The sequence below is a fragment of the Archocentrus centrarchus genome, chromosome 14 (assembly GCF_007364275.1).
Source record: "Archocentrus centrarchus isolate MPI-CPG fArcCen1 chromosome 14, fArcCen1, whole genome shotgun sequence".
NCBI classification, from domain to species: domain Eukaryota; kingdom Metazoa; phylum Chordata; class Actinopteri; order Cichliformes; family Cichlidae; genus Archocentrus; species Archocentrus centrarchus.
In genome coordinates, this window is record NC_044359.1 from 22,043,334 (window position 1) to 22,290,473 (window position 247,140).

The window sequence follows — 247,140 nt, forward strand, 5'->3', positions numbered from 1 at the left end:
AATGTCCTTATGGCTTTCTTTAATACATATTCATGAATCAACTGTTTTAAAGCATTGTGCATGCTCTTACTTTTTCTTCAGGAATTCTTGCCTCAGTTGGAGGATTCAGGGGGCACTAAGGGTACGCATCTGAATTATGTGTTTTAATTCTGCATACCAGAGTTTTATTTTAAATCACGGTATATGTAATAGGTAATTTCACATTTTATCCTCAGCTATGTTTTAAAATTTTAATGACTAATATCCTTTTACTGCAGATATCAAAGAGTTAATGCGGGAACAAGGAAGCAATAATGTGATTGTCACGTCAGCTCACCGTGAGATCCTTCGTCAGAGTTCCCAGGACCCCATTAGTAAGTTTGCTATTATTCAGTGATTAGAAATGAACATCAGATATACGGAGCACTGTTTATTCCTTTCTGTATAACTCTGGCTATAAGCATATTAGTATTTTCATGCAAATTTAAGAAAGAAGGTGAAAATAACTCTGGGTCCTACAAAGCATAATACACAACATCACAGTTATGCCTTGCAAAAGTGCATTTCAGTCTAATGTTGTTGTTTTTGTTTTTTTTAACTGTACAGGGGCTCCAAATGTGGTCTCATCCTGCATTGCTGCCGCTCTTGGAGGTGAATTCCAAGGTCTCATGGGAATATCTGGAGTGTCAGCTGGATTTGAAGAACCTGGGGCCATGTCTATCCCTCCTTCACCCTCAAGTCAAGAAGATGGAGGCGAGAAAGAACACTTGCAAGAAATGGAGAAGTTACCAGAACAGTTGTCTCATCAGACTCATAAGGATAATTGTTTGGGTGCTTACTCTCCTCTTGGCCCCTCTGCTGAATCTGAGAGTCTGGGAGATACTCCCCTAAGTCCCCTTATAAAGAGCAGTTTAAGTGAGGAACTCAGTGAAAATCTGCTGGGTTTAGGCCTTGACCCTGTGGCATTTGCACCTGGGACTGAGCATCCAGGCAGCCGCAGCGGAGTAGCACTAGCTGCTGGATCCACGGACAGTTGCTTCAGTGCCGGTGGAGCTACCACAGATCGTGAGACTCTCAGCACTGTTAGCAGCTACCGCAGTGAAAAAACTGATTCCACTCAGCTGGAAAGTCCTTCGTTCAGCCAGTCACAGCCTGCAGATGGACAGGTTTCTGCCTCGGCACCAGCGATAGGTTCTGACATCCTCAAGCCCACAGAGGATCCAGCAGTGCAGGATGGTAGTGATACTGACAATCTGTCAGACAGTGTGCTACTACGCTCCCCTTCCAAAGAATTCTCCCTCAGCCAGGGGCTAGACCGGACACTTGTTGAAGGAGAGGATCTGCCATCAGTACCTTCTGATATTCCACAGCCACCTCCTCTCCAGAACTCTTCCCCTTCAAGTAGTGGCCACTCAGAGGTTTGTGAATTAGACAGGAATGTCCCAGTTCCTCCTCTGCCCCCACCTCGGCAGGCCAATTCAGTGCCCTCAGGGCTGGCCCTGGGTTTGGTGTGTTCTGAGCCTGCTTTGCCCATATCTTCTACCCCCTTCTTACTGTCTGAGCAGCCTGCTCTGCAAGCTCAGCAGGTTGTGCGTCCTAAAGACTTAAAGCTGCTGCGGGCCAGCGGCAGTAGCATGGGGCACAGGCCAGGTCGAAGGAAAGCTCCAAGAAGGCGAGCTGGAGCCGGCAGCAGTAGTTTTGACTGTGGCTCTTACAGGCGTCACCACAATCATAGACAGCACAGAGATTACATCCCAGTGCGCAACCGACTTGGTACCAAGGCTTACAGTGAAAGTTTGTTTGAGGATTCTAGCGACGAGGATGATGGCAGTGATATGAGTGCTGGTTCTAGTCTGGGCTCTCAGCACCGATACAGCTCAGATGATGATGAGGATGATGATGACGATTCAAGTTCCTCTACCTCCTGCTACTCCCCAGACCTTGCTAACACTGGCATTGCACCCCCTCTTCCCCCTGCTGCTCAACTGCCCACTCCAAGGGAAGGGGATTTACCCGAAACTGCTGGCCCCTCACATTCTCGTGCTGCTCAACGCTCTTCTAGCACCGCTAGTGCTAAGACTCACGCAAGAGTGCTAAGTATGGATGGGGCAGGTGGAAGCCAGAACAATGCAGTTGCTCTGCCCTCTACTCTGCTTACAATGCCTTCCACTTCCACACCTGCACCGCGCACTCTCACCATCTCTAAGTCTGATCTGGAAGCCCGCACTATACACACTGATGGCTTTGCTGGAGCTCACCATCATCGGCTGGATTCCCTTGGAGGCTCTTGGACTGGTAATCAGATGGGCTGGAGGACAGAACTGGTTGAAGAGGGAGCTGTTGGAGGTGGTGAGTTGGCAATTTATCAGTCAAAAATACATCTTTTAGACCACACCGTTGTGGGAATAAGCAGTATTTTCATTATGTTTTGGAAGTTTAGCTAATTAAGAAAGTTGACCTGTGTAGGGAGTTACTGATAGTAAAGCACTGATAGATTAAAAAATGATGGTGGCCGATATTTCTTACTGTAAATTATTTGTCTGTGACTGAAGAGTATTACCTTCTACTTAATTCAGTCATTAATAGTGCTCCATGGTGTAGTGGTGGCTTCATGCTGTAGTAGTTAACACATTCACCGTATATGTGAAGGATTTCTATTCATGGGAGAATGGGCCTGTAAAAATCAAAAACCATACCTGTATACCCGTTCAAGATCATCTTCTTGTGCACCTCTGTACCCTTTTAAGTGCAGCTGATATATTTGACCGCCTGTTATGTCTATTACTAGCAATGATCTCTGACAAAAGATTGATTTGATTAAAAACAACACAAAAGAGTTGTCACACCTTGTAAAATGTAAATAAAAACAAAATGCAGTGATTTGCAAATTTCATAAACTCATATTTTACTCACAATAGAACATAGAAAAGAGCAAATGTTTCTTTTCTGGCTTTTCTGTTGTGGAGAAATTTTGCCAGCACCTCCCTCTGTTTTGCAAGGGAAACATAGTCTCATTAAGAGCTTGTTTGTGCATGGCAGGGTTGATGGCCTGCGTAATCTCTGCCATCTTTCAGGGACTGTTAGTGATGTGGGATTTTGAGCTTGGGGGGGGTCCTCCCTGCAGCTGGATATGAGACGTCATCTCAGCCATATGGTGAGAATTTCTCCCAAATATCTGCTGGCTCTCTATCACCGCTGATGTCCCCTTAGGTTCAATGGTTATGAGGAAAACTCTGACAACAGATGCTCTGTTGACTGGGTGGGGGGGCTGTTTTCGAGGGGAGGGCATCTAGCCCCAGAGTCTCTGTCACACATATATAAATTACTTGGAACTGATGGCAGTTTTTCTGGCTTTTAGGCATTTCTTGCCGTTACTGAAAAATTGTCATGTCTTAGCCAGGACAGCCAATACAACAACAGTGGTGTATATAAACCGTCAGAGACATTCACTCCACAACATTAGACAGGCTGGCTCATAGCCTGATTATGTGGAGCAGCAAGCAGTTCCTGTTATTACTCATGAAGCACATTCCCAGTGCACTGAACACTGGAGCAGGTGTGCTCTGCAGAGGGTAGTGAAGACTCAATCCTGAAATAGTCCACCATGTGTGAGACTTGGTTGAGTGTCCATAGATCTGTCCATTGCACAAAAATGCACAATGTCGTCTGTTCTTTTCGGGAAGAAATAAGCCATTAGTGAAGGATGCACTAGCTCACTTATGGCCGAAAGTAAAATATGTTTCCCCCCTCAGCCTCATACCATCAGTACTGTGGATGGTGGGGGAGCAGCGACTGTCTCTGATTTTGATAGCTCCTTATTGGCCCAGCATGCCATTGATGATGGAGCTAGCTTGTCTGCTCCACAGCCAGCTGTGGCTGCTGCCTATGCACAGGGACTTGGTTTCCAGACTTGTTAGCTCTCTGGGCCTGGCACGTGTGAGGCTGAATTTAAATGAGTTTAATCTCTGTCTGAGGGGTGATTGAGACCATTTAGAGTGCAAGAGCGCTTACTTTATGTATTTATATATTATGTATTTGAGATGGTGTGCTGCTAGGAACAGTGCTGTGTTCCAAATGTGTTATGCTTCTTTCAAGATTTGTTAGATAAGGGAAGAATATTTTCCACTGTGTATTCAGCTGCAATTTCAGCCTCTCGTGTTGACTTTGGTAATACACCAATTGGTCAGGATTCTCTTATTTTCCTACAGTTTTAGTGCACTCTTACAGCTTCCTTTTGAGCATTTAGAGTTGAAGAGGGAAGCCTCTGTCCAGTCAGCTACTGTCAAATTGGGTGGTGGAGGCTATTGTGATAGCATATGAGTGCCAGGGACTGCAGTCTTCTGTGCACCTGCATGCACATTCCACCAGAGGAATGGTTACCTCATGTGCCCTTTTGAGGGTGTTTCTGTGGGGTATATCTGTGCAGTTGCTAGTTGGACATCCTCACACACATTTGTTTACTGCCTCAATATGACTGTGCCCTCACTGTTAGGCTCACTCCTTAGTGTTGGGTCTTAGCAGTATGCTGACCTTTGGGGTGGGTGTGGGGTGTCGACCTGCCTGGGTCAAGGTGTTAAAGGCTTTGGACTATGCAATCTAAGAGTGTGCTGTATCTCCCACTGTGAGATACCAAATGAGGCTTGGTTTGGTTACCAGCATGACCCCGGTTCTTTGAAAACTGAATGAAGCCTGTCACTGCACTGTGTCTGTGCAGGCAGGGCACTATGGCCTTTTTCCACTGACCGGGTGCCAGTGCCAAGTGCTCGAACCGTTCGGCATTTTTTTCCACCGTGAACTCACTCAGTGCTCGGCCAAAAAAACGGGTTCAACTCCGGCACCGCAAGCTAGCTGGTCTGGAACCAAGAACGCTTGACACAAGCAGCAGTAGGGCATGAAATAGTGGAAATGCAGGCCCGTTCTTAAGCGGTTCGCTGGTTCATTGGAACTGGCACAAGCACCAGCACCTGTCAGTTGAAACATGGTATATTAGTAAGGCCTATCTGTAAGGCATCAATGGATAAAAAGTGGAATAAATGGTGGCTGATATTTTTTAATCTAAATTAGTTAGTGATCATCACTAAAGATATTATGTTGTTCTCACGAGTACTGGCTCCATGGAATGCATTGAGAATGCCTTGACCCTTTGTCCTTGAAGTAAATGGTCTGTCTTAGATTGATGTAGTGTTAAAGGAGCTTCTGTGATTGATCATGCCAGGCAGCACTTCCTATAGTGTGATCCTCATTCAGTTTTCCAAGGAAAAGGGCTTCCGTGACTGAGCAGTTCCTGTAGGTGTAATGTGTAGGTGGCTTAAAAGGGTTGTCTGCATAGTGCATGCATTAATTCCAGGTGTTTTCACTGTGTGTTATACTGTAGACACAGTCCAAGATAACTAACGGTAACTCAAGCTCAGGGAGTGGGGACCCTGAAAGTATTAATTAAAATGTTTGTACTTCTGTGCTTAAACTTTATAATTATTTTAGTAAAGCTACTTATTACACATGTTGACCAGCAACATTTATGCATCATCTAGGGTTTCCCTACCAGTGTAGTAACTAAACATTTCTTTATACCTGAGCCATAGGAATGGGACAAAATTATGTTGAATATTTTCTACCATGTTTTGGTGCCATTTATGGTCGATCTGCAGTTGATTCTCAGCAAAGACATGTTGGTGGAGAACATGGTCCTGCCTGCAGTAAGAGATAAGTGGAATCAAAATCTTTGTGAGTGAAAACCCAATAAAAGTCCCTTATCAACCATCTGTTTGATAAGTTATACACTGATTAAGCATAACATCATGACCACAGACAGATGAAATGAATAACACTGATTATCTGTTCATCATGGCACCTGTTACTGTGTGGGATATATTAGAGAGCAAGTGAACATTTTGTCCTCAAAGTTGGTGTGTTAAAAGCAGGACCTATGCACTATGGGAAGAAAGCAAGCTGGTGGAGGTAGTGTGATGCTTTGGGCAATGTTCTGCTTGGAAACCTTGGGTCCTACCATCCATTTGAATGTTACTTTGACACAGACCACCTACCTAAGCACTGTTTCAGACCCTGTACACCCTTTCATGGAAACTATTCCCTGATGGCTGTGGCCTCTTTCAGCAGGATAATGTGTCCTGCCACAAAGCAAAAATGGTTCAGGAATGGTTTGAGGAGCACAACGAGTTTGAGGTGTTAACTTGGCCTCCAAATTCACTAAATCTCAGTCTAATTGAGCATCTGTGGGATGTGCTGGACAAACAGCTCTGAATCATGGAGGCTCCACCTCCAACTTACAGGACTTAAAGGATCTGTTGCTAACATCTTGGTACCATAGCACACCTTCAGGGGTCTAGTGGAGTCCATGCCTCAATCGCTCAGGGCTGTTTTAGCAGCAAAAGGGGGACCAACACAATATTGGTCATAATGTTATTCCTGATCAATTATATGTATGTAGGGCTGCAACTATCGAGTATTTTAGTAATTAAATATTCTATCGATTATTCCATCAATTAATCGAGTAATCAAAATACTTTTACTTATTAATGAGCAATAATAAATACTGAAAAGGCGGGAGGGGGGGGCAGGTCTTTTAAAACAAACCTCTCATTGGTTTCCATTTTAGAAATTGCAGTGTTTTTAATAGTTTAACTGCTTACAGCATCTATCCAAAAAAAAAAAAATCTAAACCCTTTCATTGCATTTGTACTATATTAAAATCATTATTATTTTCGTAAATGCAAAAATAAATAATCACAAGTACAGTAATGTCAAATACAATAAGGTGCACAATAAGGTACATCCTAGTTCTGTCAGTATTGTATCTCCTGGATGAGGTAGGTTTGGTGTGCGTGTCTGCATCTGCGTATTCAAGCTTGCTATGAATGAATGTGTGGCTGTAAGCCTTTAAAGGAGCGTGTGGTGGCTGCAATGAAGAAAAGCAAGCATATCAACATTCTCAGAATTGAGGTTTGTCCTCTGCTTTGATGGAATGTTTCCTGCTGCAGAAAACAGATATTCTGATGGTGTAAATGTTAATAATTAATGTTTAAAATAATTCCGTGTCCAACCCAACAGCTCCAGGCCAGTGACTCAGTTTTACTGGTGCATGTACATTTTACTGGTCTATGAAAGAAAAGAAAAAAAAGCCTTTATTTTTCTATTTTTAAATATTAATACAATGTAATTAATACATATGTTTTATTTATACTTACTTAATCTAATCTGCAAAATAATGTTTTTAAAGCCTAGAAAAAATGTGGTCTAGTGCACCCCATGCCCCCTTTTAGACTTGCTGCAGGTATCGCTGACATAAAGTAGGATGGCTTGCGTCGGCCTTCAGCAAGCTGCCTAATTTAAACATCGTGTCAGACTAAGTTAATGGTTCTTCTAAATATTTTATTTTAACTTCTGTAGCTTTATTGCAGATTTTTCATGCATAAAACAAACTGTGGTGGATGGGAGCAGCTACAAAATTGGCTTTTCTTCATGTTGGAGTTTGTTGATCAGCTGGGTTGATGAAGGACTCCCTCCAACTGTTTGCCAGTAAAGGTTTTAATGGTGATTACAGGAACAAGCGCTGCTGTTTTCTACACTAGAATAATGTTTTCTTTCACTCCACCTGAGCTCACCATCTCCGTAATGGCTCCGCCTCTTTGCTCTGTACCACGTGCATGTGTAGACAGACTGCATTAAACTGTGACAGCATCATCGTCACTGCTGCTGTTGTGTTATCAGTCCTTTTGTTTTGTCCTTGAAGAATTGGAGCCTGCATGGGCTTAATGTTTTTATACTTTTTATTCACACGTGTTGTTCTAAATACATTCGTACTGCAGGCCTATTTTTAGTCGCGAATGTGGGTGAAGCCTTTGTACTTGCATGGTGACACCTGAGCACTGCAGAGTTGTGGAATAAATGAAGCATCAAAGCACAAGATTTGTGCCAGGGATTTTTTATAATCAATTTATTCAAGTTACTCGATAAATCACTGCAGCACTATATGTAGGTTTTAAACAGTCAAAAAGCGTTTTTTGGGCTACTGTGATGAAGAAGTTAAAACAGAAGCTTTCCCTGTGCACTGTTACTTAATTTGGCTGAGACTGCAGCTTTTCTCTTTCTCACAGCAAAATCTGCCAGTAATGAATCCACATCAGCAGCACTCTCTTCCTTTCATATTTAGTGTTCACAGTGAGATGTGATTGAGTTTACATTATAAATGTGCTGCTGTAAATATTACTGTTATGCTTTGGAAATGTAATTCAGTTGCTATTGAATTACAATTAAGTTTGAAATGTAATTTTGTTTTTAAATAAGAATGGTAATATTTAAAACAGTCTTTAGTAATGAAAGAAGAACCAATAAGAGTATTAATACAAAAATAAGAAGTATTGGTAAGATAAGTATGGCATGTTTAACCCCTAGTAGCTATACCCTGATAATGGCAATATGGGAGAAACCTCACTGCTGAAACCTCAGTAGCTGATCACCTCTGAAATACTGAGGCAAAAGCTGCGAATATGGAGTCATGCCTAAGAAGATTTAGAAGAAACAAATTTTAATTAATTGTCTAGGGTGTAAAAGCTCACTGTCTTTTCAGTTACTAGTTCAGTTTTTTTAATGGATGGTTTTGCATAAGTACATAAGTAAGTTGCATAAGTAAAAGTAAAATCTAGTGATAGTCAAATGATTGTGTCCATTTTTGGTGCAGATGGTGTCATCATGTACGTTTACAATGTAATGTAAACAGTTGCACTGATGTAACTGATAACCTTTCTCCAGCCATGACCACAGAGGAAGGGGGCAAACATGAATCAGTCAGCAGTGTAAAGAGGACCCAGGCCATACGCAGAAGACATAATGCTGGGAGCAACCCTACACCGCCGCCGTCAACCATGGGCTCTCCTCCCAGGTTAGTCATGTAAACAGACATGTCCACTGCATGTTGGCTTGTGCTTTGCTTCAACTTTTCACACACACACACACACACACACCCTACTGTGCCTTCCGTAGTCAAAGCTATCAGCACGTTTACAGTGTGATGGACATTAATTGAATGTAGAGCACATGGAACATGAACTGAGTTTAGGGTTAACATGGTCTAAATAAATGTTTTGTTTGTTTTCTCCTTCCTGTAGTCTCCAGGACCTCCAGCGGGCTCGGACCTCCTCTCATTCACGCACCCGCACACTTCCCTCAGCCTTACAGTTTGCCTCTTCACTCCTACTGCCCCGCAGTGGCATCCATGAGGCTTCCACATTCGATGACACATCAGAGGGGGCAGTGCACTATTTCTATGATGAGAGTGGTGAGTGGTGGCTTAATAGGAAAAAGTTCAACATTTTAGATATTTTTGTTTGTTATTTGATGAGTTAATTGAGAAGATTAATACCACTTATGTCATAGCCAGGCACCCATGAGGTTACCAGGAAACCATCAGGTTTAGGCTCACTGTTTCCAGTGTTTATACAAAGTTAAACAAATGTCTTCATATTTATCTTAATATTTAATGGGCAGATATATTTATATTTAATAGACAGATATGAGACTGTATCATACGTTTCATCTCAGTCTTCAAGAAGAGTATTATCAAGCATTATCCAAATGAACTCATTTAATAGGCACTAGGATATGAATCTGGATATAGAGAATTACTAGTCAGATTGCATTATTGTATACTCCAGCTGTTTGAAAGTATTAATTTCTGTTGTCTCTCCGTTGTATAACAGGAGTAAAGAGGTCCTACACATTTGGACCTGCTGGAGGCGGCTATGAGGACCCAGTTCAGTAAGTTATAAAGTTTTTATTGCCAAGTGTCTTTCTTTTCTACAGACTACAAGAGATATTATTGCTGTTAAAACATTACTAACCGCTACATTCAAGGCCATAAAATGTTACACTTGCAGAGAAAGGGAGAGGCAGTCCCAGTCTTCAAGCTTCACTTCCACTGAGGTCCAGGAAGGGGCACCAGTCCTGTCCATGCTCCAGCCCAGGCAAGGGGCTTTACAGGGGATGCAGGTGCGCAGGGTGCCTCTGGAGATGCCCGAGGTTAGCAATATTTGATTCATGTGGCAGATTATTCCAATCAGGACGTCATGGAAATAAGTCAGCACTCTCTCCACATAGTCCTTATAGATCCTGCTTCCTAATTTATACAATCTCTGAACTCTTTAGTTTGATCTGGATCATGAATCTCTACAAGAGTCCCAAGAAAACACTTTGATGATTGAGGAGAAAGCCAAACCTAAACAGTACTATCGCTTTTGGGTGCTGCCTGGAAAGTGGCTGAGAGTCCGATATGATCGACTGGCTCTGCTAGCCTTATTAGACAGGTAAGACAAAATGTTGGAGAAAAGAATGGATTATAGTCTGTTTACTTACTTGTCCTCCATGACAGCAAAGCATTTTAGCTCTGTTCCTCAAAATCATTAAATAATTTGTGACACTTGTCTTTTTGTTTTGTTTTCTTTCTGGATGCAAAATTCAAAGAATAGCAAAAATAGTAATTTCAAGTAAATATTTAAATTGTAAAAGCAACCGAGTCTCTTTGAAACAGGTGCTAACTTTGATAATTTATAGAGAAGAAGGATAAACAAAGTCCAACAAATATGTTAGCTCTGTATCACATTTCTTAAAACACTATTTTTCCTGTTACACTGAAGCAACCCTAATTCTTTTAAAGGATCCATTTAGAAATCCTGTGTTTTTCTTTAAAATAAATATAAATTTATTTTATCACATAGAATGCATTTTAAATTGATTTGGATGAAACTTTAAGGTGTTACTATAATAGTTCTGCTCTGTTTTTTCTTTTTCTTATTTTTTTTGGCATGTTGTTTTGTTGAACTAATTAATGGAGGGGCCCCTTCATTGTTACAGGTCTTGTGCCCAGTAGGATATTGACTTATGGCATCTTAACCCAAGTGTTATAATGCCTACTACACATCTCAGTAGTTTTTAGTTCATTTTAATTATTTTTGTCATGAAACACATTTTATATAGAAGGCAAAGACAGAATTTAGATGTAATTGCTAAGTTTTTCAAATATTTACTACTTTGCTTTACTTTCCTAGGAACCGCCGTGTGGGAGAGAACGTGTTTGCTGTGGTGCTGGCCAGCCTAGTGGCATTCCTTGGGTTCCTACTGCTGCTTCAAGGTTTTTTCAGGGACATTTGGGTCTTCCAGTTCTGCCTGGTCATTGCTAGTTGCCAGTACTCATTACTGAAGGTACCGTACAATAGGATTTAATTAAAAATAAGTCTAACTTATGTTGATTGTCTCACCAAAACGTGGATTTTTACACTGGTCATTATAACCAATGAGTCTTAACGCAAGGGCTCACTTTGAGTTAAACTCAGAGCCCCCTTTGGGTTTTGCAAAAATAACACACTATTCCAAACAGTTAACTCAGGAGGAGATGGCATTACCTTTTTAGTTGTTTAAGTTAATTTTTATTAGTCTTATAACACAGCCTTTGTCAAGACTAGAGTAGTTGTGCAATTTAAAATATGGCTCCAATAATATTATACTGGACTCACTTAAAACTGATCTTTTTTTTTTTGTACAGCAGTGTTATAGGAAAGGTTGTGTTCAAAATGTAAGACCAAGGGCCACAGCAATCTGCTACTAACCTAGTCAGCTGGGGCCAAGCAATTTGTGGTTAAAAATCACCATTAGTCAACACAGTTACTGCCATGCATTTATATAAAAATAATTATACAGTATAGAAGCATGTTTTTCCCCTTTGGGCATGTATCCTGTATTCCATTGCTCCTGTGTGTGTTTGTTTTTTTTTAAACCATCCAAAATATGTCAAACACTTGAAATCTAAATTCCTTGTCTCTTTGTTTTAGAGTGTACAGCCAGATGCAGCCTCTCCCATGCATGTGAGTACTGGTTTTAAGAACCCACATGTTAAAATACATTTCACCTTGAAATTGTGGTATAACATTGTGGTTATGTTTTTCTCTGTTATGTAAAAGGGGCATAACTGGATCATTGTGTACAGTCGGCCAGTCTACTTCTGCTTATGCTGTGTGATGATCTGGATCTTTGACTTATCTGGGCGCTCTGGAAGTTTGCAGCCCTTCTCCCTCTATGGTGTCATCTTTTTCTCTGCACACTTCCTGCTCTGTGTCAGGGATGTGCTCATTGGTTAGTAGTATTCATGGATTTTTACATCAGTTTGGTGTCCAGAGCACAAGTTCTGACATTGTTAAACTGCCAAAATAGACCTATTTTTCATATTGAAGTGTTAATTGAATAGCACTAAATATATCCTCATTATAACACTATGTTATGCATGAGGAGTGTTAATGGGCTTTTAACTTTTAACCCATTTTTAAACAAAATTTTCTCCTTTTTCATCCAACAGTGTTTGCCTTGTGTTTCCCAGTCATTTTCCTGTTTGGGTTGCTACCTCAGGTCAACACTTTTGTGATGTGTCTGCTGGAGCAGATTGACATGCACATTTTTGGAGGAACTGGTAAGAATATGACTACGTATTCACTCACTCTTAAATAAAAAATCCAAGCTTGACCCTTCTATTTTCAGTAGCTGCAGGCCAATTTCAAAATTACCATTTATTGCTAAGATCATAGAAAATGTTGTACCTAAGCAGCTTATAGGTGTCTTGGACAAATACAGTATTCTTGATAAATTTCAGTCCAGCTTTGGTAGAGTTCATTCCACAGAAACAGCTCTTCTTAGTGCCCAGTGACATTTTGATGCAAAGTGATGCAGAAAAATGTTCTGTTTTGCTGATGCTGGACCTTACTTCTGCTTTTGATACTGTTGACCATCACATTTTTTTCAATAGGTTGAGATACTGGGTGAGTGTATCTGGGTCTGCTTTGGAGTGGTTCACGTCATATCTATTTGAACGATGCTATCTGAATGGTGGCTGTTTCTAAGTACAGGTCCTCTTCTGTTTTTCTTACCTATGGTGTGCCCCAAGGTTCTTTTTTGGGACCCTTATTGTTTTTGTATTATCTGCTCCCTGTACAGCACATCCTGAACACCTTCAAGGACACATCACTGCTATGCAGATGACATTCAGTTATATATCTCTTTTAAACCTCAAGATGTTTCTAAGCTACAGATCCTGAATAAATGCTTAGATGCTATCAAAAGTTGAATGGCTGATAACTTTATCCAACTTAATGAAGAGAAAAGTAAAGAGCTTGTTTGTACCCCTGACAATTTTGTGCCTAGGATAATCGAAACTCTTGGTCCCTGTACCACATTTGCTAAATCTTCTATCAGGAACCTTGGGGTAACTTTTGCCTTCACATGTTTTTAACCACTTAAGTGATATTGCTGTGGTAAGACAGTGTGTCACGCTCTGAACTGGAGATTGTCATTCGTGCATTTATCACATCATTCTTGGATTACTGTAACTCATTGTTCAGTTGTCTAAGCAAAAACTCTCCAAATCTTTCAGAATGCTGCTGCGAAGCTTCTGACTAAGGCTTCCAAGTATTCTCATGTCACACCGTTGCTGATCCAGCTGCACTGGCTCCCCATTAAATTTAGAGTCGAGTTTTAAGATTCTGGTTCTGAATAATACAGCTACTGTATCACAGTAGGCAATTAGATGCATATATTCTTGCTGTGACTTGACTGAGTGATAGAATATGCCGGTCATTGCTTGCCGTCCACATTCAGAAAGACTGGCTTCAGTAAACATTGTACACAAACATTTAAAAGGTTTGTGAGATACTGGTTGGTTTGTGCTCAGAGAAGCCTAGTAAAGGAAGAAATTACTGTGATTATTTCTGCACAAATAGGATAACAGGGGTTGTCTGTCACTTGTGTCTAACGCCCATAACAGCATAATTGTTCCTGATCTCTCTGTATTCTCCTTCCTCAGCCACTACTAGCCCCCTTTCATCTCTGTACAGCCTCATACGCAGCGTGTTGGTGGCTGCCCTGCTGTATGGATTTTGCCTCGGTGCAATAAATGTAAGTCGAACCAGCTCACCACCAGTTCACACCGGTTATTACTGTGTGTTGTGGGTGATCAAAGTCTTGTATTTTTTGTCTTCCATTTGTCGAGTTTCCTCAAAAAATTTAAGGACATGCTGCACACCATTCTAAAATACAGGTTTTCAGCTAATGGCTCTTTGGGAATCACCTTGTAAAATTACTATTTTATGCCTGTTAGACTGTGTTATCTTTGGCATATTCTGTAGATTCAACTAAAGAAATGTGAACAAATAAGTTTTTGTGACAGGCTCTTAGCAATAAAATGCACAGTTTAAACTTATTTGCCAAGTTGAATTAGGTGTTCTTTTGTTTTTCTTGTGGTTGAATGATTCATACATTAGTGTTAGGTGGCTTAACAAACCAGAAAAAATAATTCCTCTGAAAATGGTCGGGTAGAAGGACTGGACTGAAAATGAGTGAAAAAGCAGCCAATGTCCAAAGAAAAGCTTTGTGAGATGTTCAGGCCTGGAGAACTATTGCTCAAGATCACTTTAACAAAATTATGAGAGAGTCTGGCTTCTTGAAAGCAAAATATAAAGAAATGAGATTTTGGCGCTGTACTATACAACTGCATTATTTCCAATGACCAGTGGGTTTTTGAGTTTAACTGGTAGAAGGTAGAAATGCACTACCTGTGACTAATCTGCCTGAAATTAAAAGAAGAAATCAAAGCAATTTCAAACTGTGGTTGTTCCTTGGCATGTTCAGGCAAGCCAAGTTGCCAGAGACATCCAACGCCCAACTAATGCTGACTTTATGGGCTTTCAGAATATGAACGAGAGTCTGAGCAGTCCAATTGCAATGAGTCTCTTGTGTAATTACACATGCACTTGGAGCTGTTCACTTGTGATCAGATCACCACGTTACTGCCAGGTGTGATCATTGCCACTTACTGAACTTATTGTATGTATGTATGTATTTATTTTGCATTAGGCACCTTGGGGGGATGCCCATGTTCCAGTACTGTTCTCTGTGTTTTGTGGCCTACTCCTGGCCTTGTCCTACCACCTGAGCCGTCAAAGCAGTGATCCTACCATCCTGTGGTCAGTATTTCCTGTTTCACATTGGCAATGATGGGCTTGAAGTCTTTTATTTAATCTTCTTTATAGATTCATAATAGGTTAACAGTTACCTGAAGAAGCAAGTCTTAACATGAAGTGCAGTTTGTGTATTTTACAAAGGTAACCATAATGGTTATATAAGTTGCTCCAAGCCTGCCAAAGACCTGAGACATAAAAGTGATACTAATGGCCAACAGACACTACTGCTGTCTTGACATTGTCTGTGAAAACTTTGATGTTACACTTCAGTGTATTCACTCTATTTCTTATAACTTTTTGAATGCTTTCTACCCATAACATCAGGTCACTGGTCCGGTCTAAATTATTCCCAGAACTGGAGAACCGAAACCCAGAAGAACCCCCTGTGGAAATCAAGGACCCTCTCCCTGAGAAGCTACGTAACTCTGTGGTAACTTCTGCTGCTCACCTGCCTGAAGTTTAATTTTTATATATATATATATAATTTTTTTTTTTTTGGTAATATTTCATTAGTTTTAAAGTCAATCTGTCTGTTTATAGAAAGAGATTCTTCATTCGGACCTCGTCATCTGTCCCCTCATGGCTGTGATTACCTTCGCCATCAGTGCCAGCACTGTTTTTATTGCTCTTCAAGTTAGTTGGAACAGTATTCATGATTTTTTTTTTTTTTTTTTTTTTTTTTTATGCAGAATTTTGTACACAGTATTAATTAAAACTTTCCTCCTTTTACTCTCGATCCACAGCCTGCTCTTAGCGTCGTCTTATACATCCTGGCTGGAGTTGTTGGCTTCATTACACACTATCTCCTGCCTCAGCTCCGCAAACAGCTGCCATGGTTCTGCCTGGCTCACCCTTTGCTCCGCTCCAAAGAGTATAGTCAGTTTGAGGTTCGAGGTGGGTGTCTGATTGCATCTTTTCTCTTCATTCACATGCATAGAAAAATAGCAAGTAGACATATCTGTACAGCTTTACAAACTGAAACATTATAAGTTGCTCTGTTACGAAAGAATAAGATCTCCAGCTTGAACTCCTCTTGACAAAAACACTTGAACACAAGCATCTCTTGGGAAGCTTCATGGGGTCCTGCACTGAACATAACACAATTATTTTTAAACAGTAACCAGTTGCATATTTTGAATATCATTGATATATAAAGAATATGCATATAAATACTAGTACTTAAGTAGCTATCAAAACTAAAAGAAATTGAATCGCTTATTATAGCACAAGGTTTTTGTCTGAGAACATGTTTGAAATAATCATATTACTGTCATCATATCTCTTCTTGAGTTTATGTTTAAATATTTTATAGACATTTTTCATGATGCCTTCCATTATATCAGTGAGTTACAACATTAAAAGCACCTGATTAATATTGAATAGATTCCCTTGTGTTGGCAGAATGGCTCTGATTCATTAGGACATGGACATTGGACCCTTGGGGTGTCTAGTGTCTGGCACTACGATGTTGGTGGCCGTTCCCATGGGCCGATTTAGGCTTGATTTTTGGGAGTTTGGAGGCCAGGTCTCTTTATTATACTCTTCAAACCATTTCTAAGCATTTGCAGTGTGGCAGGGCACATAATCCTGTTGGAGGAGGCCTACACTTTCTGGCAGTACTGTTACCACACAGTAACATCCACATCTTACTGAATGTAAAGTAATAAAGTAACATCAACATGAATGCCAAGGTTTCCTAGGAGAGCATTGCAGGATTATCAGATCAGTGTTCACTTTATCTGTCAGTGGTTTTATTGTGTGGCTAATTAGTGTATAAACATCTTTTAAAACTTCCCTTTAAATAATTTCCCAACAGATTTGTTACAGTGTTGGTGGGACTTCTACAATGAATTTCCCCACATTTGTTTTTTTTGTTTGTTTGTTTTATTTTTGCTTTTTTGTTTTTGACCCAGATGCTGCACAGTTGATGTGGTTTGAGAAGCTGTATGCATGGCTTCAATGTGTGGAGAAATATTTCATCTACCCAGCTGTAGTTCTGAACTCTCTGACAACCGAAGCTCGAGCAGTGGGCCAGAACCACAAAGACCTGGACATCTAGTAAGCATTTCCTTATTCTGGTTCTGTTAATATTTTAAATGCAAAAGTTACACTTTCATCTCTGCTCCCCGTGGACATGTGCTGTCTGCTGTATATGTTGAACTCTCCCATCCATCTTCATTGTAGCACCTTTACCTTACAATATAAAGTGCCTTGAGGTGGCAGTTATTGTGATTTGGTGCTATATAAATAAAACTGAATAGAATTGAACCTATAAAACAGATAAGCTAAAAAATGCTGTATTGCTTTCTCCAGGTTGTACATAACATAATTTTCTCTATCATCTAAGCATTTTAAAGGAGAGCATCATGCTGAATTACCACAAAGGGATTTGGGCCGTATATCAAAATGTAAAAACAAATTTGAGAGTTTGAAACAAAGCCAGAACATTTGTACTACAGAAATGGCTCTGAGCTCACAAATAACACAAAAAGAAGTCATGTTTTATATAATTAAGTATTGTAGTAGTATATACTGAGGAGAGAAACATTTTTTGCATATGTGTTAACGTGACCTGTGAGAGCTGCAACTCTTTTTGTCATGTGAAGGAGATTTTCACAGGAGTCTTTGCAGTCCTGAGAAAAACTAAGTACACTCATGATTCAGTAGCTCGTTGAACCCGCTCTTCTTTGCAATGTTGCTTTGGTTCGTTGATGTTTGTGAGCTTTCCTTTATGCACAGCTCTCTTAAGGTCCCACCACAGCATTTCAGTTTGGACTTTGACTGGTCCATTGCAGCACCTTGAGTCTTTCCTATTTCAGCCATTCTGTTATAGATTTGCTGCTGTGATTTGCTGGCTGATGATCAAATAATCAAGTGCACTTCATTAGCAGCATCTGGCTACTACTTACATTTTTAATTCCTGTAGAAGCAATAAAGGTGGACTTCGTTTTTCACTGGACTGCATAAAGTGTTGTGAAAACGTTCTTTTTCGTGTGACTGTAAACACGTTAAAATAGCACATAGAGGCAGGCACTTGCACCTGGCAGCAGATATCTCATTTAATTTCTTACCATGCAGTTGTAACTATATGTTAGTATGAGTCACTGATTTTGTGTTTTTGCCCCCCCCCCCCCCCCCAGTAGCCGGGCTCTCTTTATCTCGGTAGCTGGAATGAAATTGCTGCGTTCGTCCTTCTGTACCCCATCACAGCAGTACGTCACGCTGTGCTTCACCACACTCTTCTTCCACTACGACTATCCACACTTCTCAGAGACCTTCTTAATCGACTACTACTTCATGTCGGTTCTCTTCAGCAAGGTTAGATGACATATCGTTTTTAAATTTGGTCACCAAAAATAATTTTATTCTACTTTAGAAATAGCTTGCTGTCTCCAAATCCCAGTTTTCTTTCTGTTTCTATTTTTGTGTGTGAGAGCTTGGTAATGATGACTGTTTGAATTTTCAGATGTGGGACCTGCTGTACAAGCTGCGTTTTGTGTTGACCTACATTGCCCCCTGGCAGATCACTTGGGGCTCAGCCTTTCATGCTTTTGCTCAGCCCTTTGCTGTGCCCCGTATCCTTCATTTGATTTTGTGACAATAAGAATGCACTAGTGCCAAACGTAAAGTGTAATAGAGTATAAGAAGGTAAACTATAGCTTTAAGATTTGATCGTTATTTTTTTGTTGCATTTTTTGTTTATTGCATTATTTTGTTATTTTTGTGCTGTTTTGATTGTCTTGACAGTCTATGTGACAAACTTTTTTTTTTTTTAATGACATGTCCTTAACTCTTGCTGTCTCAGACTCTGCTGTCCTTTTTGTTGAAGCTATCTTTTCTGCCATCTTCTCCACACCTCTCAATCCTGTCCTTGGCAGTGCAGTATTTGTCACCTCATACACCAGGCCTGTTAAATTCTGGGAGCGAGATTACAAGTATGTGTTCAATTAAATAACCTGTGCAATCATGAAATTACAGCTTGTACAGTCCGTATATGAAATATCTCCATTCGGCTCTAATCCTGGTTTGTCAATTTTGCAGCACCAAGAGGGTCGATCATTCCAACACTAGACTTGCCACTCAGTTAGACCGCAACCCAGGTATGCCACAGTGTTCTCTCACATGGACTCACATTGATTTTTGTTCTGAAATGAAGGTGACAGTCTGTTCTTGTCACGAAGGTGCCGATGACAACAATTTGAACTCAATTTTCTATGAGCACCTGACGCGATCTCTGCAGCACAGCCTCTGTGGAGACTTACTGCTCGGCCGCTGGGGGAACTACAGCACGGGCGATTGCTTCATCCTTGCATCAGACTACCTCAACGCTCTGGTGCACATCATTGAGATTGGCAATGGCCTGGTCACCTTCCAGCTGAGGGGTCTAGAGTTCAGAGGTCAGCAGCAGGGGATGATTATGATTTTTGGAGCTCATAAAATAAGCACAGTTTTTAGTTGTTTACCATCTTGTTGTGACATGAGTATCAGTCAAATGTTGTCAGAAACGCTGTAGCTTAACCACTACTTAAAAAGATGTTTTTGACAGTGCTCATTTACCTGAAATATATAGCTTTAGGTGGCAGTAGATGTCGAAGTTTCTTGATTTAACTTGTCATAAAGTAAATGTTAAATGAAGTAAATGTTGTCACAGAACTTAATGGCAATAGAAAATTACATGATTGATGAAATTCGTACCCTATGCAATTATGTCTGCCACTAAGCATGAAATCTTCCTGGAAAATGAAGGCTTGATTGCAGAGGAATGAGGGGGAGAGATTGAAAAGTCATCTAAAGCCATTTCACCTAAGTATTTTGAATATCACTTTGTGTGTAAGGTCTTACAGCATAATTTTATTCTTAAATGAGATCAGTTTCACCGCTGAGGGTTTATTTTAAGGTCAGTGAATACTAATAAAAAAAAAAGTTGTGCGTCACTCTCTGAAGAGGTTGTCAATCGGCAAAGCTGGGCTTTATGATCTATAATCATATGATATTTGAGTTCTCTTTAAAAAAAACTTTTTTGTTAATTTTAATCTTTTTTCTCATAGCCTATTATTTAGTGCAGTAAAGAGCCTGTGACAGCTGGTACAGCTGTGGGGTAAAAAGTTATTAAATTTGGCACACTGACACTTTTCATCAAGTTTCATTAGAACTTCTCACTCTAGCACCACCAGTGAGTGAAAGTTTGGAGATCTCTCCATGCATATTACTTTTGAACTACAGAACCTATTCTAAAGAATGAGATCACACTGGATTCATTGGATCAAGTTCAGAACATCCAAAGAAGTGAGATCATGTCTCAAAAATGCTTTGACCTATCAAAACCAAACTTGGTATGTGGACACTGCATCTAACAACTAGAGGGTATTGCTGTAAGCAAAGACATGTTTTACCTGAGCACATCAGCTGCTGTTGGTTACTCTCTGTGCCATTCTGAGACCTGGAAACCTAATTGATGCATTGACATGAAATTATGTGTGGTCTTTAAAAAAAGTCACACTTTTAACACAATCAAATTTCCAATTTTCTTGGCCGCCTCATCATTCCTTAAAGATATTCATCCATTAATTTTGTAATGCACACACACACACACACACACACACACACACACACACACACACACACACACACACACACTCACTCACTCATGAACAAGACGCCAAGATACTTAAATGTCTCCACTCCACTCATCCCTGAACTGGAGTGAGCACACCATCCTTGTCTGGCTGAGATCCATGATCTCAAACTTGGTGGTTGTAATTCATCCCAGCTGAAAGCCACCCTAGTCCAAGCTGGAGGTCACAACCTGATGAAGCCAAACAAACCAAGAGCTGAGCCAAGATCCTGAGGCCATCAAAGCAGAAACCCTCTGCCACTTGGCTACACCTAGAAATTCAGTCCATTAAAGCTTTGACCAGATATATATTATTTTAAAGTTGTATTTTCCAAACAGATTGTTATTTTATGTATACAGAAAAGTCTCATCTTTCAAAGCCCTTGAATGGAGCAGCTAATCCTTATGTTTTACATCTTTCCAGGTACCTACTGTCAGCAGAGGGAGGTAGAGGCAATCACAGAGGGGGTGGAGGAGGATGAAGGCTGCTGCTGCTGTGAACCAGGTCATCTTCCTCACATGTTGTCATTCAATGCTGCCTTTGGACAGCGCTGGCTGGCCTGGGAGGTGGCTGCCACAAAGTATGTGCTCGAAGGCTACAGCATCAGCGACAACAATGCTGCCTCCATGTTGCAAGTATTTGACCTTCGTAAGATCCTCATCACATACTATGTCAAGGTGAGTCAGTTTTCAGGGGAGGCAATTTTACTCTGTTCTTACATCATGCTTCTTGCCTCTTAATGCCCTTGGCTTTGTTTCCTCTTGTAAAATCAAGGCTGTACTACTTTAGCAAAGCGCAAGTCATAGAACTTTTAAAGCTAAAATATGCACATACTTGTACCCCTTCATGTGAATTTAAAGTGCTTTCCTGGGCTGGCTGATCTTTTGGATTGTGTCTCTGTTGCTTCTAACAGAGCATCATCTACTATGTGAGTCGGTCCTCTAAGCTGGAGGAGTGGCTGACTAATGAGACAATTCAGGAGGCTTTGCGACCTTGTCTCGGACCAAACTACGTAGACAGTGACCCCACCTTCAACTTGAACATTGACGAGGACTATGATCACAGAGCCTCTGGCATCACCCCCTCCTCATTCTGCATAGTTTACCTGGACTGGATTCAGTACTGTAACAGCAGGCGCCAAACAGTAAGGCTCCCTGCAACATTTAAACTAGAATCTCATGAGTGGGTTGTTTTTCTGATCTTATTCCCTCATATTACACATACTTGATCATTGTCTGATTCATAACTAAGTATATCCTTCTCTCATTTGCACAAAAAGATGCTATTTGGTTGCATTTAGGGATTGCCTTTTTTTCTAAACCATACCAAGCTGTTTTTTTGTTTCTTTTCCAATGTTACTGATAATGAATACTAAAATTATAATATATACTAATAATTAGTATCTTCCATTTTATTGCCATCATTTGGGCACTTTTCTTCATTATTAACAAAGCAAAATAAAAATCTAAGAAAGCTAAACAGACAGAAAGGATTAAATGTGCAATATTCTACAATTTCTTTGTGCTTCACTGTGTTTTAGCCGGTTACTTGCGAAAGAGATTCTCCACTTGTCAACCTCTGTTTTGGCCTGTGTATTCTGGGACGAAGAGCCTTGGGCACGGCGTCACACAGCATGTCAGCAAGGTAAATCCACCAGGCCGCACAACCATGTCTGTCACTGTTGCTGATGCCATTCATATATATGCTAAGAATAAGCCACATTTGTTGTTGTTTTGTTTGTTTGTTCAACAGCTTGGAACCGTTTCTCTATGGCCTTCATGCACTCTTCAAGGGAGATTTCCGCATCACATCTCCCCGAGACGAATGGGTGTTCGCAGATATGGACCTGCTGAATCGGGTCGTAGCACCAGGAGTACGGATGTCACTCAAACTGCACCAGGTACCAGAGAAAGAAAACTAGTCCTGGAGTGCCAATATTTACGCTTTTAGATCCTGAAGTGAGACTGTTTGTATAATCTGTGTTTCTTTTAGGACCACTTTACATCTCCAGATGAGTATGAGGATCCTATGGTTCTGTATGACGCAATCACTGCCAACGAAGAGAAGATGTTGATATCTCACGAGGGTGATCCCGTGTGGCGAAGCGCTATTCTAGCAAACATGCCTTCGCTCCTAGCACTGCGCCACATCATGGATGACGGCAGCGACGAGTACAAGATCATCATGCTTAACAAGAGATTCCTCAGCTTCAGAGTTATCAAGGTCACAGCTGTTTATGTTCACCTTGTTTGTCTCTGAGTTATTATTCGCATGACTTGTCAGAGCCTCATCTCTCTTTTTGCCGCCTGCTACAGGTGAACCGAGAGTGTGTGCGTGGGCTGTGGGCGGGGCAGCAGCAGGAGCTGGTTTTCCTGCGCAACCGTAACCCAGAACGAGGAAGCATTCAAAATGCCAAACAGGCCCTGAGGAATATGATTAACTCATCATGCGACCAGCCCATCGGCTACCCCATCTACGTGTCCCCCCTCACGACCTCGTATGCTGGGGAACACAGCCAGCTCCGCTCTGTGTGGGGAGGACCAGTCAGCCCACACAACATTTACACCTGGCTAATCAGTAGCTGGGACAGGTACTTATTCTGTACATAAATAAATGCACACAGGAGGCTTTCTGAGAGGTTAACCTTAGCTGTAATGTATGCAGGTTACAGAAAGGGTGCGGGGCCGGCTGCAACAGTGGAGGAAACATTGAAGATTCAGACTGCGGAGGCGGCTCCACCTCCATCTCTACCAACCCAGTTGTTCACACCACCCAGAGTACACCAGCCTCCGGCCTTCCACAGCCACACATCACCACTGTCCAGCCCTCTATGGGTAAGAACAGTTAGTTAGCATGATCTGGTCATACGAAGATGAACTAAAACAGTTCATGTCTTGTCTATGTGTGGATTTATTTATTTATTTTCATAATGAATTAAAAGTGAAATACGTTTTCTTACACTTCAGGCACAGACAACCCTGTAGGTCCAACCCAAAGCTGGCCTCACCACCCTCAACCTCTCCCATTAGCTCTGCTCAGCCAATCAGAGGGCAGAATGGAGGCAGGGCTTCTCTCATCCCTGCAGCGTACGTCCTCCATCCAGGGTCTCCTGGGCCAGCAGCTGTCCAGCTCCCAGCTCTCCTTCAGCAGCTCAGTGGCTCCTCCACCTCTGCCCGGCCCAGAGCGCTTCTGCCCTTCAAGTCTCCTGGAGAACTCAGGGCACCGAGCGGGCCAGCGGGCTGGCCTTGGCCAGGGCAGCGGACTACACTATGAGAGTCACTTTAGCAAGTGGAGTTTTTCAGGGAGGAAGGGCTTTAATGGACCAGCTGCAGCGGAGGGGGAAGGAGCACCATTACAGACAATACGCACACAGGTATGGAGACTGACCACAAAGGAAATTAAAAGTGTTGGAAAAAATACAGATACTCATTTTGGAATCAGTACAACCTTTAAGGCTCCATTTTGTCCAAGTTCATTCTCAATTAAATGTGTGAAATCTGAAACTCTTTCATATTTTTGTAGAGTGGATTACAGCTGAGTATTCACAATATGCTAAAGGAAGTAATTAGATACATGGACAAAATGGAGAAACAGCATTTCAGAAGAAAATGCCATGTTCCTGTGGTTACAGCTTCTCAGATTTAAATCTTTTCCTTTTGTGGTCCAAACAAAAAATTCTACTCCAGATATTTTCAAGACTTCTTTAAACCTGTTGAGGGCAGTTTACACTGTTTGGTGGTATTTTATCAGACCAAATGTCTGAGGAAGGGAGAAAGAACAGAACAGATAAATTGATCAGTAATGAAGAGAATCTTCAGTTATATTTCTGCTTACCTGTCTGGACAGTAATCAAAGTTAGAAACCTCATTTACACCTACTGAAATACTGCATTCAACTCAGTTGTAGAGATGCATCAGTTTATCAGCAGTGAGTGAATTGTTATGTTTCAGTAACTCAAACAGGAAGTGGGTCATAAATATGGCTTTGTCGGGTTATGGTCCAGAATCCTCAGCGGCACGTCCTCTCTGCACCTGTGTGAATAACTCTTGACTTGATTTGCTTTTGTTTGGACCTCAATGCTGCAGATTGTGACAACATGTTGAGTCATTTTGTTTTGTTCAGTTGTGCATGTGCAGCAGGTGGCCTTTTCTTTGCCTGCCTGATTGGGCTTGCTGTTTATAAACTCCCAAATCACCTGCCTTTTATTAACCTGTCTCTTCCAGCCTGCTCCTGCTGCACCCCTACAAGAGGCCAGTCCAACGCAAGATCCTCTGGGAGCCACTCAGTCGACAGATCCATCCCCACTCTCTCCAGGGGACCCTCCCACTCCCAGAGAGGAATCCACAGAGCTGCCTTTACTTGATCACCTGCGCTGAGTCTGCACTAGTGACAGTTTCTACAGTGAAAGCACACCGCAGTTGAATGTGGACCGGGCCTGGCGCATCCAGTCCGGACTCATTCCAGCCTTCGGGACTCATTCCATCAACTCTTGTTGAACTAACTCAGTGCAGCCACAGTTTGGAAGTCCTCTGATGGCCCTCTGAATCCAGGGTGGATCTGGGTATATATACACATCACTCCTCTCCTTGTTAGTCAAAAGAGATAACCATCTGATAGCATGCTGAGCTGATGCACGTCAGACCATGAAATTATTTTAGCCAACCTGTTTATTCCAAAGTCAGTTTTATCACAACTCGTAAGTTATTAACTTTTTTTTTTTTTTCCGTACTGAGCGCTCGGTGTCTCTACAGACAACTTTGGTTGTTAAAGTAGTGACTGATCAGACAGGCCAGTGCAATTATAAGGGATATTTTGCTTGAGGATTGTTTATTTTTCTATACTGGAGAATAGAGGACTGACTCTAACTTAACATCATCTGCAGCATTCTGGGGTTTTTTGTTGTTGTTTTTGTTTTTTTTCATAACCAGTCCAAAAGAATTTTTTAAGAAAGGATCAGTACGATGCTATACGTGCAAGTGAAGGATGCGTGGAGACCGTGATACGCCTTGTTTTGTTCTCCCCACATGTAACCATCCTCACTGGACAGTTTTGCATCAAACAATGTTTCACAGGACATATTGACTCATTTCAGGAGCCTCCACTTCTTTTCCCCTGCACAATACACATATTATACAAGGAAGCAGAAAAAGAAAACAAAAACATCATCGTTGTTCTCTGGCCCGTTTTCTGCAGAGGTGCCTGACAACATCAACGTTTCTGTCTCGGAGCAAGTTTCAGGAAACAAAAACAAACTCCCTTCCGCCCCAGCTGACGTGGTGCTTTTACTGCTAGTTTACAGCATATTTAGGCTTGGACATCCTGGAGTCCTGTATCTAACTAGTAACCTGGGGAACTTCACACAGAGCTGGTTTCCATTAATCAGGATCAAACAGAGGGCGAGTCAAATCTGTGAAAAAATTGTGATCCTCACAAAAACTGGGAGTGTAAGAATTTTTTTAAATCCCTTTTTTTTTTTTTTTTTTTTTGCTTCGGTGAGTGGAATGTCTTTTTTTGTTTTGTTTTATGTTTTTACTTGAATCTTCACGAGTCCTTCAGTGTCGAACATGCACTGAGTTTGTTTTCTTTGGATAACTGATCACTAATGTCCTCCCTGATCAGATCCAATCAGCTCATGGCTTTCTGAATAGCAGGGACCCAGGCTGCTTTGTGGGGAGAGCTGTGTCTTCTAGGGATGCACTGATGTCTAAAATAACAGTTTAGCTCATAGCCATATTTTTGGTTTTACTTCTTTTCCTTTTGCAGCAGGGAAACAAAGAAATCTTCATTATGATTTTTTTTTTTATTTTCCAAAATACCCCTTCTCTTCATCACACTGTTGATGTGACACTACCGAAAACCATCAGCCACTGGCATTGGTAAATTGGCCATCTGATTGGCTGATACATCAGCGTATCCCTAGTGTGTTCTTTACCTGCAGTCTGGCCCCTTCTGTTACTGTACTACTGCTTCTGCATCTCCTGCTACTACTACTATAATACCCACTACTACTGCTGTTTCTACAACAGTTAAATCCAGCGTTTTAGTTGGAAATAAACAAAGCTGAATAATACTGAAAGCAAAGGTGGAATATTTATTTGATTAATATTGTCTTACAGATATCTTTAACGGGGTTTGTCTGTATGGTGTGCTGATATATTGAATTGGATATTTGCCTTCTGTCAACCCTCCCACCCCCTCCCTCAGTTTGTTTGATATCATCACATTTGTATCATCTCACCAATGGCCCTTTTTTTTTTTTTTTTTTTTTAAAGCAAACAAACATTTTTTAAGTGTGGAACATAACTGGAAGTGTGTCAGTGAAGTTGTTACATTGGTTTCTTTCCCGCTCCTCCTCTCTTTTTGTTTGACCACTGTGAAAAGCAACGAAAACACTGATTGAGAGTTTCATAAATACAGCAAAAAAACCTTTCAGTCCTATCAAAAATTTCAGCTCCAGATGTTTCCCCACGTCCACTGGCTTTATCCCTGACAGTGCCCGGCTGTTTGCAGTGGGTGAAGGATTCGGAATTAACCTCGTGCCATAGCATGAATCGCCATGTGCTACTTTTCTCACCAAATGATTTCTAACAAGTGTTTGTTTTGTTTTGTTTTTTCCCCTGCTGGAAACTTGAAAGGAGGCGAGTTTTCTCAGGGTGTATACCAGGAAAGAAATGAACTTCTTCTTCTGCAGGAACACTTTCTGTCCAAAGGGAGAAAATTGGCAGTGCGAGCAGGCGCGACAGAAGATGCTCCCTTTTAGCCCTTTTTAGAAAATGTTTTGCATGCTGTTAAAGCCTTTTTTTTTTTTTTTTTAAATGTTGCAGCATTTTTTTTTTCCCATCACTTTAGGCTTCTTACATGATAATGCCCCCCCCCCCCCCCACCCCACCCCGGCCCTGATTTTTTTTCCTTGATTCAGCTGTGACGAAGCTAAGACAGGTAGAAGTGTTTGGGCATCCATCTCAAAATGCATTAGAAACTCCCACAACTCAGGAAAAACAGAGACTTTCTGATCAGTGCTGTTTTCTGTTTTTCTTTTCTCATTTATTTTATATCCAAAGCAACAGGGAGCTCAACTGTTTTTTCTTTTCTTTTTTCTTTTTCTTCATTTAGTGGGAGTCGGGAAAGCACAAGTTAACGGACAGGTGTGAGTGTCCAAAAAAAAGGGATTTCTTAATCTCTGAAATTCTGTACAGCATGTTTGGTATATAAATATATTTAAAATATAAATCTATTTTATTATTGGATTTTGGGTTCTTTTACATCAAAGACACTATGCTGAGGTTTGGGGGGGGGAATTTTGTGTTTACCCGTAGAAGGGGACGGCTGAGTGGAGAGAGACGCTCTTCACATCGAGATGTGCAGTTTGGGAAGAATCAGTTAATACTTCTTTTGCACAAAATGTATCATACACCACCCCACTTTATAGTTTTATTTTAGTTACTTTTGGAGGAGGGGTCTTTTATTTAAGAACTTTAAGTCAATGTTAAATGTTCTGTACAGTTTTTTATGTGATTTTTTTTTTTCCCTTCTATTTAAATTAAAGGTTTTTGTGTCTTTGTTTGCAAATCAACAGCTGTGTGTGTGTGTGTGTGTGTGTGTGTGTGTGTGTGTGTGTGTGTGTGTGTGTGTGTGTGTGTGTGTGTGATTTTATTTTCCATGACTTTGTCCTGTTGGTTACAGTGTTTTTCTTTTTTGTCTTAAATCCTTGCCCTAATTGTTTTAGGGAAGTGCATTCTTAATTAAATGATACAGAGGCAGTGGGCTGGACAAATCCAGCGGCAGCATAAAACCGTATGCTACAGTAATAACATCAGCACCACTAAACAGGTTTACTTTGTTACCTGTACACTCACCTGTCCACTTTATTAGGTACACCTGTTTAACTGCTTGTTAACATAAATGTCTTAATTGCTCAATTATGTGGCAGCAACTGTAGACCTGGTCAAGATAACCTGCTGAGGTTCAAACTGAGCATCAGACTGGGGAACAAAGGGGACTTAAGTGACTTTGAATGTGGTGTGGTTGTGATCCCAGACAGGCTGACCTGAGTATTTCAGAAACTGCTGATCTGCTGGGATTGTCCCGCACGGCCGTCTCTAGGGTTTACAAAGAAGGATCCAAAAAAGAGAAACTATCCAGTGAGCTGCAGTTCTTGCTGATGTCATAGGAAAATGAATATGGTGAACGTGAAATTATGGCTCCATCCTGCTTTGTATCAGCCGTTCAGGGTGGTTGTGGTGGTGTAGTAATAGTGTGGGGGATATTTTCTCAGCACACTTTGGACCCCTTAGTACCAACTGAGCATTGTTGCTGAGCATGTCCATCCCTTTATGACCACAGTGCTTCGAGCAGGATAACACAGTATGCCACAAAGCTCAAACTGGTTTCTTGTATATTGCAGTGAGTTCACTGAAGTCAAATGGGCTCCACAATCAGCAGCTTTCAGTCCAGTGGAGCACCTCTGGGATGCGGTGCATCCATGATGTGCAGCCGACAAATCTCCAGCAACTATGTGATGCTGTCATGTCAACGTGAACCAAAAGGAGGAATGCTTTCAGCACCTTGTTGAATTGATGTCATGAAGGCAAAAGGGGATCCAACCCAATACTAGCAAGGTGTACCTAATAAAGAGGAGAAAATAGATCACTGTCTAAACAATTTTCTGATTCCTTTAGAGGCCTCTGTCCTGGGCTGTGGGCCTGTCCAAATCGTGTTTGATTCCATCTTCTCTTTTCTTTTAGGACATTTTGAACCCTGCTAACACTGTTGGTCTTACTCATGGTTTTGCAACATTACATAATAATAAGCATGTTCCACATTTTGATAGTATGAAAAACACAGGTGCAAATAATTGGGGCGATCACCAGTTTGTAGTTTTATGTGTTCACTAACCAGACCAGTTCCAGACTCATTTAAATTTATATATCTTGTGGCGACTGAATTTAAATGGTGGGAACCAAACAGTCATAATTTTAGTATCTGATCAAATGACTATGTGGTCATAATCTCCCCCTTCTGTTCATTTTTTTTTTTTAATAAAAGGGTCAAAAAGCATTATAATGTCAGTATACTCTGAATTGAATTCTAAACAGTTTATCCTCGAGTCCAAGTAAAATGTCTGTGCAATTTGAAAAATTTCCCTCGAGATTTATGAGGAACAGTTGGACCAACAACCCAAAGGCATTTGCCTCTGGGGGAAAAAATATATCAGCTCTGGTAATGTGCATCAGTATTCTCACCTCAAGTACTTTAAGATTTTGGAGAAATCGATTCCTCTCTTGTTTCTGTGAGGTCTGTATGAAGCAGAGGGCAGGTAAGAGCTCAGAATTGAGAAAGAAAAACAGTAAAAGTCTGGCTCCCCCCACAGATTAAAAAAAATGGTTTCAACCTTTGAAGCTCAACTAAAGGGGAACTCCTGAGTTCAAGTATTCGCAGCAACATTCAGGTTTGTGATCGTCCAGTTCTAATTAAAGCGCTGCCTCCAGAGCGTGCTTATCCAAACCCGATATCTATAAAGAGGTGAGGGCAGTGTCTGTACTTCTTTGAAGGCTCTGTTTGTCTTTGATTGGCCAAAAGAGACTGAAGGTGCTGTGTGACACATTCAAAGCTGAGGATATAAGCATTTTCTATTAGGGCTGTGGCAGTAATTACATATATAAGGCTAGGTTAGTAACATGAAAGATGGTGGCTTCTCTTTAATTGCATTTTTTTTTTTTTTAATCATTAATGGTTACTTTTAAACACTGGTTTTAAGGAAACAAATGAGCATATAACAGATGAATTCCAACCACACCTCTCAGAAGATTTATTTCACATTTATTTCAAAATTTGCGATGCTGTCCAGCTGTGCAGCAGCGCTCAGGGAACTGAGCTGCAAACATCCTTTATCTAGATCGATTTAAAAAAGTCCTGAAAGTCTTTGAGAACTCAAACAAAAGAGCGCTTCATTAGAGACGGTGTATACCGTATCTCATTATAGAACTCATCCTCTTCTCCTTTCCCCTTTCTCCACCTCCCATCCTGCCCTGTGTGATGGAGCCACAGAGCGAGCACCAGCAAAGCCAGCAGCACCAGGCTCATGGACAAGGTCAGCAGCACGCCCTGCAATACACCTGAGGGACTGTTTGGGGCTGGGCAGAAATACAAGAGTTTTTATCATAGGGCATAAAGACTAGCAGAGAGGATTGTGGGTGCACAAAGAGGAACTCACTGCTGTAGATGGACAAGTTGACGTAGCAGTTCTCTGTTCCCAGGGCGTTGGTGGCAGAGCAGCGGTACAGGCCGGAGGTCTGAGAGGACACGTTGACAATTTGAACAGAGCCTGACATGTCACCTTAGAGAGAAGACACATTCACGTTAATGAGATGAAGAAGAGTATGACCGTGACAGTGTCTTCTTCCAAATCACATGCCTAATATACGTTAAGCTTATTTTATAATATATTATTACTCTGCTAGTGTAGCTTTGTTTGTTTTATCGTCTACTTTGGTTCATTTCAAACACCATCTGAAGCGGATCAACTGAGTTTCTCTCTCCTCAGCTTCTCCTGAAATGAACAGTCTCTAATTGTTATGGTAGTTTCATTCTAATGGAGAGAGACAGGCTATCAACAAAAATCCACAAAAAAATTACATAAACGTTCTAAATTGATTTGCATGTCACTGAGTATTTGATCACCAAGCAAAACATGACTCAGTACTTGATGAAGAAATCCTTGTTGGCACAGCAGTAAGATGTTTCCTGTAGTTGGTCACCAGGTTTACACACATCTCAGGAGGGATCTTGGTCCACTCCTCTTTACAGAAACTCTAAATCCTTCAGGTTTCCTGACTGCTTCTTGGCAACTCGAAGCTTCAGCTCCCACCACAGATTTTCCATAGAACTGAGGTCTGGAGACTGGCTAGGCCACTCCAGAGGATCGAATATTTATCTCCCCCACTGTATAGCACCAGTTTATGACAACAGTCATCTTAAGGAACTTCACATTTTAAGGTATAAACCCTACGGTATCAGGGAGAGAAGCCCAGCAATCTGAAGATGCCATGTGGGGAAGCACTTGGAAACAATATGGGTGAGAAGAAATCCGTATTAACAGGAAGAGACCTCCAGCAGATCCAGGCTCAGGAAGGAGAAGCCATCTGCTCCGACCAGTTTGGGGGTGAGTAAAAGGAAACATTTGGAACCCAGCAGACAGCAAATGGGACAAGACACAAAGCAAGAGAGACTAGACAAACAGTTAATGACATGCATTAGTGGGAGAAACACAATGATAATGACATTTCCTTCCCCTAAGCCGTTTATATACAAAAGCTCATTAAAAAAAAAAGACAAGATCTTTGATGAAAGATCCTTCGTGCTGCACCTGGACCTGAGTCACAATCTCATGCTGAGTAACATTTTTTTCTGTGGGGAAAAAACTGAATGAGATTTTTTTTTTTTATTATCTTTTTTTTTTTCTTCTCTCTGAAACAGCCTTTTTTTAAACTTTAACTTATATACTGGAGACTAAATCTAAAACCCATTCTTTTTTAAATGGGGTCAATACTAATTTTTTTCTTCAGTTTAAACAGTCCTATAAACACTTTCATTTTAAAACAGTTGTGATTTTATTATCTCTCCTTCTTTCTACAGTAGACGTGTGTGTGTGTGTGTGTGTGTGTGTGTGTGTGTGTGTGTGTGTGTGTGTGTGTGTGTGTGTGTGTGTGTGTGTGTGTGTGTGTGTGTGTCTCTATTTTGCCTTCAGTGAAAAAGTCACCAAGTGGTTAAATACTATTTAATGGGCACTGAATCTGCTTATCGTAGCCCGAAGTCTTATTGCGCTTTAATGGAGTCAATTATAATGGCCAACATATTTCACTTGCACTATTAAATTCAAATATTTTCTGTGCATCATTTTAGGATGATTTAGCTATAAATAACATCAACAGAAGATTTTAATTTTTTGGTCAAGGGGTCCTTTAAATTTAAGACAAACATATGTGAACCCCAGAACAGACCGACTACCTGTCCACCAGCCCCCCCACACAACCCTGAATTGGATAAGCAGAAGAAAATGGATGGATGGATGGATGGATGGATGGATGGAGGTGTGTGTGTGTGTGTGTGTGTGTGTGTGTGTGTGTGTGTGTGTGTGTGTGTGTGTGTGTGTGTGTGTGTGTGTGCACTGACCCTCCATATTGATGGGAAGTGATATTTCATCTGGATTCAGTTTATCCCAGCGGATCTCTGGAGTGGGGCTGCCCTCCGCCACCAAGCAGGACAGCTTGACACTTCCTCCCATTTCAATGTCTCCATCCCACTGGCATACAGGCAGTGAAGGCGGCACTACAGATGACCCACAGATGAATTTCTTAAAGGATGTTTTACAAACTAAGACACACATGTGTGTGAACATTTAAGGGAGTGGCTTTTAGAGGCATTTGGATAGCAGCAAATATTATGATCAGACAAAAACAAAAAGAGACAAATGTATCATTAATTTCTGCTGTGTTAAATGGTCGTCTGACTTAATTGTGTGAGCGCTTCTGCCAGCTGCTTCACCCAGAACAACTTACCCAGAACACTGAGCACCAGCTCTCCTATGCCGGGGTCTGTAATCTCCGGTGGGTTGTTGACCATGCAGCGGTAAATACCGGCATCTGATACTCGTGTGTCATTCAGCATGATATCTGCACTCAAGGGAAGACCTGCACGAGGTTTACATGAAATAATCCTGTTTTTGTCTGCCTTCAGTCTTGAATTATATCTATAGAGATAAAAATAGAAATTTTTTAAATGTCACCTGTAAAACCCACCCGCCCAATGAGGGAGGGGTCTTCAATCACCTGTCCATGGTCGTACACGATCACCTAGCGATCATTAAAAAAAACACCTTAAAAGGCTCAAACACAACTGGAGGATATTTAAATATTTTAATTATCTAAAATGTGTCATCTGTTTGTAAGGCATCACCCTGACAGAAGTACTGTCACACCTGTATTGGGGTTTCTGGACTGGAGGAGGGAGTCAGGGTCCAGATGATGTTGAGTCTGGAGAGGCGGGCTGAGGTGGAGGTGTAGAAGGAGCAGGGCAGGACAACAAAATCCCCTCGAACCACCTCCAGACTGGATTCTCTCATGACTACCCTGAGCGCAGCTGGAAGAAGAGAAATCATTAAAATGAGACAAGCCGTGCCTGTGGCATCACACAGGTATTTCTTCTGGTTTGATCATTACCAGTCTGCTTCCAACTTCACTTCTTTTCCTGCTGACGTGCAGACTGCGCCAGCCCTCCCTCTCCCCTTCATTACTGCAATAATGAACTTCCTCCCTCCTCCTCTATGTCATCCCCGGGCCCTTTGTGTGCGTGGGAATTGAGCGCGCATAGTAGTTGTTAATTAAACTTGACAGCTCTGAGGTTGAACCAGATCCATCACAGGACGAGAAGAACAACAGCCCACTTCACTGGGATGCGTTTGGTCATTTCTCAGCGTTGTTTCTACACAGATCACAAGCTCTGAAAGAGCCGGCCTTAAGAGAGGCTTTCATTAAGACTCAAAATGTCAAACATACTGTATTGTATTAATATTAAAAGGTCACTTTTTAGAGACATTTGATTAATAACAGCACTACATGAACAAAACCCCTTAGCTCGCGCTAAATAAAGCTCATCTCATTTGATGAATTTGTGCATGTATATAAAGTGTACAGTCTGCATGAATGCATCAAGAGGTCGCCCACAATCTGGCATTTCTGTCTGGAAAAGATTCCCAACTTTGCAGTTAAACTCTTAATGCTTCTCTCCACATACTCATGAGGCTTTAGGTAAGTCGTGCCTAGTTTTTACACTAGAGTGGGTTTCTTCTGAAATTAACGTGCAGTTATTCTTATAATATCTATGCAAAGAATCACAGAACAGCAGCAAATGTTTGTGAAACTTTGCAAATCCTTCAAACACTTAAAGCCTTTGCAAAGCACTAAAGCGGCAATATTTAACATTTTTTTCTTGAGATGGGCCTACTCACCGTTCTCCCGAGCGATGAAACACACACACAAGGTCCAGAACATCCATCTTCCTGTAGCACCCATAGCTGTTAGGGAAGACAGAGAGGCAGTCATCTCTCCCTGCAGTCTGCAAGCTGGTGGCCAAAAAACCCAGGCATGCATGATTAATATAATGAGTGATGCAATCAACCCCACCCTCTTATACTCACTCTCTGTCTCTGTCCCATTGTCAGCTGGGAAAATGTTCTCTAATTAAGTTGTCAGGTAAGTGGCTGGAGAAGGAATTTTTCTGGTCCTATTAGCTGTTCCTGCAGTGGTATCTACAGGGTGAGCTTGTCGTCTAATGAGTTAGTGCAGCATGAAGGAAACGGAAGCTGCTCTGTAGAAATAATTTTGCAGGGCAATATAAGCTACAGTGTGCATGTGTTCATCACGAGGTAAGCAACATAGTGCACTCATGAGAGTGACTGTTTTCCAAATACAGGACCTTTTTTTTTTTTTCATTTAAAGATGTTTCATCTTTGCTGGACTGAAAAATCCATCCATCCATCTTCACCCACTTATCCAATACAAGGCCTCAGAGGGGGCTGGAGTGTATCCCAGACAACATAGTTTGGACCCAGTCTGGCCAATTTAGAATCCCCTATGCATGTCTTTGGGAGGACAGAGAAGCCACGAGTTCCTGGAGAGAACCCACACAGATACAGGGAGAACCTGCAAACTCCACACAGAAAGGTTCCAGCCTGGATTTGAACCCTGGACCTTTTTGCTGTGTGGCAGGTTAGAAGTGCACAGGATTTTTACACTGAATTAGTCAAAAGTCTACACTGCCTGTCCTTGTAGAGACAGAGCAAAAAAAAAAAAAAAGTTTTTCACAAGTGTTTTGCACTTTGCATTGTCTGATTATCTGTGGCTTCAAGGCAGTGAAAAATCGAAGGCCGTCACTGGTGCAAAGAAATATTCAAAGGCGTTTTTGATGCTAGAAGAGTCATCAGATGGTGACATCCTCCAAATATGACCTTTGGGCAAAACAAAAAGCCATCAGAGCTCCTCTTTGATGTATTTAGATGAAATGTGTTAAGTTAGCAATGACTCACCTAAGTCGATCTGCCGGGCAAGTTCTTCAGTGATCCTCTAAATATATAAACTGTTGTCATGTTTATGAAACTCATATGGGAACATAAGTAAATGTTTTCACATGTAGGAGCACTGCGTCAGTTTGCAGAGTTTCTTGACGTTAACATTCATGGAGAAATACCTAATTGTGCCTTGGAAACTAAATGGATTTTCAAACAGTGGTGCACCGGTGTTTGTTAAAAAGAAAACTGAGCTGGGAAGTGAAGATGTTAAAGACATAAACATGGAAACAATGGAAAATTACAAAACAGATTTAACAAAGGAAAGCAACTATGTCAGTATTTTATCTTACAAGGGGAATTTACATTGGCATAGACTAATGTAATATATGTCTGTATATATATATATATATATATATATATATATATATATATATATATATAATGCTATGTTGATTTTGATAAATGTCTAAAGAAAAAAGTGTTTTAATAAGATGATGGGCCACCATGTGCACTCAGTTTCAAAGCCCTCTGACATCTTCATGTCTGTGTGACAGCTGGAGGGATCAAACACTGCTCTGTAAATGGTAAATGGACTAGTTCTTATATAGCGCTTTTCTACTCAGAGCACTCAAAGCGCTTATACAACCTGTTTTGCATTCACCCATGCACTCCCATTCATACAAGCACTTCCATCATTAATTAAGCTAAGTGCTTTTTTAATTAACTAGCATTCACACACATTCATACTCCGACAGAACGGTCGGAGAGCAACTTAGGGTTAAGTATCTTGCCCAAGGATACATTGGCATGTAGCCTGGAGTAGCCAGGATTCGAACCACTGACCTTCCGATCAGTAGGTGACCTGCTCTACCTACTGAGCTACAGCCACTGTAAGATATCCATTTTATTTTGAAGGTTGTGGAGAGTGCCAACATGTCAGTAGAGGGAAAAAAAAAAAATCCCACAGATTTTTAGTTAGGTTGGGATCTTGACGCATTATGACTCAAACTATTCAGTGAGCTTTTCTTTGACTTGCCAGCCATCTGTATCACTGCTATGCTAAAAAGGACAACCTGTGGAAACCAGTTTTGTAGATCATATCAGAAACTTCAAAATGTTAAAGAATAATGAAGTCTGAGCATGTTTTCAGACATTGAGTATTTTATTAATTGCTTATAGGTCTAGATGAAGCAGCAGTGACCACGAGACTGGGCAAAAACATGATCAACTTTTGTTTAACATATTTTCCAATGTTTGCTTTCTTTAGCACTTTTATTTGTACTCTTGGGGTGTACTCACACCAAGCTTTGTAATCCTGACTGTCCTTTATCCCAGTCTAGAAGCAGCATTTCAACTCCTCCCTCTCACTACCTCCAGTGCACACATTAATACAATTCAGTTCATGATTTTACTAACAGGCTTGTGACAGTCCATTCACTTGTCTTGCAGATTCATTATTCAGCAGTGATTTTGAGTTTGGGATCAGAGGTAGCGGTCATTGAGGATCCCTTTGATTGGCTTGGGTGGGGCTGGCAATCAAACAGATGCCCAATCCCTACTGAAACACACCAGAGTTCAGCAAGGTATGCCACTGGAGTCTCACACACAGACATGTATAGACCAAACGGGAGCACGCCCTTACATCAAATCTACCAATGACTCAAACCAATAAACTCATGGCACAAGGTTAACTTCTCCCAGTTTATTCAAATTACAAACATCCAGCACCAGTTTTGTGCGTTCCAGCTGTGAAATACAGAATGTTTGAGACTAGAAAATAAAACATCCCCACTGAAGAGAGTTGGCAAAACCGTTTGATGTTTCCTGTAAGAACAGCGGTTATTCAGAGCTATTAAGTTATTTGACGAGATCACCAAGAGCTTGGTTATCTGAACATCTCACCACCATATACATACACACAACACTGCGCTCATCCACAGTGAAGAATACACATACTGTAGCATCAACCCATCAGCCTACAGGGAAAAAAAAAAAAAAATTAATTGGGGGGGGGGGGGGGGGGTGTCACTGAACAGGGACAGGTGTGTGTAGATGTGTGTGCACCTCTACATATAGCGCCACAAAATATCATTTCCTGTTTATCACATTCACATATTCTCAGATGGCTGTTTGCAGAAATACACACACACGGGTTTATGGGACAGATTTGCTCTCTGGTTTGCCGTGTTAACACTTCCCTTTATAGTGACCGAGCCAGCTTCTCTTCTGGGATAAATTATACCTAATTCTGGTCTCATGTGAGATGGGGCCACAATAAATAGAGATAAGTGAGAAAGCGCAAGAGGGGAGATAGATCGATAGGAAACAAAGCAAGACAGACAAGCGGAGTGAGTTCTGCCTCTTCGCCTTCAGGGTAACAGGGAGTGACCTGGTGCCAGGACAGCCAATCACAGGAGGATCCAGACTAGTTTAGACCAATCAGACCACTTCAGTGAGAAGCCTCTGCCTGATGCTGTAGTTTAATGGCAGTACAGTCTTGTCACAACAGCATGGTGACTGGTTTCTCCAGGAACTTGCGGAACTCTGCGAGCCACTGAGCGCCGACCGCCCCGTCCACCACCCGGTGGTCACAGCTCAGCGTCACAGACATCATGTTGGCTACATCGAACCTACAATGACACACTGCGTTAGACAGGAGTTTAAAACTACACCCATGTTCAACTTGTTAATACACTGTTGTCACGACACTGACCCTTTTTCATTGTCAGCTGGCATGAGTCGTTTCTCAGAGCCTCCGACAGCGAGGATGCAGGCCTGAGGAGGGTTGATGATCGCTGAGAAATTCTTGATGCCAAACATCCCCAAGTTGGAGATTGTGAATGTACCTCCCTGATTGGGAAAGGAAAATTCTAATTTGAGAATGACCATTAAAAAGAAAATCATCATTCACTCAGAAGTTAGGGTGGGGTGGGGTACATGCCATACCTGGAACTCATGAGGCTGCAGTTTGCCTTCTCTGGCTTTAGCAGCGAGAGCCGTCACATCTGAGCCGATGGCAGCTAGTCCCTTGATGTGGGCGTTAAACACTATGGGTGTAATGAGGCCACTGGCTGTGCTCACTGCCACGCTCACATCCACCACATGGTTCCTGGAAAATTTAAATAAAGTCAATACTGATGATGGCACAGTAATCTCGTCAATGTGACCCTGTCTAAATCAAGAGACGACGTACTCCGAGCACCCTCTACTGGTACAACTATGAACTACTATCCTCTAAGAAATGACATCATTATTCTAACAAGCTACTTTCAGATGCCCCATTATTCACAAAAGGTCACCACAGTGTAGCTCTGTATCTTCTGATTTGGCAGATTTATTAAAAAAAAAAAAAAAACGCACACGCACACACCTAAAGGGATGAGAGTCTCCTCCTGAGATGGTTTCCTTGTTAGGCATGTAAACCACTACACTATGGAGCCACTATTATGCTAATCCAACACTGTTCAATTCTCTTAACTTCTTACGGTAAGAATTCAGTCACATGCAATGCAGGAAACTGATTACTGTGTAACTGACTTCATATATATACACACCAAATACCATGGAAACAAGTCCAAGCAAAGTTAGAAATCATTTAGATACATACATTAATAAAAATTGTAAACAAAACAAACTTATTTTGTCTACAACTTATCAAGTTAACAACTTAATTTCACTGCATATTTTTGTGATTTTCTACATCCCAGCTGCTGCGTGAGAAACTCCAGTCTACACTAACAGTGATTGTTGCTTTTGGCTGTCCAGCTTTCACCAACAAGGTTTATGATTTAAATGACTTACTGGAGTAATCTTCCCCGACTGCATGCAAACACTGATGCATGCACTCATTTAAAAACATTAGATCCAAAGAAGCAATGGCTAATACTACAAAGCAAGATGGTGATTTCATGATTTCTGTTTGCTGCTTATAGGAACCAAACTTCATGTGACAAAGTGTCTCCATGAGCTTTTACTCACTGACGAATGACTGTGTCCATCCAGGAGGAGTTGCATTCAGGAACCTTGAGGCAGGCCAGAGCGCTAGCTTTGATGATGAAGTCATTCACACTAAGCTTGATATTCTGGGCTTTCACCTCCTGCAGAGAAGGTGAGGTTGTTCATGAGACACTGGAAATAAGGCCTTAGCTTAGTAATAAAGAGTCTTAGTTATGACAATTAACAAGCAAAAACTCACAGCATTGAGCTCTTTTCGAAGCTCAAGCACTTGGTCCATGTTGACATCTACAGACAAATAATAGTGGGGGATGGTTTGCTTGGACTGCATCAACCTCTGAGCGATGACCTGCAGGAGAGACAAATATATGCACTTTAGCTTTGATCCATTATTCATCATGGAGAGGAATGAGGTGTGCTAGCTGAGTCTGTTTTGATAAATGGAGTACCCGCCTGTGGGGCAAAATGTGTTAGCACAGGTCAGAGATAACAGAGCTACACAGAAATCTCCTCAGGACATTTGCCTCCAAGCTTTCAACAGACCAGCACAGGACCCTGCACAGAAGGCGCCTCTCATGAACTGACTGCTAGCAGCGGAAGTCATCACAGAATGTAATGGACCATCAAAAGGCAGGTGTGTGGGAGCTCTCACCTTGCGGATGCTGCTGATAGGGATGTCTGTGAAGGTGCCAGTTGGTGCTGCTGCAAATGCTGGAGCAGCTGGAGTCACGGTTGGGGTGGGAGCAGCAGCCTGCAGAGGAAGTGATTTAATCTGCATTACATATAACAGAAACTGAGCTGCAGAGTATAAACACCAAGATAGTTATGTTTGGGCATAAGAATTGAAAAAATAAATAAATAAAAATTATCTATTAAAAAGATAGTGAAAGCCTGACAGACGGACAGAAAATAAAAGTGATTCCTAAGTGCCTCTCGGCAGGCAACACAAAAACTGCCAGTATTACATGTGTATAAACAAAAAAAATTAACCATTAAATAAAATTAAATTGTCAGCATCACTTACGGGTGCAGCCTTTGGTGGAACAAAGTTCTCAATATCTTTCTTGGTGATGCGTCCATCGGGACCTGAACCTGAACGAACATGAACACAAAAACTGTCGGTGTATTTAAAAACCAAATGCACCAAATATTCAGCTCACTTCCAACACATCTTGGTTACCTACCCCTGACTTGAGCCAGGTCAATTCCTTTCTCAGCAGCGAGTTTCTTGGCAAGCGGGCTGACGAACAGGCGACTCTTCCTGGGTGCTGCAGGGGCGGCGGCGGCAGCAGCAGCTGGAGCAGGACTGGGTGGTGCAGCAGCTGGTGCTGCAGCCTGTAACATAAGCAGTGTTCTTAAGGCTTCTTAAAATTGAAACAAAGGCCATATTTGAACGTACAAGTTTTTTGCAAGACTCACCGGTGCTGGAGGTGGTGTGGCAACCTCAACCACCCCAGTTTCGACGTAATCCTTGAAGGCAGCAATGTCGCTTTCTTTCTCTACAATGATGCAGAGCGGCGTTCCCAGGGGAACATCCCGGGTTCCTTCTGCCACCAGGATTTTAGCCAAATATCCCTCCTCCTGCACCTCAAAGCCTGTATGCAAACACATGGAAGGCCTGTGGTCATAATTAGTCTTAAAAGCTACTGAAAAACAGTTTTTCCATAAGAGGTTAAAAATTTGAGGGGGGGGCTGCAAGAGCGATTATATTTTTTCCTGTAGTTCTCACAAATGCTCCACGATTGAGGTGTTCAGATACTTTGGATTTACCAATGGTCGCCTTGTCAGTTTCAATCTCAGCTAGCAGATCTCCTTCACTTAGCTTCTCTCCAACCTTCTTCTCCCAGCGCTGCACAGTCCCCATTGTCATGGTTGGAGAAAGAGCAGGAAGTGCAATCTGTAACATACATCAAATTCACACAAGCCTGAGTAACACTAGTCCAGACTGAGACACACCCTCTCCTATCTTCCAAATTACAGAGGAAATTACTTCAAGACAACCCCTGAAGGGACTAAATTGTGTTATAGTGACATTCATAGCTCAAGTGAAGCCAGGGACAATTTTGTGGAGCGGCCTCTAGAAAATTAAAGCCTCCGTCGCTTTGATTAAATGATGAAACTATAAAACTATCTTTTGTTTTAACTCTTGGAAACCACTTTGTTAAATAAATACAGTAAGGAGAGAAAAAAAAAAAAAGTCTTAAACAAGACATTGCAAATACTACCACAGTTGGTCACATCCATGGAAACTGTTTAAATCCATATACAGCAGCTTTATTTCTACACGTCAGGGGATTTGATCAAACCTGAGCTATGTATACAGAACACAGCATCTGTAAGCAGTCTAAATCACACAAACCTGACGCTCTCACTGTACCTTGTTTATGTGAGAGCTTGCTTACCTTCATGTGTGTGGGGTAAGAGCTGCCAGGAGCTGCAGGTGAGGCTGCTGCACCAGCAGGCGGAGGAGGAGCAGAAGGAGCAGAGGCAGCAGGTGAAGGAGTGGCACCGGCTGCTTTGATCGAATCAAGTGTTATGTCCTTAAAGGCTGGGATCAAGTCAGGGCTGCAGGGCAAAGCACACAAATGCTAAGTATGAATTTACACAAAGCACAACTGTTTCTACCTTTAAGGCACCCTGTGAGTTTTAAACCTTCCGTTTGACTGTAGCAACGGCAATTTTTATAGCACATTTCATTGGATGTAAACAATGTATTAAACATAGAATAGTTTTTTTTTCCTTTAAAAAAAAAAAAAAAAAAAAAAAAAAAAAGCACAGGTGCCAACGCTCAGGTTTGGATTCAAGGGGGGGGGGGCCAAAGTGCTGTTATAGTAAAAAGTGTGAGAAGTTTAATTAGTCTAGCTTAAACAGTATGCATCTATGCTGTGAATTTGAACATCCTAGGTGAGATCGTTTCAGTTACAGCCAACTTTATTTTTTTGGGGAACAGCTGCTGACTCAAACAGGCTTTTTCTTCTAAACAGCTGAGCTAAAAATCCATAAAACTTAAAATAAAAAAAAATAAAAAATCCATGTTCACACAGTCTGAAAGCACCCACAGGACACTTGGATTTAATTCTTGGAACAGTTAAAAGATCTGCACCTGTTGACCTGAGATGAGTGAACAAATCAGATGTACTTTTTTGGATGGTTGAGTGCTTTATGAACTGACTGAAGGATTTTAAAAAGGTGTCATGCAAGAGTGAATCTACTCGGTGCACCAAAGCAGCCAGCGATGCTAGCAAACATGACGTAAACTAAGCAGCATTAAAACTTTTTGTAGGGGTTTTATGAGGATTCAAGTGTATTTATTGTGTTTGTTAAAGCTCTAGGATAAACAGTGTGTTTATAAGGATGCATGCAAAAATGAAGAGGGGGGGAAAAAAAAAAAAAAAAAAAAAAAAAAGCATTTTGCTGCCAAAACAAAACCCAGTGCTCCTCACTTAATATTCAGTGTGACAGGGACATTACAAATATCTGCAGCATTTTGTCAATCAAAAACATTTAACCAAATCATTTTTCCAATTATCAAAGTACTGATTGTTTCCATTACTATATAAAAATTTTTTAGCAGGCCTCAAATTCAAGACTATCCAAAAGGCACTAACTTGTCAACTGTGATGCAAATGACAGATCCAACGTTGACATCTCTGGTTCCTTCAGCAACCAGGATCTTTGCCAAATAGCACTCCTCCAGCATCTCAAAACCTACAGTGGCCTTGTCCGTCTCTACCTGCAAAGAGAGAAATTATAAACGCATACAGCAATCATGTTCTGCAGCCGCGTGGAAATACACAGCTCCTAACCTCAGCTATGAGGTCACCCTCGCTGATTTTGTCCCCCTCCTTCTTCTCCCAGCGAGCGATCGTTCCCGTCTGCATGGTGGGTGACAGCGCAGGAAGCTCCACCTGAAGAACACCAAACAAATAAAATCATGACCAGCATCAATAATTACCCTTAAATAAATAAAATATGCATTATCCTTTCAGATCATCCTCACTAGGAACTTTTCAATGTGGCACACAAAATACTGCCAAAAGCCTAGTGTTGTAACTGAAGTTGCTACATCATCATCACCTCATTCATTGCTCAATAAAATGACCCCCGTGCACTTCACCACAGCTGATTTTTATGGTAGTTTTATAAACAGAGTTAAATGACACACGACTGGTGGAGTGACTCACAGGTAGAGGGACTGACAAGTAGCTTTTGATTTTGGAGCCAAAACTGGAGGGTTTTATTCAGGCTCACAGTCCCACATCTGCACCTAAGATCAATTAATCTAATGAGCATGCTTTTGGACTGTGAGAAGAAACTGAAGCACTCAGTTTCATGACTTGGTGGACAGCATGCAGTTTTCACAGGGAGAGGTCCCAGCTGATGAGGTTTACACCAGGAACCTTATTTGAAGCCACTAACTATCCAAAAAATAAAAATAGTTATCTAAAATTGGAGGCTGAGTGTCAGTTAAACTTCACTTTTCAGCTACCAGCTCCCTCCAGGTCCTCTTGGCTATTGCAAAGACACACACACACACACACACACGCGCGCGCAATAACTGACTTCACAATACACTTTTGTCACTTTCCTCATGAACATGGCATTTTAAAGCTTTCATAGAATGACCATGTTGTGTGCACAGTACACCATGTGTAACTGTCTCAGGTACGACCTAAAATTTAGATAAGGCAGAAACTCTCACGTTTTATAGCCCTGGTACTCCCAGGGGCTCTCGTGTTTGGGGACACCGGTCAGGTGAGAGTGGTGTCATTCAGGAGAACCACAGCACAAATGTTCACGCTAGTGTCCGATTTATTTAGCTCGGGAATGCAGTGAAACACGGAGAAACTAAGCCTGGAGCTGCTCAAAGCACCAAAGAATGGAAAATATTCATATTCAAATGACAGCAACGGCAGAGCTGAATTTCCACCTAAGAAAGCGTTTTTAAAAGTAGCATTGTCAAGCAAGCAGCTTCTGTCCCGTACTAAAGGGACGTCATGCTAGCTAAAACGGTGAACATGGGTGCTAGAGCAACCTGACCCCGGGTCCGGTAGCCTTACCTTCTGGTGTGGTGGCAGGCTGTAGAAACGCTTGCACTGACCTCCACCTGCTAGCTGGGGACAACGCAGGAGGGTCGCTCTGTGGCTGGAGCCCAAAGACGCGACCCGGGATCCCGCACCGTAATGAAGCCGTCTCAGACGGCTGGTTCCGGGAGCGGAGCGGCAGCTGAGCGCGGAAGGCCCGGCCGGGAGGGCACGGGAACAGCGGAGCCCAGAGGACGGCCTCAGCCGCAGGATTAGACGAAACATGTCGCAGCGGTTGAGATACTGCACAGAGCTGGTTAATAGTGTATATGTCTCACACCCGCATCAGCGATACAGCAGAAGTGAGGGTCTCCGCTCCCTGACAGCCGGCCCCTTTTTAACTCCTCACTTTCTAATGACCTCCTCCAGCCCCAAACACAACGATTTACGGCTCTCCTGCTTGTCCTGCCGCAGCTTGATTGCTCATGTCGTAAAATGGTAGCAGTTCAAATTTCAGTTACCAAAAAAAAAAAAAAAAACAAAGAACAAGAAAAAAAAAACCCCACCACTGTCAGTAAAACTACAATCATACAGAAATCAAATAAACTAAAGAAAAAAAAAAATAATAGAGACAGTTTTAGCGATAGTTTTGCTCCAGTCACAATGACCACATGATGGCAGCAGATATTTGACTGTGAAGTTTTGCCTGGGTCCAGACCAACCTGAGAATCTCGATTTCAGCCAAATGCATTCTGGAGAAAAGTGTTGTGGTCAGATAAGACAAAGATTGAGCTATATGACCATAATAACAATAGCTCCTCAACGGAATCACTACCAAAGGCCCGCTGATGACAGAAAGCTGCTATTGGTGACAATTTCCAACAACAAAAACTCAATTTCAACCAACTGTAGAGACATTTTACAAATGGTGAAAAATGAAAACATGATTTGGAGGTTCTTTGATTAAAAAGGCCATTTTGGAACTCCGCTGTCTTATAATTACCAAGGCGGATGAAAGGAGCTCCTGCATGTCGACAGTGCACAGCAAATTGTGAAGTGCATATTTAACACTTTAAGAGTAAAGTTTACTCCAAACTTGGTGACCATTTGGGTCCAATTTCCCAGTGTTGAAATAACACTGGACATTGGAGTTAAATAAATAACACCAGAATAGTGTAAAATTCTTACACTTGGAGAGTATAAATTAACTCTTTTAACGATTTAATTTGACTCTTTCCAGACTGGCAAAGAATAAAAAATAAACTCTGATAGGGTGTCTAATCTATATGATATGGAGTACAATGTACCATGGAAAACAGAGTCTATTCATCACCTAAACAGAGTGAATTCTAACTTTATTGAGTTGATCTTTGACACTTGTATCATTGCGTACTATAGCTTTAAAATTCAACAACTCCCTCTATCATTTGTGCACTCTTACAAAGATACAATTTAATATTATTAGAAACATTAACTCTCAATTTAAAAATAATTTTACAGGTAAAGTGTTAAAACAGCAGTATGTCAAAGAGTTCCAAGTATACAGAAACTTGAGGAAACAAAGGACATCCCCCCTTCATCTAAAAATCCAATTTTAACAACTGCCAGAATTGTCTAAACATTTAGCACTGGACTGCACCTTAGTCATTATCCACTGTGAACAAAGACAACCCCAATTAACAAAATGTGAAAGCTGTAAAAGAAATGCACCATCAGTTGCATCAAAGCAGTACACTTTGGCAGCAATTTTGACTACAACATAAACATCCAGGTTTATAACAAACAAGTTTATGTGAAAAGAGTTCCTCTAAAACATGTCATCTACAACAGCACATGCACAAGAACCACATGGTAGGAGTAATAATGCTCATCAAATCCAAGTGTCTCAAAGTGTTCAGCCACAGCAAGAAAGAGCTTCGCTCCGAGATCCTTCACCCAGGGGCTTTCGTGGCACAGACCAACATCCATATTATAAATGTTGGTCTGCACACAGGTTCCCCATTTTTCCATTAGTTTTGATGAGATTTCCTCTCCAAACATCATTTGGAAATCCTGCAGCACTGCAAAGAAAACAAAACAAAAACAAGCAAAAATCTGCATTAAACTATAAATTACATGAAACATCAATTAAGGAGAAAACATGATAAACTACACTGAGTTGAGGTGAGAAGATAACGCTCAGCTAGCCACTATTACTGATGTGACCTAAAGTAGGTAAAGTTAAAAGGAACAGCCAAACTTGACTGGGGTGTGTACACACGTACATGTCAGCATTAAGAAAAGAAAAATGCTTTTCTGGATTTATTAATGTGTCAAAGCAGCTGTGAAGAATAAAGAGATTTTCGAGCAAAGCCTTCATCTTAAGATTTTCTGTTCAAAGTGGACTCACCGGGCCTTTTGTATCAAGGACTCTTGGGAACACACTGAGGAGGGTCTCACACTTCTCAGAATCGTGAATCAGTGCTTGTCTGTGCTGAAATGTTAGCTCCATTTTCAAGAAGCTCTGCCATTCATCTGTGGTGCGCCTCAGAAGGGAAATGGCCTCTCTGCACTGGTCACCCTCCAACTGATGCTCTGCAGTCACAGACCTTCCAAACTGTGGTACTCTCTTGCTCCATGGATCTTGACCGGTGCTGCTGCTCCTCCTGCTGAGTTCGCGCTGCATGTTTTTTAGTTTCCAAACGATGTAGCCTTCATTACTTTTGGAATCATAGAAGTGCTCCTACAGTGAATAACATTGTTTGCCAGGAATGTTTAATCGTTAAATAATCATTACAATATCTCTCTAAAACTTTTTACTCAATGGGAATACTCACATATCCTTTTTCAGTGTACGGATCTTTCAGACAAGGGAACAGGGTGACAATTCCCATTGCATAATGTGTCCTTACATCCATCAGTGGAGCAGTCCTTAACAAGATTGTAATATTAGACTTTGATGAGATTTTTATTTTTATGTGCAGCTGATTGTCCTGTCTTTAAGTGTAACAAAAACAACTTACCCATTGCTGCTACAACCATGTTGACCAGTTTCCGTCGTAATGGGTCTTTAACCCCCCCCCCCCCCCCCCCCCCCCCCCCCCCCGTTTGTCTGTATTCTTTAGGTATCTTTTCTCCCCCTGGCTTAGCATCCAGGAGTGTTTTGACAAGCTTAAGTGTTAAACATCCAAAGTTATTGAAGTACAGGTTTATTTTGCATCCAAATACATTTGTCAGCCCACTCACATTTTGTCAGTTTGCAGCTCATATATACACACAACTGCGTTTAAATAAGAATGTAAAGTTTAATTTGGAAGGTAAAATATTAGAGAAATGCAGTATCTGTCTCTCACACAGCTATTAGATTGGCCCCACTCCATTCCCATATAATTTAACCGATTAATTTTATGTAAATAAAGTGAAAATATCACCTCTTTGGCTTGTAAGGAAATGTCATCACTTGAATCTCTTCTTAGGGACATCATCAAGGTGTCATCAATGCATCGTCGTTTAGGGGACATGAAAGAAAGCTCAGTGTCTGATGACACAGTGAGTGTGTCTGTGCATGAAGACTGCACTGGAGTTTCTAAGGAGAAACCAGCAATACAAAGATAGTGGACCACCATGACATAATTTGTGCCTACAATGAGAGAATGATTTTGTCTGTGATGTAACTGAAGTATGAAAAAAAGAAAAACAAAACCTTCTGAACTTTGTATACTTTAACAGTTTTAGTTGTATGAAGGCTTAAAAACAGCTTCCATTACTTTTTTTTTTTTTGCTGCCTTTAAAATTTTTAAGTTTCGTATACAGTCTGTGTGTACCATTATCCATTCAGCGCCGAATGATATGCCGCTTGGCTATCATGCAGGAGACGAGGAGTTTGTTTATGGAGTCTCTGGTTATTATAGCGATCTGTTCTGGTTTAATTAATTTAATTTTATTTATTTGGGACAATGCACATTAATAAAACAATCAATACTTAGTACAGATTGTAAATGAGCCAGATTATAGCATATTTGCTAATTTGCATCTGTAGTCCCTAGGCAGAAGGACAAACAACAGAAAACGTCATGAATATACAATAGTAGTAAAAGACAACACATTGACAAACATTAAAACAATATACAAATGGAAAAAGAAAAAAGGAGAAAAAAAAAAAATTAGTGAAAGTGCAAACATGTCTGGGAACTTTTAATGAACTGCTTAAGGTGCTTTTTAAAAGTACTGTAAGTGGAGCATTCTCTGATGTTAGTCGGTACAGTATTCCAGAAATGACCCCCTCTGACTGACAGAACCGTTTGTCCAAAGGTTGTTTTTCTACGGGGGACCTCAAGGTCTCCTCTGGAAGAGGCTCTGGTGCCAAAACCTCGGTCAGTTCTTGATTTAATGTATGTTGAAAGTGGAACTGGAGCTAGTCCATGAAGAACTTTATAGATCAAGCAGCTATTTTTAAATTTAATAAAATTTTCAAAATTGAGCATATTGTATTTTTCCAAAATATTACACTGATGATATGATAAGGGCTTTTGATCAAGGATTTTTATAGCCTTTTTAAATAATATTTCTATTGGTTTTAAGAACGTATCTCCAGTGAGTGACCAAGATGTAATGCAATAATCTATATGTGATAATATCATTGAATGTAGAAAAACCTTAGCTGAAATAAGTGGCTACAGCTGAAGTAAGGAAAAATAACAGCTGACCTTCTCTGCACAGCGAGCACAACACACGCACGCACACTCACAGCACAGAGCAGTGGAGGCGTGGAAAAACTTGTCAGCGCTGATCCACTCATGTTAAAGGGTCGGGTTTTTTTTTTTCTTCCAAATACTGGAAATCCATCACAGCGACAGATAGCATGGAATGCTCTGCATTAAAATTAAATGCATTAAAATTGATAATAGCGTTTCGTCATTAAATTGCAGCGGTGAAATCCTCAGCCCAGTACAAGGGCACCTATAAAAATAAAGCTCCTTGAGGCGAAAACCAACCAACCAAGATTTTAAATTCAAACATTAATAAATCAATTGGGCAAATAAAACAAAATTGTCTTGTCTTGTGTCCTATGATTAGCGTTGCATTTCCTGTTTGGGTGCAATGGCTGCATTATTTGCAGCAGCTGCTTCTTCGAGGGGCAGTGCTGTTTATCCACTGTCAGAGGCCACGAGATGATCATCTGTAACCTTCACTAATGCTGTTTCTGTACTGTGATGAATTCTGAAACCTGACTGAAACTCTTCAAACAAACCATTCCTCTGCTGTTGATCGGTTTCAATGATCTGTGAGAGAAGAGGAAGGTTGAAGATTGGCCTATAATTAGTGAGGACAGCTGGTCAAGTGATGACATTTTGAGTCCTGCTTTAATTATTGCCACCTTAAAAGCCTGTGGTACATAGCCAATAGACATGTTGATGGTTTGGAGGAAGTGACTATTGAAGTTAACTCAGAAAGATCAATTGGAGAGAGTTTAGATAAATACCAGCAGTGCTGAAAGCAGCCAAACAAGAAGACATGTGGTTGAGATGGTTATGAATAATTCTTTCTCTGTTAACATTTTTTTTGTGAAGAAATTCACAAAGTCACTAGAAAAAGCATTTCCTGCACAAAACGTAATGTGAATGCATTTTCTGCTGAAATGCCTAAAAATATATGAAATAGCTCAAACTTGATTTGCTGAAAGAGCTTAACCAGTTTGGAAAGCTAAAAAAAAGAAATGAAGAACAAAGCAATGCTATGTGGTTGCATAATATTTTTGGTTCAAGTGGATAAACTGTAACCACTTTATACACAGTTAGGTAGTTTATTTAAGTGGTTCCCAACAGTCTGAATTATTCAATCATTTTTTATCTCTGGGCTTTTAATGAAATCATGTAAAATGTTTAGAGGTGAAATCTCTCTGTGGTAGACCTGCAGGAAAAGGGTCATCCAAGCTTTAAATTAACCTACACTATATTGCCAAAAGTATTCAGTATGAATAAGGTGTGAATGAATAGTGCAAGAAATTGTAAAGCATCTTTGAGTACATTGAAAAGAGCTATATAAGTTTAATGCATTATCCATCTTAATCACTGAATTCAGGTGTTCCAATCACTTCCATGGCCACAGGTGTATAAACCAAGCACCCAGGCATGCAGACTGCTCCTACAAACATTTGAGAAAGAATGGGTCGCTCTCAGGAGCTCAGTGAATTCCAGCGTGGTACCGTGCAACAAGTCCAGTCGTTAAATTTCCTCACGTTGGCCACATGAAATGAGAGTGGGGTCAGTGGATACTGAGGAGCATAGTGTGCAGAGGTCACCAAATTTCTGCAGTCAATCATTGCAGACCTCCAAACTTCATGTGGCCTTTAGTTTATCTCAAGAACAGCACACAGAGAGCTTCATGGAATGGGTTTCCATGGCTGAGCAGCTGCATCCAAGCCTTAGATCACCAAGCACAATGCAAAGTGTTGGATGCAGTGGTGTAAAGCACACCACCACTGGACTCTAGAGCAGCAGAGATGTAGTCTCTGGAATGATGAATCACTTAGTTCCAGTGAAAGGAACTCATAATGCTTCAGCATACCAAGACATTTTGGAGATTTTATATATATATATATATATATATATATATATATATATATATACACACACCAAGTAAATTCAAACTTAATTCTTGATTTTTCAAATAATTAAAGATATATGCTGTTCAATCCACCCTGAAAAAAGAACATTTCAAAGAAATAATTAAAAGCCCAAAATAACCATGACATTCATGCTCATAATGAGTGGATACAAATTAATCACTACAACAGTAGCTTTGTATAGTCCAGAGTCTGAACCTTTCTATCCAACCACGTTATGTGATACTAGGCAACACATGGATGGGAACAATGCACAATGAATGTAAGCTAATTATTTTAAGCTCAGTTTGTAACCCCTAACATCTAGTTTTGTGCTTTTTATTTTAATTCTCATTGCCCAGTAGTTACAGTTGCATCAAGAGTTGTAATTACAATTGCTCTGTGAACAAACACGTAAATCAAGTGAAAAAGCATTTTGAGACCATTCGCTGGTTTACTTTAATTTTTAACATCACCTTGGGCAAACAGCTTGTAATGGATTCATATTTATTTACACCCCCTCCCCCAAAAATAAATAAATATATGTATCATAATATATGTATCAAGAAAAGAATGAAATATTAACTGATCATCATGCAAGAGATTACAGAATATGTTCTGCATCAGCTGCAATGACTGAATCCATGGAATCCCCATTCATTTCAGGTGAAATAAAGAAATAAAGACATTGCTAATATAGTCATGAAAATTTAATGCATGTGCACTATAAACAATTGAACACTGACATCTTTTTAAAAACAAAGTCTCAGATATTTTTGAAATAAAACCTAACATACAATCAAGGCTGTTAACTTTTAAACAGACAGTATTCACTTAAAATAACTTTCAGTAAACAACCCAGGTGTTAAATAACCCTCTCACCAGCATATTGTACATTTTACAGTACAGGCAGTCATGGCATTCAAGCAGGACTTAATAAGTAGACTCTTGCATATTTCTACTGGCTTGTATAGGCATTTATTCCAAACAGCAAGACAAGAGCAACAAAAATCTATGATACATCCAGTTCAAGTCCCCAAACACACACACACACACACACACACACACACACACACACACACACACACACACACACACACACACACACACACACACACACACACACACACACACACACACACACAGTAAGTAGAAAGATGGCTAAATGTTGCAGAACAAGGATCCTTTGAACCTTCTGACATAAAATTCACATCCAGAGGGTCTTCTCAACTGGAGGAGAGACATCCTCATAATCTCTTTAAATAAACAGCAGGCATAAAATTTAAATATTTAAGGGCATGGTGAAGACACAAATTTACATACGCAAAAACAGTGCCATTGGCCTGCAGTTGAAGAGCATAAAAGCTTCGGTTTCATTCTTTTTACCAACAGAAATTTAGTCTGAGCACGCTGACGAGCTACAGAGTGACTTTAAAACTACCCTCTGGTTTTAGGTTAGAAATCAGTCATCCTTTTAACTGCCATGCCATCATATGTAACTAATAAAAAACAGAGACATGCAGCCGTGTCTTGTCTGTATATTCTGTCAGGCACAGCTCAAACCACGGCACTAAAAAATATATATATATACATATATATATTCCTATTTCTTTCTCTGGTATATAACACTGTTTATTAATGAAAGACTACCTGACAACATAACAGTGGACAATATGAATCTATAATGTAATCTGGTGCTATTTGTTTTGAAGGCAACAAGTAAGAAAACTAAACACTGACAAATGTAAATGTTGCTACTTGTGGTGAAACAACAACACTACTGTGGTTTTAGAGACAGTTCATCCAAATGTTTACTTCTGAGTCCACAAATAGCTTTACTTTGTAAGGCACTGAGTTTTACACTATTATGGGCACCAGCTGATCAACCCAAACTTGTGCTCGTACAGTATTTTGATAAAAGGTCCGGTCCACTTGTGCCTTTGCTGCGATCAGAGTAAAAAGTGTCAAAAGCCCCTCAGCTTGAACCTACAATGGCCTGAGACAGAAAAGATAATTAGCTCCCTAACACTGAGAGTTAGGAGAACACACAGAGAGACCGAGCTAACATTTTGTTACCTTTCCTCACCACAGTCCTCTTCTACCCAGGCCACTATTTTTCCTTCCCAACCTGGAACAACTGCTTCATCCAGGAATACCTGCAGGCAAGTGTAACAACAAACTGCTTTAAAGTATGAGCGCTCTGCTCTGATAACATCTACTAAGTTACTACTTTTTTTTTTTAGACTGTAGTACAAAAAATGTGCTTGTTCTGGGTATTAAGTTATTTTTACACTTGTTCTGCTTTTATCCCCGGCCTTTTCTTACCTCTTCTTTCACAGTGCCAAACTCTGGGTCCAGGGCTTTAAAGTGGTACCTATAGGTTCCCTCTCGATCAACAGCTGCCTTAACATCCTTGAGAGTCACCTCACCCAGCCTGGACAACATGTGCAAAGAAACTGTATCAAACTTACATTTCATTTCATTTTCTACCTTTGGCCTAACCCGACATGCCGGATGGTTTGTTGCACAGAAGCGTACAGGAAGTCGTCTTTTTTAAAAGAGTTTGAAGAAGAGCAGGTGATTGGAGGCATTATCTGCCTACTACAAGCTGACTTCATCAAAATCAGACCAACAAACCATAAAGCTGCCTCCTGTTGGCCACCTCCTCCTTCAGCTTAAAAAAAAAAATATGAACATGTTTGAAAAAGAAGAGGTCTCTATACACACACCTCTTCGGTATATTGATCATTGAAGGCGTTGGAGATTTTCCAGTAAAATAAAGGATTTTTGTAGATGAGGAAGAACCACTGTGGGATTGACCAATCGCTATAATAAAACAATAAAAACAACATCAGTAAAATCATAAACTCTGCAGTATATGCATGTCTGTGAAGCTGGAACATATTAGAAGTTCTCACTTGTGGAAGGCCAGGAGTCCAAGTCCACGTGTTGACCTTTGCGTCTCGGAGATTTCCCCCTTCCCTGGATGAATTTGCAAAAAAAAAAAAAAAAAGTTTTTGTAGTAAACAATTCTGCAGTGCACTCTTTGAAACTTTAATAAGAAAGAATTCAGGATAAAATCTGATTTCAAAGTATTTATCAGCTGATAGTTTAACAAGTCAGGAGCTACTTTTAGTTACAGCAGACTCACCAATCTACTCATGTGACACCAAACAGTTTTGGCTCTCAACCCACAAAAGGGCACAGGAACTAAACAAACTGATACATTTATCAGGTGCTCTGTGAATGTATGGATGGTATTCGTACCCTCTGTGTGTGCAGAACATGCAGCCTATCAATGAGCGATACTATGCCCTGCTCCAGGGTGTCCAGTGTATGGTGCTGTGGGTCGTGGTCTCTGAAGTTGTTCCTCAAACTCCGAAGGGCATCTCTGAGCAGCTGAACTTCCTCTGCCTGCTGACAGAGCACAAACACACAAACTGAGCTAAACCCAAAAATTTCAATTAAGAACATCCTCATGCTTGTTTACACCACTCTTCCAGTATATGTTAAACATTTGTAATATAAGACAAACTTTATTTGAAAAGCACCTTCCAGAAAATTTACAGATGATTAATCAATGATCAATGCTCAAATAATCTTATCACATTATCTCAGCATTTCCTAGAATTTGCTAGTCTTAAATATTAGAATAGGGTTTATGAGATTTCATGTATTAAGCAGTCAGCCAAAAGACTTATTAAGAGAAAGAATATTTACGCCCGACATAGAAGGAGCTGGATTCCCAGAGTAGGAATAGCCATTGTTTTCTGCACAGGTGGGAATCTTTAAAAAAACAACAAAGGTGGAGGAAACTCATGAGTGTTTGATGCAGACAGAACAAATCAAACTGCAGAAAGGGTCAATGTAGAAAAAGTAGTACCTGTTGCAGATCTCTGGTCATCAGCTCCTGCAGCATGCTGTTTTTATGCTCCAACTCTCTTTGTAGTTCATTCTGCCAAATCACAAATTAATGTAAACGTGTTGGATCCTAAAACTTGAATTGTAGTATCTCGATGGCTCAGACTATCTTATTAAATTGCAAGGAATCGATGGCAGAGCCCAGAATAACTTCTGATAGAAGCAAAGACTTCTTAATGTAAGATGTTCTCCAAACCAGGACATCATGCGACTTCTTATCAGGAGTAAACTCAGGCACAGCAAGAGCGTAAAGCTGCATCCCTGCAATGTTCAACACTTGATATTAAGAGCCTTCTGTTTCCAACTTCCATAGAACTTAATATAGAACGATTCACTATTGTTCAACATGCATGATCACAATGCCTAAGAGCTTCCGCTAACCTAAGCTAACCTCAAACCCGTCAACATGGACACTACATTTAACAACTAAACCCCTCCAAAACTTCCTTTGTCTCAGGGCAGTGGTTTAGCTGGGTACGCTTAATAAGTCTGATTAGTGCTCGTCCATTAATCAAGACATCTTGTCAACATATAGTAGAAGTTCATAATTAACTTCAGAGAGAGAGAACCCAACACACCTGCAGCTTTTGGCTTTCATCAAGCTTGTGTTTGAGTTGCTGAAGTAATCTGTCCTTCTGTGCAACCTCCTTCTGCTCACACCCGACCAACCGAAGAGGAAATATGTGGTTCTATATTTAGTCCAGTCTCATTACACAAATGTGCTGTGTAACACAAAGCTGTGATGATAAATCTTAAAGTGAGAGGAAAATATTAAACTGGAGTATCTCACCTTGCTTTCAGCCCACAGCCTGTTACATTCCTCTAGCTTCCACTGTAGCTCTGCCTACAACACATTTCCACAGGTGAGGGGACTCTCCATTACACACCTATAATGCAAAGCCCCTGGCAACAAGAAACACTTCCATATATCTGAATTTAAACCAAGTGGTCATATTTTTTTCCGTACATTCTGGTTGTTGAGTTCATCTTTTGTCATGCTGGCTCTGAGAAGTTCTTGCTTCATCTGCAGTATTGACGCCTCCTGAGTGCACAGCCTTTGCTGCTGAGCGTCCTGCACAATAACAACCCAACAGAAAGTTAATGTCTGTTCCTACAACACAACTGGAATTATTTTCCACTGAGGTAATTAACTGGTTCTGGATTTGTCCTACCTTGATTCCCTGCAGGTTCCTCGCTTCCTGCTTACAGCGCAACAGTTCCCTCTAGAGCAGCAAACACAATGTTAATAATGTTAATAATTAATCACAATGTGTACACCGCCGATTCAGTCTCCCAATAATGACATTGGTGTCTTGTTTCCCAACAAAAGAAGAAGAAAGAAAAAACATACTGACATAAACTCTGTAAAAAACAAATTGTACCTTAAGCTCCTGAGCTTCCTCCATACTCTGATCCAAACGACTGCGAATGACTACCTGGAAAGAGAGAGAAAGTGGGAATGTGTGAGAACCACAATGAGGAAAAACAGCGAAACTGATACCCGTGTCACCCTCTGAAACACACACACAAACCCACAGCTATGAAAAAGTAATGTGATCTGTGCTGAACACAGAGAGTTGAACAAGAAAATGACACAGGAACAAGAGAGAGAGAGAGAGAGAGAGAGAGAGAGAGAGAGAGAGAGAGAGAGAGAGAGAGAGGCACAAAATTTGAGGGAAAATCTAAGAAAGAGAGACTATTATTACCAGTTGCTGTTCAGTGTTGCCTTGGTCCAAAGTCAAAGATGCATCCTGCTCATCCTCAGGCAGTGAACCATGCAGCAGCAGAGCCTTTAAAGGCACACACAGTTCAACATGTGACAGCAGTTTGTACACTACTTTAGACTGTTACATTAGCAGGTTATCTTATGCATCTATGCATGGTGTATATTAAGAAACACAATAAGAAGGATTAAGAATTACATATCAAACCCTAAAAAACAATGTGTTAGAGATGTCACCAGGTCTCAATCCTGCATCAAGTAGGAGTCGAAAGGCGACCAACACAAAAGGCTTTGGTTAAGCCAGAAGCATTAGCGCAGGCAGCTGAAGCATGTTCCCCCAAGCAGTTCTTTTAAAGGAAAATCTCAAAAATCGCCTGAAGCGTGCTTTTGCTAAACGTACTAAAACATGAGCAAAATTGATGCAAGCAGATTACGATTCTTCAGTTTATGTGCAAAACGCACAATAAAACACTTCAACAAGCAAACACAGAGTTTATTATGCACATACCTGTAATGCAGACACCATTTTTCGGGTCTCCTGCACCTCCTTCTCGAAGGTTTCATTGAGAGAATCCCCCCATGCCACCTCCACTGCACTGTGAGCTGACTCGGCTGCGTGCACACAGCACAAATAACAGTGTCACTGATGCCAGTAAGAAATTTGAAGAAGTAAATAAAACTGAAATGACTGTTTATCTCTCACCACTGCTCTCCTGTTGATGGTGCTCTTGCTGCTGTCTGTCTGAGTGGCTGCTCAGTGGAGTTCTTGGTGATGACAGCGGACTGACGGAGCTGAGGCTCACAAAAGTCAAAACACTCATTAATTAGCTTATTCTAAAGAAGCATGTGGATGCATGCCTTGAACATTTATGACACAAAGTACTTTTCATGTGTTGTACTCTCTGTTAGCACTACACTTTTCTGTAAGATATCAGAGATGGATGCACAGAGTACAGAAAAAAAATACTTTTATTTTGGAAATTTCCTGTCTCTGTATTTCACCTCAGGGTCTTCCTCCTAGCTGAAAAAATATTATTTACCCATAGAAGGTCAATGGACATTTTTTCCAGAGGTGGCAGCCCTTTTTAACTTACTGTGCATACCTGTAGCAGTATTATTATTCACACAACACACCATTTAATGCTGATTCATGCCTTTGTTTTAGGTTTTAAATACATGCCCAACCTAATCCCTCACTGCATTTTCAGCAGCGAGAGAGGAAAAAAACAAGAAGAGAAAAACATCCACTGAGATCCAAAGGACAGTTATCACACACAAAGCATTCATGTTAACTGCTCATAGAGCATCTCTTTTGCAAATGTTTGCAACTAAATGTCTAATGGCTTAAATTCTGCCTCATTTTTAGACCTAGAGGAAAGGAGTCCATCAGGAAAAAAACAAAACAAATCAAAAACATCCAAAAACATGATCATAACACCATACTGTCCTCACTTGTTACACTTGTGTCTTCCTTCTTATTACATTAAATAACCAAACTTGTTAAAGTTGCTACAATTGCGGTAAAAAGAAAAAAAACAAACAAAAAAACTTAAGCTCACACAAACTTCAGGAATCTCCACAAACCCACACAGCATCACAGCGTCTGGTCTTACCATTTTATCTGTGCCCCCCCCATGGCAGGCTACAGCTGCTTCAACCTGTACTTAACACCTCCAAGTAGTCCACTCTGTCTGTGGCTCGCTAACATCTGCAGCTTTGTGACGCTCCTCATACTCAAACACCCGCCGCACAGCCTCTAGCTAGCTATGGGTTACCATGGCAATCAGTGCAGCAGCTTAGTATCTTTCACTTGAGCCACACAGGACGGCAGCATCAGGGTTTATTTATAGCTCTGATGAATCTGTGTCTCTTTGAGGGAAAAAAAAAACCCCACGCATCAGTCTACAAATAATCAATTAATTCTTTACTCTAAAAATAACTGGAACTAAAAATACCATCACATAACTCCAAAACAGACGTGATCTGAGAAGACAAAGGCTGATTATGTTTTTCTGTCATCTGCCTGTGGTTTGCTCAGATGTTCATGAACTACACACACACACACACACACACACACACAGACACACAGACACACAGACACACAGACACACAGAGCAGATAAACCTTGCAGTATTAAGACCAAAGTCATATGCTCTGTCAGGCAGTGTCTATGAACTGAAACACACACACACACACATGAATGTGGTCTTCTGTATTGAAACTGTGGAAAAGTAAGTGTTGAAAATCGGAGATAACAAAGTTACATAAGCAGAGCTGCATGTAGTGTTTATACCACAGTTCTAGGTACAAAAAAAAGAGAAAAAGAAACAAGGGTAAAAAAATACTGTCAACCTCCAGTGCTCCCCCTCAGCTGCCTGGCAGCAGAACCTTGAGGAGGTACAAATCCACTGGAAGCACAAATTCTAGATTACATAATCACCAGGTCTCAGTAGATCCTAATGGAGTGCGTATGAACCTTAGTGACTTGCAAAGGACTGAGTGAGAACCAGGAATAGGAAATGCTAAAATCATAATAAATATAAACCACTAAGCATACCGTCACTTTCTGTGATTGGCATTATTGGTATGAATTAGAACATCCTAGGTGACATTGCTGTTGACTAATTGGGTTCACAAACTTGATAATTGGATGCAAACCTGCTCAAAGGGGTGACAACAATATCCCATCAGCCTTTTTAGGCTGACGTTTAGAAAAACAAGCTTGTAGTGCACAGCAATATAACTATATAGTTTGTTGTCAGACTTTTATTGGAAAGAAGTGTTGCTGGTCTTCAAATAATGGAGGAGCCACAAACCCGGCCTCAGCAGATCACAAGCTAGTGTACTCCTAGCGCCGGTCCCAAGCCCAAATAAATAAGTTGCATCAAGAAGAGCATCCGGCAATTTAAATCTGTTGCTCCATCACTGTAGAAACAATTGAGCAGCCAAAGGTACACACTATTCTAACGTAAGAATACTTTTAATTTTAAATTGGTAAACAAAGTGATGAATTTGTATTGCAGTGTCCTGAGTAGGCTTTCAGTGAAGCTTTGGGTTTGTCGTATTAAAGCTTATAGACATCACCTGTGCAATCTCCCTGATCTCTAAAGAGTGACCCAACCTCTCCAAAATATTCACAGTAAGATTCTAAAACTTTACTGCATGAGGCTTAATCCTGATAATATAAAATTATAGAATAGAATAGAATGCCTTTATTGTCATTATACAGAGATTATGAGATAATGATATAATGAGATTTATTATTTCTACAAATAAAATTAATTAGAAATAAAGATCTAATACCTTAAATAGTTTAGGTAAATAAACTCCACTGTCAGTAACTGTGGATTTACAATATACCATTTGTTAGGTCTTAGTCCAGCAACCTACCTACTTGATGATTTTAGGCCAGCAAAATCAAGTCTCTTTGTATGCATTCAGTTATGCAAACATGGCTATATGACAGCTTTTTAGTACTATGATTTCATAGCTTAGCAGGGGAAATCGGAATATTTGATTAGAAACAAATACAGTGTAGAAAAAAAGTGTGTGCTCCCCCTTGTGTACTAATTAATCTAAAAGGTATGTTGTCGGTACATTTGCGTCAGACCATTTTAAATTCACACTAATTGTATTTCTGCATGACTAATTACAATGAAAAATATGGGCATGTGCAAAGTCACCTGCTATGCTGAGGGTTGTCCTGCTCATCTGGGGCTCCTCTTTCATATTGTTCAACCAGTGCACGGACACACACACTCTTTCCCCCGTCCAATTCACAGGCACTGAAAGATGAAGGAAAATAATGCCATGTTGGCAACAGAGATAAACTTTATTTTATGGCATTTGTGAGGATGGAAATTTGATGATTGGTGTTTGTCCACCAGAGGACAGCAAACCCACAGAGCTGTTGCTCTGTCGCTTAATATCTGACCATCTTTGCTCCCATTCAAAGCTAAAATCAGTCCTTGCAGGGCTTACAACACAGCCACAGAGAGCACAGCTGAAATGTGTCTAAAAAGGAAGCTTTAACCATTTGTTTGCACCACAGATAAAGAACAGGAGATCAAAAGGAGCAAAGCCTTTGCCGGATTCTTCCTTAATGAGAATATGAATCATTTTTAACAGTTCTGACAGAAACTAAAACATAATAATGTTCAAATAAATCAGCTGTGTCATATTTTTCTGTGCTAGACTTCATAAATAGGCAAACATGATAACAATACACCTGACTGTATGCTATAGCCCTGTTTATATCTATGAGCTTTTTCAGCTTAGAATCAGACAAACAGGATTCTTGTGCAAATAAAAAAAAATAATTACTTCGGTAATATACACAATCATTATTAAACTAACAAATACACCAAATACACACAATTCATTAAAATAATTTGCACTCAAATGTGAAACAGAAAAATAGGGAGATGCTAAATGATCTGACGATAAATATGATTAATTATTTCTGGAACACCTTTCAGGCACTGGATATCTGGCAGTGCGTTAATTAACACCTCTTAAATCTGCCTGATGATCAAAAATTGGCTTTCTGGGATCAAAATTTACCAGTTAAAGATGTGACACCTTTATGGTGTTTATTTTTCAAAAGCGAGTTAATTTTAAGAAGTGAATTAAATGGCCTGAGCGAAATAAATCTGTCCTCACACCGAATTCATCAACTTAATCTGCAATTAAACTTGGCCCGCAGCAGAATAAGACACATCTCACAGTGCCCTCTGCAGAAGCTGAGGTGTTTTCTACGAAACGGGGTGACATCACAGCTGCGCTCTTTGAGCTGCTTAAATCTGTGCGGCCATTTGATTGACTGTGATCTGCAAAGAGTAACCGCTCTCAGGTGCAAATTAAAATAACTGGACTGAGGCATTTTTACAGAAAGTGGTCTAAATTCTGTCAAAAAAAAAAAAAAAAAAAAAAAAAAGATTCTTGATCTGACCCAGCTAACAGTTACACTCCACAGTAAAACAGTAATGCACTCTAACTGAGATAACAAAGCTTTAAATTTGCCCAAACCACATCAAAGCTAATGACAGGAAAACAGACCCTCCATGATTATGAACAGATGTAAACAGTAATTTGTGGGGACAAGGAATTGTGCACAGGATTATATTTACACTAAGTGGCCGGCATACCTCTGGATACGTGCGGTATGTGCAGGCAGTGAGGCATCGTGTCGAGCTGATGCCAGAGTAGCAGCAGCACCCTGAGCTAGAGCAACAGCGGAGAGAGGGTTGTGACTGGGATGGCCTCTCGTCAACCTCTTCCCACTCCCAGAAGAAGTCCTTTGATTGGCTGAGGGTTTGAAATGGGCTGCTAATGCCAGAATTACTCTCATTACAGATTTTAGATTCCCCTCCACTATGTCTGCAAACAGAAAAGGAGCACATGTTAAAAGAGTTTCACCGCTGCATGCTGAGACATTGTTTATGCATATGGACAAATACATTTACATATTTGTTACAATTTTTTATGTGCTTAAAGCTCTGAGTTCAATTAAATTTTCTGGCTACAACAATTAAAAAGGTTAGGAACACCTGCTCTTGAAATAAATAAAGCAAAAGAAAAAAATGGAAATACAAATTTCTCTGTAAGTTTACCTCTTGCGGATATGTGAGGCATGCGTATGTGTCTGGAGGAAATGAAATGCAAGACTTCCTCCACATTCTTCCTGCTTTCCTCTTTGTTTTGTGGAGCCACATACACTCCCTCCAGCACCTCGCCAGCTCCCAAAGTGAATAAGAAAGATTATTAATGGGCATGTAAAGAACAAGTATTCAAGCACAAGTAGGTGATGAGCACAGACTGTGTTCAGCCATAAATTAACCAATATCTTATTAGTAATTTACTATGTTTTCTCCTTCTGTTGTTACTGCACCATGAGAGCCATTTGTGCATGTCAGTGTACACGAGTGTATTTACCAACTATCTCTATTAGCTGTGTGAGCACCACCCCATCCTGCAGATCATGCCTGAGGTCTGTGATGGGCTTCAAGCCTGGTTTCCTCTTCAGCTGAGAGTTCACCCAGGAAACATATGCTGCCAGCTGCTGCTGCAATCCATCCGTCAGGTGCACAAATCCAACAAACCACAGACACACTAGTTAGACTGGCTGCCACAATGGCATAACACACGAGTGCCTTTGTTTACTGCCCTGGGTTAGGGGAGAGGGGGGCAGGGTCCGCCTATTGTCCCACTGAGCCTTACTTTTACTCCGTTAAGTCAATCATGTAACCTCGTGTTCAGACGCAGAGGTCTTCAGTTCACCACACACTCTCTTATTCTTCACGTTTCACTCGTACACTCGGTGGGTTTATCCCAACTTTACCGGTATCATTCAGTCACGTGACAACCCGTTGTCCGGGATACGCCACAAAGAACGCACCCATTTCCACACAAAATAAATGTTCATTTTACGCTAATTGTGATGTTGAGTTTGTTTGGTAGCCATCGACTCTTATTTCCTGACAACCATTATGTTAAACGTTATTGTAACCATCTAGGTTAGGCGTGCAGCTGTATCTCACGTCAGTTATTTGGTCCAAACGATTCACTTAAAACCGTGAGATGAAATTAGCAAAAAACAGGGTCAACATTACCTGAACTGCACAAACTGCAAAAGGAAAAAAAAAAACGTTTTTACCTAAAGTTAACACACTTGCCCTGCTGGCTAACGTTTAGCAAATTTAACTGTCTTCCGCTTTCCAATTTACAGCAAACCCAACGTAATAAGCATCAGCATTAGTAACGTCGAGTAAACGTTACCTCGTTGAAGCCTCCGTGGAGAACCTCATCCATCAAACTTCCTCTTGAGAGTGAGGCGATCATCTTCTCACTCCAAAACCCATTTAAGCTAGCTGGCTAGCGTCGCTGACTGTCACACGGCCTGAACATGGGGCACAGCCCCGTTACTAACTACTGCTGCACTCCTGCAAACGTCAACAAACCGAGACAATTGAGGGATCTGAGGAAACCACTACCGTTACTCTGGTATGCAGACCGGTGTGAAGCGAAACAAGACATTCACACAACCTCCGGTTGGGTTTCAGAATAAAACTGCATGACTTCCGGAAGTCACAAAGTCAGTACCTTTCAGTCCATATTACAAGACCATGATTGAAAGTTGTATTGTAAGCCAGCTTCATAATTGTTTTAGCTCTTATAACTGACCTTCGCAGTCTCAGCATTCTGTCAATTAAAAAACAGCCTTTTATACTCATACAAAATGCACTGAGAACAACATTAAAACCACCAAGTAGTCAAACTAGAGCTGTTAAACAGCTCAGACCCATTAAGGCACTTTTGGCAGTTTCCTGACACTTTGGGAGTCCACAGGTTCCTCGAGCTGCTGTCCTGCTAGGAAAGGCTGCTGTTATTATGGAGGGCTGTATTTTAGAGTCAAAAGCTGGCAAGGAGAGGACCAAAGGTTTCCCAGCAGCGCACCACATTCTCACAAGAAGTTTACCTGTCAGTGGTTTAAAGGTTGTGATTGACTGGTGTATAAATTTTCACAGGCAAACAAAAATATAGAACCTCAAAAATTTGGTTACAATTCTTGCAAGAGAGAAATTAATATTTGGGATGCCTGTTTTTTGGTACTGCTGAAGCTTTGTTTGTATTAATGTTTGTGTGTTAAAATGAAAGGAAAGAAATTCACTGTACATTTATAGTAGAAGGATATTTGGATGAAGGTGCAAACCATGCAAAAACAAAAACAACAACAACAAAAAAAAAAAACAAGGTGCTGTGGCTCTGGAGCTAGCTTTGCAGGGTTGGTGGTTCAATCCCGTACACTTCCATGTGAAGAAACATCCTTAGACAAGACACCAAACCCACAGATGATCCTGCTGGTGTGTGACTTGATGAATGAACGTTTTAAATTTCAGTGCTTTACTGTACTAACCTTACAGTAGCTCAGGTTACAAAGCGCTAAATATGTGCATACCATTTTATTTGATTCCAGACAATATTAACTTAAAGTGACTTAAATCATCCAGAACATCTGAATTCTTTGCACTAACATTGTCCTGCCTTTCAAACTGTATTCACTGTTCCCAGGTGCAGTTGTCTGCATTTGATTGCTCTAGTATATTATAAATGGCCTTTAAACTATACGCAGCATTTTGCTTCTTATGTACTAAGTTGATAACATAATGTGTTGCTACACAAGATTTCCCGCAGGACTCTTGCTCTCCGAGAAAATGAAATACTTCAGTAGCCACCCATGTCTTTACATATGTGCATAAGGCGCATTTAAATCATTTAGGACTGGAGGTGGTTGGATTGTTCGGTGATGAAACTGCTTGAGAGTCTTTTTCAGTCTGGTGCACACTCTGCCTGGAAGTAGACTGTGATGGCTGGATGTCAGAAACTGATGTTCCCATTTTACCATGACCCAGGATGTTGCCTGCAGAAACAGATGGAGATAGAGCAATGGATTTAAAGACATTTATTTAAGTCAAATTTCCCCAAAATGTAGTAGTTTCAACTTTTAAATATTAGTCAAATATTAGTAGTAACCTTCTTTGTCTTCTATGAAAGCACACTAAATATTTTATTTAGTAATACTAATTTGAAAAGATCCACTGTGGCTCTCAGTAAAGCCATCAAACAGCTGAATATTTTTGAAACAAATCAAAGACTGAGTGATAAATTAACTGAAAAATTAGTCAACAGATCAGTTAATAGTGAATATTTTGGAAAGAGAACATCTTCCCTGTCCTTAGTGAGTTCTATTTCCAAAATCCACGCTCCATACTTTCTGGATGGAGTCCATTTTGAGAGAAAATGAGATTTAAAATTTCAAACTAATTTTTTGTCTGTTGCAGTGTAGCTCTAGGGAGCAGGGGTGCTGTGCTATCAGTCTGTTGGTCTATGACCATATACTTCCAAAACTTGTGACATCCCCATAAGCTTAAGCTGTGCTTTGTGCTGCATGATAAACAGCATGTTCCTAATTTACCAATTTGCAAAGTGGTCTGGTTTAGTATGTTGAGGTGCAGAAGGTAGATGTTGCTCGGTCCAGGAGGAGGGAAACACATTTTTCCATCAACTAACTGCACACTCTGACCAAAATCGCACAGCTGAAAGAAGAGGAGAACAAAAGGCAAATGTTAATGTTATGTTTGTCTGCTTTCAGATTATTTGGTGATAATATGATGTACATGTACAGTGCTGTGAAAATGTATTTGCCCCTTCCTAATTTCTTATTTTTTTGCCTATTTGTCACACTTGCATGTTTTAGATCAAGCTAATTTTAATATAAGACCAAGATAACCCAAGTAAATTCAAAAAGCAGTTTTTAAATGATGAATGAATTTATTAAGAAACAAAAAAACAAGAACTGCAATCAAGCATTTGCAATAACTGGCAATCTTTCACATTGCTGTGGAGGAATTTTGGCCCTCTCTTCTTTGCAGAATTGTTTTAATTCAGCCACATTGGGGGTTTTCCAGGATGAACGGCCTGTTTAATGTTATGCCAAAACATCTCAATCTGATTTACTCCAAAACCTTCGGTTTGTTTTCTTTTTTTCAAACCTTCCAAAAAGTTCAACTTTTGTCTCGTCAGTCTCAGAATATTTTCCCAAAAGTTTTGGGGCTCATCAAGATGTTTCTTGGTAAATGTGAGACGAGCCTTTGTGTTCTTTTTGGTCAACAGTGGTTTTCACCTTGGGACTCCGCCATGGATGCCATTTTTGCCCGGTCTCTTCCTTGTTGTTTGAATCATGAACACTGACCTTAACTGAGGCAAGTGAGCCCTGTAGTTCTTTAGATGTTCTGGGTTCTTTTGTGACCTCCTGCTCTTGGAGTAATTTTGGAAGGCTGGAAATTCCTGAGAAGGTTCACCACTGTTCCAAGTTTTCTCTATTTGTGGATAATGGTTCTCACTGTGGTTCACTGGAGTCCCAAAGCCTTAGAAGTGGCTTTTTAACCCTTTCCAGACTGTTTCTTTAGGTCAGGGGTATTCAACTCCAGGCCTTGAGGGCTGGTGTCCTGCAGGCTTTAGATGTGTCCCTGATCCAACACACCTGAATCAAATGGCTGAAATACCTCCTCAGTATGCAGTCACGTTCTCCAGAGTCCTGCTAATGACTTCTATAATTGACTCGGTCCAGGAGGGGGCAAGGAAATACTTTTTCACAGCTCTGTATAGATGCGTGTATTTTAGCATTTTTGTCTGTTCACTTGCCTGCTTTCTCAGTAGTTTCTGCATCAGCTGCAGAGGTGTGACACTCTGTACTCCTCTTAAGTCACTGAGCAGCAAAGTGGCCTGAGCCAGCGTTATGACTGACTTTGGTGGCGTGCAGGTCCGTCCTGACAGCAGGCTCACTGCTTTCTGCATACAGGAACAAACAGCAAACACTAAAACTGTGACGACTTTAATTTATTGCATATAGTTCACAGTGAGACATAAACGGTACCAGTCAAAAGTTTGGACACATTCACCCATTGAGTGTGTCCAAACTTTAGACACAATTCATGACCTCAAAATTGCACTTTCTAATGAGCAGTTTGAACAAAAATATTAACACAATTTACTTTTAATGAAGTAAAAAAAAAAAAGGTACAAATTTTGAATACATTTATGTACAGTATTACTCTACGTCATCTTAACAGGAAAACAAACACAGTCCCAAGTTTTATTGTTCCAGTTTTTTAGGTACTATTTCTTTTCTTTTTAAAAAAATAAACATTCCTTTTTGGTGGGCATAGAGAACCACTGAGACCATTTGTGCAGGAAGCTAAGCGAGCAGATTAGAGAGTGGGGTCTTACACTGAGGACTTTGTGACCTCATGTCTGTCTCATTCTCCTGAATCCAATCATTTCAGGAACTTCTAGGGGGAATTCAAATTTGGCACCAATGTTGACTTGGTTCATGGATAACCATCCAAGGTATTCAAAGGTCATATACATTAGGTTAAACCAAGGGTCGCATGGCCTCGAAATTCAACAGATAAGAAACTTCAGATCAGAAATCTACAATGCATCCTCAACTCCCCTGCTCTGTCACTGCTTTTTCCTCCATGTTTCTTGTGTTGCATGTAACAATGAAAAAAGGTGTCTGTGTTTGCGTGTGATGATACCTGCAACATTGCTATGCTGTTGTCAGTCTTGCCTCTCCGGGCTTCCAGTCTGGCACCTTCAACCATCAGTAGGGCTTGAATATCAAGGTCTCCCCACAGCGCACATTCATCGAGACCCTCCTGTAGCACCCGGGCTGCCTCCTCATTAATGTTTTTACCTTAAGAAAACAGTCCCACACGTATTGTTAATTAATAAGCACCTAATGTATCATAATGTGTAAATACAGTATATCAAGTATTATGTGAAATAATGTGAAGGAACCATATAAAGAAGTTTTGGTTGTGAAAGCAAGAGTTAGTGATTTTTTTTTTTCCAAACACATAATCAGACCTGGTAGAAGCTCAGTGGTGCCAGGGTTGTGGGCAACCAGGCTATGGACCAGAGCCAAGCGGCAACGCAGCCACAGATAAACTCCAGCTCTCTCACTGGCCTCCACTACTCTGGGAGAGTCTCCATTCTGGGGGTCTGACTCACTAAAATCTTTAGCATTCTTAAAACAGAATATTACACATATAAACACACACACCATGTCTACAGCAAATCATGTCTGCTGTCTTACTGTGATTACATACAGAATTAAAATGAACAGAATTCTGTTAGCTAAAAAGTAACAGTTGATGTAATCAAGTATTCAAGTTATCAACCCACTTGATACTGTTAATACATTATATAAATATTTTTGCCCTATCACTTACAGTCTGGGATCCTCTCACAATCGCAGGTGACGTTTGCAGCAGCTTCAAAGATGAAACTGCCATCTCAAAGCTGAAAGGGGAACATTAATGATTAGGATAGGTCAACATGTCCTCCAATCTGAGTCATTTTCCTGCAAAAACAACCTATGACACTGTTTTTTAAGAAGGACAGGCTCAGCTAGGTAAGATATATGCACAGAGTACACATGCATAAGGTCACCGTACCAAAGTGCAGTATGTCCTTGCTGCATGTAGACATTGCCCTTCAGAAGATTGAATTCTATTGTCATTTCCAGGGTCTCCATTTTGCACAAGGAATGAGATTCAAGCTGCTGCGAAACAGTGTTCAACAAAGAAGATGCACCTTCCAGCAAAAGGAACTACAACCAAAGAGATGACAAATGGGTAAAAATTATGTTATGTTTCTTAAGGATGCAGCTCACCTCATCATATCCTGTATAACAGATATGCACGGATAAGGTGCTCTCCACCCCTGCATGTAGAATGGATGATATGACCAATTCTGGTGATCACGGAATGATTTCAATTTACAGTTATGTCTAAGATGCTAATTAAAATGCATTTTACACTTTACCTAAGGGGCTGCACAAGAGGCAGATGGATACAAGAAAAATATGTGGAATTATTGTCAACCATAGTTTCCTGAGCTCTGATGTGGCAGTCTTCACATTCTTCTATTTATTGTATGAAATATAGGCAACTTTAAGTCTTACTTTAATCCTTTCTGGAGTGAGCTTCTGTGTCTTAGCATTAAGAGTGAGAACTTTTCGCTCCTCTGTCATTGGACAGCAGTCCTCGGTGTCCAGACTATCCTGCTCATCATCTTTTGGATCCACCAAACGACTCGTTATCCTGCCACAAACTTCTCCCTCAAGAGAATCTGAAAGACATTCACAGCTCTTTAATTCTATCACATAAGGATACAAATGCAGAACAGTGTGTAGGAAATGAAGAAAATAATGTAATGCAATAAGCTTACATTTTTCAATGCAAATATATACAGTACCAGTCAAAAGTTTTTATAAACCTACTGATTCAATGTTTTTATTTATTTTTTATTTTTTTATCTACATTGTGCATTAATACTGAAGTCATCCAGACTATGAAGGAACACATAAGGAATCATGCAGTAAAGTTAAAAGTGTTAAACAAACCAAAATATGTTTTAGATTTTAGATTCTTCAGATTAGCTCAGGTGATTGTGGAGGCCAGGTCATCTGACCCAACACTCCATCATCTTTGTTCTTGGTCAAATAGCCCTTACATAGCCTGGGACAGCCTGGAGGTGTATTTGGGGTCATTGGCCTGTTGAAAAACAAATGATGGTGCGACTAAGCACAAACCAGACAGGATGGCATGTTGCTGCAGAATGCTGTGGTAGCCATGCTGGTTAAGTGTGCTTTGAATTACGAATAAATCGCCAACAGTGTCACCAGCAAAGCACCCCCCATACCATCACTCTTCCTCCTCCATACTTCACGGTGGGAACTACACATGTAGGAACCATCCACTCATCTTTTCTGCATCTTCCAAAGACATGGTGTTTGGAACCAAAAATCTCAAATTTGGACTCATCAGACCAAAGGACAGATTTCCTCTGGTCTAATGTCCTTTCCTTGTGTTCCTTGGCCCAAGACATTCTCTTCCTCTTGTTGTTCTTCCTTAGAAGTGGCTTCTTTACAGCAATTAAACCATAAAGTCCAGATTCACGCAGTCTTCTCTGAACAGTTGATGTTGAGATGTGTGTGCTACTTGAACTTTGTGAAGCATGTAGGTGGGCTCTTATCTGGGGTGCTGTTAACTTGCAGTTTCTGAGGCTGGTAACTGTGATGAACTTATCCTGTGCAGCAGAGGTAACTCTTGGTCTTCCTTTAATGGGGCGGTCCTGATGAGAGCCAGTTTCATCATTTGATGGTCTTTGCGACTGCACTTGAGGAGACTTTCAATGTTCTTGACGTTTTCGGATTGACTGACTTTCAGTTCTTAAAGTAATGATGGACTGTCCTTTTTCTTTTCTTAGCTGAGTAGTTCTTGCCATAATATGGATTAGAACATTACTCAAATAGGACTATTGACTATATACCAACTCTACCTCTTCACAACACGACTGATGGTCTCAAACACATTAAGAGGGCAAGAAATTCAAGAAATGAACTCCTGAAAGCCACAGCTGTTACTGAAAGCCATTCCAGGTGATTACCTCATAAAGTTGACTGAGAAAATGTCAAGATGGTGCCTACTTTGAAGAATCTAAAATATAAAACATATTCTGGTTTGTTTAAAAAAAAATTGTTTACTAAATAATTCTGTATGTGCTTCTTTATAGTTTGGATAACTTTAGTATTAATCTACAACGCAGACAATTTTTTAAATAATAAAAAACCACTGAAGTAGAAGGTGTGTCCAAACTTTTGACTGCTACTGTGTGAAACCAACATAATTAACAAAACAAAAAAACTCTTGTTTACAGACCTGACACAGGAAAGCTCGAGGCAGCATTAGTGAGTGCCACGACTAGTTGGACACGAGCAAGGTTGAATCTGACACACAGTGCTGCTCCATACAGGGTGCAAACCTCTGGAGTAAAGTCACAGTTCACTAGTTCCTCCAAAGCCTAAACACAAACACACAGATTACATTCATAAGAATCCAATTTAGTTAATAATTTTAGACAGCATCTATTTAGACTTATTTGTACAAAACTGAAAGAGCAGCACAAAGGCAGAGAAGAGGTGAATACAGCATTTTTGCCTTCTGCTGGAAAGGTGTGTGTGAGTATATGTGTGTGAATTTCCGTCAGTGCATTCATGTGCATATATTTGGCTGACTTTTGTTTTCAAATTTGCCAAAATGACAGAGATGAGCAAGAAAGTTGACCCTTCTGTTTTATTATTACATTATATTTCATTATATGAGACTTATTATTTTAAACTCTGATATGTGATTTTACATCTAAAGCAATGTAGAGATTACCTCTGCATTGTCCAGAAGAGACTTGTTGCTACAGAATGTCTTTGTAGGCTGCACAGAAAAAACACACACATGCCAAATTATGACAGCAACAATTTAAAGTATTTTTATTCAGTTTTTCACCAAATGACAACCATTAACATTTTGCAGTGCTCACAGGACAGACCCGCTCACAGTTTTAACCAGATCAGATATCGTAGGCCTCCTGAGAAGACAGTACACCTAACTCATACGTTCAAACACATTTGACATTCTGAACACAAAGTTAAATGGAAATGAAAAAGGTCAAAAGGTTGAAAGATAATGAAAGGAAGTGAAAACAGATCTCAAATTTCACTTTCGGCTGCTAAAAAGAAAATGTTCCTACTTGGACACATGTGCTGGCAATGGATTGTCCATGAGGCAGAAGGACACCTGTTCCACGTGTGAGCTGAACGGCCTCCTTCACAGCTTCAGTGAACAGACACAGTTCAGTAAGGACACGTATCTGCAGAAAACACCCGGGCAGATTAGAAAGTCCATCAAAAGAAAAAAAACAAAACAAAAAAAACCACTTAAACAAACAAACAAAGCCAATTCTGACCTTAAGTATTTTGCCTTCGACAGTGCGCTGTACGTCTCTGCACACAGTCCCCACAAAATGTAGGTAAAGGGCGAGCGTGGGCAGCAGCTGAAATTACAAACACAAGTTAACACAGAGCCAATTATTTATCTGAAACACTGATGAGTAGCAGTCAGTGGTTGTGTATGTACCGTGATGCAGTAGCCAGTGGTGAAAAGCCAGTGGCAAATGAAGTTCAAGCTTGTCACAGTGGTGCCGAGGTGAAGCCTGTGGGGTTCGGAGAAAAGGTCAACTCCAGGGAACAGCTGATCTCCGATGCTATAGGAGGCATACTGCAGGTCTGCCTGGGGATGAGCCATGGAGCAATACAGCAAACTCTAGGGAAGAAAGTCATATTAGAAGTCAGTGTCAAAATGAATGCATACACATGCATCCTGATACATTAAAATATGCAAAACTACATCTGTGTCATGAAAGTAGAAATATAATTTCCTAAATAATTAAAACCATGTATATGAGGAGAGAAATTAGCATTTCTTGGACATATTACCTTAAAGAGGTGAGCAGATAGGAGGCAGTACTTTGTTCGCCGGCTGATATCAGAAGTTAAGCTATACCTACAGAACCAAAGACATCCAGCACGCTGATAAAAATCTAAAGGTGTATGTGTGCAAAACACATTACAAAAACACATCAAATCAATGATAAAAACCTACTGTGCTATCTTAGCAGTGACCACAGCCGCCTGTAGACATCCCCAAATTCCAGTCTGTCTTAGAGTTTGCTGCACTGAGCCACCCCCAAAGGACAAGCCATCCCATTTCTCCAAAGCACCTGAGCTCTGTAAGGCACAATCTACCGCTTTACTCCAGCATGAGTGTGCTGCCCTGGAAATAAAACACAAACAGGAATAACATTCTTGCCAGAATAATTAATAAAAATCAGAGCAAGCTGATTTTTGCTGTGTAACTGCAAGTAAATGCATTCAATAGAAGGCTGAAGGCCTGCTCCAACATGCATATACAACAGTTTTCTAACCGTGTGTTTCCACTGTAAAACTGCAGGTTTCCCAGTTCATGCAGAGCCAGAACTCTGAGAGAGTTATGACCATTAGCTTGGAGGTACTCTGAGGAAAAAGTGAAAGATAATTAAAAGGACACTGAAACATCTGAGGCACTGAAATCTGAGCCCTGTGTTGTTGTAGGGTCACTTGTTTTGCTTCTTCTGGTCTCCGATGAACATCTAATTCAGAGTCCCTCCTATTGCAAACTTGCCAGTACTTAACTTATTTATGTAAAGTGTGCTATAAAGGTCTTTAGAGTTTTGTAAGTATTTTGTGTTCTTACTTATGCAAGTGGAGTATGCAGCAGTGACAGTTGGCAAGTGGTCACGGCTGATAGGTAAGCCATAGATAGCGTTTGGAGTACTGTAGTCCTCCTGCGTCAGGTCACATGGTTGGATGTTCGGAGTAAGCATAACAACAGGACTGAAATTCACAAGGCTCGCTGAATGGCTGAGACCTCGGCTCAGACAGTGCGGCATCTGTATCATAGAGCCTCATGAGGGACACAAGCAGAGCAAACAGTATTAATTTTAAATACCTGATGTGTGAGTGCGTATGTCTTATTCAAACAGTACTGAGCTTACAGGGCTGCGTGTTTGCCAGAAGGAGCTCCAGTAGTGAGCGACTGTGCTGGAAGATGTGAAGACAATATGGTTTTTTCTCGAGTGCTTGACGGTAACAGCTCAGTGTGTCCTCCACATCCAGCGGAACACGAACAAGGGACATGGAGTGCTGTATCTCTGCAACTTAACATACATGTACATGAAAATACAACACCTGCAATCAATAAGTTATTCTCTAACATTTGGATCTTTTAAGTTGCAAGGCAGTTGTCACTATTAACTACTATATACAAACCAGTGTTAACATGAGTAAAATATTATTTTAGATAAGCTCTTTGGCTGTGTAAACCTTTAAGATCAGCTGCTTCTTGAGGAGTCAAGTTTGTTGGTGCTGCATTTTTGTGAATGTGCCGTTTCAATACAGCATTATGGGTCCGACCACTGAGAAGCTGGCAGCCTGCGTAACTTTTATTAGTCACCTGAAAGGCAGAATATACACTAATTTATAACATACCCCAAAATACAGATGATACAAAATTGCAGAAACAAGAAATTAATAAACTAAATACTGCAACTAGAACAGGGAGAACATTCTGTGGTGCTGTGATCAGTGAGTTATGGGATATTAGCTGGCATGAAACAGAATTACCAAACACAAAAAGACCAAAAAATTATTTGTGTTTTTCAAATATTTCTGTATAAAAACACCTGGGGGTCGACACATCTCCCCAGGTTCACCCTCAGAAATCTGGCCATTGCCATTCAAATAACAGCAAAGGCAACTGCAGTAAAGGTGAACGTGTGCCTTTCTGTGTGCGGGTATGTGCTACCTCTTTTCCAGTGGCCTTCTGTGTGTTGATATGGTGTGGCTGTGGGACTGCAGGCCCTCCAAAAGAGTCAATTCTTTCAAGCAACTTCCTCTGGGCGTGGACTAGCAGAGGAGTTACAGTGAAGGTATAACGATCGCTGGTATAGATAAATAGATGGAAATATACACACACATAAAAAACAATGTATTAATTGAATTTCTCTATATTACATGATTTTGAGTTTTACTCCTCCCTTTTAAATGTTTCTATTTGCAGTATGTCTTATTCACCGTGTGTATGAGTTGAAAAGTAAGGCAAAGTGGGCGAGGCTTTCCCACTTGCCACTGTCATGGAGCCGCTCTAGAGTGTATAACACCAAAGTGCGAACCCAACGCAGATCCACCTGGGTGCTGTCATCCAGTGAGGCTGAGAAGTGGAGACTGGATTCTAGCGCATCTTCAGTCAAGTCACTGTCATACAAACCCCACAGCTAGTAGGGACGGAGATAAAGATGAAAATCACAAAAAGTACAAATGACAAAATGCAAACTGTGGCTTTGTTTTTATAATTTCCTAGGAATAATCGTAAGTGTGAGTTTTTAGTTAGCAGCTATGTGTGTAAATACCAGTATGTGACACTCACCCCTAGTTTGTTCAGCATGTCCATGATGAGGTCAGTAGCCAGTACCAGCAGTGGGGTGAGGATAGTGTGTAGCTGGTCTGATGTGATCAGAGATGGAGTTTCAAGTTGAGCAGCTCTCTGTACAAGGGCAGTGATTCTGCAGCCTTGGTCCCACATTGACTGACACACACACTGCAGAGTGGTCCAGTGGTTGCCACGATGGGCCAACACCTGGAAAGGAGTGGATGGAGACGAGTGTCAGATTTGTGACAGGACAGCAGCAAGAGTGAAAGGGAAGGTTTACAAGATGGTAGTGAGACCTGCTATGATGTATGGATTGGAGACAGAGGATGTGAAAAAAAAAAAAAAAAAAGGAGGCAAAGCTGAAGGTGCTGTTTTCGTTGAGAGTGATCAGGATGGACAGCCTTAGAAATGAGTATATCAGAAGGACACTTAGGGTTGGAGACGAAGTTAGAGAAGCAAGGGTGAAATGGTTAGGATATGTGTAGAGGTGGGATAGTGGATATACTGGACAATATGGAGCTGAAAGGCAGGAGGAGAAAAAGAGGAAGACCATAAAGAAGATTCATGGATGTAGTGAAGGAAGACATGCAGAGAGTTGGTCTGACAGAAGAGGATGTAAGGGATGGAGATGGAGGCAGATGATTCACTGTGGCGACCCCTAAAGGGAATAGCCAGAAGAAGAAGATTACTGCTGTGAGGTCACATGTAAGTGTAAGTCCATGTATGTGCCAACAGTACCATGGCTCTCTGGAGATGTATAGCAGCTTTATTAAGTGAATCCAGCAGTGTGGCAGATGTGCACATCTGTGCCTCCATCTGCTGTTCCATAGTGTGAGAGGAGCCCTCTCCCTCCTTACATGTGTCCTCTGTGACAGAGCCATCAACTGCTAAAAAAAGGTTAAGACAAATGATGAAAGACAGGCCAGATAGTAGCTTTTCTTTTCACATTATTTTCAGTGTGTCTTTTTTCTCACCCTCATTTTTTTCTCCATCTTTGTCAGCAGTCATCACACGATCACTGCAACCAGAGGAGGCCATGTGTAAGACAGCTTCATTCTTTGAAGACTGCAACTGCTGTTGCTGCGAGTTCTTCCTCCATAGCAGGACACCAGAGTAGGCCAGAGAGAAACACAAAGGATGAAACTGGCTGTACCTGTGCAAAGAACAAAAGGTACAAAACATCTTATAAACAGTATATAATATCAACCACACAAAGTACTAATAAAACCAAACATATTGCCTGTCAGAACAAAGCAGACCTACGTAGGACAAGCCAGAAAAAAATAGTTTCTTAGTGTTCACATGCAATGTGAGTAAACTATCACAGAAAAAGTAAAGGAAAATATCTGCTATCGCTGTCTGTGAACCTCTGCTCCAAGGCTCCTCTGTGCTGCCGGTCCAGACACTGATAAAACTTTGCTAAATGTGCCTGAGCCATGCAATAGTTCAGCTGTGCTCTCCACACTCTCTCTTCAGAGCAAATGTGCCTCAGCTGCAGCCTCTTCTTTTGGCGCTGCACCACAGACGAAATCAGAGCGAGCAAGTTCTCCACAGCCAGAACTTCCCTACAAACATGAAAGAACATCCATACATTTCAATGAAGTCACACATATAATCAACGCCTCCCCAGAAAAAGAAAGACACAGATACTCCACCTGCGTGTCCTCCTTTTCAAAAGCATGTTCTGTGGCAATTTCTGCTTTAGTTTCTTTCTTGTATCATCATGTGAAGAAGCATTCTTGCTCTGTTTCAAAGAGCATCACATGTTATTAATACTTTTGTCTGATATTATGGCAATGCAACAAGATGCAAATATTTTCTGGTTTCTCTCAAGTCACAGTATTATATTTGGCACTAAAACTGAGCCTGTTATGGCAAGTATCCACTGATCAAGAGAATCCTCCTGCATTTTTGTCAGTGTGGCTCAAACATTGCATGTCCTTGTTACCTGCATGCATGTGTGCATATTTACCTGGGCTGTTTCATTCTGAATAACGCCTCCTTGTTTAATCTGACTGTGTTCCTCCAAACATTTTGTGGACAGTACCATCACCTCATCACGCCTGCCAACGAGAAAACTATTCATGTACTGTACTTACTACAGACTACAGACCTACAGACAATCTTTTATTACAACACAATGATACATAAATCAAAGCTGACATTTTTAATTTAGCTTTTGAAAAAAAGTTTTATAGTAAAAACATACCTGGAAAGAATCTGAAACAGGCTTTTCCCCCATTCCAACACAAGGTCTAGGTGGCCTTCTTCCATGGTTCTTTGAAGTAGCAGTGCAGCAAACTCAGTAAAATACACCTTGCGTCTGAGTTTCATCACTATCAAGGACACAAACACAAACAAATCTAATACTAATCATTTAGTAAATGAAGTATGAAAGACTACGCAACTTACCCTCCATGTAGGCATCCTTTAGTGTGCTGCTGGAGATCAGGTCATACAATAAGTTAGGATCCTCTGAGCCTATTAGTGGCTGAGAAGTCTCTGCAGAAATATCTTTAAAAAAAAAAAAAAAAGAGACATAAAAGTTGTTCCAATTTCAAACAACTTTTTTTAATTTATACAGTACTGTGAAATAATCTTGAGCCACCCCTGATGTTTTTATATTTTGCTTACAATTTTTTAAAACAGGTCTTGAGCAGCAGTTCTGCAGGGTTTCTGAAGGTCTTTTAACATTTTTCTTTGGACACTGACTGCTTTTTGACTCATTGTCATCCAGTCCTTGTGCCTGACTATTTTCAGAAAATGTTTTTTTTTTTTTTTTAAGCAAGATAAGATAAGATACAATATATATCAAAAATGCAATACATAATAAATAAATAAATTAACAGTAAGTGCCAAATACAATACATATTCACTTAAGTGCAAGCAGTTATTTCAGCAGTCCATATTCCTGGTCTGGAAGGTAACAGTAGGGGGGAATAGGGAGGGAATGTCAGGTTTCCTGCAGCAGTCTCTTCACAGCCATAGGGAAGAAACTGTTTTAATCTGTTTAATCTGTTGGTGCAGGCCTGCATGACTCTGAGCCCGCCAGAGGGGAGACTGGTGAATAGAGTGTGTCCTGGGTGGGAGGGGTCGGTCTGGATCGTTGTGGCCCTTTGGAGGAGAGACCGCTCAAGTAGATCTCATGTCGGCATGGGAGTGAGAGCCGATGATGTGCTGAGCCATCTCGATAACCTGCTGCATCTGTTTCTTCTCTGATGGGGTGCAGCTGGCATACCACATCTATAGGTCAGGACACTATTGTGTAGTGATAAAACACTGACCTATGAATTATTCAAGCATAAACAAGGCACCTAAGTCAAGACGTAAACCAGTATTATGTCTACACATAACAGACAACTTGGCAAATAAGTTTAAATTGTATCTTTATGCACTTTGTTACAGCAGCCTGTCACACACTGACATTGACAGCAGATGAACATTATCTGAAAGTCATGTCCTTAAGAAACAAGAAACAAATCCAGCAAAGACCTGACACAGGACCCGGTGTTGTCAAAATTATTATGAGCAAACAAAAGTTTTAATCCACCCTGTAATACCATATGGAAAACGTCTGACTGCAAGCAGCTTAATTTTTCAGCATGATAATGATCCCAAACACCCTGCCAATGTAGTAAAAGCATACCTGGACAGAAAAACATGCAATGGAACACAGTCATCAGTTATGGATTGACCTCCTCAGAGCTCAAACCTCAAACCTTAATGAAGCGGTGTGGGATCATCCTGACGGAGAACAGAACTAAAGGCAGCCAACATCCAAAGAAGAGCTTTGAATGTCCTTCAAGAAGAGAACTATAAATGAAGACCACTTAAAGAAATGACAAGAAAGCTGCCTCAGACTGTGTTGAAGAATAAAGGGGGTCATATTAAATATTGACTTTCTAGCTCGTTAGAATTGTAAAAACTCTGTTTTTGTTTGTCTGTTGTTTGTTTTGTTTGTTTAGATACTGTTTTTTCATGTATGTGTGCACATGTTCCAATAACTTACTGTACCCATACTGTATTTCTAATTTAATTAACAAAATATGATATTACAAAATGAGGAGGGGCTCAAAGGTTTTGCACAGTACAGCATTATACACTTAAAAACTGGGCTATACAGTTTATGTGAATTTAAAATGTAACAAGACTAGCGTGTGTATGTGTGTGTGTTACCAGGGTCTGGGGTGTGAAGGGCTTCAGATGCAGTTCTTTTCTTGTTCTTCATTTCCAGTGCCTTCAACTGAAGACTCGTCTTCATCTGAGTCTTGGCTGTGGCTGCCATCTTACGCTACACACAGACAGAAATACACAAAAAAAAGAAGGTTTACTTCACTTGAATATATTTATAATAAATATCATAACCCCGTCCCAAAAAAAACTAAATAAATTGTGAAATAAATATGCACTTTTCCACTGATTCTTACACCCTCAGATTGGTTAGTAAGTTTTCTAATCTGCAGCTGGGCCTGATAGACTTCCTGAAGCAGCCTGCAACCACAGTCCATCACTGCAGCGGCCATCTCATGTTTCCTGAGCACACGTAATGCCTGTCAGGAGGAATTGAAGAATCATAAGTTATTTCATATAAAGTTTTGGTTTGGTTCTCATTTTGATTTGCATGTAAGTCACCCTAAATTTAAATAACAGTCACCATGAAATAATAAATTAATAAATAGACACACACATCAACACAGCAACAATGGTCACAAATACTGTCAGCGGCTAGTGCTACCCCTCAGCCTCCTGGCAGTAGAATCTTTAGGTGGCACAAATCCCCAGGATGTGCAAGTTCTAGAGCACATAATTACCAGGTCTCAGGCGGTCATAATCGGGTGCATATGAGCCTTAGTGACTTGCAAATGGCTGAATAAGAACCAGGAATAAGAAATATGAAATGCTAAAATCAAAAAATCAAAAATAAATATAAACCACTGTGAATACTGTAACTTTCTGTAATTGGCATTGTTCTGGTAAGAACACATACAAGAGTAACTGTCTGTCTCCTGGAAACTCCCCCCATGTTCTTGAGACTGTGCTGGGAGTCACAGCAAACCTTCTGGCAATGGCATGTATTGATGTGCCATCCTGAAGGAGTTGGACTAACCGTGCAACCAGTAGTGACCCTGACCCTGGCCAAATGCAAAACTAGTGAAAACTTTCTATTTTTTTTGAGGGGTGGGGGGGTTGTCTCATTGTTGCCCCTCTAGTGTACCTGTTGTTAATTTCATTAACACCACAGCAGCTGAAACTGATTAGCAATCCCCTCTGCTGATTAACTGACCAGATCAATATCCCAGACGTTTAACTGACTTGATTCTACACTCTCATAACAGGTAATCATAACTCATTTTATGACAGAATACATGGAAAACTTGGGAAGAAGTTTTCTATTTGTACACAGATAAACATGCACATACACACACACACACCTTTGCCAGGTAGTAGGTTATGCAGGCTATCATGTGCATGAATGACTCTGGGGTGTTTTCAGTCCATTTTTGTTTGAGAAGGCCAGAATTCTCCTCCAAAACCATCAAGCATTTTTTTAGTACCTGAACATCAGAACACAAACACAGGTATAAATTGTTTACAGTTCTTATTATGTTATACAGTTAATACTTTTATGGTTGTGGTTGTTACATACTTGTACCACAGAGTCACAAGTAATCTGATGGAACATCATAGGTGCCAAGAGGCCATAGCAGCTAACAGCAGCTTGCAAAGCAGCAGCAGCATCATTCAAACACATCGCCAAGTCCATGGCCACCAGCATTCGCTCGCATTCTGCCAGTCTGGCTTCCTGCATGCAAACATGAGAACATATGGCTCTCTAAGTATGATCACTAGATAGGCATTCCATTTAGAAAATGTCAAAAAACAGTGTAAAAATTAGTGTAAATACACACTCTTCTATCAGTTATTTACCTGTTCCCAGATAAATGGTCCATTGGCACTGAATGAGTCACAATAGAGTGATCCCTCCTGAATGTTGATCTCTGTCTCTATGAAGATGGACGTGAGGAGCAGCTGACACAGGTGAGGAGAGGAGTACTGCAGGATATCCTTGTGCAGCCTTTAGTGTGATGAATGAGGACAGAGTAGGAGGTAAGTAAATGCAATAAAAAAAAAATGACAGATTTCCTTGGCTTAAACTGTGTCCCTCCTCACCCTGTGATGGCCAGTCTATCCTCTTTACTGCTGGACTCACAGTTAGGGTAGGTACAGTGGCTCCAAAGTTCCCCACAGGCTCTCTTTGCGATGGCATACTGCTCTGTTTGAAACGCCACCTGTGGAAAAAGTCAACAAAGCTAAAAACATAATCCAAATGTTTCTCTGTCAACTTGGTATAAGTGTAGACTAGCTTGAAACTGTACCTTAGCCAAGTGAGCCCATGCGGAGAGCAGCGGTACAGGCATGGATGCCAGCACTGGTAATGTTGTCCCCCCTATAGTATTGCCTAGTAGCTTTCCCTGACTGTTGTAGGCTGCAACAGCAAACACATACTTCTGGTTGGGCTCCAGACCCTCCACCCTCAGCACGCACTCACTGGATACAGCTGGTACCTTGAAACACAGTCACACGCACACAGGCAAGTGATGATGACTCAAATGGGTCTCGCAACACCTGATATTCTTCTGTGAAGAAAGAAACTGTACCATATTCCCAGTTCCTGGTAGGCTGCAGTCTCCAAGGCGGACTTTCCTGTTAATGCCCTCAGCTACTCGACCGCAAAGCTGGTACCAGCATACCTCAAATAAAACAAAAGTATAAAGATTTGAACATGTGTGGATTATTTGGTCACTGTTAGGTTATAAAGATTAGTAAGATAATGGCATAATTAAATGTAAATCTCACTTGTCCTTCCAAGTTATAAGGTGCTGGGGCAAAGCTCATGGAGTGGTCATTGCGTGACAGTAGGATAGGGGGAGGTGGAGGGTTTTGTCCTTCCTCCTTGATTCCTTTGCATTTATCTTCAGATGGAGTCTTAGGAGTGGAGGACATATACACCTTTCTTTCCTCCATACCTGCTTTTTCTATGAGGGTGGTAGCATCCTATCAAGAGCACGCAGACAGTTGTATAATAATCACACTTCCTTAAAGCTAAGATTAAACACCAATAAGTCAAAATGTGGCTATAATCAACCAGAAATGTTATAAGAGTAATTTTGCTTGTTGAACCTCCAGCAGACTTTTGGCTTTGCTGATGTCAGTTTGGTCCGTGTTGTTGTACACCAGCAAAGCCTTCTGGACCAGAAACAGAGCTTTGGACACCTTGTTTTTCTTGATCCGTTCCAACAGTTCAGACTCTACAACTTTACAAAGACAGTTTATGGACAATTTATGTTAGATTCAGACTTACAACTGACTGACAGACATATTATCTTTTGTTGTTTTATTTTGGATCATTACCTCTATCTATGATTTACTGTTAAAAGATTTTAACCTCTGTTTAAAAATGTGCAGCTGTGAATTAAGGCCATTTCCCCATTTCAGTCACTGTAGAGCTTAAAACAAGAGCACCACTGAGCGGGTGGCAACACTCAGCTGTTTTGGATTTTTAACGGGGCCAAGGTTATGTTTTTGTGGAACTTGACCTCTGACCTTTACCTTCAAATCAAGGTTGCCAAGAGTCAAAGTCATATTTATTAGATGCATCTATGATGTGAATTTGAACATCCTAGGTGAGATTGTTCTCAAGTTACCGTGTTCACAAAATTTTCAGAAAACTTGACCTCTGACCATCTGCTTGAGGTCAAGGTCACCAAGATTTGACCTCACCCAAGATTTTTAGTAAGTGAATCTATGGTGTGAATGTGAACACCCTAGATCACATCGTTCTCGAGTTATGGCCAACGTTAAAGTTTTTGCGGAACAGACGTCAACGCCAAGGCTACGACAATACCTCAACTTTTCCTTCAAATCAGCCGAGCTAGTAAATGAGGGCAACAGGGTAAACACTTGACCAAAATCACCTGTGAGTAAAACTGCCAGAGTAGCACTGACCTGCATTCAGCTGCAGCAACTTGAGGGAAGCCCTATGGAGGATGATGTCCAGCTCTAGATGGAGGTCTTTGGTCAGAAGATACATACGTGTGGCTTCAGTTTGTCGACAGCCTTTAAAATCAGTTCCTGTGTGAGTTTCCACTTCTCCTTTCTTCATATTTATTTTGTCATCTGCATTTGTGTCTTTTGATGATGCTTTAGAAGTTGTGGAAAAAGCCGATGGCTGGAAGGGAATAAATTTCTATCAAAACAAGAAGATATCCAGTTTTTTTTAAAGATAAACTCCATGCCCACATGACATTCAATAAATAAACTCAGGGAATGCAAACATGCATTATTTTTTTTATTAAAATTTTTTAAAATAATAAATAAAAATAGTAAAAAGTGTTTAAAAATATATAAAAAATAAAAAATGAAATTAAATAATTTTAAAAACATGCTCCACTTGTATGTGTGACAGGATGACTGCCTACCTGCATGAAGGCAAAGTCAGTGAAAGCTGAGCAGTCTTGGGGAAGCAGTGTAGCTGCACCCCTTGCCAAAGATTCGAGCCCCCTCTTCACCACCTTACACACTTTCTGAAGCAGCTCTGTACTTGAACTCTGCAAACACAAAGGTACGCATAAAATTAATTTCATATTTTTCTAAACATGAGACAAAACACTGCACAATAACACAATGTGGTTGCTGTCATTTGTTCAGTTTCGTATCGTGCAGTCATTTGATGGTATGCACAACCAGTCCATTTACATACCTCTAGAAGAGAGAAAGCCTTTAGCTTCACATCATCATGGTCTCTTTCACAAGCTGCAAGAAGTAAGAGATAAGAATAAAAATAGTATCAAAGCGTTGGCTTGCGTCTGGTGTACGTGTGTGTGGGAGTGCAAGATCAAAAAGATTCAGTACAAACAATAGTAACTTCAGTCGTCCAGCAGACTGTAACGGGCCGAATGATAGAAAAAAACTTCTCACCTGACGTTGGAGTTTGAAGAAAACATTCAGCTGCATTCTCCAACAGTATGCTCAGGGTGTGGCTCATCTCTGCCATCATGATACAGTCAACATCTGCCAGGTCACAAGCGAAGGCAACCTCACACAGCACATAGAGACACCACAGCCACTGCAAAGGTGTTTGCAAATCGTAAAAAAGACAAATGAATAGAACAATGAAAAAAAAAAAAACACTCCGCTCACTCTGCAGCTGCAGTAAATTTTTTTTATTTTTTTTTACACACCTTGTCATGATTATCTGCCTTCTGTTGGTAATGTGTCAACTGTGGGTTTTGCAGAGGATCTCTTTGTATTACTGGCTTCATCTTACCCCACAGAAACAGCACAATATCCAAAACCATGTCTTTATCTGGCTGCACCTCCTACACACACACACACACACACACACACACTTTGAATGTTCACATCAACAATAAATCTAAATCTCCTCTAAATTCTCCCTCCAACTTTAGCCTGAACTCTAATCGTTTATCCTCAATACAAACACATGCAAATGGCATGCAACACAGAAACTTACAGGAGGAGAATCGCAGACGGACTTGTGAAGGGTGTGTACCAGATCAGTGAGGTTATCACTCATAGAAAATGAAGCCTTATGTCTGTCTGTGGAAACATAAAAGGACGTGACCACTTTTATATTGTGATTGCTGAGATTAGTTTTGAATTATTCGAAGAACCAAGGCCCAGCATTGATCACCTTATTAACAACTAATCAATGCTTAGTAAACAATACAATTTGAAAACATCGCTAGAGCAGTTATCACACATGAATCCTGGACAATGTGCGTGTCTGTGTGTGTGTGTGCAATAAGGGGGGGGGGTTAGATTCTGACATTTTCGACACATGTCTCATGTGTGCCAAACAACACTACTTTGTTTTAGGTAAGTGGTGATACCTGGGTAGAAGTTACGGGAGGCAGGACACACAACACCTTCTCACTTTCTGTGAATTCTCTGGACCTTTACCAGCTCTGTTCTCACATTATGATTGAACATTACTCAGACTTTGTGCTAGTGTGCTGGTAGGGTATTGTCTGTTTATTCCCACCCAAGTGATTTGGAAAATTTGCTTTCACATATACTACTCAGCTGGGTAATTTCTAGGAAAGTTCATGGATGTAGTACATGTGGTAATAAAAATTAATACACTAATAAACTGTGTGAGAAGTTAGAAACACGAAAAAATCAAAGACGTGACATTTCAGATATTTCCCATTCAAGGCTACTGAGAGGAATCAAGGACAGGAAGTCAGAAAGATATTTAAAGAATCCTTTGCCAACAAGATTCATTTTTCAAGATAAAAGTTTGGAGGCTAAAAACTTTAATAAGTCTGTATGTGGCAGAGATTTATTATTGTTACCTTTGCTTATGATGTCCTCTTTAGGAGGGCTCCTCTGGGTAGACAGCAAAATGTTGAAACTGTGAAGCAAAGCAAGCTCCTGCTCTGCCCTCCTGAATGACTGACCATCTACACCCTGCCATTAAAGAGACACAAATTAAAACTCCCATCAAACCTGAAATGCAAGAATGGACGAGTGATACCTGACGTATTCCACTTTTCTGATTAATAGGAATTACAGTAATTTTTGCTTTTGTTCTACTTACCGACAAAACCTGCAGCATCTCTGTGGCAAGTTCAGTGAATGCATCTAGCTGCTTGTACTGAAACAGCAGCTTGATGAACTTCACTGCAGATGCGATGGGTATTTTGTTTTCTCCTAGTAACACAACACATATCATTACCTAATACTGACTTTTAAACCATTGTACAAAACAAACACACATGCTGATTGCAATATGGGACAAAAATGACAGTGACTCACCTGAAATGGCTAAATCCACTAGAGTCGATGCCGATGTCAATACAAGAGGGGACAGGCACGGGTGGTCATCACACCTCGGCTCACCTGTGACTCCTTGACAGACATTTCCATGCATGTACATTACCCACTCAGAATTCCTCACCTAAGTGTCCACTTACTGCAATATTTTTCTATTGTGTATTTGTTTCACTAACCAGATAATAAACTAATTCCAGCAGACAGGAGTTCCAGGTAAACCTCTTGCAGCTCCGGATCTTCTGGCATCCTCATCTGCAGTGGGCGTGCATTGCTGTCCCAGAGTGCTTCTAAAATGCCCAGGAACTGTGCTGGGCTGCACTCAAACAGGCCTATTAGCGTGCGCTCTGTTGGGGTACGAGGCCATGGCACCTACGGTACATACACACAGGGATATGATTTTAGTTACAGCACTTGCAAAATGCGCTTTCCTTTGACGCAAACAGGTTACAACAACAAATTCAGAAACAACTAAAATGGAGATTTCTGGCAGGACTAAAATATGCAGCACATGTACAGACAAAAATTACAACAATTATTTTGAATATAAAAGTTCAACAAAACTACTCAATTAAATTAAATTATCAATTAAATACAAAGCAATACATACAGTAATGAAATATTTAAAAATAACTAGGTGGTAATATAGATTAAACAGCTTTTTGCTGTTAACAGCAGCCCCTAAGCGACACTGGATTTAAAAAGAGTATTAACACTGAATGTGATGATACGGCAGCAAAGCAGAAGTTGTTACATTAGGTATGTCCTTCATGGTGCTTTTGACTTTGCTTCTGGACAAGGTTTTGGGTCTCTTCCGGGTCTCAAACGCAGCTCGCTTGAAAATCATGGCACCAAGCTGAAAAAAGAAAGCTCATAATCACTTTTCACATGCTAACCAAAGAAGAGCACACCGATACTGTAAAGGCAAAACACTGGTATTGTAAAGCCCCATGAAATTCACAAGGAAATGTCTGCATCTTCAGAAGTGACTCAGTGGTTAGCATCTAATTAGTGAAACTACTGTAGTCTTACACACAGAGAAACAATAATCTTTTATCACAGTATCATAGTGTGTTAAGGAAATATCTCAGGGGCAAGGTTCCTGCCTTGATAGAGGCATCTTTGTAAGCTCTCTGAGTCTCTCTGGTGGCAGAAACTTCACCGTGCTCCCCCAGTTTTGCTAATTCACTGATTTTTCCGAGGGCTCTCCTGGCAAATTCCTGAAAGCATTTCAAGACACACAAACACAGCCCAAAATGGCACATCAGACTTGAAGAGCAACTCCAATTAACTTTTACTGTGACGTCAAAGTGTTGGTTAACGTTCATAACAAAACGTCAACAAATATGCCCACGGACATTAAACATACCAGAAATATTTTCACATATTTTACACAAGTCATGTATGAGGAATGATTTAGTGCCTCGTGTGTGCTGATTATCAGCAGGCAGGCATAAAGATCAACACCAAGTTACACTTAGCATTTATTACTGATTAGATCAGCCTGTGAATGATAAGATTGTGTATTTGTAGGTGTCTGGACGCTGACGTAATTCACCTCCGCCTTCACTTCAGCCTGGCTGTCATAGTAACACTGGCACACAGCACAGTAGAGTGTGACAATCATTGGCAGATACTTAGCTGTCATCAGAGTGATGGATAACTCTAAACTGATGCTTGCCCACAGGAGATACTCCAGTGCCTGAATAAGATGATAAATGGAGGATGTAAGTATCATAAAGGATGACAAAGACAATTACACAATTAAGTTACACTCTACCTTCATTGTACAAGAATACCACACCATTTTAGGAGCTGTGTGTTCTGCACTACTCAGAGGAGAATCAATCAATTAAAAAATGAAATACTGTCACACAATAAGGTCAAAGCCATGTTAACCAGTTTGAATAACTGGGTTGACATGAGGCTTGCAGATCTCTTTCATCAAACACCAACATTATGAGTTGCAGTCAAATTCACGGCCTTTGTCACACATGATTTTCTCACCGTCTGTCATGTTTTTCTTTTCCTTTAGGGTGTATCAGAAATGGTTAAAGCTACTTCTTCAGAAAGATGAAAAGTCTGTAACAATTTTAACAAGAAAAAGCAAGCGGCAGAAGTTAAAAGTACCTGTGCACTGCACTTCACAGCCATCAGATAACGGCAGATGTTGTAAATGTGTAACGAACCTGGATAAATAGAAATACATTAGGAAGCCAGATTTAGCACACGATACTAAATATAACACAACATAAACAGTTTATGAACCGTTTATTTTCATGTTTATTTCACACTTTGACAGCTCAAGCAGTTCTACCAAGATTGCACCTAGAAAGAAATATTATACAAACTTATAGAAGTTCTTCTAATATACCATTATATATTTGCTGGTAGAGGTGCTCATGTTGCTGAAATGCCTGCATCATGGTCCTCATGAAGTTCAGCACACGCAGCAGTTTACAGAGCCCCTTCTGGCTGAGGAACCTATGCTGTCTCTCCAGCTCAAAAATACACAGGGCACAGCCCTGCATGGCACGGACCTACACACACACACACACACACACACACACATACACACACACACACACACACACAGGACAAACACATAAACATGGACACACACATGTGCACAGATTAATAGCAGGTCTTTGTACAAACATCACAAAATTTCAATGTAGGAAACTTTCTTAGTAACATAAAACAACAAACTACAACCTGGAGTCATAATATGACATATTATACATAGAGACACAGCACACACAAGCTCACACAGTGAAGTGTACCTTCATGGCAAATATGTTTTGGTCTGTATCAAGACCTTCAGGGAAGAAGCAGGCCATGAAGTGGTCCACATCTGTGATGTCAGTTATGATCACTGAGCTGTACTGTGACAGGTGGAGACTGTAGCCGTGCCATAGAGCGAGCTGGTACAGCTACAAGGAGCAGAGGGAAGAACATTAACACTGTGAATGTGGGTGGTGCAGAAAACACCTTGTGCAGTTGCTTCTTATAATTTTGCAGGAGTAAAACCAAGATCGCTAATACCGGGTTCAATATTGATGAATCCTGTGGATAGCAAAAAGGCAGGTAGTAAAGCAAAGAATGCACAGCAATCAAGACTGACTGGGTTCCTTTAATCACCCCGACTATGGTGACTGATAAAACTGCAAAGCAGTGACTGGATTTATATTTAATGAAATAAAAAGTCAGCAGTGCAAACCAAATATCAGCAGATACTGTGTCAAATACCTTTATTCCAAAGAGAAAATCAGCAATCTGCAACATGTGCTCCTGGTATATCTTCAAAGGCAGTCGATGTTTGAACTTTTTCCATATCTCCACCAGGATTTTAATCCTTCACAAATGAATTCAAAACAGGGTAGCTTTAAAATAAATAACAGAGACAGAAGCAACAGGACGCCAAGAGACGTGTAACTGAATCAAAATGTATGTAATAGAAAACATGTTCAAGGTTGCTATATTGGGTCTGTCAAAGTTGGATAGTGTTTTTTTTTTTGTTGTTGTTTTTTTTCTAGATGAAAGGTTAAACAAGCATAGTAAGTAGATGTATGATGGGAGACAGCATTTAATTATCATCTGATATACGCTGATGACTTGTTCTGTTTCCTTATGGTGCTGGGTTGCAGCAATAGCTCGTGGTCTGCTAAAATTATGGGTTGTAGTATGATATGATCTTGAATTTAACTCTAGAGGGTAACACTGACTTCTATAACCAATGTGGATCAGAAGCACTTTCCCCCTCATTCTGTTTAGTAAACCAACGACTAAATATGATGACTAAAATAATATATTTGGGTCAAATCTGGAATGATTTGCGTCACTGATAATTACATTTTGTGTTGTTGTCCTTGTGTTTATTAGTATTATTTTTATTATTATTATTTCTTCTTTTGCATAGAGGTGGACTTCAATGTCTTAAGTAAAGTTTTGTTCAGAAAACTAACCTGATTGCATGGCACTGAGACAAAAAAAAGCATCTCACTCACTTATCCTCGAATGCCTGTTTATTACTTAACATTTACATATACTATGGCCCAAACATAAACATACTGCTAATAATTATGAGCTATACCTTGTATTATTTATTATTAATACTAGCTAAATATTTTTCAGTGGAATGACAACACCAATAAAAACTGCATGCAATGAACGTTAATTTAATAAGCAAAAGTTTCCTTTAATAAGCCAATATGACCTTTATGAGCTAACGCTGACTTGGCTGTTCGCCTCTCACCCTTTAGCGTAGGTGCTGTTGTGCTGGTTGGTGGATGAAGCCTCTTGTTTCATCAGCGTTATAAACGAGTTAATGTCTCGCCTAAAAGCGGAAAGTACTGGGTTTCTTTGATCAAGTTCCCCGTAATAAGAAGCCGGTAAGTCCATTTCTGCGGCCACGAAGATTATTTTGACCGACTAATGCATTTATGTTGTTAGATCCAGCAGCAACAGCAAAACTGCTTTACGCCAAGACACGTCACCATGGCAACGAGAGACGCGAATAGGGCTGCCTGGTAGGAAGCGTTTTTATTTTTTCCATTTTTTTTTAAATTTTAAGTTGAGTTTAATTAAAACTAGTTTTATAGCTCATAGTTTGGGATAAAACACTCTCAGCAACGTTAACCACATTTTGGAGAGCCTTCCTGGAAGAAGGCCTTGAGGGTAGAAACCCATCAGTTGCCTTCTGTAGGAATTAAAAAAACAAAAAAAAACCCACTTATTCAGCACATATTTCTGCAGCGATTTTGCACATTCACACCTATTTGCAAACCACTTCCCCCTAATCCCGCTAACTACGTGACTTTGGACTGTGGGAAGAAACTGGGGTACCCAGCAAGAACATGCAAACTCCACACAGAAAAGCCCGGGCCAGATGGGGGATTCAAACCCAGGACCTACTTGCTGTGAGGCAACAGTGTTAACCATCAATAAAATACAAACCGTTCCATTCTCTACAGTCAGGACTTTCACTGCTGCAGCCATACCTCACACACTCATGGTTTAGTGCCTTGCAACGGCTTTATTGCTTTCTTAATTGAATTCATCACGAACTGTCCATTAACCCAACATTTATTTATATTAGGCAGTTAAGCAGTTCACAATTTGCCGATAGATAAAAACTCCAGTTTTCATTGGATGTTTCTTTGGCTCGGTTAGTCTGGCACAATGCCTGGGCTTGATGTGCAAAGCACTAAAATAGAAGTTCATGGTGTGATGGTTTAAAAGCTTCTGAAGCACCTCTGTGCTCGCGGTTGTAATTTAATGCGTACAGCCTTCCTTCGGTACCAACATGACTGGGAGGGCGAAGCAGAGACTGAAAGAAATTTATTGGCACAACCAATGCAAAGGACTTCACATTTTACATCTGAGCTCATTGCAAAATGATACACACAGTGTCATCTAATGCTGGCCCTTACAAACTCATCAATTCCCATTCAACCACACATCCACTCCACACACAAACCTAAAGCTTCTGGCACTCAGAGCACAGCAGGCTAATGCTCTGGCAGCTATTCCTCAAACAAATCCTCACAAAAACACACACACACACACCAGACGGGTATTTCCTGGGGAATGAGCACGGGGGCCGTCAGCAGTATTCCTAGCCAGTGTCACCTCATGACCGGGAGAACAGGGAGAAACACAGGGTAATGGAGAGAGGGAGAGAGCCAGTCTCAGTCAGACAGATGAAACAATGGTGGCGATGGAGGGATAAACAGTTGACATCATTGTTCCAGAAAGATCAGGCTGTTGGCAAAGTCCATGTGCAAGTGTGCATGGCAGGTTGCGGAGGGGAGGGGTGAACAGAGACAAAGCCTGGATGGATGGGAGGGAAAGGCCTATAAATTGAATGCAGGAGAGCACAGCAACACCCATCTCGAACCAAGTCAGACCAAGAGTCGACCTATCTCGTCGTTTTTTTATAACTCTCTTGGAATCTCATCATGGATATCCCTATCCAGTATCCCTGGTATCGCCGGGCCTTCCCACATCGACTTTCTGACCTCTCCTTGGCTGAACCTCTCACTGACTGGCCAATGATCTGGCCATTCTCCTGGTCCTTCCCCTGGATGCGGCCTTTGTTTATGCGCTGGTTCAATTGGCCCGAAAATGGACACAGTGAGGTAGAGTACAATTCATCTGTGTTATTAAGATTATTACATCATGGGAATTATGCACAAGTTTCTGAAATCAGTATTTTATAATCTTTCAATTGTGAGATTTGCATTTATGATTATACATCAGCGCCAAAAACTCCACTGGTGTCACAAGTGGTTGCATGATTTTCAGGTGCAAGTCCTTCACTAAACAAGGTTTTAATGAGTTTTTAATGCCAGGCTGACTCGTTGCTCAGTACTGCTGCTAACAGCTCTGCTGTCTGTATAGATGCGCATTGAAAAGGATCGCTATGTCATTTATGTGGATGTGAAGCATTTCTCCCCTGATGAGCTGTCCGTCAACGTTAGTGACGAGTTCATCACGATACACGGCAAACATGAAGACAGACAGGTTAGCGAGGCTTTAGAGATCAGCAAAAATAGCACCACTGAATCGATTTAGTCACAGTATACTGATGCACTGACTGATTCTGTTTCAGGATGACCACGGCTTTGTGTCAAGAGAGTTTCTGAGGAAGTACAGGCTTCCTTCTGGTGTGACATGTGCCGAGGTCACCTCCAGTCTGTCGTGCGATGGTGTGCTGACAATCACAGCACCTCGGTCATCTCCTGGGCCAGAGCGCAGTATTCCTATTTCCTGTGAAGATGGAACTCAGAAACAGAAAATGTAGAGCAATATCTGACCCCCCTGATGCTGCTTTCCTACTAACCCTTTATATTATGTTGGCAGTTCAGTACACATAAAGGCAAGTCGTACATTTCTAGCTGTCTTCTAAAAGTGCCTTCTAATAAACCAGTATCTAACTCCTAATTCACTATTGTTGTGTTGTCTCAGCAAAACAGTGGTACTTAAATGCTGAGCTTGTGTAACAGAGTCTATTTGACAAAACAAGCTTTTTAGACACATCATGGTGAGTTGCAGGATATTGAGCTCCTGAGAATTAATTTCCTTATCATAAGCAAACAGATTACACGTCTCAGCCAAACATAGTTACACAGGTAACAGTAATTTCAAAGACAAATGCACAACCTCTATCAGGCATTTGGATGCTACACAATATCTTTGCCGGGCCTGCACTTCAGTGGCAAAATTGTTTGTTGGTAACTGAACCCAAACAAGCTTGCAGCACCTATTGGTTTTGGATAGAAATGTTAATAATGTATAGTAGTATAAAGGCTGTTCAAGATGGTCCACTGAAGGTGAAAACACACTAACAGCAACTGTTTCAGCACACAGAACAGAGTGGGTGGGTATTCTGTTTATTCTGTGAGAACAGCATTGGTTTCTGTATGTGTGAGGAGGAGGTTTTCTGGAAGCACAGACAGTCAGTTTTTTTTTTGTTTGTTTGTTTGTTTGTTTGTTTTTTAACTTAAAAAAAAAAAGCCACCAAAGGCCTTGGGACCAGGTGTGTTGAAAGGAAGAAAGAGGGTGAATGAGCAGGAGGTAAAGTTGTGACCAAGGAGAGAAACAGACAGGGCCCCCTTTTTCACTGGGGAGCATGACCTCTGAGCCGCTGAGGATAGTATGATTGTGAATGTATGTGAACGTGAGCGCATTTGAACTTGTAGATGCAAGAATTACAACTCTGTTATATTTGTAAAACTTTCTGACATATTAACAACAAAAACAGCAAGTAGAATAAATACAGAAAATCAAATTCACAGGTCTGTTGTGGGGTTTTTTGGGCCATTGACATGATTTTCTTCTGTCTATAGCATTGCTGTCTTTGAATGGATTTCACATAACATACACTCTGGCCACGTTATTAAGTACACCAGTTCAACTGATTAACATCAATATCTAATTGGTAAATCACATGGAAGAAATTCAGTGCATTTAGGCATGTAGACATGGTCAAGATGATCTGATGACATTTCAAAGTAGAAGAAAGGGCATTATGACTTTGGCATGGTTGTTGGTGCCAGACTGGCTGGTCTGAGTATTTCAGAAACTGCTGATCTGCTGGGATTTTCCCACACAACCATCTCTAAGGTTGTGTGGTCCCACAGAGAATGGTCCGAAAAAGAGAAAGCATTTGGTGAGCAGCAGTTCTTTGGGTGAAAGTGCCTAATTGATATCAGAGGTCAGAGCAGAGCAGCTAGACTGCTTCGAGCTGATAGGCAACAGAAAATCAAATAACCACTTGTTACCTTAAAGCAGGTGGGCTACAGCAGCAGAAGACCACACCGGTGCCACTTCTGTCAGCTACAGTTTGTATGGGCTCACTGGAAAAATGTTCCCTGTTTTAATGAGTCTTGATTTCTGCTGCAACATTCGGATGGTAAACAGCAGAAAAGCATCCATCCTGCCTTGTATTAGTTGAGGTTCATGGTGGTTTAATGGTGTGGAGGATATTTTCTTGGCACACTTTTGGTCCCTAAGTACCAACTGAGAATTGTTTAAACACCACAGCCTCCTTGATTGTTGCTGACCATATCCGTCCCTTTTATAAGCACAGTGTACCCATCTTCTGATAACTGCTTCCAGCAGGATAACACAAAAGTTATCCTCAATCATCTCAAACTGCTTTCTTGAACATGACAATGAGTTCACTGCACTCAAATGGCCTCCACAGTCACCAGATCTCAATCTCATAGAGCACCTTTGAGATGTGGTGGAACGGGAGAATCACATCATGGAAGTGTAGCTGACAAATCTGCAACTTTGTGACGCTACCATGTCAACATGGACCAACATGGAATCTCTGAGGAATGTTTCCAGCACCTTGTTGAATCTGTGCCATTTTCTGTTAAAGGGGAAAACTCCCCTTTAACAGGAAGTAACCTCTGGCAGAACCAGGCTCAGGGAGGGGCAGTCATCTGTCACAACCAATTGGGGCTAAGGGGAGAGAGAGACAGGACAAAAGACATGCTGTGAAAGAGAGCCAGAGATTAATAATAACAAATGATTAAATGCAGAGTGGAATATAAACAGAGTAAAAAGAGGTGAATGAATACTCATTAGGGGACAGTATCTGGTTTGACAACATGGGTCTAAGATTTGGAAGGCCGAGTACAAGAACTTCAGTTTTATCTGAATTTAGATGGAGGAAATTAGAGGTCATCCAGGCCTTTATGTCTTTAAGTTATTCCTGCAGGTTAACTAATTGATGTTTGTCATCTGGCTTCGTGGATAGATAAAGCTGGGTATCATCTGCATAACAATGAAAATGTATGCAATGCTTTCTAAGGGAAAGCATTGCATACTGCCTAAGGGAAGCATGTATAGTGTAAATAAAATTGGTCCTAGCATAGAACCCTGTGGAACTCCATATAATCTTATTGTATGAACAAGACTCCCCATTTACATGAACACATTGGAGTCTATTAGATAAATATGATTCAAACCACTGCAGCGCAGTACCTCTAATACTTATGGCATGCTCTAATCTCTGTAGTAAAATACTATGATCAACAGTATCCAAAGCTGTACTGACATCTAACAGGACAAGCACAGAGATGAGTCCACTGTCAGAGACAATAAGAAGATAATTTGCAACCTTTACTAATGTTGTTAATAACATGTTTGGTTAGTGTACAGTATATACAGAGAGGCTGATGAATCTGGCTGCACTTTTATTTTGACTTAAAATAATAATTATCACAATGAAAGTTTAGCCCTGTCTCAAAAGGTATGACATTCTATGATTTGCAGCACGCTGCATTTGACAATGCAAAAGTCAGCTCTAATAAATTTTAATTTCTTGCTTCACTGCTGCTTTTTTAAAATCTTTTTACAAGCTGGCATTGCCTGTTGACAAGTTTATTTCCATGACACACAATGAAGAACATAAAGAGGAGTTGCTGTAGCAGAGAAAAGGCAGGCACGATTCATGTTTTTTTTTTTTTTTTCATTTTTAAATGCATGATGAAAAAACTTTTATTATTATCTCCAAAACCTCAGATAAACATGAACATTACAGGGAATATACAACGATCATCCATTTACATTAAAACCACCTCCCAAAGCAAGGATGCAAAACCTCTGCTGGTGTCAAAGTAACATCATCTACTGTATGCTCCCAGCAGAACATCACACTGTAGCAAGATAATCAATGTAATTTGCTTCATCTATCATTTTAATGTAATAACTGACTGATATAAAATTGTCAAATATAGAGCTCATAAAATATGAATACATTTTAAAAGCATTCATTATTGTGCAGAGCTATTGCATACTTCTGCTGAAGCTCAGATTATCAGGTGCATGCAAATAAGCTATCACAAGTATGCATCACATCAAGTTAGTATGTTATTTTATGACATGAGAAAAGTTCTTTTTCTTCTTGCAAGAGTAATATCAGTAGCAGTAGAAGTCCCATTTCTGGAAAAAAGAAAAGTTGAATTAGGAGAAAGCAGTAAATATTTCATATGCATGTGTGCATATGTGTGTTCACCTACAGTAGTTTTGACTTCAGTAGTAGCTGGCATGAGAGCATGTGTCTCCTCCACTACACTGCTGGGGAAGTGGCCAATGCGAGCTTCCTGTTGTCCATAATAGGAGTCTTGTACCTGGGATGAGATGATTTAGATAACATTTGTTTGATGGCGTAACTTTTGAATGTTTTGCTGCACATGGAATACCACACCTACGTGACGTTTTTAAAATTTTATGGTTAAGAGCCATGCCCAAGCGATTTATTACCAGATAAATGTGTCACTTTTACTCACGCTGCCAGCCCAGAAAAGGTTCCCTCTGTCTTTTAGCATCGCATAAACATAGACAAGCTGCCCCTGTCTGATGGAGATAAACCTGCAGTCTCCAGGGTAGTAGTCCTGCAGTGCACGAGCTATCAAGATAGGATCTGCGCAGGGACATATGCCAAGAATTATAACGTGATATGAATGTGATTGGTAAGTGGTTAACTTTTAAGCAGAGAGACGTCAGCAGCAAAAATAAACTGTTGCTACTTACAGCTGCATTCAGAGTCAGCGCAGAGTTTCTTGTCAGAGAGTTTAGGCATCTGCTTTCCAGCTTCAGAAGTTCCCAACACAAGGCACAGTGAAAGAGCAAACCGCAGCTTGAAAGCCATGTTTATATGTGAACGCACCTACTGATGGAAAAGCTGTTTATTCTCAGTGAGGAAGATCCTTTTTTTTTTATCCTCCTCTTAAGTCTGTTTGCTGACTCTAAGATGGAGGTGCAGTAAAAGCAGTTCCCTTTTCTTCTCTCCCTAACCCTTCCTCATAAATGAGCACACACAGAGCTCCTTTGAAATCCTTCAAGCAGGTAAACAGGACGGGGGCAAAAGGGGGGTGGGAGTAGACAGACCCCTGCTTGTGTCTCACGTCATATCACCTCCACTCAAACAGCAGTGAATTCTTCAGAGTTAAGCTGAGTTTCCCCTTCCCTGTTTAACTTCCTTGATATGTGAGCAGCATCTATTAATTTCACTCCACTTTTCCAATCTTCCTTCCTCTGTCTCACAATATATTCCTCTTTTTTTTCCCCCTCTCTTCACCTTTGTAACTCAGGAGGAGGTGGAGCCACGTGCTTTATTTACATACTGAATGTTTCCACTGCCAAGGAAACCAGCTGAGCTTCTCTTGCGCAAACAGTCCCAAACACACGCGCGCACGAGCACACACACACTCACCAAACAGGAAGAATATACCTGTTAGCCTGCGTTGGCTGGGAACTGTCCGGTAAGACCTAAATTTTCTTCTATCAAAATCAAGCAGAATGTGGATTAACATGGATTTTGTCAGTTTTCATACTGGAAATGGGTTAAAATAAAGTAGGGATGAGTCATTACTTGTATTTTAAGGGATTTTAAAGAGGATGCCAGCATGGTTTAACGATAGTGACAGGTATTAACAGGTGAGATGCAAATAGTGATGTCAGGCTGAAAGACAGACATGATAGGTGAGGCCAGGGAGACTCCAGATACTGTTACTACTATACCATACCTGAAATTTAGCTTATATAGTCAGAATCTATATAGAAATAATCTGGAAATTAAATGTGATATACATGTATATATGTATATATAATGTAATTTATTAAGCAAAATGAAGTTTTTTAAGACTAAGCAAATGATGATTATTTAATAATAATTTGGCCTAAACTTATTACTCAAAAGACTATTGGAAACATTCAATACATTTCAGTATTTGTAGGAAATAGCAGCGCACAATGCCTCTGGAATTTAGGGAGGAGACACTGATAATAGAGCAGGTCGGTGTTTCGGTGAGAATTACAAAAGCACCTGTCAGACAAAGGACCTCCTTTAGGGCCATGCTAGATTATATTACCAGAAAACAGCTAGTGTGATATTCACACAAGGTATTCTCTGTTAATAAATATCTTTTCTTGCCCAAAGATGTGTCAGTAAAGACAAGAAGAGAAGAAGGGAATGATATAAGCACTGGGACCACAGTGAAAGCTGGAAAACTGGAACCCAAACACCTGTAGGCCAGACCATCAAAAAAGTCCTGATTCTCTGTCCACGCCCACTTGTGTGAGACTGAATTACAACACCAGGACCTGGGATGATACTTTCTCACTGATTCCTACAACTGTCAGCAATGTTCAGCAAAAACAGTCTTCCCTCACCCAGCCTGGAGGACTCCTTCTTTCCTCTCTCTCCCTCGTCCTCGGTCTCTCTTTCCTTTGGTCTTCCCTCATCCACATCTTCTCTTGGAAGCACTGACAGTGGAGGAGGGATAGAGACTGACCTGATTCTGGCCGCTGAGCTTGGACGGGCTTTACTGGAGAAGAATGAGGAGCTGGCAGCCTCTCTGGAGCAGAGGGAAAAGGACCTGGAGGTAAGATTAAAGCTAGTGCTCTTTCTTAGGCCCCCAAAGCCGCACACATCAGTTAATAGGCAGAAAAAAGGTAATGTGTTAAACACATTTTTGGGACAAAAAGAAATGTTAAGTAAGTTAGAAAATATTACTAGCAAATCAAGTCAGACATTTTGGATATGGGCTGCAATGCACAGTCATCCCACCAGTGGGCAGAAGATTTGTAAGATGGCACAGAGACAGTGCTACCATGAAAACTACCCCCACTGGAAGAGAAACAGCTCCAACCATGTGCAACCAGGGACCGAAACCTATAAGTCATAGCTGGCTGAACATTTCACTACACTGAAGTGAGCAATTATGTCTAATTAGCTGTTAGCCAATTTGTGTTATGAAGCTGCCATAAGACAAACATGCAAGCATACCATTATTAACTATTGCGTTACAATATAACTCAGGGTACACACTGAAAAGGCTTTCAGAAATATAGTGACATAGGATACTTGATTTTTCAGTGACAAAATGTTACAGAACATCTATCTATCTATCTATCTATCTATCTATCTATCTATCTATCTATCTATCTATCTGTCTATCTATCTGTCTGTCTGTCTGTCTGTCTGTCTATCTATCTATCTATCTATCTATCTATCTATCTATCTATCTATCTATCTGTCTGTCTGTCTGTCTGTCTGTCTGTCTGTCTGTCTGTCTGTCTGTCTGTCTGTCTGTCTGTCTATCTATCTATCAAATACTTGCTCTTTTTTCCTGCAAAAGTAACACCTAATTTATTACAGCATCTAAATTTTGCACTACCAAGCAAATTCTGTCGTTCTAGTTCTGGTGTGCAGCCTAATCATTAAAAATGTTGAAACAGACAAAAAATGCAAAAACCTACAATGTAAATGCAGTGTCCCTACTCCAGTAGGAGGCAACAGTCTATTGTGGGCTTGACACCTTATATTGTCTGTGATAATGATCTATGACCACATGGCAGCATTCATGTGAGGATTGCAGTGTTATTCAGAACAGTGTTTCTGCAGCTCTGCAGTGTTTGTGACATGGCAAGGTGCTTCTGATTCCTGATAAGTATGCTTAGCTTGACCTACACTTTAACCTAGTGTGCATTAAGTCCATTTAATTTTAGCAAAATTCATTTAAGTAGACCTCACACCATATATAAAGTTTGTGTTAGAGGTACTTCTTTGCTAATTTACTTGGGAGAAGGATTTTGCACATAGTAAAGCCAACTTATTTTATTGGATATTGCATATAAACTTAATATCTGGGAAATGTTCTGCTATTCTTTTATCTTGCCTGTGGATAGAAATCTGCCCACAATACAGAGTTTTAAAAACATAAAGAAATAAACAGAATAGTCCTTTTTTATGAAAAACAATTAGACATGTGAAATGAGTGAAGACAGAGGTTTAAATAATGAAATAAGTGCTTTGAATATTTTTGATTACATTTAGCTTCTTTAGTTTCTGGGTCTTACTGTGCTGCTGGTTCACTGTCACACTTCCATGTCCTATGAACACTCGTCAAGAGTGGAGACATCATTCATGCCATCAGAAACATCGGGTTGTCTTACTTTTTCTTTTTTTAGTACCCTGTTTACATTCTTTACGAGGCCACTAAAGATAGTTCATGTGGTGTTTAATGCAGGCTTTACAGCAGGAGAAGCATGTTCTTCAGAGGAAGCTGGAAATGAATGAATTGGCATTTGGACAAAGGGAGGCGGAGCTAACTGCTGATTTAACCGCTCTGCGGGCTGAGCTGGAGAAACATCACAGCCAAGGGCGTGACAGGCGAAAAGATGAGAGCGAGCAGATGACTCAGTTAGCCAACCATAACCAGAGACTGGTGGAGCAGCTGGCAGAGGTTTGTTTCAATGGATCAGTGACTCTCTGCACACATGTTGCATCATATAATAGTTACAGACAGAAACAATGCAAACCAACAGGTTTCGGTAGTCCTATCTTTGTTATTCACATCTTTCTCAACTGCCATTCTCCCACACATTTAGGCTGTGACGCTGGAGCATTCCTTGAGGACTGAGCTTCGTACCCTCAGAGAAGAAATGGAAGACTCATCTTTTAGCAGAAACATCAGCTTCACACAGTTAGAAAACATACAAGCAGAGGTATGCTGACAAGTAAATCATTGCTTCCCCTTGGAAAGGAGAGCAGTCCATACACAACAGTTTTCACTTTACGAAGAACGTGACCCAAAAGCATGAAGATGCAGCACAACATGAAAGTAGAACACCTGATTTTTGAGGCCTTGTCGACATACCACATCTTCGAGGAGTCTGAAATCAAATATGGGGAAAAAATTCTTAAAGTCTTGAAGATCTGACAGGTTTTAGGTTACAATAATTCATGTCATGAACCATCAAACTCTGATTATGCGAAATAGTGAAAAATTCTTTAAATGTTCAGTAGAAGCATAAACAACAGTCAAGATAGTCACCAGGAAACCCATCAGGGTTAGAGGTGGTGTTTGAGTTAATATCTATGCCTTTTTAGAGAATTTTCATCTGTCTGTAAAAACCAAACCAAATATTTTAACAACAAAACCCTCCGATGTTAAAACATCAAGATAACACACCATTTTCTTTTACCTTTCATGTTGCCTAGTTTATCGTTTTCATCCTTCCCATATAGAACAGAGTTTTGCAAGAGCGGCTGTCGCACATGGAGACGCAACTAAAAGCTTCAGAGGAAGACAACCAAAGACTTCGCATGGAGAGAGAGGGCTTGAGAGACAGACTGTCAGAGGTGCAGATGAAACTGAGAGAGAAAGAAGCAGAGGTGAGCATTAAACCTGACGTGTATTTAAGATTAAATGTGGTGTTGGCCGACGCACTGCTCGTCACTAGCAGCAGTCACTAACACGTCGAACACATTTGAAGCTCTTGATCTGCGTGTGTGCGCCGACGCTCGTCTCTCACTGTGCATGTTTTGGTGTGCAGATGGAGCAGGAGCAGGGAGTGGTGTTTGAGCTGCGCACGTTGAATCGCTCTCTACAGCAAAAAGCTCTAAACCTGGGAGAAGAGAGCATCCTGGACAGCACACACACAGAACCTTTATCTCTGCTGAGTGAAATTCAGCAGTCACAGGTACCCACAGAAACACACACAGCACCGAGTAACTCCACAGTCTCACTCAACCAGTGAAAAAGTCTTTTCCAGCCTTCTCTGAGATGTGTGGCTGCCATCAAATTTAAAATGAGCTGATATTTTTCATGAAATACTAAAGTGTCTCAGTTTAGACTTGCAAATCACTGAATTCTGTTTTTATTTGCTTTTTGCACATTATCCCAACTTTTTTGGAATTTGCTTGTACTAAAAGTTAAACTAATACTAATCAATATTTTGACTGATACTAACTGAGAGGTATACTACAAAGTTAGTTCAACATAGCCAGGCTTTCTGGTGGGACAAAATGTAAAACCCCAGCCAGAGATAATGGCTATCATGACAGAGGTTATCAAATTTCTCTGTTAACCCGGGCTTTCTGCTTCAGGATCTGTGCACGTACATATAAAACACTGCTTACTCCAATCAGAGACCTTATCAGAGGAACGTGATAAAAAAAATAAAACAGTAAAATCTATCACTGGTGATGCAAATAAGACAGAGAGAAATGCTGCAGAAAATTGTTAATCTGGTGATTTGATCATCACAAGCACACAGAGCGGTAAAATAGGTTAATATATTTATATGACTTTATTTGCTTAGAGCTGCTGCTGTTTATTTCTAATGTGACAGCCACACATTAGAGCTCTGAAAAGTTAAACTGCATGCAGTTCAACATTAAATGTTTATATTAAAGTGTTTTAGCTCAATAAAGGAGATGTGGGAATCACTTTGGGTGGCACAGTTGTTAGCAGCAAGAAGGTCCTGGTTTCAAATCCAGGCTGGGGTCTTTCTGCGTGGAGTTTGCGTGTTCTCTCCTCTTTGCGGGTTCTCTCTGGGTACTCTGGCTTCCTCCCACAGATGTGCTTGGGTTTAGGTTAACTAGTGATTCTAGATTGGCTGTAGGTGTGAATGGATGTCTGTCTCTCTGTGTTAGACGGGTGACCTATCCCTGTTGTACCTTCCCTCTACCCCCAAGAGAGCTGGAATAGACCTTCACAAATTTAGCCTAAAAATCTGTTTTAGTAACAGCAATTTCAGCAGGCAAAAATAAAAAAAAAAAGACTTGCCAGCAAATTAGAACCAAACATAAAAGTGCCAATGCAACACACAGTTTATGCTGCTGTAACTTTACAGCTTGGCTTCATTCTGTGGTGGTAAAGCGCTACATATAAAATGTATTCCTTTAGCAGAGACTTACAGGATAGTGTAACTACAAGAATCAGGGAAAATGTTGCGCTTCCAGCCCATTTTTAAACAGAAACTCTGACACAATTTGTCTGGACCAGGTTATGTGTTCAATATAAGTGACCATGGTGATCTAGGTAAGGAAAAAGTTTTCACACTAAAAAATGTGACTTTAGGCTCAACTTACCTCTCTAACCCATTAATCTCACTCCATAGTGCACCCCTCCGCTCTCCAAAATTAGCAACATCTTTACAGGCAAATTTGCATTAAAAGCACAGATGCCTAGTTAAGTGTTAGACCCCTCTGACTTTTTTGTACTGTGCTGCATATCTCTCCTGCTACAGGCTAAAGAGGCTCTTCTAGCTCACTCCACAGTCCTGCAAGCGAGAGATGAAGAAATACAAGCACTCAAAGAAGAGGTCTGTTGAACTGTGTTCTTTATGTGTTGCCTGAAATGAAAAGTCCTTACCACTACAGGAATAGAAAAAGATGATTTTGCTGATTTCTCAAAAAACAGGCAATAGAACAAGTTCCAGGTGAATCTGTCATGTTTCCCTCTGCTCAGCTTCTATTTGTGCATGATTTTGTAAAATCACATTTATATCAGAGGCCAGTCATGCTCGAATACACAGCTATGATCAGTGTGAGCAACTTACTTTGCACTCTCTCCAGCTACAATGTCAGCGAGAAGAGTTTGAGTCTTTGAGGGAGGAAATTAAGCCTTTCAGAAGCAGTCCTGAAAAGCCAAGCTACAGGTAGTACTATACAGTAAACTACTGTTCAGTTTGATTAAAGGTTTCATTTAAATCTGCGGATAAACATGTTTTATAAATTTCCATTTAGTTCCCTAGAGAGTGAACTGGCCACAGTGCGGCAGGAGAAAGAATCACTAACTCAGCAGCTTCTCAACACCATCAAGCACAAGGTGGCGCTGTCTCAAGAGCTGGAGGCCTGGCAGGTCAGTGTGCCGGGATACAGAATTACGGATAGTCTCTTGGAAAAATGTTTAAAAATGACAGTTTTTGCAAAAAAAACTGAACCTTTGCGCTTGCTGCAGGAGGACATGCGGTTGGTGATAAATCAGCAGGTGCAGCAAAGGGAGGAGGAGAGGAAGAGAGAAAGCCAGCAAGAAAAAGTCAACGCCGCAGGACTCCAAAGAAGCAAGTCTTTGAAAATGAAGGGAGAAGGAGGGAAACGGTTCTTCTCTTTTTTCAAAGACATATAACAGCAAGAGGACTCCGAGGCTTAAATGGACAGTATCAGCATTTATCTTTGTGACTGTAACTTTGATGGCCAGATAACGGACACTCTAATGCGATCAGCAACAAGTGGCATGTTTACAGACCTCATACCTGTATAAATGTATATACAATCTCTTATTAATTTCATACTTTATAATAAAAGAGGCTCATCTGAGTGTCTGTTGGATGTTTTATAATCTACTTTTTGCATTTTTGAAGTAGCATTCGTTACATTAAAGACAAATAAGAATTTTGGAGGCAGTGTGCAATTCCATACAGGAGATTAAACAGAATCTGTCATTTTCAGGTCTATACTTTTATTCTGTACTAATTCATAGTTATAATTAATAATAATTATTCTGTACTAATTCATAGCATTAATCATAGTTATATATAAATATCCTTATTTATCTTATACATACTGGACCTCAATGTAGTCTAACAACACACCAATGTCTGAAACAAACCATTTTAGCTTCCTTCCAGCTCTGATCAGCTGCCCCTAACAAACAGAAGTTGGGATTTCTGAGCTCCCAGCAAGCGCTACGTGCCTGACATGACCATACTATAGACATTCACTCTCACACACATCATATAAAGAGCAGAAAAAACTGGGGCAGTCTGAGTTCTTCACTGGGATTATTTGCACAATCGCTGACCTCACTGTTTGAATCTTTGGCCTAGTTTCACAGAAACATCCACTATTGAAACTGCACATATATGCCAGAAAACAGGGAAAAGCATAGGTCTACTTTAATAGAAAGACGCAGATTTGCTAGTGGGTCTGAAAGTGGAAAATGTTCAGTTTAAGCAAATTCTTAATGAGTCAGCTAAATGGACAGCGAGGGAGAGGGAAAATGAGAATTCCTCCAGTCCTTAGTGTTTCTAGACAATGACTTCAGAGAACATTATCTGACTGTTCTGATTGTTTTATGGTCAACTATATACAAATGAAAGAAAAAGCAAAAGGAGGTAAAAAGGTACCTTGGTGCCAAGAATAGATTCAGAGTTCTCTGCTGAAATGCATGACACAGTCAAAAGAAACAATGACAGAAATAACATCTTTAATAAATTAAGTTCAAAAAGATAGTCATCCCTTCCACTTCTCTCTATGCTGATATTACATGATGTATAAATCATACATAGGCAACATTTCCTAGTTGAACAGGACTGTAAATGCCCAGACGTAGTATGAGTAGTGCAGGTTGCATACAGGTCAGTGTTTCCACATGTTTTAATCTATATACATACAGTGCAGTCCTCACTCAGTAGACTCAGTGCATTGCCCCTTTCACAACCCTCAGACTGAATTACTATATACAGCATGAAGCAGCACCTTTCTCTGTGGGGAATGCACATTATTATATGCTGGCAAAAAAAATATATATATCTGCACACAATCAATCAAACATTCACTTTCTCATGCATATTTTTTTTAGGATTCCTACTGACGTTTTAACATGATCCGACCCATTTACTCAAACTCAGATTCAGCATTAGTGCCATTTGGAACAGTCCTCTATAAACATTTGCTCGTGTGCAGATTAGCCCACACAGACTGCCTTGTTATGAGTAAGCAGTGAACTTCCTCAGGTTTATGTTTTCTCTCTTTGCATCGCATTTGGAGAGCAGCAAATGATGTTACATTCAAACTAAAATTTAAGGTTTTGGCACATGTCAAAAGACACTGCACTGTTCATGAGCATTGCTATTTGTATGAATTTGTTTTTAATTGATACTGGCACTGATGTAAACCAATTACTGTCTGTTAGATAGGAAACCCCATCTTTTGTAGCCACTTTTTGGAAATAGTCTATTAAAATTCGGGGTCATGGGGAAAAACATTAAAAACATTATTGTTCTTTAATACAATGTATTTACATATTTCTTTAGGACTACCTACAATATAAAAGCTTTATTTTAACTTTACAGTACTGTATGCCTTTTATCCTTTCGGTTTTCAGTGTCTACAAGTGGACGCACAGTCTGGTTTCAGGGGGACAGAAACATCTGTCCAATCACATACTGTATGTGGAGCCCCTCGAGGCGCTCATCCATTCCTTCAGTGCAATCTTTTTGCCACTCAGTAAGACAAACATCGCCTCCTATTAGAGAGGTAGGTGAGATGCATTGACTTAAAGAAACAGGAAGTGTTTTGGTGAGGCTGAAAAATCTCAGGTCACGTTGTTGATGAAGCCTCTGAAACGTGCCTTTGGACGGAGATCCAGACAATGGAGTGTAATTCCAGCAGGGGTTAGCTGATGATTAACCCACATTGACGCCTAGGCCCACTTGCAGTTTATCACCTTTATGATTTACAAAGGCACCCATAATTAGGGTGGCTGGGAGCGGAGTCAGGCGCTTCTCCAACACACCTCCTATTATGCACCGACTGTTTATCATACCTGGATACACACAAACAAACAAAAGCCTCATAAACTGTGTGCTTTCTTGATAGTTAACACTGAGCATGACTTAAAGTTACATCAGGAAATGTACCTCGAAAGACCATGTTGGCCTCTGGAAGCTCCATCTGATACCCAAAGGACGTTGTGGTCTCCTGTGTCCTGGTACTGGCTTCAAACTCCACCCCAACTTGGATCTGTGCAGCACAAACACATGCAAACATATATTAGTGATATGGCAGTAAAGTAAATGGTGTTTCTACAGTATGGGTGGTATTGGCGGTACCTGTTTGTTGGCTCTGTGATAGTAGCTAGCATGAGCACCTCCTTTGCCAGCATTCAGTGTTGCCACCCAGTTTGGTCCTGCATGGAGAGACAGAACCCCCCCGCACTGTGGCTAAATCAAAGCTCAACAGATCAGAGATGATGCCAACTCTGTTAAATTATGATTTGTGAGAGTAACAAGTAAAAAAAAAAAATCTCACTTGAATACTGTCCAGCCAAAGTAAGAATGCCTCCTTCTTCTGCTCGCCCCCGATGGTAGACCAGCTCCCCTCCTAACACCAGCCCGGAAGAAACACTCTGTAGGAAATGTGCCACCAGGATAACTGTCCAAGAAAAACACACAGCTCGATAATAAAAATGATCATAGTACACGTCAATGACAATTTACCCACAGAGCACCTGAAAATTATCACAAAAAGTGTAAAACAATTTTCTGCTCGTATTGCTGGATAACAAAGAAAAGCCGATATCCATCTGTCCATCAATCCATCCCTTTTCTGCCACTAATCTGGGTCCAGGAACAGCTTTCTAAGTAGATGCCCAAACCCGCCTCCCCACAGCCATCTCCTCCGAACCACCTCAACTGACTAGAGCTGCTCACGAGCAGCTCTATTCTCAACTCTTCATCCTATCCTTAAGGCTGAATCTAGACACTCTTTGGAGGAAGCATATTTCCCCTGCGTGTATCTACAATCTTATTCTTTCAGTCACCGCCAGCTCGTGGCCACAGGTGAAGGTAAATCAATTGATATATCAACAGCTTCGCTTTCATGCACAGCTCTCTCTTTACCACAAAATACCAGCATAGTGTCCACATCACTGCAGCCTCCAATTAATGCTCTGCACTACAGCAAATCCCTCTTTTGGTGTTAAAAAGCTTCTCTCAGGATTTCATGAGGAGATTTCATGAAGTGTCAGTTTTGCAACTAAAAGGCGAGGACACTGCAGGTATTTTGGTGTCTGGCCTTACTGCACATGTGTTTTTCACAGTGCAAAACATTAGCAGAATATTTAAATGAATGATAAAAATGTGATTTACTGAAGTTTGCTGCACACAGTTTAATGGTGACTTTAACACTGAAAAAAAAAGCATGTGTCATTTGGTTGTGGGATTTATGAAAGTTGCAGTCTAATGTAGTTTCTTCTTCTTTTTTTTTAACTTGTCTCTATCTGAGCCATACATAAATACATACTGAAATGTCCATCCAAATGCAACTGTTAATGTGACTGTGTTAGTGTCAGATTAATGCCTGAATTGTAAAACCCTATCAAATATTGACTTTAATAAGTTCCTGCAGCCTCACACAGCCTGCAGAAAAAACAAAAGGAATGAGCACAGTAACAGGATCCTTATTAACACAGATGGATCAGGATTTGATGCTAAATAGTGTTTGCTGTTCTTTTACACATGCTCAGATGCTCCACATAGATTTGAAGTTTTCATGGTGGAATAGTTTGTAATAATTTATGGATAAATCCTGCGCTTCACCCAAGTCTCAGTCCTCAGGACCTCACATACTTCCCAGCCATTTCTAACAGATGACTTCACCCACTGTTTTCAGAGAGAAACATGTAAAACCAGCACTTCTACTCTATTATTTTTGTAAGGACATCAATCTCTCCTTTACCCTCCCTCACTGAGTGTGCTCATTTTTTAAGCTACTATTTTTGTGCTACTGTTGGCAGGTAATTATTGAAAAGAACTAACTGGCTCTTTGTATAGAAATTAGCACACTGTTAGTAGATCACCCAAAGAAATTTCCACTCACATGAATGCATTTTTGCAAATGCATTATCATGCTAATCTGCCCTACCGTTCTCTATCAAAAAACTGAAACTGTGAATCCTGACTTTTTGACACCAACAGGGGGCTTTGTGCTGGCGTGGACCTTTACTAAATCTAGCCCTACTAGATATCATGATGACAACTGTTGCATGAACTGATTAAACTGATGTTTTATTTCTTCTCTTGGAAAAAAAAAAAAAAAGTGATGGCATATGACCCTATTGCACTCTAGCAGCACTAAACCTCTACCTGTAACCATGAGTTCAATTTGCATACTATACAACACCCCTACAGGAAACCCTGAGGAACATGGTCAAATGCCTTCTCCAAGTCCATGATACACATGTAAACTGGTTGGGAAAACTCCCACACACCCTCAAATATCCTCAAGAGGATAAAGAGCTGGTCCAGTGTTCCGTGGCCATGACAAAACCACATTATTCCTCCTGAATCCGAGGTCTGACAAACAGATGCACCCTCCATTGAGGCTGAGGAGTGTGATTCCCATGAAGCTGGACACACCCTCTGGTCCCCTTTCTCAAAGAGTGGAGCCTTCACTCCAGTCTGCCAGTCCAGAGGCACTGTCCCCAGCCTTCCATACATTGATCAGACCCAGATGATTATTCATTTGCCTATTTTTCAACCTGCCATTTCTCACCTGACTCTCTGAGGATGTCGGGGTTGGCCACCGTCACAGCGGCAGTGAAGTCGTTCCCTCTGTACTCAGTTTCAAACTGCCACGTTACAAACTGGGACTGTTGGGTCTAAATCACATTGGACAGTTGAAAAAATGTTACGCTACAGATAAAGTTTAGAGCAGAAAACAGAACAGATATTCTTCCGGGGCACATTACATATTACAAAAATAGAGCGCAAGGACAAATGTGCTGAAGGAAGGTATGACAGTGAAAGGGGTCAAGTTTTGGAATAGGTATAGCAGGGAATTAAGCAAATTCCCTAATATCCTTACAGATGTTAAGCTCTCACCTGGAACACCGTTCTAGCTCGCACCCGCTCAGTGAGATGCAGCAGGGCATGGGCATTCAGACTACCTGAGGAGTCCATCTCTCCAATCAATGCTGGAGCATCCTGAGATTTGAAAAAAGGAACAGAATGCAACATTTCAACACAAAAAGGCAGCAGCCCCATCTCCTTTATCATTAAAAACTTACGTAATGATAGCTTTGTGGTGATTCGTGCCTGACCTTGTCTTTGCTATAGTCGTCACTCTGCAGGTGCTCCACGTGGAACCGATAATACGACGGACTTACAGCACTGAGGTGGAGCGTATGACTGACCTGGAAGAATCATCATTATTAATTTAAATTGATCAATTCAAATGCAACAAACACATTAAAGTGATTGAAAAAGTCACCTTGAAGAAGCTGCTCAGGGTTTTATTCACAATCATCTTAACACCCTCAATCTGTTGAGGAAACACATCTAAAGATGTAGAGAGGAAAAAAGAGTCAGATCAGAAAGAATTGTTAATAGAATCTGTATTTATGTAATTGCTCACAATCATTTTGCCTTAAAGGATTATGAGTAGCTAAAATCACACAGTAGACTAGTAAAAGTACCCTTTCATGCATTATAATGGAGCGCAAACAACGTCTAAAGCTGGACTTGGAGTAATCAGCAAGCATGTACCTGTGCCTAACAGGAAAGAGTAGTTTTTCGCCAATTAGCCTATGAACCTTACAGGAAAAATAATTGTACAGCTTTTTTTGGTCTTGTTTTGTTTTTGCTGCCCCTCTTTAAGCATGGTGCGCTCAGTTCTTCCATTTTAACTAGCGATACCTTTGCAGCTCCTGTGGAGAGAGTGAAAGCTGCCTGGGTTGGGAAGGCGGCCATCTTTCCTCTCCCAGCGAGGTGGACTATCCCAGTGAGCAGGGTGTGCATCCCAGCGGGAAGGAGGGGGCTCTGTGGAGAAAGGCCAGTTCTGATGGCCCGGACTGGAAGACAAAGCCAGAACACTGCCCATGTGGGTGCAACACTCCCTACAAGACACAAGGATACAAAGAAGGGGTTTATTTCCCATACCTTCTAAAAAGCCAAACTCTGTCCTGTATGAAGAGAACCTTTCTTAGCCTGTCCTGAAGTGCATTTGTGTGTGTGTGTGTGTGTGTGTGTGTGGGGGGGGGGGGGGGGGCACCTTATTATTTGGTCAGCTTTGATTTTAGACATTCTTAGTCAGAATTACAGATGGCACCAAAATAAACAACAACAAAAAAACATTTTACGCTTTATTATGTCTCTTTATATTGGTCTGTATAGATTTTAAAGCCAGAACTGCATGACTATGCACATCATGCATCTTTTTCTGAGGTTTATGTGCAGGTGCCGCAGATCCGTTGGCTAGTATGACCTTAGCATCCGCAAAAACAGACAAGTATATTGGCTAACTGTTCCACTACCTACTTCCGATGTGATCAAGAGACCTTAAAATCCCGAGTGAAAATGAGAACCGCACATCAGGAAAACTGTCAGGTGGATTCTCCTCTTTATTAAACTACCAACTTGAGATGCGAAGCCAACTGATGCTGAGCTGAACTGATGCTGCAAATCGCTCCCTCATGTTCCATCCCGCAAATGCATCCCCCCCGAAACTACGACAGGAACTCGGCGGTTGTAGTAAACTATACACTGCTGTATAAAACTGGCGCTTCTGTGACCATATTAGAAAAAATAATAGCCGTACACTTTCATTTAGCAATTTTTTTCATTCAGTGTATTAATTAGATGTTTTGAGGCCCAGGGGAGGCTTTGTTTCCTGCCGGACTATTTTATCTGCGACGCCGCGTGTAACGCGAGCTGCTACAGGTGAGCTTGGCTTTCATGTACTGCGGCGTTCAAGCAGGAGAAGGTCATCAGCTTTTACTGCGGTATTACAAGCGTCTCACTCAGTTAAGCCCGACAGAAAACCTAAATATGGTTCTGCTGCGACCATACTGACGCGTGAATAACACTGAAGGTGGCCACTGTCACCCCCACACGCGGCTCGTCCCTTTCAGGGGATTTTGGGGGCAACTTTTCAAAGGGCTGTAGTTTTTGTGAAGCACCTTTAGTTGGATATGTCTCCTTCGCGGGCTGTATTACTGGTGGGAGAAGGGAACTTCTCCTTTTCTGCCTCTGCCTGTCGGTTGTACTCCGGATCAGAGACCATCGTAACGGCCACCTGTCTGCAGAATCAGGAGGAGGCACTGCGGCACGAAGGTGCAGCCAGTAACATCCAGACTATAAGGGATTCAGGTATGGCTCTGTACCTGCTGTAATAATAATAATAATAATAATAATAATGTAATAATTGCTGCTGTGCTGGGTTTTATGCCCCCTTTTTGGATACCGTCTTCCACCGCTCTTTCAGGTGGGACCGTACTGTTTGAGGTGGACTGCACGAAGCTGGGGGAATGTGCCTCTCTGCAGGGTCGTCTTTTTGACAGTGTGGTGTTTAACTTCCCCCACTGTGGGCGAAAGAGTGGGGTTAAAAAGAACAGAGAACTCCTCAAAAACTTCTTCCTCAGGTATAACAGCATCGTGGCGTGATCGCACCTTACACACGAGCATCACTTGGATTAATTTATTTACTTTAAACTGGATAATTTAAAAAAATAGATTAACAGTACCTCAAGTTCATCATTATTGGGCCTTAAAAGAGTGTGCGTGTATCATAAGAATCACTTTGTGTTTTGTTGGTATCCAGACTTTTATTTTACAAACGTAATTGTGGTGAAAGTTGGAAATTTTTGCCTTTCCTTACCCAAAAAATGCTTTACATTCAGTTTGATAACCATTTATATAGTTGACATTCACTGCAATAACTATCATTTATTGCCTAAGTATTACTAATGTCATCATTTAATCTTGTTCCTTGTACTTAATGTATGGTGTTTTTAGGCACTAATTACCAAGTTACAAAAGCTGTTGTCTTGCTCAGATTTTTTGATCAGATAGGTGCTGATTTAAATTCAAATTTCTAACAGTTTATATGGGGTAAAGAATGGTCATATTTAATTTTTTTTTAATCTATTTATTTTTCATTTATTATGAGAGCCTGAAATGACAAAGCTTGTTTCTCTGTGGTAACAGGTTAATGTATCTTGTTACCTAGGGAAAAAGGACAGATTTATTGAGAAAATTGCTTTTTCCCCCTCAATATCAATATAAATATCAAAAGGTCAGTTTTTCTGTCTGGTTTTCTGGTTACTGTGGGAGCCTCAGTGGGACTGCTGCAGTACGCTCAGCTGTGAGGTGACTGCGAGTCTCGCATTTTATTAAAGTTTTTTTCCTTAATATCATCACTATTAATTTATTTCTTACTATTTTATAAAAGCTGATTTTCTATCTATTGTTTGATTAGATAGATACTGATTTAAATTAAAATACAAAACTATTTATATGGAGCAAAGAAAGGATGTGCTTTTTATTTATTTATTTATTTTTTGTTTATTTATTGCAGTTATGCAGAAAACCTGAAATAAAGCTTGTTTCTCTGTGGTGAAAGGTTCATTTATCTTGTTACCTACGGGGGAAAACTGCAGATCTGTTGAGAAAACAGCTTTTTCCCTCAATATCGAAAGGTCATTTCTTCGGCTCTGGTTACTGTGAGAGTCTCAGTAGGACTGCTGCAATGCACTTGCCTGTGTGGTGACAAGGAAGTCTCAGACTTATTAAAGTTTTTCCTTACAGGCTTGGCACAGTTGAGCTCTACTAAATGAAGGGGATATAACCATTTATTTATTATGCATCATGAAAATTTTTGTTATGTTGGGAGAACTCAGTGAATTAACTGATCATTATAAGAGCATTACAAAATAAATAAATAAAAGCACGGGCAGCCGTTCTCGTCACATTTTCAGACTTTGTGAACATTTAAAATGATCGTATTTGTTAACTTTGCTTCTTTTGTTATTGAAAAATAATAATGGTGTTCTGTTGTTGTTTTTTTGTTGTGCTTCCAGTTCCATTCAAGTGTTGGCTGAAGGAGGGGAGGTTCACATCTCCTTGTGCAACGGGCAAGGAGGGACACCAGCAGACCAGCCAAAGCGAGAGTGGCACAACAGCTGGCAGGTGGTTGCCATGGCAGCGGAGGCAGATTTAATTCTGAGTGCCATCCACCCTTTTGAAAGTGATAAGCACCAGAGCTACAAGTGCACTGGATACAGGTAAGGAGTAAAGGTGAGTCTATGTATAGAAGCACCCTAACTGTGTCCCTTTGTGTGTTTTTCCTGTACGTTTGCATACCAGCGCATCCTAATGATGATATTGCTGTTGGATAGGAGCCAGGATAAGGGCTTCCATGTGGAGAAAGCTTTGGTCCATGTGTTTACTCGCAGCCTCCCCTACACCCCTGCACATTTACTGAAGGTGGAGGAGGTTGTTGAAGGGGAGAAAGTCCAGTACGAAATACCAGCTGAGCTCAGTGATTACATATTCAGGTACAGTAACACAGAGGCTCTCCAGGTGTTTGAGCCACCAACACACACGCAAATATACTTAAAGTCTCTTATCTTTCATCAGGAGATTTCTCTGCTCAGATTCTGTCCACCCTGTCAAGCTGGCACAAGATTTTCTTCTCGAAGGGCTGGCTGAGAAATTGCCGGTCTCCATGCTGACAGACACCATTCCCTTCCTCCTCACTGCCAAACAGCTGCAGGCATGCTGCTATGGTATCGATAGTGCACAATGCTACTGGATCCACCTGCTTCAGAAAGACTCCACCTCTGACACTGATATTTGTGCAGACAAAGAAAATGATCAGAGACTCACAGAATCTCTGCTGCCCACATGTGTTACCGCAAATAAAGTAGAAAGAGTGAGAATCAAAGGAGCTGAGAGCTTAAGGTCAGCATGCTCTCTTGATGTTGATCCTGAAGGGGACAGTGGTATGCATATGCTACGTCCATCACTGCTCCCTCAGATGGAAGAAGTTCTAACTAAAAAAGAGGAGATGATTAATGCAGATGGTCATGGGGAGTGTGAGGGGAGTGATGAAAGTGAAGGAAATAAGAAGGATGAGGCCTGTGGGAGCTGTAATGGTGTCTCCAGCCTGTTATATGGCATTAGTGGTGTGGTTTTCAGAAATATACCCATCAGAACCTGGGCTATGCCTGCCTTTCACGAGCTTCTCATCCGAGGTGTTTTTCCTTCAGAAAGTGAGCCAGTTAAATTGCTTGAAGAAAAGCTGGAAATGCTCCTTGCTCCTTATGGCGTTTCCTTAGTAACAGAACAGGGAGGTCTGCGTCTGACGGCGCAGCCAATGGGTTTGGTTGGTAAGGTGTTGGCAAGCAATGTAAGCGACAATAATCATGTCCGCGTCACCGTGTCCCTGAATTTGGACCTACTCGCCGTGCTCCTGTTCTCGCTCCCCGACTGGAGGCTGCTATGGTCACATGACCGACGTCTCTTAAAGGAGTTTGCATCCCACCCACCGCCAGGAACTCCGTTTCGCCCTTTTTCCCTGTACCCCGAACCCTTCAGCTTCGATATCAGCTTCTGGACTGGGCCGACATGGGAGGAGAAGAAGTTCCACGCCGTGGTCCGAGAGGCAAGCTGTGGGACGGTGGAGCAAGTTAAACTCATTGACACATTCTCACATCCTGACCTGAGTCAGACCAGTTACTGCTACAGACTCATCTATCACTCACACACACATGCTCTGTCACACACGCGAGCCCTCCAGTTTCACAAACACTTGGAGAATCTGCTTTCCTCTCTGTTGCAAGTGACCATCAGGTAACCATCACCTGAAACTCAGGGAGGAACAGTGTTTTAAACTCTTACCTTTAAGAGGCATTATCTGTTTATATATCTGCATAGAAAATTATAAATGTGTAAGCTGCAGCTGAACAGTGTTTACAGTAGTTGAGGTGTTGTTTGCTGTACTGTGTCTGAATTGTGATTTGAATTCTGTGTTTGTTTGTGTTTCAATGAAACAATAAACCTGTTATTTAACATAAATTTGTGGGCTCGGGAATTCCTGTAAAATAGTAAAAGGCACATGTAGTGCACTATGGAGCAACAACACAACACTGACAGAAAGTAAGCATATATATAAATAACAGCACCACTGTTTGTACATATTGATACTAATTGTTTAGCATGACAGGAAATGTGTAGGCTTGCTAACCCACATTCTCTTAAAGAGATTTTAATTCATTAGATAATTAAAGCTGTATCAGATCTATTCTCCTGCATATGTGTTGAGAGCAAGGTTAGATTTAACCTTGTGTAGAAGTGAAAAATAAAGTCTAAAGGCTAGTCTAACTGAAACAATACAGAGTAGTCACAAAAGCAAGAAAAAGAAAAATATACAGGAAATGGAAATGTAATTTTTCTGTCTTTGTTGGTTTTGTCAAACATTCCTGGTCAACATTTTTTTTTGGAAGTCTTCTGGTTCAGGGATAAAATGTACTGTTTCTTATGGATTTTGATCTGCTGAATCCAAATATGACAATTTAAATAAATAAATGTCTGCTCTACTCATTTGTTTATAGCTGCTTCATTGGATACTTGATTGGAGGAACTTTTAGTGCTGACAAAAAACTGGAGCCAAACATGAATTTTAAGCATAATTTTTTGTTTCCGTCGCCCAGTAAGTATGGATACAGTTTGGAAGCATTTTGGCTGTAGAGCCGTGAATGTTTACACAGCAAGGACGAGGAAGCACTGCTGCATATGTTCATTGAGATTGGGATGTCTGTGACTGAGTGAGAATTGCCTTTACAAAGTGCTGAGTTTGTATTTTAGGCATTCTGAACTTATTTGACCCCCCCCCCCCCCCCCCCCCCCACACACACACACACACATTTCTTTATTTTAAGAGATAAGATGAGATAAAACTTTAATGATGCAATGATGAGGAAATTTGCATATTACAGTCTAAATGCTGTTGGGACGAATGACCTGCGAAAGCCCTCCTTCCTGCAGCGAGGACTCATGCAGAGGGTGATGGGGTTGTCTCTTTTCACCTAACACCATCAAAGACTCCAGAGGACATCCCAGCACAGAGCTCGACTGCCGCACCAGTTTGTCAATCCTGCTCATGTCCCTTTTGGTGCATCCACCCCCCCCCCCCCCCAGCAGACCACTGCAGAGAAAAGGGGAGAAGCTGCCACTGAGTCATAAAAAGTCTTTAACAGAGTCCTGCAGACACCGAATGACCTTAGTCTCCTCAGCAGATGGAGTTGACTCTGGCCCATCTTTTACAGGACATCTGTGTTTGTAGTCCAGTCCAGCTTGTTTGTTGAGGTGAACACCCAGTTACTTGTAAGAGACCACTGTCTCAATGTCCTTTCTCTGGATGTTCACTGGTCCTGTAGGAGGTGACCTTCCTGAAGTCTGTGACCATCTCCTTCGTCTTGCTGGTGTTGATTTGGAGAGCGTTGGTCTCACACCAGCCGACAAAATCACTGATGACCCCCCCACACACCTTCCTAGTCGTTCCCTTCTAATACGCATCTGATGATGGCCGTATCATCTAAGAACTTCTGTAGGTGGCAATGGTCTGAGTTGTACCCGAAGTCTGAAGTGTACAGACTGAACAGAAAGGGTGAGAGAACTGTGCCCTGAGGTGCCCCTGTGCTGCAGACTACCACATCAGACACACAGTCATGGCACCTCACATACTGTGGTCTGTTGGTGAGGTAATCAAGGGTCCATGCAGTCAGCTGCCTGTCCACTCCGGCTCCCTCCAGCTTCTCTCTCAGGGGTGCAGGCTGGATGATGTTGAAAGCACTGGAGAAGTCAAAGAACATGATCCTCACATTGTGTCCCGCCTGCTCTAGGTGAGAGAGGGATCTGTGCAGCAGGTAGATGACGGCGGTAGGCGAACCCTGGGGTGTGCAATCTTTGGCACTGGAACTACGCAGGACGTCTTCCACAGTTCAGGAACCCTCTCCAGATTCAGACTCAAGTTGAAGATATATGCAGGACCACCTGCATATATCTTCAACTTGAGTCTGAAGATATATGCAGGACCACCTGACAGAGCTGGTCTGCACAGTCCCTGAGCAGTCTGGAGCTGATTCTATCCGGACCTGCTGCGTACCTGATCTTTGTCTTCCTGACGGTCCAGAGTCAAATCTATTGAAAATTCAGGTTGTTAGCTCACCCCCAGTCAGCAGGCACTGTGGCTCCTCATTGTCCTTGAATTGGCCAAAGATTTTATTTCTTTTATTTTAGATTTTATTTAAAAGTGCTATAATTCTAACATAAGCTAATACAAACTAAAACGAAATGAAACTTTTGTTGAATTTCAGTGGATTCTGGCTCTTCATTGGCACAATGGAGCGTATGATGGGAGCTGTCAATAACCGGACAGAGCCGAAAATGAACGAAGCGCAGCTCGGGGGCAGCAGCGTCGGTAAACATGGCTGCCAAGGCGCTTCGGCAGCGAACCAGGCGAGGTAGCAGACAAGACGCAAACAACGTGAACATCCCCACCGAAGCTCGGGCTCCAAAAGAGGAGAAAGTCAGCGATGACAGCAAAACCACAGAGACTCGGCAAGAGTGAGTTTAAGCCCAGAGGAGACATATCAACTGCACGAGGAGGCGTGACTGACAACCTGAGCAGAGGGAGCTACAGTAGCTAAGCTAGCTACTTTGATACGCTACTAAGTTTTGATTGTAACAACACGATAACAACGACTGGGAACGACCACCGAACAAACTGCACGACTATTTGCTTACAGTAATATGAACCACGTTGGCTGTTTGGACGTGTTTCCACCTTACTAAGTTGCGTTGTTTATGTTTTAGCAGAGCAGCAAATCGCAGCGGCCAGCTCCATTCATTCTGCTACTCTGTGGTAGCTGGCAGCAGTTTAGCTATGGGTGAACTCCTGCTCTGCACGGACACAGGTGTTCATTTCAAACGATTGGTTGGTGCTGTTGATGGGTTGTTGGAAAAACCGGCAGTTTTTAAGGTGACGTGTCATAAGATACGTAACGTGAGGGTCAGGGCTGAGCTGCGGCTGAGCCGAATATAATCTGACTAATCTGATGATGGGTGTGAACAAAGGAAACTGCCACACATTATCAAGACTGAACACAAATCAAACGCTTCTAATTCTTAGAACAAGCACACAGTTCCCCACTCATGGGAGGTTATTACAATGGATAGATAATAAAGATATAAGTATTTCTTAACCGACAGAAAGTGCACATATATATATATATATATATATATATATATATATATATATATATATATATATATATATATATATATATATATATATGGAGATGCTCAGGTTTTCATTGGGATTGATCAGGATTGGAAATGAGTAAAGCTAGCTAGACATGTGCAGGAGAGGGGTAGTGATGTATTGGACAAAGGTGGTAGAAGAAAGAGCTGCCAGATGAGAGAAACAGAGGATGGAGAAGAAGAAGAGAGAAGGTCAGAGAGGATTCATGGATGTAGTGAAGGAAGACATGCACAGGGTTGGTGTGGCAGAGGAGGATGCTGGGGATAGGGTCAGATGGAGTCAGAGGGTCCACTGTGATGATCCCTGAAGAAGTAGATTCAGCCTGTTTGCGCACAGTACACAAACTGTGTCTTGAAATGTGTTGTGTGTGCTCATGCCAATTAAAACAAATATAACATGTAGAAATTGTAGCCAAACCACATAATAGAGAGAATAAGTTAAATCAGTGGTTATCAAACTGTGGGGAGGGTCACATTGGTGGGACATGCAGCCAATGCAGGTGGGGCATGAATGACCACGGTTAAAAAATATATATATACTGAGAAATATGGAATTAAATATATTTTGAAAAAAAAAATCATCTTGGATCCCTTTTTGTTGTTAATGACTAAAAAAAATATGTAAATATTCTGTAAATGTGAACAGAACTGTGAGCTGGAAACACAACAGAGACAGACTGCAAATAACTGCCCAGCTGTTTGTGTAATCAGGATTTGTAATTAGGCTTAATATCATTTAAAAACATTGTTTACTTGTATCCTCTGGGAGACGCTCTTTCAGTTCTCACAGCAGAGCTTGTGTATCTTTGTTAGTGAGTTGATATTTATTGTGTTCCACCATATACTGACATAATGTAAGGCATCACCAACGTTTTGGTGTTGTTTAATAAGTTCTGAATTATATTAGCACAGGATAAGCGGAAGAGGATGGATGGATTGATGGATGGATATACTTATGTATTTAAACTGAATGTTCACATTAATCTTCTTTTTTTTTTTTTTAATAAGGTCAATAAGTCGCGGGGGTCAGGTATGGGCTCCAGAAGGCTCGACTGCATTTAAATGCCTGCTCTCTGCACGTTTCTGTGCAGCTTTGCTCAGCAACATCTCTGACTGCGATGAGACGTTTAACTACTGGGAGCCCGTGAGTATTAATCTCTGCTGTCGGGCATCCGAAAGTGCTGTAGTCTGTCACGTGACAGTTTTCCTAATAGCTGTGTCGGAATCATTTTGCAGCATCTTCTTCTTGTTCCAGTGAGTTATGTCTGTCTCTGACTGCCTTTGTCTTTTATATCTGTGTTCTGACAGATGCACTACCTACTCTATGGCACAGGAATGCAAACTTGGGAATACTCTCCACTGTATGCCATCAGGTCCTATGCTTACTTATGGTTACATGCGCTTCCTGCTTGCTTGCATGCCCATGTTCTACAGACAAACAAGGTAACTATCCCAGGGGCTGATTTTACCATGTGTTGTTGTTCCTGTATTTTATATTAGGGATCCACCAATTCCACCAAGTGTTTGGTTGATAGCTGATCCCAATAACAATGCACATATCTACTTATTTCCCCCAGTGACAGGGAAACAAGGCTCACTGTTTATTTAACATAACAAATAAGCTGACCACTTTAATTGATAAAGATCATCATATATCCTGATATTAGTTAACAAGGCTGATATTGGCTGAGACACATATTGGTGCATAACTAATATATTATATTTGAAATCTCCCAGCCTCACCAACAGTATGTTGAGATAGTCTTCTGCATCCCCCTTTTTCTTTTAAAATTGGGGATACAAAAGAGGAGAAACCCTCAGGACAAAAACTTGCATTAAAACATGTTTTAAGTGTAAATCTTGACAGACTGTTAAGTTAAATATTCCTCCACCAGGAATCTAAAGTCACAAATTCACACATGCCTACAGGTGTGTTTAATGTTATAGTGGAACATGTGCAGTAGTTTCAGGCTTGTGTTATGACTGTGTTGCAGGTGTTGGTGTTCTACTTTGTGCGATGTGTCTTAGCATTCTCCTGCTGTGTCTGTGAACTCTATTTCTACAAGTGAGTTTACCCTCCTCTTAAATGCAAGGCATTTTAGCACTTTGGTGTTCACATTTTGTCCTAATTCTGTAGATAATCATCTCTTAATTTTCCTACAGGGGTTAATAAGGTTTTTTTTTTGAAGTTGATATATTATGGAAGTTAACCACTTGTATTTATTTTGTGTGTGCCACAGGGCAGTTTGCAAGAAGTTTGGGTTACATGTGGGCCGTCTGATGTTGGCATTCCTTGTCCTGAGCACAGGAATGTTTTGTTCCTCTGCCGGTTGGTCATGTTTATGTACTTAGTTAGCTGTTTCTCTCTTTACTGTCTTTTAATTTCTGGTATCTGTTTCCTCCATTCTAGCATTCTGTGTTTTGTTTTGTTTTTTACATCCAACAACTCATTACATAGCTTTGCTTTTCTGTTTGGTTTTTTTTATTGTCAGATCGCTAATCAAGAAGAGCAGAACTGTGTGCTGTATTTGCCTCTAAGGAACATTTCATAGTTATGATTTATTTCTCATCTCCCATGTACCCATTAAATTTATAAGAATTAGTCTTTTTGTTGCTGATATGTTGAGACTGTGACACCTTTGTGTTTTTATTTTATTTTCCTCTGATTTTCTTACATTTTCTTCTTTCTCCTCAGCATTCCTACCTTCCTCTTTCTGTATGTATACAACACTGGTTGCCATGACGGGTTGGTTTCAGGACTCAACACCGTTAGCTGTCATCGGTGTGGCTGCCGGGGCCATTGTTGGATGGCCGTTTTCTGCATTGATCGGGTATGACTGTAAATACTGGCATTGCAGTGTTACTTTTAATACAGCTTCTTTGCCCATGTTGTCTTGATAGTCCTGAACGCAAAAACTTTACTGTTTCTGTTCTTGACTTTTCAGTGGAGTGTATTTCTCATTAGTTTGTGCAATATAGCCAACCAATGACAAGAAAAAAGTGTTACTTTTTTGTACTTCATATATTACAGTAACATATGAATTGTGAAGGGTTGTGAGCCAGATCACTAATGTTCTGGTTTTCTCTTCTTTAGGGTTCCGATTGCCTTCGACTTGCTTGTGTTAAAGAGGCAGTGGAAGAGTTTCATCAGCTGGTCATTTATTGCTCTGCTTCTGCTGTTGGTGCGAATCTATAGCTACTGGACAAATGGGTTTCTTCACTTCTTCTTCTTCAAAAGCAGCAATATAATAATGCATTTTGCTGTTATGTGTCATACAGAAAATTACATACTAGACATTGTCACAGTATATATTAACTATATGGGCAAAAGCACTGGGCTCCCTACACCTACAGGGCTGCTTGGTCATGGAAACCAATGCAATGAAGCTCCTGATGCACAGTTTTTGTGCTGATGTTAATGCCAGAGGAGGGTTGGAGCTCTGTAGTTATTGAGTCAGCAGGATTTTGGTAATGTTTACGCACAGTGCATCTCAGCACTCGGCGACCCTGCTCTGTAAATTTACACGGTCTGTCACTTTGTGACTGAGTTGCTGTGGTTGTTGCTGGGTCAGTTCACTTTCCTATCTTGTTTGTATTTCTCAGGTACCTCTGGTGGCGGTGGACTCATTCTTTTATGGCAAACTGGTCATAGCGCCACTCAATATTCTCCTGTACAATGTCTTTACACCACATGGGCCTGATCTATATGGTAAATTACAAAAGCACACAACATTAATATATAATTTTATAATTTTTATGTTACAAATGCTCAAAATTGTATAGTTTGACTTATAATTTACATGTTATCCTATTTCATCATATTTTAGCCACCTAAATACCTGTCATGTATAATAGTCTTTTTGTATTTCTTAAAAAAAAAAAAAGTGGTCTTTGGGGCTGACTAAATGTGAAAATGAGATAGTATGAGATAGTTAAGTTATACCTGTTATGAACTGCCAGATTTACTATAGTAACTGTTGGGCTGATAATATCTTAATGATTGAATTGAGCAAATAGATCTTTAAATTAAGACCGAACAATTTATTGCTACAGTTTTATTGGATCCCATATGGCATGTCAAAGTGTGCCAATAGGCTGTTTTCCCCCCATTAAGTCCTATACTCTGTATGTATAGGACCTTTAGGTTTTAGTCTTCACAATTATTATTCAGTGGTTTATCTGATAGTCTAAATTATTTGACCTTTTAGACTAATTTCTTGCAGTAAATAAACTGTTACCATGTTTTTTCTTTTTTAGTCAGTACATGTGCTGTAACAAGGATGAATGATTAGCGTGGTTAATTTCCAGGTACAGAGCCGTGGCATTTCTACTTTCTAAACGGGATCCTGAACTTCAACCTGGTGTTTGCTCTGGCACTGTTTTCGCTGCCACTCACTGCTCTCATGGAGACGCTGTTACACAGGTTCAATGGTGTGTTTTCGTGCACATGCAAAAAATATTTTGATGTTGTCATGTGTGTGTGTTTGTGTATGAATTGTAGTGGTAACTATACACTCACTGTTATGTTTATTGGCAAATGAGTCCAGGAAGTAGACCTGTTGTCTCACATTAACGCTTTAATTATTATAAAATACCAGCAAGTAATACTATCCTAAACCTGAGTTCTCAATAGTGCAGGCTTAAATAAGATTTTAATATATTCCATGTTATATCCACATGTTTAAAGAGTTTCACATATGTGTTTTCTGCAGTGCAGAACCTGGGCCGTCCATACTGGCTGACTCTGTCTCCCATGTATCTGTGGATGTTGGTTTTCTTCACTAGACCTCATAAAGAAGAGCGTTTTCTCTTTCCTATCTACCCTCTCATCTGCCTCAGCGGGGCAGTTGCCCTCTCCTCCTTACAGGTGTAGTTTGTCATTGTCTAATTTTAGCTTTCATTGCAAGACAGTCAGCTGTGAGATTTATTTCAGTATTTTTAGGCCCATTTTGTCACAAATGTGCTCGTACAATGAATTTAATTTTATTGCACACAGAAATGCTACCATTTCCTGTTCCAGCGATATCGACTAGAGCACTACACCGTCTCTTCGAACTGGCTGGCTCTAAGCGCAGTCGTGGTCTTCACTGTGTTGTCACTGTCTCGCTCTGTTGCCCTCTTCAGAGGTTTGTCCCCCTCTTCTCCCTAAGCACCAGCATCAGGTGGGTGGAAGCTCTGTATAATCATATTTTGTCTGTTTATAGGCTACCACGCCCCTCTGGACTTGTACCCAGAGTTTCATCGCATCGCCAAGGATCCAACACTACACGCAGTCCCTGAAGGCAGACCTGTTAGCGTATGTGTTGGCAAAGAGTGGTATCGCTTCCCGAGCAGCTTCCTTCTCCCACACAAGTCAGTTTTCAGTGTTTGATAAAGTCTGTATGGGTGTTTTCTTGTTTTTACATGTGACTATGTCTCTTGCTAAAAGTCTCTCTCTAATCTCCAGCTGGCAATTGCAATTCATTCAGTCAGAGTTTAAGGGGCAGCTGCCTCAGCCGTACGCCTCTGGTCCTCTGGCCACACAGCTCATCCCAGCTAATATGAACGATCAGAACCTGGAGGAGCCAAGCAGATATGTAAGTTCCTCAGGCACAGCGTACTGTGGGTACTGTAGTTAAGAGTATTCAGATTAAAATGTGAATTGTCTGCTTTGTTCAGGTAGATTTAAAACAGTGCCACTACTTAGTGGACCTAGACACAGATGAAGAGACGCCGCTTGAGCCACGTTACTCAGCCAGCAAAGACGAGTGGAATATCATCGCTTATAAGCCCTTTCTTCAAGCATCAAGGTATTTTTTTTTTTTACAAGTAAATATTTTGCAAAGAAGTGGAAAATGCATTAAAATGAAAATCTGTGAATTAATGTTTTGTAGTTAAAAGGAAAAGAGAATATCCTGAGAAAATGTAAACATTAAGGAGATTGTTTACATATGAGGCATGTTCCTTCCAGGTCATCTCCTCTCTTCAGAGCGTTCTACATCCCATTCATATCGGACCACCACACCTCCTACAGGCGCTACGCCATCTTGAAACCGCGGCGGCAAAAGCAGCCTCGTAAGCGGAGCCACGGCTGACCTTTACAGCTGAATCTGTACATATGTGCAAAATACCAACAAAAGACATCAATCATTTCTTCTCAAAACAGCTGGTATTCGTATGTCAGTGTGCATGTGATCTGAAGTATTTGTCTCACAAAACTTTTGAATCTTTCAGACCCTTTAAAGACAATAATCCCTTGTCCACTTGTCAACACTGCAGATGGACTCTTGAATATCGCCACCCTGGACCAATTTTTGGTGACCAAACAGTGTTTGTGTGTGAATGAAAGGCTGAAATGCATAGAGAGACTTGAGAAAAATATCAGCATACGTGTGAAAAAGACATCAGTCTGCTTTTGAGCTTGTTTGTGAGAGAGTGCATGTGAGTGAGAGATGTGTATGTAGGTATGCTTGGCAGGTATCGGCTGGATCTTTTATCTTATTTTGTACGTCTGTGTTGAGCTGGATGTCTTTCAGGGGATGCACACTACAAGATATTACATTAATTCAGGCCGTATTCTAAACTTGGAAAATGTGGCCCGAGTGGAAGAATTTCTGACAAATGAATCTTCTGTGTCTGGGCTTGAACAGTATCCTGTTGTGTGCTGTGTTGGATATGAATGTGGAAGATAAGTAAATGCAAAGATGCTTAATTAATTTAACTTAATAAAATCATGATTGACTGTGAATATAAATCTGATGTTTTTGTTGTGACAGTAAAATCACTGCTCTTGACAGGGTTGGTTCTCATCTACTTTTATTGGAATATTCCTTGTGTAACAAACATACAAACTACTCTCACATACAGGAGAGATATCAAGGCATTTTACATTCTGAATTAATAGTTAAAATGATGCTGCATTTTATATTTCACTGTAATATCATGCCATAATGTGTGGTCAGGCTGCAGGCACTGAAGCAGGCACAGTCTCCAGAATGCCTTTAATAAATAGTGGAATTAGTGTATCAAGGTAAGGGCTTGTCACAATTGAAGGCAATATAAGACCACATATACGATGAATACAAACACCCAGTACTCCCTCAAGCAGCAATGGCTTATTGTGTTTTAATCTGTATCGGGTGCACGTGGGTGTAATTAAAACAGTTTATAAGCACAGCAAACCCAACGGTCCGAGACCTCAGTTGTCTTAACAAGCAAGAGCAGCATGACACGGCCATGCAAAACAGGCTGTTACACACACGCACAAAAACACATGCTTTTATAGACAAAGATGCTCCCAAGTCCTCAGTCAGGGGCAACTGTAAACAGACCTACATTTACAGATCTACAAAGATGCAATATGTAGAAGAAAAGGTGAGTTTAACTTGCAGTAGGTGCTTCTTTACTGGGTCATTTCTGTAACTTAAACTGTATTATGGGTCTTTAAAAAATTCCTATGCGTGCATTTCTGGAAATTTATCCAAAAGAATATGCTTCAGAAATATTTGGGGATGCTTCAGTGAGGTCCAGGGAAATGACTGAATCTGGAGTCGCTGTCATGTTGAGGAGCCTTGCGTTAAGAGTACTCCAGTGGTTTTGCATTGAGCTCGTTATACTGCCACATTGGAACATATTTAAAAACGGTGAAAGTTGATGCAACTTAACCTGAGACATTATCTTTGTTACTCCATGCATTATAATTTCTTCTAACTCCACACCTTCAGATTTTCTTCATTCCATCTTTGGTAGTCTTAAGCTTCAAATGGCACAGATTCAACAGACATCACTTAAGGCAATTTACGCAGCTCCTTCAGGGTCGACTGTAAACAGAATTTGATGCGTAAAATTGTGAAGATGCCACTGAAAGATTCAACCCCCCACCCCTTCTTTTGTTATTGTTGCTTTGATGTAATTAGTCCTGCTGACCTTGTCTTCAGAAGAAATTCATTACAGTAGGTCTGACTGATTCAGTGTACTGATGTGAATCATTTGAATGATTCACTTCCTTTCAGTAAGCGTCCTTGTAGAGGAAGAGGCTGAGAACTTGCAAAGATATCACAAAACTGGGGCACATCAGACTGTCTGCATGAATAACTATATCTTATTTGCATTCATCAACAAACTTGTGTTCAATTCCCACATTCCTACACAGACCTAGTCTACCAACAGGCTACAGGCTGAATTGTTGGGCCAGCAATAAACTATAAATTATGTATTTTTTTTAACCTGATTTAAATAGTAGCTTAGAAACATTTCAAACCATGCACAGTCTTTAGCCACTCTCTCATTCTGGTTCACACATACACTGCTGTACACGTAATAAAGGAGATGTTGAGGGGATCAGTAGTTTTCCCTGTTGATCCATTCATGCTCATTGAAGTATCTCCTTCCACCGTCAAGATTCAGGCCATTTCTGTAGCAGTCCACATTTGCATTGTAGGATTTTCGGATTGCGTAGGTTCCAAGGCTGGTCTGGTAAATGTCTTCCTTTCCATTGGTGATGTATGTCTGATACAGGTCGGCCTTTCCCGTGTGACCTCCAAGCCTCAGTTTGGGATCATAGAGGTCACTCCCTGCTGTCATGCTGTCATCATACAGTCTGTGGTCCCTGTATAGGCTGCTACTGAAATGCTCGCTCTTCGTTGTACGACGACCCAGACTCCTGTCATAAAACTCTCTGTGGCCGGTGCGACTCAGACTACTGTCATTCAGGTCCTTCTTCCCTGAGCGCCCCAAGCTGGTGCCGCAGAAGTCACGGGTGCCACGTCGCCCAAGGCTGAGATCGTTGAGGTCAAAATTTAGGAAACAGCTCTCTGTGCTTGCAAGTGTCACAAAGCCGCTCTCTGTGTCCCGAACCCCTAGATTATCATAGTCACCAGTTGGTGTGTCAGGGGAGGAGCATAAAAAGGAGGTGTTTTTGGTGTGGGGGCGAGCTGACACAAGGTCGTCATCTTTCTGGGAACGAATGACGTTGTAGACATCAGCAGAGCTTGAGCTGGGACACAGTCCTGGGTCTGTTTGGCAAACTTCTGATTTCTGCTCTTTCTTCTTTCTGTCACACAAACAGAAGACAAGGCACCTTAAAACATTAATATATAGAGATATGTGAAACGTGAGATTTGTTTGAGTGAATACCAAGTCAGTGACGCTCATTCTTTTTTTCTTTTTTTTTTTTGTGAAACTGCTTCATGGATAAATATTGTGCATTTTTGTTGTTCCATCATTGCAATGAACAAACCCCACATACTTCATCTTGGCTGCTGCCATAAACATTTGCTAGTTTACTCCAGTGTGAGTCACGATTATGAAACACCGCAGTGCTCAGCTATCTTTTGAAATCCTTTGGACATTTAAGAAATGAAACTATACATTTATAAGCTATTTCTGATCATTTCAGCTGCAGTTCAAAAACTGGACAGAGTGGGAAGAAATGTGAGCATGTGTTTAGAAGAACAGTCAAAGCCACCAAATGTTGCCTCCTCAGAGATAAAGCTATAAAGAGGAAGTTCTTTTTAGCTTCAGGTATACAAATAGGAAAGTAACATAGGTGATATACAGTTGTGGTCAGAAATGTATATCAATCATTACGGGCATGAAAGCCACAGTAATTTGGGGCTTTTAATGATTTCTTTGAACGGTTCTTTTTCCAGGGTGTAATGACTGTACAGCATACATCTTAATGACTTTAAAATGCAAGAATTGATTTTCTCTAATCCACACAGGATCAAAATTATACATACAGGCTCAAATATACACATACGCTCACTTAAATCTTTTAATAAGTGGAGCTGAAGGTTCTAAAATGTAATTCAACTTGGCAAGGCCAAGCCCTCTTAACTTCTCATTAGTAATCATGATTGACTACAACTGGTAGTTTCTCTTTGTCAGCATAAAAAGGATTTGTTTGACAGCACTCACTGGCTTGACCGATACTGTCATAGTGTCAGTTGTGATCAATGGGAAAGTCCAGAGGACTCAGTGAAAAGCTAAGAAGGAGAATGGAAGATTTGCACAAGTTGGGAAGGTCTCTTGGAGCCATTTCTAAACAACTGCAGATTACAGGATCATCAGTTCAAACAACTGTACATAGGTGCAAGTTATTCAGATGCGCCACCACTTTACCAAAGTCTGGAAGAAAACCCAAATTGTCACCCTCAGATGAGGTGAAATTGGTTAGGATGTTCAGGAACAACCCAGGAAACAGAGAGACTCATGCCTGCCATCAACTGCAATGAACTGAGAGGGTGTTGACCACGAAAGATGCACCTGCTCTAAAATTGACTTAAATTTGCAACTGCCCACATGGACGAGCCAAATACCTTCTGGAGAAAAATGTTATGATTAGATGAGACAAAGATTGAGCTATTTGGCCACAATAACAAGAGGTGAGGCTTTCAAACCTAAGAACACCGTACCAGCTGTCAAGCATGGTGGTGGTTGTAGCACCATGCTGTGGGGCTGTTTTGCTGCCAGTAGTACTGGTAGGTTGCACAATGTGGATGGAATAATGATCAGCAGCTAGACGGTTGAAACTTGGACATAACTGGACGTTCCAGCAGGACAGTGATCCCAAACACACATCTAAACAGGTTTTGGAATGGATGAAGCAGGCTAACCTGAAGCTTCTGGAATGGCCTTTCCAAAACCCTAACCTCAGCCCTATTGAGAATTTGTGGATTACACTTAAAAGCTGGGGCTGTGCCAGAAAACCAACCAATTTAAATGAACTCTGCCAATTCTACCAAGAAGAGTGGTCAAATATCCAGCCAGAATTATGCCAGAAGCTTGTTGATAGCTCCCAAAAGACGAGGTGCAACTTGGTAAGGGACATTTAACCATAGATTAGTTGGGTGTATGTATACATTTGAGCCTTTATATATACTTTTCACCCTGTGTGGATTAGAGAAAATCCAAAATAAATTCAAACTTGTGCACCCAGTTCTTGTTTTTTCAAACACATTAAATCATTTAACCCTGGAAAAAAAACAGTTCAAAAAGCCCCAGATTACCATGACATTCATGCCCATGATGATTGGATGGAAACTTCTGACCACAACTGTATGGCCTTACTGTCTTTAGTATTACTTGCATTCAGTATTTGCCTTTATTTTGGATCCTCACCGTCGGACAATCATCTTGAAACAGCAGACGCCCATCACCGTCAGCAGCAGCAGTATGAGGGGAATGGTGGGAATGATAATGTAAACCAAATTCAGAGCTAAAGAAAAAGACAACAGAGATACAGACAGTAACTGTCACTTAGGTGTAGTTAGTCTTTGTCTAATATTTTCAGAAAATGCTGAAAGGTTTGTCAGTATGACCTGTTCTGTTGTGATTGCGATCATTTGGATTCCACGGCAGCACAGGCGAGGGGGCGATATCTGTAATAAAAGCCATCAGTCTCACACATTCACTCTCTAATATTCAAAATGTCTCAACTGTATGCTGCATCAGTGTAAATGGTAATATGAAATACTATTTCACCTGTCTGAGTGGAGTTGGGAGAAGAAGAAGGGTCCGGCGGCTCCTCTGGGGAGAAAATCAATTCACCAGTGTTTAACAATTTCAAGTCAAATAAAATTAAATTAGCACAGGGTTATACCTGCAGTGTATTTGCAGATGAAGTTGTTCTTGGTTTCACAATTGTCGTCGTTCCACTGGAACATGTAGAGCTCTTCTGGATTACGAGAAGCGGACGGTTGGTGATACATTACAACGCACACCTCATAACCACATGACGGCTCATCCAAGTGCCATTTCCTACAGACGCAAGCAAAGCACATAAATGCAATCACTTTCTCAAAGCTGCTTTAAAGCTGCAGTAGGCAACATATTTTTAACATCGCTGGAGAAAAAAAAAAATCACGAAACCCCTTTTCTCATATAGACTGTCAATAAAGAGATGGGCGTAGCCACTCATGAAGACATCAATTGGTTAGTGAAGTCATGTTATGAAACCTTAAGCATTTGCACCGTCACCATTTTGATATTTTAAGATCAGACGTGGGAGAGAGGTATGTTTCTGACTGCAAAACTGAGCACACCACACGCTCATTGGCTCAACGACGTAAACAATGACCATAGTTTCATGTTTTTTGTAACTTCATATTTTATTTAATACAACCTAAAATTAGTGATTGATCCCATAATGTCATGTGAAAAGGGTCTCCTGAGGTCACAAAGCAAGCTCAAGGCCGTTTTCTCAGACTTTAGTATTTTTGCAATAAAGACAAGTCGCCCCCTACAGGCCATTATTCAAGTTCTCTCACCTAGATTTTCCAAACCATCAAGCTACGCCCATCTTTTATACAGTCTATGTGTTCTCCTCTGGTGAAAATTAACCACTCTAAAATTCACTTTTCACCCACTAACCTAAATTTCGACTTGCTACCATCCAGCCAGTAATACTGGGAAGAGCAGTTCAAGGTGGTGTCCTCGCCTCCATGGTTACGGCGGAGACCTATCCAGAAGTCGCCATCAGCTGGGCGGAGCTCTGTGATGAGCTGCTCTATGATCTTCTGCTCAGACTCAGACTCCACGCTCAGAAGGTGGCCCCCATCTCGTGTGCAGGCAAGTTCTGCCTCCACGAAGTTCAGCTTACGGCGGAGCTCGGAGAAGTAGGCCAGCTTATAGCACGGTTTCCCTTTTCCTGCCTTGCACACACGTTGGCCTGTACGCACACACGCACACGCACACACACACTGTTATCATTGTGCATGCTGGATGTAAACTTACATTTTTAGTGCATTTGCTGAATGTTCTGAATTAGAGCATTGAAGACAAGAAATGACTATAATAGAAAATAGAAACTGAAGAATTACAGTTATAGGGAGTTCATCTTTATAAAACAGAGTTTCAGTAGAAGCACAGCACTTACCTCTGGCTTCAAATATATCTGCTTCAAGAGCCAAAAGTCCAGCGCAGAGTAAGGTATTCAGCACATGAGGAACAAAAAAATAAAACCACAATTAAAGCAAGAGGTCAAATCTTTGTAGTGCTTTTGTGTGTGAGTGCATCTTACCTGTAATGAGGCTTGCAGCTGTAGATGGCTCAAAACATAAAAACAGCAGGTGACAAAGGATTGCCTGCAGGTCCATCTTTGTCATCTTTGTCATTTTTTTTTCAACACAAAATCTTGTATTGTACTTTAGTCTTTTTCATTCCACTCTCCATTCATCTGTCATCAGAGGAGTTCGTGTGAACCCAGATAATCGCCACCTGAAGCATAAGAGATGAGTGGGAGCTTTGGGTGTAGGAAAATGCTACAAAAAAGGGTTAAAATTCAAAAAGAAAGCTTAAGAAGTGCTAGAGAGGCTCATCTCCAGTTGTTTCTGCTGAGAAAGGGGAGTGTGTGAGACAGGAGGCGGAGCAGGGAGAGGAGGAGGAAGGGCTGCATGTTTGGGAGGGGGGCTGTAATCTGTTAAGAGCCGTCTTAATGATTGGGAGAAGAAGCTGCATCGATTGCAAGACATCTAATCATGCAAGTGCTTCTCATCGTAAATGCTGACAAGAGGCAGATTTCACTCCTTCCTTTATTACTTAAGGTTCGGATATTATCATTACAAAAGTGTTACATGAAAATGATCTCCTCTAATTCAATCAGAGATATTTTAAGATATTCTCTCAAGTCCACTTTGCAGAATTCTTACTTGTTGTGTCTCAGTACAAAGAAAGACAGAGCCAAACACATCCAAGGGAGAGACATTTATTCCTTTATTATTAAAATCAACTATTAAAATCTGTTTTATCAAACCTGTGTGTGTGTGGTTTGAAAACGATCGGAGTATTAGAGGTTCTAGAAAAATCAGCAACCCCACAATTATTTTCAAGATTTAATCTAACCCTCTTGTTACTGGAGGAATTATGGACGAGTGCATCTTTCAGCACAAGTCAGCTGAAAAGAAAGACTGTTTAACATCTATTGGTCTAAAATCAAGATTTATTTTTTAAATCTAAATAATGCATAAGACATCAAATTGTGAAAAAAGTGTAGTCCTTTTATTCTTTGGACATTTCTGCAGGAGTGTGTTTGATGACCCCAGAGTGTATGAAGCAGAGAACAGCAGAAATTTCATAACTTGACTGCTAAAGCCCATCAATTAACACTTTATATATTTTAAACTGACATGCAAGATGGGCTACAGTGTCGAGGGAAAAAAAGCAGTAACCTGTAATCACTGCTGCCATTGTCTGCAACCAGAAACAGAAAGCCAAGAGAGAGACTGAACAAAGGGCTGCAGGTGTCTTTAATAATCAAGCTATGATTGGGCAGCTAGGGGTGGAGTCAGACTCCATTTAATCAAAGTCACAGGGGAAAAAAAAAAATCTGCGACTGTAAGTCAAAATTTTGGGTTATTATCTCAAATTGAAACTTAATAATTTGAAATTTAAATTCATTTATTTATCTTTTTGGTAAATTTCACTTTCTTTACTCTGCATTTTGAGTTTGTAACTTAAACCAACCTTTAATCTCCCCCCAACCCTAACAGTAACCCTAAACCTAATTTAAGGTTATTAAATTTAAATTTTGAGATCCCTAACTTCTAAATCTTGAGACAATAGCCTGAAATTTTGACTTACAGATGGAAAAAGAGACTGTGGCAGAAACAAGCTCTGTATGTTGAGTATTTGGCTTTGTTGTGTTGCATCCATTTATCCATTCTCTCCCACTTATCCTGTTCAGGGTCGTGGGGGGGGGGGGGGGGGGGTGTGCAGACAACCATTCACACCTATGGGCAATTTAGAGCAACCAATTAACCTAAACCCAGTAACTGCATGTCTTTGGACTGTGGGAGGAAACCCATGCAGACACGGCGAGAACATGCAAACTCCACACAGCAAGAGGCCGGGACCACAGTGGAATCAAACTCAGGCCTTCTAGTTGTTATTCCAGCTGTGTTTCAGTGTGGTAGTGCTAACCACCATGCCACACTGCTGTCCCGTTGTGTTGCACTGTTTTAAAAATGTTTTAAACACAGCTGCTAATGTGAAGTACTATTTCCATAGGGCACCTCTGCAGTGTAGCTTAAAACACATTATATTCAAATTTATTCTTATGGCTGGAATGTTTGTTTTTCTTTGGAATGCACACTATTACTGTAGCCTCGAGTAACGTGTCATCTTCACTGTGTTTTTAAACATAAAACTTTTAGACCGTTAATTTCTCAGTCTAATGGTGGGTCTGTAGCATCTTTTCTTCCTCCTTCATCTCTCTTTAATCTTCTTGAATATAGTGATTAACAGGCTGTTATGCTACCTGGTTAGGTAGTAGCATGCCGCTCAGAGGTGTAGTTTGTAAATGCACATATTACATATATTTTGTAATACGAATTGACTGATCTCAAATACTACTATATATATATATATATATATATATATATATATATATATATATATATATATATATATATATAATTTAATCTCAGAAGATGAATATTTGCCACTACAGTTTTATATTCAGTCAGCAAGATGAGCTGAAGCCAAGGATGCATGTGCACGTGATCTGCTTTTCAGAGCACAAATGGAGGAAAAGTGTATGTATGCAGTTCTTAATGGTAGTAATTTCTGAAATGGCCCATAAGGTTGATTTAAGGCTCACAGAGAGACAGATCAGCCAGAGTTTAAACAGCAGGATGCTTCATCAGGAATATATTGTGTGTGCTAGCTTTGAATAAGGAGCCAGGGCGGGGGCAACGGGGCCGCTCTGAAAATACTATCCTCATGCATGCTGATTTATCTAAACACGACTAATCAGTTTAGGTGTAGAGTGATTTCAGTCAAGGGGCTCAGCTTTGTTTAAATTGAAGGAGGAGTACGAGACATTTGCATTACTCTGATGCTCTGAACAATAAAAGAGAAGACAGAGAGGTTAGAGGGTCCTCAGGAGGGATTCAATAAGGAATGGACTTTGGTTTAAATTTCCTTCTTGTTTACAGCATCTGAGACCAGAAGAGGGTTTCATTAAATTAAGCCTCTCTCATTCGTGCCTCCTCTCACATATTCTGTCTTCGTCTGTCTCTGCCTCCCTTTCTCATCCCATAGACCTCCTCCTTCTCTCATTTAGTTAAAGGGAAACCAGATGAATGTTCCCATGGGAAGCCAGCGCATCGCTAACCCAAAGCACCACCAGACACTCCCGCTCATAAAGAAGCCTAACATTAATGTTGAAAATGTACCTCTGTTCTGTGATGTTGCAGCCAATATTCATTAGTAGAGAGAACAGCTAAATGTACATTTCACTGGGACAAAGCCGCATAGTTAAAATAACATGATTTGAAGCCATAAACTGGGTCTGACCAGAACAAATCATTCGTAATGTAATGAACTTGTTTGTTTGTGGGCTGTAAAAATACAGTGACTGACAAACTCAGTTAATTTCCATCTTTAAGCAGGAACGAGAAAGAAAAAACTTAATTACACGCTAAAAAAGAACTCAACTTTCCTCTAAATTCAATTTGGATTATCAGAGTTTGGCATGCTGCCACACATAGTGTCCGCATTGCGTATGCCTGCACACAGAGCTGGAAATGGGCCCTGAGTCACTGACCTGAGGGGAGCCGGACGGCTCTATCAGCAGAGCTGAGTGTCCATAAAGAGTTTTGATGAAACCTTTTAATAGCTGAAGTAATTCTTTTAGTCATTCATTTTTTTAAATCTGGTTTTGTAAATGTGGTTGAGAGAAGGAAATTGCTACATTAACCAAACTGTGTGCTAGCTGTGTGACAGATCGCAGCTCATTTCTGCAAAGAAACAAAAAGCAACTTGCTTATTAAAAAAGGAGGTCTTTATTATTTTATTACCAAACAGCATTATTCTGTATACGCTATACTTCTTATATAATTCTATTATCATGCTAATTTGTAACAAGGGACCTGCAAGCTTTGTCACATATTATGTCAGGGTTTTGGAGAAATTTTGAGCTTTGGAGCCACAAAAGTATTATTTTTGCACATGTGCTGTGTGTGCTTTATATGCACGCATTTTTAACAAAATAAAACATTATGATTTCAAACTGTTTACATAACATCCCAAAGATCATGTGGTCACCAACACTGTATTTTATACTGACTACATGTGTAATTCAAATAATTTTTGACTGTATTGTGTGTGTGAAGTGGTTTACAAGCTTTGCAGAATAAATTCAATAATATCTGCAGTAGTGTGACTGCATGGGGGTCTTTCTATATAAACATCAGTCATAACACTAAAATACAGCACGGAGGCCTAAGTGAAAAGATTGTAATAAATCTATTTTGTACATAATGTTTTCTCATAATTTTTGATTTTCATACAGGAATTTAAGTGTTTCTGAAATCATAACTGAAATGCAAAAATGAACTGTCTGCCAGTTTGGTGGAACACGTGTAAGGTTTGTATCTGGGATGTTGTATTATTGTCTTCTGGAGCATCACAGTTATTCACATAACACACGTCTGCACTTTTCAGTGGAGCTACTTTCAACTGGAGGAACAGTCAATATTTAAATAGAAAAAAAAGAAAATCAAAACCGTGTCTTGTCCATCCCCAGTCTCATTAGACAACAGTTCCCACCCCTCATTTATCCCAGCCCCTCCCCTGGTGGCCATAGAGCCATCCCCACCTTCTGTATGAGTGAAGATCCTCTTATCGACCTTTCTGCATGCTGTCACTTGTTCATGAATTTTGACGTGAGTTTTTGACATTTACGGGAGCTAAAGTCTGTTTGTTGGTTTGTTTTGGAGAGTTATGAACTATGTGCATCCAACGAAAAGTAACTTGAGAATAACTAACTACTGCAAAACACTCTGTTCAAGAAAGAGAGGATATGGCTAGGGTTTCTATTAGAGTATGAGTAATTTTATTTGTTATTATCACTACATATTATAATGAAGAGGAATGTTTGTTTCATTATTTTCTTTTATGCTTGCAGTTGATCTAGGGTGTGTTTGAATGGGCTTCTGTTAAAAACACAGCAAAACAACACCGCTTGAAGTTGATTTGTTGCTTTTATTTCAGAAAATGCTGAATTCTGAATAATTCTATGTGCGGACGAGTTAAAGCATAAATGGCACTGCTCACATCACTGATGTGTGCATTTTGAAAACAGGCGTCAAGAGAAAATCCAAAACAGTATTGGAGTATTTAATTTTCCAGAAACTCAAGTGGTGCATAGTCCTGGTCTTTCTTTGCAAGTACAGATTTGAGAAAAGGGACAACTCTGAAAAGATTAATGTGGAAATCTCTGGATGTCCATGTCGATGTTGCAGGATGACTGTGGCACACCTTTTCGGTTCCCCAGCTGACCAATGCAACCTGTAAAAAAAAAAAATAAAAAAAAATAAGAACGCTTGGTTATTTAACACATTTAACAAGAATTACATTAACATATTTATTGTAATGGATATTTTCCAAAAGCTGACAGTTGTGATCTACTGCTGCTGTACGATCAACAAGTTCTTTTCCTTCATCTCTAAAAAATAAAAGCAAAGTACCTGATTCAGATTTCAGTCATTTCCCCTCCTATCCAGGTTGAAGCAGTTGTACACTGCTAATCGTTTTACTGTTTGTGTTTTCTCCCCAACAATCATAGGGTTGTGTATTGCAAATCCTGTCAGCTCACCAACATGTGGCAACTCACACCAACGAAATCTTTGCTCACTACCCACTCTACTTGCTAGATTTGCCTTCATTCAAGTTGAACGGTTGCTGTTTTGATACCTGTGTTCAAAACTGGACATTCAGGGATCTATGCAAGCAAAGAGCACTGGGAGCAGTTTATGGCAGGAGATAACAGCCAAATTTAAAATTTAAAATGTTTCTTTAATTGCACCTGATATGTTGCAGCTTACCTGTATTGTGCGATGTTGAAAGTTTTTAAACACAGCACCTCCAGAGTCACCTGTACCAAGAAACACAGAAATATATACAAAAAAATAGCCTCAGTCGCTCATCTGCACCACTGTTGCTGTGTTGGAGTACAAAATTTTATATTAAAGATGAAACATACCCGGACACGAAATGTGATCTCTGAAAGGTTCCTGACCACCGGTGCATATGAAGTTATCTGTCACAGCTTCCATCAGTGTTTCCTGTGTTATGCCACCTACACCTACTGCTTGTCTGATGCATTCGTATCTCTGCATTGAAGAGTTGGAAGAAGAACTGAAGCTCAAACTGAGTTTTAGGTTTTGGGTAAAGAATAAAGAACACAGGTACATACATACAGGTGTGCAACACAGCTCACCAATATAAAACTTACATTATCTCCAAGCTTGGCATGAACATCTTTTATGTCTTTCAGAGTCCTCCCCTTGTTTCTCAGGAAATTGAGTCGTTCAAGATGATTCTTTAACAGAAGTTTCTCTATAGATGATAGACACACAAAAATACAGTCAAGCCTCTCTGCAGCCTATATTGCCCTTGCAGTCGCGAGGGCAATAGTTATTAACAAATTAAAATATTTGTCCAATTATTATTATTTATTATAATAAATAAAATAATAATAAATATAATATTATTATATTTATTATTAATAAAGCAGTTATTAACAAATTTTTATTCACATAAGGCAAAGTTTCTGCAGGAGGGCACAGCAAAGCCACAAAAACATACTGAAGCCAGTGGAAACGACTCTACTTCCAAGATAGAATACTGATTAGGTGGTATTACTGCCTTGATGACACCCACTTCTACTCCCAGATTGTGCTGTCTCGTGTCTTCCAGCGTAATATCATGAAGCAGATGCATGAAGGATAGGTTGATGGACATTTTGGAGTAGAACACATTGTGGCTTGGCTGCAGACCCAATACCGTATTTTTCGGACTATAAGTCACTCTGGAGTATAAGTCGCACCAGCCAAAAAATGAATAATAAAGAAGAAAAAACATATATAAGTCGCACTGGACTATAAGTTGCATTTTTTGGGGGGGGGTATTTGATAGAATCCGAGACCCAGAGAAGACATTCCATCTTGAAAGGCAATTTAAAATAATTTAAAATAATAATGGATTAAAGAACAGGCCGAACACGGTTACACCTACGTTATGCTAACGTAACACATTCAGCTACATGATGCACAACGAACTGAGTACGTGTTTGGTATGTTAACGTAACATTAACAGTTATTCAGATAACCATAGCATAAAGAACATACTAACAAGTTCACCAAACCATCAATTCATTGAATTCTTCATCCTCTGTGTCACTTCTAAACAACTCCGCACACTCCGTAGGCAGACGAAGCGCCGCTTCCTCTTCTGCGTTGCTTTCGTCAGACTCATCGTCAGTTGCAGCTCCAATTATTCCGGCCTTTCTGAATCCCGACAGGTTGGTTTCGGTTGTCACTGAAGCCCATGTTTTGTTGATATATCCAATGACTTACAGGAAAGTTGGGTGGCGCAGTCTCCCAGTTGCCATGAAGCTGTGCTTTCCATCCATCATCCACTGCTCCCACAGGTTACGCAAGACTGCCTTAACGCTCCGGTTCACGGAGATGTCAAGTGGCTGGAGTATTTTGGTTAATGTGCTAATAATTTCACATATAAGTCGCTCAGGAGTATACGTCACACCCCCGGCCAAACTATGAAAAAAAGTGCGACTTATAGTCTGGAAAATACGGTACTTCTGGTACCAGATGAGGGAGGACGTCTCCCTCTGGTGTACCCGCTGTGCATCCAAGGCCAGGCCTCATTAAACACCACAAGCAGCAATGGGCACTGTTCGTGTTGGAGCCCCAACGGAGCGCATTGCCCTGGACATTATGGGCCCATTAAATGAGACAGATTGTCACAACATATACGTGCTTATCATACAGGATTATTTCACCAAATTGGTTGAAGCCGTTCCCCTGCCCATGTCACAAGCTGACTCGTTTATATAATCTGTCCCACTCTGGCCAGGAAAGATAATCAATTCATGGGCAGTGTTGCACCGGGAAGGAGGTCAATGGCACAATCGTAGGGCCGATGAGGTGGGAGAGAGAGGGCCCTTTCTTTGCTAAAAACCTCCCGGAGGTCACGATAGTCCCAGGGAACTCCATTTAGGTCAGGGGTCACCTCAGCGTGAAGAGGAGAGTGGGCATTGACAGGGGTAACAGCGGAGCGTAAGCATCATGAGTGGCAAAACAAACTCTAACCTTCAACCTGTTTTTTGGCCCAGCCAGGGGTATCCTAAGAGGACAGGGGTGTCTGCAGAGAAGACCAAAAAGGTCAGCACTTCCCTATGATTACCAGAAATAACCAAATATACCAGCACTGTCTGATGCGTGATTGTGGCAAAAATGTGACCATTGAGAGCCCTGGCGGAGATGGGTGAGGTTAGCAGGTGCATGGAAATGTTTGACTGGTTAGCAAACTATGTATCTAAAAAAATTTGTTCAGCCCCAGAATCGACCAATACGCATAGGGGAAATGTCACCTGCCCATGACAAATCATGGCTGGAAACAGCAGCCAGGGAGACGCTGAAGGAGGGGTTCCACCCACCAGCATGGAATAGCTGACACAGGAACGGGTGAGGTTGCCATGGCCTCCTGGTGGCGTTTAACACTCTCACCACTCCTAGGCCGATTATCAGTCTATCTTGAGGGCTAGAGAAACCAAAGCCTCAAATGATGTAGGCTCATCCCATGATACAAGCTGGTCCTTCATCTGATCTGATAGGGCCTTTCAAGATGATTTCTGCACCGCCTTAATAAGTGCTCCATCACACAGTGAACTGCCTTTTTCTCTTTAGTGGCACTGAGACTCCTTCGCTACTGCCTGAGTGAGACCAGAGAAAATGATGAAGGCACAGTTTGTACGGTGTTGTGCAACTATAATATAATGCCTGCTGCTCCAACAGACAGTGGTGTCTTGTCTGTGGCTTCCACTGCCAGAAGCAAGGGCGTTAACCCCGAGGTACTCGACCCTGGAGCAGAGGAAATCTGCTCACAGCTTTCAGACCATGGTCAGAAAGCTGTGCGCAGGAAAGTTTAACACAGCCTACGGTCTGTTTAGGCAACATCACCCAGCTCTATAAAATTATAGTCTGTTGTGTGATGGAATGATATAGCATGTAGGTAGAGTTATATCACACCTTGTGACTCGCATGTTTGATCCACCAAATGTAGAGCAGCACTGGTCTGCAAGGTGCAAGGTATGCAAATGGGTCTGAAAAAAACAGTTCATGGGGCTTTAAGGCGTGTTTTATCAACAAATCCCTGAACAGGACTGTGGTACATTATCACAGCATGATGTCTTACCTCACATCAGTGGAGATTTGAACATATTCCTCCAGTTCAATGAGAGCCACATCATAGTCATAAAACTCTGTAATGCCTATGTGATTTTTAGCAGTAACATTGTAGTTTGGGTGAAGAATTAGAGCTTTTGCTTTTTTAACTGAAAAAAAAAGAAAGAAATCATGTGTATTAATATTAATGCGATTACAAGAGATTAGAAGTACAGGCAAACTAGTTCAGTAGTGAGTTGACATCAGCATATTTATCTATAGTAAATATTAAATAGGCTATAATGTCTGGACAAACATTTTGATTACTTTTGCCTCGCCCGTCATTAATTTCAATGGTCACTTCCGCAGGTAACAATCCATATACACAGTGAGCAGCAGTCAAGACAAACTCAGGGGCCACAAGAGAACCCATGCATTTCTCTGGGTAGCCTTTAACCTTAAATTTGAAATAAAAAACATATAATATACTTTAGATTAAACATGCAAAGACTGAGATTTGTATGTTCAAACACATTTCTCTGCTGAGTTAAATGAAACTGAAACTCTCACCTTGGCATGAACCAGCGCCATCCATGGGTGCATTTTCCTCATGAGGGCATCGCTGGGTTCCTGATACTCTTTGTGAAGTCCACAGAGACCTTCGACCTCAGCTTCATCTGTATGAAAAATAAGTACGTAATAATTAAAAATAGCTAATCCAATCTTGTTCACATAGACAGTATAATACATGTATACAGTTTCTAGGTCAGAAAAATAAAGTTAATTGGGAAGTGCCTTAAACCTACATCCTGTTGGAAAGCTATCAGATGACGATAGCTGCAGCCTTGATCTCTGTAAACACTTTCCTGCTGATTTTATGGGCTCTGCCACTCATTTGAGGTCAAAATGACTGAAACATTAAATCTGTGGTACGAAGATTTAAGATCTGTGCACTAAGCCTCGCGCTCGTCGACTAATGAGTTATAAATCACAAATTGATATTTGAAAACCAAGAATATTTCCTCTATGATTGTTTTATTTTTAGTTAGTATTCCAAGTTCACAAAGACATTTTGCATGGTTTTGATTTTTATTTTTCAAAAGTCTAATTTTTACTTTGGTCACACCCAGTTTCAGTTTTTAGATTAGTTTGAGTTAATTACAATAACCTTGCTTGGCTTCCTCAGTAAACACTTTCCTGATGAGTCATTTTAAAGTGCTGTTGAATACAACATAACGTCTATTTTGTAAAATACGATGCATGTTACAGTCAGAAAGGGCAAAATAACATGTGCCTACCTAATGACTCAGTGAGCATGTAGCTTTACAGTAAGATCTTTGTTTTTATGATTTCTAATTTTGTTCTTGTTGGATTAAAAAACTTATTTTTTGTAACTCAGTTCTAGTAGTTCGTAGTAGGACCCTTATTGTATCTGTACAGCAAAGACTCAGCATCAAACATTAAACATTAGGCTACATTAAATTTGGATTTCAGTATCTTGAACCCATTACATTACATTAAACTACATTACACAGGTCCAGTGGGATACATGATCATATTTCTATCACTGTTACATCAGTGGTGTCAGGCTAGATAAAGAGTAATCGTTCTGATCTCAGGTACTTTAGGAAACGAGAGAACCATGCAGGTCTCTGGTTACGATCATTTGTCTCCCTTGTGTTTATTAGTGCTGGATGAAGAATGTCAGGCTGAATGCAAACACATAAATCCACTCATAGCTGAATTTACAAACAGACAGGCCTTCATGGTTCATTTCAAACACAACATACCGATCATTTCATCAAAAGTCTCTTGTAGATTTTCTAAGTCCTTCAATCTGAAATAATGGTGCTCTCCAGTTCCTGCCGTGAGGGGCATTAGTTCATGATCAAAGATTTCATCCCCAATGCCAAAGATATAAATGTCTGTAACAGAATGAAACACAACATGACCACTTTTCTTTCTTTGATATGTTAAAGGGCACATGCATTAAAGCCTGCAACAAGGCACTATTGTACAGTAGCCGTCAAAAGTTTGGACACAGCTTCTAATTCTGTGATTATTGATTATTCTAAAAATGTCTGCATTGTAGATTAATACTAAAGTCATCCAAACTATGAAGAAATATATATGGAATTATTTGGTACACAAAAAAGTGTTAAACAAACCAGAATATGTTTTATATTTTAGATTATTCAATTAGGCACCATCTTGGCATTTTCTCAGTCAGCTTCATGAGGTAGTGACCTGGAATGGCTTTCAGTTAACAGCCGTGCCTGTCAAGAGTTAATTTAATAAATGTATTGCCCTCCTAATGTGTTTGAGACCATCAGTTGTGTTGTTAAGGGGTAGAGTTGGTATATAGTCAATAGTCCTATTTGAGTAATGTTCTAATCCATATTATGGCAAGAAATACTCAGCTAAGAAAAGAAAAAAGGACAGTCCATCATTACTCTAAGAAATGAAGGTCAGTCAATCTGAAAAATTTTAAGAACTTTGAAAGTCTCCTCAAGTGCAGTCACAAAGACCATCAAATGATGGCTCTCATCGGGACCGCCCCATTAAAGGAAGACCAAGAGTTCCCTCTGCTGCACAGGATAAGTTCATCAGTTACCAGCCACAGAAACCGCAAGTTAACAGCACCCCAGATAAGAGCCCACCTAAATGCTTCACAGAGTTCAAGCAGCACACACATCTCAACATCAACTGCTCATAGAAGACTGTCTAAATCTGGACTTTATGGTGGAATTGCTGTAAAGAAGCCACTTATAAGGAAGAACAACAAGAGGAAGAGAATGGCTTGGGCCAAGGAACACAAGGAATGGACATTAGACCAGAGGAAATCTGTCCTTTGGTCTGATGAGTCCAAATTTGAGATTTTTGGTTCCAAACACCATGTTTTTGGAAGATGCAGAAAGAGTGAGTGGATGGTTCCTGCATGTGTAGTTCCCACCGTGAAGTATGGAGGAGGAAGTGTGATGTATGGGGGAGCTTTGCTGGTGACACTGATGGTGATTTATCCCAAATCCAAGGCACACTTAACCAGCATGGCTACCACAGCATTCTGCAGCCACATGCCATCCTGTCTGGCTTGTGCTTAGTGGGACCATCATTTGTTTTTCAACCCCAGACACACCTCCAGGCAGTGTAAGGGCTATTTGACCAAGAAAGAGGGTGATGGAGTGTTGCGTCACATGACCTGGCCTCCACAATCATATGATCTAAACCCCATTGAGATAAGTTGGATTGCAGAGTGAAGGCAAAGCAGTCAACAAGTGCTCAGCACCTCTGGGAACTCATTCAATACTGCTGGAAAACCATTTGTGTGATTACCCCATGAAGCTGAGTGTAAAAAGCTGTAATCAAAGCAAAAGGTGCCGACTTTGAAGAATCTAAAATCTGAAACATTATTTGCTTTGTTTAACTCTTTTAAGTTTACTGCATGATTCCTTGTGTGTTTCCTCAAAGTCTGGATGACTTCAGTATTAAATTAGAATGTGGAAAAAGAAATAAAATAAAAACATTGAATGAAAAGGTGTGTCCAAACTTTTAACTGGAATTGTATATCAATAAAACATGTCTATTAGGAAGGATCGAGGTTGAATAATGAAAGTGCATTTAAAAATAAAAAAGTTCACAAATCAGACAGAAAACTCACCAAGATAGTCTTCTCTGGCTCCAACCTCGTTCATGTACACCATGTTTTTAATTTTTGCCACAGTGGGTGCTGGTGAACCGCCCATGTTAAATCCACCTGCAGTGGGAAAACAGTGTGTTAGCATGATGTAAGTCACTGACAAAACCTAAAAAGAATGTGATGGCTATTTTCTTATGGAACTCCTAGCAGAAACGTAAAGAAGCATGATCTCCCAAATTTCAAGTCAAATCTAGAGCCAGCCTGAATAATTACATTCATAATCTTCCTGCAGTGAGCGAAATTGTCATCTTCACTGCTCAAACAACTCCATTAACCCCATGAGGTCAAATTCATCATTAGTAATATGTAACCAATTATGAATTTTTTTCTGTGACTGATGAAACTTGTGAGAACATCTTTCCAAAGTCAAACATCACATATTTTAAGGTATTATAAAAGCCAAAAATCACATATTGTGATAGCATTAATTGAGACGTTGGGCTACTTCTTATTGTTGATGATGACTTAATCCTTATGGGTATCAAAAGGCTGGAAATACCATCTGTAAAAACAATGATGGCATGACGATGCTCCTTAAAACCCTCCACTCCAGTTTGTTGCTTTATGAAAGACATTTTCTCCCAGAACTTCTCGAAGACAATGTTCAGATTTGTTCCAGTGTTTCTGTCTTTGAGCACAAACAAGCACACAAAACACACATTACTTATCTTATTATTAGGAACAAACTGAGTAGTAAAAAAGTACAATAACAGTGTCTCTGTGCTTTACTCACCACCAACTACAAATTCTTCTAATTTAGATTTGACATCTGGTGGTTTTTCATCCAAAAAGTCAATGATGTTGACAATTTCATAGAGCTCAGAGGAGAAGAAGATGATTTCATAGTTTGGAGTCACGCTAAAGGATGAAATCTGTTGGTACATAAAGAAATCAGTTACATACAAAGTGGATGATCTCACATGAACTTTTGACACAATGTAGTGAACACATGTAAACTTAATGCAACACCTCCTTACATTTCAGACTGCTTATGGTTGTTATTTTGTTTAGTAATTGATTCATAAATCAGAAGAAAGTGCATCCTGTACTGAGCATTGACAACAAGCCAAAGGACTCATGCCAAGAAGCATCAGTCACGATTATGAATTGTAATACATAATGAAATTTACTTCTAATGGGCTGCTGTGCTGGCAGGAAGAGTGGACGAGATTTAGTGTGTATGTTATGTGCACATGATGGCAGATGTGCTGCTTAAAGTGTGTCAGTGTAAAAAGCTTCACATATGCGTACACATATTTAAATACACAGCTAAACCTTTCACTGTCTAGATGGCAGCAATAATAACTAATTAAACTCTAGCCAATCATTTTATCAAGTAACTGATTAAATGTTCCAACTAATATATTTCTAACATGTTTTAACAACTCAGCATATATATTGCCAGCATCCATCAACAGCTGTCTGTAGCTTCACCTCATGGACACCCTCAGACCTCTAAACTGAGCCCACAATTTGCAATCCTAGTATAACTCTAGTCCAAGTACAATATTGCTGACGGTTTGGAAGTTCAGGACTTGTAGCACGGAAAGAGTACTGTGGCAGATTACCACTATGAACTATATAAACTATATTATAAACTCTGCGTGTCTGTGTTTGTTTCTCACCTTTGTAATAAGTTTTACGATAGCATCTCTGGATTTATTGACATCTGTCTCCTTGATGCTCCCAGAAATATCCACACCAATGTAAATGTTTAGTGTCCCATTTTTTGAAATCCTGATTCTTCTCTCCCCCTGTATGTCATCTGAACAACAAAAGATACTGCATAAAGTCAAAGCACTGTCACTCTTGATAGATTATTATACAGACAGCAGTTGTATTATTGCATTATATGGAGGAGTTGGTTTAAATGGAGTTAACTAAAAAGAAGCACACATTATTATATTAACATTGATTCTCTCATTACACAATCAGTCATCATCACAATTTGTTTTGGGTTCAAGAATCAAGAATCAAGAATCAAGAATGCCTTTATTAGTCCCACAAATGGGGAAATTGCAGTTAACAGAACATCCATCCAAGACAAAAACATAACACAGACAGGGGGGGGGGACAGATGTCTGAGGTCATGCAACCGTTTCTCAACGGCGCTACCTTTAGCAGAGAGACAGAAAGAGATACATTGGGATAGTTAGGTTCAAAAAATCATCTCATACTGTGTTCATAAAGAACACCTTACGAGGTTCCAAAAAACACCTCAGCAAAAAGCATATTGCACATATAAAGCCGGGATAGCAGTATGGTGGGTAGGGTCAGGGTCAGGAGGGGACGCAGACGGAGACGAGAGGGTGGGGGCATTGTGGAGCCCAGCTGCCAGCTCCCAGGCAAACAGTTTGCTGATAGTGATGGAAGTTTCATCAGCAGCCTTGGTACACCAGATCCAGCTTCACAAATCACAGAGAGGGCTGAGGGGGATAGCGGGTTTTTTGTTATGTAAATATGCCTAACCAGCAAAACTCTCTGGTAACTTTGTTAAGTACCTCTTCAACTGCTCGTTAACACAAATATCTAAATCAGCCAATTACATGGCAGCAACTCAGTGCATTTAGTCATTAGACATGGTTCAAGTATTTCAGAAACTGCTGATCTACTGGGATTTTCTTGCACAACCATCTCTGGTCAAAAATTGAGAAATTATCCAGTGAGCAGCAGGGTAAAAATGCCTTGTTGAGATCAGAGGAGAATGGTCAGACTGCTTCAAGCTGACAGGAAGGCAACAGTAACTTGGACAGCCATTCATTACAGCCAAAGTAGGCACCTCTGAACACACAATGTGTCCAAACCTTGAAGCAGATGGGCTACAGCAGCAGACGACCACACTGTGTGCCACTCCTGTTAACTAAGAACAGAAAACTGAGGCTGCAGTTCACACAGATGCAACAATTGGACAACAGAAGATTGGAAAAACATCACCTGGTCTGATGAGTCTTAAATTCTGCTGCAACATTTGAGTGGTAGGGTCTGACGTAAACAACATGAATTCATCCTGCTTTGTATTAATGGTTCAGGCTGCTGGTGGTGAGCTTTTAACAGATTTGGGACCCTTAGTAATGACTGTGCATCTTTTAAATGCCACAGTGTTCCTATGCCCATTCCTTTTATGACCACAGTGTACCCATCTTCTTCTTTTTTTTTGACCAGCATCCAGACCCCTAAACAAGGACAAAGAGAGTATCAGAAACCAAATCAGTCAGTGTGGTGAGTCCAAACATCAGAGCACAGGATGGCAACAAGAAACCAAGTGTCAGCAACCTGCATTAAAGACCAAGAAGCAGTGGAAACCCCCATGCCAGGGCAGAACCATGCAGGAAGGTCTACATCAGTGTCTGAGGCCCTCTACAAAGCCAACAGAGGCCAAGAGCACAACCTGGTCCCACCCAGGCAGAATGGGCACCCAGAAAAGGAGCCCAAAGCACCACACGAGCCAAGGGACAGTGAGCAGACCCAAGGCCCAGGAGGCACAACAGCCAGGACAACCCGGGCGCCCAGGCCCAGCCCCAGCAGCACAGGACAACCCAGCCCACAGGACAACCACCCAAGCCCTCCACACCCACTGCCCCCGCCACCCCCTGACAGAGTGAAGGGCACCCACCCCGCCCCAGAGAGCCAGGCACAGGGGCAGGGCACCAGGCCCGCAGGGCAGAGGACAAGCCTGCACCGCACGGGCACACGTGGTGAGGGGGAGGGAAGCAGATAAACAGAGAGATTGTGGGGCAGGGGAGAGAAAGAGGAGGAGCCACATAGCCCAGCCAGCAAGACCTATCAACCCCAACCCATCCTCGAGCCGCACTGTCCCCAAAACCCACATCACCCCCACCCCGCCCACAGATACAAAAATGGGGCAAGCCCAGAGGACCCACCCAAGGATCCCCAGAGAGGCAGAAATCACAGCGAGGGGACAGGGCTGAGAGCGTGAAGGGCAAGGCAGTTTTAAGAACTGATCAAGGGCGAGAAGGAAGCTAGAGACCGTCAGGAGGCGGAGCAACCGAGGAGAGTAAGTAAGTAAGTAAGTAAATAAGTAAAACTTTATTTATATAGCACCTTTCACAGATAAAATCACAAAGTGCTTTACAATGTGCAAGTAAAATAAATAACAGTAGCTGATAAGACAAAGTAAAACATTTAACTAAATGAATGAAATGAATGAAAGTGCCTTAAGCTGCTTTTTAAAAGAATCAACAGGGGGCCATGGGGCCATGGGGAGGAGTCACATCTGCTATGTACATGGCCAGGCCTCACTCAAAGACACCACAGACAACCCCCTCAACCCTCTCTCAACCCCAGGAAAGGTCTCCCCATCCATCAACACCCCACGCCACCAAGCCCGGGCAGCACAGCCCTGAGTCCACCCAACAGGCCCAACCGCCCCACCCCCGATCGGCACCCCAGGCCAGGGGGGAGCACCCCCGCCCCCCAAGGGGAGCCAGGGGCGAGAGAGGGCACCCAGAGTGCAGACCGCCCCCCACCCCAGGGCCAGCCAGGGCACTCCGACAGCCCTGGCCCGGACCCCCCAGAGGTCCAGGCCCAAACAGGGCCCCACAGCGCCCAGAACCCCACCACCCAATCGCCCATACCCCCCCAGGCAGAACGGGTCGACCATACAGCCCCCATCGGAACATGAATCCCCCATGAATCCTAAAGAATAGAAAGCCCAATTCATTCATGCTGGGACCCCTTGAGTGATCAGTTTCTGTCTGCAAACAGGGGGGAAAGAAAACAACAAAATGCTCCTGATCCTGTAGCTGCAACACAGATTAGAAAAGTTAATAACTCAAAACACACAAAGGTTATCAAAAATGCCAGTAGTGATAATGTCAACCATACACTTTATTAATAATAATAATAATAATAATATACTTAGCAATGTACATTATGGTATTCACTGACAGGCAAAAATCAGGATTCTAGAGTTAATGAATGGAGACCATGTTTCAATAAAATGTTTCATTCTGTTTTTTAGTGAGGCAGATACTCTTTCCATTGATGTGTGCTCAATCAGGAGATTTAACCAGTGGTTAATATTAAGCGATTGTTTATCTTTCCAGTTAGCAAGTATTGTTTTCTTTGCAATGACTAAAGCTGTGAGTGTAACTTTAGCTTGCTTGGTTGGAAGATTGGTTGAAGTTATTTACCCTAGCAAGCACAAATGAGGAGATAATGGGATTCTGCAGCCCAAGATAGAGGAAAGTTTTTGTGTGACTTCAAGGCAGAAGTTCTGGACCGGTGAGCAGAGCCACAGTGCATGAAAATAAGTGTCTGTAGTGTTTTGAGTACACTGAGTACAAATCTCAGACTCTGAGAAGTCCATTTTATTCAGCATGTTCTGTGTGATATAGGTTCTATGTAAAATTTTGTATTGAATGAGTTGTAAATTGCTATTTTTTGTCATTGAAAATGTATTTTTACAAATCTGAGTCCAATAATCAGGATCTAAAGACAGTGGAAAGTCTTTTTCCCATTTGGAGATGGGTAAACTAGTGTACCCATCTTCTGATGGCAGCTTCCAGCAGGATAACACACCAGGTCACAAAGCTCACATCATGTCAAACTGGTTTTGTGAGCATGACAATGAGTTCACTGTACTCATAATGCCTCCACAGTCTCAATCCAATAGAGCACCTTTGGAATGTGGTGGAGAGGTGCAGCCAACAAAAGTGCAGTAACTGTGTGACGCTATCATGTTAATATGGACCAAATTCTCTGAGGAATGTTTCAAGCACTTTGCTGAATCTGTGCCATGAAAAATTAAGGAAGCTCTGAGTGCAAAAGGACATCCATCCCAGTACTAGCAAGGTGTACCTAATATAGTGTCCAGTGAGTTGACCAATAAGTGATAATCAGATTGAGTTAGAACTTACCAGTGGACTCTAAAGTGGTTAGGGTCTCTTTAATTGAACTGCCAAATGCCTTTGAAATCTCCAGCGGCGTGTCAAAGGTGTGTTTGTCTGCAAGAAGTAAATCTGCAATATAATACTATAGATAGCATTTATAGGTGGGAAGCTGGTGAGGGATCATGTCCTTGTCACTGGACACGTGAGTCGCTCAGTGTGCATCTGTGTGCTTAAACAGCCAGTAAGTCACCGCAGGACATGTTCCATCACTGGTGTCCCACCACTGAGGCTTTATATATGGGTTAAAATGCAAGAACAGAGATTGGCTAAGAAGATGACAGAGTGTTAACAGCATGTGCAGGTATCGTTCTTACAGTAGCACTGAGGCTCTTCACCAGTCCACTGGCCGTTCTCCTGGCACACTCTTTCTTTGGAGCCCACCAAAAACAGGTTGCTATTGCAGATGTATCTCACTGTGTCATCAATTCCAAATATGTTTCCATCTCTTGAGGCACCAGGTGGGATACCAGGATCAGCACAATGATCCCCAGCTTTGGTAAGAAATAAAAAACGCAAAGGATAATTCATAAAATTGCCTCAAAAGATTCTGTGTCTCATATCTGAAAAAAGAGAAGACAAACGTGATGGGTCCTTAAGTAGTATACAAATACAATATTTAAATATTCTTTACAAATGGAAGGTCTGAATTTCAAATAAAGTACCTACTCAAGAGAAAGAGCACAATAGGGTTACAAAAAGAAACAACAATAAAACCCCCAAAACATAATTTATATATTCTTCATGTTGTGAGTTTTCATGTAAGTTTAAGAGCTCAGTGTGACTGCCTTTAACATCGCTCTTGTAATAATCTGTTATTGTATATATTTGCATGTTTGTGTTCACTTGTATACTGAATATCAGTTGTGTTTGTTTGTTTCTTTACTTGTTACATTGTTGTTTGTTGTATTTGCTGTACTTTTCACTGCTCTTTTGGCCAGGTCTCTATTGAAAAAGAGATTTTAATCTCAGCGAGACTTTTACCAGGATAAAAAAAAGGATAATCAAATTCCTAATCTGTGAAGTATAACAGCTCCCCCAAAATAATATTTCCTGTCTAAAAATGTGTAATAATATTGTTTTTAAAAATACCAGGATGAAATCTAGATCAAACTAGATCACTGTATGGGACTTACAGTCATGGCTGCAGATTGGGGTCGAGCCGCTCCACTTCCCATTTTTTAAGCACACACGTCTGGCTGAGCCTCGCATTTTGTAACCAGAGTAGCACTCATATGTGGTCTCATTGTCCACAAAGTACCTTTCCTGAGGGGGCGAGACATTTCCGTACTCCAGCACATTGGGGTCTGGGCATTCAACCACTGTGAAACAAAACCCTGGTTACTATGTTGTTACCAAGCAGTGTGAAGCAAGCGAGAAACATTGTTGCCACTCACGCCTGCATTTCTGAGGTCGAAATTTTCTGGGTCGTGGTCTCCAGCTGCCATCATGTTGACACAAACGAGTCCTTTCAGGGTATGGATAGTAGTCCTCGGGACAGTGGTAGACCAAAATGCTGCCAGTCTCCAGGTTATCGCTTAGTGTGTAATTCCCTCTTTGAATATGCAAATTCTCCTCTGTGCAATCACATCGTACCCCAATTCCTTAAAAACAAGTCCACAGTACCCAGAAGTTAAAATGTTAAAATCTTCTCATCGCAAGAAGCTTATTCCATGTTTTACTTTGTGAAATAATGTTTGTATTTCAAGTATTATTAATTTTATATTATGAATCTATGTATGATCTTATTCACATGAAGAACAGACCAGAAATAGAAAAGGCATAAAATATGATAAGGAATAAAGCAGGAAAAATGTATATAAATGTGACCCCCATGAGTTTAACAAAGAAGGCGATGGGATTTAAAAATGATGTTTTTAAAAAATGCAATTCCTCGAAGGAGGACGAGCGAAATAAATGAGACGATGTGGCTAAATCAACATGTTTAGAATTTTGTTATTTGTGTGAGAGGAATTCGGAGGAGCTGAATTTGATGTGTTTGGTCGGGATTTTCTCCGGTAAGTTTTTTTTTTTACTCCTCTTTGTTTGTGTTTGTAGATGAAAACACAACACTGTAGGAAATACTGCGTAGAGGATTTGAATGTGAAATTTTATTGTTTCAGATAAATTCTGGTTACTCTACTAGCCAATAACAGGATAAACATGTTAAAGTTTTGTGAAGGCTTGAATAACATGTAAGATTGATAAGAGAATATGAGACTGAGATATTGCTCATTGCTAACTGCATAGTAAGAAAATTCTACATTAACTGACAATCAAATTGTAAAATATGCAGGTTGGTTTTATGACTATGTCGGTTTCTGAGAGAGGATGCCTGCAGAGCCACTGTGAACAGGAGGCACAACGATGGTCGCTGCAGTGGTGTGTGGAGGAGTGAAGGATTTGTCCCATGGATTTGGAAGCGCACAGTTCTCCACTTGGATAACAGATGAGCTTAAGCAGATATCAAATAGGAGGCCCGAACTGAACTAAAACTGTGCAGCTGACTTACAGACATTCTTAAACTAACTAAACTAACACCACGCGGATGACTGACAAATACTTTTGACTGAACTGAACCAAATATTTCCATTGAGGAACCTGCATAAAGTTGCTTCCATAAGCAAGGATAAAAAGAACTGACAAGCTGAAACATTACTACTGAGGTAGAACTTTAATTAAAGGGTGGACAATTTTATTTATCAATTCAGGTTTTGGTTATTATTTCATAAGAGTGCTTAACAGAAAGGGATAAGCTCTAAGTGGATTTATGTTATTTTAAAAGAGTATTGGAAAAAACAGACAGAAAAGTTGTTTTCTTTGTTTTTAATTTTTGCTTAGTAAATTTATTTTGTCTACATCTTTAAGAGTGTAACCCTCCTTTTACTCAAATTCTCCTGTCAGTTGTATTTATTTATTTATTTTGACACAATACCTGACACAATACAATGACCTCATAATGAGAACAAAAAATTATTTCACTCTAAGAACAGCAAGCAGGCAGGAAAATCTGCACAAAAACTGATGATTAGAAGGATTATCTACACCTAATTTTTGTAAAATATCCAGTTATCTTTATTATTATTTAATAAACATTTTAAAATGTTTGAACATTGATCAATTTTCTTATCTTTGTCATGAAAACCCAGTTTGATGCAGTGTGTAAACTTAAATACAAGACATACAACATTATTGGAAATTTAAAATTGTATATAATAAAAACAATAAATAAAATTAAAACTAAATGCATCTTACCCATCCAAAGAGTACATGAAAGTGCAGCAAGCCAACCGCAGTGGATAGAAAATCCCATTTTGATGCTTAAACTGGAGAACAGTTTAAAAATGAAAGTGTAGGAGTTGTTGATTTATTTCAGAATGCACAGTGATGTTTAGAGCGAGGGAGTGGGCAAAGACCATCCTGGTACTTATTAACTTTATGGCCAGGAAAAGAAGATCAATACATGTGTGTCACGGAAAACACTAAAACAAATCCCATAATTGCATTTTTATGAATTACTATATTACAACTGTTTCCTCAGAAAGCTGGAACATGATCTGCAGTGATTATCTGTAAGTTTTGCTTTGTTTTTAATACATGATGATGTCAGCAAGAACAAATGGTCTTTTGGTTTGATACTCAAAAATAAATAAATCAATAAATAAATATTCTAGAGCATCTACCTACCTGATTAATTAGTAATAAATATTTGCTATAAAAAGTGTCTGTATCTTTCAGAAAAAAAGATGGAGAGTGCTTTGTCACTCTGTGAAAAACTAGTTTAACAAATGAAGAGTACATACGGCACGAAGCCAAAAACTGATACTGAATAGCTGCAATCTTTGACCCTTCAGCTGGTCCTCCATTAAAGACACACACACTTGTGTCAGTGTAGCTTTACAATCCAAATGATATCTTCTTCAGGGAAGACTCTGCTTATGTCATCAAAACAATGCCAAACTTCACTGTGCATGTAGCAAAAGAGTGCTGAAGACATTTGGTGCAGTATTAAACAACAAACACATAGCAGCTGAAGCAAGAAATGGAAAGAAATTCATGTTCGGTGTTTTGGTAACTGATCTTCTCAGTTCCCAGTCATTAATCATCTATGCCTACAGTTTAGTTAAAATGAGAGGGGAAACAACACAGTCATAAATTTAACCCTGAACTTTTTGACCTGTGCTCTTTTTATTTAGTTTATAGTTTTGTAGATAACAGCATTCTTATTTACTAAATGAAAAAGTACAAATGTAGGCTGTGCGTTAATTTTTGGTTTGTGTTGTGTCTCCTGACCTTAAGTAAGTTTGTTTGATTCAGGATTGCCCGTAATGTGTACGCTGTCACACTGTTGCAAAACTTTCCCAAAAGTACCAGGCCTGCTTAGTAACACATTGATCAAGTTATTGATTAAAAACTTTGTTGTACCTCTGGTTCCATCTGACTTTGAGCTTGTTTTGTACAAAACAGACAGATACTTTTTTTTAAAAAAATTGTTTATTTTACTTTAATTTATTGTTTGTTTTGCAAATTTACAGGCCAAATAAACTAACAGAATAATTACTTTTACATAAAAAAACAAAACAAAACAAAGACAGAATGCATTTTTTGCAAATCTCATCAACCCACATTTTATTCACAATAGAACATAGATAACATGTCAAATGTTTAAACTAAGAAAATGTACCATTTTAAGAATAATATTGTCATTTTGAATTTGATGGCTGCAACACGCCTCAAAAAGTTGGGACAGGTGCAACAAAAACTAGAAAAGTAAGTGGTACTAAAAAGAAACAGCTGTAGGAACATGTTGCACCTAATTAGGTTAAATTACAACAGGTAAATAACATGATTGGCTATAAAAACAGTTTCTCAGAAGTAAAGATGGGCAAAAATTCACAAATCTGCAAATAACTGCATCTACACATTGTAGAACAATTTCAGAGTAATGTCTGTTGAGACTGTGAATATCTAATTATCTACTGTACATAATATCATCAAAAGATTCAGAAAATCTGGAGAAATCTCTGTGCGCAAGGGACAAAGCTGAAAATCTGTGTTGGATGCCTGTGATCTCTGGGCCCTGAGGTAGCCCTGCATTGAAAATAGGCATGATTCTGTCATGAAATCACTGCATGGGCTCAGGAACACTTGTACAAATATTTGTCTGTGAACACAGTTCACTGTGCCATCCACAAATGCAGGTTAAAGCTCTATCATATAGCGCCAAATCACAGCAGTTGCCTCAATATGTATTATATTGTATGGTAAAGACCCTACAATAATTACAGAGAAAACCCAACAGTCAGAACGACCCCCTATGAGCAAGCACTTGGCGACAGTGGGAAGGAAAATCTCCCTTTTAAAAGGAAGAAACCTCCAGTAGAACCAGGCTCAGGGAGGGGCAGTCATCTGCTGTGACTGGTTGGGGCTGAGGGGAGAGACAGGACAAAAGACATGTTGTGGAACAGAGCCAAAGATTAATAATAATTAATAATCAATCAATCAATCAATCAATCAATCAATCCATCCATCCATCCATCAATCCATCCATCCATCCATCCATCCATCCATCCATCCATCCATCCATCCTCCCTCTTCCGCTTGTCTGGGGCCAGGTCGCGGGGGCAGGAGCCTAAGCAGAGAAGCCCAGGCTTCCCTCTCCCCAGCCATCTCCACTAGCTCATCCGGAGGGACCCCAAGGCGTTCCCAGGCCAGCCGAGAGATATAATCTCCCCAGCATGTGCTGGGTCTACCCCGGGGTCTCCTCCCAGTGGGACATGCCCAGAACACCTCACCCAAGAGGCGCACAGGCGGCATCCTAATCAGATACCCGAGCCACCTCAACAGGCTCATTTCAATGTGGAGGAGCAGCGGCTCTACTCTGAGCCCCTCCCGGATGGCCGCACTCTTCACCCTATCTCTAAGAGAGAGGCCAGCTACCTTTTGAAGGAAACTCATTTCTGCCGCTGGTATTCGCGATCTTATTCTTTCGGTCACTACCCAAAGCTCATGACCATAGCTGAGGGTAGGAATGTAGATTGACTGGTAAATTGAAAGCTTCGCTTTTACACTCAACTCCCTCTTCACCATGACAGACCGGTGCAGCATCCGCATCACTGCAGAAGCAGCCCCGATCTGTCTGTTGATCTCCCTTCTCCCATCACTCGTGAACAAGACCCCAAGATACTTGAACTCCTCCACTTGGGGCAGAAACTCGCCCCTGAGCAGGAGAAGGCACTCCACCCTTTTCCTGCTGAAGATCATGGCCTCAGACTTAGAGGTGTTGATTCTCATGCCAGCTGCTTGACACTATGCCGTGAACCGTTCCACTGCGAGCTGAAGGCCACCACCTGATGAAGCCAACAGGACCGCATCATCTGCAAAGAGCAGAGATGAGACTCTGAGGCCACCAAAGAAGAAGCCTTCCCCTACCTGGCTACACCTAGAAATTCTGTCCATAAAAATTATGAACAGAATCGGTGACAATGGGCAGCCCTGGCGGAGTCCAACACCCATAGGAAACAAGTCCAACTTATTGCCCACTATATGAGCCAAACTCTTACTGCGGTCGTACAGAGACTATATGGCCTGCAACAACGGGCCAGACACCCCATACTCCAGCAGGACCTCCCACAGGATACCCCGAGGGACACTGTCAAATGCCTTCTCCAAGTCCACAAAACACATGTAGACTGGTTGGGCAAACTCCCATGCACACTTGAACACCCTTGAGAGGACAAAGAGCTGGTCCAGTGTTCCACGACTAGGATGAAAACCGCATTGTTCCTCTTGGATACAAGGTTTGACTAACGAGTGGACCCTCCTTTCCAGCACCCGGTATAGACCTTACCGGGGAGGCTGAGGAGTGTGATCCCCTGAAAGTTGGAGCACACCCTCCGGTCTCCCTTCTTGAAGATGGGGACCACCACCCCGGTCTGCCAGTCCAGTGGCACTGCCCCAGATTGCCACGCAATGTTGCAGAGGAATGTCAACAAGACAGCCCTACAACATCCAGAGCCTTCAGGAACTCAGGGCGGATCTCATCCACCCAAGGGGCCCTGCCACCAAGGAGTTGTTTAACCACCTCAGTGACCTCACCCCTGGTAATAGGTGAGTCATCCCTCTGCTTCCACTACAGAAGGTGTGTCAGTGGGATTCAGGAGGTCCTCAAAGTATTCCTTCCACCGTCCAACTATAGCCTCAGTTGAGGTCAGCAGCACCCCACCCGTACTATAAACCGTGTGAGTGGAGCACCACTTTCCCCTCCTGAGTTGCCTAACGGTTTGCCAGAATCGCTTTGATGTTGTCCAAAAGACTTTTTCCATAGCCTCACCGAACTCCTCCCACACCTGAGTTTTTGTTTCAGCCACTGCCCGAGTCGCATTCCGCTTGGCCTGCCAATACCTATCAGCTGCCTCCAGAGTCCCACAGGCTAACCAAGCCCGATAAGACTCCTTCTTCAGCTTGATGGCTCCCTTCACTTCCGGTGACCACTGTCTGGTTCAGGGGCTACCACCACGACAGGCAACAACCACTTTGCAGCCACAGCTCTGAGCAGCAGCCTCAACGATGGAGGTGCGGCACATGGTCCATTCGGACTCAATGTCCTCAGCCTCCCTCGGAATGCTGTTGAAGTTCTGCTGGAGGTGGGAGTTGAAGATCTTGCGGACTAGGGCTTCTGCCAGGCGTTTCCAGCGCACCCTCACAACACTTTTAGGTGTGCAGGGTCTGTCCAGCATCTTCACCCGCCATCTGATCTAACTCAGCACCAGGTGGTGATTAGTTGACAGCTCAGGTCCTCTCTTCACCGAGTGTCCAGAACATACAGCCAGAGATCTGGTGATACGATTACAAAATCATCATCATCAGTTATTACATTAGGTTAATAATAACTAATGATTAAATACAGAGTGAAGTATAAACAGAGTAAAAAGAGGTGAATGAAAAAGAAACATCCAGTGCATCAGCAGCCTAGGTCTATAGCAACATAACTAAGGTATAATTCAGGGTCACCTGATCCAGCTCAACTATAAGCTTTATCAAAAAGGAAAGTTTTAAGCCTAATCTTAAAAATAGAGAGGGTGTCTATCTCCTGAATCTAAATTGGGAGCTGGTTCCACAGAAGAGTGCTGAAGGCTCTGCCTACCATTCTACTCTTAAAGGCCTTCACACACCGCACACGTTGCGGAAAAAAAATCACAAAAATTTTGAATCTTTTGGATGCAAACTTGTCGTGTAACCTACATACACACTGAAAGCATTGCGTTTTTGCGAATAAATCATCCTCATAAAACACACTATGAAAGAAATGCCCACTGGCATCCTGAAATATGTGTGAAAATGGCCGTAATGCAGCTTCAACTCCTGGATCAAACCATGAAATTTTCCCTGCTGCTGCTTCCTCATGTGAATTGGATGACGTCAGAATCTGTGTTTCTTCCTTCTTTTGTTTAGAAACATCAGGAACTCATTACATTATTGTTTGATGTCTATTGCATTTTTTCACAGAGGATTCAAGGATTCAAGGATTTTTATTTGCCATTTGTGCATGGACCAAGGTCTAGACACATTGGAATTTTTTGTGCAGGGCTCTCTCGTAGTCAACCAAGTATAAAAAAATAGACCAATAAGTGTAAAATATAGAACAATAGAAATTAAAAATATCAATAGCAGAATATTAAACAATATATACAACAGAATATTAAACTATATACAACATTAAGAGGCAGAAAGTATAAAAGTAAATATTATAAATTATGGGGCACTGTACAAAGGATGGTGATATGCACGGAGAAGACAGTGGTTGGTGACAGAAATAAATAATAATAATAATAATAATAAATAGACTTGTACAGAGAGAGAGACAGGGATTCTGTGGGAGTATTGCACTGGTAGGATTATTTCACTGATAATTGCACATGTAAGTAAAGTGAGGTAGTGAAAAAAAGTGTTCATTTTTGCTTTGCCATCAGACTGACTGTGGCAGGGAAGAAGCTGTTGTAGAAGCGAGTTCTGTGTGTAATGATACTGTCCGCTCTGCTGTGTCTCAGTTTGTACTTGCAGCATTTGTGTCTGAGCAGAGAGTGAGCTGGGTAGAGTGGGTCTCTGATGATTCCCTCTGCTCTTCTCTGACAGCGCTGCACGTACATGGAGTCCATGGATGGAAGGTTTGTCCCTGTGATCCTCTCTGCAGTTTTTATGACTCTTTGCAGAGCCTTCCTCTCTGTCTGTGTGGTGTTTCCATACCAGACAGTGATGCCTGCAGTGAGGATGCTCTCTATCAGTCCTCTGTAGGCTTGGGTTGGTTAAGTCCAGCTTTCCTGAGCAGCCTGATGAAGTAGAGCCTTTGCTGGGCTTTTTTCACTGTGGCTGTGGTGTTGTGTGTCCAGCTCAGGTCAGATTAAACCTGCAGTCCCAGGAATCTGTAGCTGTCAGCCCGCTCTACCTCAGTCCCTCTGATGAAAAGAGTCTGTAGAGGGGGGGGTTCTTCCTGAAGTCCAGGATTATTTCTTTGGTCTTGTCTGTGTTGAGGAGGTGATCATTCTCCTCTCCATAGACAAGAATGTTGTTGACTAGGGTCCTGTATCCCCACTCGTCTCCCCCCTCGATGAGCCCCAGGATGGTGGTGTCATCAGCATATTTAATGATGATGTTGTTGTCCTGGGTGGAGACACAGTCATATGTGTACAGAGTGAAAAGTTTGGGGCTGAGGCAGCAGCCCTGTGGGGATCCTGTGCTGACGGTGAGCTCGGTGGACACCCGTCCTCCCATCCTCACCACCTGTGGTCTTTCTGTCAGGAAATCCAAAATCCAGTTACAGGTGGGAGTTGGGACGCCGAGGTCTGTCAGCTTCCCGATCAGCTTGCCCAGCCGGATGGTGTTGAAGGCAGTGCTGTAATTCAGGAAGAGCATCCTGGCATACGTTCTACTACCTTCCAGGTGTTGCAGGGTGTGGTGGAGGGCTATTGCTACCGCGTCGTCCACTGATCGGTTGGGGCGGTAGGCAAACTGGAGTGGGTCGACAGTGTCCGGGACCGTGCTGTTGATGTGGGTGAGAACCAGTTTTTCTAGACACTTCATGGCGACTGGTGTGAGTGCCACTGGCCTGAAGTCATTTTGGGTGGGGGTGTCTGGTTTTTTGGGGACTGGTATGATGGTGGAGGATTTGAAGATACGGGGGACTACAGCCTGGGATAGTGACAGGTTGAAAATGTCAGTGTACACACCAGCTAGTTGTTCCCCACAGGCCTTCAGTACTCTGGGAGGCACTCCATCAGGTTCCACCGCCTTGTGGGGGTTCACCTTCTTCAGAGCCTTCAGGACCTGTGTGTGTGTCACCTGAAAGGCAGTGTCTGTCAGGTCACAGGGGGCTTTTGAGGGGGAGTCTGTGTTCAGCCTGTCGAACCTGGCATAGAAGGTATTGAGACTGTCTGGGAGGGTTGCATCTCGGGGGTCTGTGGTTGCTGTGGTTCTCCTGTAGTTTGTGACAGACTGGATTCCCTGTCACGTACTGTGTGTGTTGTGGTTGAGGTAGTAGCCTTCAAGTTTTTGGGAGGGCTTACTCCCAAAAACTTGAAGGGTTTTATGAGGACCATTTATTCGCAAAAATGCAACGTGTTCGGTGTGTATGTAGGTTACACAACAAGTGTTAACGCAATGCGTTATTTTATTTTATTTTTTTGGAACAAGTGTTAAGGTAGGTGTTCTGAGCCAAGCAGGCACAGTCGCCAGTGTGCATACTGAGGATCTTGGTGATGGTGTACCGCAGTCCGGTGCAGTGTTAATTTCATTGATGAAATATTTTCGTCGACGACCCTTTTTTTCATGACGATAACGAGACGATAACTAAATTAAAACTACCTCAAAGGATAAAAACGATAATGAAATTAATTGACACTTTCGTCAACGAATGAAAACGAGACGAAAATGCTTGGCGGGGACGACATCCAATCAGAACTTATTTAATTTTGTGAAAGGGCGGGACAAGTTATGAAAACACCCAATCAGAACTGATTTAATTTTGTGACAGGGCGGGACAAGTTAGGAAAACATCCAATCAAACGCCCAGTTGGGCAAATTTGCTCTAAACCTGGGAAGAACAAACTAGCCTGTGATTTGTCGTTACTTCCGATAGAACTAAGCTATGTAAACAATATCAGCAGGGAGAAAGAGAAGAGTCGATGTATGGACACATTTGTCCTTTCATACTGTGACAAATAAAATGATATGTAAACCATGTGGGGCGACTATCTCGGGTAAAAACACGACAAATCTTAAACAACATCTGCAAACCAGTCACCCACATCTCCATGCAAAGGTAAGCATTTTAATGTCATGCAGGGTAAAGTGCTTCTCCCAGTTTAGCGTTTGTGTTTAGAGAAAATCACCACACAGTGGTGGATTAGCCTTTCCTAATCTTAGTCCTGAACACTGCCCTGTACCTTTCAGAGCGTGTCCTGCTGTAAAACGCTTGTATTATCTCAGTAAAATGGTGTTAATGATCAGGTGTGGGGGAAGCAGGTGAAAGGCTAATATTAATATTTTTAATATTCCATAACTTTTAATAAATGTTTAATTTTATGTAAGTGTGTATAATGACTAATTCAAGGGAACTGAAGAAAAAACATTTACATTTTACACCCTTTATATTTTAGTCGACTAAATCGACTGTAGATTTAGTCGAATATATTCTTACGATAATTTTGGCGACTAAAACTAAAACTGTTCAGATGACTAAACTATGACTAAAACTGAATCAAAATTTGCTGTCAAAATTAACACTGGTCCGGTGTAGACCTGTGAGTTGTGGTGTGTTGAGCTGAGTAACCCCGCTCTGTTATACTGTACGGAGTCACGTCTAGGCCATCTGAGGAGAACAAACATTACTGTGAAATTTGATGTGAGGCAGTTTCTGCTTTGTTTGAAAGAGAAATGTCCACAAAAGCTGACTCACAAAATCTCACATCCAAGTTATTCTAGTTTTACATGATGACATTTTCTCTGAGTGTGACAAATGCATGTCCTCCCTGCAATTTACTGATTACTCAGACTGAAAATGCCAATGAAAAGTTTAAATTAGACAGAGAAGCATCAAAGGACAGTGACGTGCAGTCAGGGGAGGCAGCTGAGGAAGTGCCCCGTCATCATAACAAGTAAAATGCTAACAATGATAAGAGAAAATACATTTTACCACTTGATTGTTCTATAAAACTGTTTTATAAAACTGTTTTCTGAATTATTTAAACACTTTTATGGTTAAAATCACGGAATTTACGCATTGCCTGTTTGAACACGTGGAAGGAATACAGGCGAGCCAGTGCAGTGCTGTGGCTCACCTCTGGTGGCGCTGTGTCACATACAGTAAATTAAGTAGGTGGTTGGCGCATGCCCATTGCAGTCTCTCTTCATATCGCCAATATACATGTGTGATTACACATGTGCTAATGTGTGTGACATGTTTATTCTTTGCGATTGGTCATAAATGTGAGATAATGCAATCTAAGATAATACATGCTTTTTAAAAAAAAATTATTTAAAAAGAGAGACCTTTTCAAAAAAATAGTTTGACCTTACATTAAATTTTTTGTTTTTCTTGCCATCGTTGTAGAACAGTATGGAGATGATTAAAGCATAATTGATTATTAACATAATTAAAATTAAAATATAAACTTCTAGTTTGGGTTCATATATGTGAAGATCTGACTCCAGATGAGTCAGTGCCTCACCTGTCACAAACCTCACTGCACGTCATTGTCAAAGGAATTCCAATTTCTGCTTCTTATGGACTGTAACCTTAAACTATTGTCCTGTGCTGATTGCATCTTTTTTGAAAATATAGAAATAATACAATGTTGTTTTTTTGTTTGTTTTAAAAAAAAAAGATCTCCACAGTGATGTATGTCTGTCAACTTACAAATGCTTTCGAGCCACTAAAGGTTAGAGCTCTCACTGTTGATGGCATTGCAGGCCACACAGCAGTAATCCATTTCCTGTCATTTTCCAAACAACTGTGAACTATTCTTCCTGTGGTATCCTTGGTTTTCATAACATCCTTTATGTAATTAATCTAGACTAGAGCAGGTGGCTGTTTGGCAATTAATTGAGAAAGTTGTTTTCCTGGTGGAAGAACCCCAGGCCCAACTCCAATTTTCAGTTTATTCTCCTATTTTAAAATAAATAACAAATCTGCCACATTGGCGTTGTTGGGCTACAAGAATGAACAATGTTGTTTGCTGTGCTTCCCTTTCAGCTACCTGTTTAAAAATTAATAGTATTTCTGACTGCAGGAACTCTTACCTCGGACAATGAGATGCACATAGAAGTAGTACACTTTGTACACTATGACTATGTTATAGAAAGCTTGGCAGGTGAATAAGCTATTTGCAGCCAGAGGCAGTTTCTCAATGCTTACAGCTTCACTGTTTGATATGACCATCAGCTGTCCCAGCATTTCAGCCAGCTTCTGAATCCTCTGTCCTTGTGTTAAACATCACATCTTTTAGGGCTTCTGTACCAGGCTTGGTGAAGCTCCATATATATATATATGTATCAGATACAGTGGGACCACACTTCAGGATCACAGCTTTGCCTACTACCCCATATACACTGGTTTCCTGGTACACCACCTTATAGAGTACATCTCTATAGGAGCCATATAAAGTTAATGGTGTTGCATTAGCCATATGGTGTTGCATATCTATTCCTGGGATTAGGATTGGCATGCATGTCATTTGGAGATGTTTAATGAATGAGAAATGTACTCATCTGATCATTGGTGTGGTAGCATGGCAAATCAGTGAGTAGGGAGAGTGTATTTTTTTGTTGACTGCTTTTTTTTGTGCATGTTAATTGCCTTGCCTTGTATGGAGTGCCTTGGAGATGTTTGCTTGTAGTGATGGCAAAACGAGGCTTGTTGAATCTCTGAACCTTTTGGAACCATTGTATCAAAAAGTGGTTCATCACTTGAAGTTTCATTCAGCACTCTTGGGTGACATCTACTGGCACCAGTGGTTGTTGCATAGCCAAATGAAGCCCCGCAAATGTGACACTTCCATCCAACTTTATGCATTTGTTCTTTTTATCCCATATTAACAATTATCTGCCTGAGTAATTCCATCTATGAAATTTTAAAAAAAGAAAACATTTGGAAATAGCTTTTGTCATGGGCTGGATCCCAATCAGTTCACTGTCAAAAACTCTAGGACACGGGTAACTCTTTTCCATGAAGTTTAATGAGAATCTTGTGAAATTATACATAACAATTACAATGAAACATTCAAATCAGCAAATAAGTCAAAGATACAGCATATAGATGAACAGCATAGCATGACTAGCTTAGCTCTGTAGCTTACATTACAACACAATTGAGTTAATGAGATAAAGATGCTAATAAAATACAACATAGAGTCAGTCTAGCAATATACATAGCAATACAACTAATACATCGATCATACTCACAGACAATGCCCTAGCAAAAAGGGGGAGAGAAGAGCTTCACTACAGGCTGTAGACAGGACCAACTAACACAGTTGCTGATGATGACCACATAAAAAACCAAATTCCTGCTTCCCAGAATCCATCTACACTAAGTTGTCATGACCACAAAACAGAACTCAACAACAAAAAAGGACAACTTATCGTTGGGGGCGTAACAACAACAAAAATACATAAAATGCTGCCGCATTGGAAACAATGCCACGATTCCACCACAATTAGTCCTTAAAGTTGCTGGTTACACAATGGCAAGAGCCCTCAACCCTTGTGTGTGATTATACTTGTCCAGGTGACATCAAAAATCCCTTCAGGCAAAACAGCAGACCTGTAATATGGGGCCAACACTGCAGTCTGTATGATGCGCTCCCCACAGTGCAACGTCGCGGAGCTCTCAGAGTCAACCTAGTTCTTGCTCTTTTGTGGAGAGTTAAGGCACACAACGCAAAAATTTCCTATGAGCGCGCGATCCTATTACAGCTGAGAGAGCACAGCCATTTCGGACTCTTTGACACAAACACGCTGGAGTCCTACCCTGAGCTAGCATACTATGTGGACCAGATGCTAAGCCAGCCCCCAACAGGGAGCCCTCCGGAAAACAACAGGCTGAAGCGTAGGCGCGGTAGATAAGGAGGAGCCGACTGATGGCTCCGGCGCTTGGTTAGCAACGGAAAGCTAACCCTAACGATCATACTGTTTGCAAACGTTCAGTCTCTGGAAAATAAAATGGACAAACTTCACGCTCTGATTTCCTCACAGAAGGACATTCGGGACTGCTCCATACTGTGTTTCTGTGAAACCTGGCTGGGGGAGAGGACACCCGATGAGGCAGCAACACCAAAGGGCTACATGGTCTTCAGAGAGGATCAATGCACTGTGGAAAGTGCCAAGACCCGGAGAGGAGGAATGGCTGTACTCGTCAGACAATCCTGGTGTACCGACTGTAAGATCATATCTAAATCTTGCTCGGAAAATGTGGAATATCTGACTGTGAGGCTAAGACCATTTTATCTGCCCAGAGAACTGCAATGCATCATTGTGAGTGTCATGTATATCTCCCCCTCTACCAAGGAGGAGGCTGCACTGAGGGAGCTACACGACATGATCAATGTGCATGAGAACACTTATCCTGACACTGCTGTCATTATTCTGGGAGATTTTAACCACTGCAATCTCCGGAAAGCCATGGCTAAACTGCATCATTTTGTGACCTTCCCCACCAGGGGAAATAAAACACTGGACCACTGCTACAGTAACATCAGAAACGCCTTCTCAGCTGAACCACAACCCCACTTTGGTAAGTCTGAACACCTGGCAATCTGACTCAAACCAGTTTACAACAAAAGACTGAAAACAACACCAGTCAGAGTCAGAACCATTAACACCTGGACTGACAGTGCACAAGCTAGCCTGCAGGGCTGCTTAGAGGCCACAGACTGGAACACTTTCAAAGAGGCCACTAACAACATCCACGAATACACAGAGACTGTGAGTGACTATATCAACTGGTGTACATCCATATGTGCACCCCCCAGGACTCTGCGTGTGTTCCCCAACCAAAAACCCTGGTTTAATGGTGACATAAAGCAGAAAATCAGGAAGAGGCAGGAGGCCTTCAAGTCAGGAGACCAGGTGGAATATAAGAGAGCTGCAAAAGTCCATCAGAGCAGCTAAGAGGGCTCACTCCCAAAAACTTGAAGGCTACTACCTCAATCACAACACACGCAGTATGTGGCAGGGAATCCAGACTGTCACAAACTACAGGAGAACCACAGCAACCACAGACCCCCGAGATGCAACCCTCCCAGACAGTCTCAATACCTTCTATGCCAGGTTCGACAAGCTGAACACAGACTCCCCCTCAAAAGCCCCCTGTGACCCGACAGACACTGCCTTTCAGGTGACACACACACAGGTCCTGAAGGCTCTGAAGAAGGTGAACCCCCACAAGGTGGTGGAACCTGATGGAGTGCCTCCCAGAGTACTGAAGGCCTGTGGGGAACAACTAGCTGGTGTGTACACTGACATTTTCAACCTGTCACTATCCCAGGCTGTAGTCCCCCGTATCTTCAAATCCTCCACCATTATACCAGTCCCCAAAAAACCAGACACCCCCACCCAAAATGACTTCAGGCCAGTGGCACTCACACCAGTCGCCATGAAGTGCCTAAAAAAACTGGTTCTCACCCACATCAACAGCACAGTCCCGGACACTGTCGACCCACTCCAGTTTGCCTACCGCCCCAACCGATCATTGGACGACGCAATAGCCCTCCACCACACCCTGCAACACCTGGAAGGCAGCAGAACGTATGCCAGGATGCTCTTCCGGATTACAGCTCTGCCTTCAACACCATCCGGCCAGGCAAGCTGATCGGGAAGCTGACAGACCTCGGCGTCCCAACTCCCACCTGTAACTGGATTTTGGATTTTCTGACAGAAAGACCACAGGTGGTGAGGATGGGAGGACGGGTGTCCACCGAGCTCACCGTCAGCACAGGATCCCCACAGGGCTGCTGCCTCAGCCCCAAACTTTTCACTCTGTACACATATGACTGTGTCTCCACCCAGGACAACAACATCATCATTAAATACGCTGATGACACCACCATCCTGGGGCTCATCGAGGGGGGAGACGAGTGGGGATACAGGACCCTAATCAACAACATTCTTGTCTATGGAGAGGAGAATGATCTCCTCCTCAACACAGACAAGACCAAAGAAATAATCCTGGACTTCAGGAAGAACCCCCCCCTCTACAGACTCTTTTCATCAGAGGGACTGAGGTAGAGCGGGCTGACAGCTACAGATTCCTGGGACTGCAGGTTTAATCTGACCTGAGCTGGACACACAACACCACAGCCACAGTGAAAAAAGCCCAGCAAAGGCTCTACTTCATCAGGCTGCTCAGGAAAGCTGGACTTAACCAATGCCCTCTCACCCAGGCCTACAGAGGACTGATAGAGAGCATCCTCACTGCAGGCATCACTGTCTGGTATGGAAACACCACACAGACAGAGAGGAAGGCTCTGCAAAGAGTCATAAAAACTGCAGAGAGGATCACAGGGACAAACCTTCCATCCATGGACTCCATGTACATGCAGCGCTGTCAGAGAAGAGCAGAGGGAATCATCAGAGACCCACTCTACCCAGCTCACTCTGCTCAGACACAAACGCTGCAAGTACAAACTGAGACACAGCAGAGCGGACAGTATCATTACACACAGAACTCGCTTCTACAACAGCTTCTTCCCTGCCACAGTCAGTGTCATGTCCTGGGCCGTTGGCCCAGCGTTTTGTGTTAATAGTTTATTTCCTGAGTTTGTCCTCCCTGTATGTTTGTCATGTTCCCAGTGTTGTGACTTGTCTGCGTGTTCCTTGGTTTATCACTTCCTGTTTTATTTTGCCAATGTGATTTCCTTGTGCTTTGTGTTTAGCTTTGCTTCCCCTGTGTAATTAGTTTCATTTGCCTCACCTGTTGTTCCCTGCTGTTTCCTCTTGCCCTGATTACCCATTGTGTATTTAAGCCCTCAGTTTTCATTTTTTCTCTGTCGCGTCGTTGACGTTGTGTGTCCGTGTGTTCCTGTGTTCCTGTGTTCCCGTGTTCCCTGCGCCTGCCCTTCGTCTCCCTGTGCCTCCCTTCCAAGGTTTTTGTATTTTTGTGTTTCCCCAGTGGAATAAACGCCCTTTTAAGTTACCCCTGGAGTCCTGCGTTTTTGCCCTTCCTTGCCCGTTTCCTCCCCGGCCATGACAGAACGACGCGACCAAACTATGGACCCCGCAGATATAAGGACCCTCTCTGAGCAAGAAGAGAAGATCCAGGAGCTCAAGGATTTCTCCGAGAGAATTGTTCAGGCCCCCACCAGTCACCACCGGTTAATACAATTAGCTTTCTGTTGTGGACTTATTTCGTCCTCCACCTGGCTCCTCACCCATCCTGACACCGCTTCACTTGCCCATTCAATAATCATGCTCCGAAAGAACCTACAATATGAACTGCACAATATTGGCCGCCCAGTCCAGGGCAGGGACTCAAATTTTTTTCTTCAAGCCATCGCTAATGCACCTCTCCTGCAGCCAGACGGCTTATCCTCGTCTCCTCCTCTCCATGGCCCCTCATCGCCACTGGCGCTGCCTTGCTCTCAGGCCCTGCCATCTTCCATTCCACTCACCTCTCCCCAAGACCCGAGCGGTATAACGCCGCGGACATTGTCACCGCTTCACGCACAGGCCACCACCTCCGTGAGTACCACCGGGCTCGATATTATTGCGGCAAGTGCTGAGACTTTTTCCCACTCCACCGTCGCGCAGCCCGACCTCTGTTGGCTGCCGCAAGATGTAGAAATCATTGATTCTCCTCTGCTAGTGGACATTCTGGATGTAGAGAATCGTGCCTCCCACTCCAACAGAAAGCGGAGGAAGCAGCGCACCCGGTATCGTCACGCTCCCCCCCGGTCGCGCTCGCCCCTGTCTGCTGTGATGCCAGCTCGTCTCCAGGAGCCCCAGGTTCCGCCAGCCTCTGTGAAGCTCTCTGCACCCGTTCCTGTTCCGCGGGTGGGGGCAGCCACGGACGGGCTGTCCTCTGCACCCGTTCCTGTTCCGCGGGTGGGGGCAGCCACGGACGGGCTGACCTCTGCACCCGTTCCTGTTCCGCGGGTGGGGGCAGCCACGGACGGGCTGTCCTCTGCGCCCGTACCTGTTTCGCGGGGGGAGGCAGCCACGGACGGGCTGTCCTCTGCGCCCGTACCTGTTTCGCGGGGGGAGGCAGCCACGGACGGGCTGTCCTCTGCGCCCGTACCTGTTTCGCGGGGGGAGGCAGCCACGGACGGGCTGTCCTCTGCGCCCGTACCTGTTTCGCGGGGGGAGGCAGCCACGGACGGGCTGTCCTCTGCGCCCGTACCTGTTTCGCGGGGGGAGGCAGCCACGGACGGGCTGTCCTCTGCGCCCGTACCTGTTTCGCGGGGGAAGGCAGCCACGGACGGGCTGACCTCTGCGCCCGTTCCTGTTCCGCGGGGGGAGGCAGCCACGGACGGGCTGACCTCTGCGCCCGCTCCTGTTCCGCGGGTGGGGGCAGCCAGGTCCAAGCCTTCACAGCAGTTTTCAGTGTCGTCCACAGTGCCTCTTCAGTCTGTCTCCACGCAGTCAGCTCTCTCTAGCTCTCAGTCAGTCTCCACGCAGTCGGCTCTCCCTCGCCCTCAGTCAGCTCTAGCTCCAGTCGCTCTCCCTCGCCCTCAGTCAGCTCTAGCTCCAGTAACTCTTCCTCGGTCCCCAGTGTCAGCTGTTTCAGTGCCCTCTCAGTCAGTTCCCTCAGCCCCTGTCTTAGTTCCTTCGGTTTTGGTCCCAGTTCCCTCAGCTCCTGCTCCTTCTGTAGCTCCAGTTGTGTCAGCTCCCTCTCAGGCCCCAGTGTTAGCTAGCTCTCGGTCTGTTTCCACGCAGCCAGATCTCCCTAGCTCTCTGTCTGTTTCCACGCAGCCAGATCTCCCTAGCTCTCGGTCAGTTTCCACGCAGCCTGATTTCCCTAGCTCTCGGTCAGTTTCCACGCAGCCTGATTTCCCTAGCTCTCGGTCAGTTTCCACGCAGCCTGATTTCCCTAGCTCTCGGTCAGTTTCCACGCAGCCTGATTTCCCTAGCTCTCGGTCAGTTTCCACGCAGCCTGATTTCCCTAGCTCTCGGTCAGCTTCCACGCAGCCTGATTTCCCTAGCTCTCGGTCAGCTTCCACGCAGCCTGATTTCCCTAGCTCTCGGTCAGTTTCCACGCAGCCTGATTTCCCTAGCTCTCAGCCAGCCGCTCTCCCTCGTCCTCAGTCTGCTGTAGCTCCAGCCACCTCCCAGTCTCAGTCTGCTTCCACGCAGTTCGCTAGTGTAGCACTAGCTCGCCCTCAGTCAGCTCTCCTGTCACCCTCATCCTCACCATCTGACTCACCCGATCTATCTGCAAAGCAGCCCCAGTCGTCGGAGGAGACGGCTGCGTGCCCTGCAATGCAGCCAGGGAGTTCCGCTCAGTCCGAGCCGATGGGGGTCTCCGCTCAGTCCGAGCCAGGGGGTCCCGCTCAGTCCGAGCCGATGGGGGTCTCCGCTCAGTCCGAGCGCTCCGCGCCAGAGGGTCCCGCTCAGTCCGAGCCGATGGGGGTCTCCGCTCAGTCCGAGCCGATGGGGGTCTCCGCTCAGTCCGAGCGCTCCGCGCCAGAGGGTCCCGCTCAGTCCGAGCCGATGGGGGTCTCCGCTCAGTCCGAGCCAGGGGGTCCCGCTCAGTCCGAGCACTCCGCGCCAGAGGGTCCCGCTCAGTCCGAGCCGATGGGGGTCTCCGCTCAGTCCGAGCGCTCCGCGCCGGAGAGTCCTGCTCAGTCCGAGCCGCCAGGGGGTCCCGCTCAGTCCGAGCCGCCAGGGGGTCCCGCTCAGTCCGAGTCTTCGGAGTGTTCCGCTCAGTCCGAGCCGCCAGGGGGTCCCGCTCGGTTCGGACCTTCCGAGTTTCCTGTGTCCTTGACCGCCCTGGGCTCAGGGGAGTCCGGGCATGTTGCGGCTCTGGTGTGTCTTCGTCGTCGCCGCCGCCGCCGCTGGGGGCGCGGTCGGCCTCCAGTGTCTTCTCCTCGTCTCCGCCGCCGCCGCTGGGAGCGCGGTCGGCCTCCAGTGTCTTCTCCTCGTCTCCGCCGCCGCCGCTGGGAGCGCGGTCGGCCTCCAGTGTCTTCTCCTCGTCTCCGCCGCCGCCGCTGGGAGCGCGGTCGGCCTCCAGTGTCTTCTCCTCGTCTCCGCCGCCGCCGCTGGGAGCGCGGTGTGCCTCCAGTGACTCCCCCTCGTCGTCGCCGCCGCCGCGGGGAGCGCGGTCGGCCTCCAGTGACTCCCCCTCGGCCTCGTCGCCGCCGCCGCTGGGAGCGCGGTCGGCCTCCAGTGATTCCTTCTCGTCCTCGTCGCCGCCGCCGCTGGGAGCGCGGTCGGCCTCCAGTGATTCCTTCTCGTCCTCGTCGCCGCCGCCGCTGGGAGCGCGGTCGGCCTCCCTCGTTGGGATTTTGCTTTGTGGCCCCTTGGCCCCTGCGGCCTCCTGACCTGTGTGTTTTTTGTTTTGGATTTCCCACTGACTCCCCTGAACTGTGGACTGTTTTTTCCCCTGCTGTTTTTGTTTTGTCATAGCTCCTGAACTGTTCCTTGTTTTGACCCCCTGTTTTGGACATTGGAGCTCTCCGGCCTTGTGCTGTCGCTTTTTATTTCATCCGGTTGTTTTTTGTTTTCTCATCCCCATGTTTTTGCTCTGGTTTTTGGACTGTTATTCAGCTTGTGCCATTGCTTTTCTTTGTTCTGTTCCTTTTGCTTATTGTTTTTTGCCCTTGTGCTCTTCCCTTGCTCCAGTGCTTCCTTGTGTTTTTGGGTTTGTTCCTGACGTTGTTTGCTCCCTGGCTGTTTTTGTTTCGGGCCCTCCTTCCTGGTCCCCCGCCTCCCGCCCTTGTCTGGTTTTGTTTCTGGTTTTGGCCGTCGGGAGCCGGCCTTTGAGGGGGGGGTACTGTCATGTCCTGGGCCGTTGGCCCAGCGTTTTGTGTTAATAGTTTATTTCCTGAGTTTGTCCTCCCTGTATGTTTGTCATGTTCCCAGTGTTGTGACTTGTCTGCGTGTTCCTTGGTTTATCACTTCCTGTTTTATTTTGCCAATGTGATTTCCTTGTGCTTTGTGTTTAGCTTTGCTTCCCCTGTGTAATTAGTTTCATTTGCCTCACCTGTTGTTCCCTGCTGTTTCCTCTTGCCCTGATTACCCATTGTGTATTTAAGCCCTCAGTTTTCATTTTTTCTCTGTCGCGTCGTTGACGTTGTGTGTCCGTGTGTTCCTGTGTTCCTGTGTTCCCGTGTTCCCTGCGCCTGCCCTTCGTCTCCCTGTGCCTCCCTTCCAAGGTTTTTGTATTTTTGTGTTTCCCCAGTGGAATAAACGCCCTTTTAAGTTACCCCTGGAGTCCTGCGTTTTTGCCCTTCCTTGCCCGTTTCCTCCCCGGCCATGACAGTCAGTCTGATGGCAAAGCAAAAATGAACACTTTTTTTCACTACCTCACTTTACTTACATGTGCAATTATCAGTGAAATAATCCTACCAGTGCAATACTCCCACAGAATCCCTGTCTCTCTCTCTGTACAAGTCTATTTATTATTATTATTATTATTTATTTCTGTCACCAACCACTGTCTTCTCTGTGCATATCACCATCCTTTGTACAGTGCCCCATAATTTATAATATTTACTTTTATACTTTCTGCCTCTTAATGTTGTATATAGTTTAATATTCTGTTGTATATATTGTTTGATATTCTGCTATTGATATTTTTCATTTCTATATTGTCTATTTTTATATTGTTTTATAATTTCTATACTTTTGTTCTATATTTTATACTTATTGATCTATTTTTTTTCTATTTTTTCAGCACGGCTGAGTTTAAGCGGAGCGTCGATTGCTCAACTTACAAAGATAGGCGCCCTAAAAATAAAAAGAGCTGTTAGTCTAGTGAGAAAGAATTTAGGGAAGGCGTAATACCATTACGTTCACTCACCAAAGTAACTGGTAGCGGTCACACAGCCGATCTGCTAGTCATTGCTCCTCAAATTAGCTAATCTGCCGTGCTATAAGCAAATGTACATGAGTGGGTACTAAGCATGCACACCATAGCGACTAACAGAAATTATGCATACCTGTCCTAATCACGCAGCTGATTCAGAAGGCTCAATGAGACTGAGATGCTGCCGCTCACACGCACACTCTTTACACCAGGGAGGGCAAAGGAGAAGAATGACAATGCTCACAGCCCGAGTGTTGTTATCCTGTCAAAGATGCTACCTCACAATTAAGTGCAGGTGCGCCAAGCAGCATAACAAGGGTGAGCGAGAGAGAGAGAGTAATCACAAGATAGTGAGCTGGCCGGGCCACATAGGGTTAAAATATATATGCTGCGTGTGTGTTTCAGATGGCTCTCATGTTGCAAAACTACCACTGCAAACTGTCAGTTTGGGCATTCAACCAGTGGTTTGCGTGCCTCCATTTTCTTGCTGTCAGGTTTTAAAAATGGCACGCTTGATTGTTGTGAAGGGGTCGCTCTCATGACTCCGCTGGCGACGACACTCCCTGGCCAATCAGTGGCGTGCTGTTCTTCCACGTCACATTTTCGGATCGCTTGGAACCCCGGCTAAGTGAGTACTAAAAAAGTACCTGGTACCAGGTACTAATGGAAACACCTTCAAAACCGCGCCGAGTCGAGCCGCACTGAGTAGATACTAATGGAAACATGCCGCTGATGTTTTGCCCCTTTTGATGTATACCCTCCTGTTTTTACCTCCCATGAGTTTCTCCAGATGTCAGCTTTTGTTTTTGTATTGCATTTTTTTGTATTAAAAAAAGTTTGATATAATGTATGTTTTTACATTAGTAATTCATTTTACACATTTTTTAAAAAGTAAAATCTGAGGAGCAACTTGGGAGCCGAAAGAGCTGGCTTTTCTTTGGGATCCAAGCCTAAAGACCCAGGTCTCTGAAAAGAGCCAGAATTCCCACCACTAATAAATTAATCGCCAGGAAGATCCCTAATAAAAACATCAGTAAATGGTATATAAAGGTATATAAAGCACACAACAAATGGTATATAAAAAGAATATAAAAACCATACAAAAAATATCCCACAGGGGATGTGGCTAGGGTTTCTATTAGAGTATGAGTAATTTAATTTGTTATCAGTACATATAATGAAGAGGAATGCTTGTTTCATGTGTCATTTTCTTTTATGGATGCAGTCGTATTGCTAACCCTGATTTGGTGTGTTTGAATGGGCTTCTGTTAAAACCACAGCAAAACACAGCTTGAAGTTGATATGTTGATTTTATTACACAAAATGCTGAATTCTGAATGATGCTATGTACAGACGAGTTAAAGTAGAGAACAGCATAACTGACAATGCTCACATAACTGATTTGTGCATTTTAAAAACAGGTATCAAGAAACATAAGCTGAGACAGTGTATTAAACAGAGCACACATCGTATAAGAAAACCCAAAACAGTATTGAAGTATTTCAATGTATTTAATTTTCCAGAAACTCAAGTGGTGCATAGTCCTGGTCTTTCTTTGCAAGTACAGACTTGAGAAAAGGGACAACTCTGAAAAGATTAATATGGAAATCTCTGGATGTCCTTGTCGACTCTTTAAAACCACCACCACTGCACACGTGTTCGGTTCCCCAGCTGACCAATGCAACCTGTAAAAACAAACAAACAAAAAAATGCTTACTAGTTTAACAGATTTAACAAGAATATATAAGGACAAATTACATTAACATATTTCCTGTATATATTTTATATTTATTGTAGAGAGAAGTTCTTTTTCTTTGTCTCTAAAAAAACAAAGTACCTGATTTAGATTGCACTGATTTCCCCTCCCATCCTGGTTGCCTCATGGAGCATTTGTACACTGTTAATTGTTTTGCTGTTTGTGTTTTCTCTCCAACACTCATAGGGTTGTGTATTAAAAATTTGTCTCCCAGAACTGTCAGCTCACCAACATGTGACTCACACCACCAGACCAGGAAAATCTTTGCTCTACTTGCTAGATTTGCCTTCATTCACGTTAAAGGGTTGCAGTTTTGATTCCTGTTTTTATTTCTTTGATTGCACCTGGTATATTGCACCTTACCTGTATTGTACGATATTCAAAGTCCTTGAACACAGCACCTCCAGAGTCACCTGTACCAAGAAACACAGATGCATACAAAAAAAATGAGCCTGAGTCACTCATCTGCACCACTGTTGTTGTGTTGGAGTACAAAATTTTAGACGAAACATACCGGCACACGCAATATGATCTCTGAAAGGTTCCCGACCACCGGTGCATATAAAGTTATCTGTCACAGCTTCCGTCAGTGTTTCCTGTGTTATGCCCTCTACACCTACTGCATGTCTGATGCATTCGTATCTCTGCATTGAAGAGTTGGAAGAAGAACTCAAGCTCAAACTGAGTTTTAGGTTTTAGGTAAGGAATAAAGGACACAGGCTTATTTACACAAATACACACGTGCAACACAGCTCACCAATATAAAACTTACATTATCTCCAAGCTTGGCATGAACATCTTTTATGTCTACCATATTCTTTGTCCTTGTCAGGAAATTGAGTCTTTCAAGGTGATTCTTTAACAGAAGTTTCTCTATAAATGATAGAGACACAGAAAAATACAGTCAAGCCCCTCTGCAACCTATATTGCCCTTGCAGTGGTGGTTGTGTGTCCTAGTGATCCCAGGAGCTTTGTCGTCCAGGGGCTTGCCCCCCTGGTAGGATTTCCCATGGCAAATTGGTCCTGGGTGAGAGGCCAGACTATGAGCGATTCAAACAGTGGCGGCTCCAGAAATATATTTCTGCAGGTGCTAAGGGGGGGCTAAGCATTTTACTGAGGGTGCCATGAAGGATCATTTGTTCTTTCAGTTCTCAACACACACAGACACAAGCTATTTTCTTGGGAGTGCTGTGACTTTTCCAGGGGGAGCTATAGGACCCCTTAGTGCCCCCCCTGGCACCGCCACTGAATTCAAATTGCCTTTATAGAAGAGTCACCTAGACAACTGTTTACCCTGCCCAAGATAGGGTTACTGGGGCCCCACCATAGTTTTAAGCCTAATCTTAAAAATAGAGAGGGTGTCTGTCTCCCGAACCCAAGCTCAGAGCTGGTTCCACAGAGGAGGGGCCTGAAAGCTGAGACTAAACATAACAGATACTAACCAAAACACAGAAAACTTAAGGCAACATTACAAAACAAAACAACAAAGGAAACCAAACCGCACACTCAAATAACAAACAGAAAAACTAAAAGCAACACTAAGAAAACAACCTGAAAAGTACAACAAAAGAAAGCTACACAAAATAACTCAAAACGCTGGGCCACCGGCCCAGGATCATGTTTCTAAGATTCTAAGAAGACACCATGTTTCTAAGATTTGTGGGGCCAAGTACAAGAATTTCACTTTTATCTGAATTTAGAAGCAGGAAATTAGAGGTCATCCAGGCCTTAATGTCTTTAACACATTCCTGCAGTTTAACTAATTGATGTGCATCATCTGGCTTCATTGATAGGTAAAGCTGAGTATCATCTGCATAACAATGAAAATTGATGCAATGCTTTCTAATTATACTGCCTAAGGGAAGCATGTATAATGTAAATAAAATTGGTCCTAGCACAGAACCCTGTGGAACTCCATAATTAACCTTAGTGTGTGAAGAAGACTCCCTATTTACATGAACAAATTGGAGTCTATTAGATAAATATGATTCAAACCACTGCAGTGCAGTACCTTTAATACCTATAGCAAGCTCTAATCTCTGTAATAAAATGTTATGGTCAACAGTTTTAAAAGCTGCACTGAGGTCCAACAGGACAAGAACAGAGATGAGTCCACTGTCAGAGGCTGTAAGAAGATCATTTGTAACCTTCACTAATGCTGTTTCTGTACTGTGATGAATTCTGAAACCTGACTGAAACTCTTCAAATAAACCGTTCCTCTGCAGATGATCAGTTAGCTGTTTTACAACTACTCTTTCAAGAGTCTTTGAGAGAAAAGGAAGGTTGGAGATTGGCCTGTAATTAGCTAAGACAGCTGGGTCAAGTGATGGCTTTTTAAGTAGCGGTTTAATTACAGCCACCTTGAAGGCCTGTGGTACATAGCCAACTAATAAAGACAGATTGATCATTTTTAAGATTGAAGCATCAATAATTGGAAAGACTTCTTTGAACAGTCTAGTAGGAATGGGATCTAATAAACATGTTGCTGGTTTGGAGGAAGTAACTATTGAAGTTATCTCTGAAAGATCAATTGGAGCGAAAGTCAAAACAAATACCAGCAGTGCTGAAAGCAGCCAAACATGAAGTTAAATCTTTGAGATGGTTATGAATAATTTTTTCTCTAATGTCTAAAATTCTATTTGTAAAGAAATCCATGAAGTCACTGCTAGTTAAAGTGAAAGGAATACTCGGCTCTACAGAGCTCTGACTCTTTGACAGCCCGGCTACAGTGCTGAAAAGAAACCTGGGGTTGTTCTTATTTTCTTCAATTAATGATGAATAGTAAGATGTCCTAGCTTTATGGATGACTTTTTTATAGAGCAACAAACTCTTTTTCCAGGCTAAATGAGCATCTTCTAATTTAGTGAGACGCCATTCCCTCTCCAGCTTACGTGTTACCTGCTCTAAGCTGTGCGTTTGCAAATTATACCACGGAGTCAGGCACTTCTGATTTGAAGCTTTCCTTTTCAGAGGAGCCACAGTATCCAAAATTGTACGCAGTGAGGATGTAAAACTATTGATGAGATAATCTACCCCACTGGGAGCAGAGTTTAGGTAGCTGCTCTGCACTGTATTGGCACATGACACTGAAGAGCATAACAGTGAAGGAATTAGATCCTTAAACTTAGTTACAGCACTTTCAGAAAGACTTCTACTGCAATAAAACACTGTTTAAGAACAGTGTGGCTCTGTAGTAAGACAAGCTACAGTCTACAGCAACATCAATCAGCTTTATATAAAATTATATATTTTTTAGTATTTAACTAGATCTAGTTGTGTAGTGGAGTGATATAGCATGTCAGTAGAGTTATCACACCTTGTGACTCGCATGTTTGATCCACCAAATGTAGAGCAGCACTGGTCTCCAGTGTGCAAGGTATGCAAATGGGTCTGGAAAAGAAAATAATTTAAACAGTTCAAATGGTGCATTAAGTCGTGTTTTATCAATAAATCCCTGAACAGGACTACAAATGGTATATTATCACAACATGATTTCTTACCTCACATCAGTGGAGATTTGAACATGTTCCTCCAGTTGGATGAGAGCCACATTATAGTCATAAAACTCATTAATTCCTTTATGTTTTTTAGCAGTAACATTGTAGTTTGAGTGAGATATTACAGTTTTTGCTTTTTTGACTGCAAAAAAAATGTGTATTAATATTAATGTGATTAGAAGAGATAAGAGATTGACATCAGCATATTTATCTATAGCAAATATAAAATATGGTTATGTAAAAGGTTATATTTGGATAAACAGTTTGATTACATTTGCCTTGTCCATCATTAATTTCAATGATGACGTTCTCAGGTAAAGATCCATGTATGCAGTGAGCAGCAGTCAAGACAAACTCAGGGGTCACCAGAGCACCCATGCATCTCCGTGTGTAGTCTTCAACCTTCAATTTGAAATAAAAATAAACATATAACATGCTTTAGACCAGGGGTGTCCAAACCTTTTTCAAGGAGGGTCAGATTTGACAATGTGAACTTACCCAAGGGCCAAAAGTCCCTGATGATATTATTTTAAAGAATAAGTCTCTGTACCCCTAAATTGTTAACAAAATTATATAAGTTATTGTTAAATATTAATGTTTCAGTTTCTCTCCCAATTGCAAAATAGCAGTGTGATCTCTCCATTAAGCCAGATCAAAACTTCTGGACACAAATTTGTTTAAATATGTTAAAAATGACAAAAAGTCCAAACATAACTTATACAATATAAAGCTCTTCATAGAACACACTATACAGGACAAAGGATGTTCCAAATGGGTCTTATACACTCAAACATATGCATCTACTGTGGAGACAAAACTGCCGAGAATTACATGCATGCTATATGGCGGCCATCACCAATAGGCGGACCTCGGTCCGGATCCGGACCGAAATGATGTCTCAAGCGGACCCGAACCTAATACCAAAACAGAAATAACCACTTAATTAAAATCTTGTTGAGCGCTTTCTGGTTTACTGGTGCAGCTTTTACAGTCCTTACGGTAGTAGTGAAGCATCCAAGGAAACCCACTGACCAATTGCATGCGAGTTTGGCTATACCAAACTGGTATGAAATCATTTTTTTCCGCTTTAACAGTTTAAGCTGGGAGTGCCATCGGGCAGCTGTGTGCGTGCGTGTGCGTGGTCAACGCAAAGTAATGGCAGCGGTCTGCCGAGAAACCGCACTGATCCTTCAACGTAACCTCATGTGCATCAGGATGCAGCTGGATTTGAGCTTTGATTCCTTCAAAGAGTTCAGTTTGTTTTTGTCAAACATTCGCTGCCTTCTAATGTTTTACACCACGTGTTCTGCACTGATGCTGAAGTTTATTGTAGAGTTTATTCAGTTTTGGAGTTCATGTTTTTCTTTCTGTTTCTCCTTGTTGATGTTCATGTGTTTCCTTAATATTACACACATTAAACACGTAATGCTGCTATTTACAGTTGGTTGTTGAATGCAATTTTTTAAACGGTATCATTGTGGAGTTATTATTAGTCACTCTTGCACCTGACAAAGTATGAAAAACTAAAACTAAGGAAAACTAAACTAAAACTAAACATGAAACCAAATATAAAAACTAATGCTCTGAAAACTAACAAAACCTTTTATATATATATATATATATATATATATATATATATATATATATATATATATATATATATATATATATATATTAGGGGTGGGACTTTAACGTGTCAATTTCGATTAATGAATTACAGGGAAAATAACGAATTAAAAATTTTAACACATTTTAATCATACTTTGCACCGTGGAACGTTTCTCAGTGCACGAGTTCCAGGTATACAGATTATGTCGACGCACAATGTCCAAATTCATCTATATTATATCTATATATACTATGTATATATATCTATGGTTCGAAGGACCCGGTCTACGTGTGCCGGGTCCTTCGAAGACCGCAAAGATCGGAAGTGAGCGGCTAGCCTTCATATCAGCGTCACCTGCCCTCACCTCTGCGTAGCTCATGTCGCCTAGCAACATGAGTGCGAAGCACAGCTATGTAAAAGCAGCTGGTTAAACGGAGAACGAACTTTTGCTCCTTTTTGTGGTTTAATTTTAATTATTTTATTCAAAATAAGCTGTTAAAACAACCATGACACATTTCAACATCAAGGAATACAGCTGAGCAAATTATTAATTTCCAACTATATTAAGTGAGACATTAATGTTGAATAAAACTATTATGATGCTTAACTTTAATTTCAGGAGTTTGCTTATCACAGGAGCACTTAAGTTTAAGCTTATGTATATTGATTCATTCATCAACCAAACTTAAATTAATATTTATCATGTTAAATATTTAAATGTAATTAAAATGCGATTCATTTCGATTAATTAATTACAAAGCTCCTAATTAATTAGATTAATTTTTTTAATTGAGTCACACCCCTAATTTGTAGTATAAGTAGTGGGAGCGCTGTTTAACGTTAGCCATTAATAATAGCTATATGAAATCATCTCGCGGGCACACGGGCCTTGAGTTTGACACGTGCCTTAGATGTTGAGGGTTTTGGGGAGTAGGTGTAGATGTAGATGATAACTGCTGTCCCCTCAATTTTAACCTGTTAACTGGCAGCACCAATCAAAATCACCTGAAAAAACTACATAACGCCCTCTGGTTATTATTTGTTCTAGAAAACCCATTTTGTAGCCTAATAACTGGCCACGTCCCATCTGTGGGATGTATGAAGTGCATTATATATGGCAGGCTAGACCCTCCCATTTTGATTGACACCTCATTCGGCCAATATAAAATGAACTACAAACGTCCCGCAGATGGGACGTGGCCAGTTAAGAGGCTACTAGTACTCTAGTTTTCATACAGACATACTCATTTTATACACCTGATGCACTCACAGATTCCAACACATGCACCCAACATTTCACCTTCCAGATGAGTGGGGAGGGGAGCAGGTAGGACTTTTCACATCCCTGTTTCCTGCACCCAACGTGGGGTAGGGGTTGGCTATGGTGTCGGGGGTGGGGCTGACTGTGCTCTGTAGTGGCTGCTGGCTCTGGAGGCACTCATTCGCCTACTCATTGTCGAGTTGATGAGTGGATGAATGTGTCTCATGGTGCCTTTGTTTGTGTGTATGTGTGTGTGTGCATGTGTGGCTAGTCCTGGGTCTGGGGCTTGGTGTGCCTTACCCCCTGTGGGACATGTTTGCTCCTCACTGGTCATTGCTGCCCACCTGTGAGGCGGGCACTCAGTGGTTCCGGGGCATGTGGCTGGATGTTTTTGTCATGATCCTGGGCTGTTGGCCCAGTGCACCTCATATTTCTTTGAGTTGTGTTTTGAGTTATGAATTAGGATTTTAGGTTATCATGGTTTTCTGTTATAGTTTGTTATCTGTGTTATTTCCCATGTCCTCCCATTCTGTCATTGTTCCTATGTCTGTTTTGTTCTCATGTCTTAGTCCCTTGTCTCATGTCTTGCGTTTCGAAACAAAAACAAAACCAGGCAGGGAGCAACACCAAAACACAAGGAAGCACAGGGGATAGAATGGGGCACGAAGGCAAAGGACCAGCAAAACAAAAGGAACAGAACGAAAAAAAAACAATGGCATAAGGCTGAAACACAGTCCAAAAACAAAAACAAAACACGGGGACAAAAAAACAACAGGATGAAGCAAAAGGCGACGGCCCTAGGCCAGAGGGCTCCAACGTCCAAAACCGGGGGTCAAAACAAAGGACAGCTCAGGAGCTAAAACAAAGAAAAAACAGCAAACGGCAAGGGGGAAAACAGACCAACCAAAAACCAGGCGCAGAGGCAAAACAGTTCAGGAGGCCTGCCGGAAAGTCCAAAACAGAAAATACACAGTTCAGGGGGCCGCACAGGCCAAGGGGCCACAAAGCAGAGTCCAGACAAGGCGGGAGGCCGACCTCGCTCCCAGCAGCGGCGGTGATGGGGAGAAGAGACTGTAGGCCGACCGTGCTCCCAGCAGCGGCGGCGAAGAGGAGACGAGGGAGAGGACCGACCGTAGTCCAAGCGGTGGCGGTGACGAAGGGACGAGGCAGAAGGCCGACCGCGCTGCAAGCTGAGGCGGCGACAAACGGATGAGGCAGAAGGCCGACCACGCTCCAAGCGGTGGCGGCGACGAATGACCTCGGGCTGGTGGCTGCGTGGCATGCGTCGGAGAAGGATGACCTCGGGTGGGTGGCCGCATGGCAAGCGGCAGAGACGGATGACCTTGGGCGGGCGGGCGCGTGGCATGCAGTGGAAACTCCCTCGAACCCTAGCTGGCCTTGATTCACCTGAGCCCAGGACGGTGAAAGGCTCGGGACACTCGGAAGACTCGGGCTCTGGCGCAGGACCCTCTGGCGCAGGACCCTCTGGCACAGGACCCTCTGGCACAGGACCCTCTGGCTTGGAGCGCTCGGGCTGAGCGGGACGCACGGGCTGAGCGGGACCCCCTGGCGGCTCGGGCTGAGTGGGACCCCCTGGCGGCTCGGGCTGAGCGGGACCCTCCAACAGCTCGGACTCTGGTTCAGGATTCCCTGGCGGCAGTGCAGGGCGCGTGGCCGTCTCCACCGGTGACTGGGGCTGTTTTGCAGATTGATCAGGTGAGTCTGAAGATGGAGGTGGAGACCGATGAAGGGCAGAAGCACTACTGAAGGCCAAGGCGCTGTTGAGGGCCATGGTGCAGGCTGAGTGGCTGTCTCCCCGGGCAGCAGGGGCTGCTCAGGGGACAGTTTGGGAGTGTCTGACAGAGATGGCGTGGAAGCAGACCGGGAAACTGGCTGCGTGGAAGCAGACCCGGGAAACTGGCTGCGTGGAAGCAGACCGGGAGACAACTGGCTGCGTGGAAGCAGACCGGGAGACAACTGGCTGCGTGGAAGCAGACTGGGAATCAGGGAGAGCTGACACTGGGGAAGCTGACCGAGAGCTAGGGAGAGCTGACACTGGGGAAGCTGACCGAGAGCTAGGGAGAGCTGACACTGGGGAAGCTGACCGAGAGCTAGGGAGAGCTGACAGTAGGGAAGCTGACCGAGAGCTAGGGAGAGCTGACACTGGGGAAGCTGACCGAGAGCTAGGGAGAGCTGACACTGGGGAAGCTGACCGAGAGCTAGGGAGAGCTGACAGTAGGGAAGCTGACCGAGAGCTAGGGAGAGCTGACACTGGGGAAGCTGACCGAGAGCTAGGGAGAGCTGACACTGGGGAAGCTGACCGAGAGCTAGGGAGAGCTGACACTGGGGAAGCTGACCGAGAGCTAGGGAGAGCTGACAGTAGGGAAGCTGACCGAGAGCTAGGGAGAGCTGACACTGGGGAAGCTGACTGAGAGCTAAGGAGAGCTGACAGTGGGGAAGCTGACTGAGAGCTAGGGAGAGCTGAGTGAGGGGAAGCTGACATGACTGGAGCTACAGAGGGAGCAGGAGCTGAGGGAACTGGGACCAAAACTGAAGGACCTAAGACAGGAACTGAGGGAGCTGAGACTAAGGATGGAAAAACTGCAGATGAGGAGACCAAAATCAAACTGACTGAAGGGTCCAAGGGAATTACGTAGCTAACTGAGGCTAAAGCAGAGGGAGCTGAACAAGAGCTTACAGGAGCAGACTGAAAGCGGGGAAGAGCGACTGGAGCTACAGCAGACAGGGACAGAGACTGGGACGGAACGGGAGCTGGAGCAAAGGGAGCTGACACTGGAGGCTGAGAGGCAGCTGACATTGGAGGCTGAGGAGACTGGGGAGGAGCTGGAGCTACAGCTGACGACTGAGACTGGAGTGACTGGGGATGGACTGGAGCTACGGCTGCTGAGTGGGACTTCTTGGAAACTGCAGCAGCCAGAGACTGTGGCAGTGGGGACTGTGGTGCTGGCTGTAGGTGAAGGGTGGTGGTCAAAAAGTCTTTCACTAACCCATGCAGAGAGTCCAACAGCCAAGAAAAATCATCCACTAGCCCTTAAAGCTTGGCTGTGATAACTTTTTGTTCATTCTCACATGGTTCAGAAAGAAGCTCCAAACACAAAGAATCCACCCAACGAATGATGGTCTGCCTTGCCACCTCAGGGAGGGAGAAGGCAGCGGGGTTATGAGAATATTTGTCCTTTTTTGTGGATTGTCGCGTTCCGTCGGACCGAAATGCACAATTTTCTGCTTCAAAGGCGTCCATCATCAGAGGAGAATCAAGGATCTCCACATCGTCAGTTAGCCAAGAGAGATCCGGCTGCATGACGGCAGTGTTCGAAAAACCCTATCCTTAACTACTGTAACGTTGAAGCCAGTTTTAGCGGTGGGTTGTGCGTGAAGTGCGTGAAGTGCGTGAAGCGGTGACAATATCCGCGGCGTTATACCGCTCGGGTCCTGGGGAGATTCCCTCCGTTGCTGCCGGGGACTCCTTTTCCTCCATGGCCGCCGCGACTGCTGAGGAAGGGAGGGGCCAGCGAACGGAGAGGCAGGTGAGTGACTGGAGTCAGAAAAAGTCCGCCAGTCCGGATAGTCGTTGGCTCAGGCAGAGGAGGTGAGTGGCGACGCTGGGGACCGTTCCAAAATGCTGGGCCCCCCAGCACCAGACAAGTGCCACTGTAGTGGTCGGAGTCTGCGGGGTCTTTGTAATGGTCGCGTCGTTCTGTCATGACTTGAGTGTGTGTGGCAGGCAGGAGAGGACCCCAGGATGCAGACTCGGACAGAGGTTATAACAAAAACGGTGGATTTATTGACAACAGAAAAACCAAAACTCAGTTATACTGGGGCTGGACAGGTGCCAGGACTAATAACAAAACCAGGGCGCAGGGACACACACAGCACGGGAACACTTGACGACGACGCGACAAAGAACAAATGGAACTGAGGGCTTAAATACACAATGGGTAATCAGGGCAAGAGGAAACAGCAGGGTGCAGCAGGTGAAGCAAATAAAACTAATAACCCAGGCGAAGCAAAACTAAACACAAAGCACAGGGAGAACCAGACTGGCAAAATAAAACAGGAAGTGACTGACCAAGGTACAGACAGATAAGTCACAACACTGGGAACAAAACACCAAAACAACAAGACACAAGACCATAGATACAGGAGAGACAGAGATAAAGGGAACAAAAACAACAAAACAAACTGGGGCAGAAACTCAGGAAAATATAAAACTAAACACAAAACGCTGGGCAGACGGCCCAGGACATGACAGTTTGACTTCCCGGTGTTTCCCTTTTACAGCCTCAAAGGATGTGCGTGCATTTTGGAAACGGAAGTGAACTGCTACTCCATTCAAATCAATAAGAACAAGGAGACTGCGCAGCGTTTAAACATGATTTAAAAGCAATATCAGCATCAAAATGTCTGGCTGTTGCACATTTGGCTGTCAGAATTTCTACTCTACCAAAAGTGTACCGTATCCCACTGGATCATGGGTGTTTAAGAGAAAATGGAGGCGTATGTGGTTACAAGACATCAAATGTACTTATACAAATTGGACTGAGGACACGATCTGGACTGAGGGCAGGATCAGAAATGCTCGTGTTTGAAGCGCCCATTTTATATCAGATAAAGTTATTTATCTTCCGTTGTTTATACCGGGATGTCAAGTACCTAAAGTAAACAGCATTAGCTGGTAGGCTATTTGGCTTTTAAACTGTAGTGTGGCTGGCTATTTACAGGTGAGGCATCGCTAGACTCAGAGTCCTGATTTTTAAATTAATATTTAATTGCACTATAGATTACAAAATGCAGTGCCAGTCAAAAGTCTGAGCAGACTCACATATGAATGGTTGAGCGTGTCTCACAGTGTGACTAGAACAGTATATATTTTTTTTCATTGTAAATCAATAATATCTGTAGCTGGAAAACTCTTAGCAAGCTAGAAAAGCAATCTGACAAAGTACTCACGGTGCCGTGTAGGTACAATTTGCTGTGAGGACATAGTTCTCTGACTTGTTTACAATGACCCGAGCCTCATACACAGCGGTCCTGTTTCCTTGTCTTTGACTTGGAAGAACTGCCTTCAAGACACAAAACTACGAGTCTATATCATGATATTTGGCGTTCGGTACATGGCGGCAAACAACATAATTGTAAGCATCCAGTGACTTGTATGCGCTGCAACTTCCCTCCGGTGTATATGCTGGGTTTCTCCACCAAATACATGTATATATATTCGCCCATGGATACTGGGCCACTTGCTAATGTACCACAGGGATCGGAGTCAGTTGCTGGTGATCAAAATTAAATTTTGCAGGTAGTTTTCATGCACTTACTGGGGTTAGGTTAATTGGCTAATCTAAAATTGCCCATAGGTGTGACTTAGTGCGTGAATGTGAGTGTGAAAGGTTGTCTGTCACTCCGTGTTGGCCCTGCAACAGGCTGGCGACCTGTTCAGGGTGTACCCTGCCTCTCGCCCTATGACAGCTGGGATAGGCTCCAGCCCCCCCGCGACCCTTAACAGGATGTGCGGAAGCGAATGGATGGATGGATGGAGGTAGTTTTCATGATCTTTCATTGATAATCCCTTCTCGTAGACTGAAATGCTATTGAGCTCCGCCATATTTCGGTTTCCAAAATGCGCGCGTATCGCTACCTACGTCATCATTGTTTACAAACAGTAAAAGGGTCTATTGTGTTTATTGTGTTTTCTGTTTCTGCTCGACATTGGGAAGCTCCTGGGGTCCTAGGGCCCTCCCCTGGCTCATGCAAGGATGGCTGGCCTCTGGCCGGGGCAGCTGCCCATCGTCACTTGTTCTCTGGGGCTCTTGCCCTTTGGCCATAGAGGCCCCGATGACACACGGTTGTCATCGGGATGTGTGCCCTTGGGTCTTCGGTGCTCATGGGGGGCTGCGGGTGGCTCATGACAAACACATATGCACATACAAACATATGCACATGCACATTACACACATTACAAATGCAGCAATTGGTGCCCCCCACCCCCCTTCCCACCTGTTGGTTTCCGTGTTGTTGGGCCATGTCATTTAAAACTTGAAAATAAAGAAACAAATAAAGAATATAAAGGAAAAAATATATATAACAAGATGAGCCTACTATACAGCTCCTCTTGGCACAGCAAAGCTGTTTGGCACAACAGAGCATGCAGACAATAATTTTACTTGCTTAAGCTGTCAGACAGGTTTAAATTAAAAAAAAAAAAGATGCAAATAAAAATTTTGTTATTTAATATTTTCATTTCCATGCAGCAAACAAACATGAAGTAACCAAATGTAAGCATTCATAGGGACACAGAGCATAAAAGCTCTCTGAATTTCCCGCAAAAAAACAGGATACGCGGACGAGGATGGATGGATGGATGGAATTTAAAACATAGAGAAACTCTGTAAAATACTACTGTGTATTTGTGATAACAGAGCAACAGGTAAGCTATTGACACTAATGAAAGGGCACACAGGTACTCAGGGCAGGTCTAGCTCCAGAGCAGTGGAATGCATGCGTAAAATGTCGAGTAGGTGTGAGTAACTTAGTCTTGACCTCGAGCAGTTCTTCAGAACAGAGAAACTCTGCGCTCACAAATCCGTGGAGCCAAACAAGCTGAACACTTTCTTTGCAAATGTTCAGATCTCTGGAAACTTGATCTTATCCAGCTGTGGTGTTGTCCCAAAAAGTAATCATTTGCCAAAAAGTGATTTTGATGTATAATGTCTCTGCTTATATTGATAAGTAGACTGTAGTCAACAGGAATCATGAAGGCCTTAAAAATAATATAAAGAAATGACCTGTTTTGCAAGTATCTTTACGACTGTGTTATTATATCTTCATTATTATCAACCTGGTCCTTTTTGGCCAAATCAACTATCTTTATAGAACTGTGATGATATATTTGTTGCAACTTCTGCTGCCAGAGCTCTCTGAAAAAAAGTAGTGGTTTTACCCTGATGAATAAAGAATATGTAAAAGTCACATTGCCAAAAAGTAATTGTAGCTTCTATCTGTGACAGGAGTGTTCTTTCTCACTGAAAATGAATTGATATGTTTAACAGATTATTGCTCAAAAAGTCATTTTCACTAGTTTAAATATAGCAAATGATTTTTTGGCAAATACTAAAAATAACTTTTTTGCACAACACCAGTAAAAAGGCACACGAGAGAAATGTTGGTGTTGGCTGTCACACTGAAGCTCAGTCAGCTCCAACTGCAGGTGAGGTGGAGTGTCATCAGGGTCAAACAGCAACATGTCCTTTTCAATAGCAGCAAAATGCCAAAAATGGTCATTGAACTCACCAGTGAGAGATGCAATGACTGCTGCATACCACTTTGTTTGCATGCCCGTACTGCCAACCATGACCTACCACAGAGCTGGGAAGCATGTTGTGCAGGGCTGTGTTTGTGACAAGTGTCTCTGGAAAAATAGCAGCTTTGTTTGCAGCAAGGTCCAGGGTGTGGGGAGATGTCCCCTTGATGCTGAAGTGAAGTCTGGACGTACAAAGGGAGCGCTGTATGTACCGTATTTTCCGGACTATAAGTCACACTTTTTTTCATAGTTTGGCCGGGGGTGCGACTTATACTCCGGAGTGACTTATATGTGAAATTATTAACACATTAACCAAAATACTCCAGCCACTTGACATCTCCGTGAATCGCTGTTGTGCGAAATTCTGTCCCCACGTGAAAATCTGTTCCCCCTGTGTTGGGAGCACTAACTGCAGCCAGAGAGGTGGATGCGACTGTCTTCATGGGGCTTCTGATCGATTTCTCGGTAAAATGACACTGTAAAAGACTTGCTCGTAAATTAATTTGTTCCCATGTTATGGAGGGGGAACACAATATTTTGGATGGCTGAAATATTTGGTTCCCCCCATGTAACTTTGGCAAATAAAGAGCAGATATTTTCATAGTCACAGGAGTTGTTGTTCTTGATGAGAGGAATAAACACTGTAAAAGACTTCTACCGAGAAATTGATCAGAATCGCCGTGAAGACTGTCGGATACGCCTCTCTGGCTGCAGTTCACTCTCCCGAAACAGGGGAAACAGATTTTTACAGGGGAACAGAATTTCACAGAACACGTCATGTAGCTGAATGTGTTACGTTAACATACCGTAGGCGTAACCCTGTATGGCCTGTTCTTTAATCCATTAATATTTTAAATTGCCTTTCAAGATGAAATGTCTCTTCTTGGTCTTCGATTTTATCAAATAAAATTCCCCCAAAAATGTGACTTATAGTCCGGTGCAACTTATATATGTTTTTTTTCTTCTTCATTATGCATTTTTTGGCTGGTGCAACTTATACTCCAGAGCGACTTATATTCTGAAAAATACGGTACACAAAACAGGGTGTCGGTGAAGGATTTCGGCTTTCCTGGCTATCTCAAAGAGTCCAAAAGTCGCCGGAAAAAGTCGCTAAATTTCTCACTAGTCACTTTTTGGAAAACAAAGTTGCTAGGGGTAATTGACAATTTATTTTGATTTTTAAGCATATTTAACATTGTGAAATTTCTCTGATGCTTACATTTGAATAAATGTACAACAAACTGTACAACAGTTGGATTTGTGTTAAAAAACACATAGAATTTATAAAACAATATAAAAGCAAAACCTTTAAGTATTAAATAGTAAGTACAGAAGTACTATACAAAAAACAGGTTGAACCAACTGTGTCTATCAAACTGGCAGGTTCTTCTAAAGCTGCCTCTGTGACTTCAGGGGCAGCTGCTTTATAAAAACATCCAAAAAGTGTAGCTTGTTTTCTCTTCATTTTCAGAACATTGTAAAATCCTCTGGCTCACATGTGTCAGACTCAATCGTAGGTCGGGCCAAAATTGAAGACACAAGCTGTGTCCAAATTCAGGGGCCGCATCCTTCGAAGGCCGCATTTGTAGGCTGATTATGTCACAACGAAGCGACGAAGGCTGTCCAAATTCGAAGACTCCTCCAAATGCGGTCGACGATGCGTCCTTCTTTTCTCGAATTTGAAGGATCGGTCTGGTGTATCCTTCTTGGCCTACCATATCCCATGATTCATTGCGCATCAAAACTCAAACACAAAAATGGCGGAAGATAGCGGCCAAAAAGTTTGAAAAATAACTGTTTCTGTGACACAAAATAAATTTTTACTATGTTTTCAGGCAAGAATGTAAATGTGTAGACCTCAAATATCAGCTCGTTGTATCAAGATATCGCTTAGCTTTCAAGATGGCGGCGCGCATAGTCGCAGCGGCTCAGTGCTCTCCTTTTCGGTGCTCTGTGAAATTGTGTATGTTGTTATGTGTGCTTCAACTGTGGCTCAACACATCACCATTATGTCGGGCGGACATTATAACATACAGACGGCACGAACTCCTACATATAGGAGCACAAAGTGAGCAGGCGGTTATGGCTGACTTCCTCCACTCTCACAACATCCCGGTGGACATCGCCAGACCACCTGGCTCTTTGTGGTTCATCATCCCTGTGAGGGGGGGTCGCAGACGGAGACGGCGCAGAGAAAGGAGGCAGAAAAGAGGCGGCAGAGCTGGCGTTTTGGAGAGGCTACGTAAACGGCCTCATAGACCTCCGTTACCCAGTGTTTTCCTCGCCAATGTAAGATCACTCCCGAATAAAATGGATGAGTTGAGACTGCTGGTGGCTACAAACAGGACCGTGAAGGACTGCTGCGTTTTGCTCTTCACTGAGACCTGGCTTCATTCATCCATTCCTGATGCAGCCATCGAGCTAGCCGGCAGGACAACGCACCGGCATGACAGAATGCGGACCTCCGGTAAGAGCAGAGGAGGGGGTGTGTGCTTGTATGTAAACAACAGCTGGTGTACAGACAGTATGACTGTGAACAGCCACTGCTCTCTGGACCTGGAGTACATGACTGTTAAATGCAGGCCCATCTATCTGCCCCGTGAGTTTACAGCTGTTTTGATCATTGTTGTTTATCTTCCCCCTGATGCTAATGCTAACTCGGCTGTTAGTCTCTTACATGACACGGTTTGCAGTCAACAGAGCAGATATCCTGAGGCTATACACATCATTGCAGGAGACTTTAACCATGTCGATTTAAAGACTGTTCTACCCAAGTTCCATCAGCATGTTAAATGCCCTACAAGAGGGAACAACACACTGGATAAAGTCTACTCTAACATCAAGCTGGGTTTCAGGGCTGTGCCACTGCCACATCTGGGCCAGTCAGACCATCTGTCCCTGCTTATGATTCCAGCATACACCCCCCTCAGCAAAACTGCTCTTTCTACATCTAAGACTGTTCAGACCTGGCCTGAAGGTGCCTCTCAACAGCTGCAGGACTGCTTTGAAACAACTGACTGGGACGTATTCAAGCACCAGGACCTGGAGCAGTACACCTCGGCTGTTCTGGACTACATCAAGTTCTGCACCGACACTGTAACTGTGGACAAGAATATCCGGGTTTTTCCAAATAGAAAGCCATGGATGAATGGAAAGGTGCAGAGCTTACTCAGAGAAAGGAACATCGCCTTCAGAGCTGGTGATGGGGCGCTTTACAGCGCTGCCAGAGCCAACCTGAAGAGGGGCATCAGGGAGGCCAAGGCTGTGTATAAGAGGAGGATTGAGGACTGTTTCCAGAGCCACGACTTCAGGCAGGTGTGGCAAGGGGTTCGGCATATTTTGAACTACAAACCCAGCCTGTTAGTTGATCAGCGTAACATCAATCTGGCAGAGGAGCTGAACAGCTTCTTTGCACGCTTTGAGGTACAGCAATCAGAGACAGCCATCCAACATCCCTCAGCAGGCAGCAGCAGCATCCTCAGGCTGCAAGAGCAAGAGGTGAGGCGTATGCTGGAAACTGTGAACCCCAGGAAAGCTGTGGGGCCCGATGGTGTCTCTGGACGGATACTGAAGGTCTGTGCGGCTCAGCTGTCTGGTATTTTTACCAGCATTTTTAACCAGTCCCTGAGCCAGGCTGCTGTCCCTTCCTGCCTGAAGTCCTCCATTATCGTCCCCATCCCCAAGAAGAACACTATCAGAGGTTTGAATGACTACAGGCCAGTAGCACTCACACCAATTGTTATGAAGTGCTTTGAAAAGCTTGTCCGGGCTCACGTCATCTCCAGTCTCTCCCCCAGACTAGACCCCCACCAGTTTGCCTACAGAGCCAACCGGTCCACAGAGGACGCCATTGCCACGGCCCTCCACTCTGCCTTCTCTCACCTGGAGCAGGGGGGGAACTACGCTCGGCTGCTCTTTGTGGACTTCAGCTCGGCGTTTAACACCATCCTTCCTGGCAGACTGGTGACTAAACTGTCAGATCTGGGGATACCACGCTCCACCTGTCTTTGGATCAAGGACTTCCTGACAGACCGTTCCCAGAGGGTAAGAGTAGGTCCCCACCTCTCTTCAGCCATCAGCCTCAGCACCGGCTCTCCACAGGGCTGTGTGCTGAGTCCCCTACTCTTCACCCTCTACACACATGACTGCACCTCCATACATGCCAGTAACTGCATCATTAAGTTTGCGGATGACACCACTGTGGTGGGGCTCATATCAGGCGGGGATGAGTCAGCATACCGGGACGAGGTGCAGCGGCTGTCAAGGTGGTGCAGTGAGAATAACTTGATCCTGAACACCACTAAGACAAAGGAGATGGTAGTAGACTTTAGGAGGACAACACATGTCATTCAACCTCTGTTCATCGAGGGGGATGAAGTGGAGCTGGTTTCAGATTTTAGGTTCCTGGGAGTACATCTGCAGGATGATTTGACCTGGAGTATCAATACGACCAGCATTGTCAGGAAGGCCCAACAGAGACTGCATTTCCTGAGGGTTCTTAGGAGCAACCATCTGACCCAGAATCTGCTGGTGTCCTTCTACCGTTGCTGTGTAGAGAGCATCCTGACCTACTGCCTGTGCGTGTGGTTCAACAACTGCACAGCAGCAGACAGGAAAACACTCCAGCGAATCATCAACACGGCTCAAAAGATCATAGGCTGTCCCCTGCCCTCCCTCCAGGAACTGTTCAATGCCCGCTGCCAGAGGAGGGCACAGAACATCCTCCAGGACCCCTCACACCCTGGACACTCCTTGTTTCAGCTACTGCCATCAGGCAGACGTTTCAGGACAATGAAGGCCAGAACAAACAGACTGAGGAACAGCTTTTATGCCAGGGCTATCATTGAACTGAACTCTGTGTGGTTTGGACAGTGATGTGGGGTGGTAGTGCTGACTGTGTGCGTGCGTTGGTGTGTGTATTGGGGCTAGATTCGTCTTAATTTACTATTGTGCACTGTATTTTAGTAATCATTTTTATCACTCATATTTTTATTATTTTATTATTTATTGTCTGAGGCACCTAGAAAGGAATGCATTTTAAATTTCGTTGTGCAACTTCTGTGTACAATGACAATAAAGATTCTGATTCTGATTAATTACAAAAAGTGCTCCGCTGTTTTCGGAGCTGTCCGTTGCCGCTGCTCTACCAGCAGCTCGCCTTGCTAGCTGTCAGCTGACTATCGAGGCTCGCTTTAGCCGGAGAGAGTGTCCGACTGCCGGCACATCCTTTTCAAACCCCCGCTGGCTTTCACCGCTGAGTGGAAGTTAAGAACAGATGATCTCTAATGGCTGATGTTTGGTTTATTTCAGTGTTTCATTTGTTCCTCAGCAAATCGGTTTGCCTGAAATTAAAGTTAAGCATCATAACTGGATAGTTTTATTCTACATTAATGTCTCACTTAATAGAGTTGGAAATTAATCATTCGCTCAGCTGTATTCCTTGATGTTGAAATGTGTTATGCTTGTTTTAACAGCTTATTTTGAATTAAAGATTTAAAATTAAACTACAAAAAGTAGCAAAAGTTTGTTCTCCATTTAACCAGCTGCTTTTCCACAGCTGTGCTTCGCACTGTCACGGTTGCTAGGCAACATGAGCTACGCTGAGGTGGGGGCAGGTGATGCTGATATGAAGGCTAGACCGTCCAATTTCACAGCCGTTCACTTCCGGCCTTTGCGGTCTTCATGGGCCCGTCCTACGCAGACCGGGTCCTTCAAAGGATGCGGCCCCTGAATTTGGGCACAGCTACAGTCTGAGTCACAGGGCGAGCAGGATTAAAAATAGTAATTTTTATCAGCAATGTGAATTCGAATGGCCAGAATACAGCAACTTTTTCCTCAACACATTAACTAAAATAGTGTAAGGCAGTCCACAGTCGAGGAGTTTGTTCCCTCCTTTTTCCCTTACATAGTGTGTCACGTGTAATGCATGTAGGATGCTGATTGGTTAAGAATGTTCTACGGTCCTGAATATAGACAACTGAGACTTTTTCCTGTGTTATTAAGGCTACAGACGGCGCTCACGCTCATCACATGGACAGTGCAACCTTGCTGTTCTGTGCCCGAGCTAGAGCCCACTGCCTTCTCTGATGCAAACAGCTGAATGTTCTGTACTGACCTGCTGAAGTCTCAGTAAAGTTTGTAAACTGAGGATTCCTTGTCGTGCGAAGTTTTTCCACCCACGTCATCCACGCAAGTGTCCGAGCTCACTTCCAGAGGAGCACAAGCATGACAGCTGGTGTCAGAAGTGGGATCTCCAAAAGCTCTGCTAATCGTGAGTACATCAACCCGGCAGGGAGAAGCTAACTAGCTGGCTGACGGGATTCGAGAGCTAATGCTACAATACGCATAACGGGGAAACCCAGCTACACAGCAAGTCACACCACTTCTTACTGTTCCTAGTGGCAGTGGGGATGAAGTTGCACCACATCACACATGGGATAGGCATATACCAGAGCCTAGTGCTGCATCTTTGGCTTCTTGGGGGATGCCTGTAAGACCAAGAGATCGTGTTGGTGGCTCCTTTGCTGCCGAGTTGGATGTAAGCCAGTGGGCTCGTAACTCTGGCCCAACCAGGAGGGGTGTCAACCCTGGACCTGATAGTAGACAAAGAAACAGTAGAGACCCTGAACATGAAGCCCAGCACCCTTTTCCCTATCATGAGGGGCAGAGGTTGAATAGCTCTGGCCACAGCAGTTAGTACACTCTGCAGGAAGTGCACTGGCCTAAACTTGCCACGTTTGATGGAAATGATGACTGGGACTCATTTTTGTTGCCATTTGAGCACCTGGCCAGGAAGTATGGATGGAGTACTGCAGAGAGAATAGACAGACTGCATGACTGCTTGCGGGGGGCTGTAATACGTTATGTCTGCTCGCTGCCAGAATGCACAAGGGAGGATTATGTTCAAGTCAAGACCCTTGTTCACACAGTGGGGGACCTAAAATTGCAGTTTGACCAATTTCAGTCTACATATGCAGAGCGCCAGCAAGCTAGAGCAAAAATACAAGATCCCCTAACATCAGAGAGAAAACCAAACCAGCCTCACATGCAGTCCAGCAGGACTCGCACCCAGTCACCAAGTCCGAACCATGAAACAGTTGGCCCATGTTTTAAATGTGGGGAACAAGGACATTTCCAAAGGTACTGCCCAAGGTCACCAAGCCCAACAGTTGCCCTTAAGGCATGGTGACAAAGACCCAACTTCGGACCATCAGCTACGAGGGCTTCAGATTAGCAGCACCAGCAACAAAGGTGAGAGTCTGCAGACTCCTGTGACTGTAAACGGCATTCCAACATAGGCTGTCGTGGACACTGGAGCCCAAGCAACTGTGATCTCACAGGAGCTGTATTGGAGTCTTTATGGAGATGATCCAACAAGCCTACGTAATACTTACCTTCTGAATGCAGAAGTTGGGGATGGCATGGAGGCAAAAAGTGGACTAAACATCACCTTTGGAATTGCATCCAAAATGATCAAGTGGAATGTGCATGTAGCACCTATACGTGACTCTGTCTTGCTAGGCTTGGATCTGATGAAGGCGCATGATGTTGTTATCCACACCCATGGCAAAGTTTTCATTGGTAACGAACTGGTACCTTCAAAAATAGTAAGAGAGGATGGATTCCAAGGTGAAGAGGAAGAGCGCCTCAGAGCCATGCTTAAAACGGGTGTTATTACACCCTCCTCATCAGAGTGAGCCTCTCCAGTTGTCTTAGTACGCAAAAAGGATGGAGGCGTACGATGGTGTGTGGATTACCGTTGTCTAAACAGCCGGTTTGCATATCCTATGCACCAGGATTAAGGAATGCCTTGATATTCTTGGGGCTGCTACTATGTTCTCAACACTCGACCTTCAGTCTGGCTACTGGCAGATAGCAGTGGATGATGGAGACCGTGAGAAGACGGCATTCATCACCAAATGGGGGCTATATGAGCACAATCGTATGCCATTTGGGCTCTGAAGTGCCCCAGGCACATTCCAGAGGTCGATGGAGCTCGTCCTTAGGGGACTTCAGTGGGAAACCTTGCTGATCTACCTGGATGATGTAATTGTCCTCGGTAGGGGGGGGTGGGGGAGAGCCTGGACCGGCTTACACAGGTCTTCAAGCGGCTCCACAGCTATGGGCTGAAACTGAAGCCATCCAAGTGCCACTTGCTTCAGGAGGAAGTCCTCTTCCTAGGCCACGTTGTGAGTGGTGTTGGAATCCGCCCAAACCCAGCTCTGTTCAAGGATGTGCAGATCTGGGAGCCCCCCAACAACCTGCAAGAGCTGCAAGCTTTTCTTGGGCTATGTAACTACTATCGTAAATTTGTTCCAGGTTTTGCAGAACTGGCAAGTCCATTCCACAACCTTCTAAAGAAGAGCGCTACATTCCTGTGGACGGATGAGCACCAGTATGCTTTCACACAACTAAAAGAAAAAATAACGGCAGCACCAGTACTGGGATACCCCATCATTGGAGGCAAGTACATTCTTGACACTGACACGTCAAGCCACAGTATTGGAGCGGTTCTGTCACAGCTACAGTGGGAAGAAGAGCGAGTTCTGGCATACGCCATTAGTCAACTTACACCAGCTCAGCAGAGATACTGTGTCACCAGACGTGCGTTACTGGCTGTTGTTCGCTACACCGCCAATTTCGCCACTACCTACTGGGCAGGAAGTTCCTTTTATGGATGGATCATATACCCTGAGGGCCAACTAGCTCGCTGGCTGGAGGAGCTGAGCCAATATGACTTCCACATCGAGCACAGAGAAGGTCGCAAACACTCCAATGCTGACGCTTTGTCAACACAAACAGAAGGAGGTCTGTGTCAGTGTGACTATTACCAAGCTGGAAAGAACTTGTCAGACCTTCCGTGCCAAGGATGCAAGTATTGCCAAAGACTCCATGTGCAGTGGGCAAGGTTTGAGGATGACGTCAATGATGTGGTGCCGCTGGCAGTGAGCTATATCCAGTCCGGCAGTGAGACCAACGGTGATAGCATTCAATCGACAGAAACAAACCAGCTTCATGCACCCATGCCAGCGACTCCAGTGGTTAACTGGCTCCAGTCACTCAGCTCTGATGAGCTGGCCAGACACCAGAAAGCTGACCCGGTCCTCACTGCCCTCCCCACAAAAGATCAGGTGATGCTTGAAAGCCCTGCAATGCGGAAGTTCTGGCTCTGCTGGCCTCACGTTGTGCTGCGGGAGAGAGTCCTCCATTATTCCTGGGAGAGAGTAGCAGCTCAACATCCCACCTTGCTGTTACTCGTTCCTGCTTCCATGCAAGAAGAGGTCTTGCAGGCTTGTCACAGCCCTCCCTATTCTAGTCATCTTGGGGAAGCAAAAACCCTTGAGCGCCTATGCCAGAGCTATTACTGGTATGGAATGAGTGAGGATGTTCGTCTGTTCGTAAGGAGATGCCAACATTGCAGTGCATGCAAGGCCCCAGGGCCAGTGAAAAGAGCCAAGCTACAAAGCTACCAAGCTGGAGCACCTCTTGACCATCTCCGTTTAGACATCCTCTGTCCCTTTCCAGTATCCAGCTCTGGGAACAAGTACATTCTGATCATAACTGACCAGTTCACCCGATGGGTCGAGGTCTTCCTTGTTCCAGACCAAGGGGCGGAGACCACAGCCAGGAAGCTTGTGTACGAGTTTGTTGCTCGATTTGGAACCCCCCTCGAGTTGCACACTGATCAGGGTCACAATTTTGAGAGTTCCATGTTCCAAAGTGTATGTAAGCTTATGCAGATCACAAAAACCAGGACCACTCCCTACCATCCAGCGTCTAACGGGCAGGTAGAAAGGTTCAACAGAACCCTACTCCAGAAGATCCGGTGTTATGTGGACCAAAACCAAAAGAACTGGAATGAGCACCTGCCATTGCTAACCTCAGCCTACCACAGTTCCCGGCATGCAGTCACTGGGTTCATGCCTAACCGGCTCATGCTTGGCCGAGAGGTTCACCAACCACAGGATGTCCATTCGGGAGCTGCAGAACTTAAATCTTCTTGAATGGAGGTAACCGATTTCCTCTACGACCTGGAAGAGGGACACAAGGAGGCACAGAACACAGCCAGGGAACACCTCCGCACTGCACAAGAACAACAGAAGAAGGTGTACGACATTCAAGCACGAGAGTATACCTACAGTGTTGCTGATTTGGTGTATGTGAGGGATGACACCAAAAAGAAGGTACTAAGTCCAAAGCTTCAGGCACCTTGGAAGGGCCCCTTGATTGTTTCTGCACGCCAGGGTCCTGTCCTATATGAAAATCAAGGGTTGAAGTGCAGCCAGATAATGCATCACAATCGGCTGAAACCATATGACAGCAAAGTGGTTCTTGCATGGATTGGACGACGAACCTTGGAGCCAAGTGCTACAGCAGTGTCAAGGCCTAGCCATACAGATGGCAGAAGAGGATGTCCCGTTGGTGCCAGAGCTGCCACTACAAGAGAACGGTTACAATCTAGTGGAGAAAGGAGCTTCTCAAGAGTCATGCAATCAAGAGAGCGCACCTCAGCTTTGGGATGTCAGCCCGAAGAAAGACAAGGGCTCAAAGGCATTCCAGAAAAGACTGTTAAAACGTCCAGCGGACGTGTAGTTCAAAACCCGGAGAGATTCCGAAATTAGTTGTAAGAGGAACTGTTAAGTGTATCTTTGAGTTTATGTCAGTTGAGTTAGTGTTTATCATTTTAAAAAAAAAAAGAACTTGAAGGAGCAATTGCAAAGGCAAAGAAATGTGTTATACTGGTATTCACTTATATGTTTTGAGTTTAGTTAATTTTGTGGTAATTTTGTGGTAGCCTGAAAGCTGAAGGCTCTGCCTCCCATTCTACTCTTAAGTATTCTAGGAACCACAAGTAAGCCAGCAGTCTAAGAGCGAAGTGCTCTATTGGGGTGATATGGGACTACAAGGTCTTTGAGATAAGATGGGGCCTGATTATTCAAGACCTTGTAGGTGAGGAGAAGAATTTTAAATTATATTCTAGATTTAACAGGGAGCCAATGAAGAGAAGCTACTATGGGAGAAATATGCTCTCTCTTTCTAGTTCCTGTCAGTACTCTAGCTGCAGCATTTTGAATCAGCTGAAGGCTTTTCAGTGAGCTTTTAGGACAGCCTGATAATAACGAATTACAATAGTCCACCCTAGAAGTAATAAATGCATGAATTAGCTTTTCACCATCACTCTGAGAAAATATGTTTCTAATTTTAGAAATATTGTGCAAATGCAAAAAAGCGGTCCTACATATTTGTTTAATATGTTCATTGAAGGACAAATCCTGGTCAAAATGCATGTACAGTAGGATGCTGATTGGTTAAGAATGTTCTACAGTCCTGAATATAGACAATCGAGACATTTTTCCTGTGTTATTGAGGCTACAGACAGTGCTCACGGCTCATCGCATGGACAGTGCAAACTTGCTGTTCTGTGCCTGAGCTAGAGCCCGCTGTCTTCTCTGATGCAAACAGCTGAATGTTCTGTACTGACCTGCTGAAGTCTCAGTAAAGTTTGTAAACTGAGGATTTCTTGTCGTGCGAAGTTTTTCCACCCACGTCATCCACGCAAGTGTTCGAGCTCACTTCCAGAGGAGCACAAGCACAACAATATAAAATTTTATTTTTCTTTAAAAATAACATCAGGAAAAATGAATATATTTCAAGCTGATGAAAATTTGCAAAATTTTCAGGTAAAAACTGTGATGAGAATTTCTGCGCTTCACAGTCGGAAAAATTCTGCGTAAACTGCACAGTGTGTCTAGTTTCTCAGCAGAAAGTGCAGCTGCAAACACAGCGGTGGAGACCTGCTCTGATTTTTTTTTTCAGCAATCATACTCGTTATCACGCTGTCCCGTCCTTGAAGCTGCAGGACTTACAGTAAGATGATTCATTGTGTTGCAGAGAAAAACCGACTCACAGCCACTTTTCATCCCGGAGCCCTGCTGGGACTTCAACCTTTACTTTTCATGAACTTGACAGATTTCAAGTTCATGAAAAGAACTTGAAATCTTTTCATGAACTTGAAAAGATCATACACGTGCTCATGGCACGTGTATGATAAAGAACGTCACCAAATTGAGAAACTATTTCCTCCAAAACTGCCAGTGATTTAAACCTTTGCCTCTTGTAAAGTTCACTGTGTTACGGTGCTTATGACGTCTTCTGTCTTCAGGAATTTGCTGCGCATTTCCTGTGTGTGACACAGTGATGCACTCTCAGCTCACCTGTGCAGGTCTCCCTCTGCATCTTCTCCCATATCCTTTCCCCGAACATAGCAGTGTCAGGCTAGCTTAAATGTCACTGTAAAACGTGATGATTGTTGTTTTTATCAGCTGATCACTGATCAATGTGTCATTGGCAACGGAAAATGAGTTAGTGCACAGGTCTTGGCCTGCGCGGCAGCTGTTGCAGTGCATTGTGAGATTTGTAGTATACGTGGTGGGAGCGCAATTTTACCCGCTGGCCATTAATAATAGCTATATGAAATCATCCTGCGGGCTGTATAAAATTATATCGCGACCCGGATGTGGCCCGTGGACCTGGAGTCTGACACATGTGCTCTATTAAAAAAAAAAAAAATGTTATTAATTTTTTTTTTTTAATTGAAAAACAAAGAACAGAACAGTATAACGAATTACAATATGGTGTCATAACGTCTGCCAGGGGGATACAGGTATTGAAACAATCATTTACCGAAACATATTACATAAATACATTAAAGAGAGCACATAAGGAGCAAGTTTTAATGGCTTTAGTATTGGTGAAGTTTCTAATAATTTGAATATATTGTTTGACCTAATTTTCAAAAAATGGAAATAAGAGGTATTTGATTAGTGTAACGGCATTTGTGAATATGCCATTTGGCGAAGTATATATTAAGGTTAATTATATAGTATTGTTTTTTTTAGTTATTGGGTAATCAATGAAGCCAAACAATACGTGTTCAAAGCAAAGGGAGACATCCGGCTCAATAAAAGTAGAGATCAAAGTGCAAATATTTTTTCAGAATTGAGCAGAGAGGGGGCAAGACCAAAATAAATGGAACATGTCTTCTGGGTTTACCTTACAAAAAGAGCAAATAATGTCTATATTGTTGTTAAAACACTGTAGAAAGATTTTGGATGGGTAAAACCTATGAATAATTTTAAATGATACTTCGTTTACTTTATTAGTTGTCATGTATCTGGCTGGTAAAGTCCAAATCCTTTTCCAGTTAAGGTTATCAATAAATGTGTTCCAATAAGATACCATATATGGGGTTGACACAACATCTTTTTGAAATAATGAACATATACGACGGTTGCTATTACGAGTTGAGGAGAAACAAATTTGACCAATTTCAAGTTTGGTTGGATCAAAAGCTAATAGTGCTGGATTCCGTCCTGCTGTATTCCTGAGTAAAATAATTGCTCTATCAGGGATGACACATGTGCTCCAGCTGCTGCGTCTCTCGACTCATGTCTGTCTACGCTGCTTCCACTGACATCCCCAGCCAATCATAGAGGAGCAGCTGAATAAGAAACCAATCACAGAGCAGAGAGCTATGGTAATGAACTCAGCCAATGGCTGTGAACCTCAGATGGAACAAGAGGAAAGGGGGGCGCATGGCAGCAGGTGACAGCATCGGAGAGGAGCAGTAAAGAGTAGTAGTAAAGAGTTTGCGCTGGTCATGTAAATCACGTAGCAAATCACGTAGTACCTATCATTGGGTACTTTTAAGTGGTTATACGGAAATTCATAAGCTTTTCCAGTGGGTATACGGCGTATACCAGCGTATCACTTAGACTACACCACTGACTATGACTCCCCACCCACCCAAGCCGCATAGCGTCACACAGCATGGGCTGTGATTAGTTAATCATTCAATCTTCTTCTTATTGAGGTTTTGAAGCAGTTAGCAGACACTGTCTCCATGAGTTAAAAAGAGGAACTGCATGCTGAGTTATATTCATTGCCTGTGCTGGTGTGCACGGACCCTAAAAATCCAAGCTCGGGCGACGTTTGGCCCACGGGTTGTACTTTGGACACCCCTGCTTTATTTTACTCTGTATAACATCTTGTAGGAACAGCATGGCAACATGGTAGATGATTCTAATGTTTGGTCACCTATGAAAATATTAATACCAAAAAAATCTATATTTATTATGACTATAATGACTATAATGATCAAATAGAAGGAATGAGATTTTGGATGGTTCTATAACAAACATGCAAAGACTGAGATTTATATTATAACACATTTCTCTGCTGAGTTCAATGAAACTCTCACCTGGGTATAAATAAACGCCACCCATGGATACATTTTCCTCTTAAGGTACTTGTAGGGTTCCCCATACTCTTTGTGAAGTCCACAGAGACCTTTGACTTCATCTTCATCTGTATGAAAAAAAGGGCGTAATGATTAAAAATATCGAATCCAATGTTGTTCGCATAGACAGTATAACACATTGATGCAGCTTCCAGGTCAAAAAAATGAAGCCAATTGGGAAGTGCCTTAAAGCTGTATCCTATTGGAAGGCCACCAGATGATGATAGCTGTGGTCTGTTACCTGCGTGTTTGTTTATTTGTGAAGGAAGACACTATGTTTTCCTAACTTGTCCCGCCCTGTCACAAAATTATATAAGTTCTGATTGGATGTAGTCCTGCTAAGCATATTCGTCTCATTTTCATTTGTTGACAAAAGTGTCAATTAATTTCGTCATCATTTTTATCCTCAGGTAGTTTTTATTGAGTTATCATCTCGTTTTCGTCATGAAAAAAAGGGTCGTTGACGAAAACTAATATTTATTAAAAAAAAAAAAAACACACACTAAGCTGTCATTTTAATGATGAGAAAGAGAATCGGAAATAGCTGCAGTTGATAAGGTATGTTACAGTCATCTTTAATAGTGAACAGTCATTGGTTATGCCATTGCTGTTTAGGAGCATTTGGACCTGGGAATGACGTCAGACCTAAAGACCGGATTAACACTGCTGGGCTGTTGTGTTTGTAGCCCCCTCCTGATGAAAAAAGAGCCAGCTCCTGTCATTCACTTCAAAGAGCCAGCTCTTAGAGCCGAAACGTTCGCGACCGACCATCACTGACTGCACCTGTGGCTGCGTGAGTGCTGCTGTGCTTAATTGGGTAAAAAAAAAAAAATTCTGATCACCGGCCGTTCAGGAAACCTCCCGAACCTCCCGATGGCCACCACGCCCCTGCTCAGGTATAATCAGGAGCTTTGGAGATGGGTTTCAGATTGTTTCGAAGCTTCGATACAATTCCGGCACGAATGCTTCAGTGTTTCACAAAGCCTTGTTTTGCCCATCACTAATGATAGGCAGAGATGGACCCAGATGCAGGAGGACTCCGGAAACAGGCATAACTTAAAAGGTGTTTATTGAAAAACAAAAACCAATATCCTCCTGGGAGCCAAATGTAGAAAGTAATCCAAAAACAAACAAGGCTTGACAAGAACACACAGGCACTCCAACATGACAACAAGCAGAGAAAACACAGGACTTATATACACAGGAGGGCTAATGAGGGAAAGTGGAAACAGCAGGGAGCACAGCTGAACACAACACTGATGAGACAAGGGGAAGCAAAACTAAATACACTGCACAAGAAACATGACACTACCAAAATAAAACAGGAAGTGGGACAAGGGAAAACAGAGGTGGAGACTTGACACAGAACACAAGGAACTAGAAATAAACTGAGGACCAAAAACAAGAGAACAAATGACACTGGGCCACCGGCCCAGGACCATGACAGTCATGGTTAATTTCAAGCACAACTTACTGATCATTTCATCAAAAGTCTCTTGTAGGTTTTCTAAGGTATTCACTCTGAAATAATGGCGCCCTCCAGTTCCTGCTGTGAGGCGCATTAGGTCATCATCAAAGATGTCATCCCCAATTCCAAAAATATAAATGTCTGTAACAGAATGAAGCATAACATGACCACTTTTCTTTATTTGGTAAATAAATAATATAGTGAATTATGCATTAAAACACATAACAAAAGTCTGTTAGGAAGGATTGAGGTTGAATGATGAAAGTCTGTATAAAAATAGAAATGTGCACAAATCAGATGGAAAACTCACCAAGATAGTCATTTCTGGATTCATACTCGTTCATATACACCATATTTTTCATCTTTGCCACAGTGGCCGCTGGTGAACCACCCATGTTATAAGCACCTGCAGTGGGAAAACAATGTGTTAACCAGAGATGACAGAAGTACAGATACTTCTTTAAAAAAAAATACTCTGATAAAAATTGAAGTACTGATTTAGCTTCTTTACTCAAGCACCCCCTTCGAATGTTATCATTGCATTAAATGCACATTATTAACAGTTATCAGACCCATAGTTAAGGGCCAGGAGGGGCCGTCTCCACCTCATAGCCAGTCAAAAAGGCTGTTATCATCATTCTAATTGAGGAACACTGTTCTGGTATGACGTGGACTGGAGTGGATGTCTGGAGTGGATCTGGATTCATCGTAGTCCCTCCCAGCAGCCAGCTACTGCTCTAATTCAGCCGATTCGAATGTTATCAGTTCTTAAATGCACTTTATTAACAGTTATCAGTCCCATAAGTGTAGTTCAGACTGGCCCTCCTGCACCTACTAGCCGTCTCAGTAGGCCGTTATCACTAATTACAGCGGAATCCAGATCCACTCCAGACATCCACTCCAGTCCACATCACACCGGAACAGTGATCCTTGATTAGAACGATGATAACAACCTTTTTGACCGGCTAGGAGGTGGAGACGGCCCCTCGTGGCCCTTAACTATGGATCTGATAATCGTTAATAACGTGCATTTAATGGACTGATAACATTCAAATCGGCTGACTCAAGTAAAAGTGAAAAAGTACAGGCTCTGACATGTTCCCATGTAGCTCTTTGGAGGACATTTCTGCCACCTAGCATCATCAACTTAGATTCAAACTCATCTCTGCAACACTTCATGTAACCAAACTCTGACCATGAACACAGCAGCTACTGTGCACAGTTCAACAGAGGTTTACTGTAAAATTCACCACAGTACACCAACTAACAAACTATGCAGTGAACTTTAGTCTCTGCATGCCAGTCCAAGGGTTCTCTGAAGACTTGCCAGGTGGTTTGAGTCTCTCTCAAGGTTCCAATCCATTTTTTTCTTCCATGCCAGTCCATTGATTTGAGCTAGCGGTCACCGAGCAGTTAAGAACTGCCTATAGAATCTAAGCATCATCAGTTTAAAATTAAATTCATCTCTGCAGATATAACCTAACTGACCATGAACACAGCTGCTGTGCACCAAACACAGAGTTTTAATGTAAATTCACCACAGTACAGCAAACTAACCTGTTTATCCTGCACTAAGCTGCAGTATTTTCATGCAGCCTTTGAATATCACAGTCACCTCACTTTGTTTTGCAGGACATTTCACAATATGAGAAAACATAAATTCACATCATATATAGATCCAAGATCTGATAAATGAGGACATTACATGTACACTTTAAATTTCTAGTTTATCAAATGTCACTGAGCAGTCCTTATGAGGTCGTAGCTGTGTGGTGTCTCTTAAGACAGCCATAATTATTGTTAGTGACATCACAAGTATATGCCACCGCTCCTCTGTAAAGAGTGTGGGAGAAACGTGTGGCAGATGGATGCATGGACCAAGACGGACCAATATTTTTATCTCCCTAACTCATAATAATGTCACGGGTTGTGCGAACACTGCTTATTTCATGTTTGATAATACCACAGCCATTCAATCAGGCTTTGTAAGGTTGGTGAAGAGTGTGTTTATTAAAGGACAAACACTGTGGAATTCCCAAGTACCAGTGTGCCTGTGAGTTTTTGATTGTCTGCTGATTATGTCTGCCGCCTCCTCTTCATCACTGAACACAACAGAACGTTACAAGTTGTCTGGTGTTCTGGATGCCTGAAATTCCCTATGGCTTTTACCACTCCTGGGAAGGGACATTAGATGTAAGGCCCCTTCCTGAGGAGAGAGCCCTAGGGTCAGAGGAAGGAGGCCCAGGATCAGAGGTCTCCTCAGTCAATAACAAATGTACAAAGGCCATCTTGCATTCCTCTGGGAGTAGCTTTAGCCAGCCCTAAAGGTAAAGTCATATGTAACAGATGTTAGGGGCAGGACATCTATGCTATAAAAGCTGACATTTTCTGTTCAAACGGGAGAGTGTTCGATACAACACTGTTCTTCCTTGTAATGAATCTTTGTTATTCAGAGACTGTGTCAGCAGAGAATTTCTTCAACACATATATAGAGCATCGCTATCAAGACACAACACTTACCTTTAAATATAACCTCTCTGCTTCCTCTCCTGCCCTTTTTCTTATATCTTTCTCCATCTCTGAGTGAACTTCTCTCTCATTCTGGGAAATATAGCAGCTAGACCTTTAGCTAGCAGACACTGTGTGTGACAAACTGCACACAAAGAGTTTGTGTGTTTGCTGATATTTGTTGAGCTGATGGAAATGTTGAATCTAAAATTACCTGCCACCACACATTACTCCCTTTATTTTCACTCCTCTTCAGTAGCGCTAGCTAGATCAGAAGTACCATGACCACAACTAACGCACATTTGAACTCGTTCTGAAGTTGTGCTAAAAAAAAGTGATTGTCAAAAAGTGATTTCCAATTATTCTGTCTTTTTTATGTGTAATGTCTTTGTTCATATTGGTAAATAGAATGTAGTCACAAGATTTATGAATGCGTATATACAAAATGAATAAATGACTGTTTTTCAAATATCTTTATTACTGTGTTTTTGTACCTACATTATAATCAATCCAGTACTTTTTGGCCACTTAAAATATCTTTATTGATCCATGATGTTATATTTGTTGTAATTTCTGCTGTCCTCTTAACCAGATCTCTCTGAAAAAAGACATTTTTAATGTCAGTGACTATATATATGAAAATAACAGCCAAAAAGCGATTGTACCTTGTGACAGGAGTGTTGTTTCTAACTCAAAAGGACTTTCATGATAGATTTGTTTGACATGTGGTTTGCAAATGTTAAGCCAAAGTCATTTACAACAGTTTAAATATAGCCAGTAATTTTTTGGCAAATACTGGAAATCACTTTTTGGCAGATGATCATGTTTTGGTACAACATCGGTCCACTGTAACCCCTGAGTACAGCATTGTAAATGATGCTAAATAATATGATTTTGCCTCTTTCATCATTTCATGTATGCAATAAGCCCCAGTGATGGAGGATACTTTAGCAGGATTGCCTTTTCTGTGTTATTGTTCCTCCATTTAGTCTCAGATTGCAAGTAATTGCTATCAGAAATATAAATAAGCACATTTTCCCAAATTTCAAGTCAAATGTAGAGCAAACCTGAAAAATTACATTCATAATTTTCCTGCATTGAGCAAAATTGTCATCTTCACTGCTCAAATTAACCCTGTGAAATGAAATTCATCATTGGTAATATGGTCTCATGATGTAATATTAAGTGAGATATTGGGGTGCTTCTTAATGTTGATGACTTAGTCCTCATGGAGTTTAAAGTGTATCAAAAGGCTTAAAAATACCATCTGTAAAAAGGATGAGGGCATGATGATGCTCCTTAAAACTCTCCACTCCAGTTCGAATCTTTATAATAGCCATTTTCTCCAAGAATTTCTCGAAGACGAGGTTCAGATTTGTTCCTGTGTTTCTGTCTTTGAGCACAAAAACAAACTTATCTTATTATTAGTAACCAGCTGAGTAGTAAGTACAATAACAGTGTCTCTGTGCTTTACTCACCACCAACTACAAATTCTTCTAATTTAGATTTGACATCTGGTGGTTTTTCATCCAAAAAGTCAATGATGTTGACAATTTCATAGAGTTCAGAGGAGAAAAAGATGATTTCATAATTTGGGGTCACGGTAAAAGATGAAATCTGTTGGTACATAAAGAAAATCAGTTACATACAAAGTGGATGATCTCACATGAACTTTTGACACAACGTAGTGAACACATGTAAACTTAATGCAACACCTCCTTACACCTCAGACTGCTTATGGTTGTTATTTTGTTTAGTAATTGATCCATAAATCAGAAGAAAGTGCATCCTGTACTGAGCACTGACAACAAGCCAAAGGACTCATGCCAAGAAGCATCAGTCACGATTATGAATTGTAATACATAATGAAATTTACTTCTAATGGGCTGCTGTGCTGGCAGGAAGAGTGGATGAGATTTAGTGTGTATGTTATGTGCACATGATGGCAGATGTGATGCATAAAGTGTGTAAGTGTAAAAAGCTTCACATATACATATTCATATTTAAATACAGAAATAAACCTTTCACTGTCTAGATGGCAGCAATAATAACTAATTAAACTCTAGCATATCATTTTATCAAGTAATTGATTAAATGTTCAGACTAACTAATATATTTCTAACATGTTTTAACAACTCAGCATATACACTACTCACAAAAAGTTAGGGATATTTGGCTTTTGGGTGAAATTTCAGGACGAGCCTAAAATGCATTCAAACCTTTACAGGTGAACTTAATGTGACCTTCTCTAAGCTTTTGAATGCACATGTCCAACTGTTAAATGTTTCAGAACTTTTTGCACAAATTGCTGTTCTCTAACGAGGAGCTTAACGGCAAAATTCACAACAGGTGTTTGATCCTCGAATCGACCAATATATGTCCTGGTTCATGATGAGGACGACTGTTTAAACACCAGCTCTAATTGAACCAGGACATTTATTGGTCGATTCGAGGATCAAACACCTGTTGTGAATTTAGAAGGTCACATTAAGTTCACCTGTAAAGGTTTGAATGCATTTTAGGCTCGTCCTGAAATTTCACCCAAAAGCCAAATATCCCTAACTTTTTGTGAGAAGTGTATATTGCCAGCATCCATCAACAGCTGTCTGTAGCTTCACCTCATGCACACCCTCAGACCTCTAAACTAAGCCCACAATTTGCAATCCTAATATAACTCTAGTCCAAGTACAATGTTGCTGACTGTTTGGAAATTCAGCACATTGTAGCACGGAGAGAGTACTGTGGCAGTTTACCATAAAAAACAAAAAGCTTTGAGTATTTGGTTTTATATCATTTTGGAAACTCTGCATGCCTGTGTTTGTTTCTCACCTTTGTAATAAGTTTTGCGACTGCATCTCTGGATTTATTGATATACATCTCATTGATACTCTCAGAAATATCCACACCAATGTAAATGTTTAGTGTTCCATTTTTTGAAATCCTGATTCTTCTCCCCTTCTGTATGACACCTGAACAACAAAAGAACCCACATAAAGACAAAGCACTGTTCTTGATAGATTATTATATAGACAGCATATTTGCATTAACGAGCAGTTAGAGGTGTACCTAACAAAGTGACCAGCGAGTTGTTCTGTTTAGGCATATTTAAATAACAATAAAAACAAATGTATGAGTGTGTAATGAGAAAATTAATGATAATATAATAATATAAGCTTCTTTTTAGTTAAAGCCATCTAAACAACTCCTCCATATAATGCAATCATATGAGAACAACTCAAGGCCCTTGGCATGAGATATGGTCAAGATGACCTACTGAAGTTCAAACTGAGCATCAGAATGAAAGGAGAAAGGTGATAAGTCCAAGTATTGCAGAATTTGATGATCTACTGGGATTTTCTTGCATAACCATCTTTGGTCTAAAAAAGAGAAATTATCCAGTGAGCAGCAGTTCTCTGCGTAAAAGATCAGAGGAGAATGGCCAGACTGCTTCAAGCTGAAAGGAAGGCCACAGTTTTGTGATTTGGCGCTATATAAATAAAACTGAACTGAACTGAATATCTGTCTTGCCATTGTACTCAAAGAAATCCCCTCTGGGGCTCTGGTGCTTTCTCCCAACTTTTGCTGTCACGCTTATTTTGCAGACTGGCAGTGAGCACACACACACACACACACACACACACACACACACACACACACACACACACACACACACACACACACACACACACTGAGGTGTCATATGGTGCTCCCACCTAAAACTTCTAGAGTGGAAAAAATGATTTCATATCACTCCACAAGGTTTAAACAAACTGACAAACACAAAAACAAAGGGCATTTTATCTATAAATCCAGTTTGTGTTAGTTTGTAAATGCACAATACAGTTTCAGTTAGTTATCATTTCTCTCATTTTTAATTACAGTTTTTTGTTGTTTTGTTTTTTTAAACCTGTCATGTCTGGCAGTTTTCGCAATCGGAATGATAATCCGAAGGCACTATTGTACCAAACATTTTAAGGCATGGTTGGCATTAAATTTCCTAAATTTTAATGATAAGAAGACTGAGGTAATGGTGTTTTGTCCCAGTGGCTCCTAAACAACATCTTCCATTGACCTGGGGCCCTTGGAATCTTATTTAAGGCAGACCGTCTCAAACTTAGGTGTGAAAATTGATAGTGATCTTAAAATGGATTTCCAGGTCAGGGCAGTGGTTAAGTCCTGTTTTTACCATCTTAGGCAATTGGCAAAGATTAAACCGATCCTTTCAAAACCACATTTTGAAACAGTGATCCATGCCTTCATTACATCTCGGCTTGACTACTGTAATGCTCTTTACCTTGGAATTAGTCAATCCTCCCTTAAGCGCCTTCAGCTCGTCCAGAATGCTGCTGCGCAGCTTCTGATGGGGGCCAGAAGGACAGAGCATATCACTCCTATTCTGGCTTCACTACACTGGTTACCAGTGCATTTTAGAGTTCATTTTAAGATTCTCTTATTTGTTTTTAAATGTTTACATGGTCTTGCCCCATCTTATCTCTGTGAGCTGTTAAACCCATACCTCCCAGCTCGTTGTCTCAGGTCAGCTGATCACCTGCTCCTAGAGGTACCAAGGTTGAAGTTGAAGCTCGGGGGTGACAGAGCTTTTAGTGTTGCTGCTCCTAAACTATGGAACAACTTGCCGTTGCATATTAGGAGTGCTCCTTTATTGTCGACTTTTAAACCTGCTCTTAAGACACATTTTTATTCCCTGGCTTTTAATACATGCTGAGACTTGTTTTATTTGTTTTATTTGTTTTATTGTGTTAGTTTTTTATTGTCGTTGTTGTCATTGTTATGTGTATTGGCTCATTGACCTGTATCTGTACAGCACTGTTGCAATTGCTGTTGTTTTAAAGTGCGTTATAAATAAAGTAGTAGTAGTAGTAGTAGTAGTAAACATATTTGCCTTTACAAGAAGTGCTCTTTAAGTTTTCTATAGGCTATTCTTGTTAATTGTATTTTTATTTTATTTATTCTTGCCAGATCTGACAGGCAGGGAAAGAAAAGAGAGAGAAAAAATAAAAAAAAAAGGGCGGGGGAGACAAAAAAAAAAAAAAGAAGATAAAAGCTACACATACATACACATTCACATATATATATATATATACATACACACACATATATATATATACATACACATACATATACACACACACACACACACTCTTACTGTAGTTTGTAGTAATGTATATGTGTTCCTCTGTCATGGAACGTACTTTATAATGAGGGCAAGAAGCCGCAACCACCCCCCTCGGGATCCAGAGGCAGGCAGGGTAAGACCCAGGGGACCCGGGTCATCCACCGCCCACCAGGAGCTCGGAAGACTCGAGGCCACACATCCCAATGGCAACCGTGCGCACACCCCAGAGGAGGAAGACCCCAGACAGAGCCCCCACAGTCAACGGGCAAGAGCCCAGAGAGCCAGAGGCAATGAGCAGCCCACCCCCCAGCAGGCCGGCGCCCCCAGCACGAGCCAAGAATGCAGCCCAGGCGCCCAGGAATCGCCCGACACCCAGCAGAGCCCAACAAGCCATAGACCCAGCTGTCCACACACACATGTGTGCGTGCACACACACATGCACGCGCACACACACACACACACACACACACACACACACACACACACACACACACACACACACAGACACACACACACACATGCGCTTTGAGTGCTCATACTGAGTAGAAAAGCGCTATATAAGAACTAGTCCATTTACCATTTACATGCCAGTCACACACCCATGCTCATACACACGGACCATACATGGACATTAAATGTGGACAAGTGGCATCAGCACTGAGCCAGCGGCGCCTCAGAGAAGCAGCCAACCCAGCCCTGAACTACTAGCCAGTCCCTACCCCCGGCAGGGTGCATGAGACCTGGGTGTGGGAAGACCTGCCCACCCCCTCCTCCCACTCAAAATGATTGGGGTGATGTGTTAGGTGTATGTGTTTGTATGTAGTGGGAGAAATGTGTATGACTGTGTGAAAGCTACAGTGCTATTAAAATTGGGGGGGCAGATGTAACATGCGCACTGAACAGCAGCGCCCAGCAGTGAACAAATAAGTGGAGCCACCTTGGCAGCTCCACCCACTAACCACTGTGTGACATACTTGCCCCCCAAGGCCCTATGTGTGCTATGACGTGTTGTGGAAAAGGAGGGGTGGGACATCATGCAGCGCAGCGAGCAGAGTCAGGTGAGTGGCCACCCAAGGAACCTATTTGTGTGTGATGTGTTGTTTGATTGAGTAGGAGAAGGGGAAGGGTCAGGATCCATATGACCGGGAAGTAGAAGACTACCCCCAGAGGAAGAGAGACAGCTAACTACTGGCTTACTAAACACCCTAGTTTCTTACACCCAACCGCAGGGCAGGGAAGGCAGGTCCAGGGCCTGAAGTGACCACGCCCCCAGGGCACCACCATGCCCAAGGCCAGCACCCACCACCCACACCGCAGACAAACACAAACACGCACACCTCCACACATACAGACACACACACACACACACTCAAAAAGAGGACAACAAACATCACACCCACACACAAAAGACAACAGCAAACATCCTACCCACACCCGCATACACAAACACAGTGGTCCCGAGTCCAGGACCCACCAGTCCTCTGTGAGAACCGCTGCCCCCACAACTGAGCGCCCCACCCCCCCAGAGGACATGCGGGCACCCCGGCATCCCGGAATGCCGGCCAGACATCCCCACGCGGGCCAACCCACCCCACACGGTGGTGCACCCAAGGGGGTGCAGACCCTTCCAGCACAGGAAGGGGCCCAGCCGGGAAACAGGTGACCCCGGCACCAGGGCCCCAGACCCCACACCCCGACCCCCGCACAGGGGGCCAGCCAACCGGCCCGGGGCCAGCCCCCACCACCACGGGCACCCAAGCCCCCCCACCCAAAGACCATAAGAGCATCCATCCAAGCCCCCCCACCAACCAGGGCCCGCACTCAGACACCACAAAAAGGTCCTCAAAACGGACACCATAGTCCTCCAGTCCAAGAGCCATCAGACACCCGAGTCCCCCTGGCCCGCCCCCAGCCACCCGCCAGGCCTGCGAAGAGACAAGACTATAGCCAATCACCCCCACTAAATGATCGAATTGATCATTGGGGACCAGAGATAATCAAATTTGTCCAGTTGGTTTTTTGAGTTGGCAGACATTCTCGCTAGACTAATGTGATTGAAAAGTAAATTCTCATAGTGAGTAATACATAAGTCAGTTTTTGATTTCCAGTTCATGAGGATAGTTTTCTTAGCGATGCATAAGGCAGTAAGAACTAAATGTGACGTATTTGCTTCCATATCTAATTCACTTACATCACCTAAGATGCATAGTTTAGGTGAGGCTGGGATACTGCAATTAAACCATATAGATAAGTCTTCACATATCTTCTGCCAGAACCTTTGAACAGGCATGCAAGACCATATAGCATGCATATAATTCTCAGCGTGGTCGCCTGAACAATGAGTGCATGTATTTGAGTGTCTGAGGTCCATTTGGAACATTCCTTGTCCTGTATAGTGTGTTCTATGTAGATTTTTATATTGTATAAGTTGTAAATTTGGACTTTTAGATGTTTTAAAGATGTTTAAACATATATGTGTCCAGAAGTTTTCATCTGGGTTGATGGAAAGATCCTGCTCCCATTTTTTTAGTTGGGAGGGAAATTCAATCATTAATTTTTAACAATAGCTTGTATATTTTTGATAGCAATTTAGGAGTACAGAGATTAAGAAATTCTGTTACCCATACAGACATTTCCAAGTTCAGATCATTTAAATTAAATCTTCCCTGCATGATGGACCTCATTTGCTGATATTCCCGAAATCTACTGTTGCTGATTCCATATTTTGATATAAGTTCTTGAAATGGAATAAAGTTTCAATCTTGAATAACATGCTCTAGGTTATTTATACCCTTTTCATGCCATGACAGAAAATTCATTATTTTCTTTTTCTGGCATATATCTGGATTGTTCCAAATGGGTGTCAGTTTACATGGGATAAGTGAAGACTTAGTTATTTTTAAAAATTCCCACCAGGCTGTCAGAGAGGTGTTTATGTTAAGGCTTTTAAAGCAATTATCTTGCTTAATACAGGAGCTAATGAAAGGTAAATCAGAGATTTTTACTTTTCCACAGAGTGCTTGTTCTAGGTCCAACCATGGGCTGTCTAGTGAACTTGGTTTGATCCATTTTGAAACATATTGCAACCTGCTAGCTAAGATGTAGTGATAAAATTTTGGTAGCTCTAGACCACCACTGCATTTTGGCTTTTGTAAAGTTTTTAAACTTATTTGTGATGGTTTGTTTTTCCACAGAAATTTTGTCATTTTGTCAACAGAAGGTTTATTAGGGATCAGTGAGAACAAATAGAGGATTTTTGGCAAAACCATCATTTTAATGGTGGAAACTCTACCCATGAGTGATATAGGTAAACTATTCCAACGTGTGAGATCATCCTCTATCATTTTTAATAGAGGAATGTGATTTAACCAAACCAAGTCTGAGAGTAATTACAGTTTTTATTTAGTTCAGTTAACAACATTTTTTTTTCAATTTCCGTTTACTCATTTCCGTTAATGATAATAACCTTGGTCTGGCCACATCTATGAGTGCAACATTGGGTCGCACTCATAATGCCACCTAGTGGGAACAGGAAAACAGCATTAGACTGATAATTATCGTCCGATGAACATTAAATTTTCATTGTTGGATGTAGGCAATACATAAATCAGCATGACTTGTAATTATAGTTATAGTTCGTTTTAATTTTTTTTTCTCTAATTCAGTTAGTTTTAATTAGTTTTCAGAGGAGTTTTGCTTATTTTTATAATTTTTTACTTTTGGTTTAACACTTAGTTTAGTTTCCATTAGTTTTAGTTTTTTCATAGTTTGTCAGTTGCAAGAGTGATTATTGCATAATATAAACTAGACAAAAAGATACTATTACAAAATTGTATTTAACAACCAACTGTTCACAAGACAGCAGCATTAATGCTAAATGGGTGTAATATTAAGGACACACATGAACATCAATAGGGAGAAACATAAAGAGAAACAAACTCCAAAACCCAATAAACTCTACAATAAACTCCCAATAAAGTTCAGCGTCAGTGCAATAGCTTAACAACACGTGAATGCAGCGAAAGTTTGACAAAAACAAACTGAACTCTTTCAAGGAATCAAAGCTCAAATCCAGCTGCATCCTGATGTTATCCACCACATGAAACTGGTTCTGTTTTTGGAGCTGCTCAAAGAGCTAGCTTGATTAGATGCTCACTAATTAGACTGCTGGGTCTTTGCGGGCTGATGTACACAACCCATATATGTCCGCATTCAGACTTGTATAGCTGGATTATGTGTGTTAATTACCTGTGTTTTATATGCAGTACCAGCTGGGACTTTTTCCCCTCTTTGGCCTGTGTAGCCGGCTTGTGCGCGCTTCTCAGGTGGACTTTAATGTTGGTGGTTTTTTCCACTTGGGAAATGTTCTGCACATCTTTTTCATCATCAACAACAAGACACTCGCTTCTATCTGTGCTATTATCCTAAAAGAAACGCCATATGGAGGCCACTACCATCACTTTGTGGACCAGCACGGTGCATGGACGCACACACACAGTTGCAGCACTCCCAGCTTAAACCGCTAGATCGGAAAAAATCATTTCATATCAATCCACAAGGCTTTTAAATAAAATAATGAAAACCAAAGTCATTTTATCTATAATTTCAGTTCATTTTAGTTAGTTTTGTAAACCCACAATATAGTTTTAGTTAGTTATCTTTTTTTTCTTTTAATTATCGTTATTACTTATTTCAGTTAATGAAAATGTTTTTTTAATTTCAGTTTTTGTTATTTCGTTCGTTTTTGTTAACTATAATAACCCTGCTATGGACAGTGTTTCTACAAAACAAAACTCTGGCAAGCCTTCCAGTCATAGTAGCCAAGGAAGTTCATATGCATCTTCTGCTACAATAAATTTGAAAGAAGAGGTCAATAGAGTAGCCCTCATTGCAAAGGCAGCAGCATTAAAGGAAAAGCAGACACTTTCACTCAAAAAAGTAGTTAACAACTGGAGATTTCAACATGCGGCCTCTGCCGCACAACTCAAAATATATACTAGATATAAATCACCTCAACTACAGCTTGGTGCTGCTGCTATAATACAGTCAAGTCATCAGGACAAAGATGAAGGTCAATGCAGGTATGAGACATCACCATCCAGAGATACCAAAGATAGACCAATGCTTTCAACTAACACACCAGTAGCTAAACCAAAGGTACATTCTGATCAAAGTTCAAACTCAATACCTGTAGCTGAGCAGGTTACTACAAGCAGGTCAGTAGCTGCACATTGAAACAAGGGCGTATACTATAGGTTGCATTCTCTCTATCATATTAGTGCAGGTGAAGTCAAAGAAAGGCAGTGGAGTAGTGGAGACCTATACCCTTATGGACCCAGGTAGCTCGGCAACATTTTGCACTGATGCACTTGCCCGAAAGTTGAACCTACTGGGCAGATATACGGACTTGGAGCTGAAAACCGTGAGCTCCAAGCATCATGTGGAAAGTTATTTGCTCACAGATTTGGAAGTGAGTGGGATTGATAGCAACAACTTTATTGATTTGCCTTAAGTCTTTACGCAAAAATGTATCCCTGTGTCAGGATATACAACAACAGGATATAGAAAAATGGGCCTACCTTAGTAAAGTCAGATTATCCAGCGTTAATGCAGATGTTGGACTCACTGGAAGCATACTCTGATTTGTTTTCTATGGCTAGATTGCTGTTTCACCACAATTTGAAATCTACCACCAGGCACGGCCAGTTTTGTTCACAATGGACACGCACGATATTGTGGCAGTCCTGTTTTGTGGGACAACAGAAAGCAAAATAGCGACCAGTGTGAAGGTGAGGGGGAAGAAGAGGAAGCTCAAATGACAATTTCAGCCTTCCTATTAAGCATAAAATCCCAAGAGTTGTCAGAGGCCTTGGAGAAAAAAAACTACAATTCCCAGCAAAATAATGTCACTTACTAGGGGATATTCCAACATAGGAAGTGCTGTTAGCAGCTGAATGGATCTTTTAAAACACCTGGATTATATTTTTTTGTTGTGTATGCTTTTTATGTGATTTCTGCAAACCCATTAGTGGAAGAAACATTGAATGGATGATATGTAAGTGTAATTCTCCTGGTTTATATGCAAAAAGAATTATTATAAGAATGCACTGTGTATTCATGCTGGTAAAGTCAAGGGTTTCACCCTTAAAGCAAATGACAATCCCACAAATGGAGTTGACAGTGGGAGCAGTTGCTGCGGTCATTGACAAAATGCTGAAAAAAAACATGTACAGTACAAATGGAACTACAGGAGTCAGCATACTGGACAAACAGTACAACCAGTGTTGTAGTCAAGACCACCTAACCCGAGACCAAGTCAAGACCAAGACCAGTGCCCCACGCTACATGACACAATAAAATGTTATACATGATCAAAGTCACTTCTCATATTGATCTGAAAGATCCACATTCCCATAAAAACACCTAGATGTTAAACACTCAGAGCTGAAATAAATGTAACCATCTTTATTTAATACTCCTGGGTGACTTCCATCATTTATCACAGAATGTAAAACAATTATTCATAGTTCATCACAATAGTCTTTACTTTTCTCTGCCTTTAATAAACAATACATAAAGTTATGTTGTTTTTAAACTAAATAAAAATGGGTGCTATTTCAAAACCACACAGCTAAAAGTGTAAAACTGAAAAAATGGCAAACAATCATCAACATTAAGAACTAAAGCCACAAATTGTTCTCTTGTACAGATTAAAGCTGCAGTACTTTGGCACTTTCATAAAAAAAAAAAATTGTCTTCTATATATTTTTTAAAACTGTTACCATGTTGTGGCGGTATGATGTGAGACAGATGATCTTTGAGCAGTGATGGCATAGTTACCAAGTCAAATTTATTTCTAAAGCACTTTTTTAAAAACAACAGTTGACCAAAGTGCTGTACAAAACAATACAGTACATAAAATAACATAACACAAACATCATTCAAGACAAAAAGATAAAATAGTTAAAATAACATATCAGCTAGGGTATAAAAGTGAGTTTTCAACCGGGTTTTAAAAATATCAACTGTTGGGGAGGTCTTGATGTGAAGGGGCAATGTATTCCATAATTTTGGGGCAACAACTGATCTCCTCTCAGTTTCAGTCTTGACCTCGGAATTGAAAGGAGCATAAGCTCGGCAGACCTCAACAATCTAGTAGGAACGTGTAAGCATAAGAGGTCGGAGAGGTAAAAGGGTGCTAAACCGTGCAAAGCTTTAAAAACAATATGATTTTTAAAAAAGTAATGTTTACTTAGTAATGCGTTACTCTAATCTGACTACTTTTTTTTCGGTAACGCGTAATCTAATGCATTACTATTTGCAATCCAGTAATCAGATTAAAGTAACTTATTACTGTGCGTTACTGTGCGTTACTGTGTTTGTCATTTTCCGTAGTAAAAAGATATATTTTTGCGTTCTTCTTGCGTCTTGGGGAGTGATGTCTGGCCGATGCAACAATTCAGTCATGTTTTTAGCATGAGGACAATAATAGCACACAGCAACACAAACGTAAAGAATGGAGGGAGGAGAGAGATGCGTGCTTTCTAGCTGGAAATACAGGCCCTATTTTGAGTTTGTGTTAGCTAAAGATGACAATATCAAGGTTCATTAGACACTCTGTGCTGGAGACAAAGCACTATCTAGCTTCAAAAGTACTATGTCAAATTTGAAGAGACATTTGGAGTCGCAGCATGGCACAGTCAAACTTACAGAGCAATTCTCACCAGGTGGTGCGAACGTTTCGGGCATCCATGCCCTTCTTCAGACAAAAAGGGCATGGATGCCCAAAACATTACCGATTAATTGAAGGTCTTTTTGTAATAAATTATTTCCCGGGAGTGCTCCGGTGTGTGGACTTTCTTCTCCCACCAATAAAATACAGCTCATTTAATATCATTTAATATAGCTCATTTAATATCAGTCTACTTTGTGTTATTTGTTAAATGATCATTTTAAAATACAGATATATCAACAAAAATGCAATTATTGTGACATTTACTTATTAAAATGTTTTACTGGCAATTTTAATTTGAGTCACCCAGTTACCGGAATAAAAACACTTGATGTTTGTATTCCGATAATGTAGACTATTTGGAGAAAGTGCATATAGTTCAGTCTAAATAAGACTAAGCAATCAGTGTTGAATAGCCCTATCATTTGTTTTGCCCTGTGATTTTATTTCATTTAAAATTTGTGTACAAAGTGTTGGTATCGGATCGGTATCGCCGATACCAGCTTGAATTTTACTCAGTATTGGATCGAAAAGGAAATCTGTGGTATCGAACATCACTACCATCTGCAGAGATGCACCGCGACTGGTCGGGGGCAGCTGATCGGGTCAGGAGGAGGGTCTTGGCATTGTCAATCACTTCTCGTGTACGCGCTGCTCAATGTACTAATTGCGGAGAAACAACTTACTGTTCCAGGAAAATGGTTTATCTGCTGTCATCGGTGGCCATTAGTGGTGGGCGGATCGATCCAAATATCGATAATATCGATACCAATGTTGGTATTGATATTGATCAATACCAGTGTAATGAGATCGATACTTTAGCTTCAGTTTCTCTTATGTATGCAGTGCAGCGGTTTCATCATAGATGCGAGCTGACTGTTTAAGTGCCACTCCTGTCCCAGCACAGAGCAGGCACACTTTGCTCCTCCCCTCCCTGCATTGTTTTTGATGTTATACCATCACGTGACACGTAACATATTTTACAGGCCACTTCCGGCCCTGCCCCCTACTTCCGGTCCATGATTTGATATCAAAAATATAAGACAATTTGGCCCTTTAAGTTACTTTTTTGACATTTAGCTTTCCCCTCCAATTAAGAGGAGTTAGCAAAATGTCAAAAAAGTAAGTTAAAGGGCCAAATTGCCTTATATTTTTCACCGGAGGCATAAATGTTTGATAATGTTGTGGAGTGATAATTTTGTACAGCTTGTTTATTTAAGAAATAATTAAGAAAATTAGTGAATGTAGGGAAATTTTTATTACATTTTTGTATTATACTTTGTGAACACTCTACCTGGAAAAAAAGTTTTAATTTGTTTTTGAGTGATCATTTTTTACACTGTATTTAAGAAAAAAATCCAGACATCACAATGTATGGGGAAAATTTTGTTACTGTTCTAATGTTTCAGAACAAAAACTTTTATTTTGATAAAGTATTTTTTATTTACCTATAAACTTTACCCAGTTCTATCTTGGTTTTTAACTAATTAATGATCCAAAGGGAAAAAAATTCCCAAAAAACTTAAACTTCATAAAAATTCTTCATAATTATTAAAAGTATCAGTATCAGCGATACTTGCCTTGTATTTACTTGGTATCAGATCGATACCAAATCTTGCAGTATCGAACACCACTAGTGGCCATGCTAACTAGCCTGAGCATTCATGACAGGCTCTACTGTTGGGGAGAACCAGTAGCATAGCAGAGAGCAAGGGGGAGAGTGTGAGCAGCACATACACAAGCATGATTGACAGTGCTGAGACCTCCTGGCTCTGATTGGTTGTTTCTGACCAAGCTGTGTATTTCTTCATGTGGTACTGGGAGTACTGGGAGAGGGCGAAGGGGCTCAGTCTTTTCATGGATTGTCTGTCTTATGCTGTGCTGTTACGACATGGTGACAGTTTTAACAAATATGGAAAAAATATATTTAGTGATATTTCCACAGTTGTGGTCTTGAATGGTCTTGAAATAAAATCCCGAGTTCTCAATGTCCGAGACCGACACAAGACCAAGTACAAATGTGGTCGAGTCCAAGACAAGACCGAGACCACCAAAAAGACCGGTCTCGAGTACTACAACACTAAGTACAACCCTCCTGAAGTACATCAAAAACAACACTCACAAATTCAAGACATTTGTTGCCAACAGGATTATCACTATTTGGGAAGTGACCAAGCCAACACTATGCAGGTATGCCCCAGAGGTCAGCGGGGATGACCCGGAGGTGAGAATGTCAGTTACCACAAACCTCGTTGATGCAATTGAAAGTACAGACTCTGAACAAACTCATTCAACACTACTCTATCTGGCATAAACTAAAAAAGGCTGTGGCATGCATGTTAAAATTTAAGGAAATACTCAAGCAAATCAGAAAGAAGAGAAAGGAATTGTGTGCAAAACATAGTAGTTTTCAAACTGACCAAGAGAGAAAGTGGGCCATAGAACAAATACAAACTTGCAAAACATCCATCCATCCATTCACTTCCGCTTATCCTGTTCAGGGTTGCAGGGGGGCTGGAGCCTATCCCAGCTGACATAGGGCAAGAGGCAGGGTACACCCTGTACAGGTCGCCAGCCTGTCGCAGGGCCAACACGGAAAGACAGACAACCATCCACACTCACATTCATGCTCTCATTCACACCTATGGCCAATTTAGAGTTTCCAATTAACCTAACCCCAGTAAGTGCATGTCTTTGGACTGTGGGAGGAAACTGGAGTACCCAATATATGTACCTGGAGGAAACCCATGCAGACACGGGGAGAACATGCAAACTCCACACAGAGAGAGAGGGGACTGGGCCAAGGTGGAATCAAACCCAGGCCTTCCAGATGGTATTCTAACTGTGAGGCAGTAGTGCTAACTACCACACCCCCGTGCTGCCAACTTGTAAAACAATGACAGATAAAGGAGTTCTAACCATCAAAGATTTAAAAAGGGAGCACAAAATGATCAAGTTCTGTCAAAACCAAAAATTTCAAGATGAAATCTCAAGCTTGAAAAGGGGAAACAATAATCAAAAGAAAAGCAGCCCTGTATAAATTTGATCCATGCTTCAAGATGGACTGATGAGAGTAGGAGGCTCCCTCAGCAAGTCTTGCATTCCAGCAGAGGCCATGCACCCAGTTATCATATGAAAGGACTCTCACATCACTACCCTGAAACTGCGGGACATTCATGAAAGGACTGGTCACTGCGGAAGAAACTATATGTTGTCTCAGTTGTGCCAAAGGCTTTGGATCCTCGCTTCAAATTCAGTCACACGAAAATTTGTCAAGATGTGTCTGCAGAAAGGTCAGAGCCAGATGGCAAGAACAAAAAAATGGCCGACCTGCCCTAAGAGAGACTTCAGTTAGACGAGTTACCATTCACACATGTTGGCACAGACTACTTTGGGGCATTTTTGGTTAAAAGAGGACGTTCAACTGTGAAGAGATATGGAGTACTATCCACATGCCTGATGACAAGAGCCGTGCATGTAGAGATCACTCACACATTAGACACAGACTCATGCTTAAATGCAATTTGCGGTTTATGTGCAGGAGAGGTCAGGTTTCTACCATTTGTTCAGACAATGGCACTGATTTTGTTTCTGCAGAATAGACTCAAAACTCACTTTTAAACCTCAGATTAAAAAAGTTTGTAATCGTGTTAAATATACTTTATCAATTTTTAGGTTTATAAGACCACAGTTATCACTACAGGCTTCTAAATTGTTCATGCATGCATGTGTTTTATCACACATAACTTATTGTCTCACAACTTGGTCACAAGCAAATACAACAGCACTGAAATCCATAGAGTCATTATACAAACAAACAATGAAAATATTGGACAAAAAACCATTAAGATATCATCATTGCAATATTTTAGACAAACATGGGTTCTTGGGTTGGGAGAATGTACTCAAATTCTCAAATCTGTGTCTTTTTTACAAAATTGTTAAAGGTCTGTCATCTCCACCACTAACTCAATTTGTAAATATAAGGAACAATACATCTCGATTAACAAGAGGTGCAATCCAGGAAGATTGTGTTGTTCCTTTCCGGAAAAGTGCTTTTGGTCAGAGTGCATTTTCGGTTACAGCTGCGCGGGAGTGGAACTCTATTCCTCAGACAATCAGAACATCTGCCACTTATAATCAATTTAAAAAACAACTAAAGAATTGGTTCATAACACATCACATCTGTGAACATTCTGTATAACAAACACCTTCTCCTAATCCAATCATGGGACCACCTGTGGCATCAATATGAACAAGTAATTTAGTTTTAATTACTTATACTTTTTATGAAAATTGTTGTGTAGTTTCCATATGTATTTATTGTATTGTATTGTTTGTATTGCTTGTATTTTCTCTCGTTCAATTTTGTGTAGTTTAGTCATTTCAATCTTGATTGTATAACTTTTGTTTGTTTTTCGTATGACAAATTGTGGTTGTCCAGGGACAACAGATGTAAAATAGCCTTTTGGCTAATTCTGGCACATTTACAGGATTGTTTATTAGTGTGCATTGTCCCTACTAAATAAATAAATTCAAAATCAAATTCAAAGAATGAAAACTATGTAATGCCATACAACACTAGAATCAAAGCAAAATTCAAGATGCACTTTGTCAAAGGGAAGTAGAGTGGATTTTTAATCCTCCAACAGGTTCTCATTTTGGGAGAAGTTGGGAAAGGCAAATGCGGTCAGTGAAAAAATTCTGAAGTCGGTACTCAAAGAACTGTCACAGTTTGGCTGTGTGGCTGGCAGAGGAGGACCCTGAGACAAAACAAAACAAAAAGGGAAACACAGGCCAAAACACAGGCAGCACACAGCTTGAGGGAAGAGTCTGGTGGTGGTGTCACGGGTGACTCAGGCAGCAGATGAGTTTTAGATGGTGGGGCTGGTGACTCAGACGGCAAACAAGTTGTAGATGGTGAAGCTGAGGACTCAGAAGGCTCAGAAGCTGAAGCGCAGACTGAAGCTGAAGGCTCTGAAGAGAGCTGCGCTTCCTCCTGCGAACATAAACTGGAAGCACGGTGGCGGCAGGTTCCTCATCTCCCTCCCGCATCCGTGCCAAGAATGCAGTGGGCAAAGACCCAGCTGGTGGCAATGATGTGGTGGTGGAAAGGAGAAATACCCACCCACTCTAATTTCTTTGCAGCTGTCGGAGCAGACAGCTGCCGTGATGAAGCTCGGGCTCGAGGCAGAGGTGGGGAGTGGTGTCGCCAAGGCTTGTTCCTCCAAGCAGGCCCACCTAGGGCCAGGCGAGAGCCGATGAACTGTGACTCACATTTTGGAGCGAGACCCAGACATGTGTGAGCCACGGCTGTCACAGTTTGGCTATGTGGCTGGCAGAGGAGGACCCAAATGCAGGAGGTGAGAGACAAAACTAGAGTCTGAGGCAGTTTTATTGCTGACGACTCATAAAACACAAAACTCAAAAAACACAAAAACTCAACCAAGGCTGTATAAAGACAAAACACTAAACTGGGGAAACACACAGGTAAGGGGGGAAACACAGACAATGACGCAACAAGAAACAGAGATATACTGAAGGCTTAAATACACACAAGGAAATCAATGAGAGTGGACAAAGGAAGCAAAACCAAACACAAAGCACAGGTAACTGAAGACTGTCAAAATAAAACAGGAAGTGACCAACCATGACGCACATGCAGACTAAACAGAACACGAGGAACAGAACACACAAGAGACAAGGGACAAAGACAACCAGAGACCTGAACACAGAGACACAGGAAGGACAACACAGACAGCAGGGATTCAATAGCAATACCAGAAACAGGGTTCGTATGGGTGCTGGAAATCCTTGAAAATTCTTGGTTATTAATGTTGTGTTTTCAAGGTTTGAAAAGTGCTTGAACTTTACTGTAGATATAGTGCTTGAAACTGCTTGAAATTGTAACCTTTTTTAAAAAAGATTTAAAGAAAACTATCTGGTTGAATGGTTTGCTTATGAGATGGAGAAGGAAAATGAGTCGGAAAGTCTAAAATGAAAAGTTTCTCGCCTGGGCCTGGCCTGCACGTCTCCATGTGACCTGTCAGTCTATTTGTGGCCCCGTCCCTCTCCCGAAGACAGAGAGGTGCCGTTTTAATGTGTGTTGGGTGGAAAACTGCAAATTCCAATAATGGATAAGACAAGTATGGAATTATATTTAGGTCAAAAGTCACACGTGAGAAAAACCATAATCTGCACAAATAACATTCATTCTTTGTTCATTCTTTGTTCATTCTTTGCCAGTAAATTCAACAACTCAAACGCGTAGAAGTCAGCAGCCACATACACATGAGTGTCTGCTGTGCACCCATGTTGCTGCTGAATTCTACACCCATGAAGAAACTGACTTTTTCACCATTTGGGTGGAGTCTATGGAGCCTAATGTGATTGGTCACTTTGATGGATAGTTCAGGTTACTGCGTTAGACCGAGTTACACCCATAGACATGTCTATTTAGACGCCGCATTGAGCGGGGCGGCCTGTTGCTGTGACACGTCAGCACGTAAACCATATTGGATGTGGCAGATCTGCGCTGTAAACTAATCCAAGTGAATGGACTGAACTTCATAAAGCGCCTTTCTACAAAGTTCTTTAAGTTAATGCATTCAAATATGCACTAATATATACTGTGAAACTAACAGGCACCAAAAATAATGTAACTTTGTCTGATAATTATAAATGTTAAATAAGCTAGGTATGTTAGGGTGCAGCATCAAACCAGCATATGTATTTCTAATGTTTTTATGAGTGTTTACAGCTATCGAAGTTTGTAATGCTGTTACTGTGATGAGAAATGTCTACAATAACCAGATCCTGACATACAGATATAACGTCTGCAGGTTAATGAATTTAAAAAAGCATGTTTATATTAATTGATTTTTATCAATTTAATCATTATTAATGATGATCTTTAAGGCAAAAAAAGAAATGAACAAAGTTTACAAATTAAAATAAGACACTGTAAGACACTGATTTACTTCATTTTCTTTTAGCAATGAACACGTATGCTAAAATTATAGATCCATGTTTTATTGCATACAATAAAATGTCATGGTTAAAAACGTGAAAAAAAAACCCTGGAAATAAAAGCGCTATATCCAATTTTGTAAAGTGCTTCATAAATTAAATATTATTACACAAAAACAAGGGGCCAAGAAGCACAAAATGCAAAAATAGCCTCATGTGCAGACAGCAGCAAACAGAAGGTCTAGATTTGAACTTAATCAGTCTTTATTTGTATTCAAGTAGTTAGTTCGGGCTAATGTAGTTAAATTAGATTGGCTTCATTGTTTGGAGGTGCACTGTGGGCCTGCATAGTATTACTGCAACATCTGCAAATTTTGTTTTCAAAATGTTAGAATGGTCAAATACGATAAAAACAGTTCTTCAGTCTTACCTGTGAAGGATAATCCCTTGTGATCTGGTTTCGACTGTAAAATGGTTCGAACAACTCCATGCAGAACAAGAGTGAAGCAATCTGTCATGATATGTTTGCCGATTTTGCCACCTCCAATATGGCGGTGGCATTGATGTACAAGTCAGTGCTCAATGTGGTGTCTAGGTATGTATGTCTATGATTACACCATGGTAGCAACAAAACCATAATAATAAAACACAGGAATCTCAAATGAAAACAGAACCTAAAGAAACACATCCAGAAAATACAAAAACAGAATGTCACTAAAAGAACTCAAAGCACAGGGCCACCGGACCATGACAAGAACAGACTATAAATGACGAATCCCTGCAAACACTACTATGTGAAGTTGAAGCAATAATAAATGACAGGCCAATCACAACATCTTCTGACAACCTGAATGACCTTGAAGCTTTAACCCTTAATCACCTTACTGTTATTAAAAGGGAGCCTTTGCTGCCACCTGGACTGTTCAAAAAAGAAGCTCTGTGCTCACACAGAAGATGGAAGTAGGTACAGTACTTAGCCAACCTATTCTGGTACCAGTGGGTACCTGAATATTTGCCAGCTCTACAAGACTGTAGTAATGACTGAGGATCTTTTAAATCCCACAGCATACCTATGCCAATTCCTTTTATGACCACAGTGTACCCCAGTGTTTGTCAACCTTTTTTGAGCCAAGGTACATTTTTTTCATTGAAAAAAATCACGAGGCACACCACCAGCCAAAAATGTTAAATAAAATTATACTCTGTAGCCTATATTAACAATATAGTCATTCTTATCAAAGTGTCTTGAATAGGAATCAAATAAACACAAAGAAAAAAAGTACTTTATAGTCTTTTATATTTCTTCTTTCAAATAAAAAGTGCAATTTAATTAACAATATAGCCATTCTCATCAAAGTGTCTTGAATAGGAATTAAATAAACACAAAAAAGAACTTTATCATATAATATATATCTTCTTTCAAATAAAAAGTGCAGTTAACCTGTCCACTTCACAAACACAGCTTGAACATAACAAATGCCACAACAATGTGGTCTTATAGTAGAAAACTTCAAAGTGGTTTGCAAACTCTAATTTTGTCCAAAAGCATTCTATTACCAGGAATACAGAAATATAGCACTTATTCTGATAGAAGCAATAATATTCTCACTGTTCCACACTGAGAAATATGAAGAGTTGCATGTACAAAATGTCAATCTCAGTGTATTTTACTCTCTCAATGTGAAACCTGTGCCTGTTTGGATGAACACAGAGCTGATATCCTGGCAGGAATTGAAGACACACACACACAAAGCTCTTCCTCAACAGCTCTCAGTCTCTCTCTGTTTTTGGTTATTACGGGAATTCAAATTTACTTTGATCAGCCGCCTCAGGGTCTGCGCTAACCAGCTGTTCGGCTAGTAGGGGCAGGTAACGGTGCCCGGCAGTATAGACCCTTTTACAGCCTACGTCATCAAAGGATGCTCGTGCATTTTGGCAACGGAAGTGAACTGCTACTCTATTCAAATCAATAAGAACAACGAGACTGCACAGCGTTTAAACGTGATTTAAATGCGATATCAGCATCAAAATGTCTGGCTGTTGCGTGTTTGGCTGTCAGAATTTCTACTCTACCAAAAGTGGACTGAAGTTGTACCGAATCCCACAGGATCACGGCTGTTTAACAGAAAACGGAGGCGTCTGTATGGGGCTATTATTGTAGCAAAAGTTCTGTGTCCGTAAATGAATCCACGTGTGTAGAGATTTGTGTGTGCCTAAGTGAATCTGTCTGTATCTGGATCCACGTGTGTGTATCGCGATCTGTATTTTGATCTGTGTGTCTGTAATCAGATTTGTAAATGTGCAAAGAAATCTGCAGCTTAGATATTAATGGTTGCAAAGTCTTAAAGTTTTTCTAAAGTCACTGAAAACACGTACCGTATCAGGTAAAGTTATTTATCTTCCGTTGTTTATACTGGGATGTCAGGTATCTAATGTAAACAGTATTAGCTGGTAGGCTATTTGGCTTTTCAACTGTAGTATGGCTGGCTATTTACAGGTGAGGCATTGCTGGACTCAGAGAGTCCTGATTTTTAAATTCATATTTAATCGCACTATAGATTACAAAATGCAGTGAATCAATAATATCTGCAGCCAGAAAACTCTAAGCAAGCTAGAAAAGCAATTTGACGAAGTACTCACGCTGCCATGCAGGTACAATTGCTGTGAGGATGTAGTTCTCTGACTTGTTTACAATGGCCCGAGTCTCATACATAGCGGTCCTGTTTCCTTGTCTTTGACTTGGAAGAATTTCTGTCTTCAAAACACAAAACTCAGAGTCTGTGTCATGATATTTGATGTTCGGTACGTGGCCGCAAACATAATTGTAAGCATCCAGTGACTTATATGTGCTGCAACTTCTCTCCAGTGTATACGCTGGGTTTCTCCGCTGGGTTTCTCACCAAATACACGTATATATCCGCCCACGGACACTGGGCCACTTGCTAACATACCACAGGGATCAGAGTCAGTTACTGGTGGTCACAATTAATTTTTGCAGGTAGTTTTCACGATCTTTCTTTCGTTGATAATCCCTTCTCATACATTGAAATGCTATTGAACTCCAGCGTACTTCCGTTAACAAAATGCATGCACCGCTACCTACGTCATCACAGTAAAAGGGTCAGTAGGGTTACAAATATGTATGCTGTGTGCATTTCAGATGGCTCTCATGTTGCAAAACTACCACTGCAAACTGTCGGTCTGGGCATTCAACCGGTGCTTTGCATGCCTCCAGTTTCTTGCTATGTTGTTTTAAAAATGATTGTGCTGAAGGAGTCGCTCTCATGACTCCGCTAGTGACCACACTCCCTGGCCAGTCAGTGGCAGGCTGTCCTCCGTGTCAAATTTTTGTATCACCTCGGATCGCTTAGAACCTTGGGTGAGTGAGTACGGAAAAAGGACCGGCAAAGTGTACCTGATTCTAATGGAAATGCCAAATCGCGGCGAGTCGAGTCAACCCGCGCCGAGTCGTTCCGTATGGAAAAGCGGCTTAATTCTCTTGTCCCTATGTACAATGCAATTCGCTACCTGCTGCTATCTAGTCTAGTGATGTAGTAGTGATACTACTACAGCACAGACACTCAGGGCATATTAGGTGAAACTGGATAATTTCCCACAGTACACCTGATGATCTCCCGCGGCACACAGTGGTTGAAAAACACTGGTGTACCCAACTTCTGATGGCTGCTTCCAACATTATAATCCACCACTTCACAAAGCTCACATCGTGTGAAACTGGTTTCGTGAGCATGACAATGATTTGACTGTACACCTTTGGAATGTGGTGATGTGCAGCCAAAAAAAGTGCAGTAACTGTGTGATGCTATCATGTCACTATGGACCAAAATCTCACAGCAATGTTTCCAGCACTTTGCTGAATCCGTGCCATGAAGACTTAAGGAAGTTTTCAGTGCAAAAGGGTGTCTATCCCAGTACTAGCAAGGTGTACATAATATAGTGTCCAGTGTATGTACTTGTTGATCAATAACTGATAATCAGATTTGGTTAGAACTTACCAGTGGTTAGGTTGTCTTTAATTTCACTGTCAAATGCCTTTGAAATCTCCAGTGGCGAGTCAAAGGTGTGTTTGTCTGCAAGAAGTAAATTTGGAATATAATACTAAAGATAGCATTTATAGGTGGGAAGCTGGTGAGGGATCATGTCCTTGTCACTGGACATGTTATCCTCATGAGCCGCTCAGCATGTATCTGTAGAACCTGTGTGCCTAACCAGCTAGTAAGTCACAGCAGGACATGTTCCATCTCTGGCATCCCACCACTGAGGCTTTATATATAGCTTTATATATATTTATAACAGAGATTGGCTAAGATGATAACACAGAGTGCTAACAGTATGTGCAGGTATTGTTCTTACAGTAGCATTGAGGCTCTTCACCAGTCCACTGGCCGTTCTCCTGACACACTCTTTCTTTGGAGCCCACCAAAAACAGGTTGCTATTGCAGGTGTATCTTACTGTGTCATCAATTCCAAATGCGTTCCCCATTCTTGAGGCACCAGGTGGTATACCAGGATCAGCACAATGATCCCCAGCTTTGGGAAGATGACTGAGAGTGCGTCTCGTATCTGATAAAAGAGAATAAATATATATATATATATACGGGTGGGACTTTAACGTGTTAATTTTGATTAATTAATTATGGGGAAAATAACGAATTAAAAATTTTAATGCATTTTAATCGCACTTTGCACCGTGGAATGTTTCTCAGTGCACGAGTTCCAGGCATACAAATTATATGCGCAGATTGGATGCACAATGTCCAAATTCAGGGGCCGCATTGTTCGAAGGACCCGGCCCACGTCCTTCGCAGCCCACGAAGACCGCAAAGGCCGGAAGTGAGTGGCTAGCCTTCATATCAGCATCGCCTGCCCTCACCTCATGTCACCTAGCAACGTGAGTGTGAAGCACAGCTGTGTAAAAGCAGCTGGTTAAATGGAGAACAAACTTTTTCTCCTTTTTGTGGTTTAATTTTAATTCTTTTATTCAAAATAAGCTATTAAAATAAGCATAACACATTTCAACATCAAGGAATACAGCTGAGCGAATGATTAATTTCCAACTATATTAAGTGAGACATTAATGTAGAATAAAACTATCTAGTTATGATGCTTAACTTTAATTTCAGGAGTTTGCTTATCACAGGAGCACTTCCACCCTTTGTTGGTCTGTGTAGTAGACTGGTGGGAAAATAAACCAAATTTTGAAGTTCAAGCTTATGTATATTGATTCATTCATCAACCAAACTTAAACTAAACTTAAATTAATATTTATCATGTTAAATATTGAAATTTTATATATATATATATATATATATATATATATATATAATCACACACACACTGCTAAAAAAAATAAAGGGAACACTCAAATAACACATCCTAGATCTGAATGAATGAAATATTCTCAATGAATACTTTGTTCTGTACAAAGTTGAATGTGCTGACAACAAAATCACACAAAAATCATCAATGGAAATTAAATTTATTAACCAATGGAGTCCTGGATTTGGAGTCACACAAAATTAAAGTGGAAAAAAGTTGAAAAATCCAACTTTGATGTCATGTCCTTAAAACAAGTCAAAATGAAGCTCAGTATTGTGTGTGGCCACCACGTGCCTGTATGACCTCCCTACAATGGCTGGGCATGCTCCTGATGAGGTGGCGGATGGTCTCCTGAGGGATCTCCTCCCAGACCTGGACTAAAGCATCCGCCAACTCCTGGACAGTTTGGGGTGCAACGTGACGTTGGTGGATGGAGCGAGACATGATGTCCCAGATGTGCTCAATTTGATTCAGGTCTGGGGAACGGGCGGGCCAGTCCATAGCTTCAATGCCTTCATCTTGCAGCACACTCCAGCCACATGAGGTCTAGCATTGTCCTGCATTAGGAGGAACCCAGGGCCAACCGCACCAGCATATGGTCTCACAAGGGGTCTGAGGATCTCATCTCGGTACCTAATGGCTGTCATGCTACCTCTGGCGAGCACATGGAGCACATGGCCCTCCAAAGAAATGCCACCCCACACCTGTCATGGTGCTGGGCCATATGCCCAGCATTTTGTGTTTAGTGTTGTTTTCACTGGGTTGTGTTATTTTCTAGTTTTGTTTTGATCTTCCTTATTCATCTTAGTTCTGGCCTTGTCAGTTGTGGTTTTCTAGTTCCCTCTGTTTCTGTCTCCCCGGTGTCTGTTTTTCTGTATTTTTCCCTGTTCTGTGGTCCACGTTTAATTTTCCTCTGTGCCAGCCCCCTGTGTTAAGTCTGCGTGTACCTTGTTTGGTGTTTCCTGTTTTATTTTGACAGTCTTACGTTCCCTGTGTGTTGTGTGGAGTTTTGCTTCCTGTGTTTCATTAGTATGATTTTGTCCACCTGTTCTCCCCAGCTGTTTCCTGTTCTCCCTCATCATTCCCGGTGTATTTATTGTCTGCGTTTCCCTCTGTTCCTTGTTGTGTCCTCCCTCATGGAGGTGTGGTTCTGTTCCTGTTTTGCTGTCACTTCATCAACCTCAGTTTTGTATATTTTTGGATTACCTTCTGTAAATAAACTCATCACTTTCATTCAGTTTGGAGTTCTGCTTTTGGGTCCACCCTGTTTGCCACACCACCCAACCATGACAGAAGGATGCGACCACACAATGGACCCAGCGAACTCAACTCTGCGTGAGCGGCAGCAAACGGCGATCCGCTATGCGAGAGAGAAGTGGGGGTGGAATATTTGGCTTGCTCCGGTTCCCGAGACGTCTTCTCGGGACACATGCCATGCCCTGGGAGGTCCCCGCTACGGAAAGAGACCCCAGCATCACCACTTACCACGTGCTCCTCCTCAGCAGCCGCTGCATCGTTTGCCAGCCATGCCTCAGCAGCCGTGCCGTGCGATAGCCACTCAGCCGCCGCCCAAGCCTCCGGGGATTAGACTCAGCGGCTTCACGTTGTCACCTGTCTCTCCACATTCCAGCATCTCCCCTTCTCCAACACCCACCTCTCGCCCCAAAAAGAGGGGCTCACGGCGCCGGAGAAGGGATTATTCACTGCCAGCCCCTGGTCTCACTCCGATGGAATCATTTGCCAGCTTCCTGGGATATTCCCTCACCACATCAAACCACGTTTCCACAACAACATCACCTCCCAGTCAGACGGAGACACACCTGGCTCCGCCCTTGCCGGTTATGCAAGGTGAGGATCGTCAACGCTCCACACATCCACCAGCAGCATTTTCCACGGTGAGTCAAGCTGTGGAAATTTTGGATTCACCCCTGTTAATAGAGTCACTCAGTCCTGAAACTGAATTGAAAAGCTATTTAAGCATAAAAATTCAAAAACAATAAATAATACAGCTTCATCAACTGCACCAAAAAATAAAACAATTAAATGTGGATTATTAAACATTAGGTCTCTCTCTTCCAAGTCCCTATTAGTAAATGATTTAATAATTGATCAACGTATTGATTTATTCTGCCTTACAGAAACCTGGTTACAGCAGGATGAATATGTTAGTTTAAATGAATCAACACCTCCGAGTCACAGTAACTGTCAGAATGCTCGAAGCACAGGTCGAGGAGGAGGATTAGCTGCAATCTTCAATTCCAGCTTATTAATTAATCAAAGACCCAGACAAAGTTTTCATTCTTTTGAAAGCCTGACTCTTAGTCTTGTCCATCCTAATTGGGAAAATCAAAAAGCTGTTTTATTTGTTATTATCTATCGTCCACCTGGTCCTTACTCAGAGTTTCTGTCTGATTTCTCAGACTTTTTATCTGATTTAGTGCTCAGTTCAGATAAAATAATTATAGTGGGTGATTTTAACATCCATGTAGATGCTGAGAATGACAGCCTCAACACTGCATTTAATCTATTGTTAGATTCAATTGGCTTCTCTCAAAATGTAAAGGAGCCCACCCACCACTTTAATCATACTCTGGATCTTGTCCTAACATATGGCATAGAAACTGAAGACTTAACAGTATTCCCTGAAAGCCCCCTCCTGTCTGATCATTTCTTAGTAACATTTACATTTACTTTAATGGATTACACAGCAGCGGGGAATAAGTTTTATTACAGTAGAAGTCTTTTTGAAAGTGCTGTAACTAAGTTTAAGGATCTAATTCCTTCATTGTTATGCTCTTCAGTGCCATGTGCCAACACAGTGCAGAGCAGCTACCTAAATTCTGCTCCCAGTGAGGTTGATTATCTCGTCAATAGTTTTACATCCTCACTGCATATAACTTTGGATACTGTGGCTCCTCTGAAAAGGAAAGCTTCAAATCAGAAGTGCCTGACTCCGTGGTATAATTCACAAACGCACAGCTTAAAGCAGATAACCCGAAAGCTTGAGAGGGAATGGCGTCTCACTAAATTAGAAGATGCTCATTTAGCCTGGAAAAAGAGTTTGTTGCTCTATAAAAAAGCCCTCCGTAAAGCTAGGACATCTTACTATTCATCATTAATTGAAGAAAATAACAACCCCAGGTTTCTTTTCAGCACTGTAGCCAGGCTGACAAAGAGTCAGAGCTCTGTAGAGCCAAGTATTCCTTTCACGTTAACTAGCAGTGACTTCATGGATTTCTTTACAAATAAAATTTTAGACATTCGAGAAAAAATTATTCATAACCATCTCAAAGATTATTCTTCATGTTCGGCTGCTTTCAGCACTGCTGGTATTTGTTTAGACTCTTTTGCTCCAGTTGATCTTTCAGAGTTAACTTCAATAGTTACTTCCTCCAAACCAGCAACATGTTTGTTAGATCCCATTCCTACTAGACTGTTCAAAGAAGTCTTTCCAATTATTGATGCTTCAATCTTAAAAATGATCAATCAGTCTTTATTAGTTGGCTATGTACCACAGACCTTCAAGGTGGCTGTAATTAAACCTCTGCTTAAAAAGCCATCACTTGACCCAGCTGTCTTAGCTAATTATAGGCCAATCTCCAACCTTCCTTTTCTCTCAAAGATTCTTGAAAGAGTAGTTGTAAAACAGCTAACTGATCATCTGCAGAGGAACGGTTTATTTGAAGAGTTTCAGTCAGGTTTCAGAATTCATCACAGTACAGAAACAGCATTAGTGAAGGTTACAAATGATCTTCTTAGAGCCTCTGACAGTGGACTCATCTCTGTTCTTGTCCTGTTGGACCTCAATGCAGCTTTTGATACTGTTGACCATAACATTTTATTACAGAGATTAGAGCATACTATAGGTATTAAAGGTACTGCACTGCAGTGGTTTGAATCATATTTATCTCATAGACTCCAATTTGTTCATGTAAATGGGGAGTCTTCTTCACACACTAAGGTTAATTATGGAGTTCCACAGGGTTCTGTGCTAGGACCAATTTTATTTACATTATACATGCTTCCCTTAGGCAGTATTATTAGAAAGCACTGCATCAATTTTCATTGTTATGCAGATGATACTCAGCTTTACCTATCAATGAAGCCAGATGACACACATCAATTAGTTAAACTGCAGGAATGTCTTAAAGATATTAAGGCCTGGATGACCTCTAATTTCCTGCTTCTAAATTCAGATAAAACTGAAATTCTTGTTCTCGGCCCCACAAATGTTAGAAACATGGTGTCTAACCAGATACTTACTCTGGATGGCATTACTTTGGCCTCCAGTAACACTGTGAGAAATCTTGGAGTCATTTTTGACCAGGATATGTCCTTCAATGCACATATTAAACAAATATGTAGGACCGCTTTTTTGCATTTGCGCAATATTTCTAAAATTAGAAACATCCTTTCTCAGAGTGATGCTGAAAAGCTCATTCATGCATTTATTACTTCTAGGCTGGATTATTGTAATTCATTATTATCAGGCTGTCCTAAAAGCTTCCTGAAAAGCCTTCAGCTGATCCAAAATGCTGCAGCTAGAGTACTGACAGGGACTAGAAAGAGAGAGCAGATTTCTCCCATATTGGCTTCTCTTCATTGGCTCCCTGTTAAATCTAGAATAGAATTTAAAATTCTTCTCCTCACATACAAGGTCTTGAATAATCAGGCACCATCTTATCTCAAAGACCTCATAGTACCATATCACCCCAACAGAGCACTTCGCTCTCAGACTGCTGGCTTACTTGTGGTTCCTAGGATACTTAAGAGTAGAATGGGAGGCAGAGCCTTCAGCTTTCAGGCGCCTCTTCTGTGGAACCAGCTTCCAGCTTGGATTCGGGAGACAGACACCCTCTCTATTTTTAAGATTAGGCTTAAAACTTTCCTTTATGATAAGGCTTATAGTTAGGGCTGGATCAGGTGACCCTGAACCATCCCTTAGTTATGCTGCTATAGGCCTAGTCTGCTGGGGGGTTCACATAATGCACTGTTTCTCATTCACCTTATTTACTTTGTTTATACTCCACTCTGCATTTAATCATTAATTGATATTCATCTCTGGCTCTCTTCCACAGCATGTCTTTCTCTCCCCTCAGCCCAACCGGTCGCGGCAGATGACTGCCCCTCCCTGAGCCTGGTTCTGCTGGAGGTTTCTTCCTGTTAAAAGGGAGTTTTTCCTTTCCACTGTCGCCAAGTGCTTGCTCATAGGGGGTCGTTTTGACTGTTGGGTTTTCTCTGTATTATTGTAGGGTCTTTACCCACAATACAAAGCGCCTTGAGGCAACAGTTTGTTGTGATTTGGCGCTATATAAATAAAATTGAATTGAATTGAACTTTGAAAATGAACAGTTACCTTCAAACCGAAGTTTTCATAAGGAACATTACAGTTTTCAGTCACCCAGTAGTCACCTCGCAAATTCAGCTCCTGAACCAGCCATATCAGACACTCACATAATTGACTATAAAACACCTCCATCTGCCTTGTCACACTCCCACAAAAACTGCGTTCTTCACACTATGGACAATATAACAGTGGACAATAACGCAACTAATCTGCCCCCAGAAGATTTCAAGTCAAGTATGTGTTACCTAGTTTCCAGGCTGTGTATCCTTTGGTTTAGGCAACCCTGTGATGGGCAGGAGGACACCATAGCGCACAGGCTGCATGGATTAATGTTAAAACACCCTTGGCTTCTGGACTCTTTACCCATCTTAACCAAAAACTATGTCAAACAAATCGTTCACTCTGTTGCGCTCACTCGTCCCTCTGAGACTCATGAAACAACCATTCCCAATAATTTGGCATGTAAAAAGACTGTATGTTTGGAGACTGAGGATGTTATTGAGACTGTTGTTGCAGCTACTGAGGTAGCCCTGGACTCTATTTCTGACCCCCTAAAAACTGTTTCTGCTGTTGAGGCTTCCCTTATGCCTGAGCACCTAGCACCCATTCCTGTCCCTAGGGTGGAGGTGCGCAAAGCCCAGCCTGTCCCTGCACCCGTGCCTGTTCCTCGGGTGGGGATGATCGTGGACCAGCCCGTTTCTACACCCGTACCTGTTCCACAGGTGGGAACGGCTGTGGACCGGCCCATCCTTGCACCCGTACCTATGCCTCGGGTGAGGTCAGCTATGGCTCACCCTCAACCCCAGCTTCAGGAGACCACTGTGAGCTCTTATAAGCAGCCCGAGTCGTCTGAAACGGCTTTGTGCCCTGCAGAGAAGCTCCAGTCATTGGAAGTCATGGCTACATGCCCAGCACCGCCTCAGCAGCCCGCATCACAGATCTCAGCTCCACCTCAGCCTGCAGCGCCTCACCCTGCACCTGCACTTCATCTGTCTTCACCACCACCATCAGACTCACCCGAACAATCCCCAAAGCAGCCCCAGCCGTTGGAGGAGAGGACTGTGCGCCCTGCATAGCAGCCCCAGCCTGCGCATCCACAGCCCGCGCTGGAGGGTCCCGCTCAGCCCGAGCGTCCGGAGGGTCCCGAGCGTTCGGAGGGTCCCGCTCAGCCCGGGCGTCCGGCGGGTCCCGCTCAGCCAGAGCCCGCTCAGCCCGAGCGTCCTGAGGGTCCCGCTCAGCCCGAGCGTCCTGAGGGTCCCGCTCAGCCCGAGCGTCCGGAGGGTCCCGCTCAGCCCGAGCATCCGGAGGGTCCCGCTCAGTCATAGCCCGCGCTGGAAGGTCCCGCTCAGTCCGAGCCTCCTGTCTCGTCTGTTCGTCACAGCCATTGGAAGCGTGGCCGGCCTCCTGTCCTGTCTCGTCGCCACCGCTGGGATCGCGGCCGGCCTCCTGTCCTGTCTCGTCGCCGCCGCTGGGATCGCGGCCGGCCTCCTGTCCTGTCTCGTCGCCGCCGCTGGGATCGTCATTCCCGGGGTATTTATTGTCTGCGTTTCCCTCTGTTCCTTGTCGCGTCCTCCCTCATGGAGGTATGGTTCTGTTCCTGTTTTGCTGTCACTTCGTCAACCTCAGTTTTGTATATTTTTGGATTACCTTCTGTAAATAAACTCATCACTTTCATTCAGTCCTGCCTTCGGAGTTCTGCTTTTGGGTCCACCCTGTTTGCCACACCACCCAACCGTGACAACACCATTACTGACCCACTGCCAAATCGGTCATGCTGAAGGATGTTGCAGGCAGCAGATTGCTCTCCATGACGTCTCCAGACTCTGTCACGTCTGTCACATGTGCTCAGTGTGAACCTGCTTTCATCTGTGAAGAGCACAGGGCGCCAGTGGCGAATTTGCCAATCCTGGTGTTCTCTGGCAAATGCCGAGCGTCCTGCACAGTGTTGGGCTGTGAGCACAACCCCCATCTGTGGACGTTGGGCCCTCATACCATCCTCATGGAGTCAGTTTCTAACCATTTGTGCAGACACATGCACATATGTGGCCTGCTGGAGGTCATTTTGCAGGGCTCTGGCAGTGCTCCTCCTGTTCCTCCTTGCACAAAGGCGGAGGTAGCGGTCCTGCTGCTGGGTTGTTGCCCTCCTACGGCCTCCTCCACATCTCCTGGTGTACTGGCCTGTCTCCTGGTGGTGCCTCCAGGCTCTGGACACTACGCTGACAGACACAGCAAACCTTCTTGCCACAGCTCGCATTGATGTGCCATCCTGGATGAGCTGCACTACCTGAGCCATTTGTGTGGGTTGTAGAGTCCGTCTCATGCTACCACGAGTGTGAAAGCACCACCAACGTTCAAAAGTGATGCAATGATCCACCTGTTGTCTATTCCATTTGCACAACAGCATGTGAAATTGATTGTCAATCAGTGTTGCTTCCTAAGTGGACAGTTTGATTTTACTTGGACTTATATTGTGTTGTTTAAGTGTTCCCTTTATTTTTTGAGCAGTGTGTATATATATTTGTAACCTCATGGTGTTCTTAATCTGTGAATAACAGCTCCCAAAAAATATTTCTGTCTAAAAATATGTAATATTATTTTTAATATTATAAAGTATGTAACTATTATTTTTAAAAATGAATGAAAATTAGCTCAAACTAAATTGCTGTTCAGGACTTACAAACATGGCTGCAGATTGGGGTCGAGCCGCTCCACTTCCCATTTTTTAAGCACACACGTCTGGCTGAGCCTCGCAGTTTGAATCCAAAGAAGCACTCATATGTGGTCTCATTGTCCACAAAGTACCTTTCCTGAGGGGGCGAGACATTTCCATACTCCAGCACATTGGGGTCCGGGCATTCAACCACTGTGAAACAAAACAAAAAACCCTGGTTACTGTATTGTTATCAAGCAGTGTGAAGCAAGTGAGAAACATTGTTGCCACTCACGCCTGCATTTCTGAGGTCGAAATCTTTTGGGTGGTGGTCTCCAGTAGCCATTATGTTGACAAAAACGGGTAATTTCTGGGTATGGATAGAAGCCCTCAGGACAGTGGTAGACCAAGATCATGGCGTGGTCCAGGTAATCCAATGTGTAATTCCCTCCTTCAATTTGCAAATTCTCCTCTGTGCAATAACATTGTACCCCAATTCCTGGAAAAAAAAAGTACACAGTTCCCAGAAGCTAAAATATAAGTTTTTAAAAAACATAGGATTACTCCATGATAAATGAAGTAGTATAAAATTCAAAGTGTGTCCCTTTAAAAGTACACATTATCAAGCCAATAAATTATTTTGACTAAAATCGTAATGTTAGTGATGTTATCATCACAAGAGGTTTATTCCATGTTTTACTTTGTGAAATAATGTTTGTATTCTAAGAATTACAATTTTTTTTATTTAAATGTGCAATACTGCATTATGAATAATGCATTATGTATCAGCTTATTCACATAAAGAACAGAAATAGAATAGGCTTAAAATATGAAGAGGAATAAAGCAGGAAAATGTATATGTAAAGTGTGTAAATGTAAGTGTTGAGACAACACCCTTTAGTGAAATAATATTTTAAATTTTCATATTCTTGTTTTCTATTTTAAAAATACAATCAGCTGGTAAAAAGTTAGCTATTTTCACAGGTGATTATTATACTAGGACAATAACAATATTTTGTAGTAGAAGAATTCAGATATTTAATGTCTAAATCTGAAAAAGTGACATTATTTCTTTGAGCATGCACTGATTTCCATAAATATTTATTACATTATTATTAATGTAATAACTTTTCCTGGTTGTCTGTTACATAGAGATTTACATTTTCTGAAAAATGTCTTTAGCTTTTAAGATATGTTTCTGCAACAAAGAAAAACAAAAGAAACATTAAAAAAGTGTATGCTTAAAGTACCAACACATTTTAATTATTGACAGTATTATTTACATTTGATGATGCAACTTTGTAGAGTTTTTATTTATTTTTACACTAAAAACTGATGATTAGAAGGATTATCTAATGCAGTGCAAAAACTTACAAAAGATATAAACCAAAAACATTATCAGAAATTCAAATCAAAACTAAAACCATCTTACCCAGCCAAAGGGCACATGAAAGCACAGCAAGCCAACTGCAGTGGATAGAAAATCCCATCTTGATGTTTAAACTGGGGAACAGTTTAAAAATGAGAGTGTAGGAGTTTATTTCAGAATACACAGTGATGTTTAGAGAGAGGGAGTGGACAAAGACCTTCCTGGTACTTATTAACTTTATGACCAGGAAAAGAAGATCAAAAACTCAAAAACAAATCCCACGGTTCCACATTTACAAAAATAATTGTTAATGGCCTTAACTGATTCAGAATTTATTTAGAATTAAGGAAGTATCTCTTATTTATCTTACATGTATTTACAAATTACAAGAATTTTCCCAGAAAGGTGGAGCATGATGTGCAGTGATTACGTGTTAAGTTTTTCTTTGTTTTTAATATATGATGATGCCAGCAATAACAGGTCTTTTGGTTTGATGCTCAAAAATCAATCAATCAATCAATCAAAGTCCTAGGAAAGCATCTGCCTACCTGATTAGATTAATTGGCAATAAGTTTTGCAATAAAAACCGTCTCTGTATCTTTTAGAAATAAGGATGGAGAGAGTTTCATCACATAGTGAAAGACTACGTGAAAATCTAGTTTTACAAATGAAGAATATACAAGGCAAGAGGCCAAAAACTGATACAGAATGACTGCAATCTTTGAACCTTCAGTTGGTCCTCTATTAAAGACACACTTGATTCTGTATCAACATAGTTTAACAATGCAATGATGTCTTTTTCAGGGAAGACCCTTTTGCTATTGTTCATGTAGCATAAGAGTGCTGAAAACATTTGGTGCAATATGAAACAACAAAGACAAAGCCTCCGAGACTGAGAACTGGAAAGGAATTCTTGTGCTTTTTTTAACTGATCTTCTCAGTTCTCAATCATTAATCCTCTATGCCTACAGTTTAGTTAAAACCAAAGGGGAGGCAACACAGTCACAAAATTAACCCTGAACTCTTTTGACCTGTGTTTTTATTTACTTTATAGATTTCTAGATAACAGCATTCCTATTTACTAAATGAATAAAGTACAAATGTAGGCTGTGTGTTAATTTTTGGTTTGTGTTGTGTGTCCTGACCTTGAGTAAGTTTGTTTGATCCAGGATTGCTTGTTATGTGTACACATGCTTTCACACTGTTGCAAAATCTTTTTTAAAGTACCAGGCCTTCTTATTGACACACTGATCGAGTCCAGGGTTTACTCTCTTTTGTCTTGTGATTGCTAGGACAGACTGGTTTAAAAAAAAAAAGGGATGGATGTATGTGGTACTACTAAGATTTCTTTGTCATCCTTTTTTACATTTCTTTAAACAACAAACTGGCATTATAACTGTTAAACAACTGTATCAGTAATTCCAAGAAATACACACTCATTACAAACCAAATTTGGAAAAAGTTAAATAAAAGTTGAATAAAAACAGAATGCAGTGATTTGCCAGTCTAATCACCCCATATTTTATTCACAATAAAACATAGATAACATGTCAAATGTATAAACAGAAGAGGTACCATTTTAAGAAAAATATTGTCTCATTTTGAATTTGATGGCAACAACATGCCTCAAAAAAGTTGGGACAAGTGCAGCAAAGACTGGAAAGTGGTACTAAAAAGAAAAAGTTGTAGGAATATTTTGTAAGTAATTAGGTTAAATGACAACAGGTCAGTAACATGATTAGATAAAAATTCACCATTCTGCAAAAGAACTGCATCTACACATTGCAGAACAGTTTCATAATAATGTTTATTATTGTGAATAATCATCTACTGTACATACTATCATCAAAAAATTCAGAGAATCTGGAGAAATCTCTGTGCACAAGGGACAAAGCTGAAAATTAGTATTGGATGCCTGTGATCTCTAGGTCCTGAGGAGGTCCTGCATTAAAAATAGTCATGAAATCACTGCATGGGCTCAGGAACACTTCCAGAAATCATAGTCTGTGAACACAGTTCACCTTGCCATCTATGAATTTGGGTTAAAGCTCTATTAGTGAAATTTTCTTTATACAGCGCCAAATCACAACAGTCACTTCAAGGTGCATTATATTGTATGGTTAAGACCATACAATAATTGCAGAGAAAACTTAGTCAGAATGACCCCCTATGAACAAGCATTTGGTGACAGTTGGAAGGAAAAACTCCCTTTTAACAGGAAGAAACCTCCAGTAGAACGAGGCTCAGGGAGGGGTAATTATCTGCCATGACTGGTTGTGGCTGAGGAGAGAGTGACAGGCCAAAAGACACACTGTGGAAGAGAGACAGAGATTAATAATAACTAATGATTAAATGTGGAGTGGTATTTAAACAGAGAAAAAAAGAGGTTAATGAAAATAAACACTCATGGCAACCCTCCAGCAACCTAGGTCTATAGCAGCATAACTAAGGGATGGTTCAGGGTTACCTGATCCAGCCCTACCAGCTTAAACAAAAAGGAAAGTTTTAAGCCTAATCTTAAAAATAGAGAGTCTGTCTTTTGAATCCACACTGGGAGCTGGTCCCATGGAGGGCCTCCTATTCTACTCCTAATTATCCTAAGAACCACAAGTAAGCCAGCAGTCTGAGAGCAAACTGCTATACTGGGGTGATACAGTACTATGAAGTCTTTAAGATAAGATGGAGCCTGAGTATTCAAGTCTTTGTATGTGAGAAGAAGAATTTTTAATTCAATTCTGTATTTAGCAGGGAGCCAATGAAGAGAAGCCAATATGGGAGAAATCTGCCCTTTCTTTCCTAGTTCCTGTCAGTACTGTCACGGTTAGGCTGTGTACCAGGGTTGGATGTGAACAGAACTAATTCGAACAGCTTTTTATTGCTGGAGTTTTACAAAATACAAAGAACTCAAGATACAATAACAGAATCTCAACCAAGGTTTAACTAAAGATGAAATGGGAGAAAGAGGAGGAAAATACTAAACTGGGGAACACCAGAGGTGGGAAGTAACAAAGTACAAATACTTCGTTACTGTACTTAAGTAAATTTTTCGGGTATCTGTACTTTACTAGAGTATTTATTTTTCTGACTACTTTTTACTTTTAATCCCTACATTTTTACACAAGTACCTGTACTTTCTACTTATTACATTTTCAAAACAGGCTCGGTACTTTAGGTTTAATGCGTTTGCATTTGTGCTGTCAAACATCAAATGATCTGAGCCTAAACGGAGGAACAATAACATATAAGAGACAATTGTAGTGGCGTATCCTCCATCACCGGGGCTTATCGCATCCAAAGACATTAAAGAGGCAAAACCGTATAATTAATGTATCATTTATAGCGCTATAATCAGGGGTTACAGTGGGCTCACTGGACTGTTCATGCTGACATTCATGTGTTGAGTTACAGTCTTTTATCAGTTATTCCAGTTATGTTGTATTGGCCTCTCACTGTTATTATTAGTTTGTAATGTGAATTGCACAGGTTTGTCTGGTGTTAAGGGTGACCAGTAATGGGCCGCCATGACTGACATGGATGTGAAAGCTAATGGCCTTGGGCCACTGTTTCTGTTTGTTACTTTATGTCATGTGTCAGACTCAAGGCCTGTGGGCCACATCCGGCCTACATTCAAATTTTATACGGGCCGCGAGATGATTTCATTTAGCTGTTATTAATAGCCTGTGGGTAAATGGCACTCCCTGAACTTATACTAAAAATCCCACAATGCACTGCATCAGCTGTCGTGCAGGCCAAGACCTGTGCGCTAACCCATTTTCCCCTGTTATCAATGACACATTGATCAGTGATCAGCAGATAAAAACATCGGTCAGCACTTTTTTACAGTGACATTTAAGCTAGTCTGAGCCCCAAAAATGGTCAAATGAAAAGTGGAAAACAGGGATTTTTCCTAACAGGCAAGGCAAAGACCCTGATCGCTGACATCAGAGGTAAACCTCTCTTTTCCTCGCCTGTGATGTGCGGGGATAAGAGCGGATGGCTGGGACAGATATGGGAGAAGATGCAGAAGGAGACCTGTACAGGTGAGCTAACAGTGCATCATTGCATCACACACCAGGAAACGCTGCGCAGCAAAGTCCTGAAGACAGAACGCATCATAAGCACCATAACACAGACAGTGAACTTTTTAAGAGGCAAAGGTTTAAATCACCAGCAGTTTCAGTCTTTTCTGGAGGAAATAGCTTCTGAATTTGGTGACATTTCTTATCACACAGGTGTGATTTGCTACCTGAGGAAATGTGTCAAGTTCATGAAAATTAAAGGAAAAGCCTCGGCAGGGCTCCGGGATGAAAGGTGGCTGTGTGCGTCGGCCTTTCTCTGCGACATAATGAAGCATCTTAATACGTCCCTGCAGCTTCAGGATGAGATCATGTGATTACGCGTTGTCCCCCCCGAAAAAAAAAATAAGATCAGGTCTTCACCACTGTGTTCGCAGCTTTGGTTTTGCTCATGAGCTGGACACACTGTGCCGTTTACGCAGCGTTTTTCCAACTGTGAAGTGCAGAAATTCGCTTCACAGTTTTTACCTGAAAAATTTGCAAATTTTCATCATCAAAGATGTTATATTTGAAGAAAAATATAATTTTATATTTTATTTAATGTGTTGAGGAAAAAATTGCTGTATTCTGGCCATTCAAATTCATATTGCTGATTAAAATAATTATTTTTAATCCTGTTTGGCCCACGACTCAAACTGTATCTTCAATTTTTGGCCCATCCTATGATTTGACACCCCTGCTTTATGTTAATTAAACTGCATTCCTGTAGTTGACC

At 41.7% G+C, this 247,140-nt stretch overlaps 14 protein-coding genes across 26 annotated transcripts in view; 5 read left to right on the forward strand and 9 right to left on the reverse strand.

Moving 5' to 3' along the window:
• The window catches only part of LOC115791749 (pecanex-like protein 3), a 32,127-nt gene extending 4,703 nt beyond the window's left edge, over nucleotides 1-27,424 (forward strand). The window contains exons 5-36 of the mRNA XM_030745980.1: nucleotides 82-121; nucleotides 258-353; nucleotides 586-2,328; nucleotides 8,749-8,878; nucleotides 9,105-9,274; nucleotides 9,696-9,753; nucleotides 9,873-10,014; nucleotides 10,141-10,298; nucleotides 11,040-11,193; nucleotides 11,820-11,852; nucleotides 11,949-12,120; nucleotides 12,341-12,451; nucleotides 13,838-13,929; nucleotides 14,887-14,996; nucleotides 15,318-15,423; nucleotides 15,534-15,626; nucleotides 15,737-15,887; nucleotides 16,907-17,051; nucleotides 18,134-18,311; nucleotides 18,460-18,568; nucleotides 18,799-18,928; nucleotides 19,035-19,093; nucleotides 19,175-19,390; nucleotides 21,032-21,285; nucleotides 21,522-21,752; nucleotides 22,149-22,252; nucleotides 22,361-22,508; nucleotides 22,601-22,831; nucleotides 22,924-23,198; nucleotides 23,273-23,442; nucleotides 23,575-23,981; nucleotides 24,832-27,424. Coding sequence (XP_030601840.1) covers nucleotides 82-121; nucleotides 258-353; nucleotides 586-2,328; nucleotides 8,749-8,878; nucleotides 9,105-9,274; nucleotides 9,696-9,753; nucleotides 9,873-10,014; nucleotides 10,141-10,298; nucleotides 11,040-11,193; nucleotides 11,820-11,852; nucleotides 11,949-12,120; nucleotides 12,341-12,451; nucleotides 13,838-13,929; nucleotides 14,887-14,996; nucleotides 15,318-15,423; nucleotides 15,534-15,626; nucleotides 15,737-15,887; nucleotides 16,907-17,051; nucleotides 18,134-18,311; nucleotides 18,460-18,568; nucleotides 18,799-18,928; nucleotides 19,035-19,093; nucleotides 19,175-19,390; nucleotides 21,032-21,285; nucleotides 21,522-21,752; nucleotides 22,149-22,252; nucleotides 22,361-22,508; nucleotides 22,601-22,831; nucleotides 22,924-23,198; nucleotides 23,273-23,442; nucleotides 23,575-23,981; nucleotides 24,832-24,984 — 6,369 coding nt within the window. The 3' untranslated portion in view covers nucleotides 24,985-27,424. The remainder of the gene's footprint in view (nucleotides 1-81; nucleotides 122-257; nucleotides 354-585; nucleotides 2,329-8,748; nucleotides 8,879-9,104; nucleotides 9,275-9,695; nucleotides 9,754-9,872; nucleotides 10,015-10,140; nucleotides 10,299-11,039; nucleotides 11,194-11,819; nucleotides 11,853-11,948; nucleotides 12,121-12,340; nucleotides 12,452-13,837; nucleotides 13,930-14,886; nucleotides 14,997-15,317; nucleotides 15,424-15,533; nucleotides 15,627-15,736; nucleotides 15,888-16,906; nucleotides 17,052-18,133; nucleotides 18,312-18,459; nucleotides 18,569-18,798; nucleotides 18,929-19,034; nucleotides 19,094-19,174; nucleotides 19,391-21,031; nucleotides 21,286-21,521; nucleotides 21,753-22,148; nucleotides 22,253-22,360; nucleotides 22,509-22,600; nucleotides 22,832-22,923; nucleotides 23,199-23,272; nucleotides 23,443-23,574; nucleotides 23,982-24,831) is intronic.
• Nucleotides 27,425-30,410: 2,986 nt separating this feature from the next.
• Nucleotides 30,411-34,736, reverse strand: LOC115791751 (immunoglobulin superfamily member 11). Its single transcript, XM_030745982.1, has 7 exons — nucleotides 34,614-34,736; nucleotides 33,585-33,745; nucleotides 33,393-33,459; nucleotides 33,166-33,297; nucleotides 32,780-32,935; nucleotides 30,822-30,944; nucleotides 30,411-30,741 (listed from the first exon to the last, which is right to left on the reverse strand). The coding sequence occupies exons 1-7, from the start codon at nucleotides 34,705-34,707 to the stop codon at nucleotides 30,539-30,541; spliced, it is 936 nt and encodes a 311-aa protein (XP_030601842.1). The 5' UTR covers nucleotides 34,708-34,736; the 3' UTR covers nucleotides 30,411-30,538.
• Nucleotides 34,737-37,353: 2,617 nt separating this feature from the next.
• dlat (dihydrolipoamide S-acetyltransferase (E2 component of pyruvate dehydrogenase complex)) lies at nucleotides 37,354-44,935 on the reverse strand. The gene is made up of 14 exons (XM_030745981.1): nucleotides 44,687-44,935; nucleotides 43,433-43,534; nucleotides 43,235-43,359; nucleotides 42,029-42,191; nucleotides 41,397-41,523; nucleotides 41,046-41,221; nucleotides 40,811-40,961; nucleotides 40,651-40,718; nucleotides 40,279-40,377; nucleotides 39,868-39,975; nucleotides 39,651-39,769; nucleotides 38,619-38,781; nucleotides 38,386-38,522; nucleotides 37,354-38,302 (listed from the first exon to the last, which is right to left on the reverse strand). Exons 1-14 carry the CDS (start codon nucleotides 44,933-44,935, stop codon nucleotides 38,173-38,175), a joined length of 1,917 nt encoding a protein of 638 aa, XP_030601841.1. The 3' UTR covers nucleotides 37,354-38,172.
• Nucleotides 44,936-51,928: 6,993 nt separating this feature from the next.
• LOC115792574 (dixin) lies at nucleotides 51,929-63,938 on the reverse strand. Of its 4 annotated transcripts, none has more exons than XM_030747162.1 (21): nucleotides 63,655-63,938; nucleotides 62,812-62,938; nucleotides 62,490-62,615; nucleotides 62,025-62,256; nucleotides 60,561-60,662; nucleotides 57,581-57,675; nucleotides 57,386-57,489; nucleotides 56,861-56,944; nucleotides 56,537-56,590; nucleotides 56,327-56,377; nucleotides 56,122-56,226; nucleotides 55,945-55,998; nucleotides 55,733-55,804; nucleotides 55,117-55,188; nucleotides 54,954-55,019; nucleotides 54,501-54,650; nucleotides 54,152-54,215; nucleotides 53,963-54,059; nucleotides 53,559-53,667; nucleotides 53,310-53,389; nucleotides 51,929-53,229 (listed from the first exon to the last, which is right to left on the reverse strand). In XM_030747162.1, the coding sequence occupies exons 1-21, from the start codon at nucleotides 63,715-63,717 to the stop codon at nucleotides 53,220-53,222; spliced, it is 1,917 nt and encodes a 638-aa protein (XP_030603022.1). In that variant the 5' UTR covers nucleotides 63,718-63,938; the 3' UTR covers nucleotides 51,929-53,219. The 4 variants fall into 4 exon arrangements, with proteins under 4 accessions (XP_030603022.1, XP_030603021.1, XP_030603020.1 ...); XM_030747161.1 differs by having other exon boundaries at nucleotides 54,501-54,647; nucleotides 62,812-62,941; XM_030747160.1 differs by having other exon boundaries at nucleotides 62,812-62,941.
• An 890-nt stretch (nucleotides 63,939-64,828) lies between these two features.
• Nucleotides 64,829-90,654, reverse strand: cfap54 (cilia and flagella associated 54). 4 transcript variants are annotated; one of them, XM_030746456.1, is made up of 57 exons: nucleotides 90,418-90,654; nucleotides 89,412-89,517; nucleotides 88,946-89,095; nucleotides 88,537-88,702; nucleotides 88,293-88,351; nucleotides 87,721-87,864; nucleotides 87,269-87,382; nucleotides 86,917-87,018; nucleotides 86,342-86,534; nucleotides 86,148-86,240; nucleotides 85,930-86,042; nucleotides 85,685-85,799; nucleotides 84,841-84,926; nucleotides 84,548-84,685; nucleotides 84,285-84,432; nucleotides 84,067-84,119; nucleotides 83,786-83,914; nucleotides 83,313-83,535; nucleotides 82,488-82,621; nucleotides 82,164-82,361; nucleotides 81,965-82,057; nucleotides 81,683-81,871; nucleotides 81,477-81,595; nucleotides 81,234-81,381; nucleotides 80,953-81,108; nucleotides 80,738-80,860; nucleotides 79,733-79,855; nucleotides 79,482-79,596; nucleotides 77,718-77,819; nucleotides 77,515-77,641; nucleotides 77,278-77,368; nucleotides 76,961-77,049; nucleotides 76,673-76,870; nucleotides 76,280-76,458; nucleotides 76,044-76,192; nucleotides 75,303-75,512; nucleotides 74,951-75,150; nucleotides 74,682-74,817; nucleotides 74,201-74,330; nucleotides 73,873-74,034; nucleotides 73,572-73,781; nucleotides 73,264-73,351; nucleotides 72,942-73,112; nucleotides 72,776-72,842; nucleotides 72,417-72,602; nucleotides 72,247-72,333; nucleotides 72,031-72,150; nucleotides 71,667-71,714; nucleotides 71,166-71,307; nucleotides 69,407-69,573; nucleotides 68,898-69,052; nucleotides 68,673-68,742; nucleotides 68,308-68,467; nucleotides 67,977-68,134; nucleotides 67,081-67,227; nucleotides 65,852-65,972; nucleotides 64,829-65,296 (listed from the first exon to the last, which is right to left on the reverse strand). In XM_030746456.1, exons 1-57 carry the CDS (start codon nucleotides 90,561-90,563, stop codon nucleotides 65,148-65,150), a joined length of 7,695 nt encoding a protein of 2,564 aa, XP_030602316.1. In that variant the 5' UTR covers nucleotides 90,564-90,654; the 3' UTR covers nucleotides 64,829-65,147. The 4 variants fall into 4 exon arrangements, with proteins under 4 accessions (XP_030602316.1, XP_030602314.1, XP_030602315.1 ...); XM_030746454.1 differs by having other exon boundaries at nucleotides 83,313-83,553; XM_030746455.1 differs by having other exon boundaries at nucleotides 76,044-76,189; nucleotides 83,313-83,553; nucleotides 90,418-90,563.
• bicdl2 (BICD family like cargo adaptor 2) lies at nucleotides 90,457-104,715 on the forward strand. 2 transcript variants are annotated; one of them, XM_030746460.1, is made up of 10 exons: nucleotides 90,457-90,691; nucleotides 98,620-99,064; nucleotides 100,712-100,927; nucleotides 101,073-101,189; nucleotides 101,713-101,859; nucleotides 102,021-102,167; nucleotides 103,719-103,793; nucleotides 104,047-104,129; nucleotides 104,218-104,332; nucleotides 104,432-104,715. In XM_030746460.1, the coding sequence occupies exons 2-10, from the start codon at nucleotides 98,825-98,827 to the stop codon at nucleotides 104,597-104,599; spliced, it is 1,308 nt and encodes a 435-aa protein (XP_030602320.1). In that variant the 5' UTR covers nucleotides 90,457-90,691; nucleotides 98,620-98,824; the 3' UTR covers nucleotides 104,600-104,715. The 2 variants fall into 2 exon arrangements, with proteins under 2 accessions (XP_030602320.1, XP_030602319.1); XM_030746459.1 differs by lacking the exon at nucleotides 90,457-90,691 and adding an exon at nucleotides 97,898-97,942.
• Nucleotides 90,664-94,050, forward strand: LOC115792078 (alpha-crystallin B chain-like). 2 transcript variants are annotated; one of them, XM_030746462.1, is made up of 4 exons: nucleotides 90,664-90,691; nucleotides 92,141-92,302; nucleotides 92,565-92,687; nucleotides 92,776-94,050. In XM_030746462.1, exons 2-4 carry the CDS (start codon nucleotides 92,216-92,218, stop codon nucleotides 92,965-92,967), a joined length of 402 nt encoding a protein of 133 aa, XP_030602322.1. In that variant the 5' UTR covers nucleotides 90,664-90,691; nucleotides 92,141-92,215; the 3' UTR covers nucleotides 92,968-94,050. The 2 variants fall into 2 exon arrangements, with proteins under 2 accessions (XP_030602322.1, XP_030602321.1); XM_030746461.1 differs by lacking the exon at nucleotides 90,664-90,691 and having other exon boundaries at nucleotides 92,022-92,302.
• Nucleotides 96,166-97,646, reverse strand: mia (MIA SH3 domain containing). The gene is made up of 4 exons (XM_030746463.1): nucleotides 97,212-97,646; nucleotides 96,968-97,101; nucleotides 96,698-96,808; nucleotides 96,166-96,620 (listed from the first exon to the last, which is right to left on the reverse strand). The coding sequence occupies exons 1-4, from the start codon at nucleotides 97,327-97,329 to the stop codon at nucleotides 96,597-96,599; spliced, it is 387 nt and encodes a 128-aa protein (XP_030602323.1). The 5' UTR covers nucleotides 97,330-97,646; the 3' UTR covers nucleotides 96,166-96,596.
• Nucleotides 104,716-105,717: 1,002 nt separating the features above from the next.
• LOC115792060 (mitochondrial import receptor subunit TOM40B) lies at nucleotides 105,718-111,668 on the reverse strand. Of its 3 annotated transcripts, none has more exons than XM_030746428.1 (10): nucleotides 111,513-111,668; nucleotides 110,892-111,091; nucleotides 110,467-110,534; nucleotides 110,297-110,389; nucleotides 110,079-110,180; nucleotides 109,750-109,855; nucleotides 107,506-107,628; nucleotides 107,307-107,383; nucleotides 107,115-107,217; nucleotides 105,718-107,020 (listed from the first exon to the last, which is right to left on the reverse strand). In XM_030746428.1, the coding sequence occupies exons 2-10, from the start codon at nucleotides 111,073-111,075 to the stop codon at nucleotides 106,881-106,883; spliced, it is 996 nt and encodes a 331-aa protein (XP_030602288.1). In that variant the 5' UTR covers nucleotides 111,076-111,091; nucleotides 111,513-111,668; the 3' UTR covers nucleotides 105,718-106,880. The 3 variants fall into 3 exon arrangements, with proteins under 3 accessions (XP_030602288.1, XP_030602290.1, XP_030602289.1); XM_030746430.1 differs by having other exon boundaries at nucleotides 111,612-111,648; XM_030746429.1 differs by having other exon boundaries at nucleotides 111,533-111,640.
• A 201-nt stretch (nucleotides 111,669-111,869) lies between these two features.
• Nucleotides 111,870-116,467, forward strand: fdxacb1 (ferredoxin-fold anticodon binding domain containing 1). The gene is made up of 5 exons (XM_030746504.1): nucleotides 111,870-112,343; nucleotides 112,459-112,615; nucleotides 114,053-114,256; nucleotides 114,371-114,529; nucleotides 114,612-116,467. The coding sequence occupies exons 1-5, from the start codon at nucleotides 112,166-112,168 to the stop codon at nucleotides 115,828-115,830; spliced, it is 1,917 nt and encodes a 638-aa protein (XP_030602364.1). The 5' UTR covers nucleotides 111,870-112,165; the 3' UTR covers nucleotides 115,831-116,467.
• Nucleotides 116,468-118,431: 1,964 nt separating this feature from the next.
• alg9 (ALG9 alpha-1,2-mannosyltransferase) lies at nucleotides 118,432-126,083 on the forward strand. 2 transcript variants are annotated; one of them, XM_030746510.1, is made up of 15 exons: nucleotides 118,432-118,601; nucleotides 120,306-120,441; nucleotides 120,606-120,740; nucleotides 121,292-121,362; nucleotides 121,538-121,626; nucleotides 121,993-122,128; nucleotides 122,392-122,479; nucleotides 122,901-123,006; nucleotides 123,606-123,728; nucleotides 124,010-124,164; nucleotides 124,318-124,423; nucleotides 124,502-124,649; nucleotides 124,744-124,873; nucleotides 124,956-125,086; nucleotides 125,248-126,083. In XM_030746510.1, the coding sequence occupies exons 1-15, from the start codon at nucleotides 118,462-118,464 to the stop codon at nucleotides 125,369-125,371; spliced, it is 1,818 nt and encodes a 605-aa protein (XP_030602370.1). In that variant the 5' UTR covers nucleotides 118,432-118,461; the 3' UTR covers nucleotides 125,372-126,083. The 2 variants fall into 2 exon arrangements, with proteins under 2 accessions (XP_030602370.1, XP_030602369.1); XM_030746509.1 differs by having other exon boundaries at nucleotides 124,294-124,423; nucleotides 125,248-126,078.
• Nucleotide 126,084: 1 nt separating this feature from the next.
• On the reverse strand, nucleotides 126,085-132,589 carry layna (layilin a). Its single transcript, XM_030746512.1, has 8 exons — nucleotides 132,298-132,589; nucleotides 132,154-132,174; nucleotides 131,649-131,946; nucleotides 130,879-131,036; nucleotides 130,761-130,805; nucleotides 130,598-130,657; nucleotides 130,398-130,494; nucleotides 126,085-128,328 (listed from the first exon to the last, which is right to left on the reverse strand). Exons 1-8 carry the CDS (start codon nucleotides 132,389-132,391, stop codon nucleotides 127,617-127,619), a joined length of 1,485 nt encoding a protein of 494 aa, XP_030602372.1. The 5' UTR covers nucleotides 132,392-132,589; the 3' UTR covers nucleotides 126,085-127,616.
• A 4,652-nt stretch (nucleotides 132,590-137,241) lies between these two features.
• On the reverse strand, nucleotides 137,242-154,459 carry LOC115792068 (complement factor B-like). The gene is made up of 18 exons (XM_030746442.1): nucleotides 154,325-154,459; nucleotides 152,467-152,673; nucleotides 152,206-152,391; nucleotides 151,387-151,563; nucleotides 151,040-151,126; nucleotides 146,786-146,925; nucleotides 145,894-146,032; nucleotides 145,660-145,788; nucleotides 145,122-145,217; nucleotides 143,254-143,388; nucleotides 142,034-142,140; nucleotides 141,791-141,920; nucleotides 141,495-141,633; nucleotides 141,329-141,402; nucleotides 138,514-138,617; nucleotides 138,262-138,391; nucleotides 138,104-138,153; nucleotides 137,242-137,567 (listed from the first exon to the last, which is right to left on the reverse strand). Exons 1-18 carry the CDS (start codon nucleotides 154,380-154,382, stop codon nucleotides 137,397-137,399), a joined length of 2,259 nt encoding a protein of 752 aa, XP_030602302.1. The 5' UTR covers nucleotides 154,383-154,459; the 3' UTR covers nucleotides 137,242-137,396.
• Nucleotides 154,460-175,395: 20,936 nt separating this feature from the next.
• On the reverse strand, nucleotides 175,396-242,528 carry LOC115792067 (complement factor B-like). 2 transcript variants are annotated; one of them, XM_030746440.1, is made up of 19 exons: nucleotides 242,413-242,528; nucleotides 241,276-241,479; nucleotides 241,008-241,193; nucleotides 232,018-232,227; nucleotides 231,660-231,734; nucleotides 230,284-230,394; nucleotides 210,635-210,774; nucleotides 209,284-209,422; nucleotides 209,070-209,198; nucleotides 205,608-205,703; nucleotides 205,304-205,438; nucleotides 203,791-203,897; nucleotides 179,612-179,741; nucleotides 179,343-179,481; nucleotides 179,159-179,232; nucleotides 176,615-176,715; nucleotides 176,357-176,486; nucleotides 176,206-176,255; nucleotides 175,396-175,771 (listed from the first exon to the last, which is right to left on the reverse strand). In XM_030746440.1, exons 1-19 carry the CDS (start codon nucleotides 242,468-242,470, stop codon nucleotides 175,598-175,600), a joined length of 2,388 nt encoding a protein of 795 aa, XP_030602300.1. In that variant the 5' UTR covers nucleotides 242,471-242,528; the 3' UTR covers nucleotides 175,396-175,597. The 2 variants fall into 2 exon arrangements, with proteins under 2 accessions (XP_030602300.1, XP_030602301.1); XM_030746441.1 differs by lacking the exon at nucleotides 230,284-230,394.
• Between the last annotated feature and the right edge of the window lie 4,612 nt (nucleotides 242,529-247,140).

What these genes read in the sequence shown, in the direction of transcription:
- LOC115791751 (XM_030745982.1), bottom strand. Translation starts at nt 34,707, where the DNA reads ATGACTGCCTCTCTGTCTTCCCTAACAGCTATGGGTGCTACAGGAAGA. An exon ending in GTCCAGAAACCCCAATACAG is followed by an intron (nt 33,460 to 33,584) that starts GTGTGACAGTAC and finishes AATGATCGCTAG; the next exon opens with GTGATCGTGTACGACCATGG. An exon ending in CAACTTGTCCATCTACAGCA is followed by an intron (nt 30,742 to 30,821) that starts GTGAGTTCCTCT and finishes ATTTCTGCCCAG; the next exon opens with CCCCAAACAGTCCCTCAGGT.
- dlat (XM_030745981.1), bottom strand. Translation starts at nt 44,935, where the DNA reads ATGTTTCGTCTAATCCTGCGGCTGAGGCCGTCCTCTGGGCTCCGCTGT. An exon ending in AGGGTGACCTCATAGCTGAG is followed by an intron (nt 43,360 to 43,432) that starts GTTAGGAGCTGT and finishes CTCTCTTTGCAG; the next exon opens with GTAGAGACGGACAAGGCCAC. An exon ending in TGACCTGGCTCAAGTCAGGG is followed by an intron (nt 40,719 to 40,810) that starts GTAGGTAACCAA and finishes ATGTTCGTTCAG; the next exon opens with GTTCAGGTCCCGATGGACGC.
- LOC115792574 (XM_030747160.1), bottom strand. Translation starts at nt 63,717, where the DNA reads ATGATCGCCTCACTCTCAAGAGGAAGTTTGATGGATGAGGTTCTCCAC. An exon ending in GCAACACTGAACAGCAACTG is followed by an intron (nt 56,591 to 56,860) that starts GTAATAATAGTC and finishes CTCTCTTTCCAG; the next exon opens with GTAGTCATTCGCAGTCGTTT. An exon ending in AGGAAGCTCAGGAGCTTAAG is followed by an intron (nt 56,378 to 56,536) that starts GTACAATTTGTT and finishes TTGCTGCTCTAG; the next exon opens with AGGGAACTGTTGCGCTGTAA.
- cfap54 (XM_030746454.1), bottom strand. Translation starts at nt 90,563, where the DNA reads ATGGACTTACCGGCTTCTTATTACGGGGAACTTGATCAAAGAAACCCA. An exon ending in CCTTCACACCCCAGACCCTG is followed by an intron (nt 77,820 to 79,481) that starts GTAACACACACA and finishes TTTTTTTTAAAG; the next exon opens with ATATTTCTGCAGAGACTTCT. An exon ending in TGCATACTCCACTTGCATAA is followed by an intron (nt 73,352 to 73,571) that starts GTAAGAACACAA and finishes CTTTTTCCTCAG; the next exon opens with AGTACCTCCAAGCTAATGGT.
- LOC115792078 (XM_030746461.1), top strand. Translation starts at nt 92,123, where the DNA reads ATGGATATCCCTATCCAGTATCCCTGGTATCGCCGGGCCTTCCCACAT. An exon ending in CCGAAAATGGACACAGTGAG is followed by an intron (nt 92,303 to 92,564) that starts GTAGAGTACAAT and finishes CTGTCTGTATAG; the next exon opens with ATGCGCATTGAAAAGGATCG. An exon ending in GCAAACATGAAGACAGACAG is followed by an intron (nt 92,688 to 92,775) that starts GTTAGCGAGGCT and finishes ATTCTGTTTCAG; the next exon opens with GATGACCACGGCTTTGTGTC.
- mia (XM_030746463.1), bottom strand. Translation starts at nt 97,329, where the DNA reads ATGGCTTTCAAGCTGCGGTTTGCTCTTTCACTGTGCCTTGTGTTGGGA. An exon ending in ACCTTTTCTGGGCTGGCAGC is followed by an intron (nt 96,809 to 96,967) that starts GTGAGTAAAAGT and finishes ATCTCATCCCAG; the next exon opens with GTACAAGACTCCTATTATGG. An exon ending in CTACTGAAGTCAAAACTACT is followed by an intron (nt 96,621 to 96,697) that starts GTAGGTGAACAC and finishes TCTTTTTTCCAG; the next exon opens with AAATGGGACTTCTACTGCTA.
- bicdl2 (XM_030746460.1), top strand. Translation starts at nt 98,825, where the DNA reads ATGTTCAGCAAAAACAGTCTTCCCTCACCCAGCCTGGAGGACTCCTTC. An exon ending in AGAGGGAAAAGGACCTGGAG is followed by an intron (nt 99,065 to 100,711) that starts GTAAGATTAAAG and finishes TGTTTAATGCAG; the next exon opens with GCTTTACAGCAGGAGAAGCA. An exon ending in GTGAAATTCAGCAGTCACAG is followed by an intron (nt 102,168 to 103,718) that starts GTACCCACAGAA and finishes CTCCTGCTACAG; the next exon opens with GCTAAAGAGGCTCTTCTAGC.
- LOC115792060 (XM_030746428.1), bottom strand. Translation starts at nt 111,075, where the DNA reads ATGGGCAGTGTTCTGGCTTTGTCTTCCAGTCCGGGCCATCAGAACTGG. An exon ending in ACGACTATAGCAAAGACAAG is followed by an intron (nt 110,181 to 110,296) that starts GTCAGGCACGAA and finishes TTCAAATCTCAG; the next exon opens with GATGCTCCAGCATTGATTGG. An exon ending in ATCACAGAGCCAACAAACAG is followed by an intron (nt 107,218 to 107,306) that starts GTACCGCCAATA and finishes TGTGCTGCACAG; the next exon opens with ATCCAAGTTGGGGTGGAGTT.
- fdxacb1 (XM_030746504.1), top strand. Translation starts at nt 112,166, where the DNA reads ATGTCTCCTTCGCGGGCTGTATTACTGGTGGGAGAAGGGAACTTCTCC. An exon ending in CCAGACTATAAGGGATTCAG is followed by an intron (nt 112,344 to 112,458) that starts GTATGGCTCTGT and finishes CCGCTCTTTCAG; the next exon opens with GTGGGACCGTACTGTTTGAG. An exon ending in CTCAAAAACTTCTTCCTCAG is followed by an intron (nt 112,616 to 114,052) that starts GTATAACAGCAT and finishes TTGTGCTTCCAG; the next exon opens with TTCCATTCAAGTGTTGGCTG.
- alg9 (XM_030746509.1), top strand. Translation starts at nt 118,462, where the DNA reads ATGGCTGCCAAGGCGCTTCGGCAGCGAACCAGGCGAGGTAGCAGACAA. An exon ending in ACCACAGAGACTCGGCAAGA is followed by an intron (nt 118,602 to 120,305) that starts GTGAGTTTAAGC and finishes TTTTTTAATAAG; the next exon opens with GTCAATAAGTCGCGGGGGTC. An exon ending in CTCTGTTGCCCTCTTCAGAG is followed by an intron (nt 124,424 to 124,501) that starts GTTTGTCCCCCT and finishes GTCTGTTTATAG; the next exon opens with GCTACCACGCCCCTCTGGAC.
- layna (XM_030746512.1), bottom strand. Translation starts at nt 132,391, where the DNA reads ATGACAAAGATGACAAAGATGGACCTGCAGGCAATCCTTTGTCACCTG. An exon ending in AGCTGCAAGCCTCATTACAG is followed by an intron (nt 132,175 to 132,297) that starts GTAAGATGCACT and finishes TGGCTCTTGAAG; the next exon opens with CAGATATATTTGAAGCCAGA. An exon ending in TCCCAACTCCACTCAGACAG is followed by an intron (nt 130,658 to 130,760) that starts GTGAAATAGTAT and finishes CTTTTATTACAG; the next exon opens with ATATCGCCCCCTCGCCTGTG.
- LOC115792068 (XM_030746442.1), bottom strand. Translation starts at nt 154,382, where the DNA reads ATGGGATTTTCTATCCACTGCGGTTGGCTTGCTGCACTTTCATGTACT. An exon ending in TCGTAAAACTTATTACAAAG is followed by an intron (nt 146,033 to 146,785) that starts GTGAGAAACAAA and finishes ATGTACCAACAG; the next exon opens with ATTTCATCCTTTAGCGTGAC. An exon ending in TAATGACGGGCGAGGCAAAA is followed by an intron (nt 141,634 to 141,790) that starts GTAATCAAAATG and finishes TTTTTTTTTCAG; the next exon opens with TTAAAAAAGCAAAAGCTCTA.
- LOC115792067 (XM_030746440.1), bottom strand. Translation starts at nt 242,470, where the DNA reads ATGGGATTTTCTATCCACTGCAGTTGGCTTGCTGTGCTTTCATGTGCC. An exon ending in TAAAGACAACCTAACCACTG is followed by an intron (nt 230,395 to 231,659) that starts GTAAGTTCTAAC and finishes TTTTGAAGACAG; the next exon opens with AAATTCTTCCAAGTCAAAGA. An exon ending in AGATCATATTGCGTGTGCCG is followed by an intron (nt 176,256 to 176,356) that starts GTATGTTTCGTC and finishes TTCTTGGTACAG; the next exon opens with GTGACTCTGGAGGTGCTGTG.